The 230,133-nt window shown below is 53.2% G+C and overlaps 3 protein-coding genes and 3 long non-coding RNA genes across 10 annotated transcripts in view; 4 read left to right on the top strand and 2 right to left on the bottom strand.

The window, feature by feature from the left end:
- Positions 1–7,913: 7,913 nt before the first annotated feature.
- On the top strand, positions 7,914–150,186 carry CEMIP (cell migration inducing hyaluronidase 1). 5 transcript variants are annotated; one of them, XM_023649255.2, is made up of 30 exons: positions 11,251–11,447; positions 82,032–83,550; positions 84,685–84,795; positions 87,857–88,003; positions 88,481–88,619; positions 89,314–89,550; positions 91,945–92,124; positions 94,551–94,621; positions 95,238–95,333; positions 95,898–96,019; positions 101,564–101,696; positions 102,466–102,657; positions 111,378–111,553; positions 113,219–113,428; positions 121,133–121,338; positions 122,052–122,121; positions 122,951–123,079; positions 125,416–125,501; positions 126,433–126,564; positions 129,486–129,521; positions 129,603–129,758; positions 132,377–132,557; positions 133,698–133,913; positions 136,268–136,479; positions 137,372–137,557; positions 141,076–141,280; positions 141,460–141,546; positions 142,205–142,362; positions 145,467–145,567; positions 147,186–150,186. In XM_023649255.2, the coding sequence occupies exons 2-30, from the start codon at positions 83,301–83,303 to the stop codon at positions 147,311–147,313; spliced, it is 4,353 nt and encodes a 1,450-aa protein (XP_023505023.1). In that variant the 5' UTR covers positions 11,251–11,447; positions 82,032–83,300; the 3' UTR covers positions 147,314–150,186. The 5 variants fall into 5 exon arrangements, with proteins under 5 accessions (XP_001501821.1, XP_070122273.1, XP_023505023.1 ...); XM_001501771.5 differs by lacking the exons at positions 11,251–11,447; positions 82,032–83,550 and adding an exon at positions 7,914–8,308; XM_070266172.1 differs by lacking the exons at positions 11,251–11,447; positions 82,032–83,550 and adding an exon at positions 7,951–8,308 and having other exon boundaries at positions 141,463–141,546.
- Positions 150,187–165,517: 15,331 nt separating this feature from the next.
- On the bottom strand, positions 165,518–174,010 carry MESD (mesoderm development LRP chaperone). Its single transcript, XM_023649285.2, has 3 exons — positions 173,736–174,010; positions 168,155–168,387; positions 165,518–166,908 (listed from the first exon to the last, which is right to left on the bottom strand). The coding sequence occupies exons 1-3, from the start codon at positions 173,955–173,957 to the stop codon at positions 166,650–166,652; spliced, it is 714 nt and encodes a 237-aa protein (XP_023505053.1). The 5' UTR covers positions 173,958–174,010; the 3' UTR covers positions 165,518–166,649.
- A 304-nt stretch (positions 174,011–174,314) lies between these two features.
- Positions 174,315–176,208, top strand: LOC138923972 (uncharacterized). Its single transcript, XR_011438355.1, has 2 exons — positions 174,315–175,539; positions 175,643–176,208. It is a non-coding gene; the product is annotated as an uncharacterized lncRNA (long non-coding RNA).
- Positions 176,209–184,221: 8,013 nt separating this feature from the next.
- TLNRD1 (talin rod domain containing 1) lies at positions 184,222–186,304 on the top strand. The gene has a single exon (NM_001256943.2). The coding sequence runs from the start codon at positions 184,561–184,563 to the stop codon at positions 185,647–185,649; it is 1,089 nt and encodes a 362-aa protein (NP_001243872.1). The 5' UTR covers positions 184,222–184,560; the 3' UTR covers positions 185,650–186,304.
- Positions 186,305–214,752: 28,448 nt separating this feature from the next.
- On the bottom strand, positions 214,753–223,390 carry LOC138923970 (uncharacterized). The gene is made up of 3 exons (XR_011438353.1): positions 220,179–223,390; positions 217,818–217,915; positions 214,753–216,619 (listed from the first exon to the last, which is right to left on the bottom strand). It is a non-coding gene; the product is annotated as an uncharacterized lncRNA (long non-coding RNA).
- A 2,979-nt stretch (positions 223,391–226,369) lies between these two features.
- LOC138923971 (uncharacterized) overlaps positions 226,370–230,133 on the top strand; it is a 5,111-nt gene continuing 1,347 nt past the window's right edge. Inside the window, exons 1-2 of the long non-coding RNA XR_011438354.1 lie at positions 226,370–226,671; positions 227,629–228,948. This is a non-coding gene — a long non-coding RNA (uncharacterized lncRNA). The remainder of the gene's footprint in view (positions 226,672–227,628; positions 228,949–230,133) is intronic.

Genomic DNA, 230,133 nt, shown 5'->3' with positions numbered 1-230,133 from the left:
TCCACACCTGGGATCCAAACCGGCAAACCCTGGGCTGCCCAAGCGGAATGTGCGCACTTAACTGCTGCCCCACTGGGCCGGCCCCAAGGGCCTTGTTTTTGTGGGAGGAAAATCCTGTAAGGAATTTATAATAAATGATTTTTAGACCAAGGGTCAGAAAATGTTTTCTATAAAGGGTCAGTTAATAAACAGCTGTGGTTTGTAGGCCGTGCGGTCTCCGTGCTCAGCTCTGCCGCTGGTGCAGTGTGTAATGATGGACGGCCCGTGACGGAGGGACGCGGTAGTGTTGCCACGAGACCTGACTTCCAGAAACAGGCGGTGGGCCAGGCGGGGCCCACAGGCCAGAGGTTGCCATTCCTCATCTTATAAATTCTTCTTTTAATGTTGTTTTTTGCTTGTGTTTCATTCCAAAAATAACACATGCTCATGGAGGGAAAAACTAAAACAGAACAGGAGGATGGAAAGTGAAAATGTGAGGGTCTCTCGCCTCCTCTCCCACTTCACTAACCGCGCTCCTCGATGACCTGCTTGACGGACTGTCCCTAACTAGCAAGTCACCTGGGGACTCCCACAGGGAGCCGGGCCAGTGCCCCCACGTTCTCAGAGTCACCTGAGGAAGGATGTCCCCAAGGCCAGGTTGTGGTAAGTGGGCCGCACTTCACTCCCTGTACTGCATGCTGGCTCCTTAAAGACGACCTCTGTTCCTGCCAGTGCAAGGCACAGTGGGCTTTTCCTTAAAAAACAGGACCATTCGGTGCATAATTAGTGGCCAATAGAAAAAGTAAAATATAATAGACATTCTTTTAATCACATCTCATTTATCATCTGATATATACAGAGTTCCTTCCTTCTATCCTTCCATCCTTCCTTCCACAAATGTTTATGACCCCAAATGCTCTGCTGCATGCTGGGGAAGCAGCAGGGGATGGAGAAAGCCCCTGTCCTCTTGGAGCTTATATTCTAGGAGGGGAAGCAGACGATAAACAGGCAAACAAATAAAAAAAATTAGGTCACAATGAGTGTTATAAAGGAAACAGGAAACACGCTGAGAAAGTGCTGAAGGGAATCCGATGCAGGCCTTTGAGGGGACTGTGATGCAAGGGTTCAACAGGCGTCTGTGAGTCCACGTGCCTGAGCCTGAATTTCAGCTCCTCTGGCTACTACCTGTGTGTCCCAGGGACACTATTCAACCTCTCTGTGCCTCAGTTTCTTCACCTGTAAAATAAGGATGATTTAGTACTTACCTCAAAGTACTAATGTGAGGATTGTGTGAGCCCAGAATGTACTGAGCTCTCAGTAAACACCAGCTATTATTTTCTGTAGAAATAGAGTATTTCGTTCTTGACTGAGAGAATTTGCACACTAACGCGTCAGGAAAAGCCTCTCGGGGATGTACGGGTTCACGGCATCCTTCATTCAGTGTGAGTCTTTATTCGTTCCAGGCTCAGTATCATGCATAACAATGGCTTTTGTGTATAATAATATTCCTTGGATTTTTTTTTTTTAGTAATAGTTTTCTTTGTAAAACTTTTTTATCTTCAGAAACACAGTAAGTGTTTTCATTTCTCTTCCATGCCTTTACAGTGAGCGCCTCCACCCCAGGATGTAGCAGGACAAACTGACGAGTGTGTCCTGTCAGCAGAATGGTTTATCTTAGAAACAGAGTGATCTGACATCACCCAGTGCTTAAACTATGTATTTATTGATGTGGCTCATTCCTGGGGCAGAAGAGTTCATTTGCCAACTTGTCATCTGCTACAAACATAGGATCATAAATCTGGGAGCCTCCCTGGTTGATATCCAGTCTAGGATTCCCCAAGATGGGATGGGCCACACATTCTGAGGGGGAAGGTGGGGAAAGGGAGGGGACAGAATTACTGCAGCGGGTCCTGGAATTCTCTTCAACCCTCTGCTTTCGACTCCTTTGGGTAGGCACCCAGATGTGGGATTGCTGGATCATCTGGTAGTTCTATTTTAAATTTTTTGAAGAATGCCATATTGTTCTCCACAGTGCCGGCATCATTTCACCCTCTCACCAACAGTGTGCAACCTCTCCACATCCTCATCAACACTTGTTATTTTCTGTTTTTGTTTTTTTTTTAATAGTGGCTATCCTAATGGGTGTGAAGTGATATTTTATCGTGGTTTTGATCTGCATTTCCCTAGTGATTAGTGATGTTGAGCATCTTGTCATTTGTTTCTTGGCCACTTGAATATCTTCTTCGGAGAAATGCATGATGCTTCTTTGACATGTCAGGACACTGTCTAACATCGAGGCAGTTTAGAGCGGCCCTGGCAGCATTTCTTTGGGAGCATCTACTAAGGTCACAAATACTTGATGTGCTCAGCCCATGATCCATCCTCTTCCATGAGCAGACAACTTCCAAAGGAAGGACCACGAATGTTCACATCAAAGTGTTTAACTGGGCTGGTAACAAAAGCAATAAAAACTAAAACTACAGAAAAATGGGCACGAGACATGAACAGACATTTCTCCAAAGAAGATATACGGATGGCCAATAGGCACATGGAAAGATGTTCATCATCACTGATCATCAGGGAAATGCAAATCAAAACTACACTAAGATATCACCTTACACCCATTAGAATGGCAAAAATAACCAAAACAAAAAGTAACGAATGTTGGAGAGGGTGTGGAGAAAAAGGAACCCTCATACACTGCTGGTGGGAATGCAAACTGGTGCAGCCACTATGGAGAACAGTATGGAGATTTCTCGGAAAATTAAAAATAGAAATACCATATGACCCAGCCACCCCACTACTGGGTATCTATCCAAAGAACTTGAAGTCAGCAATTCCAAAAGTCCCATGCACCCCTATGTTCACTGCAGCATTATTCACAATAGCCAAGACGTGGAAGCAACCCAAGTGCCCAACAACTGATGAATGGATAAAGAAGATATGGTATGTTTATACAATGGAATACTACTCAGCCATAAAAAAGGATAAAATCCTCCCATTCACAACAACATGGATGGACCTTGAGGGAATTATGTTAAGTGAAAAAAGCCAGATAGAGAAAGACAATCTCTGTATGACTCCACTCATATGTGGAAGTTAAACATGTAGACAAAGAGAACAGAATAGTGGTTACCAGGGGAAAAGGGGGGGTGGGAGGTGGGCACAAAGGGTGAAGGGGTGCACCTACAACACGACTAACAAACAATAATGTACAGCTGAAATTTTACAAGCTTGTAAACTATCATAAACTCAATAAAAATATAATAAAACCCTAAAACTACAGTGAAACACAATATTTTTCCACCGAATTGGCAATGGGTTAAAAAAAGAAAACAGCAGGTGTTAGAGAAGATTCAGGTAAACAGGCCCTCTCCTGTGTGGAACGCTGGAGTGGAGCGTGGGCCAAATTTCCTAGAGGGTAACTTAGCTTTAAGTTGTTGCAAACTTGAATGTATCCCAAAGAAATAATGAGAGAGAAGTGCAAAGATGTTCAAAATCACAGCGTTATTTAGAATACTGAATGACCGTAATAGGGAATGGATCACATAAATTATGTCCATATTAGGAAATGGTATACATTAAAAATAATGTTGAAGGAGATTTGTTGAAGGAAAGGTTTATAGTATATTATTACAGGAAAAAAGGCTTATACATTTTTGCCATTTAAAAATTTTCACTTTTTTCCTAGGTAGTACATTTATCTGGTTCAAAAATGAAAAGGTACCAAAAGGTATACAAGGAGAAGTCTCTTTCCTAGTCCTACCTTCCGTCTTCCTACTTCCCCACTGAAACCATCACCAGCAAAGGAAACCACATTATGAGTTTCTTGTGTATCAATCTGGGTTATTTCTTATGCATCTGTAAGTAGACCCAAATATACATCTTTTTCCTTTCCATTTTTGACAAATGGTACCTTGCTATATACATGGCCTTGCACTTTAAGTTTTCATTTTAGTACAGAAAATTTATCCTTATTCTTTTTTTTTTTTAAAAAAATAGCTGCATAGTATGCCATTGTGTGGATGTAACATAATTTAATTAGCCCTATTACTAGGCATTTAGGCTGTTTCCAATTTTATACCATTACAAATAGGGCTGGAGCATATAACGTCATTGCACACATTGTTCAAATATATTTATAGGATAAGTTCCTGGAAGAGGAATTGCTGAGTCGAATGTTATGTACATTTTCATAAGTCTTGGCAAACTGCCCTCCGAGGTTGTACCAGTTTAAGCTTCCATCAGCAGCGTATGAAGCACGAATCTCTTCTCCACCCTCACCCCATCCCCCGACAGCCACCAGGTGGTACCCTCAAGCTTTCAGATTTCTGCCCATCTGACAGGTATTTCAGTGTAAGTTTAATTTGCATTTCTCTGTTGATGTGCAAAGTTGAGCCTCTTTTCAAATGTTTATGAACCATTTGCGTTTCTTCTTCCATGGACTGTGTGTAGAAGTATATTATTTTAATTAAAAATGCTCATCCATGTATCCATTCATCCATAATGTGAATGCCCACTACACGCTGACTCTCTCTGGACAGTGCGGGAGTCACTGCCGGTGAGCGAGGGAATTGAGAGGCTCCGCCCTGCTCTCCGAAATGTACAGTCCAGAGGAGGAGAAGGGTTCTGAGCTAAACTTTGAGGTCCTGATGGAATACTCACATACATGGACATATCTGTGCATCTATCTGTGTAACTTATACGTGGAAAATAACTGGCCATATACTGCAAGTTAACAGAGATGATCTTTGAGTGGAAGTGATATTTTTCCTTTGTGCTTTTCTCTATTTTTCAAGCTTTTTGTAATGTACATACATTACATTTGCAGTTAGGCGATTTCTCCTTTGTTAATTTTCTGAATTTTCAAAGGGTGTTTTTTTCTCCCCAAGGAACACATATGACTTTTGCATTTAGGAAAAAGAAATATGTGATATGAAAACATCACGTACACACGCACAAGGTTACATGTATTTTAGAAAACACAGGAAAGGATGTTCTTTCTCTGTGGTCAAGATGAGCTTGGAGGGGAAGGTGTAGAAATCCGTTTTCAGAACTCCTAAGCGGTTGGCCAGCGTTCTAGGACTTCTCGTCCTAAATTCCAAGGCAGACCTCCACTCACCAGAAAAACCGAGGGCTCGTCTCTTCTCGGTGGGGAGCCTCATCTGCACGGAGCAAAACAGGAAGAGCAGCTGTTAGTCCTGGAGATCTGCCCCCAGGCCCGGGCTGGGAATGTCCCCCTTTTCTGAGGCCAGCTTCAGGCTCCGCGTCCAAGGGCGACCCCTGTTGGTGGAATTTAAATATGCCCGTTATTCCCGAGCCTCGCCTCCTAGGAGTGGGATGCGTGAAGTTTTATTTTTTTGTGGGATCTGCTGGAAGCCTTGAAGTCCGGCTTACCCCAGCTGCATCCCGCTCCCCCTCTCCCCAGGTTTGCCTGCTGTTTTCCCGGGAAGAGCAGGTCTGCGGGCTCGGAGGATGGAGCCCTGGGAGTGGCCTGCTACTGCACGAGGACGAGGTTGAGGGGTGCCTCTCACCTCAGGAAGGCCGGCTGGAGGCAGGTGCCCATCAGGCTCTCTGGGTGGGGTCATGCCAGTTAAAAGCATTGCCTCTCTGCTGAGGGATTCTGACAAGGACCAGAAAACCAACACAGCCTTTCTTGACCAACCCCTGTGTCTTCATTTATACGGGCAAGACCCAGGATTGAGGGATGTGTGGGTAGTAATTCCAGCAGAGGAATGTTGCCAGCATTTGTCCAAAACAGAATCACCCGGCATGCCCCGTCCATGACCGAGTGTTGGGTGGAAGAGCTGAACCACCCTCCGGCTGAAGAATCTGGTTTCAGGCTTGGAGCCTGTCTGTAAGTCATCAGCCTTGCTCTCTCCCCAGGGCATCGGTCTGTGATAAAGCAAACTGGACACCAGAGGAATGTGCAGGGCATTTCTGCGCTTCGAGAGAACGTGACTAAGTGCTTCTCAGAGCCCATCACCAGACGAGTCTCCCTTCACTTTTCATCTCTCCGACACCTGTGGAGCCGTCCTCTCCCGGGAGAGCTGCGCCCACAGGCCTCGGATCTGCTCTCTCGTGATGGGAGAGGGGAAATCCCATGTGTGGTTCTCGTTGTTCTAAGCAAGGCTGATTCAAGGCCGACCTTTCTCCCTTTGGGCCAGATGCTCAGCATCCTCCAAGTGTTTGTGGGTCCTGGGGTCAGGGCTCCAACTTGGGGAGGAAAGGAAGCAGGAATTGTGGTATGAGGAGGGGGCACTTGGGTGGGTTCCATCTAAATTTGCTGGAGAGGAAACCTAAGGATGAAGGCCTGCCCCAGGACCCAGCTCGTTACCTCCTGAGAAGTCAAGGGCGGGCTGAGGACCCCGATGACTGCAGCCAGGGTGAAGCCCAGCTTTCCGGGAGAGGCCCGGAGAGGACATTCGGGGCTTCCCTAATTTATGCAGGTGATGAAGGCTTCTGTCCCAGCTCAGAAGACAGGACACAGACTCCATCGGCTTCTGTCTGACCATAGCTTGGCCCCAAAGCCCAGCGTAGATTCGTGGAGCTGGTGTGTGCTGCCTAGAATGGGGCCCCTCCCCGCAGGGCTAATTCTCCTCTTCCAGGGTGCTGGCCGGAAGGAAGGAAGAACCCTAAATTCCAGGAGGGCTCCAGTTAACCGGATGGCCAGGCTGAGTTGTAAGTTCCAAAAAAGTGAAAAGGGTGGACTGGTTTCAAAGCCTTCATTTTACAAACAACAGAGACTCAGAGTGGGGAGGAGGTGGCCCTAGGTCACACAACCAGGTAGTGGCAGAGTTGAGGGGACACTGCAGGTGCCTTAGGGCCCTGTCACGGGCTCTTTCTAACACTAGTCCTATGTCCTCTGGCAGGGGGGTATCTAGAGCTGTCACACCTTCTTGCTTTGACCCTGGAGGACGACTGTCTGTCCAGTTAAAGAGGAACAGACTCTCCCCCATCCTGGAAGGAGTCCAACCTACTGAACACCTACTATGCACTAGGTACCCATGCTACTGGGACCTCATTTAAGTCCTCCTGCCAGTCTGGCCAGGAAGCGTCATAGAACCCATTTTCCTGGTGAGGAAGCTGATGCCCAGAGAGGTGAAAATCCTGGTCCGCAGCCACATAACTGGTGCGTCTGACTCTGGTTTCAAAGGACGGTCTCCTTGACGGAAGGCCCACGCATTTTCACCTTGGAGGGACTGCTAGGTTCCTATACCAGAATCTCTTTCTTTCTCTCTCCTTTTTTTTTTTTTTTTAAAGATTGGCACCTGAACTACCATCTATTGCCAATCTTCTCTCTCTTTTTTCTTCTTCTTCTCCCCAAAGCCCCCCAGTACATAGTCGTATATTTTAGTTGTGGGTCCTTCTAGTTGTGGCATGTGGGATGCCACCTCAGCGTGGCTTGATGAACGGTGCCCTGTCCGCGTCCAGGATCCGAATTGGCAAAACCCTGGACCTCCGAAGCGGAGCGCGCGAACTTAACCACTTGGCCACCGGGCCGGCCCCCAGAATATCTTTCTAAGGCCACCCTTTTCGTATAAGTAAAAAAAAAAAAGATTCTGAGACTTCATAGCCCTGAATCCCGGCCGGCGGCGATGCTGCGGCAGCCGCGGGACCTTGCCCCTCCTCTATGGCCTCCCCTCCTTCCGGGCAGCCACCAGGCGCGAGTGGGGCTGTACGCGCGCGCACGGCGACCCTGTACTCTCCGCGCCCCAGAACGCGCCCCGGGCGCCGCGCCGCAGTCCTGGGCTCCAGCGCCCTCCCCTGGCGGCTGCGGCCCGGGTTCTGCGCGCCTGGCTCCACGGGCTCGGGTCTGCGTCTCCCAGAGCGGCCGCCAGAGCCCGCCTGGGTCCGGCCGGGGCGCGGGGGGAGCATCGGTGGGGGGCGGGCCGGTGGCGCGGGCGTCAGGGGCCCCGGGGAGGAGCCAGCCCGGCGCTGCCCGCTGCGGCCGCCGCTGCTATAAAAGCCACCACTCGGGCAGGCCGGGAGGCGCGCGGGGAGAGCACAGCGCAGCGCGGGGCGAGCGGGCGCAAGCGGCGGGCGGCGTCGGCGTCTGTGCCTGGACCGGCGGGGCTGCGCTGAACCCCGCTTTCCCCAGCGAACTACCACTGCGCTTGCCCGCGTCCCGGGAGCTCCCGGGCCCGTCCGTGTGCTCCCAGACAGCTCCGGCCGCTGCGCTCCTGGCCCGCGAGGCGCGGCACTGTCTCGGCTGCCCACCGGGAGGTAAGAGGGCCGGCCCGGCGCGCCAGGGCTGCGCTGACCGCCCGAGCCTCAGAGAGAAGAGGAAAACCGGGGTCCGGCGCCTCCACGCGTCACAGGGAAAACGGTACCGTCATTGGCTTCTGTTTGTCTGTCCACTCTGTGCTGTGCAGTTCGTCTGTCTGTCTGTCCACAAGTCTGTTGATGGGCACACGCCCCTGTCACTGTCCCCTGTGAGATTTCTCTGAGAACGTGTGTCCCTTTGCAAGCGGCAGGTGCCGGGGGGCGCCGGTGTGCCTGGAGAGCATGCGGCGGGGGGCAGATCGCTGCTTTCCGTAGAGTCCTCCCGTCTGAATGGCTCGGGGGTCTTGCGCCCAGGACGGTGTCTCTCCGAGGAGGGACTGCTCCGAGGGTCGGGTCCCGGAGTCCAGCCGACAGGGAGCCGGCTCACGCTGTGCACTAGTGGGCGTGCGCCTGGCAACAGGTCTGCGCCCAGCTGCTCGGTCCTCAGCGCGGTCCGCCTTCTGGTTTTCCCCTCCGCCTCCCGCTGTCACCTCGCTCGCGCGCTCCCGGACAGCGCTAGGCACCCAGCGTGGCGCTGGCACGGGACAGGGTGGAGGCAACAGAGTGTTAGATGACATGGGGGCCCCTGCTGATGTTCAGACTGAGATTCCAGACGTGGCATCGCTGGAAGAGGGTTTGGTGATCCCTGGCAAGGGCCGTCTGCTCCAAGAAGGGTCAAATTAGGTTGGGAGGAAAGGCAGGGACCTGGCGGAGCGCAGGCCAGGGCCCAGGCCAGGTCTCCAGCTCGCCAGAGACTTTCTGGAATGGCCCCGGCGGGACGCATGTGCTGCTGAGGAAGGAGATCAGGGAGTCCGAGGTCCTGGCCACAGACTCACCCTCGGCGCCCACCGCCGTTCCGCGAGGGTCCAACACGCCGGCCGTCCCGGGCGCGCCTCCAGCAACCTGGTTTGAGGTCCCGAGTCCTGCTCCGTGCAGCCAACGCTGCCCACAGGTGAGAACTCCCTTTTCAAAGTAACCTTTTGATGTGTGAGCCAGTGCCTGGCTGCAGCCCCGTCCCGGAGACGGTGAGCCCTGGAGCCAGTCTCTCCATTCCGGCGGTCTGGAGCGAGATGCCGGGCGCGCCCGGGGGCGGGGAGCCGCGGCTCTGGGTGCCCAGGCGCGGCGCCACCATGGACAGCTCCCAGCCGCTTCCTCCACGCCGGCTGTGTGGCCCCGGGTCTGGGGAAGTCGCCGCTTGGCTCCCAGACTCGGCGTCGGGGCGCAGGGCAGCAGGAGAGGGAAGCTGGGCTGCGGGAGCTCTCGGTGTCGTGCCCCGAGGGGCATGAGCCGCTCGGGAGGTTGAAGGGAGCCGGTGGTTTGTGGCCGGTCCTAGGTCAGCCTGCCGCTGGGCTCTGGACGGGACCTCCGGTCTGGTGCCGCGGGGGACTCCCCTGGCTTTTCAGTGGCACCGCGGGACCCCTCAAAGGTTTTATAAATGTGCCACGCTGAGCATCCGATTGAGGCGGTGAGAGAGCGCCAGACTTAATTAGGGACCCCTCGGGCTGCTCTCTGTGCCCGGCGCGTGGTCATGTTCTGTTTTCTTGAATTATCTAGTAAATACGATATGGGGAGCATCTATCTGTTTCACAGTTACAGTGACAGAGTGGAGAAGAATCTAACAGAACAGGTTCATGGAGAATGTGTTGGGAGGCAATTGCGAAAGCAAGAATGCTGTTTTCTGATCCTCATCTTTTCCTCCGAGGTGCATAACACTCGTAAGGAGGCTTCCAGTTCCTCCTCGTTAGCCCAGGAGATGAATTTTCAAGTTAGTTGCTTGGAAACCGTGTGGAGAGAACCCGCAGGGGTTCCTCCGTGAAAACAAACATCTGCCTCTTCTGCTCAGAAACGGCATTGGCTGGAGCTCTCCTTGTTTTCACCTCCACGTACACAGGAGTGTGTATCTTTCTTCACTTTAAAATTGCGAGAGATTCAGAGGGTCTTTTGTCTGTGATCGATGAAGTTCCATGGAGAGTAAAAACAATCATCTTTTTTTGGGTGGGGGGGGAGACAGTGTGTGTGACTTGTCAAAAGTTGCCTGTAAAGTGGGGACCAAAAAAATCTACGTTGCAGACGCAGATGAGAATTAGGTAGTGCCAGGTAGAACGCTCAGCCCAGAGCTGAGCCCAGAGGAAGCTCTTAAAAGGGGAACGATTACAGGTGTATTTTCAAGACCGTTGTGTGTTTCTTTTGAATTGTGCTCCCAGCCCTCTGCTCTCTCCCCTAACCCAGTATTTGTTTCGTAGGGACTCCATCTCCACTTTATTTTCATGTCCGAGAACTCATTGGTGGAACTGAGGAAGGTGCTGAAGCTGACCGCAATGCCAAAAAAAAAACAAAAACAAAAACAAAAACGAAAACAAAAAACCTTATCCAAAGATAAATGGAAGAATTTTTGTGTGAGATGAATCAGTCGTGTGTTTTTTCCCACCCCTGCCACTTGGAGGAAAGATGAAGTAAGTCATTTTCAAAATACTATCACAGCCCTCTGGTTCAGATCACCGATTCTTCCTGATCTTTCTCTAAAGAGAACGCAGGCGCTCAGAAGGGGCCCCCTTGTCTTGCTGGGGGTGAAGTCCTCTTGGGTGTTGATGGCGAGTGGCCTTGTGGCCCTGTTTCTGGATCACTGCAGGGGGCAGTGAGGGTTTACTGCGCCGGGGAGCACCTTGTGACAGAGCCCCCTGAGTGGTCCCTACCACGCGGGGGGCACATTCCTTCATGTCTGAGCCTCGCTTAGCTGCGAGATCCTGACCAAGACACTCACTCTTTCTGGAGCACCGGCCACTTGCTTGGTCTCGGCTGGATCTGAAGATTCCTTCCAGCTCCTCATTCGGGCTTCTGTCTGGTAGAAATCGCTAATGTGTGACAGAAAACAGAAGTCTGGATAATGGGCCCAATCTTACAGTCAGATTTTCTTTTCCTAAAAAGTGTGTGTGTGTGTGTTTTCCGCCAGTTTCACATTCTGGTGCTCTAAGATTTCCCATCTTTTTCCCCCCCCCCCCTTAATAGATCAGAAGTAATCTTGGCCCCCTCCATCTGAAAGGAGAGGAGCTCAAGGATGCCGTCTGCAGATGCTGGGAGTCTGTCTGCGACTTTCGTCTACCCGGTGATGTGAACGGAGCAGGGGGACCTGGCTGACCTTGACGTCCTGGCGTTCTGCTCGGGACTCCCGTGCAGGTTCTGGTTCCAGCACACACGGCTTTCTGGTAGGATATCTGTTGAACTACAGAACACTCTTGGGGTGCAGGGAGCGAGAGGAGGGGCTGGTGTGAGAGGTGGAGAGGGGCCCTCCACTGGGCCTGTGGCGGTCTGTCTGTCGCAGCCTTGTCTGTGTCACTGGGATGGACAGATACCGTGGCAAGTGTGGCATTCAGTGGGCAAGGCCGGCAGACGAGAGAGGTGAATTCAGTTCCCTTCATCCTCCTTTGAAGCCCCTGATTAAGTGGCCCCTTTCCGTCCTTCTGTGGTGTCAGCAGAGCAGCGTAATTTATAGGATGACTGCCTTTCGCCTTTGTAGTTGTAGCTCAAATGAGAAATGCAAGCATGGGGGTCAGGTTCTTAAAAAGAACAGCGATGCTTATGGGTGGCGTCCACAAGATCCCGTATGCATGAGCCATCTAGGCTACACCCCTCTTCCCACATGATGGCAATCACCCAGATGTTAGATCTCCTCAGAATAATGTGTCGGTTTCTCCTTTGGTTTGGTTTTTACCATTATAAGGAGGTGACTCGGTTTCATTTCCACAGTGAACGGGGACAGATCACTTCCTTACTCTTCTGTGTCTGGTCGGGTTACTAGGAGGTCAGGGGTGGTGCTGGTACGGACCAAGACTGCTCACGGCTGAGTTCCTCTTGACTGTGTTGCCAGCTGTTCGGCTGGGCCCTGGGTCTCCTTTCTCAAGAGCCTGGCACGTGGAAACCGTGCTCCATTGGGTGGGACTTTGGGGACTCTCATGGTGACTCTCACTAATATCTGCAGCTCTTTGCCCCAGCCCACCCCTCCAGGGGCCATCCCAGCCTCTCTGCGGGGTTCCCCAATCCTGTCTTCTTCCTCTGTTCGCTCCGGTGCCAGGCTTTATTCAAACTTGGCTTTTCAGAAGGGAGGCTGCCCGCAGAGAAATGTCATCAAATATACATTTGCTCTCTGCTTAGTCCCCTCGGTGCCAGGAAACACACTTCCCCACCCAGAGGGAGAGGAGCTGCCAGTCTTCCCTGCCCCTGTTGTTTTCCAGGGCCCCTCTCTGAGCTCAGCTTGGCTCCAGGACCGCAATGCTGTCCTTCCCTTCCCACCCCTGCAGGTGCGCGAGCCCCGGGGCACAGGCTGGCCTTCCTCCCCCTGGCGCTGGCTCAGAGCTGGTTTCTTTCTCTGGCTCTGGACACTTCGGCTCCTTGCACTGGGAAATTGCTGCTGCCTTATCTTTGAATCTTCTGCAAGTGCAGCCACAGGATAGATATAGATACAACTTGGGTTTAAAGTGCTCTGAGAAGGCAACTGCTGTTGAGAACCCCGTGGATTCTTTCTCTCAGCTGTCCGTGGAGGAGCTCAACCATAGGCATCTCCTCTTACGGGGAGGCACGTCTAGAAGCCGGTCCCCTTGGCATGTCAAGTGTCCATGCCAGACAACTGCCACTCCTGTTTCTAGACATCACGGGGGGGGGGGGGGGGTAGGGCCTCAGCCTTCCCCAGGAGGCTGCCACACCGCTTGGCCTTCTCTGGGGTCAGGAGTTCATGCTGTTTTCCTGGTCTTTGGGGCCGTAACGCATGTACGCAGCCTGTGGGACTGAGCTTCTTAGACTTGAATATGCAAATGAATCATGGGGGAGCTTGTTAAAATGCATGTTCTGATTGGGCAGAACTGGGGTGGGCCTGAGCATCTGCATTTCCCATGAGCTCCCAGGTGATGCTGCCGGTCCGTGGGCCTCCCTTTGAGTCGCCAGGGCCTCCGTCGTTGCCCACTTTCTGCAATTCAAACTCAACTCTTTTTGGTGTAATTTAAGTCACTTTCTGATGTCCGAGTAGATGGGGCCCAGCTGGCCTGCATCCTCCTAATGACCTTATAACGACCCTTCAAATTCTTGGAGATAATTATTATCGCTCCTAAGCTGTCTTATCAGTAGACTAAATGTCTTGAACTCCTTTGAGTTTCCCCTTTTTCCTGTCATAATAAATTTTTCAAAGTTCCCTGGACCAAGTTACTTTTAAGTGCAAAGACCATCGTGCAAATGGCACTTTATCTCTGCCTGGCAGAGGCATTTGAGCGTAATTTCGGTGGTATTAAGAGATCACTCGGGGAATTTGATCTCACTCTGGTTCCAGACACTGAGAAGGCATGTTTACATTTAAACAACTCTACTTGGCTCTAAAGATCACAACCTTTTTTTTTTCTTTTCTTTTTGAACCTGAAAATGAAATTTAAATCTCAATTGTCTTCCTTGACTGCCTCCCTGTGGCCTCCCTCTGGGCCTGAGCTGGTCATCACAGATGCGTTCTGGTCAGCCCAGTCACATTCTGTCACCCGTGGCCACACCCAGAAACAGAAGGAAGCGAGCACGGGGCTTTGGTTGTCTACATGCAGGGTCTGTGCTGGCCATGAGGGAGGCCGAGTCGTGTCCGTGGTCCCTGCCCTGCAGAGCTAAGAGTCTGGTGTGGGGCCCAAATATCTGAGTGAGAGATTGCTGTGCGGTGTCACGGGGCCAGGATGGACGGGTCAGGAGCAATGGCGGCAGGGGTCTGCTAGGGGAAGGAGAAGCGGAGGACATCCCAGGAAGCTTCCCTGAGAAGAGGGCAGAAAGTCCGCAAGGATTAGAGGAATTTACGGGAATTTTCTGGTGGGGCAAAGGCGGGATGTGGGGAGTGGAGTTCAGAAGGCGTTCCACTCACAGAGAAGGCCACGGGGAAAGGTCCAGAAGCACAGACAGGCCTAAGCCTCTTGCTCCTGCAACCTCTTGGCTGCGTGAAGCTCCTCACCTGCCTCAGGTGCACAAGCTCCTTACCCTCCCAGAGCCTGCTCTGCTCCTGGCAGAAGAGAGCGTCCTTTGGAGCAGCTATGGGTCTCTGACCTTTCATCTCCTAGAGCAGGAGTTTAAAATTACTTTAACTATAAAAAAGTTTTTTTCCTCCAATGAATTCCATTTACAAACCAGATGAAAACTGGCTGTGCCTGGGAGTGGGGGCTTGGTTTTTGTCTTCAGGACCCCAGGGGGACTTCATACAGGACTCTAAGGGTCCTAAGGAGCACAGTCTGGAAACTGAGTAATTTCATTTTGCTTGTGGCAGCCATATGATGACATTATCTTGGTTTTATTGTGGTTCATCTCGGTAGGTCTTCTTAATATTCTGCATGTCTTGCTGGTTTTCATGTCAATGATTCTCAATGACATGAAACCAGAATATCCTGTGTGTGACAGTCTGACACGTGTGCATGGGTACCAGTGGGGACGCATATGTGACAGGTGCTGGTTCAGAAACCTGAAGCTGTGGCTGACCCCTAGAGGAAGCAAATAGAGCCGTGGGCTTCTTGCAAAATGGGCTTTTTGTTTTCAGCCTGTCAATCAATCTTGTCTAATCTCCCAAGACTTTTCAAATTCTATAAAGAAGTGGCAAGAGAAAAAAAAATAGCTTATTTCCAGGGTATAAGACTTGACAAATCCCATCCAGGATCTTGCACCCCTTTTCATTGGTGTAAAGGAGCCAAATCTGAATGCAGGATGTTTTTGAACATGGCATTTGAGAAGGGATTGTGAGCCAGAAGTGTTTAAGAGTGGAAAAGTTCTGCTGGTCCAGGGTGAGGCAGAAGGTTTCAGTTCAAGTTGTGACCCCTCTGTGCTTCTTACAAAGCTGCTCCGAAAGGAGGAAATTGATGCTCTGAATGGGACAACGCCCAAAGAGAGCCCCCCCTCCCTGATGGGTGGTCCCAGTCCTTAGAAAGGAATCTGAAGAAATCCTCTGGGCACAGAGCCAGCTCTACAAGCATGATCATATGACTGATATAAGGTGACGAAAGTAGGATGTGTTCAGTGTCGAGAATTTAGAGAGGACTTCATTTCTGGAAGGACTCCTCTGCATATGTGAGGAACCCCAACGAGGGGCCGGGGCACATGAGGTTCCCCCGGGACAGGCATCTGCAGTTGCCTGGGGCTCGTTCTGCCTGCCAGACCAACAACCTGTTGACCTGGGTGGTGTCAGGGAAGGCTGGAGTGCTGGTGGGCCACCAGCAGCCTTGCTATCTGGGGACATCTGGACTTACGTCCAGAAGTCTTGGCATCAGCCCCCATCGCCATGGAGACTGGAACACCCTTACCTGCGGACTTGACTCCCAGATGGTGGGGATTCAGCTAGTCCCTGCTTCCTAGGGCTGGACAGAGGCTGGCTCCCAGGTTGCCCTGACCAGACACTGATTCCCTGGATCCTATGGGACTCTCTGGGGGGTGGTCAGTGGACTTAACTGTCCACTTGGATGCAGTGGCTGCTGCTGGCTCTCACCATGCTGTGTGCCCTCTTTGCCTCCACTCCCCTGAGAGGGCAGTGGTGTCTGCAGGTGGGCAGTGTGGACACGGATGCCCAAGGGTACAGAGCCAGTACAGGATGGCATCTCGGGCATCTGTCCAGCTCCTAGTCCAGTGCATCATGCACCTGCCTTCTTCCCAGGGCTCTCGTCCTTGCTGTGTGGTGGGGGCAGCTATTCCCAGCTTGGTCTCCTCAGGCGCCCCCTGATTCCTGGGTCTCCAGAGCCCCTCAGGTGACAGGGAGTGCACAGAACTGTTCTCCTTCCTGTAAGGAGCAACGGGAATGGACCTCAAGAGGAGTGAGGAGGACGGCAGATTTGGGCAAACGGTAAAAAGGAAATTTTTTAAAAAACAAACCGGTGGTTTATGACAAGCCCTATTTCAAAGCTGACCGCGTTACAGGCACCGAGTAATTCGCTCGTGTGCTAGTTTTCCAAAGGTTTGGGTTCACGAAAACCTCAAACATTGTGGCTAAGTACTTTTCCTTTCCTTTAAAAATTGTGTTTATTTTCGGAGAAATTTAATCCCTATGTTTCAGATCCATTTCCACGTTACTCAGCAAAAGGCTGTTTTTCACCAGCATTGCTGGGCTGTGAGTGTGCTGCGCTCCCCTGCCCTCTCCTTGTGCCGCCGTCCCCAGGCTGTGACCAACTGCTCTCCCGGCTGAGCGACTCTGCAGCCTTTTTTGGGACACAAGTAAATGTATGTGCTGGGGGCAAGAGGAAAAACCAGTAATACTGATCCTGTCTTTATTTAAAAATTTGACCTGTGGTTCGCTGTGGATTTTTTGCATGAATTTCGATTTTTAAGATGTCGCATTACAACATTGTTTATGTTGATGACTGAGTTTTTTGGTGCTCTCTTCAATTTTGTGCCCTCACCTCCCCCTCCTTCGCACCCTGGGAAACACCCCTTCGAGGGCTCCCTGTGGTCGGAGTGAGCCGGTTCCCTTACTGTCAGTGCTGGTTCTGCTCTTGTCTCTTCCCAGGCAGAGATCCTGCCAGAGACAGGCAGCAAGCTTTCGGTGACGCCAAAGGTGCCTCCAGCTCTTAGTGTAGCTGTTGGTTTGAACTGGGGGCTCAGGACTGTTGGGGAAAGTGTGGAAGAGAAGAGCAAGTCCTCTTCACACTCCATGTGATCCGAAGCCCGTCTCTTCCCTTCTCCCTTGCTTCTCTGCCTTTTTAGAGAGGGAAGGAGTTGTGGTGTTCCATAGAAGGATGCTTTGCAAATTCTGCTGAGTTGATGGGTCACTGTGTGACTTCTTCTTCTCTTTTTTTTTTGAGGAAGATTGGCCCTGAGCTAACATCTGCTACCAATCCTCTTCTTTCTTGCTGAGGAAGACTGGCCTTGAGCCAACATCCATGCCCATCTTCCTCTACTTTATATGTGAGACGCCTGCCACAGCATGGCTTGATGAGCGGTGCAATGTCTGTGCCCAGGATCTGAACCATTGAACCCTGGGCCACCGAAGCGGAATGTGCGAACTTAACCGCTGTGCCACCCAGCTGGCCCCCCCCTTTTTATTTTTAAAGATTTAATTTTTTTCCTTTTTCTCCCCAAAGCCCCCCAGTACATAGTTGTATATTCTTTGTTGTGGATCCTTCTAGTTGTGGCATGTGGGACGCTGCCTCAGCGTGGTTTGATGAGCAGTGCCGTGTCCGCGCCCAGGATTCGAACCAATGAAACACTGGGCCGCCTGCAGCGGAGCGCGTGAACTTAACCACTCGGCCACGGGGCCAGCCCCCCCCCGGCCCGTTTTTTTTTTTAATTGAAGAGTTGTTGACATACGATGTCTGTGACTTCCTAAGAGGGCTCTGAGTTCATCAGATTTCTCAATTCAGTTCCTGGTAGTGAAAGAGAAAGCAATTGTAGAATTTTGGCTTTAGAACTTTCATATTCAAGGATTTCTTCTCATTTAAATTATTTTGCAAAAATCAGGGGACACAGTAATCTCCGTGGTGTCTGTTCGTTTCACAGCTTTGCAGAGGCTCAAAGATTCCTCCGACCACATAATTGTGGGTTGTGGATACACATGAGCTTTCCTGGTGGCTGAGAAAGAGCTTAAATCTGTTATAAGTTTTAAAATGGTTGGGTAATGTTGTTAACAAATGGTAACATATAAACATATCCTGGGATTTTCTGAGAATGACCACGTAGTGAATTTCATTTTTACTTGAAACGTCCCCATTTACAGTTACTTTAATGAGAAGCTGTTTTAACACATGAAAAAGATGCTTCCAAGGAATTTGCTTAATAAGCATGAACTTGAGCTTCTGTTCTTCTGAGGTCGTCTGAGGACGTCACCTCTCCGAGGTCAGGGGAACAGAGAGGGTATAGTCGCACTCTGAAGGGCGTGTGCCTGGTCCCCGTGGGGCCCTTCGGTGGCCGTCCTGGGAACCGTGGGGCAGGAGCCGAGCTTTCCCTCGGTGTGGAGCGCACGGCCGGCTCGTGTCTTAGCTGCCTCCCTGTACGAGCCGGAGTCATTTCTTCGTTTAGGACAGGACCCCACCGGGCTCAGAGCCAGAGAGTCACGTTCTCTTTTATTCCCAGGGACTGGCGCGTGGTACGTACTCAAATATTTATTAGATATACAAATGCGTGAGTCCTGGGTCTGAGCCCCGGCCCCCCAAACATATACATTTCGCGATGGATAAATTTGGTGCTGGCTCCTGCATATTCTGCTCTGGGAACTGAGTGAAATCAGAGCCTGCCAGGCACCTCCTCACGGGTCTGTACTCCAGTGGCCCTGTGGTTATTCCCATTATTATTATTAATATCCAGGCTCACTGAGCAGTTACCGAGTTCAGGCACCACTCGAAGAACTTCACGTGCCTCGCCTCGTTTAGTCCTCCTGACAACTCAGAGCGAGGCGCCCGGTGGAGAAGGCCAGTGAGGTCCACCCGAGGTCTTGGGCTGGAGGTGATGGAGGTGGAACGGGACTCGGGTCTGTGTGAATCCAACAGTGTACGCTCTGAATGATGACTGATGCTGCTTGATCTTGAATTTTGAGAAAGCATGTTTATAGGAATATTATAATTTATTATATTATATGATATTATGATGTGTGGGAATATTATAATTCACAGTGAAGCAGTTTGAGAGTAATGGCAACCCCAGTGTGCTCGTGGTTGACACTCCAATTCCTTCTGGCCACCTGGGATTCAGAAATGACTCGGTTTCACCCCCTTCCATGGAGAAGCTCATAGTCCAGTGGAGGAGACAGACAGACGCTCAGCTTCCTACAGTCTGTGCTGTGAGAAAGGCGTGAACCATGTGAAAGCATTGCAGATCACTATCTGACTGGTGCTGAAGGAGAGTCCACTTTGCTGGCCAGAGAAGGGAGGGTCAGGAAGGCAGGAAGTTCAGAGTATCCAGAAAATGGATATTTGGGGCAGGGCCTAGGAGTTCCCTGTGGCTGGAAATGAGATCATCAAGGCGGGGTCAGGAGGTGAGGGTCCTTCAGAGCTGAGTCAGGGAGTTTGGCCTTTGACCGACATGTCTTTGATGAGGGAGTGGTGTCGTCAGTGGGTGGATGTTACGCCATTGTTCCTGGTGGCAGGCGGCTTGGGTTGGGCTTGTGTTCCTCAATCCTAAGGGTGGTGTTCTTGGCAGGAAGTTCATTCCAGAATGCCCGTTCTCACCTGAGAATGTGGCTGCCTGACCCAGCAAATGCAATAAGGGAAACTGCACCACCCAAAGTGCATTATGGGTGCCGGGGCAATAGGGCATGGAGGGCTGGAGGGGGACGTTATAGTGGAAGTGTTGGGGGACCCTGTAGCCCGAGTCCCTGCCAACACGGGGTCCGGTCCCTCTGCATGTAGAGCTCCAAGCCCTTTGAGGAAAATTTCCTGGGACTCATGATCTCGAACCCTCGGGATTCTGCCTCCAGACTGACCCGTCCCGGTTTTCCTATCCAGTCTCAGTGTGGGGTCCTGAATATCCGAGACTTCATCACAAACACTGATTTCTGAGCACCTTCAGAATTCTTTATCAGTTCTCTGGCAGATTCCTAACTGCCTGGTTGGGCTGACCTGCAGCCGAGATGGTGGGAGGAATGTGGGGTAAAGGGACAGAACTGTCTTGGGAAACTCCCCCTTGGGAAGGCGATTTGGTCCCTTTGAAGGTTGCTGGTCCTGGTCAAGTTTTGGGAAAGCTTAGCTGGACAAAACAGGCACTCTACATGCTGTCTGGTCTGCCGTGGTCCCGGGGCGGCCCTCCGCTGCCCCCGTCTCTTCCCCGCGCTGTGTTCCCGATTGGACGTTCAGGCAGCTTTGGTGAGCTAAATCCGTCCACTGACATTCTCTTGGTGCCTCCCGGGACCCACAAGTGTAGTCGGTCCTGACGTAAATCCAAGAGTTCCCTTGGGGAGAGCGGTCGCTGAGCCTTGGGGCTCTGACTTTCAACAGAAATGCATGAGTTTAGGTTCAGACCTCCAACACTTCGAAGATGGTTCTACAGACGAGCAGAGAGAATCACGAAGGAAGGGTTTTGGGAAAGACACCGTAGATCTTGCTGACTCCAAGATAAAGTTTTCCCGTATTCCTTCCTCATCACTTTTCCAGGCTCTTTAGCTTATATTTTCCTTGGTTTATAGAATATAGCCTGGTGTAATGACCTGGCAAGAGGCATGACCTTGCAGCCCCACAGACTGAGCTGCAAATCTGCCTCCTCCATGAGCTTGCTGTGTGACTTTGGGCAAGTTGCTTCCACCTCTCTGTGCCTTCGTTTTTTATCCGTTCCCTAAAATGGGATGATTGTATGTTTTTCTGAGACTAAGTAAGATATGGCAAAATTCTTAGAGTTGTGGCCTGGTACATACTAGGTATACAAAGTGGCACGTCTCTTCCATTTGTCAACATCCTCCATTGAATTAGGAGGCATTTTAAATGGAGAAGGCAATCCTGTGATTTCTCGGACAGTTTTCAGACTTGTGAATTTTGGCAAACTTGGGCAGTGGCCCATCCTGCAGCCCCATCTGAACGACCCAGGCGTGTGCTCCCGAGGTCCCTCGCAGAGGAAGAGATTGTGTGCCCCTGTGGTGGAGTGTGTCAGCGTCAGCGCTCCATGGGTGCTGGAACTGGGTCCCCTGGCTCACCGTCGCCTCCAGAACTGACTCGATGCTTAACACACGTTGATGAATGAAGGCTATTTGGAGAGAAGAGCTGCTCACTAAGGCTGCCGGCTCTCAAGTGTGGACCACTTGTCTTTGTAAGTGATCTGCTCACCACCCTCAGACAGGCCCACCGAGCCAGGGCTGCTTTTCTCTCGTCTCCTTTTATGGACGAGGAAACTGAGGGATCGTGTGACTTCCTGAGATCACGCAGCTGGCGAGTGGCATAGCTGGGCTTCCAGAACACGCTGTCTCCGTCCGGACCCTTGGACCACAGTGCCGCACCTCTGGGCCGCTGGCAGGAAGTGGAATAGAGAAAGGAATTAGATGTTTTCTGACTTCTGATGAAAACGCAGTTTGAAAAGTTTAAAAAGCAGATTTCCTAGAGTCTCGTGCCCTGGCTCAGAGCATCACCCCGAGAGAGCGAGTGTATGGAGACACAGGTTTTGAGGGCCGCGTGGGTTGTGACGAGTCCGTGTAACAACGATATTGAAGGGCACGAGCTTCCGGCCCAGTGTGGCTTTGTGAGCTCGTAAATCATTTTGCTTTCGTGGAGGGCTGCCTTTCCACTTTGGAGCCAGAGGGCGGCATACGAGTGGTCCGGGTGTGTAAGGCGACATCCTAAAGGCTCCTTGTTTGCTTGTCCTTGGGATGGCTGCACCCGTTGTCAACGGCCCGTGGGAGGCCTCAGCATGGGAGTTCGTCTCTTACTGGAGGAAAAGGGCAGCTGATGTGGCTAACGGGTGAAGTCTGGTCACCGTAGCTGGGTTCCCTCAGGCAGGATGACCCACAAGATTAGAACAATTTGTTGCTGATTATGGTTTTGGGAACGAAGCTTAGGCGAGCGTTTCCTGAAATGCATTTCTCAGGAGTGTCGCTTCCTTGGGCTATTAACAGGTGTTCTAAGGTCAAACATGTCGGGGACAAGCTGAGTTAAATGAAGTCCACCAGTGTTCATTCCTGACAGTCTTCTCAGTGCCCTCGTAAACCAGCATGCCTCGTGCGTCTCCGGGGGCATTTGAACTTCCCCAGCATTTTGTCGCCAGCGTCCCCTCTCTGCTCTCACAGAGGACCAGCGAGGCTCACGTGCTGTGGAGCAGGTGCTGGGGAAATTCTGGGCTAAATATCGATTAGTGGACTCGAAAGAAAAACACACACTGAGGATGCCTGATGTCCTCTGACCAAAGTCCTGGGTGGGGGCTGATGACAGTTTTATTAGCACCTGTGTGACTTTGAGGTGGAGTAGCATGCTTTTTTGCCAAGTTATCTTTATTGTCTTTATCCTTTTATTTTTGGACCAAAATGTTGCTGAGTGTGTTTCTGGTTTGGAGGCTTGGAACAATAGTGTAACCTGGGATCAAAGACCCTGTGGCATTTTATCTTCGCTTTCCTGCGGTCCGTGACTTTTCTCTGGTTTAACCTCAGATGCCCTGTGAGTCCTGCTTCACTTTGAGAGAAGGCCGTAGCTTTTTGTTCCAAACTGTCTCTAATCAGAAATTTCCCCCTCTTCCTACCTCACACAAAATAAGAGCGAGTTTATAAACTTCTAGGACCTCCGTCCGTATGACTGGCTTTTCAACCAGAAGTCTTTGCTTTGCTTACTTGACCCATTCACTCGTTTATTCATTCATTTAGCAATTCACTGAAATCAGCTCGTAATGTTCCAGAGCTGTGCTCATCTCTGGGGGATGCTGCCGTGCACGAAACGGCCCTGCCTTCGTGGGGGTTCCCGTCTCGAGCAGTGCTGTGCAATAAACGCAGATGGAATGTGAGCCACACGTGGAATTCTAACTTTTCTAGCAGCCCCATCAAGACAAAGTGAAGAGAAACAAGTGTAATTACTTTTAATAACATACTTTATTTATCCCAATACTTCCTAAATATTGTCAGTTTCAATGGTAATAAATATGAAAAGTATTGGGATAGTTTACATTCTTTTTCTCTTTCCAAGTCTTTGAAATCCATGGGTATTTTACACGCACATCTCATCTCAGTTTGGACTGGCCATGTTCCAGGCGCGTCACAGCCGCCAGTGGCTGCTGTGTTGGACAGCACGGCCTTAGGAGACACGTGTAAAGAAGTGCACATGCATATGTGATTTCAGACTGCGGTCAGTGATATGAGCCAAAGTGAAAAGGTACCAGGAGGGGCCGGCCCAGTGGCATGGTGGTTCATATCATGTGCTCTGCTTCCGCTGCCCGGGGTTTGCGGGATCCCATCCCGGGCGTGGATCTAGCACTGCTTGTCAAGCCATGCTGTGGTGGCATCCCACATACAAAATAAAGGAAGATGGGCATAGATGTTAGCTCAGGGACAGTCTTCCTACCAAGAGAAAAAAAATGTACCAGGAGAGGAAATAGGGCATCTGGTGGAGGTGGGTGCTGGAGGTGGAAATGGAAGGCATGGGGAGGGTGGCCTCTCTGGGGAAGCAACATTTAGACAGAGCCTAGGAGGTGCCAATAGGAGTCAGACAGACCAAGAGGGGCGCAGGCGCATCTCAGGCAGTGGGGACGCCAGAGGCCCTGGGATGGCAGTGGGAGAAGGCCTGTCTGGCTGGGGCAGGGGAAGTGAGGAGAGGGGCGAGGCAGGACTGGAGTGGAAGGCAGGGTGTGGGGCAGGGGGAGATCGTGCAGCATCTTTCAAACCACGCTCAGGATAGAACTCATCCTAAAAGCAGTGGGCATTGCCACACGGTTTTAAGTGGGGAGTTGCGACGGTTGTCTGATTTTTGTTTTTACAAAGGAGGTCTCTGTCTCCTCCCAGGTGCCTTCATGTGGGTGGGGGTGATGGGTGATGGTTGGCAAAAGCAGAGGGGGCTCTGGTGCTTGGCTGGGGGGCTGGTGATGGTGAGTTGGAGTGGGGCCAATGGAGAAGGAGAGGCATGGATGATCCAATGGGTATGTAGGAGACGCAGCGGGCAGAACTGGGAGGTGCAGTGAGGGAGAGGAGGGTGTCCAGGGAAACGCATGGGTTTGGGGACTGAGCACGTGGGTGGATGTTGGGAAGACTGGAGAAGGTTTGGCTGGAGACACACATTCAGGACACTGAGAGGCTTGACCAAGCCAGAAACCTTGCATCTTTCAACTCGGGTTATTCATTGCTCTTTAAAAATCAATCACTTTTAAAGGCTGTGGAGTATTTAGCGCTTCTCTCTCTAAGTGAGGCTAAGGTACAAAATTGCTCTTGTTCCATTTTGCCATTTATTACTGCAATTATACACAGTTTACCCAGAAAATATTTCCATAAAGAGAGGCCTTTTTCTGCCACACTTTTTAAATAACATTTAAACAGAGCTTAGCAAAGATTTTAAAGAGAGATTTGGACTTGCATCTCTCTGCTGATCACGCTCTGAACTGCAGAGTGCTTTGTAGATCGATGGGACCGCGGTGAAATCCAGTACCACTGATGTGCATCCTCCGTGCCTCCATTCTTCATCCTGGGGAGCTCTGATTGACATCTTGAAACCCAAGCTGTGCTCAAAAGGAGGCTGCCAGGAAATGAGTGAGCAGAGTAAAGGTGTTCTGGATGAAATACTCTCACGACAGGACTTTTGGTGCACGCTCTGTGTCCCACTTATGTGAGTGATAAGCCACCAATGCATTTATCAGTCTGGTCTGTTTCCTGAAAAAGATAGAGGGGCTTGAAGCTTTGAGTCACTGCCAGGAGGATCAGTAAAACCACGAGAACTGCATTTGCTTAGCCAGTTTATTCAGCAAATGCTTATTAGTCAACCACTCTACTTCAGACATGGGCATATAAAACCCAATAATTCGTACTCCTACTTTAAAATCCAAGGTGGGGGGCGTTATACATAGGGTACAAGGTCTGCTTGAATATGCAGTCTGCCCTCTGTATCCACGGGGACCACATCTGCAGGTTCAACCAAGCTCGGATGGAAAGGCCCACAATGGTTGCATCTGTACTGAGCACATACAGACTTTTTCTTGTCATTATTGCCTAAACGATACAGTGTAACAACTATTTGCGTGCATTAGGTATTATAGGTAACCTAGAGATGATTTAAAGTAGACAGGAGGATGAGTATCCACCTCTTTTGGCGCCCGAGGGGGTTCTGGCCCCCCTCTGGATGATCGTAGTCTGAGATCATTATAATCCGTGTGGTCCAGACCAGCCTCCATCCCTATTCCAAGTGACGGGCACCTGCAATGTCCTGGGCACTTTGCCGGGCTGTGTGTGCATATGGCAGAGAGAGCATGGAGTGGACAAAGGTGTGCAAGGCCCAGCCTGCCCCTGATGGGGGCTCACTGTCTAATTGGATAGAGACACCTATGTGTACGAAAAACTAAGGAACAATCCGAGGTGGGCATCACTCCTGTTTGCCAAAGCCCAGGCCCTTTTCTTCTGGCAGAGGGAGGACTACACTTGCCACCCTCCTGAAGTTAGCTGTGGTCAAGCGTCTTGCTCTGGTCGGTGAAATATGCACAGAGGTGCCGTGCGTCACTTCCCGAAGGAGCATCTAAGAGCCAATGCATGATTCTCCATCTCCTTTTTCCTCTGCTGTGGCAACTGGCGTCAGTCTGGATGGAGGGGTCAGCCAGACTCCTCACATGCAGGTGAAGCCCCGGGTCCTCTCCACACCCACAGTGGACGTGTGGACTGAGCGAGGAAGAACCTGCAGTTTGGGCTTGATTGTTACTGCAGCAGAACATAACTCTACGTTACTACTAGTAAGGCAGTAACCAGGAAGGGAATGCCGTTTGTTCATTCACCCCACAAATGTTTGGGGTTGCCCTATAGGGACTGTGCTAAACCAGCCCAGTTGTAGGGCTTTTAGAGGAAGGAGCAAGGACTAGAAGTACATGTGGCCATGGAGGCATTCTATTACCTTTTAAAAAAGATATGCATTTATGTGTATGCATATCATACATACTTCCATCATATAAGTTATGTAATTATGTAACTATAGTCCTTTATCACTTGGAAAGTACAGAAAAGAAAAAAGTGCCACAATTCCACCACTGAAGACAGAATTTTGGTACATATTTTTCCAGTTTTTTTATTTATTACTGTGTGTTTTTTATATAGTGTTGATATAATTTTATCTTGCCCATAAGTAAGTAAAAAGTTTTTGCCTCAGTTTTCAAAATCGTCATTTTAATTCCTGTAGAAGGACATCAAGTTCCTTTCTAAATTTTTACTATTAAAACAATTACTAGGGGGCTGGCCTGTTGGTGCAGTGGTTAAGTCCGAGTGTTCTGCTTCAGCAGCCCAGGGTTCACAGGTTCGGATCCTGGGCATGGACCTACGCACTGCTCATCAAGCCATGCTGTGGCAGCATCCCACATACAAAATAGAGAAAGATGGGCACAGATGTTAGCTCAGGACCAATCTTCCTCATCAAAAAAAAAAATACCATTTTTGTGTATATGTTTTTTCCAATTTTTGAGTGATTGCCATAGGAAAGATTCCTGAAGCTGAAATTAAGTGGCTCAAGGTGTGTTACACTTGAGCGATTTTTATCCATGTGGCCTCTAAAGAGCTATTGAAATTAGCACTGCTGTGAACTGTGACAGCACTTTCACCAGCATTAGACAACTGTTAAAATTTTAAAAATCATTTTAATAGGTGAAAAATCACATCTGATGGTTGAAGTTTGTGTTTCTTTGGTTACTAGTGAATTCGAAGACTATCCCACGTGTTTGTTTAACTGGTTGTGTTTTTCTTTTAAGAATTGTCTGTTCATGTCATGTGCCCATTTGGCGGGTAGTTGTATCTTTCTTATCAATACACCTGCTCTCTTTACAGAGTTGTACAGTTTGCTCTCCATCTTCCTGTCTGGTTATTTTGTAACATGGAATGTTTTCATGTGGTCCAATCTGTCAATCGTTTACTACTTTTTTTTTTTAAGATTTTATTTTTTCCTTTTTCTCCCCAAAGCCCCCCGGTATATAGTTGTATATTCTTCATTGTGGGTCCTTCTAGTTACGGCATGTGGGACGCTGCCTCAGCGTGGCCTGATGAGCAGTGCCATGTCTGCGCCCAGGATTCAAACCAAGGAAACACTGGGCCGCCTGCAGCGGAGCGCGCGAACTTAACCACTCGGCCACGGGGCCAGCCCCCAGTCGTTTACTTCTTGATTTCTTCTGTCACTATAACAATTCTAGGGTCTTCTGATGGTCCTGTGGACTGATTCTTAAGCTTCTTGACCTGTCTGGAATTTATTTCAGTTCACGGTGCAAAGAGAGACTCTAGCTCACTTTCCCCTTCAATTTACTAATGAGCACGACTTTCCTGAACAAGCTGTCCTTTATCCCTTGACTGGTGCTGTCCGTTAAGGCTTTGTTGATCCAGTTACCAGTGTGGAAGATGAGAGGAATGCGATAAGGCCAACAAAGCAGGAGTTCAGGCAGACACTTGATCTGACCATCTGGGCATCCTTCGGAGATTCTGTCCTAGAAGCCAAGCCTGGCTGTGTCTGCAAGGCCCTGCAGAGACACCCTCAGCTCTGCCAGCCATTCTGCCCTAAGAATTTAGCTGAATGACGACCAGTCTGCAGGACACTGGGCTGCTGGCCACTGTGTGAGCTCTAGATCCCGGCATCCCCCACGCAGCCCTGGATGCAGAGAGAGCCGGAGAGTTCTTCCGGTGGTGGTGGGGTGGGAGACGGTGGTGTCATTGACAGTCTCTCAGTGAGTCAAGGCCTGAGAGAGACCACCCACTGGGGTCCCACACATGGCCCAGACTGGGGAAGGTCTGGTCCAGAGGGATGTTGCAATTTTGAAATGGGAGTTTATGCAACGTTTTTTCACAAATGGCGTAAGGAACTTTGCTCACAGCCGCCGTCGAGGAGGTAGCTGAGATCACTGCCATCTTCCGGGTTCTCAGAGCCCCTCTGTTACTGCAGACCCTGTAGGCTGTGTGGTGTGGCGGGGCTGTATGTCCATTCTCTCCCTCTGCCTGGGGCTGCCGAGAGAGCAGCTCATGTCCTATTTACTTCTAGAGCCTCAGGGCTTATTACAGGATCTGAGCCAAGGCCTGCCACCTTTATGGAAAGAAGGAACGAATGAATGGTTGATGATTGACTGTGGCTGGCTTTTCCATGTCTTCCCACAGCTGGGATATGTAACCCTGTTTGTGGCAACTCCTTTTAAATGGCTGGTATTTCTCTTTAACAAAATCCTGGGAAAACGTTGACTTTAATATCATCTTACTTTAGGAATTCTTCCTAATTCCAAGCTTTACTTTTCATCAAATGCGTGTCATAGTCATGCTCTAGAGGAGTCTTTGCAAGCCATATTTTCAAAAACCTTACTTTATATCAAAGTTAGAGAAGAAATTCACATTCTAAAAAGATTTGCAAGGTAATTGATGTTTCCACGGCTTCTGGTCATTTCAGTCCTTGGTGTGGGGGCAAAAATATTGAGTTTATCCCTTCTTTTAACTTTCTCACTAATCTGTTATAAAGTGAAGCTGTTGGGCTAGAGGCTTGGGGACCAATGGAGAAACAACCCAGCCTGGCACACTGGGGCCACCATGGCTGGGCTGCATCTGCCTCTCCAGCTTCTCGTCCAGTTGCTCAGCTTCTCCCTTTCATTTTAGACTCGAGCAACATTCCAGAGCTTGCTATGGTCCTGCTGACACAATGCTGCTTTTCACCATCTTGCTGTTGCAAATGCTGTTTTCTCTGCCTAAACATCCAGCAACTACTGTTCATCCTCCCAGACCTTGCCCGGGCGCCCTCTACTCTGTGAAGAGTTCCGCACCCTCCTTCCCCAATGTCTCAGTAAGTAAAGGCTGTGTAACGAAACATCCTCCAAGCCAGTGGCTTAAAATAACAGTTCTGTGAGTCAACCAGCTGGTTCAGCTGGTCTGGATATACTTGGCTGATCTTGGCTCCCTCCCGTGTCTACAGTCACTTGGCAGAACAGCTGGCGGCTGGCTGGTCTAGGATATGCTGACCAACATGCTTGGCATTGGTGGTCTTTCTACCGGGGGGATGAGGATGACTGGACCACGTATCTCTCATCATCCAGCAGACTAGCCTGGGTGTGTTCTCAAGGCGACAGATAATGGTTCTGTGAGAGAGAGAAAGAGCATGCCTGGATCTCAAAACTCAATGGCACACTGTTACTTATGCTTCATCCTTTTGGCCAAAGCAAGGCCAGGTCATGTTTCAAGGGGAGGAGTCTTTGATTCTACCTTTTAGTGGGAGAAGCTGCAAAGCAAAGGACCTGGATCTGGGGAGAGGAGGGAAGGGTGAGGGGAATGGGGCCATATTTGTGATCAATCCACCATGCCCACCTTTGATAGGATGCTTAGTCCGTGGTATTATTGCACTTGGGTGCACTTAGATGGGGGCACATTGCCTTGTTTATTGATCTGAGTCCTTGTTCTGCAGACATGTCTGGTACTAGCATTAATCTCAGCCGGCATCCATGTCATTAGTTAATTTCCTTGGGATGTGTTGGCTGTCCATTCTCCAGTGCAGTTACAGGGACAGGCTGGCACCTGGGAGTGGGAGTCCCTAGGAGGGAGGGGACCCTGATGTTGGAAGGGGACATGCCACACAGAGTCTTGGCTGCATGTCCTGAAGCCTGGCTTAAGCTGTCAACTACCACAGGGCAGGTCCTAGAGCCCAAAGGAAGCCCTGTGGCCCCTTTCACCCTTCCTAATGCCCCTGCCTTCAGGCGGGCGTGGGTGGGCAAGTCCCGCCAGCCCGGGCTCCAGCCCTTGCCCACAATGTCCGCAATGCAGCCCCAGGGGATCTACTCCAGGCCCTGCCTACACTCCCGGATGTTGACAGGGGCATGGCTCCAGCGCCAGCTCTAATGGATGGTCTCATCGCTTTTAAAATAATGACCATGGGGCGTGGGCTGGCGAGAGCAGTGACATCACTTTCCTGCAATTCTGGGTCAGTTCCTGTTGCTTTTCTCTGCATCTTTGGACAACTGAAATAAATCCACTGGTTGGGTACATGTCTTGCAAGGTCTCTAACATGTTCACATGACCATCTTGTGATATGGTCAGAAGAGCAATGACTTTGAAGTCAGTGCTCCTGGTTTCAAGACTCTGCCACTGGCTTTCTGTGTGAACTTGGACTGCCAGCTTAACTTCTCCAGGCCTGAATTTCCTTGTTTGTGCAAGAGTGGAACAACCCCTGATTTTGTAAAGGAATGATGAGGATGAACTCGAATCTTCCATCTGAGCCTCTGGAGTTTGTGAACTGCACAAAGCTGCCGGAACAAGGGGGAAATGAGAGCTGAAACTCCCGCTGACTTTGCTCGCCACGCTGTGCCCTGGCCAGGGGTCATGTCTGCTTTGAGGATGGGGCACCCTTCTCTTGGCGCAAAGGCACCACCAGCTTGCCAGGCTGTGCGCTCATGGGGCCGCATCAGCCCAGGGGAGGTGCCTTTCCTAGATACTCGCAAAGGCCGATGAGGCCACCCGGTCCTGCTTCTCTTTTCCCTCTGGATGTTTTCTCACAGTGGACCCAGGCTCACTGCTATCGGGTAAAGGTTTCTCCCCTGAGAATAATTTTGGCTTTGAGTTTGTCACTGTTTTAGCAGACCTACATATCCTAAATATATAAACAGGGAGAAAGAGTCATCTCTGGATCATGAATTAGGATTATAGAGACTTGAGTGTTTCCTTCCTTCCTACCTTGGTTTTACCTTGAAGAGCTCCTTGTGGGTAAGGAGTTGCGTTTTCTCAGTTATGAAACTTTGTTGAGTTTCTCCATCCTTCCATGGAGAGCCAACATTCCAGTTGACTCTGAGTCCCACGTGGTCCTCGCAGGAAGGAGAAAACCACTTTGCAATGGCACTGGGTACAGACCTTCTCATGCAGAATGGCTTCTGAATACCGTTGTTCTCCACTGACGTTTCCTGGAGCCCTGAGTAGGGGTGTGATTCCTGAGCTCAGTCGTGGACGGCCCCTGGCCCGGGCGCCTGTTCTGCATTTCCTACCATAAGGAGGCCAGTAGTCACCACTTCATCTTCCTTGCTCAGTGCAGAGGTGGCTGAGTTGCAAAAGATGGTGGGTGTAAGCCAGGCTTCACACCTCTATGGGTGACCCCAGTGTGGACAGAACCTCCTTTGGGGCCATGAAGTGGCTGGATTCTGTCCACCCACATACCCGGAGGTCACTGGGCAGCATTTCTCCCTGGAATGCCTGTGCATTCTTCAGAAGGCCATGGAACACTTCACACAGCTGTCAAATGACCAGGCTGGAGCACTGTCCCCCAGTAGACGTGTGGAGAGTATTCAGGTCACTTTTTACTCAAGTTTTTAGGCATTGGATTAGGAAATGCCAAACCAAGAATGTTTAATTTTAGCATTAATGTGAAAAAAAAAAAGCGAAAACAGAAAGAATCTTACAAGGTGCAAAATATTATACTAGAAAATTCCCTGGACTAGGAGGGGAGGCAATGAAGGTGAAGCTGGCTCTCTCAGCAGCTCTGAGGGGGTGATTCTGTCCTAGCCAGATTATCTAGATGAGATAAAAGAGGCCTAGAGAAGTTAAGCAACTGGCCCAAAGACACACAGCCAGTCCAGGGGGTAGGGAGGTCTCTGTGTGAGCTCAGGGCTCTGCTTTGCCTCTGGCTCATTTTCTGCCATGGGTAAGTGACTATCTTTGGACCTCAAAGATCCCCTCTGGAAAATGAATCAGTTGGACCTCAAGGTCTCATTTTAGCTCTAAAGTACCCTGTTCTCTCTGATGTGTGTCTTGCTGAAGAAAACGATGCCTTTTTGGTGCCCTATTTATAACTGATGCTGCTGTTCAGCCAGAGAGTGAGGAAGAGAGCTGGAAAACTGCTTTTCTTGAAAACATAATTGTCGTTCAGTGGAAGCAGTTCTGGGGTTGGGACGGGAGCCTCACATTTTATTTTCAGCTTTAACCCCAAGTGGCTGTGTGACCTGAGACACGTGGACTCTTCTGAGCCTCAGTTTCCCCACTTGTGAAATGTGAAGTTGGCCTGGATTGTCTCTAGGCTCCTTCTGGCTCTGACACCCAGATGAGGGTGCTGCCCCCCCACCCCTTACGTGTTGCTCCAGACGTCCACGGGCAAATTCTCATGCAGGATTAGACTGGCTCGAAGCACGTGTGTCTTTCCTGATGGGCAACTGGGATTCCTTCACATCGGGTGAACATTCCAAAACTTCTGGGAAAGGCTCAGGACTCAGAGCAGATGTATCTTCCTTTTGTGATGAAACCAGAATCTTCCTTCCTGTTGATAGCAGCTGAGACAGAGTTCTGATCGTGGTACCTAAACCAGGTGACAAGCAAAAGGGCCAACTAGGAAAGGTTTTTGGTGCTGCTTTTGTGGTTGTTAGAAAGGTTTTAGCTCATCTCTGATGTGGGAGGTAGCCCAGGCCTGATTTCCCAGAAGAGCCACTACCAAGAATTGCACATTTTTCCCATCATGCATTTAAGCTAGCACGAGGACCCCAATTTCTGTGTCAACACCCATCCTTCCCCCAGCTCCCACAACCACATGAAAGCAGGGGAACAACCACATGAAAGCAGGAGGGGCAGACCAGTTGCTAAACAGCCCGAAGAACAAGCTTGTCCACTGATAACATTAGGGCCGGCTCAGAGATCTTATCAGTTCAGGAGAAACTGGTCTGCTTCCTACGGACAAGGCTGCTGAGGCTGTTTGCCTTGTGTGAGTTAGGCCAGAGCAAAAGGAATATGCGGAAGAAGATGATTGTGGGTGTTTTTAAAACCTGCTCCTTCCTGCCCAGGCTGGGACAATATTTACAAAGCAGACATGCAAACAAGCAAACCTTCTCTTTGGGTTTAAAATCGTGAGCTGGGCTCTCCCCACGCTGGAATCCTCGCCCAGCACCCGCCGAGTTAGGTGTTTGAAGAATGCATGCCAGCCAGCCGAGCCTGCCTGGCCCGTGCTGGTCACGGTGCGGTTAGCAGGGCCAGAGCAGTGTGCTCTCACTGGAGTAAGATACAGTCCCCTTTTAAGAGAAAACTTCTCAAGGATGTCCAGTGTTGACTTAAATCACCTTTATTATTATGTTATTTAAATATGTGCAAACTCAAAACCAGATGTAAATTCCTCCAGCTTAGATTCTTATACACTGTAAATCTAAAACAAATCTACAAATGATATGCAAACACAGCCCTAACATGAATGAAATCCAAATTGTCAATATCAACTCAATACGCCACATCTAAATCTCTGATGTGGGGCTGAATAGGAAAAAGCTTTATCTCTGTGCTTCATATTTCACTTGTTAGGGTCTTGAGCTAGTTGGTTTTGTGTATAAAGGACCATTGTTCAAGTTATCATGTATCATTTTTTCCCCACTTTTTAACACTGAACTCATTTTGAGTCATGAAGCCATTATTTTATTCTCAGTTGCTGTAAAAGGAATCTAACACTGAAAAAAATTTTGAATGCTAGTTAATGTAATATTCTTTCTTACGTGTTTACTTCCTGCTAATGAATAATTGAGTGTTGGTGTGGGCGAGGATGAGGTCTGTCTAATGCATTCTGCAACCAGAATATCCTACAAGACATTTTTTGGGGAGATTGGCATGCCCGTTCCGACTTGTGCCAGGTGACGACTGGGTTTTTCTACTGCTTGTTCTCCTGGCTGTGGGCACTTTTCAGAGGGCACCTAGACTTCCTCTCGTCTTGACTTGGTCCAAGGTATTCACTGATGTGAATGTGGACGCTGGAACTGTGTGTTGTAAGGTGCTCATCCAGGTGATCCAAAATATGCTTTTTTTACAGAGTCCTTGAGACTATGTCCATAGGGGTCTCTGGACCCCAATTTTGAAAAATATCCTTCTAGAGGGAAGCCCATGGTGGGTGCTCACAGAGAGGAAAGAGGTCTCCCCACTATGTGTGATGGCACAGGAGAACAATTTCCTCTCAGGAACCAGGAAAGAGCAGTGGGACTGAATTTATCTATTTGATAATTTGTTCACTGCGTATTTATGGAATTCCATCCTTTTTGTGTATCTAGCATAGGGGATAGGAGAAAGGGCAGTGGTAAAATTCAGTATAACCGCTCCCTTAGATAGTAGTTTGGAAGAGTTTGAAAAGCTCTTTGGAATTGCTTTGTAAACTACATTATAAGCCCCAGAAGAGAATTCACATCTAAGCTTTAGAGTTACAGCACTAATTTTGCACAGTGTTGGACCATCTTTACTTTCCCCTTTTCTTTTCAAGTGACCTCTGGCCATTTCCAGGAATCAAATCCTAAGAAGGATAAAAATTTGCCACCTTTAAGAATAGTCTCTAGAATGGGCTGCAGGCTTGGAAGGCCACACCCCCTAGGGTGACATTAAAATAAGTCCCCAGTTCCTTCAGAGGGTGTGTGGGATGAGATAATAACCATCTGGATGACTCAGTTCTTTTTTTTTTTTTAATGCATATATATATTTTTGCTGAGGAAGATTTGCTATGAGCTAACATCCGTTGCCAGACTTCCTCTTTTTTTTTTGCTTGAGGAAGATTAGCCCTTAGCCAACATCTTTGCCAATCTTCCTCTATTTTTTTGCCTGTGGGATACCACCACAGTGTGGCTGGTGAGTGGAGTAGGTCTGTGCCCGGGATCTGAACCCATGAACCCGGGCCATCACAGCAGAGTGCGTGGACCTTTAACCGCTCGGCCATGGGGCCGGGCCCTGGATGTCTAAGTTCTGATGTGTTTGTTTAAAATAGAAGAACCTCAGTTTATTGCACAAGAAATAGCACGTGGAAGTGAATTGTCAATCAATGCCAAGCGAGCATCACAAAGACAAAATACTATGAGCTTTGATCAGAGATTGTGGGCTGGACTTGCTCAGGACGGGTCTAAAGAAGCGATGGGACTTGATGTGGGAAGAGAGAAACATAGATTTCAGGGACTGAGAAGCCAGGCTTCAAGGTCATAGGAAGAGCAGGGACAAAAGTATGACGGGAGGATGTTTATAAGGAAAGAGAGGGACTGTACGTCTGAAAAGGTAGATTGGATTCAAATTTGGGGGACCTTGGATGGCAGGACAAGAGTGTGCCTTGTATTGTAATCAGTGGGGGCCATTGATCAACGGTTTGGGGACACTAAAACATTATTGCTAAAGACTGTCTAAAAGACATTGAACCTGTCCAAAGGCTACCAAGTTCTTACCCCCGACATGGTGGCCTTCCCTCAACACATTCTCTCTCCACGTTTCTGTCGGCGTTTTGCTGTTGCATGGACATTGTGGAGATCCATCTGTAGCAGAAACGGCCTCACCTCTAGGATGATTGGCATGTCGCTGAGATCGTCTTTGTGTGGCAGGCCAGAGCCCTCTGGAGAGTGCTGGTGTAGGGGCAGGCCCTGGGCACGGAGCACCTGGCCTCCGGCGCCTGCTGTAATTATGTGGTCAGACGGCTGAGGATGAATTGGAGCAGCGTCCGCCTGGCCTTCCCTCTCTCTGCATGTCTCCTCTCCCTGCTCGTTGCAGCCCATTGGCAAGCTCTCCATCCTCCTGTAATCCTACCAGATGACACTTTACAGGACTTGTGGGCACTTTATAAAACTCTTTAACTCCCATCTCAAAGCACGCATTAACCCTTTGGAGTCGTTAGACCAGACTGGGCATTTTTATCTTTATTTTATAGATAAGGACACTGAGGCTCAGTGAGGAGAACTAAGTCATCTGAGATCACACTGTGGCCTGTGCTGTATGTGGCTTCTTAGGGGTGGCAGGTGGTGCTTAGAGGCAGACTGACCCCGGAGGCAAGCCCGGGAGTGGGGAACCCTTATCCACATCCTTCTGCCACTGAGACCCTAACAGCAAGACCCTTCTCCCCAAGCTCCAAACTAGAAAAGATAATCCAGAGGAAGCCTCTGGTTTTGATCATCTGCTCATTCCAGATCAATCACTGTGACCAGAAAAATGGGGATTTTATCTCTCTATACCTGTGATTCCATCGTCAAAGGCCCCACTAGAATCACAGGGTGGGGCGGGGGCATTCCCCAGGCAACAGGCAAAAATATCAGATGCTTATTATACTAGGGGGGTGCCATCCTCATGCCATAAATGTCAAGACATTTCTACTCAAAATAGTATGTGTGGACTCAAACACAAAGACGTCACTCGAGGACATGGTTCATGATTCTCTTTCCTGCGGAAGGGACGTGGGCTTGCAGGAAGTCAGAATAGGAGACCCCATCAAAACCCGTAAATCCTCCCTAATATTAAAGGGGGAAACGTCTGGAAAAGGTGAACTGGGCTCAAGGTGCACGCAGCTGGAGTCCCCCGATCTCCAAGGAGAAATGGTGTTTGAAAGCATTAACAGTTCTTGGGTGGGAAAGTAGCCAGTCACAAAGACCCTTGGAGCCTGGAGTAGAGGTCAGGCCAACAGAAAACCAGATATGAAGAAGTCTCTAGGTTAGACATTTCAGGAGACAGAAGATACCAGTCGGAGTCCAGATGCCTCCCATTGCCCTCCCTTGGGCGGTTGCCTCAGGGAACTGCGAACATCCACCAGCCTCTCTCCCAACTTCAGGTCTGCAGGCTGGGGTCTCATATCACCTGTGGACCCAGTGTTGGGATTCAGAGCATCTACTTATACCACAGTTGTGAAAATGAACAAGCCAGGAGACAGAGGTCTCATCAAAGAGGAGTAAATTGGAAAGAAACAAAGCAAAACAAATCCATGCCCAGGAAAATGTTATGCACCAGAAAAGAAGGAAATAGCCGTAGCATTGAAGAGGCAGAGAAAGCAATGCAAAAAAACTGCTACAGGAAATAGAGTAAATTTTAGGTAGCATCTGCTTTGAACGCTGCAGTAAAAGAAACCCAATTCTATGAAATAAGAGGTAACAGGCTGACATGAAACAACATATGGGAAAGCTAAAAAAATACATGCAAAGACATCAACAATGGACTGAGATGATTTAAAGCAGAATTAGAAAAAAAATGAGAGAATAGAACTGACTCTGATGAAATTGTCAGCGATTTGATAGATCAGCAACATATGCTGTTGTCCCAAAATGCAGGAAAAAATAAAGAAATGCCAGGGATCATGGGCTAGATAATAGACACGAATGCCAGAGAATGAAGATGCAAGAGTAAATTATTGATGTTTCTTAAATTACCCAGCCGCGGCCAGATACAGGGAGTGGAGCCATCTTAAGTAACGCAGGTGGAAGTATCAATTGTAGCAAAAGGTTTAAAAATGGGCACCGCCACACGAAAGCCAGCAATTTCACTTCTGTGACCTTCTCTTAAAGAATTTATCAGGGAAGAGCACAAGAATGCATTAACAAGGATTTTTATAACTGATATCTACAATAATGAAAAATTGGAAAGCTCCCAAATGCCCAGCAGTGGGGGAGAGGTTAGGTCAATTATTGTGTCTCCACATAATGCAATAGTATGTGGCTATTTAAAATCTCGTGAAAGAATATCTGTTTACATGGGGAAATGTTCATATTGTGAAGTCAGCATTTGGAGCAATCTGCAAAAGAATGTGGCTGTTAAATATTTCCTCGATCATTAAGAAGATAATTCAATTTATATCGAGAATGAATTTCCGTTGGGGACTTGTTCTGGGGAAAATTGATGTATTAGTTTAATATTACTGCACAACAAATTACCACAAACATAGCAGCTTAAAACAACATGTATTTGCTCGCTGGCAGTTCTGTGGGTCAGGGCCTGACATAGAGTGACTGGGTTCTACTCTACTGAGGGTCTCACAAGGCTGGAATCAAGGTGTTGGCCAGGCTGAGTTCTTGCGGGCTCTGGGGAAAAATCCACTTCCGTTTCTTGTGGTTGGCTGAATTCACTTCTTTAAGGTTGTAGGACTGAAGTCTCCATTTCCCTGTTCATTGTCAGCTGGGGGCCGCTCTCAACTCCTAGAGGCCACCCACAGTTCTTGCCGTGTGGTCCTTTCATCTTCAAGCCAACAATGGCACCTCACATCTTGCCTGTGCCTTGAAAAATTTCCCTGTCTTGAGGTCAACTAATCTGGGACCTTAACTACATCTGCAAAATCCCTTCATGGCAGCATCTACATTAGTGTTTGGTTGAATAACTGGGAGCAGGTGTGTGTACGCCAGGTGATGGGAATCTTGGTGGAATCCTGTCATGACTGATAAGTTGATTTTTATTTTAACAGTAATATGGATGTAGACAATTGTGACATTATTGAGACCTGTCTTAACATATAGCTTTAAACTATTTTTCCCTTTTGATTTGGGTAAGATTAGTTTTGGACTGTCCTGAAAAACAACTTTCCATTTTCTTTTTTGAATCTTCTGTGCTCTTTGAGCTTGTCTTTAAAATGGTTCAGTGACTTGGCTTCTTGAGAACTTGTCTGTTCCTTGTCCCTCCATTTATCTTCCTTGTCCATTTATCTACCTAACCATTAGTCTCTCCATCTACCAAATCACCTACCCGTCAGTCCACTCATCCATCCATCCATCCATCCATCCACTCATCCATTGACGCCCCATCCATCCCCTCCTCCATCTAACCATCTATCCATCCATACATCCATTCCTCCATACATCCATCCACTCATCCTTCGACCCCTCAATCCATCCACTCATCCATCTACGCTTCCATCCATCCAGCCAGCCAGCCAGCCATTCACCTTCACATCCACCCATCCGTCTAGCCTTCTATCCGTCTGGCCATCTGTTTAACAATATATTCAATTACACTTCCCCCATCCATCAGCCTACTCAAGCTTCCATCTGCTCATTCACCTATCTATCCATCAACCTACCTATCATCTGGACATCATCTTTCTTACTGCTTTAATAAACATGTTTGAACACTAACTACATGCGGGGTCCTGCAGTGGGATAAAATCTCCTAGGATAAAACCTTCTCCCCTAACCTGCTTATACTCCAGTGGGGAAAGGAGACAGAAAAGTAAACAATTATAATTCAACATGAAACATCCTGTAATGGGAGAGTGTCAGGTGGTTTAGAAGTCCAAAGCGGGGTAGGAGCTAATCCTGTCTGGAGACATCAGGAAAGGAGAAGACATCGGAAGTGGCCTTTGGAGGAGGACCTGTTGTCTGACGCTGAGGGAGAGCCTGCTGCATGCGTCCCTGCATCCCGGGGACAGCAAGTGCTCCAGTTCCCTCTGGATGTGACGCTTTGCACAGCGAATCCCAGAGGATTTGCAGGAATCCCAGAGCCCAGCCCTGTAGGACGAGATCAACGGCGTTGGTCGTACTCGCTCCTGGATGCTGTCAGTGCCATGATGACCTAGAAAATTGAGGCATGCCAGAGGCAACCTTGCCAAACTGACAGTGGTGAGCATCTCATCTTTTATCACACTCTCTGTGAGCCTGACTTAAACACGGCCCACAAACATCTTCATTTCTCTGGCATAACCGACCAGCTGCTTGGAGTGCCAGAGAATTTCTGTCAGGGTGCCTGGGACCTCATAGTCAGCGTGCCTTTCGCTCTCATTCCATATCCTATGTTTGAGCACGGGTTGTTTGAGGCCACCTCTGGAAAACTCCTCCTGAGGCGGGTGTTGTTCAGCAGCGTTGTTGGGTGGCCAGTATCTGGGGACCACTTAGATGCTTTTCTCCTCGTGTCCATCTGAGGCTAATTTCAATTCGAGGCATCCAGGTCATTTCTATAGACTCCTTTTCCCCTCCTATCAGTATTCTGAGCTGGTGCAAGACAGCATGAATTTTGGAGACAGTTAGAGACTTGTATTCAAATCCTCGCTCTGCCATTAGTAGTTGCAGGGCCTTTTGTGTGTGCCTATCCTCACCGAGCCTCAGTTTCCTTTTCTGTATCATGGACCTAAGAGTGCCTGGTGGTGGGCCTGCCACGAGGGTTATTTGGGACGAGGAAAGTGAAGCGCAGAGCAGAGAGCACAGTAAAACACTCCGAAAGTGAAAATTGCTTTTGTCCTCACTCTTTGCTTTTTATGATATTTTTTTAAACCATCACCAGACAAGCGTGCCCTTTTACCCCCTCTTGCCCTCTGTCCTCACTCTTATTGCAGTTATTTTCAGGGACATTTGATATTTCAAGTTGCATTGGGAGAATTCTCACATTTTCCCACGGGCGGACTTGGCTTGCCGATCAGAATAACCAGACTTAGGGTTAAACAGGCTCATGAAAAACATCTAGTTGGGTCTTGTTTAATGCAGCAGGATAGCAAAGCAGGAGGTCTAATTTATCTGGCTGTGACAACACTGGAATGACTTGTGCGGCGAACAGACACCTAGCTCAGGCCGGGGAGTCGTCCCTGCACTCTGTCTGGAGGGGTGAACCTGCCCCGTGGTGGAAGGCAATGGGGAGGATGCCAGTAACTGCTTCATGCGCAATGGCATTGAGCCCAGAGAACCCACCCTGAAGTCGGGCTGCAACCGAGGAGGGTGGGCTTCAGAAAACACCTGCCACTCCACGTCGCTGCCGTGTGCTTCCCTTGACACTGCGCCACCAAGGGTGACTTTCCTAATGTGTTTGTCTCTTGGGAATAAAGGTAGAATATGAAGAATAAGAGTAAGAACTGATCATGACTCTGCCCACTTGACCTTGAGCAAGTTACTTAACCCCTCCGTGACCAGGAGCAGGTCGCCTCTGCGTTCCAGGGGGGTTAAGACACTGAGAGCCACCTGACACCTCCTTTAGAAGGTCGTGCTGGCGGTTAAACGGGTTTGTGCGGGTGTTTCTGAGACAGTGGTTGGCCCAGGGGAAGTAAGGGTTCAGTAAGCGTTACCCGCCATCGCCAGCATCCTCATCATCCTGTGATGGGAGCAGTGGACTCTTTCAAGGGTAGGAACTTGAAGGACCAGAAAGGGGAAGTAACTCGTTCAAGGTCAGACAGCAAGCGGCACCGTCGCAAGATGAATTCAGGCAGGTGATTGCAGAGCCAGCTCTCTGAATTATGCTTTTCAGAATTACTTTGATGTTGTACAAGTATAAATTAAGATTTATATCAGTTACAAATATCTTTCTGCAAGGCAAATTTAATCATTCTTCTCTCACTTAAAACCCACCAGCCTCTGGGCTCCTCAGGGGTGGGCTGGCACGCCTTATTTGCAGGGGCGTCTCCAGCACCTGGCTTCATGTCTGGCAGCTGCAAAGATTTGTCCATCAAGGCTGAGACAGCACCTCCCACCCAGAGTGGCGTCAGGTCCACGCCCTGCGGGGTGGCGCTCAGCAGCTCACGGCGTGGCTGCTGTCTCAGTCCTGCCTGGTTTCCCACAGCTCTCTGTGCTCCAGGGCGGCACATGGGTCCTCAACTCTGTTCCTCGGGTCACAGATTCCTTTGCCTTGAAAGATCCTCCTCGAGCTCCGCATTCCCTGACAATGTCTTACTCGTCCTTCGAGACCTAGCTCCATGTCACTACCCCTTACTGTCCTTCCCGGACTCTTCTCTCCTCCCAAACCCCAAAGCAGAGCGTGCGCCCTACTGAGGGCGTTTGATTGGACCTTGAAGGATGAGTCGGCTCTGGCCTTGTGAAGCTGGGAAGAGCACCTGAGCCAGAGGGAGCATCACGGCAGAGGCACGGACCTGGAAAAATGCATGGTTCTGAGAGAGCCACCCAGTAGGTCCTCCAAATCATTATGTGCTCCAGCGTTAATTCCATTATTTTTTCCTCCCGATGCAGATTTAAGTTCTGCGGTTGCATTTGTAGTTTCCTCACAACCTTGCTGCGTTCTTGTCACCCCTGTTTCTCAGCATCCCCCTCGTTTTTGCCGCTGCCTTATCACCACGTCTTCGGTATGTTTGTTTCACAGAGCCCACACGTTCTTAAAGTCGTGATTGCACCTTAGATATTTTGTCAGACTTATCCTTGTTTCTGGCCTCTGGTGGGACATCAGTCTTCTCGGAGGTTGGCAGAGTTTTTTCATCAGCTTTTTGATTCGTTTTTAAACAGTGAGAGGTTTCTGGAGCCGTACTCACCTCACACCTCTTGTTAGGGGGGATGTCCAGTGACAGGCAGGCTGCTGGGAGTGGGAGCGACCCGGGCAGCCTCCACCAGTGAGCTTCTCCCTGCAGGGGGTCCAGGCTTCTGTGCCCTGCGCTGCTCTGGCCTGCTCCTTAGGAGGTCCAGTCTCTGATGCCATCACCTTCCCTTCGGTGCTCAGAGCCACGTGTCTGTTTTCCGTTTATTGCACGTTTTCAGCATCTTGGGCCCGTCGGTCCTGAGGATTCTCAGGGGCAGATGGAGTCCACGGCTCTGTCCCTTGGTGCATCTCAGCCCCGTTGCCTCGACCCCTTTGTGCACGTTGGCGACGTTTGCTGGAGTCGCCTCATCTTCCTCCCCGGTGATCTTCTTTCTCAGGAGCGAGAGTCCTAGTTGCCTTTTTGAGTCTTCATTCACTCTGGCCCCGGCTGTACCAGGCTGCGCAGAAGCTCCTCACGTATCCGGCACGCTCCTGGTGTCCTACGCTCACCTGTCTTCACAGCCAGTGTTCAAGTCCCAGAGAATCTTACCGGGTAGGAGTTAGGTGGGTGTTAGGGGTCTTTGCCAACAGCACGATCTTGCTCAGACATCATGTCTTTAAGAGAAGGACAGAATCATTTGCACGGGAACAGGAGGCAACCCCAGTGGCAGTTCTGGAATACGGGGCAGTGGGGGAGGGGGGGTGGGATAGGCAAAGTCAGTGGTGTCCACTTTCTGCTTCCTTCCTCGAGTGTGCTCGCTCATGGTCTGAACCGAGGGCCGCAGCCCCCACCCGCTAGCGAGCTCTGGCTGTGTTTTCTCCCCACACTTCCTCTGACGACCGGCAGGTAGTCCGTGTGAGTGGACAGCGTCCCAGCTCCTCTCCCTGAGCCCTGAGAGGGTCTTTCCGATGAGATTACAGTAGCCATTCACTTGTTTGGGAAACTGGCCTGTCTGCCGCCCCACGTGAGGGAAAGGCCACTGTCCACAGTCTACGGGTAGCACCGTCAAAAATATGCTGGGCGAATGTTGGGAGGACTGTGTTCTCCTCCAACCTCTACTGCTCACTCGCTTTGTGACCACAGGGGGACCCCTTCGTGTCTCTGCAGTTCAGTTTCTTCGTCTGTAGAATGGGTGTTACGTGGCTGCCTGGCCCTGCTCCCAGGGCTGTGGTGGAGCCCGGAGGAGCCAGGGGATGCGACAGAGCTGGGCACTTAGCTCTGCTGCAGGCCATCAGCTCCTGGACTCCTCCGGTTGCTCACAGCCCTGAGCCGGGGGTGGACGCGAAGGGAAAATGCAGAAGCCAACCAAGAACGCTGCTTACGGAGCCTAGCCTTAAACAATCGTGAATGTGCCGCACGTTAGCATTTAGACTACATGTCAAGGAGCTTCCTTTGAGTTCTTGCTCTGCTCGTATCTAGTTAGGTAACACTGGGGAAGCCATTTAATTGCGGTACCTCAAGTTTTTTGATCATGAAAATAAGGCCACGTATCTTAAATGAGTAACATGTTTCCATACGCACAGCCCGGTGCCTGGAATGGAGCAGGGACTCAAGAGTCTTCTCTCCTTCCTCCCTTCCTTCTCCTTTGTTTCTTAGTTGTAGAAATGAGGAGTTCGAATAGATATCCTCTAATTTAAGAGACTGAGTCTGCACCTTTTTAAAAAATAAAAGACCGTGTTTTATTAGTGGGTTATTACTTGGAGACCTCAAGAAGTCTGATTTTTTCCAAGTAGGGGGGAGAAGATCCAGATCTTTTCCGCTCTGGGAGCTCCGGGAGTGAAAGGCAAAATGATAAACATGTCAGAATGACTTCTTTATTTCTATTTATAATCTTTGCCATACAGCTCCGTGGATGGTGAGGTGCTTTTTCCAGCTGAGAAACTTTCCTTGGCCCAGGAAAGGCAAGAATAAATACTTCTCCTGGGATGAGTCCATTACCGGTGCCCACTTTCCAATATTCTTCCAGATTGAAATTCATGCTTAAAAAGAGAGAGAAGAAGTGAGAGAGACGGAGTCTTTCTAAAGCAAACCCGTTGCAATGCTATTTTGCAGTGAAAAGGCACTGCTATTCTTTGTAAGAAGCCGTGACGGCTGCTGCATGTGGGTTTCAGTACAAACTGTGTATATGGTAATCCTGAAGAATTTATCTGATCTAGATAACGGGAGCGAGAGAATAAAGAATCCTCGCATGGATGCACTCACACAATGAACTCAGCTGAAAAAACGTGCCCCACTGTCAGGGTCTCACCGCCTCCCGGCTCCTAACTGTGTTTCTGTTTCCCCTGGGCCAGCCCTCCCATCGCCCCGCAGATAAGCCATGCCTCCCAGTCCAGTTCAAGCTGCCGCTGCTCTGGGAAGCCTTCCCCCTCACTCCAGATCTGAGCATCTCTTCTCCTGGAGCCTTCACGGCTTCCACCGGAACCTGCTCTGTACCAGAGTCCGGGACCTGCCGGTACACTGACCCCGCCCCGCCAGCTGGATCTAAAGTCTTCTTACTTCTCTCTGTGTGAGGAGGGGTGGGGGCGGGTCTCAGGCCAGTGCTTCACCAGACAGGCAGTATTTACACGCCTGCAGAGAGTAAGGGAAATCTACTATTATATTTTTATGTTTGTGATATGTACTCTGCCTACTTCCAGAGGAGAATGGAGCTGGCTGACAGTAAAGGGTTTACAATAAGCCTATTTATGTAGAAATGTAAATTGAAAGCCGTGTGGAAGGAGCTAAGATTACCACGCATTAGCTGATATAATCATGATGATTATATATAGCTTGCAACTGGGGATGTGGAAGGCCGTGCGGCAGGCTGCCCTGGAACAGGTAGTTTCTGTCACTTGAAGAGGTGGAGAGAAAGCGGTTTTACTAATTGGATGTGGCTTACAGGAGAATAGGATTGCCGTGAATAATGTGTGAGCAGAGAGCATTATGGGAACATTCAGGGGTGGGGTGTGGCTGAAGATGAGGATTTGGCTGATTATTGCAAAGATGAGTGAGGTCCTTAATTTAGGAGGTGGTGGTGGTAAATTCTGGGTTTATTTTTAAATGGTTGTGTTCGGTCATCCTGGAAATAATTTTGGTGTTTCTGGGTCAATTTTCAGATAATATTTAATTTTTTGGTGCGATCTATGACTGGCCTACATGCCCCACCTCTTGTGAAAACGTTCTGATCAGAGCATAGAAACTTCAGCACGGAGTCACTGCTGTCAGTCCTGCAGGGCCCAGGCTGGAGGGAGCACCATCTCAGCAGATGCTTCCACCATCCCCAGGGTGGAGGGGAGGGGACATGGGGAGCCACACTGGCTCTTAAGTCTTCACCTGGGTGACATATGTCACTTCTACTCACATTTCATTGGCCCGGTCAAGTCACGTGACCGTGCCTGACTTCAAAGGGGGCAACAAAGAGCAAAGTCACCACCGGCCCCCAGAGCAGGCGAGGCAGGTGTTTGTGGTCGTTGTAATTTTTGCAAAGTGCTGTATACTTGAAAGTGCTATTTGCCCCCAAATAAGTGTGAATGTTTCCACTCCTCAGCCAGCTGTGTTTGTATCACAACAGAAGCTCTGAACTCTAAGCTGCCCGATGCCAGGATATCTCGTCCGGTCAGCCCCAGGATAGAGCAGATGTCCAAACTGGAGCCAGCGTGCCCCTCACCAGCTACTGCAGGGAGGGTGAGGAAGCGTTACCTTCCACCGGTTCCTGGTGACTGTTGGTGGCTTTTGGAAGAGCTGTGCAGAAGGGTTGGGTGTGGGGCCCACAGAGAGGGAGAGCTGAGACTGATCAGTAATGTCTAACGCGGGAGCAGGAAGTGGGGAGTGGAAGCGGCTGCCAGGCCTTTGTCGTCCCTCGTCAGTGGTGTCCCTCAGAGGGCTCCACCACAGCTGAGGAAAGGCTGTGCCAGCAGAGATCCCAGAGGAGGGATCCACACTCCTCTCCTCCAGCGGCACCTTCCAGAGCCGGTCCAGCTCCTAAAGGGTCTGCATAGTCCCAGTGGGAAGTGCTTTGTCTGGTGGCTCAGCCCAGCCTGGGCACCTGCAATTCCCCTTTGCCTATCCCAGGTAACACATCTTTCCAGAGCCTCAGAGAGAAACCCCATTTTCTGAGTTTTTATAGGCTATCCAGAGAGACTATGAGACAACTCATCCAGCCAGTTCTTTCCAAAAATACCCACTCCTATTTTTAAAAATGGAGGATTATATAATTCTTACACTGGCCTCGCCCATTTCCCTTCTTGCATAGATGCCACGGCTGTCACTGTGTGGTTAGGATCTCGGGAAGCCGTGGAGAAGTACAGGATTTGAAATCCGCAGCCTCCTGAGCCAGGAAGTTGATTCCACTCATCGCAGGGTTGGGTCCTGCTGAGAGTGATGGTCGATTTTGGGATGGCCCCAGATGTCTTGCTGGGCTCGGCTTGCTTATGTTTGCTTTCTTCTGGAGGCCAGTGGCTGCGGTTCAGAAATGGCTTTTCATCTGGGACCTTTGCCATACCCGTTTATGTCTTGATCATGACAGGATGTGACCTGGAGTGGGAGCCCTGGTGTAACTCCCCAAATTTATAGTCACTGAAGCCATCGAAAACACAGCCTGTACATTCCGTCCTCACTCTCTCTGGCGTTCATGACGGGACGTCGTTTAGAATGATGGGCTAGATTTTTTCAGCCTATTTTATTATTTTAAGGGGAGAGGAAAGCACCTTCTCTTCCACAGAGGGAGGGCAAGGCTGTGGAGGACCATTCACTGAGTGCTTACTATGCAGGAGGCTTGTGCGAGGTGCTTCTCGTGCATTGTTTCATCGATCCTCCCAACTGTCCTTGAGATAAAGGTCTCAGTAAGCCTGTTTTGTCGATAGGGAAACTGAGGCACAGTCAAGGTGAATGACTCGGTCACTCAGCCACATTCGGGCAGGGCCAGGATTACAGGCAAGTCTGAAATCCAGGACTTCTGCAGGCAGCCTGAGAGTTACGTCCCGTACTGCCCGGCACAGCGAGCGTGGGAGAGCAAAGCTTCATCTGGCCTTTCTCTTGCCCAACAAATCCTTCCATCTCATCTCAAGTCGCAGCTTCTGCTCTGGACCTTTCCAGAATTCGGTGTTGCTGTGCAAAAACACGCCACCTTTTCTCTGTGTGTGTGTGTGTGTGTGTGTGTGTGTGTTTCTTTTCCCTGATTGATTTTCCTTTATTTAATCTGGAACCCTCTTGGGCAGTGGCATTCCATGGCCGTGCTGCTACCCGGACTGGCCGGAGGAAAGTGGGCAGCCTGCTCCTTATAAATACCGTGAGTCACATGTCTTCCCAGCTGCCAAACATATTTCTGGAGAACCCCAGGCCTTCGTCCTCCGGCCTGCATGAATTTCCCGAGAGCTGGTGGAACAGTGCATCCTTTGTATGCACAGATTCTCGTGCCCTCCTGGGGTCTTCTTGTCTTAGGAACCCAGTGTTCGACAGGTCAAGGTTCTCTCCTCGGGCTGCTTGAACTACGGTTCTGGTCACCAGACGCGGGGAGCGGAGCTGGATCTCAGCAAGGGACGTGGAGTTGGGAGGGCTGGCAAGGCCGCTTACTAGCTGTGTGACCCTGAACAAGCTCATAAACTTTCTGAGCCTCAGTTTCCTCATCTGTGAAATGGATATATACAACCTTCAAGAAGGCAGCAGTTGGAAAGAAACTGTTGTCACCAGAGTTCCATTCCGCTGACGTTTACGGAACGCCCGCAGGCTCCACGCTGGATGCTCAGAGCTTAGAGATGGACTTTGCCCATCCCCTGGCCCCTTGGAGCACGTATGTCAGAGGGAAACTGCCTCTGACGGCAAATGTGAGGATGGAGAAGGCTTAGAGTACTCAGGGAGCATGCAGCAGAGACGGCCACATTCTGCCCTGACTTACCGTACTCAGGAAGTTAGATTTCCGCTTTATTCCCACTGGTTTCATCTGCTAGTGCTGTGAGTGACCGCAAAGGTGAGCAGAGGCCGGGTTCTAAAGGGAGATGCTAAGAAGTTAAGGTCCGCGAGCCACTGAGAGCCGTGGAAAGAGCGCGAGCAGGATGAGGGCAGGGGGACCTTTGCGCTTTAGAAATATGACTCTGGCAGACGCAGGGGTGGGGCGGAAGAGGGCAGGGAGACCTGCTCAGAGGCTTTTTCCAGCAACTGGGTGAAAATGACGGGGACCCAAAATAGGGGGACAGATTCAAGAGGTCTGGAAGAGATGAAGTAGGCAGGTTTTCTCCAAGAAGACAGGCTGCCTTCATCAAGGTGTGAGATGGGGAGGGGTGGGGGAGGGAGAATGAGGTCTTTTGGGGGAGGAGTGGGGCGCTGACGTCCTTTGGGTCTCCTCCCTCTCTGGGGAGTTTGCTCTCATGGCTCCCTTGGACGTGCCCATGGGTCATGGGACAGAGTTGGGCTGAGAGGAGATGGAGGGCTAACTCAGGGTCCAGCTCTGGGTGGCAGATTCCTGAAGGGGACTCTGAGGCCAGTCCCGAGGTGGCCTTTCTGCCTCCCCTTGGGGATGCGAGTCAGGAGCTCTTGAGGGCTCTAGAACTTTCTAGAGACCACCATGTTGGAAGACTACAATTTGCCATTGGGCACAAGAAGAGTGACACAGCCAGTGCCGTTTTCCTCCTGGTTGCTGCAGCTTGAGACTCTGGTCCCATGACTGGATTGTGTTTCATCCTCGAGTTGAGAATAAGTGAAAGTGTGCCACCTTGCCTGAACCTCAGCTGTCTCTGATATTCAGTGGATCTGATGGTCCCTGAAGACACGTCCAGTTGGCTTTGGCCTGTGCTCTAAGACAGGGCTGAAACCTTGACTCTCCTTGGACACAGCCGCCTGGCTCCAAGGAGGTCCTCCATCAATGCGTTTTCCATCAGTCCCAAGGCTGGGCCCAGGGCTGGCTCCCCGCAGGCCCTCCAAACATGGCTACTGGCTGCGTGAATGCACCTTCCTGCTGCCTGCCCCTTGGGGCCAGCACCTCCGAGAGCTCGCAGGAAGTGAGGGTGACTGATGTTTGTAATGACCTCATGGTGTTTTGATGGTCTTCTCATGTGTGCAGTCACAGCTCTGTCCCCGTCCAAAGTAAGCCCAGCCTGTGCCAGGCATCAGGTCTTGAAACGGAGGCCAGCTTCCCCTTGGCCTGGGTATCACCAACCTGCCTTTGAGCTCCCGCCGCCTGGTTCTCGCGGGGACTCTTGTTTGCACAAGGGCCCTGTCTCCCTCCTCGATTTTCCACAGGAAGGACAGAAGAGATTATGGACCGGCCCAGAGCAAAAAGCTCTGATCTGACATCAGCAGTGTCAACACCACATTTACACAGCCGTTTGCCCAGGGATGATGGACATTATAAGGGGCTCAGTTTTTGTAGAAGCAGGCACAGCTGCTTGGCTAAGAGTCTGGTTTTATTTCCTCTTCTCTGGTTGTTTGTGGCATAAAATGAGGACATTTCCAGTTTGAGAATATCCTCCCCCCCACCCCGCCCCAACCACCGCCCCAGCTTGGTGCCATTTGGTATCTACGCCTTGATCCTCTTCCATCTGCCACCACACAGGGCACCTCGCTCTAAAGCTTTTCAAGCAGATGGTCAGGAATGAGAGCCAAGTTTGGGAAATCATCCAACCTGGGGAGAACATGGCGCTGGGAGTCAGGGAGCCATAATCCAGTCTTGGCTGAGCTATCGCCTGTGTGATACCGAGAAAATTGCTACCCCTCTCTGGGCCTCAGCTGCTTTGCCCATTAAAACAACGAGAGTAGCAACAGCAACAAACCGTGGGACTCTCTTGCATCCATTAGATGAGAGAGAACGGAATTCTGGGAAGCGAGTTGGGAGAGCAGTGGGTTTGAGCTTCTCGTTGTATGCCTGCCTGTGTTTACTCCCCCGGGGAGCATCGGGCTGTGTGGTTTTCCAGACGTTTGTATGTGTTAATTCCCGCTGAATTAAGTACAAGTCATTCCGCTGATGGCAGCCAGCTTCAGACACACTTGGACTCCCCAGAGGGTTGGCCAGTAGCAAAGCACCTACCTGTGTGGGGGCCTCTGGAAATGACAGCATCAGCCAGGAGAATCCAGGCTGGCCTTCCAGGGCCAGGATGGCTCAGGAGAGCGAAGGGGACTCAGGATCCCGCTGGCAACCACAGAGGCCTCCACATGTGGCCCCTGCAGGACTTCAGTCCCAGACTGACTCTCCAAGGGGCCCCTTGCTCCCCTGGGCCCTGGAGATCTCGTGCCCTCCCCTCTTCTGTAGCCCTCACACACCTGCCCCGTCACCTGGGGTCTCCTGTGCTGCGACTGGACGTGGAGAGGCACTCTTTTTCCCATCTCACCTCTTATGACGTGCCCCTGCCAAGCCCGTCTGAGTAAATCTTAGCAGTCATCCTTTTTAAGAGAGAAAGGGAGACAAGAAGAATGTTCAGTGAGCTGTGTATTTGGACTGAGGTCAAGATGAAGGGCCTCCAGAGGGGGAAATGATGGATCCAAGACAAGACAACTGACCCTTCTTGGACGTTGACCACGTGTACAAGCAGCAGGCCAGGTGCGGGATTCCCACTTCCGCCCGTGGGACACCCTGCTCTCGCAGATGGGGACCTTCACGGCCGATGAGTGGCAGTGTTGAAATTCAGCCCCATGTGCAGACTCCAAGTCTGGCGTGGTCCAATGCAAATGAGGGGCTGGCTCTTGTGACCCTGGACGTGGCGTGTCCAGTGCGCCAAACACCCCCTCCTGATGGGTCTTTCCTCTAGACCTGGGATAGCAGCTGTGGTTTGTCTTGCTATCAGCTGGAGGGTGGAGGACTGTGAAGGCCCATTTGGGTTCCTGGGAAAGGGTGTGGTCTGATTAGTGGGATCTGCCAGGCGCTTGAGAAGGGAAGTGGGGGATGTTTGCTTTACCTTTGGCTGACTCTGCTCTCGGGTCCGGGCAGCCCGTTCATGACTGTGGCTCACCCCGCCCCTCCTGCTGGTGCTTGCTGCATCTGCTCCCGTTCACCTGCTCTTGGCCTCTGGAGACACACGGTCTTTTCTTGTCTGGACCTCAGAGTCTCATCTTTTAGGCTTCTGGCTGAAACTGCCGCCAGGCGAGTCAGCTCTGTCAGCGTCTCCACGGGCGTCCCCGCGGTCTGCCCTCAAGAATTCCACGTGGCGCTCTCTTCCTGAAACCCAAGTACCAGCATCCTCTGCTCCAGACCATCAGCCTCCCCCCCCACGGGCGCCTGGAGCCGTCTGTGTCCCCAGCTACTACACCGTGACCCGACGCATCTGGAATTTCTGGCTTCTATTTTCGGTGGGGGCAGAAGAGGTGTCTGCACCAGCCTCCCCTCCACCCTATCTGACATCAGCAGGCTGGCCCAGCTTTCCTGGACCGGGTGGAGGGTCCTCTTCTCCTGTCTCGTTTCACTGATTTATACCCCATTAAGAGTTTGAAAGACCATTACCACATAGGAAGGACTCACTGTCCTTCATCTTAGATTCTCCCCACCTCTTTGAGCTCAGGGGCAGGGGGTGGGTGCTTATGTTTTCAGTTCCTGTGTGGTAAGGACCCCATTCGGGGTGGTTTCAATCAGCCTGGCTCAAAAAGTGATCTCCTTGGACCTGTGGAAGAAGCAGGTTGGTCCTCCTGGCAGGCCCGGCTTTCATCAAGTTGGGCTGGGTCAAGTGACGTTCTGGAACATTCTCCAGCTAGCTGTTCCCAGAAAGCCTGGGTAAGGTGGACACTCTGATGTCCCTTTGGGTTTGTGTGTGTTCTCCACTGGCCAGAAGGAAGGATGGAGGGGATTCCACACCCCAAACCACTCACACGGCTTATCTCACAGGCTGTCTTAATGAAGCTGTAATGCACGTTTGAGTGGTCCTGCCATCCCCATTTGTAGATGAAGACAGTTATTGAGTGTCTACTGTGTACCAGGCAGGCACCGGGTCGCTGTGCTGCGTGTGCGTGCCTGTCACCTCATCTAAGAACTCTCATGACAAACCTACGGTGGCATTGCCTTCCATTCACAATGGGGAAACTGAGGCTTGGGGAGGTTAAACCGTGTGTCTAAGGACACCCCCTGGGAAACACCTAAATGGGGGTTAAGAGGTAAAATTCCAGCTCTGAGGCTCAAGCCCTTTCCCCACCCTTGGTGAGGCGGGCATTATTCTCTCCTCTTGTTCTTGGAAATGTTCATAAGGATTTCCAGGATGGGGCTGGGCTGGGCAGGCCTCCGTCTGACCTGCTCTTTAAAAAGCTCCACATGCTGAGAGGCGGCCAAGCCACAGCCCGAGTAGCCCAGGATCAAACAAGAAGCAAGGCCATTATGCTTTCTCATTAGCCTCTGGGAAGAGAACGAAAGTCAGAATCCCAGTCCCATCAGCCGTTTCACCGTGGAACCACGCCGCCGGGCTCACGGCTGCCAGACCTCCCAGGTGTCACTCAGGTCAGAGGTCAGAGGTGGGGTGGCAGGACACATGGGTGACCCCTTAGGTTTTAAGAATGCTGCCCTCTCCCCGCCGTTCAGAGCCTGCAGACAGTCCTCCCGTGAAGCCGTGCGACTCCCCTTTTAGACTCTCCCGCCCTCAACTGCAAAGTCGTCCCCTGGGAGCTTCGCTGTCTGCACTCTTTCCAACCACTTTCATCCACCTGCAGTTAACTGAGCACCTTCTCTGAGCTCAGGCTGCCTGGTGTGTGGTGGGGAGTTAAAAAGATAGGGGATCCCGCCTTCAAAGGCCTTGCATTTTACATAATAGTGCATTTTCTCCAGGTGCTGCCGATTTTGCTCTTGCTGTCGAGTTACCGGCTGGGCATGCTGTCGTCTCCTCGGGGCCGACTCTGCATGTGGCTCTCTGCTCCCGTTCCCCCTGTGCATCCTTCTCGGTCGTCATTAGTGGCCTTGGATTCTGTGGTGCTTCCAGGCCTTGCCTTGGGATGACAGAGAGCTGCCTTAGTGTGGCCTGCTGAGCACCATGAATGTCGCTTAACACTTTATGGTGACAGTGAGGGTGGTCCCAGGTTGGCAGTGTGCAAACTGGGTTGTTGCTTCATGTCACAAATCCTTAGGGGCTCAGGTGAGACTGGTGGAGAACTAAGGCCTGACCTTGGGCTGTGGTCTCCTGGCTTCTAAATCACACAGGCCTCAAATCACAGAGCGTCTACCTTTGGCTAATATTGTTAAGGGCATACCACGTGCCAGACTGGGAGGCAGAGGTCACAGTCACAGGCAAAATTTGGCTGACAGAAGTGATGCATTTGGCCTTTGTTATTATCATCTGAATATATTGTGTGGCATGCAATCTCTGTGTGCTCTCCAGTTGGCCGCAGTCTCCACCACTCCTTTTTGTTGCTCACCCAGTTTTTCTTCTCATTTCCTACCTGCCTGTTGACAGATGGATTTGAGTTTCCACCTCCTGCTTAACATAACATTTTCATCCAATCCTTTTAATGACTTGATGAAGAATATTTTGTAGATGAGGAAGCTGAGGACCCCCCAACCCGGAGCATGTGCAACTTGTCCAAAACCCCACAGTAAGAAGCAGGACTGAGGATGGGCTTAATCTTTCTGATGTCACAGTCCCTGCCCTTCCGCTCCACTGTGCTGCTTCCAATCTGTCCATTCACCCATGAGAAAATTTGTTACTATGCACTGTGGTGGGCCAGGTCTGACCTGGAGATGGGGGAATGGAAAGACAAGGCCCCAGAGATGGGTTTGTTCCAGGACCTGATGCATATGATTAACTCCATCCTCTGTAGCTGAGATGAGAGAGAGCAAAAAAGTCAGAGAGACAGAGACAGATAGAGGGTGAGTATGGCCCTGGCCCTAAGGCCATCACCGTGGGAGTAGGGAACGTCACTTTGCTACTGAGAATGAGGGAGGACAAATCCACGTACCTGAGACTCAGAGAAATTTTGGCCAGATTTCATGGAGGGGAGACTAGAGCGAGATCTTCCTCCATCCTCTCAAAGCTGGTGAGTCACGTTACTGTCGGCTTGCTGTTTGACGTTTCTACAGCAAATCCAAATTGCCTCCAGCTCTTCTTCCCTGTCTGAAAGGTTTGAACAGACATCCACACTATCTCTGTCAGGGTCTTAGATGGAGAGGTCCAGGTGAGATGTTTTAATGTGGGGCATAAAGGAAAAAGGCATTTCCAAAAGCATTTAAAAAACAAAACAAAACAGAGGATTTCCTACAAAGAAAAGCAGGTTGGTTTTCCCCAAGACTCCTTCAGAACACTGAGTACCAGAATCTGGAAGTAAAAGCTCGGGTCCAAATATCAAATTGTCGAAAATATGTAAGACTGTGAACGATTTGAATAATTCGATCCCTGAGCTTGATTTGAGCACACGTTGAAGCCTGGAACTTCCTCTTTCAAGGAACCCTGTGGATCATCATTCCTGACGTGACTTCCCTTTCTGCACAGGCAAACATGCTTCTAGAGATGGAGGCATATTCTCCCTAGCATGCTCGTGGGGTTTTCTAAAAACAGGGCATGGCAGAATCGGGTCTGCTGAGAAAAAGGCCAGTAGCTTTGAGACGACCGTCACCACTCAGTCCTTGGAGAAGGTCATACCAACGGGCAGGACTCCGTCGGAGCCGTCTTTCGTAGACTTACAAACGCTCCCTGTTTCAGTGCTGGTCGAATCTATGAGAACCAGGCATTGGGTGGAAATCTGGAGCCTGGAATTTTAGTCTTGTTCTGCATTGCGCGTTTTAACGGGGGGCTGTGACCACTGCCCCTCTCCCTCCACAGAGGGTGATTATGAAATTAAAGTGGAGAACAGCCCCCCAGGAGCCCATGCCGGGACCCCACAGGACCCCCTTTTGTGACCGCAGACGGCTTCTCAAGCACGCCCCATGGCGGCCCCTGCTCTTCTCGCTGACCCAGGGCCCTCCCAGTGGACACCTGAGCCACCTGCCTGAGTGCCGACTACTCCACACCTTGAAACACCTGCCATTGGCCACATCCTAGTCCTGGTCTCAGAGGCCAAGGGGCTTGTCGGTCCCCCCGGGCCCTCCCACACCTCCTCTCATTGCCTGGGGTCCTGACCTCTGAACGTCCTCATGTGACTCCTGAGCCTTCTGCAGCTGCTGCTGTTTCTCTGCTGATGCATTTGGGAGTGAGAGGCTGGCGTCTGCCACCCCCAATTGCCTGTCCTCCAGTCCCTCGTTAGCTCCTGCTGTCGGACATCTATGACCACTGCCCCCCTGAGGGTCTTCTTTCAAAGGTCACGGATGTTTTCCATCCTTCTGGACCACCCTGCACCCTTTAGATCCGTTGTTCTCAAACCGTGCTCTGTGGAACCCTAGGAGTTACACAGGTTTCCCAGGTGTATTGGGGGAGGAGGCAGCAAGCTGGCCCTCCCCTCCTCCCCCCAGAGCGTCTCTGCTCTAACCTGTAAGCGCGGGACTTTGTAAGGAGGTCATTAAAGAAGGGCCTTGCTGCTCATGCTCGCAAATGATGTCTGAGAACCAGTGTGTCCACGTGAAGAGCTCCTCTCTCTAGTCCCCAGGTGGACGCACTGACAAGGCCCGCACTGGGAGAGAGACGGCACGGGCAGGGGTTTCCACAGATTACCCGAGTGCCCCCAAGGAGTCCTGGGATTTGGTGGGGAGAATGGGAAGCTGGCAGACCAGCACTGCCTCTGTGGGGTCTCCCCGAATCCTTTTGTGCAGGAATCCCCTCATACAGATCTCCAGGCCGCTCTCTCTTAGTAAGAGCCTCTTGTGAGTCAAGGCCTCCTGACGAGCGCAGCACAGGGGTGTATGTGCGTGTATGCGTTTCTGTGTCTGTGTGCACGCACCCCCTTCCCCCCTTGATGGGTCCCCAGGCTCAGAGCTTCTGGCCACTTTCGACCTGCTTTCAGCGTCTGGGGGGGTCTGGGGCTCTCTGCACAGAAGTCTCTTTGTGGTGAGTCCCACAGGGGCCGGGTTTCCCGGTCGAGCTGACAGCGGCTGGTCACTTTTACGTCTGCCCATGAACTTTCGTTGTTCAACCTTCCCACTTGTCACTTGCTCAACATTTTGCAATTTCGTTTCTGTCATCCTCATCTACTGCCGGCAAATCACAACGCGACTTTCCTCAGTAATTACTGTAATCAGTGTAAAGCCCCAGCCGGCAACAGCGATGGTGACTGTTGTAACAGCCTGGACTCGTGGTTTTTGTCTCTTGTAGGGTTGGACTGGGCCCAGGAGGGAGCCAGGGCCAGGACTGGCGGGGCCCTGAGGTGTCCTTCTGCTTCTGGACTGTGTCTTCTCTGACCTCTCTGTTCTAACCATGCCTGGGGCCGGTCTTGGGGCCCTGGAACCTGCTAGAACCAACCACTGTCCCTTTCCTCCTGCCTAAAGGGCCGTGTGGGCATGGACGGGGCCCGGCAGAGTTGCCTTATGGATGGGTGTATTTCGTTTCCCTCAGGAGATCCCCTACACTTCATTTTTCCCATCTTAATGGGCTCTTTGGAAGTCCATGTAAACTGGAAACAAAATTGTCTTTAGCTTTTAGCTTCGTTACCTAATCAGGACCTCGCGCCCAGAGTCATGTTACTACATAACAAGACGCGGCGGATTTAGATAACCGGTTCGAGTGGTGGTTCTGCCACCTACCAGCTGTGTGACCAGGCGCGTCCGCTATCTTCTCTGAGGCCCAGTCTTCTCGTTTGTAGGATGCGAGCAATAAGATCTGCCTTATGTTTGTTAAGTCAGTCCACATTTATGAATGTTTTCTGTGTTGTTTTGTGTATACTGACCACGTGCTAGGCCCAGACCCAGGCTCTCATGGGGTTCGTCTCTCGGGGGGGAGTCAATCAAGAAGCAGTTACCACGCAGGCGTGTTATGTGCTGTTAGGTTGGAGAATCCCTGGTCTGGAGGACAATGACCCCGCCTTCCAACCCTGAGGAATGGGACGTGTGGGGAATGGGTGGCCTGCGGAGGCTGATGGGGACTCCGTGCTTGGGGAAGAACTCCGTGGGCTTGGTCTAAGTAGGAGAGGGAGGAACCTTCTGTGAAGGTGGTGAGGTTTAGGCAAGGTTGTGAATTACAGAATGCAGCCCCAGAGGGCCCCATGGGGAGAGGCCCAGGAAAACCCAGGGGCAGCCGGAGAGCGGGCGAGGACAGAAAGCCTGCGAGGACGCCTTTCCGGGAATGTCCAAGGTCGCCAACAAAGGAAGCATGGAGGGTTTGGCAGCCCACAGCATTTCCAAGACGATCCATCCCACTGGTCTCCTGGGGGGCACAGGAGTGTGGGTTAGGGCTAAGTTGGGGGGACAGGGTGTGTGGGGGTATTGGCTCAGGATTAAGAGGAGGCAGCTGTGGCCTGGGCTAGTCATGCCATTTCCAGAATCAAGGAGCTGACGGTGGGGAGGGCAAGACTGACCTCTGTGAACTGGGGTCCCATGTGGAGCTAATGCATGGGGGGCATCTGTAGGCACCCCATCCATTGGCAATTCCAAAGCCCACGCAGGTGTAGCTGGGCTCCCTGAGCTCCTAGTCCACCATCTCTTTAGAAACCTGCAGTTCTGGACCTCAAGAGGGTTTCATGCTGGGAAAGCCCGGTGGTGAGGGTCAGGCATCCCCAGGCCGAGCACAAGTTACGGCTCGTTGTCCCGCTTCCCAGGGGGCCTCCAGATGCAGCTGCTGGACACAGGGATCTTTCTGGGGTGCAGTGCGATTCCTTCTTCTGGCCCTCCCCACACTGCTCTGTAGACAGACGGAGCTCCCGGGGAAAGGTGGATTCAGAAACTAGGGACAGTGAGGTCGAGACGGAGGTGGAAAGAACCAGCAGCACACAGTTCCCATCTATTGTCATGCAAATGGATCCCGTTATAAGCGTCACCTGCTCTGGCCCAAAGGGACAAGAATGTGTTTGCAGGGGGCCCTAGATGCCTGGCATACACTGTGAGGGAAGTTCTTCTCCAAGTCAGCCTGCTTTTGTGTTGCAAAATCAGGTTCAGAAACGGTGCCCTTTCCACATTTAGCAACATTTCAACTGGTTTGAACTTATATTATTACAGTCAAGGTCATGAGTCATTCACTCTGTGATCTGCGCTGCCCGCGAGTTACCATATCAGACGCCACTTCAGCTTTTTAGGTTTAAAATGAACCTTGCGTGTGTGTGGCTTCTCACAGTAAGGAAGCGTTGTTATTTTTCAAAATAGGGATCTATTTGCATTTAAGAAGATTCTAGTTCTTGGGCTAAAAAATATTCTGAATCCTCACCGTGGAGAGAGAGAGAGAGAGTGACCTGCAGTGGACTGTGCCGTGGGACCGTGTTGACAAACATTCACTCATTCATTCATTCTTGACTCATTCCTTCATTCATTCACCAATCGTATCCTGAGGTCCTTTCCTGTGCCCCTCGTGGTTTTGCCTCTCCCGCTCTTTCTTCCTCTTTACTTCCCCATTGGCCACAGCTGGTCCAGGTAGACCAGAGCCTTGCTCCAACTGGAACCAGGGAGTTTTTTAAAAAAAACATGATAAAATTTAGGTGAAAATGGGAATATCTACATGTTTATTTCAAAGTGTCCTTTAAAACTGTGAAGTCCCTTTGTTGGTTGGGAACCATCAAAATGGGTCACGCGTACCTTGGTCTGCTCATCAAAAGAGGCTTATGCTCAATATATTTAGAGAGGAGAGAGAAGTGATTTTTCGGGTGAGGTTTTTCTCTATTTTTCTCTTCAAACCAAAAAGAGCTCGGAAAATGACTCTGCCCTCGCCGCTGCTGGTGTGTTTTCCTGGCCCCACGATGCTGGTCCAGCCTTCTGTTTCCCAAACTGAATACGCTGAGCTTTGTTCCAACTTGAGTTCTGTTTCACTCTTTAAGAGAGAAAAAGCATCTTTTCAGGGCTGGTGTTAGGAATGTCCTGAAGAGCAGAAAAAAGGCCTTTCTCTGGGAAATTAAGGCAATGACGAAAAATAAATTGTTTTTGCCGACATGTAGCCGTCCACAAGGTGGTCTCTGTTTTCTGTCTGCTTCACCAAAGGCAGCAGTGAGCACGGCAGAAACTGTACTGAAGTTTTCATGCAGAAGGAGGACAGGTGATGCACACTTCACACGAAACAGCTTGAGAGCCGTTCTCGACCACGACTGCGTCCTCTAGTCCTGCTTGCCCAGGTCCACCTGCCACCCCCTCACTCTTTCCTTTCCCCCCAGGATGTTCTGCCAGCCATCCCCCTGCTACCTCCCCCATCCGATATAAAGGCACCTCTCCTACATTATGCACAGAAATGTTGTCTGGTGGCAACTTCCACACCCAGATTTCATTTTCCAGCCAACAGGGTTTTCAGCAAACAGCTGTTACCAGGACTGTGGCAGTAGGAAGCTCTGGGTAATATTTTTATAATAAGCCAGAATAGGGTAGTATTGTAAGAACGAAGCACAGAAGTCCTGGAAGAATTTCTGAGCCCCCTGGCTGCATCGAGCCCAACTGTACAACGGTTCTTTCCGATTTCTCTCAGCCCCCAGCTCCCGCCCTCCAGAGCTGGCCCAGGAATCACCATCGTCTGGGGGACAGATCCAGCAGTCCCTTTGTATCTGCAACCCTCAGCCGATTGTGGTCCAAGGGACGTGTCTGGCCCTAGCTGGGCCCTGGAACCCAAGGAGCAGGTGGAGTTGCTCAAAGGTCAGAGTGGAGCCGGGCCCTCTGATGGCCTGGGTCCTTGGGGAACCTGTGCCGCCCAGCAGGACTTGCTTCATGGGAACAACGGGGCTTGGCCAGGCGCTGTGAGATGCTGCGGATTGTGGAAGAGTGTTGCTGTACCAGCTTCCACGCTGGACAGACCGACAGCCGGCTGAGCAAATGGAATAGACCGAGAGAGCTGGGAGGGGTGTAGACAGCGAGTGGCGTGGTCTAGAATCAGATAAGCAGAGGGTTTCCTAGGCTCCTCTGGAAGAATGTTCAAAATGGCAAGACCTAAGAGAATACCAGCATTTCTGCATGCCAGCCTGGTTCAGAATGCTCCACAGGCACCACTTGGTTGGTCCACCAACATCCCTGAGAGGCTGCTGAAGTGGAGGAGACCAGGGGCTGCCCAGGGTCCTGCAGGCAGAACTGGGACAAAATGCCAGGCTCACAGCTGGAGCCCCTGCACCATGTTGCCTCCAAGGACTTGCTGCTGGAACTCTTGGGCCAAACACTACCTGCTCATGCTTTCCTTCCTCCCCATCTGCCTCCCGCCAGGAGGAAGAGCGTCTAAACCAAGCCTTCTTGCATTTATTTTGGGACGTTCTTAGTGCTCCTTTCATTCAAGATGCCAGCTGGCCAGAGCCAAGTTGCTCTAGCTCAGCTCATGGTGTCGACTCCACGTTGCTAATGTAACCCCACCCGCCTGGAGTTTCCCCTGGCCCCGGGCCACTGTCCCCGTGCAGATTGTGGTCTCTCGTTGCCCTTCTCTGTGCTCTCCATCTGGGCGTGCCGACCTCTCTTCACCCATCTTAGATGAGAAAACTCTTTCTCCCACTGAACTGACGGCTGTGTTTTCCATCCTGCTCCCCTCCCGCTGGTTCCAGCGTGTGCTCAGTGCTAGGGGTCCCCCCAGGTTTCTACTCTACTGTTTGCTGACCTGGACTCTGCTTGTCCAAACCCCGCCCTCGGTTCAAGGTCAGGAGCAATGCCGCTCCCTCACGCCCAGGTGCATTCAGCTGGGTGGAACTCGCTGGGCATGCCATCGGGACACCAAGACACCCTCCTTCCTCTGTTTCTCTGTGGTTCTCACGCACCACTCTAGTCGGGAGGTCTTTTAGGACAGATTTCCCGGGTGACCTGTCCTTTTATTCCTAAGAGAGAAACCAAAGCTGTCTGTTCATTGGTGTCCAATACGGATACAGCTCTTCGAAATTCAGAGTGCTTCTGCGTCCTCTCTTTGGACGGGAGGCAGGAATTCCCACTTTACAGAGGAAGACACTGAGGATCAGAGAGGTTGGGCCACTTGCTTTAAATGACTCAGCCAGGAAGGGGCGGAGCGGATGTTTGACACAGGGCCCCCCTGACTCAACACAAGCTCCTGGCCCCCCACCCTGCTCTCTCTGGGCGCCCGGAGTGTTCCGGGTGTGTTTGGTGCCAAGTACTGGGGGCTCCAGTCGAGGTGCCTAGTGCTTGGGAGCTGCGATGCCCTGTGGTGTCTTGGTTTGTAGCTGAGCCCTCCGAGGGGAGGAAACGGAGGTGAGGCCGAGGCTTGAGCGGGGTTTTGAGACAGGAAGAGAGGAGCTCACGGGCACTGGGACCCCCGCACCCACCAAGGAGCCCAGAGCCCTGTCTCGAGGCCCGACCGCTGTTTCTGCTCTGACAGCGGGAGCCACGTTCCGGAGCACGGGAGCCCTCTGTTCAAAGGAGGCGCAGCCCGGAGCCGAGGCCACATGTGTGTGTGCATGCATGTGCATGCGTGCATGTGCGCGTGTGCATGTGTGTCTGGCAGAGCCCTGTGTATGTGTGCGGCAGTTCACTCTCTGTGCGGCTGTCCCCTCAGGCCCTTATTTGCCCGACACTCGTGCAGCCCCAGTTCTGGCCCAGGCCAGTGCCTTTTCCTCCTTAACCCTCACGACGGCCCTGCCAGGGAAACGCCGTTCACCCCGGTTACAGCTGAGGAAACAGAACCGTACGAGGGGGTGATAGGCCCAGGGTCACGCAGCTGGTCAGGGCTGGGTCAGGACATGAAGCTGAGTCATTTGAATTCCCTCGAGGGTCTGCCAGGCCGGCAGGAAGAGATGTAGACAGTCGATTCTGGGAGCAGGTGGAAGCTGCAAGGAGGAATTCAAGTCCCCAGGGGCTGCTGAGGGCGCAGAGGAGGCCGGCGTCCCCAGGGGCCTGGAGCTGTGATGGAGGAGGCAGTGCCCAGCAGAACAGGAGCCCATGACCCGCCCGCTCGGGTGCCCTTGGTGAGCAGGTCGGGGAGGCTGGTTCAAGGGGCTCCAGAGCCACTTGGTGGGAAGCAAACGGGGTCTCCTGATCCTCCAGGACCAGACCCGCGGGGGCCTGTGGTCCGGGCTCTGCCCCGGTGCTGCCTCTCGGACTGCGGAAGGCCGTCCTTGTCGAACATTTGTTTGGGTTTTCTGGAAGGTCTTGAGGTTGGGATGGCTCTGGTGGGGCTCCCCTGGAGCAGCCCCTCCTGCCTCGCTCCCTGAGGGACTGAACAGCCAGAGCCTGGGAGAGCACAGGGCGCCCGCCTGTGGCCCCACAGGTGCCCCGGACAGACTGGCCTGGGTGGGGGCCACGGCTCTGAGACTGTGCCCGACACGAAGGGGTGGCTGTGACTCCAATTGTCTCCATGTGGGAATTTGGGCCTGCACTCTCAGATCTTCAGATTTTCCACCAAAGCTGGAAATCCAGACATTTGTGTGAAATTTCTCAATTTTTGAAATTCTTAAAAATGCTATGCAGGCTGAATTACACATCTGCAGGCCAGACTTGGTCCCTATGCTGCCAATTAGTGACCTCTGCCCTTGGCCTTCAGAATCCAAGGGTCACCTAAGCAAAGGGTCCCCATCCAGAGAGGGAAGAGAGTCGGAGGGGGAGAGAAGGTGCAAGGAGGGCCCGAGAGTCTACAGTGAGGAGGGCCCCTTCCCCGCTCCCCAAGAGGGGAGGATCTGCTCCAGTTCTTCTTGGCTCGTTGACCATCCTGGCACAGATACAGGGCGGGAGGAGAGGGGTATGGCTTCCAGACCTTGGACCTTGTTTCTCTCTCGGCACATCCAGGTGCACCTGGGCTGACGGCATCCTGCTGGTTTAGCTCGTAAATCCTTGTGGTTTAGCCCAGAAGGAGGCTGCTTCTCCCTCCCTCCTTCCCTTCTCTGTCCACAGCTTCCCTCCTCACAGGTCCTTGTGGCCGACAGAGCCCTCCCCTTAGAGGCTTTTGGCCAATGATGAGCCTGGGAGGCTGGTAGCCAACCGATGAGAGCAGTTGGCCATGTTGGTGGGAATGAATGACAATATAGCGCAGAGGGAGAAAGCACAAGCCTTAGGATGGGGCAGACCTGGGTTCCACTCACTGCTCTTTCCCCGAGTTATACGACCTTGAGACCGTTATGCAAGTTCCCTACAACCCTCTTCCTTCATCTGTAAAACGGGGATAGCAACTCCTTCCTGGAGGGGATTAACTACGAAGATGCGTGCCAAGTGCCTGGCACAGTCCCTGAGATGTGTTAAGAGTTAATCAATGGTTGTAATTGATCTCCCACTCTTCTTGATGTGAATTTCTAACAGAAGATGCAATGCGAGGTCTAAACAATCAACTTATAAACACACTCTTAGAACAGAAACCAGCTGGAGCCCATCCGTCCGTGTTTTATGGACGTATTTCCAGTTCTTCGTTTACCTTAGTCTTGTTCAGACAGAACCATGGCGGCTTAACAGGTAATGAATGAGGCACGAGGCGACCTTTCAGTCTTCCTCTCCTCCTGCTTGGCCGCCCTCCGCCCACCAGGACCTTCACTCTGCTCTCCTGTGTTCGCTGATTCATCAGTCCAAAAACATTTATTGAACACAAAGGCTTGCTCCTTGCTCTCGAGGGGCCGACAGCCGGTGAGGGCGGCCGATTGGCAGGCAGGTGCTTGCAGGAAGGGTGGGCATACAGGGCAGCCCCTGGTGCTGGAGGGACCTGAGGCAGGAGGATGTCTGGTGACGGCTGGAGAGAGGACAAGGGCTGTGGAGGCGGGAATGGAGGAGAAACGGAGCCACGAGACCTGTCAAGGGAGGGCTGGACGGACATAGGAGTAAGGAGAGGGTAGCGATGAGGCATTGGGAAGAGCCCAGAGGAATCCCCAGTTTCTGTTTCAGCGATGGGGTGGATGCCACCAACGAGAGTGAGGGCAGCAGAGACAAAGTTGTGCTAGTGAGAGGGGTCAAGTTAGACTGTGCGAGACGGCCTTTAAGATGGTGGTAGGACAGGCAGAGCCGCCTTGTGAGTGTCATGGTGGAGCTACTGTGTGCCAGACGCACAGTATGTCTGCAGCATGGTATCTGCTCGAATCCTCACAGTGGTCCTATGTGAGCAGGCGCGCAACCATCCTCACTTTTCAGGTGAATGCATCGAGGGTCAGAAATGTTAGGGAACAGACTGGTCCAAGGCCGCACAGCCGGCGAGTGGAGCTGGTCTGCGTGGAAAGCCCGTCTTCCCACCCATTTGTTCCTACCACCATTTATCCAGCCTCCTGGAGGCTGCGCTGCTTGGGTGCATTGGATCAGTCAGGAGCCCCGCTGAGTGCACCCTGTTCCACCGCTCGGGCTGCCTCTGCTGGAAGATGCCCAGGGTGCCGGCAGCAGTTCTGGGCTGGAGGGGCCCATCGTGCTTCCAGCACACGGGTGTGGGGTGGGTGACATCGTGCTGGAGCTCTTGGTGGGCGCTCCCACCCGTCTGCCAGCAGCCTACCCTGGGGTTGGGAGAGAGGCTGGCCACTCACAGGGAGAAAAGCTAGGTGGCGTGGCACCTGGGAAAGTAGGAGAATTCGCCTTATTTTACAGATGGGGAAACTGAGGCAGGGAGGAATCAGCTATTGCCCAGGGCCTCTGGTGGACTAGTGACAGAGCCGGGTGAGAATGCGGCCGGTGTAGGCCCAGCTTCCCCAGGCCTGGACCGCCGGCTCTCGTGCGTCCTGCACTCGGGGGCCTCACACGCTCGCCTCCCAAGGAGCACAGGGCACCTGGGCTTCCACCAGCAGCCGCTCGGCAGGTCCACACAGCCTCCCTGGCACCCACACCCACACCCGGCCTCGGGAGCAGCTGGTCAGTGGGTGCGGACTTCCTGCTCGTGTGACCCCAACACTCCTGTCACACTCTCCTTCCTGGGCATGAGCGGCAGCTGCCTGAGCTGCCTCAGTGGGCCCCGGGGGAGAGCTGGCAGGACTCCGGCCAGGAGCAGGATGCCAGGACTGACCGAGGGGCGGGAGGGGGTGGAGCAGCTGCAGGCCCCTCTTCCAGATTTAGCCAGGTGACTGCTTCACCGGCTCCTTCCTCCCCAGGCTGGTTGGGTGGCTGTCGCCTCCGTGCTGTGACTCTGATCCTGAAAACCGCCCCCAGGATGACTCAGGGGCTGTGGCAGCCCACAGAGGAATTTCTACTCCTTTCATTTGAAGCTCTTTTAAGCCAGTAGGACCTGCCCAGCTGCTCCACAGTGGGCTGGAGCCTGGGCCAAATGGGGCTGCCCCCGCTTCCTGTGTCCACCTTCCCTTCGGGGCCCCCACCCCCAGGGATGGGACCAGGGACAATGTGGCACAACCGAGGGGGCGCCGGAAGGGCAGTGAGGCAGGGCGAGGACAGGAGTGAAGCGGGCAGGGCCGGCTGTGGGTGGGAGAGCAGGGCTTGCTGCTCCAGTGGACGAGGCCCGGGGCTCAGCACACGCCACGTCCAGTTCTCGTTTCTTCTTCAAGTGCCAAAAGGAGCTGCCAATTGTCTAGTCCCTAAATATGAATGATCCGTGAAATGATTTTAAACTGACATATGCATAAACTTAAAAAAACTTTGTATTAATCAGTGATTTGACAGTTATTTATTAGGGGATAAAGCTAATATTTGAAGAGGAGTACATTTGAGAAATGTTTTAGGGAAATATACGTGCAACAGCTAGTGTACAATCACGGCATTAAAACAGACCCGTCAGGGGTGCGTAGATGAGTGAACGTGGGCGAGGCTGGACTTCTCCTCCTGGTTCTCTGGTCTCCTCCTCTCCCTCCTCCCCTGGTCTCCGTCCCTGGAAGACAGGTGTTGGAGGGTGGCATGTCTGTGAACTGACTGTCGTTTGGTGGGTCTAGCAGAGCGCAACTTCTAGCCTGTCACAGTTCCACGGTGACTTTGGCGGCAGTCCGGGATGGGGCAGGCAGGCCATAGCAAGGTAGACAGTCCTGCTGGTGAGCCAGGTGGAGTCCCCGGGCGGGGCTGGATTAGACCCGGGAGGGTGGGAGAAGGCTGAGATGCTCGAGTCTTGTGCAGGTGCGTTGGACGACCTGGGAACCCAGCAGGCGTTCTGGGGCCACCCCTCCTGCCTCCACAATCCTGACCTGGGTGAGCCCTCCCGCCACACCCCATCCTCTCCCGCCCGGCTACACCTCAGTCTAAGCCCGTCCTCGGCGGGCGTGCCCTCTGCCACCCCCACCCCACCCCAAAACCACTCCTGGAGGGTGAGGGCCAGGAGCTGCCTTTCCCCATCCGTCATCAGTCTAAACCCCCAAATGAACCACGTGCTTTGTGCCAGCCCAGGGGGAAGAGGGATGGACAGACAGTCACGGGACAAGTCTGCCTAACCCTTCTGCAGGATCGTCCCGGAGAGTTCCTGGTGTGGAGCCTCCCTCCAGCCTGTACACTCGTGCACCCTGGTTGGTGGGGACCTGCGCTCCCCTGCTCACTGAGTCCCTCGACCAGCCAGGAGCCCCCTCCCCTTCTCCCCGGGGTGGGTCAGCTGCCTCTCACAGGGCTCTGACCGTCCTGAGGGGTCTCTGCCCACCCTCTTCCCAACTTGCGCTGCTTCTCGTTTTCCTCCCTCCCACAGCGCCCTGTATTCTCACTTCATGTGACTTAGGATAGCATTTGTCACCATGCATTTGGTTTTGTGACTATTTGAGAACTGTTGGTCACCCCACTGGATTGTAGACCTCAAGAAGGTGGGGAGCAGGGTTATTCTGTTGAACATCGATTCCTCAGTGCCTTGCTCATGCTGGACTGTTGAATGAATGAATGAATGATAGACTGTGGATCGGAATCTTGACTCGGCTCCTTCCTGGGCGTGGGACCACGAGCAGCCTTCTGAGCATCGCCCCCTCCACCCCTGTAAACAGAAGCAGAATTATTCACCGAGCTGTGCTGTCGAGAGGAGTATGATAATGCCTGTCAACCACATAGAGCCGGTTCCATATTATTATTCTTGTGATAATAATAACTGATAACAATAATGATGGTCACTAGTGTTTACTGAGCGCTCGTTTGTGTTACATGATTTCCAGGCGTCTCTAATTTAGGACATCCTCATTTCCATGTTACAGATGAGAATATTGAGGATCAGAGAGACTAAGTGACTTGTCCAAGGGCACATGGGCACACGGGACAGGGACTGGGGTTTTTTCCTAACAGCTTTATTGAGAGGTAATTTACATACCATAAAATGCATTCTTTTAAAATGTACTGTGCGGTTGTATTTAATGTTGACAGAGTTGTGCCACCATTGTCACCACCACCTGTTTTAGAACACTTCCTTCAGCAGATGCCCTGTCCATGAGCAGTCGCTGTCCATTCTCCCTGCCCCCAGCCCCCGACAACCATGGATCTCCTCTCTGTCTCTGTGGACTTGCCTATTCTGGACATTTCCTGTATTCATATACTACACATATTGTCTGACATCACATAATAAGTGGCCTCTTGTGTCTGGCTCCTTTTCACTGAGCATAATGTCGTCAAGGTTCGTCCATGCTGTAGCAGGTGTCAGAGCTGCATTCTTTTTCACGGCTGAGTAATATTCCATTGTGTAGCTGTGAGTCATTTCGCTTATCCATTCCTCAGTGGATGGACGTTTGGATTGTTTCCGTCTGGGGGCTGTTGTGGATAATGTTGCCGTGAACATTCACGGGTGTGTTTTTGTATGTTTCTATTTCCCTCGGGTACATACCTAGGAGTAGAATTGCTGGATCATGTAGTAACTCTATATTTAACCACGAGAGGGACCATCAGCCTATCTATCAAAGCTGCTTCGTCATTTACATGCCCGCCGTCTGTGAATGAGGGCGCGCCAGATGGAAACCCAGCCTGTGCATCCACTGCGGGCGGGGGTCTCTGAGTGCGCCCTCCCTGCACCGATGCTGGTTGTCGGTCCGAGGCCTCTGGAGCAGCTGTCCGTGTGCTTGGCCGACGGGGCCAATAGAACCGATGTTCTAACAGGACGTGCCCAAACTCATCTTCTCCTTGGAGTGGTGGCATTCACGGATCCCGAGACCAGCAGATTTGGCAAATGTGTAACAGCAACAACCAACACACAGCTGGCATTTATCAGGCTGCTGCAGGCAGCGTGCTGGGTCCTGCGTGATGCGGTCCCGGCTGGACTCCAGCAGGCCACTGACGAGCGGCAGCTTCGACACCAGCTCATCTGTTTTCTCAGAGACTCAGATGGAAGTGAAAAAGCTTTGCCTGCCTGAGGTTCTGAGGGCCTGGCTGGGGCAGGATTTGGGCGGCAAGCTTAGAATCTGATCAAAGGCAGCTGAAATGAAAAGGAAACTTCCTAAGCCTTAGTGTGGAGCCCTATTTCCTGGTTCAGCCACAAACATTACAGCCTAAAGACCATTCTTTTTTTTTTCTTTTTTCTTGAGGAAGATTAGCCCTGAGCTAACATCTGCTGCCAATCCTCCTCTTTTCGCTAAGGAAGACTGGCCCTGAGCTAACATCCATGCCCATCTTCCTCTACTTTATATGTGGGACGCCTACCACAGCATGGCTTGACAAGAGGTGCGTAAGTCTGCACCTGGGACCTGAACTGGCGAAACCCGGGCCGCCGAAGTAGAACGTGCGCACTTAACTGCTGTGCCACCAGGCTGGCCCCAAGACAATTCTTGTTCTGGTGAAGAGACTTGTGGGCTGCAGGCAGTTTCCATCTGCTGGCTGCATATCAGAGGCCCCAAGGGCATTTTTAAAAAGATCGATTCCTGGGTCCCATCCTAGACGTACAGAATCAAGATCTCCAGGAAAGGGCTCAAAAACTTATATATTTAAAAAATGCCCCAGATGGTCCTTATGTAGCTTTTGGGAACTCGTGACTAGTAATGAGGTTCCATGGGAATAAAAATACTATCAATCGAGCAAACACGAGCCAACAGGAGGCTCCCAGGGGTGGCGTGGAGCCTGGGCTCCCCAGCACCTCCATCAGGAGCTCAGGACCACTTTGTGAGGAGGGAGAGCTGAGGAGCCACTGCAGGGCGGCAGTCAGGTCCTTCACACGGTGCTGCCTGGGAGCAGGACCCTCAGCATCAGGGATTTCCTCCCCATCCTCCCCTCCAGCAAGATGCCTTTGATCGTCAGCTGCAGTTTGTGGCTATGTGACGATCCTGGTCACCAAAGCCAGAGGCCAGCGATGCTACCAAGAAGACAGGTCCTCACCCCGTGTGCTCAGAAGACCCATTCCGAAGCCGTCTCCTCCCTCTGTGGCAAAGCCGTGGGCTCGTTCAGAATGTTCCAGAGAGACCGGATGTTGAGGCAGGATGATTACTGGCCAGGCAGCGGATACTAATTTGCCCACCTGCCCAGCCCAGAGGGACCAGGACGGCAGGTGTGAAGAAGAGCTGTGGGGATGCGACTCTTCCCAGAATGCCCTCTGTGATTTTTGGTGAGATGGTGACGCCGCCATGCACAGCCGTCCAGCCTGTGTGCCCGCTCCTTGAACACCCCCTGCACGGACGAAGGGGACTTTATCCCCACAAGGGTGCCACAGGGTCTGCACTCAAACGTGGTCCGTTGGACGGGGATGAGCTTCAGACGTTTAGGAAGGAGGTGGCCCAGAGAACACAGAAGGTGGGTTATTGACTGGCAAGACTGGAGGAAAAGCGAGAGGGAGACGTGTAGGACATGGTGCTGTCTGAGAGGGCCAGGGAGGCGATCTCTCATTCTGGTTTCCACGAGCCATGTGGGTTCCTCGTCACCCGGCCTCCACCAGCCGTTTCCCATAGAGAAGCCGCTCGTGCTCCGTGGTTCTGGGAAAGGGGCCGATGAGGGACTCGGTGCCTGGGCAGCCGCCCCTCAGCTGTTCCTGCCCCGTGCTCGGACAGCTTGGCTGGGCTCGCGCAACCTGCTCGACACCTTGTAGCACATTTACAGGCCTGCTGGCTCAGGGACAGCTGGGTGGGAGGGCAGAGCCTCCGCATGCCAGGGCCTCAGCCCACGGGCCCTTTCTCCTTGGCCCGGACTCATGCGGGGGCTGGTGTTTCTAGGGACAGAGCTGAAGTTCAGTTCACGTCACCCTATTTGTGGAGTCTCTCTTGGGGTTAATCTTCCCCAAGAAGCATCAGCAGGAAGGGGAGGAAACAGCCTCGTGATTTTCCTGGGGAGGGAGAAGCCTCCAAGAGTCCAACAGCCTGTGGGAGCGGAGGCCGTGCCGGCGGCAGCTGCTGGTGGCAGGGAGAGGTGGCGCACCTGGCGGGGCAGGTGGTGGGCCTGGCTGGCGGCCAGGGGCTGGCGGCTGGTCTGCCGTCCCCACATGCACCAGGCGGGGACTTCAAACACTCTGACAGCTCTGCTGGCTCCAAGGGTGCACCTGCCCGCAGATGGGGAGGGGTGGCCGGCAGGAGAAGGAAGGGCTGCAGGAAGCTGTGCCCCAGAAGCAGGTTTCCACAGCCTCTGACTGCAGGGCCGGCCCTGGAGCATCCAGTGGATGCTGTCCTGTGCCCCCAGGGCCTGGCTTCAACTCTTACAGTTGCTGTGTCCCCTGGCGAGTTCCCTGCCCTCCCCCATGGCCTCAGGGACCTCTCTAAACTGCATTTGTAGCCCACACCTCTCTCCTGGTCCCTGGACCCACCTGCACAACTGCCTACTGCCCGAGGACACTTGGCCGCCAACAGCATCTCAGATTCAGCGGGCATGTCCTGTCAGCCGGGAGACCTGCTCTCCATTCTCTTGGCTGGGGCCCCACCCTCCACCCCAGCCTCAAAGCCCTGAGTCACCCCGGTCCCCTCCCTCTTGCTCACCCTTCACACAGCAGGAGGGGTTACTGGCTCTGCCAGTGGCCCAGGAGACCCCGGGCCAGTCCGGGCTCCTCTGTGCCCACACACTGGCTGAGTGTGGCGGAGGATCAGGAAGGACTTGTGGGATTTCTGTTAACTCGGAAGTCACGTTTGGTGAAGTGGAGCGAGCAGCAGAGAGAGGGAGAGAGAGGAGCAAGAGAGTTCATCAGGAAGTGAGGTGTCATTTAGGGTTATCAGGGAAGTTCTTAAAGTGAGGCCGGATGGAAATAAGTGGAACTAAGCGGACGTGTAAACAGGTGGGGGAGCTCCCGGGCGGGGGGCGCTGAGCCAGCAAAGACACTGAGGCAGAAACAGTCAAGGACCACCCGGCTGGGAGGCAGCGTGTGGCCCTGGATACTGCAGGTTAACTGGCACAAGTGCGATGAATCAGTAAGGGCCACACTATCCTGAGCCATCGGAGGTTTGTAGGCCGTGCTGGTGGGGAAGGGGCCGCACCCAAGGCTTTTGAGCAGGACCACATGTGAGAAATGTGTGTTTGGGGAAGATTCCGTTGGCAGGAGGGGCAGGAGAGAGAGGGGCTGTTGCGGATGTCCCTGCAGAGACTCTGTGGAGAGGGAGGGCTAGGTTCTAGAAGAGAGGAGCTGGGCAGACAACTGTAGGGTCCTCCACCCTCCTCAGCAGGACCAGGGAGAAACATGGAGGATAAAGGAAACCATGACACGGGCGTGATTGGCCGACTGACTGAATCTCTCTCTGGGTGAGGTTCTTTTTAGAGCTAAGACAGACCATTTGTTCATCGACCTGTTGGTGCGTTGATGCTGTTGTTCATCCCACAAGCATTTGCTGAGTCTCTGTTCTGTGCCAGGCCCTGGACCAGGGCCACAGAGGAGAAAAAAATCAGGTTTCTCCAGTAGCTTCCCTTCTAGCATGGGAGACGCACGTAATAAAATTCTATGATAGTGGTAATAATAATGAGCGATGACAAGTGCTCAGTAGAGATGGGAAATAAGGAGGAAAGCAGTGACCAGCTCCGCTCTGGAATCCAACAAAGCCTCCAGGAAGAGGTGACTTGTAAGTCTCCCTTGATGGGAGGGTAAGGGACCACTTCATGAGGGGCCTCCTACGACCTCAAGGGGTTTGGAAGGATGCAAAGCACAAGATCTGGCTTTAAGAAAGACCACCCTGGTGGCAGAGCCAAGGATGGATCAGAAGAGGAAGAGAGTGGAGAGGGCAGGCTGGTCAGGAGCCTGCGGAGAATGTTGGGGAAGACGACACAGAGCCCATGACTGGAGAGGTGATGGGAGGGGAGGTCGCTGTGGAACTCAAGGTGGGTGGATGAGCCCACGAGCAGGACAGGAGGAGGTGAAGCTTGCTGGGCAGGAAGGGGCGCTTGTCTGAGTTCATGGCTGTCCCCCAGAGTCGCTCTTAGTTTCTCAGAGGAGCCAAGCAGCCAGAGCAGGGAAGCGGCTGGAAAGTCCGGCCGCTTGGACCCTAGAAGAGACATGTCACTTGTAGATGATGTGAATTTGGACGAATCACTGAACCTCTGGGATGTGGCGAGGGGTGAACCAGATTGCCTGGCACGGAGGAGACGCTCAACGTGGGTCGTTTGGATCAGGATCTGAACCTTCTGGGGATCAACGGCTACTTTCCCTGTATTTTTTTGGAAATTGGAGAGGTGCGAATAGTAACTAATCGCGGCGATGGACCTGGTTGAGGACTGAGGACAGCAATTTGTTTTCGTGGTGCGAGAAACGTTCTGACCCAGCTTGCAGATGTTTCCTCTGGCCCTGTCTTCCTTTATCCCGAAGCTTGTTTTTAAAAAGTGTTTTGTCCCCATTCAAGGAAAGGTTTTACTCCTCTGCGTTCATGTCTCAACACACTCGGAGGGTTGTTCTCTCCCCTCCTCTTACCCTTTTACACCAGGGCCCTGGGGCACAGCCAGACGAGGTGGTGCTTATCTTGTTTCCAGCCCTAAAGAGGAGGCAGGCGAGGTGTGTGCAGCACTGGTGTCTGGAAGCTGCTTGTTTGGTTTTGGCTCGTCTTTGTTGCAACATGAATTGAATTGTAAGCACACAAGAGGGATCCTAGTATGCGCCTAAATAGTGGGGTGGCAGAATGCCCCGAATGGCCCACACCCATGAGTGCCATCTTCACACGTCCTGCTCTGCTCGCCCCGTCCCACCCTGGGACCCAGAGAGAGTCAAAGGCTTCATATCCTCAGTCCTTACAAAGTCCTGGCCACCAGAGATGGGATGATAGCCACATAGGACAATAGGGTAGAAATCCACGTGGAAAAACGTGTCGTGTCTGGAAGTCCCCACACCAATCTAAGACCTTGGCAGAGAAAGGCCAGTGGCTCCTTGATGGGGATGAAAAACTAAGACTCTTTGGGTTGCGAGTAACAGAAACCAAGTTGAGCTAAATTTAGCAAAATGAAAAAAAAAATCAGGGAGGTTGGATTTGCTGTAAGGACACAGGGCGTGTCTCCTAGAATCACAGGCAGGTATGAAGCCAAACCACAAGAAGGGACTGGAACCAGGAGGAAAAATGTCAGCCTAGTTTCCATCAGTCGTCCCCCTGGTTCCGTCGGTTTGGCCAAGGAGCCCGGAGTCCTGTTGAACAAACAAGGCTCAGGGAGCGACCTCTGAGGGCAGCATCGTCTCCGCATCGCTCAGCCCCCTACTCCCACCTCCCGGACTGAAGGACAGCAGTGTACACACAACAGGGGCTGCAAAAATATATAGGCTGAATTGTACGAAATGACCGTTTCTGTAGATCAAACTATTGAAGATCGACAATTTCATATGTTCGACCTAATACATGACACACGTGTGTGCAACTGGATTGGGACCCTGACCTTGAGTCTTCACCGTGAGACCCTGGGAAAGTCATGGACTCAATGGTGTTGAAGGCCCCTCTTTGCTCCAAGATTTAATAGGATTTGGATTTAATTGAATTTAAATCTTCCAGATTTAATCCTAGGAGCAAACTGGCGTCAGAGGCAGGAAACACCTGCATCAGAAAGCTCTGGGTTCAGATCCCACCCAGGCCCTCAGTGAGCCAGCCAGGCCTGCCCTGAGCAGACGGTGCCACCAGCTCTCTTAGCCAGCCCCCTTTCATTTTATGGTGAAAAGCAAGGAATAACTTTTTCCAGCTGTAGCCTCTGTGAGATCTTAGGCAGCCCAGCCAACTTGGGCTGAACCCGGGCCAGCGCCCTGGGCTGCAGCTCGGCTCAGCAAAGGAAGCCAGAGCCTGAGGCAGGGGCTGTGTGCGCTGCCTGGCGGCTCTTCCTGGCTGGGAGCCGAGCGTGGGCTGCAGCCCTGGGGAGATCGGGCGGAGGGCCCAGGGGATGCTTGGGCGCTCTGTAGTCATTCCGCTCGAGTTCTGTTTTCACTGAGCATCTGTCAGGCAGGAAGCCCAAGGCTGACCTGCATGCGCGGGGCCCTGACTTCTAGGGCGAGACTCAAGAGCGTTCCTTGAGCACCCACTGTTTTCAGCAAATATGAATTAGTTGCTGCTCTGCCCTTTCGGAGAGCATGGCTGTGATGGAAGGGAGCTTTTATAGAGCGCTTACTGCATACCAACGGCATTCGTAAGGGCCTTCTCTCAAAATCTCCATTAGGTAGAGGATGCTACGACCCTACATGCTGGAGAGGAATCTCAGCCTACGACTAAGGGAGGGAGTTTAAAAGGTTGAATAGAAAGGGGGGAAAATCAGGAAGAATAAATCTACACAATAGTATCATAAAACATTGTGAAGCCAGTTCTATTTTTAAAGGAACCTATGGAAATTTCCCAGAATCGCAGAGCCACTTAGCGGCACAATTGGGGCTCCAACTCTCGTCTTTGAAGCTCCAAGCTCCTTCTCTGCAACCTGTGGTTGCATTTGGAACACTTACTGTTTGTGCCAGGCTCCCTGCCAGTTGCTTAGCGCACCTCTCTCGCTTCCTCCTCACCACAGCCGTTTGAGGAGCGTCCCGTTATCTCCAGCATCTCGCAGATGAGGAAACTGGAGAGCAGAGAGCTCCCGGGACGTGTCCTATTCCACAGCTGCCAAGTGGCGGGGCTGGGATTCGACCCAGGGACGCCTCCCTCCAGAGTGTCTTGCTGGGTTTGAGGACTGTGGCCAACGCGGCTTTGTCTGGCTGTTATGGTCGCCAAGTTCTCCCTCTGTTTTTTTCTCCCAAACCCCTTTTCACTTGGGGTTCCCTAGAGCAGTAACATTACAGCCATTATGTGGTACGGAGGCTGTGTTCGGGCAATTGGACACTGCTCGGCAGCTGCAAGAAATGGACTGTTCCAACACGGCGGGAATTTCTAGGGTGACCATCATCTTCTCTACCTGGAGGGGCCTTGAGTCACCCAGGTATGTGCACTTCTTGCGACTCAGAAGATGTATGCTGAGAGTTTGTGTTTCATTGCCTATTAATTTTACCTCAAAAGATTTAAAAAATTAGATAAGTATTGCACTCTAGTAAATAATGGGCGTGCTGAAGTGTTTAGGGGCAAGTGTTTAGATGCTTGCAATTTGCTCTGTAACGCACCCAGAAAATATGGCGACTTCTGGATGGAGAGAGGGACGGGGGACCGGCGCATTACGTGATAAAGCAAATACTGCGAGACGTGACTGGTGGCATCGAGGTCGTGGGTGTGTTGCTGTTCACTGTGGGGTGCTTCCCACCTGGCTGTATGTCTGAACATTTTTGCAGTGAAATGTTGAGGGGAAGCCATTGTGTGGAGCCTGGGGGTCCCCTGGCAGTGAAGCAGGGGTTCCCGGAACTCAGGGCTGGAGCTCTGAGTGGGCACGTCAGCTCCACTCTCTGCCACGGCCCCGTGGGACCCGGCTCCGAGAACGTGCTGAATGCCCGGTTCCCTGGGTCTCCCTTTAGAGAGAGAAAACAGGGGCTCAGGGGTACCCTGCCCAGGATCCCCCATGAGCAGAACCCGAGACTCCTGATTTCTAGTCCCTCCTCCCCGCTGGGTTCATCAGAGCACATTTTCTTGCAAAGATCGCGGGTTCTTGTCCCGTCGCCCGGGGCTGCGAGTGGCACCTGCGTCCAGGGTACCTGGTCCCAGGCGCAGCGTGCTGGTGCCACACAGGGCTGTAAAACCGGCCTCGGGTGGGACCCCGCCTGGCGTCACTTCCTGTAGGTGCATTTGAAGTAGTAGGAAACCAGACTGGTTTCTACAAATAAATAACCCGGGAGCAGACAGGCCCTCAGATCAAAGGAGGACTCTGGCCCGAACTTGAACTGAAATCAAGCGCGCACCTCACCTCCAATCTGGCCGGGCAGAGGCTGGGGGGCAGCGAGGGCTCCTGCTCCACAGACACTCCCTGTCTCTGCCCTTCCTGGGTTTGTGTGAGCCTGGGAACGGCGGCCGGAGTGAGGCTGCGCTCTCTGAACTGCTGCCAGGCCCTGCCTCGCGACGTTCCAGCCCGGCCTCCAGAAGCAGCAGGTGTCAGCAGAGCGGCCTCTTGCGGTGTCTGGCCCCAGGGGGCTCCCTCGTGGGCCACACAGCTGTCTCAGGGCTCTCATGTGAGCCCATGGGGCCCCCGACTCTTTGCGGACCTTGTCAGGGCCTTTCTCCTTTGTCCTGACTTTGGCAGCACTCCTGGTTCATATTAATGATGCTGGTGGAAGGGGGAGATGGAGATGCGCAGAAACCCGCGGGTCAGACCCCTCCCTCCGGAGAGATGAGGTCAGAAGCTATCATAGAGCAGAGGGAGGTCCCTCTGGAGGGGAGTTCTCAGACTTCAAAGCACTCGAGATTCACTGAGGATAGACAGTTAATGGCCTCGGTGGAGACCCCTCATTTCTAACAAGCTCTCGGGTGATGTTGCTGGTCCCTGGACCACACTCTGAGTAGCACGACCAGTGACCATAATCCCTCCCTTCACAAAGCTGTGGACAATAAACCAACTCACAAGAAAATATCTGATTTTAAACTGTGGCAAGAGAAGAAAGCAACCAGGACACTACGAAAGATGTTGACAGAGAGGACCCTCTTCAGATGGGGAGGGGGTGTCGGGAAAAGCTTCTCCGAGAACACGGCTTTAAACTGAGACCCGAGGACGGGTGGAGCGGGGGAAGCATTTCAGGCAGTAAGGACAGCATGTGAAAAGGTCCTGGAGCAGAAATGAGCTTGGTGTCTTCAAAGGAAATGATGAGAGGAAGCTAGAGAGGAGGCTGGTGTGAGAGGAAGCTGGAGAGGAGGCCAGGCCGCGCAGGGCCGGGTAAGACCTTCTGACTTCATTCTCTGTGCGATGGGAGCCACTGGAGGTTTAAACAAAAATGTGCCATGGTCCACACTCGCTGGTCTGTGGAAGGTGGGTGGGGAGTAGGCCGCTGGATGGTTCTTACAGAATCCTGCAGGAAAGAATCTTGGGCGGTGGTGACAGCAATGACTCTCATTCTCTCTAACATGGGTCACTTTCCTCGGGATGTGCTTATTTTGGGGACACACTACGATTGGAGGCAGGAAGTCTCTTTTCCCCATAAAGTGAGATGAGGCCTCATTGATTAAGACGGACATCCCGTGGGAGCAGAAACTCTCCTAAGGAACTAACCTCCATCTTGCCGTCCCCTATGGCTCCTTATTAGTCATGATTGTTCCCCTTGTAAATGTCAAAACACAACTCAAATCAGCTTAAACGCGAAAGGGGCTTTATTTGGCTTGTGAGTTGTAGAGTGCAGGGGTAGTGCTAGCTTCAGGCAGAGTTTGATCTGGGCGCTCAGGTGTCATCTCCTCCCTCTCCAGGCTCTGCATGCCTCTGTGCAAGCTTCCTCCTCAGGCAGGCTTGCTCCATACAGAGGCAAGATGGCCCCAGAACTCCAGCTCCCAGCCTCGGTGGGATGAGAACCAGCTCTCCTGGTGGCTCCACATCCCCTTTCTTTGTCTTGGGTCACGTGACCATCTCTGAACCAGTCACTGCAGCAGGGGATGGAATATAGTCATTGGCTGGGCTGGGTCACTGTCTACCTCGGGAGCCACAGTCGGGGGTCAGCCCCACCAGACCCACCAGACTGAGTGAGGGACGACCGTTGTCTCGAGAGACGGAGGCGCCCAGGGCAGGGGCTTTTTCTGAGTCATTTCCTGCCAGCCCAGGCCCAGAGCCATCATGCAGTAGGTGCTTAATACATGCGTGTTGAATTAATTCACTGCGGGCAGAGGCCTCCGGGCTGTGCTCCCATTCCCAGCCCACCCCTCGCCCTGTGCCTGCCAGCAGCATCTTTAGAAAATACACATTGGCTTGTTCCCCCGGCTCCTCGTCTGCCAGCGGACCCCCGAGCTTTCGGGGTAAAGTCCAGACTCCGTAACTTTGCGCCAAAGCTGCTTTGTGACAGTTCTCCTGCTCTGCTGGTCTCTGCTGTTCCTCGGCCCCCGCTCCCCACTGCAACCTCCCTCTTATTCGGCGCTGACTGTATGCTCTTCAAAATAAAGGTATTTGTGGGAAGAGCCACCCCCCCATCAGACAGGAACCCCTTGGTGTGGCGGAGGATGGACTGGCCATCGGGATATCCCAGGCAGGAGCAAGCAGGCCGCCCCCTGGGAGGAGGTGGGGAGCAGGGGCCGGGGGTCATTTTGCAGAAATCCTTCTGCGGCCTCAGAAACAAGTGGACACACGTGGGGCAACTTCAGGCCAGGAGAAATGCTGACGCTCGTATTTTCAGTCAGAAAACACAATGGGCGAAGTGTTCATCGCCACGGTCACTTGCCCAGCCGGCAGAGCGCACACAAGCGCCGGGAAGGTGTTGGGTGGGGGTTTGAGCTGGGCAGCTCCAGGTCCCACTCGGAGTTCAGGGAGAGGCTTCCCTTCGAGGTCCCTGAACTCTGTGACCCGGCTGCTCTGGGCATCCTCGGATCTTTCAGCTGCCAGCCCCGGAGGCGCAGGGCTCTGACCCAGGCCTCTCCCTGTTTTCCCAGGGCCGGGTGCTGGGGCTAGAAGCCCCACAGCCAGGCAGCCCCCCAGGCTTTCCCTGCCCACCGAGCTGCTGTGTCTTCTGCAGATGGTGCCCGGCAAAGCTAGGGTGGGGGCCCTGGACAACTTGTCCTTGAAGTCAGGTGACAGCTCCTGTCCCAAAGCACCTGCTTGCATCCCTGATGGACAAGGAGGCTGTGGAGCTGGGGTGGGCTGGCGGGACGTCCATGCTCTTTCCAGATGAGGCTTATGTGTAGACCCCACTCATGGACTGGGAAGACCAGACAGGGCCCCCATGCAGGGAAGGGCCATGAGGCTCCTGGATGGAAGAAGCTATCGTGTGCCCTGCAAACTCAATGCCGGGGTCCAAGGGACAGGATGGAGGGGACCAGCTGCTCCCGCAGGGTGTGTTGCCGGCCCTGTGTGCACCAACAGAACCTTTCTATTAACCTCCCTGGCACCCTGGGAGCCAGGTCAGCGGGCTGTGGGACAAGTGGTGAGCAGGCCCTCCCTCTCCGTGCGGATAAGGTGGGCAGCTCCCTCAGTGAGGACCCCCCCGTGCGCCGGGCAGCTGGCTGGCAGTGCAGGCTCTCCTCGCATCAGACGAGGGGCTGCAGCTCAGCCGCAGGGGCGGAGATGGAGCCCGGCTGAGCCCCGAGCAGCAGACTTGGGACCCCGGGGGCTGTGGCTGTGGCATCGGGGGCGTCGGCAGCTTAAGCAGCCACAGGGCCGGCTCGTGGCTGTGTGCGGGCGCCATGAGGAGTCTGGGATATACGTGGAGGGAGAGGAACTGTGCACGGGGCCGATTTCCACGTGAATTAGCGAACTTAGAGTGTCTGAGATCTAATCCCTGGGGACTAAGGGCAGGGGACCCGGGGACACTTGGGGACCTTGCAGAGCATGCACTGCCCTCTCAGAGTGTGGTGTTGGCGGGACCCTTCCTGGCTGCAGCCTCTGGTCACCTCATCCCGCAGCCAAGGCCTTGGACTGGGTGAGTCTGGGGAGAGGGCACCTGTATCTGTAATACAACGTCCCCGCTTCCTTTGTGATGGAGGCGAGAAAACCAGCCTAAATAGGGAAGACACGCTTTTTTCCTCATTGAGGGTAAGCCTTACAAGAATTTTTTAAGAAAGAGTTATTTCAAAAATCAACAGTGTGTTTAAACATCTCTAATTTCTGCTTCAACGCTCCACCCGTTCTTTTGGGGGTGCACCAGACAGAAAGCCCCATGTTGCAGAGCAGGTGGTACCCGGGGCGTCTTTTCATCCAGCGGTCACTTGGCAAACACGCTCACTCATGGTCCAGGGTGACCGGGCAGCCGTTGTGCGCCAGGCTGCTGCGGAAAAAGAAAAACCGGTCTACGGAGGCCCTGCCCTCGGGGAGCCTCGGGGAAATCACTCAGTAAGTTCCAGGGAATGAGACACTTTAGAGAAAGTTTCGATTGACAGGCTGTGGGGGTAGAGGAGGAAGCAGTTGGTGCAGACTTTAGGGCCAGGGAGATCTCCTCGGGGAGGGAGAAATGGAATCTCAGAACAAGCTACAGATTTCCGAAGGGGGAGTGTGGGCACGGGGAGGACACGAAACAACACGAAGTCAGGGAAGCCAGGGACCGCTGGGAAGTTAGTCTCACGGTCTGGGGCTGAGAACGGACCTGCCCCCTGGGCTGTGTCTCTGTCCGTCCCCTTGACTATCTTCCTAACAGACCCCCTCGCCAGCAGGTGTGGTGTCTCCATCCACGGAACCTTCCAGAAGGGTGGGATGTGTGAATGGTCATCTCCCTCCTCTCCTCTCCTGGAGGAGGGGCAGGCAAAGCCCCTCCAAGAGCAAAACGCTGAACCAAACTGCGGGACGGACGGGCCTCCTCCCGCAGCCCCCAGGCCTCTGAGGCCGCAGGAACTCCCCACTGGCCCATGTCCTCTTTCCAAGAAGGAGGCTTCCTGTGTCGGGGTCCTGGGGCCCATTATCCAGGAAGAACCAGCCCAGAGCCCAGCATGGGGCTCCCATGTGGTCGCATTTGTGTACCCCCTACCCCGTTCCATAAATGCACTGCCCTGTGGGGGTGGGTTTCCCCCGTAAAGCCTCTACGTCCAGCTTTGAGGACCCACACCTTGTTTAGAGATGCCTCTTCAGTACCGACTGATGAGTGAAAGAGGCTCCTAAAAATCTGCTTTGGGAAGTCAGGCTGACGGTCACCTGATCAGACAGCAAACGGGAGCCAGACACGGATGACAGTGACGAGTGCACATTTATGGGGTGTAACTCTGGGCCACTTTCCGTGCCACACAGGTCACGTGCATCGTCTCGTCCCACCCTGTAGCCCCATAGGCAGCTCAATTACTCCCCACTTCACAGCTGGGGAAACTGAGGCTTGGGTTGTTAAATGAATGACAGAGTTCGTACGTGGTTCTTAAGGGCAGGTCTGAGGCTCAAATTTGGGTCTAGCTTGTGAAACAGCCTGAATGCCTGGCGCTTGGCCGACGCCCCGTCAGATACTCACGAGGCTGACGCTTTTACAGACAGTCCACAAGAGTCTCTTTGAGCTGAGTCAACACTGAGTCAGTGTTTTTCAAACTGGAGCAGGCGTCCGAGTCGCCTGGGGGGCTTGCTGAGACGCGGACCCTGCGTGCTGGGAGCCCGACGCTCAGTGGCAGGCCACTTCATCTTTAGGAGCCGGAAGCACAGTTCCTGGAGAAAGGACTGGGCTTTGGGTCGTCCCTGGGCTTTTTGGAGTGTTTTGATCTTCACAGCGATGAGAGACTCTGGGCGGGTGGTAGCTTGAGCCCGAGGAGACTGTTTCCAGGAGCTCCCTGGGGATGCTCTGATTTGCAGAGCGAAGGGTCTTCTAAGTGCTTCTCTCTGGGAGGCAGGTGGGTCCCCAACCGCAGTCCTGCACATCCCACCCAAGGAGACGGCTGACGGTGGCTCCCCTGAGGGAGGGCGCAGGACTGTGCAGATTTCCAAGTCGGGGCTCCCCCTATGGGCCCCTGTGGTCCAGAGGCGGGGGCTGCCCTGTCTGCCGCCTCCTTCTCCTCCCTGGGGATGCTCCATCAGGACCAGGTGACCAGAGCGGTGCCTTCCTCTACCTGGGGAGGGCAGGTCTGGCTGGGACGAGAGGCGGCCCACTGCCAGATTCAGGGGAGGAGGGCGGGGCCCTGCTGCGGAATGTCGGGAAAGGGTTTCTGTGCGTGGACTTGTCAGAGGAGCCTCTGTCCTGAGGGACCCAGATCTCTGGCCTCTGCCTTCCTGGTTCCACGGTTTCTGGTGGCTCCCTCGACGTGGGTACTGACCACGGGTCTCGCACGGAGCTGTATGCTCCTCATATGGAGCATCTCATTTGTCCTTCACGACGACCTTGGACTTAGGGTGCATCATTCCAGTTTTACAGACAAAGAAGCGAGCCCTCGGGGGTGAGACGGTTTCCCCCATGGAAGCTGTGTGGCTGGGATGGAAGGTTCTGGAGCCAGGCTCCTGGTCCCCACGCTGGGCTGCTCGTCGCTGAGCTGAGCCCTGTCTAGGTTTCCCTGAAATGACAGTTGTCTCAGCGCGGGTTTGATGGGGAGCGCGATGGCCATCCTGGGCCGTCTTAGTCCCTGAAATAAGCTTCTAGATGGCCCCGCAGGCCTCGGCTCACCCCCGCCTCAGTGCGTGGACTGACTTTCTCCCTACCTCCCTGTCCCCTTGCTCCCGATGGCCCCCGAGGAGATCCTGGGCTCCACGGCCTCTGCGGCTGTGGGAATTCTCCTCCGGGGCCCCAGGCTGGGCCGTGTCTGTGTGGCTACTCGGGGCAGGTCTGGCCGGATCCTTTGGAGACCCCAGTAACCCTCTGCCCTCTCGCCCTGCAGGTGACAAGCCCAGGACCCCAGTCGGCTGTGGCCGGGACGGCCTGAGGGAGGATCCAAGACCATGGGCTGGTGTGCGATGGTGGGCAGCCTCGCTCCTTCCTGCTTCTGCTCCAGCCTCCCCTTGTCCCCGCGAGGCCTGGCAGACTCAAGGACGAGCAGCCGCTGGCCCCGGGGATGCTGAGCTTCTGGACCACTTGCTTGTTATCGCAAAGACGCGTGGAACATCCCAAAGTGCAGGCCTTAGAAAAAGCATGCCAGGCTCTCCTCCCACACGGGTCTGCTGAGGGCTCCCCGCACCCTTGAAGGAGCAGCCTACTCGGGCCATCAGCACCCAGCATGGCCAGTGGTCAGCATCCCTGCCAACAGCCTCCCCGGAGACTTGCAGCACCGCCAGCCAGTGCGCCCTCCCAGGCCCTCGACAGCAGGGAGCCAACTCGAGTCAGGATCTTGTCAGCAGGCAGGCCGAGTCCCATCTCCCATCTCCACAAGGCTCTTCGTGGCCAACTGGGGAAGCTGCCCTCCCTTGGCGAGAAGTCCCCAGTGAAGTTTGAGACCCTTTTGGGATTCCCCTCAACAGAAGGTTTCCAGGGTTTCTGTGCTTGGGCACTGGAAGCTGCCCACGGGCGAGACCGCACGGGGGAACAGCCCCAGCGATGCGGCACTCGCTTCTACGGCCGGAGGGCTCTCTGCTGCCCATGGCTCGGACATGGCATGCTCTGAGACAGCACGAGGCCTCTTTAACGTTAGGAACGAGAGGTTTCGAGCGCTGTTCCTTCCAGTGGAATTGTTTTTACGTCTGTCCAGAAGGTACTTTTTTTCTGTCTTTGGAATGACCAGTAATGTACTCAGAAGCATTCAGAGCTGCAGTGTCCCCACGTGCCAGCCTCCCACGGCGCACACTGGGAGTCGAGGCCCACGAAGGAGATGCCTTGACGGGGGTCACCGGACCCAGACTGTCCTCCGCACCCTGTCACCTCCAGCCTCAGCATCTGTCACATGACTTTACCAGGCAAAGATGCCGGCTCGTGGCCCAAAAGTCCAGCTTCCCTTACGAGGAGCCCCACGGCCGTTCGGGGCTTCTCGGCAGCAGGCAGCAAACTGTGTTTGGCTTTTCTAAACAGATTGAGACTTGAGAGCAGGGCCCTGGCCTTCCCCTGAGGACCACGGGACACTCCTGTCCCTGGCGTGCCCTCGTTTCCACTGCAAAGAGCGTGAAAGCCGACACTTCTCTCTCGGGGCCGTGGGAAAGGCGCCGTTCCAGGCGCTGTGATGCTCGACTGCAGCAATCGGCCAAAGCCGCTAGAATGGGCCCTGTTGTTCTCTGCGGATCAGGCCGGGCCAGGCTGGGTGCCCCATGAGAGGACCCCGCTGGCCTCGATTCTAAGAGTATCGTTTCCTCCCTTGGCCGGCCCGGCACACCTGGGCGTGGGGACCACGTGGAGGCCCGGTTGCTCCCGTGCAGCCCCCTCGCCTGCCCAGCTCCTTGGGCTCCTACAAAGCCCTTCACCCGAGCTGGAAGGTCAGGGACGGTCAGATCTGTTCTGAGCTGGTTCACAGGGTGGTTCTGCATTGTGAGACGGATTCGGGCCCCTTTCTCAGTGTGGGAGCGTGTCTGCTTGTCTCTGGGGACATGGGCGTGGAAGCTGTGTGTGCCTCCTAGGACTTGAGGACAAAAATGTTTCCCCAAGTGGCGTTCTATCTTGAAAGGGGAATCTGGCATCTTTCTCTCACAGTTCCTGTCTTGAGGTTTATCTAGACAGATTCCCATATTCACCTTCTGTATGAGTTGAAGGAAAAAAATAAGTGACTTTAATGAAAATAGGGGTTTAGTTCCCTCTCACATAAAAATAAACCCATAGCCTGGGGCCGTTTCAGTTCTCCAAGGGGCTGGAGCCCAGGTTCTTTCTCTCTGTCTGCTTTGCCGTCCTTGGTGCCTGGCTCCCACTACATGGCCAAAGAGAGCTGCTGAAGATCCAGCCATCATATCCACATTCTAGCCAGCAGGAAGGAGGAAGAGGGGAGAGAGTCTTCCTGCCCTCCCTTAGGGGCATTTCCTGCAATTCACAGACTGTCCTTCTGCTGTAACAGCCAGAACTTAATCCTTCCCCTTAGCTAGGTGGTGTGAAGAGGGTTCATGATACATAGGCATCTGTATTGGTGTTTCAACGTTGTTACCAAGGCTTGTTTCAGAAGCTAGACTGATAAAGGTGGGGTCAGGGTTAGAAGTCAGCCAGTCTACATTCATGTTCCAGATTAGGGCACTGAGGCCCAGAGAGGTTAATCTCATCAGCTGAGATCACACAGCAAGCTGGTGGCCTCTAATTTCCAGCTCGTATTCCGTAGGAGTAGTTTCCATTTTTCTGTGTCTTAAAAGAAAGCTTCATTCTGGAAGAGAGGGCATGTGAGTGCCAAGGATGAAATTCCATCCCTCGCTGGGGTTCGGAGCTGCAGGACACAGGATGTGACGGGGCTTGCACGCCCTGATCTGCCCAGCCCTGCGTCGTGTTGGCTGAGGACTCCGCGCCGGCCGGCTGGAGGGTGCCGTGCAGGCACTGCCCCGTGTGCGCGTGTGGCCCTGGCTGCGTCGGTGTCTGCCCCGCATGCTGACTCTAGCCTGCAGAGGCCGCAGGTCTGACTTATGCTTCCCTTGCAGGGAGCGCTGCCAGGATGGGAGCTGCCCGCGGCTGGCAGGACTTCTGCTTCAAGGCGATGCTGACCCTCAGCGGGCTCCTCCTGGCCCACTTCCCTGGGGCCGTCTCCACAGGTGAGCCGCCGCAAAGCGGTTGGACCCGCATCTCAAGGGGGAAGGCACAGCCCCTGGTCAAAGCGAGGCTTCTGGGAGGCCGGGAGAAGGAGCCACTGGGCTGGGTCGGGCGGGGTCTGACCTACCCCTGCTAATTCCTGGATCCCAGGCAAGTCTCGTCCTGGGCTTCGGTTTCGTAATCCACACAAGGAAGGGTTTGGACTAGACTCAGGGGTTACAAACTCCGTGTCTACGGGAGCCGGGCATGTGACACAAACCAGTGAAGCTGGCCAGGTAGGGCCACGGTCACCTGCGAGTTCAGGCATCTCTAAATGGACACCTGCCTCGCAGTTCTGGCTGATGGCTGCCAAGTGTGACGGTGGGGCCCCTGTTGCAGGATCTTGCATTTTTTTTTTTTTGGAGAAGATTAGCCCTGCTAACTACTGCCAATCCTCCTCTTTTTGCTGAGGAAGGCTGGCCCTGAGCTAACATGCGTGCCCATCTTCCTCTACTTTATATGTGGGATGCCTACCACAGCATGGCTTGCCAAGCGGTGCCATGTCCGCACCCGGGATCCGAACCCGCGAACCCCAGGCCGCCGAAGCACAACGTGCGCACTGAACCGCTGCGCCACCGGGCCAGCCCAGGATCTTGCAAATTTTTAAGAGAAGGCAGAAATCCAGATTTTTATGTGAAAGCTCCCTGCCTGTTAAATGTTGGCAACCAATTCAAATTTTCCAAACCACTTTGCCATCCTAAGATCCGGCCGCACGAAAGCCCCTTGTCAGCCGTGATGTTCGAGACGAGATTTCGATCTATTTTTCTCTACATCGTCTGCTTTTTCTCAGAGTGATTGCAAGTTAACATTCACAGCCACAAGGGGCGTTTGTGTGGGCTGCAGAAAACAGCAAATAACCAAAACCTGAGGAAGAAGAAGGTGAGAGACGGTGGCAGTTTCTACATGTTGTTAGAGGGTTAGTAATGTGGCCATCCCCATCCATTGCTCCTTCTTTTAGTGCTATTATTATGAATTGAGCTGGATGCTTTTCTACCCTAAGAAGAAAGGACCTCACACCGTGTGATGTTCTGTTTTCTTCCCTCATGGGAGGAAGTCATCTCTAATCGTAATTGGTGAAATTCCCTCAAAGTGATTCCTTGTGGAATCTTTCCTTTCCTGAGGGGACGTAGCAAGAAGTCCATATTTTGACTCTCGATGCAACAATTGGCAGTGTCCCTGAATTCGCTCCTTTATCCTTCCGTCGTTTCTTCAATTAATAAACACCGAGAGGGCACAGACTCTGCTAGGAGCTGGGTTTGCCTTTCCCTTTTAGCGTGATCCACCTCGGGGTGTCGGGCGGGTGTGATTGGCAGCTTCCGTGGATATTTCCCCCGTGTCCTCGACCTCTCTCTTCTGTGTGGGTGGCGCCGTCTGGATAGGGGGCAGTGCCTCTGGCTGCCGCTGGTCTGTGCATCCCTCTGACGTCAGAGGAAGCTGGCCCCTGGCATTCATGCCCCGAGTAGGTGGGGCTTGTCTTCCCTCTCCGTCTGGCCTCCTGTGTCCCCTCCCGGGAAGGGTGGCTGAGGCATTGACGGTTTCCAGCTACTCACTGATGCACACAAGTGCAAATCCCCTGAAACTGACCTTTACCAAGAGCAAAATGTCCGGCCCCAAGGAAGGAGCCCCTCTCGTCACTGCTGTGCTTGTGCTGGGGGCCAGAGCAGCTGGGTCTCTGGGAACTGTGCTCCTAATGGCAGGAGAGCCTCAAGGCTGGGCCAACCGCCTCCAGACGCAGGTGCAAAGGCTGGTGCAGGCGCGAGTGTGGCGCTCAGAGAGGAGAGGGGCAGTCGGCCCGGCCTTGAGTCCTGGGGGTGTGGGCAGTGACTCCCCAGCGCTTTGTCCCCGGGGGTCTGGAACGACTCCTTCTCAGATGCTCGTGGCTCCGTGCCACACGTCTGGGGAGTCACTTCCTTGGACGAGGTGGAGGGCAGCCCAGGGTCTCGGGCTGGCCTCTGCAGGAAGCCAGCCAAGCGCATGCCCCGTCTGAAGACCAACCGGGGATGGGCTGTGGCCCTCAGAAACCCCTCAGTGGCTGGAGCCCTCGTGACCGTCCTCGGCTGCCGAGTGCTGAGGCAGAGAGCCTGCCCCAGCCCCTCCTGGCAGCTCGCTGGCAACCCTGCGCTCCCACCAAGATGGAAAGTCCGCTGACGTGCGAGCCCCACATTTTCTCTTGGCTCCTTCCGTCCCCGAGTCCCCTGGGGTTTACAGCTGGCAGAGCTGCTCCAGTCAAACTCCCAAGAATGGGAAATCCTCTTCTCGATGAAAGCGATGCAGAGACTGAGTTAGGACTGACAGAGGGGCAGACGGAGCCTGAAGGAGGGGTGTTATGGGGCCGGGGAGGGTGGGATGGGGAGCGAGACTCGGCAAATGCACGCCGAGCCCCCACACTGTGCTCCACAGAGCAGGGGAGGGCCCAGCCCTCGGGGAGCCCGCAGCATGCCATCGCCACTGGGGACAAAGATAAACCATGTGTGGTTCCTCCCAGTTTAGACGCCGGCTGCCAGTCAGGGGTCACTTCTGTCCTGAGCATGTTGCTTGGTGACATAGTTTACATAACACCATCTTTCTAAGGTTTCCAGGGGAACAGAGCTAGAAAATGAACTAAAAGTCAGATTCTCATGCAGAAGGGGAAAAGGCCTTGTTAACTCCTCAAATGCTGCCTCCCAAAGGAAAGGGTCTTGGAGTGCAAGTAACCTGGGTGAACGCTTGCCTCACGTTAGGTCTTGGAATGTCTTGAGGAGTCATCTGGTCTACCCTTCATTTTGTAAATGGAAAATCTGAGCCCAGAAAAGGGAAGTGGCTTATTCACAGATGCATAATGAACTAAGGAAAGACACGGACTGCACCCCGGGCTCCTGGCTCCTCTCCCAGGGGGTCTCCTTGCTCTCTGAGGTCCTGCTTTCAGCTCCAGGAGAGAGCAGGCAGGAGCGACAAGATGCACGAGAGCTGCCCTTGCGGTCAGTGGGGATCCTTGCTTGGTGGGGTTGGTGGATGGGAGTGATGACATCTCTCTGTCCTTGGCAGCGGCATCTGAGTGTCCTGACCGGGACCCCAAGCTGCAGCCCTGGAGCCCCGGCCACAACCAGGACCACCGTGTGCACATTGGCCGGGGCAGAACACTGCTGCTCACCTCTTCTGCCACGGTCCACTCCATCCACATCACAGACGGAGGTAAGCTGGTCTCTCCCCCGCTCTCTGCCCCTCCGCGGCCTCACATCCTAGAGAAGGAGATGCAGGCTGGCGTAGCTTCAGGTGGACAGAAACAACGTCATGTGCTCCAGGTTCGTGTCAGAGCTTCAGGTGGTTTGCAATGACCGTCAGCAACGACAAGCACTTAGGAAGGGCTTGTCAGAGGTCCAATGTCAGTGACAGCAGCATTTATGGAGGAACCTCCTTACTGCTGCTCGCTCATTGAATGCAGAGCCTGCAGTGATGGCGGTGACCAGGCAGGCATTATTGATCTACACATTGCAAGGCAGAGCGAAAAGCAAAGTGACCGCTTACAAGTGCAGCCAGCACAGAAGTGTTTGAAAGATGGTCTCCTTGCCTGCATGAGAAGGGGGGCCCGGGAGGTCTGCCCTCGGCTCTGCTAGCACCTCACCACCAACCCTCACGTTCTGAAACCCCGCCCCATCCCTGCCTTCTCAGGAAAGCTGGTCATTAAAGACCACGACGAGACAATTGTTTTGCGCACCCGGCACATCTTGATTGACAACGGAGGAGAGCTGCATGCTGGGAGTGCCCTCTGCCCTTTCCAGGGCAATTTTAGCATCGTTTTGTACGGAAGGTGGGTAGACAGCTTCTCCAGGGTCAAATGTTACTCTTGGATCTGACGGGAAGGAGGGTTTTCAAGGGAGAGAGGGAGGCAAGACGGCGAGGTTTTAGGGCAAGACAGGCATTATTACTACGTGCTGCCAGCTTGTAATCACCAGCGAGACAGATGTTGGAGGTCTGAGTGAGCTGGAGCATTTTTATGGTGGCCGGGGTCCGGACTTCAGTTACAGAGGTCCCTGCCAGGCTTTCAGCCGCCTTCCTGTCATGTCACGGCTCAGGGAGCCTCTGCGAATGTTGACCTAACATTACGACGGACAAGATAAAGAAACGGCCCACGTGGGGTTGGCCTCTGGCTGTGCCCTCTCTTCCAGCAGTTGAGAGTCCTAAGAAGTGGCCGGCAAGAATACGCAGGGGTCTGCAGGCCATGTCCAGGGGGTTCCACACCTGATAGGGACCAAAATATAAAATACTTAGAAAGGAAAAGAAGCGCCAGCACGGGGATCAAGGAGAAGCGTTTCTACTTGGCTGCGTGGCCTCGTTTTGGTCTGGCTCAGGGGGATCTGGTTGCTAATGCGGTTTCTCCCAACCTTGTTTGATCCCCAAGGTGACCGGCTCTGTGGTGGCCACGGGGAGGGTGGGATCCCCCTGGGCTCAGCATCCACAAGGAGAGGCATCGGCTGGCTTTGAAGAGCTGTTTTCTCTCGCAGGGCTGACGAAGGTCTCCCACCGGACCCTTACTACAGCCTGAAGTACATCGGGGTCGGCAGAGGAGGCACCCTCGAGCTGCACGGACAGAAGAAGCTCTCCTGGACATTTCTGAACAAGACGCTGCACCCGGGCGGAATGGAGGAGGGCGGCTACTTTTTTGAAAGGAGCTGGGGTCACCGTGGCGTCATCGTTCATGTCATTGACCCCAAATCAGGGGCCGTCATACATTCTGACCGGTAAGTTCTGCCTTCACTTACACACACACTCATTCGTTCATTCAACATCCACTTCCAGAGCATGTGCCCTGGCCAGATGCTGCTCCCATGAAACAGACGGGCCCCCCTGACTTCAAGGACTTCCGTCCTTCCTTCCCCAGGCACCTGCCTCGTGAAGCCCAATTCAACAGGAGCAAGCACGTGCGCTCGCACACACACACACAGCACAGTCCCCGATTGTGATAATAGGTAGTTAGGGGAAAAAAGACCTCGTGAAATGGTGGAGAGTGACTAGGGAGACCACTTTCCATCAAGGGAAGGGCGAGGAAGCATGTCTGAGCTGAGAACTGCAGGGCGAGGGTGAGGTAGAGAAAGTGTTCAGGACACAGAGCAGCAGGTGCAAAGGGCCCGGGGCCAGAACTGCATGATGTCCTGCCAGCCAGGAGGGCCAGCAGGGAGGTGCAGCACAGACAGCAAGGGGAACATGACACGATGATGTCGGAATTTCAGGCAGGGGCAGGAGCTTGAAGGCCACGGGCAGGAGGCGGGTTTTGTTCTAAGTGGGACTGGAAGCCACCGAAGGTTGTTAGGATGGGTATGATCTGACTTGAAAGGAGCTTCTGGCTGCTGTGTAGAGAAAGGGTGGATGGTGTAGGCCACAGTAAAGACGGCGGGGGTGGCACGGAGGCTTCTGCGTGGTCTAGGCGAGAGATGTCGCTGGCGAGGACTCAGGTAGGAGCAGCGGCCCCAGAGGTGGATGACCTTGGATGACCTTGAGACATTCAGGAGGCAGCGAGGGCAAGTCTCCCGCTCCCTCATCTCTCCCCTCCCTGGTCTGGTATAAGCTGGTGGATTCTGCAGAGGCTGGGCCTGCCCTGCACGCTCCCGGGGGCTCTTGTCCTGGCCCTGCAGAGGTTCCAAGGGAAAGACCCCAGGAAGGACGTGGCGGGGGGAGGCAAGCAGGGTCGAGCTGTCCTGGGGCTGCTGGAGGAGGAAGTCCTGGAACCCTCAGGAGCAGGGCAGGAGGCGTGAGGGTCCGCAGGAAGGCGGCAGGAACACTGTGACACAGGCGCAGGCTGCACAGCCACCTCGAGCTCTGGTCGATATTAGAAACGATAACGCAATCACTCGGCTTTGTGCAACACGCTGCGTTAACCACTTTATCCACCATGTACAACCGAGTCTTCATAACCCCCTGGGAGGCAGGTGCTGTGACTCTCCACATGACACGGGTGAGAGCACTGAGGCTCAGCAGGGCTGAATTTGCTGAGCGTCATAACGCTGGTAAACGCTGGAGCCAGGATGCAAACCCAGATCTGCCCAGACCCTTGGCCACTATTTCGCCTCCACGGTGCTCTGGTGGCAGCCATCTGCCGTGGCCCAGGGCTGAGCAATCCTCAGCCCGCAGGTGACAGTGAAGCCAGGATGAGCATGACTGACACTAAGAATGTCAGAGAGCCCCCTGCTTCTCACGAGAGAACAGAGTCCTCTGTCGTGTGCTGCTTCTGAAGTCCGCGCAGCCTGGCTGTGGCAGCAAGCCCACCTTACGGTGACTTCATCGTTGAACTGGATGGCGAGAAGTTGTCCCGACGGCGGATGTGGAGGTTCCAGAGGCAGAATGCTGTCTCCTCCCCAGTCTCCTTTGCTCAAAGTGTGTGTCAGTGGCCTCGGGAATCTGACAGCTGAATGTATGTGAGTGGAGATGTTCATAAACACTGAACACATACACACGCACATAAATAAGAACTTGGGTCGGCTCTTGAAAGGTATCAAGCGTTAGATCAGGTGGGAAAAAGCTGAGATGAGTAAGTAAAGACAGGAGTGGGCACGCAGTGTGGCTGCGGGGCACTGAGGGGTGTTCAGCTTGCAGCGACGATTCCTGGGGAGGGGCGGGGGAGAACAAGGGGCCCAGGTGGGGTCGTACCAGGTTATGCAAACAGTCGAAACAAGTTTGAGGACTCGGGGACGCCTATCCAGCCACCGCCCTACCTCCAGTGCCTTCCTTTTCCAAAATCCTTGCTATTCGTGCTGGTTTATTTTTCTAGATTCGTTTGAGAACTATTTTTGCTTGTTAAGCCCCAAGACAAATTCTTTTGGAATTTCCATTGTAATTGCACAAAATCTTTATACTTAATGTGCGGGAGAGTGGGGATCGTGACAAAATTCTATCTTTCCTTTGTAAATTCTTGTATAGATTTGTCAAGATCTGTATTTCATGGATATTTTGTCTGTATGAGGATGGGTTATGTGTGTCAAGTCTGAGATCACCCGTTTTTGCTGTAACAAAAGCTTCTTTCTTTAAAAATCACGGCCCTCGGGTTCTCTGGGTGGCATGGCGCTATAGACATGTGCTTTGATCTCTCTTTTTGGGCTGCTTTCCTGACTATTGAAATCCCCTCTCTCGGCCCTTTGCAGGTTCGACACCTACAGCTCCAAGAAGGAGAGCGAGCGCCTGGTCCAGTCCTTGAATGCCGTGCCTGACGGCAGGATCCTGTCCATTGCCGTGAACGATGAGGGATCTCGAAACCTGGATGACGTGGCCCGGAAGGCGATGACCAGACTGGGCAGCAAGCACTTCCTACACCTTGGGTTCAGGTATCGCCCATCCCTTCCGCCGCCCAGGCTCCAGGACACGGAAGCACAACACCATCCCAGGCAGAATGGCCTCCTCCCTCCTCGTGTCCCCGGGGCCACTCCACCCTCGGTGGTGACTTGGGGAGATGCAGGCGTGTTATCCATGTGCATGGGACACATGCGGGCTTGTTCTTAGAGGGAGTCTGGTTTTCCTTACAAGCACATTCTGCTCTTAAAACACAAAAAATCTCGTTAATATGAACGCCTTCGGTCAACCACTTACAAAGTATTCGCTCAGCATCTGCTGTGTGTGAGAGCCACGCCTCAGAGGTGCAGCAAATGCTGGTGGCCCAGGGGTCGGGATGTGCCCTGGGGGGTGGCAGACATTTGTTTGGAGATCAGACAAAGTGTCTCTGCCCAGCCGAGCCCCCGGGGAGACGGGCCCTTTGATGTGCTCTGCTGTGTGTTTGCCTGGGATCGCAGCGTCCCGCCTGACTTTGGCATGCACACGCATTGGCACCGAGAAAATGCCGTGCACCCCGTTTACCCCACAGTCACCACACCTTTTTATCATGTTGAATCAGATCTCGCCTCAGTGGAAAGTTGAGGTCATCGGTCCCGTGTATGTTTGGAGATAATGGTGGGCAAGATCGGGGCCAGGATGGAGCCTTTTCGGGGCAATTTTACTGGCTGGGCAGAGGTTCCCCGGGGGCAGGGAGAGGCGCTCCGGTCAATTCTCTGAGAGCCCCGGGGCTGCTCCTTCTGGAAGGATCTGGGCAGGAAACTTCAGCAGCCAAGGACGGACGACAGCCACGCCTTGGCATCACAAAGCTGCTTGGTTAGCAAAGACTGAGGGCACTTCCATTTCATGGTTGCATAAACCAAAAGGCCCGTTTATTAACTTACAATGAGAGGGAGAACCACGCAGGGGCTGGTTACTTAGAAGCTCAGCAGAAGAAGGTCAGAGGTCTGGTGTCTGATCTGGCCTGCATTTGCGTCCGGGCTGCGCCTCCTGTGAGGGCTCACCCTTGCTCTGCACGGCTCCCGCGCCTGTAACGTGGGGTCTCTCAGGAGGCGTCTCAAAGGGCCTTCGGGAAAATAAATGTGATAAGGGGAGCAAAATATTTGCCGTCGGGTCTTCCACAGAGTAAGGACTCAGGGAAGGTCAGCAACATTCTCTCCTTACAAACAAGAGCCCCGGGGAGGCTGCGTGCCAGGTTTTGTCTCGGCCACTCCCATGGATAAAGGAGATAGGCAAGCAGGAATTACCCCTCGTTTGTAGAGACACACGTTGAATGATAAACTCAAAGTGTCTAAAATCAGCAGAAGAACCGAGATTTGGACCTGCCATTTGTTCCTTCATAGAAGAAGTGGTTGTTGAGCGGATATTGGCGTGAGGCACCAGGCTGGACTAGGGGTCCTGAGCTCTCGTGGGAGAGAGATGTTAAATGGCAACGATGACGGGGCGTGAGAGAGCAAGAGGGGGCAAAAGGCAGAAGGGGGCTTTGGCTCAGACCTCCAGGTGAGGATGAGGGCAAGTAGATGCCCCCGAGAGACTCAGGGTGCAGGCCCAGGGCTGAGTGTGTGGCTCCGCCAAAGCCGTGGGGGACGTGGGGAGGGTGTGCAAGAGTGGGAGGGGCAGGCGATGAGGCTGGGGAGGAGGGCACAGGATGTCTTTTGCTCTGTGCCGAGGGGTTTGGTTTTCATCCAAAGGGCAATAGGGAGCCATGGAAGGATTTTATGCAAGAGAGCGACAGGGTGAAATCTCCAACCTCAGTAAAGACTCACTTCCCAAGATAAGAGATCAAAACAGAAATAATAAAAGCCACTGAGGACTAAAACCAATTGATACCTCATAGTAAGAGAGAGGCTATATGAGGCCTCAGTGGGGAAGACAAGAACGGGTGAGCAAACCTTCCAGTCCGATGGAGGAAAGAGGGGGACACACTTTTCAAAACCTTACATCTTCTTTCCTCCTTTGCTCCATGAAGAAGACGGGGTATCTCTTTCCTTCCTTCCCAGGGCCCAGGGCAGACCGCTGGGTAATCAGTCACCTAGCTGCTGGGGTTTTCCCCGAGCTTAGCTCTAGGGCAGCTGGGCCTCAGAGAACTGACCCGTCTCTCTTGGACCCTGTTCCTTGTTTTCCTAAGGGAGTCAGAGCACTTGCTTCAGGACCCTGTCGGGCCCGGCAGGTGGTGCGAAGGTCTGTGGGTTTGTCTGTTCACGATTCATACCCCGTCTCCTGCCAGAATGGAGCTGGGGGGCTCACAGTGCGCCATCATCAGGTGGCCGGGAGGTTGGGGAGCCCATGCTGCAAAGAAAGGCTTGTGCGTGGGGCCAGCCCACAAGCTGATGTGGCCGCTCCTGTGTGCGACGTTGTGTCGGCTCTGCCTCCAGGACGGGCTCAGACAGCGAGGGCCCTGACTTTCTGTTGTTGTTCCTTTCAGACACCCGTGGAGTTTTATAACTGTGAAAGGAAGCCCCTCTTCTTCTGTCGAAGACCACATTGAATATCAGGGTAACGCACAGCGGGCGGGAGGCCGGATTCCCTCGGGTGTCTCTCTGACTAAGAGGCTCAGGGTCTCTCTGGACCACCCACATCCCTCGGGACACAGCTCCGCATCTCCCAACACCAGTCGAGGGACGGGCCGCTTGACTGGCCGTGTTGAGTGGAAGCGTCAAAAGTCAACACTGACTTACCTATCATTAACTCAATTAAAAAAAAAAACGTCAACACTGACTTAAGGTCAACCAGTCAGATAACATTTACGTTTTCAAAGAACTCGTCATTGACTTAATTCAAAACAAGCGACACAGGAAAGACGAGAACTGGGACAACCAGTGTGGGCAATGCTTTGAGCTAAAAGGACCCTTTGGAGGGGCCCTCACCACGTGCTGGTGGTTCCTATGCCCGGAGAAGGTTGAGGCAGGCCCTGCCTACACTGGTCTGATCTAATCTGACCGAAGAAGGGACAGGAGTCTGCTTCCCAAGTGGGAAGAGTGACCTGACACTTTCTTTTTAAATAAATGGCTCAGGATCCATCTGTGTAGACAGAGGGCTTTCTCTGCCTTGGAACTGCATCCTCCTGGAGCTGGGGGTCTGTCGTGTTGCTAACGCCTCGTCTCTCTGACAGGACACCGCGGCTCCGCGGCGGCCCGGGTGTTCAAATTGTTCCGGTCGGAGCACGGCGAGCATTTCAACGTCTCTTCCTCCAGCGAGTGGGTTCAAGGTGAGGCGTTTGGGATGACCTGGTACAACCTACCCACCAGTGAGATAAAGGCTGGGTTTTGCTATCTTTGCAGAACAAGGATTTTTCTCTTGGGCCAGTAAGACCCCTTCACTGTTGCAGAGTCAACTGAGTTTGCAACAGAAAGCTGTCTTCAATTCCTCAGGCCACAGCAGCCAACAGCCCAGAGGGATGCGTCCCCCGTGGGATTCCTTTTCTGCGCCGGGCAAAGGCACGGACCAGGACCCGCCTTCCAGTAGCCCCACACAGGGGTTGGTGTGCAGAAGGCAGCAATGCTTGCTTGATGGGCTTATGGCTGGATTTTGTCTTGCTCCTTTTTGTAATAATGAAGAGTATCTATTGCTTTTGTAAAATTAAGAGTCAATAGAGGTCCTTTTAATTACAAGGTGGGAGAGTTGGCTGATTGTTTACGAGCCTCTGGTACCCGTGCAAGCCTGGGCAGACGGTGTTTGAATCCCATTGCACTGAGGGTCCCTGGGACTACGTTGGGCATCACTGGCCCTCGCAGCCCCTCCGGTCTGACCCTGCTCTTTGCTTTCTGCCTAGATGTGGAGTGGACGGAGTGGTTCGAACATGACAAAGTGTCGCAGACTAAAGGTGGGGAAAAAATTTCAGACCTGCGGGCAGCTCACCCAGGAAAGATCTGCAATCGTCCCATTGATATACAGGTACCAACCCCAGACAATCAGTGGTTCTAAAGGCTGTAGGTTGAAGACTCTGCAGATCGCAAGCTTTCTTGCCAGTTGAGTGGTGTGGTTCTCAGGGCTCTACGACAGAGGTAAGGCAGAGAATAACATTCCCATTTTAGAGACAGAACAAGGCTTGTTTCTGCTCCAGGCCTCCCGGGTCGGGGGTTCCAAAGCGAGGACTCAAATTCTCTCCCGGACCCAGAGTCCGAGTTCCCTGCCTTCTCTTTAACCTGCTTCTGCAGCCGGGGCTGACAGTGCCCAGCGCAGGGATGGGTCTGACTCCAGTCTTGCTTCTCGGTGGATTTCCTTCCGGACCCTGAGTGCACAGATCCAGCTGGGTTTGGGGTACAGGTTGAGCCCAGCCCGGGTGGAGACACACCCAGCGCCTTGTTCTCCTCGGAGCTAAATGATCGTCGGATGACGGTGTTTGCTCAAGCTCTGCACTTGCAGTCGCCCTATCCAGAGGGACCTCAGCCTTCTCATCGTGGAAGAGTTGCATAAATACGCAGCCCTCGCAATTCGCGAGCTCAGCTGGTGAGCTGCTGGGCTCTGTGGACAACAGGAAAGGCACAGGCAAAGAAAATGGAGTTTCTTTCCTTATGCCTGGTCTTGTTCCAGAACAAGAGTTGAGGTCACCTAAATGCTCAATACAGAATTAGAAGTCCTTCATGAAAGCCCGTTCTTGCTCATTTTATCCTTTTGCAGCCAATAAAAATGGTGGTCAACATTCGTGCAGACCTCCTCTCAGATCACCTAACCTCAGGCCCTGGGTGCTCTGACGGGGCTTCACCCACGGCACCCTGCTGGGCAGGGCTTCTGCCTCCCCTGTTGAGGGCTGTGGGACAAGGACCGCTTTTCCAAAGGAGGACACTCGGTTGTGCAGTTAGCGAAGGCCGGGGAGACCTGTCTTAATATTTGGCTAAGGCCTTCCCTTCACGGGGCTCCGATGTTAATTGAAAAGGATTTACGGAGATTAAAAGTTGCAAGTCGTAGACTCTTCTTGGGTCCAACAGAATGAAAAGCACTGAGTCCCCCAGAGCACGTACTTCCTAGATCGAATTAACTTTCTCTTGCTACCTGAACGTTCCAGCTTTAATTCTGAAGTAGCCACGATCTTGTTCCTCCAGTCAAGGCTTTATTAGCCCTCCCTTCCCAAGTGTTCTTGGAAATCCTTGAGGAGTGCCTGCATGTCCTACCAATTCCTCCTGGTGTTGGCTCTGCCTGCCGGCCGGCCGGCTCCAAACCACTATTGTTTAGACGACCACTTCTCGGTGCCCAGAAAACAGCTTTCCTGGGCGTTTCCCCTCTTCCAGCAACTCTGCTCCCAGCACAGACACAGGCTCCTTCCTAGAGTGTGTCACAGTGCAGCTGATCCCAGGACAAAGCATTAAATAAAACTCCACCGATGGCGCGGAGACAGCAGAGGAGGCCGTGAAGAACATATACGTGTGTTTGCCCCGAGCGTGTGCTCTGGAACCCGCGGTCTGCGGCCACGTCGCAGGGTCCGGTTTCCTTCCAACCAGAGGAGAATCCTTGACAGCGAATTCCCTGAGTTTAAGTTGTCAGCTAGTCGAGGTCCGGAGAAGAATAAAAGACCCAACACCAGTTTTCCCCCCTCACCCTGAGGCTCGGGCCAGCCTTCCCGCAAAAGCGCGTTCTTTGACAATATTTTGCTGAGCAGGGTGGCCTCTTATGAGTTCAAAACTCTCAATTCCAGAATAGGATCTTGACTTTTCCTTGGCAAAGCAAAGGCCCGTGGAAGCAGCCATCTAAAGATAGGCCACGTGCCTCCAAAAGTGAGCCAGACCCCTGTCTCTGGAGACCGGGAGAAAGTGCTGCCGTCCTGGAGATGTCAAGTTCGCCCCTGCTTCTCACCAGCATCCTTTATCAGCAGTGGCTGCCAGACTGAGCTAGAGCATCTCTTTGTGCTTATAAAAGGCAACAGTGGGATGCGGGATACGCTCCTGGGTTTTGCAAAGTCAGAATAGCAGAGCCAGCTGGTTCTACGTCAGCAACAGCGAGGGAAGCAGGATTTCATCCTTTGTATGAGCGTCAGACACATCAGCCAGGAGCTCACACCCTAGCTCCTGTGATTAACCCACAGGAGAGAATGGAGTGGGACTGACCTTCCCACGTGTCCGTTTTTGCCGTATGGTAATCACAATTTACTGAGTCACTTGGCGCGTGTGACGGCCCCACGGGCCCCAAGCTCCCGAATGCTCCTTTTCAGGGCTGCGGCCGCCCCCCGTGCCTGTGTCTCACACACAGAGAGTCCCCGAGATGCCTGCTCTGCCCTGACACAGTCAGACCCTCTGGAGGGGAAGGTGTGTCAAGGACGCCTGGGACCTAGGCACGGTGGGAGAGAAAGTGGAAGCAGCGAGAGTGGCACAGCTGACCTCGATGCAAGGAAAGCTTCATCAAGATCGGATAGTTTCTGATTCTGCAAAATCAAAGCCCAAACCACACCCCGCTGTTTCCATGTCTTTGTCCTCCTTGCAGTTCCCCTTGGCTGACGTCCCCTTTCCTCCCACTTTCTCACTTAAAACGCACTCACCCTTGGAGGCCGGTGGGACCTACCTTACTTGCATTTCCTTGGGGCGGAGACTACACTGGGTGGTCCTGACGCCCCCTGCTCTGGCATAGCAGCTGGAGGTTAGCCTGGTGGTTAGGAAAATGTGCTCTGAAACTGGAGAGATCTGAGTTTGCCACCAGCTCTGCCTCTGTGAGCCGAGGGGCATCGGCAGCACCGGGCCTGGGGCCAGGAGAGTGGGCAGCCCAGGGCGGGCGCACGTTTGAGGTGGCCCTCCCTCTCAGGGGCCGACTCTGCGCTCGCACGACCCTGGGGGGGTCTGCCCTACGTGTTGCATCCCTCACAGTCCCAGCCAAGTTACTTAACTTGTGTCTCAATTTCCTCTTGTGCAAAAACGGGGATAATGTTGCTCCCTCATGGGATTATTTTCTGATTTCAAAGCACCAAATGTGAAGTGCTGACCTATGGCGAGTGCCTATAAGTTTTTATTATTTTATGATTATAATGATACTGTTAATTATTTTATGATTATTAGTTACTATCATGAACAACAGTAAAATTGTGCCCAAAGTGAAGATTGGTGTCACTAAACAGTGACAGAGCCCTTTTCACTCTTCTTAGCCAAAACTGAGGTCATTCTACAGGTTAGAGAAAGTGAAAAAAGAGAAGCAGTGGGGGCCAGCCCAGTGGTGCAGCAGTTAAGTCCACGTGCTCTGCTTTGGTGGCCCAGGGTTCATGGGTTTGGATCCCAGGTATGGACCTATGCACTGCTCATCAAGCCATACTGTGGAGGCGTTCCACATATAAAGTAGAGGAAGATGGGCACGGATGTTAGCTCAGGGCCAGTCTTCCTCAGCAAAAAAAAAAAAAAGAAAGAAAGAAAGAAAGAAAGAAAAGAAAAGCAGCAATGAGCAGATGTCTCCTTGAAGTTGTTGTGGGACATTGCACCTTGAAAAATGCCTGCTCCACTCAACGATGCTCTCAGGCTCAGTTCTCAATTTTAGGGCTCTACAAAGCACATACTGGCCTCGGGGGGAAACATCAGGGGTCAGAGGAGCTGGGCTTGCTGGCCCACAACTTGCACTAGCTTCTGCACCTGTCCAAGCCCTGGCATTGTCCTCTAGGTGCCGGTCCGTGAGGCCTGCCTGTCCGCTGCTGTGAGACAGTGTGAGTCAGTGGCTGTAGGGGGCTTCAGGGAGGGCTGAAGGTTGACTATGCTGGGCTCGCATCTCACAGCTCTCTGGCCAACCCAGACAGCTGTATCTGCCAGGTTCAAACGGCATTTCCTAAAAGTACCCCCTTTCTCTAGGTCGCTGTACTTGGCCTGCCTGTGGGCCCGGCCCTGGTCCCTTTGGTTTCTGTGCCAAAGAGGATGATAGCTGCAGCCTGGCTCCAAATCGCGCGTCCCTGATGACAGCCAGTCTCCAGGCAGACACGCCCGGCTCTGGGATGCGGCCCAGCTGGCTGGGGTCACACGTGCCTCTGAGCTGCTCCCTAAATTCCCTACCTGGCCTTGAGGCTGCTTGCCTTCTCGGCAGCCCCCATTGGCTGAGACCCCTCTCTGTGCCCGCCCGGGGCTGCGGGCTGGGCTCTGGGAGACGGGCAGAAACCTGGTGCTTCCCCTCCCCGGAGCCCACGATCAGTGGGACGAGGCCAGCACCGAACAGAGGACGTGAGGCAGTGAGCCCCGCGGGCAGCGGGGGAGGGCCCAGACGCACCAGCTCTGCGGTTGGATGAGTCTTGATTCAAGTTTTGGCTCTGCCACTTTCTGGCTTTGTGACTCTGGGCAAGTTGCTCAACCTCTCAGAGCATCAGTTTATCTGTAACACAAGTAATGACCTTGTAGCCCTGAAGATGGAATGAGATAATATGTGTAAACATTTCTCTCACAACTATAAGAAGGGCTCTCAAACTTTCCCGCCCTTCAGAATCACCTGGCTGGCTTTTATTTATTTACTTTAAGTTTTTAAGATTAATTCAAATAATATATTTTATTTAACCCAATATATTTTAAAAATATTACCTTTTTTTGATTTTTTTTTTTTTTTGAGGAAGATTAGCCCTGAACTAACTACTGTCAATCCTCCTCTTTTTGCTGAGGAAGACTGGCCCTGAGCTAACATCCGTGCCCATCCTCCTCTACTTTATATGTGGGACGCCTGCCACAGCATGGCTTGATGAGCGGTGCCGTGTCTGTACCTGGGATCCGAACTGGCAAACCCCGGGCCACTAAAGCAGAACGTGTGCACTTAATCACTGCGCCACTGGGCCAGCCTCCAAAATATTACCATTTTAACATGGAATTGATCAAATAAATTACTCATGAGATATTTTACATTCTTTTCTTGGTACTATTCTTTGAAGCTGGCGTATATTTTGCACTTACGGCACATCTCAATTTGCACTAATTACGTGTCAAGGCTTCATTAGTTGCGTGTGGCTACCATGTTGGCCACTGCAGTTTAAAAGTCCTGATGCTCAGGCTACACCCCAGACACGATCAGATCAGAGACTCTGAGGGTGGGGCCTGGGCGTGAGTCGTTGTAAAGACTCCTTGTGTGACATGGAACTGTGTTTGGGTCCCAGGGGCTTGAGCATAGCGAGTCCTCAGTAGGTGTCGGCCACTGTTCATGGAGCTGGTGGTGGTGCTGGTACGAGTCATGAGAAGCCAGCCCAGCTCCTACGACAGTGCCTGCTTGTTGTAGATGCCCCATAAGAATGACCCCAGTGATGAGCACTACATCGAGGGTCGGGATGCTGAGAATTGGAAGACCCCGGGCAAGGCATTTGTCCGTCCTGCAACTTCACACTGTTTTCCTTATGACAAAACTGATGGGGGCCATCGCTGGGGTCATGATCTTGGACCACTGTAAACAGTTTTTGCAACGGGGACGATTTTAGACTTGCGAGTATATGTTTATAACACTAACCATCACCTTCCTTCTTTACCAAAAGAAAATGACCTTGCTCTATAATTTCCGTGCCATTTCCAGGCCACGACGGCGGACGGAGTGAACCTCACCACCGAGGTTGTCTACAAAAGAGGCCAGGATTATAGGTTTGCGTGCTACGACCGGGGCCGACCCTGCCAGGGCTACCGGGTGCGCTTCCTCTGCGGGAAGCCTGGTAAGCAGCCGCTTGCTGCGGACCGTGGCTCTGTTCTTGGCGCTGGCGGCCACGTGGCGCGGGCTTGGCTGGCTGGCTTGGCCGCTCCAAGTATCACAGTGACAGGCCGCTCCTGCCGAGCTTGCGATGGAGAGCACTTCAGTGACACGGAGGCTCCTCAGAGTTGGCAGGGCCAGCAGCCCCGCCTGCCCATATGCCTTTCAGGAAGGGCAGGGCCTGGTCCAGGAGCCCCGGCGGGCAGTGGATGGGCTGACCTTCCTGCATCTCCCCCCCCACCCCCAGGGACACGCAGCCAGTGGCCTCTTAGATGCTGTTATTTTAAACCCAGTTCCCAATGTGCTCGTTAGAGGGGCTGGAAATGGTGGGTTGGTTCGAGGGGGCGCTTGGCCATCTCCCGCAGGCAGTCATTACGGAGAGGCGTTCTCTGGGGGAGACACTACTAGCTACTGTAAATAATAGTTGAGAGGAACTATATTTGTTTTACATCTGGAGCAGAGTGGGTGTGGTGGGGCTGCCGCATTTGACTCCAGCTGGGGACTGAGTGGAAAATTCCCCTGCCCGGAGCAGATGAATGGCCCTTTTCTGGTAGGGTTTTTATTGACTTCAAAAACCTGCCCCGAGACCGGGGTGGGGTGGGCCTGGCGATTTGGGTTTTGGATAGGCAAACCTGGCATTTACTCATTCGGGGAGGGGAGGGGCGGAGGTGGGCCGTCGAGAGTCTGCCAAGTGCAAAGGGCAGCATCTCAGTCCCTTCTGTCTTGGGTTCCAGTGAGGCCCAAGCTCACCGTCACCGTCGACACCAACGTCAACAGCACCATCCTGAACCTGGAAGATGACGTGCGGTCGTGGAAGCCTGGAGACACCCTGGTCGTCGCCAGTACCGATTACTCCATGTACCAGGCAGAAGAGTTCCAGGTGCTCCCCTGCAAGGCCTGCGCCCCCAACCAGGTCAGAGTAGCAGGTAGGACGTTCATAACCAGCGCCCGGGCTACACGATTCTGAGAACGTTAGGCTTAACGTTGACTGAAATCACAACAAATCCGTATCAGTCAGCTATCACCGTAAGAATGCTGCATAACAAAATACCCTTAGCATCTCGTGGCCAGATTTATTTCTGACTCACGCACCTGCAGCCTGTCTAGGAATTGGCATCTCTAGACTGAGCTCAGCTCCAGGCCGACAGTTGGGTTCAGATCAGCTCCACACGACTCTTGTTCTTCCCAGGTCAGCTTCTTCTCGTAGGGGAGGCGGACAGCTCCTGGAGGGCGGAATGGACACACAGGAGGATGCTCGAGGCCTGGGCTCAGGGTAGCTCACTCTCACCCCGACATTCTGTCAGCCAAAGGAAATCACACGGTCAAGCTCGAAGGGGTGGGGAGGCCAATTTCTCCCATCCTGACTGAGGGGAGGGAGGGCATGTTTGTTAGGCAATGATGGAATCTACCACAGAATTGTACATCTCCTTTTTCTAGAGTTTAAATCTCTTCTTTCTATAGTTTTTGTGTTTCCCTTTCTCTTCTCCTAAATCTTGACTTGGGTGCCCCGTCATTTATGGTAGGTGAGGTTACGGGAGTCATAGATTGTTATACGTGCAAAGCGACCTCCAGGACCATCCAGGCCAATTATTCTCAGTAGAGAGAGTTATGTATCAATTAGCGTCTTTGGTTGTAAGTGACAGAATCCAGCTTGACTATCTTAACCTAGAAAGCAACTCATTGGGAGGCTATTCAACTTAGAAACTAAAGTCCAAGCTCAGCAGCCAGCCTGCAAAAGGACCAGGACCAGGGCAGCATCCTCAGGGCAGCACTGTCCGCAGGAACCGTGTCCATCTCTGCTGTAGCACTCAGGTCACCTCCCAGGGACGGAGCACGGATGGGCTGGTGGCTTGGAGGAGGCAGGGCACCCTCCTTGATGGTCGCTCTAAGACTGTGTTGGATGGAGAAAGGGTCACTCCCAAGAGGAAAATTGGGATGTATTGCCAGAAGAAAGGAGCATCAATACTGGGCATTAAAAATATCAGCTGCTACGGGAGCACTGTGCCTGGAGAAGTGTTAGAATCGGGGTAGGAGGAAGACTGTGGAGCAAAATAGCGTATTCAATATATCCCAAATACCTATCATTTTGGAAATAAGACTTCAGAAAGTAAAATGCAGCACAATCTTTTTGGCTGGTGGGGACGTGCTCGAGAAAGAATTTGGGGGAGCAAAGGTGAAAAAAGCTGAAAAACGGTGATGGAGTCCAAAGCCCTGATTTTGCTCGTGGGGGAAGGAGACCGTGGAGGGCACGTGGCTGAGGTGGCCCAGAAACACCACAGCTATGGTCCCAGGGCGGCGACCCCAGGACTCAGATCCTGCAAAAGGAAGGTTGGCAATGTTTCTGGGAGATGCTGGCCTGGTGGCTGTGGCTGGAGAGAGGAAGGAGGCAGCCACCAAGGGTAGAGGCTGAGACGACCAGACGTTGGTTCCTTGACGAGGTAACAGTCTGCCTGTTTAAACAGCAATTGGTTGGAATCCCCACCTTCTTTGAAAAAGGTTGGAGGGTATCTTATAACAAACTCAAATCCAAGAAAGTCTTCATCCAGGAAAAAAAACACACAAAGAGTGAAAGACTGATGGAAAGAGAATCAATTCAGCAGAAAGCAGGGAAACTGAAGTTGGCACAAGCTACTGAAATAGACTATGAAATGTATCTCTGAGCTTCCTGGCAGCCAGAGCAAAGAAAGAAACTTCACAAATTATTTAACTGTTATTGTCCAACATGTGAAGGATGTGCGTCTTCATGTGAAGGATGCTACATAGCAGCAACAGCAACGCTGGGAGCGTTTGATGCAAAGACGCTCGATGTGCCTCTGTTTGTAGTTTGACTCATGATATCAGATGCCCAACGTGCCGTTGGTCACGTTCTCTGAATACATTTTGAGAAAGGCTTTTTTTCTTTTTTGGTAGAGGCAGAATTTTTAGAAGAGGCTCAAAGACCATAGGAGTTGAATTCCAGGAACACCAGTTATTAGCTGTGTGACCTCAGACAGTGACTTGACTTCCCCCTGCCTCAGTTTCCTCATCTGTCCAATGGAGATAATGGTCACACGTACTTTGTGGGGAGTTTGCGTGTGGAGGTGCTTACAACAGTGCTGGCACACAGTCAGCACTCAGTCGATGTCAGCTGCTATTAGTAGTCGTATTAGGGGCAATAAATCAGCAACTGAGCTTAAAATTGGAAGGAAGGAGGAGGTGTGGCACAGAGGCCACTGGTTGAAACGTGGATTTTACAGCTTGTCTGTTCTGCCCCTCTGGGACACCCAGGTGAAGGGGGCTGTGGAGGGAGAAGCAGACTGTGTCTATCGTTATCAGTAAGCAGCACACGGGGTGTGCCGTAGGCCTGCGGAGGCCCCGAGGTGCCGAGGCCATTTCTGTGAGGGTGCATGTCCCACCCTTCTTCCACCCCCGGGCTGTCCGGGCGTCCTCGCTCCTCCCTTCGCAAGGACACGCATGGGGAGGCAGAAGGAGCATTTCATCATTTATTCATTCAGCCAACAGTTCGCGAGTACCATGTGGCTGTGCACCCAGCCTTGGGGGCGCTGGGTGAGCCAGACAGACCCGCTCTCCACCCTCAGGGAGCCCGCAGTCCCGCGGTAGAAAGGGACACCCAGCAAAGAGCCATCCCGATGGAAAGAAAATCCCAAATGGGAGAATGCTATGGAGGAGGAATATGGGGACTGTGACAGGGGCATAAAAAAGGGGGATTTGTCCAATCAGAACAGGCGTGGGAGCCTTCTGAGAAGAGTGTGTGATGGGGCGGAGAGCTGGAGCTGGAGGAGAAGCTAACGAGGCCCGAGGAGCACAGAGAGGGACGGCCAGGTGCCCAGACCTGTGTTGGGCCCAGCATGCGGTGCTCTGGCCACAGGAGAGGAGCTGAGCTGGAGGGGCGAACAGGAGAGCTGCAGGGGGCGGGAGACAGTGGGAGCCGCCGCCATGGTGACTTGGGACTTCATGTGAGTTCTGGGGCCACAGGGTCCCCGGTGACAAAACGCTCCCCAGCTCCCCATCTGCAGGAGAACAGTGAGGGTGAACCCTTGGGTCTTCCCCAGATGACTCTGTGTCCCCCGGGGACAGTACATGTGGACAGTCCTTCCGGGATGTCAGGTGTCCACCTGGACTCTTGGCGGGAGCGGCATCAGACGGTCCGAGCTGATGTCACTGGTCACCGTGAGGTGACGTGGTTCTGCATGGCATTTGTGGCTCCGAGGAGGGGGAGAGCCTGCCGTGAGCCCTGAGTGTGGTGGAAGGAGCAGCTCCCCCGGGAGAGACCCCTGGGCCTCGTCTACACCTGACATTGGGCACCCTGGAGACTGGAGGGGGCTCCCTTTGAGCAGGTCCCGCTGGGGCAGCTGTGATGTCAGGAGCTGCCTGCCTCCCCCTGCGCCAGTTGGTGTGTGAGCTGAGAGCTGCTCCTCTTGACAGTGTTTGACTGACAGGTGCACCTGCCTCTGGAGGCCTCTTAAGGCAGGAGAGAGAGGGAGGTGGCTGCTCTGGCCCCGAGCACCAGGGAGGAAAGGAGGCTGGACCCCTCAGGACCCTCCCACGCCTTGGTGAAGCTCTGCCTGTGTCTGAGTCTCCACCAGCCCCACTCCCAGCCCACCACCTTCCTCCCTTAAAGATGTTAGGCTGGGAGTGCACCATCCACGTCACTCTGCTCAGGAGCTTTGGGGCTTAGGTGAAAACAGTGCCTCCTGGTGGATAGCACCGGAAATGCCCCAGGTGGGGGGTGTGTGTGTGTGTGTGTCCAGGGGAGGCCCGCATTTCTCCTATTCAGCCCCAAGCCCATTCTTTGCCTCGCCACCCACCACTGACGTGGAGTGAGGATGCACCTGCTTCGGTCTCGTCCATAACTGAGCCCCCTGGGCCCCCACCCCAGCCATCACTTGTGGTCGCCTCCCCAGGCTGGGCGTGGACAGGGACATGGCCTTCCTGGATCCTGTTTTCTCCATGCCCCATTCCAGTAAACAGGCCATTTTGCATTTTAAGAGTTTTCTGATGGGAAACAGATGAGGATAGCAAAGTGATGAAAAAGTGTGAATCATCTAAAAAAATATTTCAGAGTTTTGCCAACCACAGCATGATTCCTGACACCTCCTGCTGTGGCAATTGGAAATCTCCATTTTCTGCCCCATTTTCACTCTCACCTTCACTTTGCTTCTAACATCCCCCCAACACACACACACACACGCTTTTATACACGCTCGGCCACACAGAGACACCAGGGCGGCGTGGAGGCTGGCTGGGCAGACCTCGCTGAGAAGGGGCTGGCGGAGCTGGGTCTGGAAGGACAAAGCAATTTGCTTCCTGGGCAAGGTGGGGAAGGCTGTCCCAGCTGGAGGGAGCCGCTCAGAGAAGAGCTGTGAGATGGGAAGTAGCAAAGGCTTGTTCAGGAAAGTGTGGGCGGTCCGGTCCAGCTGGAGCAGAAGGGGACATACGGGAGTGACGGCCGATGAGCCTCACGGCGTCCGGGGTTTACTCTGTGCATCCTGAGGGCTGGCAGGACTTCATCCTTCTGTACCTCAAGACCCGTCCAAGGACCTGCTGGGTTGAGGAAGCCTTTGGAGGTTTCTCTGGGTGTTGCCGGTAACGCTGTCCGTGGGGGTGTCCAGCAGTGAAGAAGAGGGTCTGGATCTCGCATGCCTGGAGGCACGAGGCCTGGAAGAAATCCTAAGGGACAGATGCCCCAGGGAGGGATGGCAGACGGTTTGGGATGGTTTGGGAGAATAGGAAAGGCAGGGAGGCAGAGGGTGCTGAAAATTCTTTGGTCTCCTTATTGATCCCCAAGATCTTCCATTGGCGAGGGAAAAACGAAGCAGGAAGGTGTGTCCAGACAGAGTTAGATGTGCAAGAGCTTCACTGTGGGGAAGGAGAGGGGGGGCGTGGGAGGAGCCGGGAGAGCATCAGACCGGGATGCAGGTCTGATGCCTGTGAAGGGGGGAGGGAAGGACCATCAGGCTGCAGGAGCTCAGACCGCAGTGCAGCTCTGAGGAAGTCTCAGCAGGGACGGGGGCTCCAGAGCAAAGGCCGCCTCTTGGGGAGGCCTGTGCGGGGCGGGGACGGCCCAGCTCCAGACCGTCTGCCACGCTCCACCTTTGGGAGGAGCCCAAGAAGCACAGGCCTTGGCACGAGCACAGAGCACAGCTGATTGCAGGTGTGGCAGCTGGGGGCCGTCTGCTGGTCTGCTGGCTCCACTCTGTGCGGCAGACCCCCCGGGGGAGAGACCGGAGGCGCATACTCCTGGGCCGTCAAGAGAGAACCTGGCCCTGCAGACGAGGTGACGTGCTCAGCCTCAGAGTCAGAGTCGAGGGTTTGTGGAGACTAAACAGTTCTGGAAAGACAGCCCTCGCATTCTCCTGGGGCACAGTCACCGAGTCCCAGAATGGATGAGGAGGTGCTCACGGCGAAGGTCCCGGCTCACAGCGCTCGCTCGCTCACAGAGCCAGAACCTGGTGGTGAGAGACATGGCCCCCCAGCCTCAGTCACGGCTGCCCCGGAGGGCGCGCTCTCCTGGGAGTCGTGTGCCCTGTGTCCTGGGCCTGGCACTCTCCTGGGTCACTGGGCAAGCCCTCAGCACCGTCCGACCTTGCGTTTCCCTGAGTGAGAAGCTGGGGAGCTGGAGAAGTGACTGCAGAAGGCCCCTCTGGGTCTGACCCCCCATCAGGGTGACAGTCAATTCCCAGCGCATCAGCTGCTGGACGTGGGTGTTTAAAGGTGGCCTTCATGTGTTCCTCTTCCCTCATCAGCCACAGACGCTGCTCCGGGGCAGCTGCTGTCTGGCTCCTTCCGCAGGGGCCGCTCAGAACCCCCCACTCTGCTGTAAGGCCCCGTAACTGGTGTGCTTGTGAAGGCCCCAGAGCCGACGGGTGGAGACTGGCCAGGGGTGGGAGAAGAGGCTCACATGTGGCTGGCCAGAGGGGACCCTGCTCCTGGACCTTAAAGCTGTAGACTCGTGGCCTGTGACCCAGACCGGAAGCCACAGTGGGATGCACTGGAGGAAAAGGCCCCAGGACTTGGCAAAGCTAACTTGTTTCAAGGTCTCTCCCCTGGGTTGATGTCAGAACCCTGTTTTGTACCAGAACCCTGGTAGCCCCCGCATGGCGTCTACTCCTGACCTCTTCAGAGGGGGCACAGACCTGTGGCATCAGATGTCTTTGGGGATATGAGCATATTACAGTAAATAGACTCTTTGTAAAGTTAATTTTTTTAATACTTGAGACCTTTTTTTTGCTGAGGAAGACTGGCCCTGAGCTAACATCCATGCCCATCTTCCTCTACTTTATATGTGGGATGCCTGCCACAGCATGGCTTCATGAGCAGTGCATAGGTCCGTGCCTGGGATCCGAACTGGCAAACCCCAGGCCACCAAAGTGGAATGTGAGAACTTAATCGCTGCACCACTGGGCTGGCCCCATACTTGAGACTTTTTTTGAGAAGGCCTCTATGGTAGGCTGAATAATGGCCCCAAAGATGCCCACGTGCTAATCCTCCAGACCTGTGAATGTTGCCTTACTTGGCAGAAGGGACATTGCAGCTGTGATTAAGTTGAGGCTGGTGAGATGGGAGATTATCCTGTGTTATCTGGGTGGGCCCAGTAGAGTTACGAGGCTCCTCATAAGAGGGGCCCAGGAGAGTCAGACAGAGAAGAAAGTGATGTGATGACAGAAGCAGAGGGTGAGTGATGCCACTGGAGATGCAGGAAGGGACCACAGGCCACGGAGTGCGGGCGGCACTAGAATCTGAAAAAGCCCGGGAACAGACTCTCCCGGCCCTGCCAAGACCTTACCTCCTGCCGGGGTGAAGCTGGCTTTGGACGTCTGACCTCCAAGACTGTAAGAAGATGAACTTCTATTGTTTTAAGCCATGACGTTCGTGGTGATCTGTTACAGCGGCCACAGGAAGCTGATGCCAGTTCCAAAAGGGATGTTTTCTCAGCTTTGCTGTGCACCAGTTTCTCATCTTGAACTAAGATGCTTCAAACAAACCACCATCTCCCTGAGTCTGCAGAATCCCAAAGCAACAAGCCTCCTGAGGACACTGCAGACCCACCCACAGGATGTGCCCGGGAAGGGTGGACGGGGAGCGGCTCTGCCCGTGGGAGAGAGAGCAGCGTGCGGTCACTGTCAGTGGGTGCTGCTCAGGGCTCACCATGACCACGGCCTTTGCGTGTGGGCACCAGCGGTGTCTTGGGGCTGAGCTGTGCTCTGTGGCTCCAGTCAAGGTCACGGTACAAACCGGGCAGTGTCTGTGGTGTGGTTCAGGCTGCGAACCCACAGCAGAGGTTGTTGCCTTCTGTAATTGCATCCTCGACTGGGAGAGAGTGCCTGCCACCCAGGTCAGCAGTGTCACCGACAGGCCAAATCTGGAGGCAGGCTAAGATCTGTTCATTCCAGGAAACAACTTGGGATCATGGTGGAGGCAGAGATGGGGGCTGTAAGTCAAGGACAATTTCGAATTTACAAACTCTTGTCACCCCGCACCTTTCTTAAGGTGCATTCGCTGCAGGTGGAGGAGGAGGAGCCTGGAAGGGAGAAGTTAAGTGGATTCGATGAGGCCGAGTGGAGCAGTGGGAGGGAGACAGCAGAGTGAAAACGGAGGCGTGTGCTACGGACCACAAGTGCAGGGACTCTGGCCGAGGCAGGAGAGAGGCTGACAATAGCCCAAGGGGTGGTGAGATGGGCAGAAAGGTCTTTTCTTTGTAAGAATTGGAAGGCCTAGGTGAGCTTGAAAACAGAGCATAAGGAACCCAAATGAAGAGACAGAGACAGAGAGCATCCTCTCCTCCAGGCCAGGGGGAGGCAGGGAGGTCGTGATGAGGTCAATACGGAGTGGGGTGCAAGCTCTTTTCCACAGTTCTATGTAGTTCCGTACAGGCACCCCAAACCTGGCCACAGGGTTGGACACAGAAGCGCCCACCTGGCTTTCTTGAAAATGCAGTGTAGACGCACACTGTGCATGAGGTTGAGAGAAGCAGAACAGTGGTTTGCCTGCCTAACGGAGTATGGATTTGCCCTGTCCTATAGCAGTGGCTTTAAAGAGAGATGAGATGTGTGTTACATCCACAGGAATCCCAGCTGTAGGCGGTCCGGGGCATCAGCTCTGTGGGGTCATCCAGAGCCAGGCGTCTTCTCTCTCGTTGCTCCGCCATCTCTGGGGCATGGTTCTCGCCTGCCTGGGCGAGGCTGGCCCACCAATGCACATCCACACTGCAGCCCCCAGGGAAAGGGCACGGGCAGGGTCACCTGAAATTCCCACGTGTCGCTTCTGCCCATCTTATGACCACACGGGACTGCATGGTGGCTGGGGAACGTGGTTCTCCTGAGAGCCATGTGCCAGCCACGTGCCACATGCAGGAGATCCTAGTACCAAAAGCAGAAGAGGGACAGGCATTGGGGGACAAACAGCCATTTCTGCCGTGGGCTTCTGACCTCAGCATGCATGGCTGTGAATCCTGGCTCGATGAGTAACTTCACTTCCCTGGGCTTCATTCTTCCATAAAATGGGGGACTGGGGGCCGTGGGGACCACCATGCACGTGGGTCATGGTGATGCACAGGCAGCAGAGTGGAAGCACCTGGCAGGGGCCTGCGACGCAGTGGGCACAGGCGGCACCCCTGACCTCCCACCTTCCCCCATTTCTGCCTTAGGGAAGCCAGTGTACCTGCACATCGGGGGGGAGGTGGACGGCGTGGACATGCGGGCCGAGGTCGGGCTCCTGAGCCGCAACATCGTGATCATGGGGGAGATGGAAGATGAGTGCTACCCCTACACGAACCACATCTGCAACTTCTTCAACTTTGATACCTTTGGGGGCCACATCAAGGTACGGGTCTGCTGGGCTGGGCTACGACCCAACCAGGAGACTTCCCACAATGCCAGTCTGTGGGCGGGGGTTCTTGGCCGGGGAGCGGATGGAGGAGCGGGACCAGGACCAAGGGAAGAGTACCTTCTGGAAACTGGAGAAGTCTTACGTATTATCCATCGGCATCTTGTTTGGCCTGACAATACTTGGCAATGAGAGAGATGATGGAGCCAAGCTGGGATCGTCTCTCTACTCCCCAGTCACCTTGGATGAGTCACACTGTGCTCCCCGCCTTCCTGATTTTCAACCCCAACCACTGCTTTCTTCCCTTTCTTCATTATTGAACCCTGATCGCTTCCTAAAAGAACTGGCATTTAACGCACAGAAAGTCACGTTTACAATAGAGCCCTTAAAATACAGATAAGTGATTAGCAGGGGAGAGGAACGAGAAATTCCAGCATTAAGTTTACCCATTTTCCTGGTGGAGAGTTGAGGTGATGACAGAAACAAGAAAAACTTTCTGCTCATCTGAGAAGAACAGTGGAGTGAAACTTACAGCATTCACGACGGGTGCCCCACTGGCATTTTAGGCGAGACAATTTTTTGTCTTGCAGGCCTATGTTATGGGATTTCTAGCATCCTGGTCCCTGCACAGTAAATGCCAGTGGTGCTCCCCAGTCATTGCAACCACCGAAAACAGCTCCGCATACTTCCAGTTGGTGTCTGGGGAGGGGTGGGGGGGGGGGTGGCGGTTCTGTCCTCAGTTGAGAGTCTCGTGAGAGAGACTAAAGCAGAGATAGCAGGTTTGCGTTACACAGGATGCTGCAACCCCATTCCCGGTCCCGAGAGGAATCCCTGAGTGAGCAGACTCTCCCTGCCCAAACCAGGCCTCAGAATCGTTCTCAACACAGCTCTCCAGAGCAGCCATGGCTGGGGCTGGCACTCGGGTTGACACCTACTTTTGGAAGGAATGGTTAGCATGTCCTTAAGATCACCCATCTCTAGTAGAAGTTGGCTGAGCCCAAGTTTCGACAAGAACCATTTCGGAGTGTGCTGCACAGAGAGCTCCTGGAGTGTAGACACTCAGTGTGGTCAGGTGGCTCCCTGAGCAAGCTGCAAATGGCTCCACGTGCGCTATAAACCCAGCGAGTGGAGCACCCACAACTCACACACATGCCCCAGAGTCATGGGCTCACGGAGACTCCCAGCTCGGTGTCCCCTCCCCCCCGGGGGGGGCCTCAGATGGTGGACATGGCACAGGCTCTTATGCCCTGTGGTCCCCCCCATCCTGGATTCCCCAGCCCTCCCGGGGTGTGACTTTTGTCAGCCTCCACCCAGGTTATCTCAGCGTTATGCCTTCCTCACAACCCTCACTGGCTCAGGGGGCAGGAACAGAGGGGGAAGCAAGCCCCAGCGACCGCACGGTCCCTCTGTACTGCTTGGTTGCGAGCAGCTCGTTGCCCTGCTACATGTCTAGGTGTGAGCATTGCCTCGTCTCCCTCAGGGTAAGAAGGCCAGGCATCGTAGCTCGTGTGCAGAGAACAACTTTGACTTACTGAGCATCCAAGGCGGGCATTAATGATGCACTTTGAGGACAATGCATGTGCATCATTGGAATGTGGGCATCAGCTCGGGGGCAGGGAGCGCCTCCCGGACTCCCCCTGACTCTCGGCTCTCCTCTCCCAGTTCGCGCTGGGGTTCAAGGCGGCCCACCTGGAGGGCGTCGAGCTGAAGCACATGGGCCAGCAGCTGATGGGCCAGTACCCGATCCACTTCCACCTGGCAGGCGACGTGGACGAGAGGGGAGGCTACGACCCGCCCACGTACGTCAGGGACCTGTCCATCCACCACACGTTCTCTCGCTGTGTCACTGTCCATGGCTCCAACGGCTTGTTGGTAAGCGCCTCCTTCTCGGGGAAGCAAAGATCTAGAACCCCTCACCCCCTCCCCTGATACCTGACAGCTCACTGCTGGGCCCAGGGACCACTGGCCCTGGGCCAGTTTGGGTCTCGTCCCTGCGTCCAGGGCCGCTGGGGTTGAACCACCCTCAGCTCAGATTTTAGGATGATATCAGATGAGGGCAGGTCACCAACAAAAGAAGGAGGAGATAATAGGGGTGTGTCCTGGCGAAAGGGCACCAACTACAGAGGTGGTGAGTAGTTAGTGTCCTATGGTCACCGGGAGTCTAGTTCCTGCTGTGCCTCGTTAGGATGATGAGAAGTCCGAGGGTCATCCCGTGACTGGGGCATGACAGATCAGCTGACCGCAGACCAGGAGACGATGCCAAGACCCTGTGCTGTGGCGCTGGCCCCACAGACTTGGGCGCTGGTAGCGAGCAGTGGGCTCTCTTCTTCTGTGGAACCAAGTGTCCTTCAGAGCAAGTGAACTGGGAGAAGGGCTCTCCTTAGCAAACTGGAGTGTGTGTCAGAGGCTTGTCTTCATCTGAACAGCTAATTTTTACACTAAGTTGATCCTTCTTTAAGTGAACTAAACTTACATCCTCTATAAACTTTTAAAACTGGACATTACAAAATGGCGCCCTGCGAGCTGAGTCCAGCTCGTGTCTTATTCGGCTAACGCAGCTTTGGAGAAACTCTGATAATCTTTTACACTAAACTGATGATTTGACACTAAATTGGACTTTCTTTAGACGTACTAAACTTATGTCTTCTGTGAGCTTTTAAAACCACACATCACGAAACGACACCCTGAGAGCTCAACCCTGTGACCAGGTGTGTATCGTTTGCTTAAACAGCGTTTAAAGAGACATTTGAATTAGTTTCCATCATTTAAAAATTAAGAGATTTCACATAAAAATCTGGATTCCTGGCTCCTCTGGGAAAGTAGACTGAGCTGGCGGCACCAGACCCACATTCCTGCCCGGCCTCGGTGGATCGGGGCAGAGACACAGCTGCCCCGCTAGGCCCGGCCTGCGTTGTCCAGTGTGCCCTGTGCCCACCTAGCGCATTACAGTAAGTCCCCAGGCCGGAGCCACTCATCGTGTTGCCTACTGGCCCCCATGGGCATCTGCGCTGGGGACCCCTGCTTTACACAGACGCAGTGGAGCCCCCCCACCAGGCGTGTGGTGCGGGCAGCTGAGGCGGCCGGTCAGCGAGGGGCTGGTGAAGCCACTGTCAGTTCCTTGTGTTCTAAGAGTGCCTGCTGGCTCTGTTTAAAACCCCACTGAGAACAGGGGGAGAGCCTGCGCTTCGGGGCCCCGTCTGGATGGCCTGGGTTCAAGGGCTTGGTCCACAGGTTACGAGCTGTGGGACCTCAGGCAGCTTACTTGACCTTCCAAACCTCAGTTCCCTCCTCGGTCCAGTGGGGAAACAGCCCCAAACACACAGGGCGGTGAGGCGCAGGTGCCGTGAGGGAGGCAGACCCAGTGCCCTGGCTTGGCCGGCGTGCAGGTGCTGGCTGGGACCTGGGCCGAGGCTCCCAGCAGGTAGTTGGAGGGTTGTGGGTGGAGCAGTTGCTGGAAACATGGAGTCTTTTTATGGCTCAAGGAAGAAGCAAAGAGAATTTTTCTGGCTGAAGCAGAAAGACAACAGGATTTACACTAAGTTCAGATCGTCGGGGATGCAATATAAGGCGCAGGACGAGCTTAGGCTCTGGAGCCGTCTGGCTTCTGCTGCTGAACAGCCGTGAGGCCTGGGGCCAGTCGTTTCCCCCTGATGCCTCTGTTTCCTCCTCTGTGAAATGGGGAGGACAGGACGTCCCATCCTACACGGTTGAGGAGTAAAGGGCGAGGGGGCTGCTGGGCCCAGGGCCTGGCGCACTGCGCCCGGAGCAGTCGTCTGGTCTGTTCTGTTCGCCCGTGCAGTTTGCTGACTGAATGCGTGAAGGGAGTCATCGATGTTCTCACTCAGGCTGGAGATTAAGCCCAGAATATGTGGTGGAAGGAACGGGGTGGAAGTGAAGAAAGGGAACAGGCCTGAGTCTGAGGAGCCTTACCCGCCTGAAGCATTGGTTCTAAACCTTCGTCCTCAAATTTAGCTTAGATTCACCTACGTTTAACATTAGTCACAAGAAAGAGACAAGAATACTGGGAGCCTGTAATTGCAGGTTGGTTTGAGTGGAAGCTGCTCTGAATCTCAAGGTGGTCACATGCACACACACGCAAGCACACACATGCACACGCACATGTAGGGAGGCTATGCTGTCCCACCCACTTGCCGTGTGACCGTGGGGAGGCTGTGTGATCTCTTACGTCCTCACTTTCCTCGGATGTGCTATGAGAACACGATGACTACCCCTCACGGCTGTTCTGTTATGAACTGAATATGTTTCTGAAATGTGTTCAGAAAACACTTTTGAATGCTTTCGGCCGACTTCGTAACAGCAGAGCCTCCTCAGAGCCCAGGTCTCAGCCACGGGGGTGGGGGGGGCTTGTGTGGGGGAAGCAGGGCAGGTGGCACTGGGAGGGGGGTCAGTGTCGGCCAGCGCTGAGGGGCACTCGTCAGGGCAGCCGGCAGAGCAAGCTTCTCAGCCGGGATGCAGGCTGGGAGAGGCTGGGAGAGCAGCACCACCCGGGGTCCGAGTTAGTATGGACGAGCAGGGGATGGGGAGATGCGCGGAGCAGGAGGAAGGCAGCAGGCGAGGAGCTGCCCATGGGGCTGGCTCATTTTGAGCAGCCGGAGGGGTGAGTTGCCCCCACAGTAGAGTAGGATTTTCAGAGCCAGAGCCTTGCTGTCCTGCAGACCAAGCTGTCTCCTGTCTGGCCCCGAGGATGCTGACCACCAGGCTGGGAGGGAACACTGTCAGCTCCCCGGGTGATAGCCGGACGCCAGGCTACACAGCGCTTGCACAAGCCTGGTTGGGGGGCGGCTGCAGCCTCATCCTGATGGCTATGGGGGCTCCGACCATGCTCAGCTCAGGGCCGCGCTTGATGGCCAAGCTGGTGGGTCAGGATTTGGGGCCTGCCGGCCCGTGTGGCCTTCCCAAGGTGAAACCAAAGTGCTGTGGCTTAGAATCCAGATGAAGTGCAGGCCTCTAACTCTGTGGGCCAGAGGCAGCGGCATAAAGGGGCGCATTCCGTGCGGTTCCCCAGGAGCCGCATCTCTGGGCAGGAGCTGGGGTTTTGTGGGTTGGCACCTCACCCTGTAAACGCTCCACCACCGGGGCAGAGACGCTGCCTCGGGAGCTGGACTCTGTCCATGAGAATTTTACATTAGCTCCCTTCATTTTGGCTTGAAGGATTTACCAATGGCTGAGTTTGTTTAGAAAGATGTTTTTAGCTGCTGGGATGAAAAGAGGCCAAATACAGACAAAGGCTTCATTCTGATTCAGAATGCAGAGGCCGCTCAGTAGCATCGTGGGTACCTTTCCCCTAAAGCCATCCCCCGTCTGCAGATGCCCTAGACCCCAGAGGGGCAGTCACTGGCCCATTGGAAAGGGGGGTTCTTGGTCGGGCAGAGCTGAAGTGTCTTGAAGCTGATCCCAGTGTCCCGGGCAGCCCACCCCATGGGCTCCTCCCTGCCCGCCTCCTTAGACACATTCTGGTACCCTCCATCCTCAGCCAACAGCTCCCCCATCACCCCCTCCCCCTGGGGCAGCCCTCCTCTGCTCTTTCTCTTTCTTTACCACCTGCTTTCGGAAGGAGTGGTCTGAACTTGACATTTCCACCAAGGCCTCTTCTCTTTCCCCTCCTACCTGACAAACGTGTGGGCTTCTCAGCTTGTGCTCCCTGGAGCCTTGGTGACAGCTCTCAGCAACGTCACTCCCTGCATCACCACCAAGCTCCTCCTCGGCAAGCCCACCGCCCCCTCCGCCCCGTTGTCCGACTCCTGACTCTTTCTCCTTGTAGCTGTTGTTGCAGGCTCAGCAGAACAGCAGGTTACGGAGGATGGAGTCACGGTGACCTATTCTCATCCTGCCAGTGTCAACTTGGGGACTGAGCGACACTTTCTGAGCCTCAGTTTCCTCTGGTGTGAAGTGAGGATGATGACAGAACCATCTCAAAGCCTTTTAGGGAAGATTAATGTTTGTGACATATTAGCAAAGCTATTAAGTAGAATTGCCACCATGCCACTCTCTCTAACTGTGACCTGGGCAAACCTCCCTGGCTCCCCGAGACATGTAGGTCTCCCCTTGTGAGCATCGTCAAAGGTTGCAGTAAAAACACGTTTGATTTAACGTTGATTGTCCTAGAGATGCCCAAACTCGTCAAGCCGCAAAGCCCTTTTTTCACGCAACTTCCGCATCTTGCAGAGTTAGTGTCTGCAGAAATGAGTTTGGGAAATGCCTCTCGGGATGTTGACAGCATCAGTGGTGCCCTCCTTGGAAGTGGGTGGCTCATGACAAAGCTCCAGGATGCTGGCAGACATGGGGCGGAGGCGGCCTGCACATCCTCTGCGGGAGAGAGGGCAGGTGTCAGATGGGCTCACGGAACATGTGCTTCTGAGCCCCAGGGCAGGACACACGGGTCGCCTTCTTGTTCGCTCCTGGAAGACGGTGAATCCATCCCAGTACTTTCGAGGAAGGGAGAAAGGACTCCAATATGGATTCTCCAGTTTTGTTTTCTCCTCCTTTCCTTTTTTTTGAGCAAAGTGTGGGTGGGAGAAGAAAACACGTCCTTTCCTTCTTTCCCACCTCTTGCACTGCTCAAGCTGTGTTACCTTTGATATAAACGCCTCCAAGAGCAAAACATGCTTAAAACCAGGATGTCCCTAACAGGCTGCCCCGTGTGGTTGTGCAGGTTGTATCCTGTGCAATCCCAGGGAGCACCACACATGGACTAAAGTCAGTCCCCAAGCCCTCCAGCCCCAGGGAGACACCCTTCCTTTGATGCTGTCCTAAAGATGGCTGGAACGCCCTACGTATATGGCGGGACCCCACTGCCCTCTCTCCCAGGCTCAACGCTCTGGGAATTGTGGGAGAGGCTTCTGTTCATCTCCTTTTCCAGTTTCTTGAATTCACAGTCTCACCCACTTCTTGATTCCTGTAGTTACACTCTTCTCTCCTTCCCACATGGGCCCAAATGAGGAACCTAGACTCTTGTCCTTAGAAACACATTCTTTTCCTCATTATGCAGAGTGATTTGGTTCTGTTTCCTTTCCTGGCTTCTATTTGCATATCCAAACTCTCATTAACACACTCTGCAAAACACCTTACCTCCCCCTCCAGGGCTGTTTTCTTTAGTAGCTCAAAAAAATTAAGAATAAAGGGCAGAAGCTTGGAAATCGCAGTCTTCCTTTGAATATGATCATATTTGCTGTCACGTCTCTCGCTGATGTGAGTTACATCGTACCCACTCGAGAGGGCAGAAACACGTACAGTTCATTTCTGTCTGCGTTTGTTTGTTTTAACAGCAATTTCTTTCTCCTGCTGGATCCAGGGTGATGTTGGAAGCCATTCCAGTTGGGGTGAACTTGTGTCCTGATTTGCACAGGACAGTTCCATTTACACCTGTTGTCCCAGCTTAGTTACTAACAGCACCCCTTTCACTCCCAAAAATGTCCTGGTTCAGACGATAGACTAACGGTCACCCTCTCTGGAGAAGTCCCTGAGGGCTGAGACTTTTCTCCTCCACGATCTCACGCCTTGACTCCACCAATAACAGCTGAAGACTTAAAACAGCTCTCGGGAATCGCTTCCAGGACTGCCGAGCATCAACAGGGAAGGAGGCGTCCAGAGAAGAAGGGGGAAAATACACTTTGTGCTGGAGAATGGCAGGCAGCTCATACGTTAGCGCTGGTTAGCGTGCACAGCGGCTCGGTGGTCCCCCGGAGTCTGTATGTACGTGTCTGTTTATCTGGCTAGAGTCTATGGATCTATCGATCGATCTATCTCAAGTGATGTCACAGTTTAAATATTTAATTCCAGGAGCTGTTCTGGGGGAGAACGATTGTAAAATGTTAGAGCTAAAAAGAGCTTTAGAGGTCACCCTGTCACACGTCATTGCAAGCTCATCGCTGAGCCAAGACTTGAACCCGTGTCCTCTCCTCCCAGCTCAGGGCTTTCTTCTATCTCATTGTGCTTCTCTCTCGACTCTATATGCCGCCTCACCCCGCTGCTAACGAGGAGAAAGAAATGCAACACAAACTGAGCGGGGTTTTTTTCTTCTTCTCTCTCTGGTGCTGTGGAGAATCAACTGGGACACAAGTTGTGGAGTCAGACAGATGGAGAACCAAGTCTCACTTCTGTCCGTGCGAGGGAGATGCCTCTGGGCAGCAGTGTCATCTGTAGAAAGGTGACAGTAGTTGTGATAAAGATTAAATGAGATAACGTGTGTAAAACATTTGACACCCAGTAAACAGTATGAGTTTTCTTTCTTTCAATGAGGCGTTCCTCCCCGTAGCCTCAAGGGTCTGTTAGCGTAAGAATGTACCTAATTCATTACTCACATTCAGGGAGGGCTGCCCAATGTGGGATCCAGACAGCGGGCAAGTGGGTACAGCAGGCAGGAGGCGGGGGGCCTGGGTCTGAACACGGCTCCACCACAAGGTCGGTGGGCGTCCCTTCTCTGGGCGTCAGTGTCCTCCTCTGAAGTGAAGGCATTGAACTTGCTCTCAGGTGTCCCGGCCACCTTGAGCCTTGTCCGCCCCTGCTCGCCTTTCCAGGCTATTTATAACAGACTTTCATGGAGAAACGGGAGCTCGCCCATTGGACGGCCTTGGTGTTGACTGAACAGAGTTCACGATCACGCCCATGCCTCTCACCAAAGGTTAGGGGAGAGCAGCTTGTCCGAGAGAACAGAGAGCCTCTCTGGAGTGGGGTGGCATCTCATCTCTGGGGTGTTCAAGAGGAAACAGGATGCCGGTTGGTTGGGGACGCTTGTGAACAGAGTCTGGCGTTGGACAGGAGTAGGGCTCAGGCTGGAGGCCCTCCGAGGCCCCCAGTTAGTTCTGAGATTGATGAGTTCATAGCATTCTACAGAAGGGGCCTCAGAGCTTGTGGAGTTCGGGCCTTCACTTGTGGGAGGAAAAGTGAGTAGAGACTGGTCTAAGGTCCCTGTGCTGGTTGGATGCACGGCTAAGATGGTGCCTAAGTCTCTCGATGTCTTGAATGGTCCTGCCTCCCCCACTGACTGTGATTCCAAGAAGGATGTTGAAGAGCTGGAGTTTGCAGCCCCTCCTGGTTCTGGGCCCAGGGGTCGCAAATGTGACTTGATGGGCAGGATGGGCTACCAGGCTGACTTGGACGCGTGGGTGAGGGCACAGTGAGGACACCAACACCATTCCTACTGGAAGATGCCCGCCTGGCCCAGCTCAGAGGCTGCCTCCCAGGGGAAGCCCTCCCCACCACCCTTCCTAGTGGAACCCTCTCTGTGCAATCGCTCCACAGAGTCCTTGTCAGCTGTGTCCTCGCTGCGTCCTCACCAGAGGGGCTCATGTGACCTAGTCTATGGCGTCCTCTGGGACCCACTTCTAACATTTTGTCCCCTTTCTCACCCCACAGAGCCTCAGCCCCAGCACCTCCAGCTGGAAGGGACTTTAAAGCTAGTGCTCCATCCTCTGACACCCATGTCAGGTCCAACTCCACCCCCGGTGCTCCTCGTGGGGTCTGGTGTACGGCCGATGCTGTGTAATGTTTGTTGAGTGAATGAGCACATGGATAATTGAGCGCTGGGTGAAATGTCACCTGTCTTGACCCCTGCAGGTCAAGGACGTTGTGGGATATAACTCTTTGGGCCACTGCTTCTTCACGGAAGATGGGCCGGAGGAACGCAACACCTTTGACCACTGCCTTGGCCTCCTTGTCAAGGCTGGAACCCTCCTCCCCTCCGACCGCGACAGCAAGATGTGCAAGACGATCACAGAAGACTCCTACCCGGGGTACATCCCCAAGCCCAGGCAGGATTGCAAGTAAGTGCCCCTCTCTGCGCCGTGCGCCACTCCAGGCCTATGCCAGGGCGGCCCAGGCAGCACGTGCCCAGTGACCGCTCAGCCTCGGACGCTGCGCTCCTGGGCTTCTGGGCGGCTCAGACCTCACAGTCGCGACCCCCGCCGGCTCCCAGCTTCTCAGGAGAGGCAGGAGCATGTTTTCTACGTCTCCCTGCTCAGTTTGCCTCGTGTGCATGTTCTTGTCCAGAGAGAACTACTGTTCTCATCCTCAGGCTCTTCCTTCGCCACCGTGCTCCTCCGAGAGAGGGCGCGGCTGCCACGGCGGCTCCCACAGCAGGGACAGGTAGACCCCAGCCACACTGATCCGTTCTAGACATCAGAGACAGACAGAGTCAGAGAGGTGCTTCCCCCGCGGTCAGCCTCTCCCTTAGAAACGGCCGCTTTCCTGGCTGCTTCCACTTACATTGATTTCAGAGCCAATCTCGGGCTTCACCCACAAACGCTTCCACCTTAACGAGCCAGGCCCCTTCAAGTTCTGACAGTTTTAAGTGCTTAAAGGCATCACACTTTAACGAGAGAACAGGGTTTCAGATCAACAAATCAAGGGTTTCTCAAATCACTGATAATCGGCTCTTCGAAACGATGTTAGCGTGCCTGACGTGGGCCCATGGGTGCAGCGGGACGGGAGCTGGCGGCCTCCTGTGTGACGCTGTCAATCTCTGCCCCTCCCACAGTGCTGTGTCCACCTTCTGGATGGCCAACCCCAACAACAACCTCATAAACTGTGCTGCTGCAGGGTCTGAGGTGAGCAGAAACGCCCATGCTTGGGCAGAAAGTAGGGATGGGGCTGGGGGTAGGAGACGGCTCGGCTGATCCTGAAATATGTGTGCTGTGAGCCCCGAGTCTCGATATCTGTGTAGTCAGGCTGGGAATGAAGAAGAAAAATGCCCGACTGGGAGTCAGATGGACCGATTTTAAGTGATGGCTCTGTCTCTTCATCACCCTGGTGATCACGGCTAATGAGTACTAAGTACTGAGTACTAAGTATATGTCGCAACTCACTATCAGATTGAAATTACTGTAGCTTAGAACGGTGTCTGGCACATCAGTGTTCTAGGCTAAAATAATTCAATTCATGAATCTGCCCTATGAGGCAGGTAAAGTACTGCCACCTCCCACCTGACAGGGGAGGACAGTAAGGCAGGGACAGGTCATGTGCCCTGGGGCACGCACGGCATGCAGACGTGGCAGTCTGTCCACACGGCCCTGCTCGTGCCCACCCCTCCCCACTGCCCCCCAGGGGACCTGAGCAGCCCAGGTGCTGGCTCTGGGCCTAGGCATCCGTGTCTGTGGAATGAGAGGGGAAGTCCTTCTGTGCATCAGGAGGAGGCGGTGGCCCCACAGCGGTGGCAGCAGAGAGGGGAGGGCCCTGTGAAGGCCTTAACAGTCAGGGTGGACCCACAAAATATGTTTGCCTCCAACTTTTCCCTGTTTTCCTTCAAGACCTGGGCCACAGGGGGCAGTCTTCAGGGATGGGTGGGGGTGGTACTAGACCCCTACCCGGGCCATCCTGTCTTTCCGGTGAGGCCTGGCTGGTGCTGATGCTGTGGCTCCCCCGTGCCCCCCCCAATAGGAAACCGGGTTTTGGTTCATCTTTCACCACGTCCCGACGGGCCCCTCGGAGGGGATGTACTCGCCCGGCTACTCAGAGCACATTCCACTGGGAAGATTCCACAACAACCGGGCGCATTCCAACTACCGGGTAAGCCTGTGCAGACTGCGTGCCCCGCGGTCGCCTTCCAGCCCGGCATCGCGATGGTCAGAGCCAGTGGCTGCTTGGCCACGGCGGGGATGATGCATTCCTGGCATCGGTCTTGAAGAAAGTGAAGCCGCCTTCCGAGGCCACCCAGGCCACTGGCCGTGGAGGCAGGACTCTCCTCTGGCTGGTCCTGCCTTGGTGCTGACTTCGCATCTGGCCAGAATAAAAAGAGGAGCGAGACGCCCTCGCCTGGGCCCGCGGCAGGAGCTCCTCCTCCTCCTGAGCTGGGCGAGTTGGTTTGCAGTTCACTGGAGGGGATGGTGCACTGTGGGCTGTGAAAAGTGAGGCCTGAGCCCTAAGCTGGAGAAAGTCAGGATGCGGTCCGAAGGCGGGTGGACCAGTGTTCGCATCCTCCCCTCTGTCCCCTTGTGTTTGGTTCCTGGGAGATGGGTTGCTGGTCCAGGCAGAGCTGAGGAGGCAGGCGGGAAGCAGCAATGCCCTGGCCATCCTCGTCACCCGTCAATAGTCCTGTGGTCCAGCACCAAGCCAGGTGCCGGGGAAAGGGACTGGGTCTCGGCTGTGTCGAGGACCCCCAGCCAGGGCAGTGTCAAGATCAGAGTCCCGGGAGGAGGGAGTGGAGCTCGGGAACGAGGCTGGGACCAGAGACACGGCTCTGGGGGCGAGGCGGTCTCCCTGATGCCAGGACAGTGCATTGACGCAGCCCTGAATGTTGAGCCTGGTCTTCTGGTCCAATCCCTGATGGTACAGATGAGGAAACTGAGGCCTCCAGCGGGAATGAACACATTCAGGATCAAAAAAAAGGGCCTGACCAGGAAGAAGACCATTAGGAAGAGAAATGATCTCAGAATGGACCTGTGCTTATACCTCGGGGGGGCGGTGGGGAGCAGGCTGTGAGGAGCGCTGGGCAGTCTGGGCGGAGATGGGGACCAGCCCCAGGCAGAGCTGTGTCCCAGAAGGCGAGAAAGAAGAGTCTCACAGAGACGGGGAGGCGAGGAGGGAGACAGGCAGAGGAGAGAGAAGGAGGGCGGGCCTCACGTGGGCGCTTCTGAGGGCCGTGGGCCTCGGAGAGCTGTGGTCACGCAGGACAGGCGCAGAGGCCGCGTCGCTGTGGGGCAGCGAGGGGAGTGGAGAGAGTGCTGCTGCTCTTGGAGACCCCGCCCTCCAGACGCCCTCCTGTGAGCAGGGGTGGGCCCCGAGGTGCACGGTGTTCCGGGAGGGTGAGAAGGGGAAGAATATGTGAGGGAGGGGGTCTCCAACACAGAACCAGGTGAGGACTGAGGACTGACGGCACAGGGCACAGGTCGGGGGACGGCCTGGGGGAGGGTGGCAGGGCAGGAAGCAGCCGGGAGGAGCCCCGAGCTCACTGGTCTCATTGTAAGCATAGGAGGAAGCCCGCGCTTCATGTCCACACCCAGGAGCCCCAAGTCCACACCCACCATGTGAGGGTCCTGCTCCAGGACCCTGCGCCTGGGCTAGCTTACACAGTCCTCACAGCCATCCTGGGAAATCGGTGTTGTGAGCCCGACTTACAGAGGCTGCGACTGGGCTTGAGAGGGGAAGGGACTGCCCCAAAGCCAGAGCCCAGAGAAGAGCTGGGAGTCCAGCCCCGCGTCTTCTGACCCGTGTCACCACGCTTCATTATGAGTCAGCTGTGGAAGGCAATGGTCAGTGCCGTCCGATTGTCTAAAGAGGAGAAACCCAAGTTTGAGCCTCCCCAGGAGGCCGAGGGGGTCAGGGATGAGGGAAGACCAACCGTGGCCTCCCGGCAGCGTCGCTCAGCTGCCTCGCCCCGTCTTGCCCGGGGCTGACAAAGGGGGCGCCTTTGGAGCCAGATGAGACAGTGAGGTTGTCTTGGAGTCAGGCAGGAACCAAGACCAGACCCTGGGACGACCACAGATCCCTGTCCCAGGGAAAGATGAGACTTAAGTCAAGCGTTTTATTTAAATCACTGCAGACACATTTCCCACGCATGCGTACCTGTCGTCCTTGACTTGGGGCCCGGGCTCGTAACTGCCCAAAGCACTGTGGGTGCTGGGCGTGGACTTGGCTGTGTGGCCTTGGACAAGATCCTCAGGCCCCTAGACCGCAGTTTCCTCATCTGCACCTCGGAGAGGACGCTTATTCCAAATTTGAGCTGAACAATGCAGAACAATGCGAGCTCCTCACCTCCCTCCCTGCAGACCCCCTGCTTCCATTAACACATCCTGAGAGCAAAGTGGGTGTAACTGGGGCGTTCGAGAGTGTGCAGCGAGGCTGGGTGAGGCGGTGCCTGGCATGCAGCAGAGGCCAACGTGTCCCTGAATGTCCTCCGTCCCCAGGCTGGCATGATCATAGACAACGGGGTGAAAACCACAGAGGCCTCTGCGAAGGACAAGCGGCCCTTCCTCTCCATCATCTCTGCCAGGTAATCACCCTCGGACACGCACACTCCAGGGCAACCTCTCAGCTCGGCCCCGTTCCCTTCATTCATTCATTCATTCATTCATTCATTCGTCAGGTCTCTGTCGAGTACTTTCTATGTCCTGCGCGTTGAACTAGATGCTGGGGTACTGTGGTGAAAACATGAGCGGGGCAAAATCTGAATTAGGGTCTAGGCCCCAGCAGCCGGAGGGAAACAGAAATTCCGAGAGGGTTCTGGATCTTTTGGTAAAAGCCAGTAGCCAGAAAGTCAGCAGGCACGGCCAGGCCACGGCAGGTCAGCCGGGATCAAAGGTGAAGAGGGAAGAATTTCACCATCAATTTAATAGGAAGGAGCATGCAGGTCGTACCTACAAATAAACCTGGAGCTCAGCCGAAGGCCAGGGGCTGCTTTTAAAAGGTGCTGTCCAATCCTCAAGGCTGTCAGGAAAACCAGGACCGTTTAAAGGGGCGAAGGTGCTTGCTCTCCATCCAAGTGGGTAACACAGTGACATGACAGTGTCCACAGAAGACTTTTGCTGGACTGGACATCAGCAAGAGTCCAGACTCAGTGCTCAGTTTTGTAGTTAAGAGACAGAAGCCCAGAGAGGGCCCAGGGCACGGTTACCCCATCAGTGGGCTGTGTTGCACGCTGGGTTTGGGACTGGCTGTCTGAACTTTCCTCTGTGCTTTGACGCCGTTTGGGGAGGGCTGCTCAGTGGTGCTCACGAACAAGGGCGGTGACGTGTCCACAGCCTGCACAGGGCTGGACCTCGGGAAAAGACCTCCTGCTTCTGTGTCCAGCTCAGAAAGTTCATCCAGACCCAGGGGTGCGAGTTGGCTGCTGTGTAGTCAGAGTCTTCCTGGGCACCGTGAGCAGACAAGCTCACAGCCCAGGGGGGAGTCAGTTCGGGAGCTCTCCCCGTGGTGTGTTCCAGATACAGCCCTCACCAGGATGCCGACCCGCTGAAGCCTCGGGAGCCCGCCATCATCAAGCACTTCACTGCCTACAAGAACCAGGACCACGGGGCCTGGCTGCGCGGCGGGGACGTGTGGCTGGACAGCTGCCGGTGAGTAGAGAGCCGTGTGGCCTTGACACAAAGTGCGGACGATGCTCATCCTCCAGCGGCGGGGGGAGGAGAGCAAGGCAGAGAGGGGACACAAAGCACGCCAACCTTTGGCTTCTGGTCCCCCAACCAGGCAGGGGCATAGAACGGCAGCAGGCAGTGACCCCAAAAAACATCTAAAAACAGCATATGGCTTCAGTTACAAGGCCAGGAGCTATGGGTCATGACCTGCCCCCAAATAGCCACTGGGCTTGGCTCTCTCAGGCCACACAGCCAGTCAGTGAACAGAAGGGTGAAGAAGGAAACCAGCATGTCCTAGGCACCGACTACATGCTGAATCCTTGGTTACACTTATTTCTTAGCATGTTTCTCAAAGACATAAATTATCATGTCCATTTTAGAGATGGTAAACTGAGGCTCAGTTTAGTGAATTTCCCAAAAGTAAGTGGTTGGACCGAGACTTGAAGTTTCAGCTCATTGGTCTCCAAGGCCCAAACGAAGAAGACAAGGAACCCTGAGTCCTGATATAAGGTCCCCACGGAGAGCCACCGGCCCACACGGACAAGGACCAGAAGGGACAGGCAGCTCAGCCGGGATTTGCTTTAAATGAGTGTCATGAAATGTTCTCCTTGTCTACCTTCATGTTAGAAATGGGAGATCAGAAGCTCTGTGTAGGAAATAAGTGTATGTCTCCATTTTATTGTGTCTGATTAAAGGAGAAATAAAGGTGAAAGGGAGCAAGAGGATGTGAAAGTGTGTGAGGAGGAAACAGACACAGAATTCACACACGTGCACAGAGAGAGAGGCAGAGAGAGGGAAAGGCTGCTCAGAAAAGCAGAAGCCAGGGAGGGACAGACACTGACGGAGCCCCAGGCAGCCCCAGAGAGAGCCGGACACGGATGCAAGGGAAGTGTCGCCCGCAGAGAAATGGGAGGGCCTTCGTCTCCCGTGGGTCAGAGAAGTCATGACTTTTGAGAAGAGGAGAAAGGGGACAGGAGAGCCAATTCTGGGTTTCTGAAGGGCATCTAGGGGACACTGAGGCAGGCCTGTGCTGGTTGGCTCTGGAGGGCAGCAGTTATGGGCACCGGGCACATTTCAGCTCAGTGGAAGGAGGAACGTTCCTGCAATACAAGACGTTAGTGAGTAATGTGAGCTGCTCGTCCCCAGAGTAGAGACCCAAGGACACTTGAGAGAGAGAATCTGCAAGAGGTGAGTGAAGGAGAAAACAGGTGGCACCAGCGCTGAATTCTCTGCAGTGTTCTGAGTCCAGTGAATATTTGGTCTGGTTTGCTGGGAGTTCAGGTACCCGCAAGACAGTGGGTGCCAGACTTGGGGGGCAAGACAGACTTGAGGCCCCTGCCAATGGGAGTGGATCTTCAACCCTCCACCAGACTCCTTCCAAGTTTCCCAGAATCTGGCTGCTGCCGGGGCTGCAGGCCCACGAGGGTGCAGGGTTGGCACAGTCAGGGGCTGACGGAAGATGGGGTCCCTTCAAGGGCTCTGAAAATTTGGCCATTGTGTCTATCCCAGAAAGGTCGCTCTAGCAACCACCAGATGCAGGCAGGGGTGGGAGGGGGCCCTCCCGGAGGTGGGAAAGATCACTGAGGTGCCACTGCCATGGTCCTTGCGAGAGGATCACAGATGATGGGGGCGTAGCTGAGACCCAGGCTTCGGGATGGTGAACGGGCTCAGGGGGAAGATAATGGTGTTTTACACACGTTGACCTTGAGATGCTTTTGAGATATTCAGTGGAAATAGCCCAAATCTTGGAAGAGCAGACGGGAAGAGCAGTTGACTTTAGTGTCAGCAGTGGACTGGTGGCAATGGGAGCTCTGAGTCTCTGTGACGTCCCCAGGGACGCAGTGGAGCCTGAGCGGACCTCGGGCAGAGCACTGGGGGACAGCGACGGGAAGGAGAAGCCATGAAGGGACGGGGAGAGCTGGAGAGCACCCTGCCCTGGGAGACGGCCTGCAGTGACTGATGTGAACTGGGGTGGGGGAGGGGCTTCAGGCCAAGGGAGAAGGACAGGTGTCCTGGAGGAGGGGAGCAGGGTGAGCGGAAGCAGGCAGGAATGGGAGACCATTAGGCCACCAGGACCAGCCCAGGGAAAGTGGACTCATCACAGCCTGGAGCCCAGGGCAAGGATGTGGGCCAAGGGCTATGGATGATATGAAGCCACTGGAGTTTAGGAAGCAGGAGTGTTGGTGAGATGGCACTTTGAGGAGATGGGCCTGGCAGGTGTGCTGGACAGGTGGAAGGGAACCGGTTACATCCACCCCTGGGACACAGGGAGCAAGGCAGCCGCCATATTTGGTTCCAGGGTCTGTGGTTGGGCAGACCCGAGGCTCTGCTCAGCTTGTATGTGCTCCCTCGTCACTCACAGCCAGATTCCTTGCAGAAGCGTGCTCCTCCTGACCCTCAAAGGGCACCGCGGCGAAAGGGAGCTGATGAGACGGCCACAGCACAATTGAAAAATGACGTCCTGCCCTTCTCAGGCAGCGTCCGCTTGGCTTCTGGGAAACTCGGAACTCAGCTAACTGTGTGTCCTGCTTGCTGTGGCTGAATCAGCAGTAGATGGCTAAGGGGAAATGGGACTGCAGCCACATACCCCACCCTACCCAGCACTGGCCCTGAGAGTGGGCCACGTTCAGCCTCCCAGAGCCCGGTCTGCATGCTGCTGATGCACTGTGGCATCAGGCGCTGAGAGGCATCAGACATGGAGTGGGAGGGGACCTGGGACGTCCCCTTACTATACAGAATGGGAGAGACCACAGCTCCCTGAGCAAACCCTCTGCTCACGTAAACTCCTGTCCCACACAGGACCCACGTGTGACTCCCGGGCAGGGCAGGGTAGGGTCCTTCCCTCCACAGCGTCACTGCACGTGGAGCGAGAGCATGCTCTGACTGTCTGCTCTTGTTTGCAGGTTTGCTGACAATGGCATCGGCCTGACCCTGGCCAGGTAAGAGCAACTGTCTGTGTGCTTGGCCCTCTGTAGGAGGCTGTCTCTGGACATCTCTTCTCAGACATCTTCTCTCTGCAGTGGTGGAACCTTCCCATACGACGACGGCTCCAAGCAGGAGATAAAGAACAGCCTGTTTGTTGGTGAGAGTGGCAACGTGGGGACAGAGATGATGGACAACAGGATCTGGGGCCCAGGCGGCTTGGACCACAGTGGAAGGACCCTTCCCATAGGCCAGTAGGTTTGCAACCATGGCAGCTTCCTTGTTCTGAGTGGCTCAACCTAAGCATCAGCAATGAAAGGAGAGATGCTAGGATGTGGCTTCCACCTGTTGACTATGAATTCCTGTCCTCTGCTGGTCAGAGCAGTCACTAAAACAACTGGGGTTAACCAGCAGTGGGGGAAATCCAGCGGGAGAGAGAAATCGAAAACCTGTGTTGCATATGAGTCAGGGGACATAGCTATCAAAATGCTATGGTTTGGGGCCACGTTAACGGGAATTTAGTGCCCAGGATCGGCGACAGTGGGATCCCTTCTCCTCTGACGGCACACCCACTTGGAGCGTTTCATCCACTTCCGATGATGGCTGAGTGATAGTCAGGCCAAAGCACCCTCGAAGGAGACTAACCAGGAGGGGGACGGAACCCAAAGCCACATCACGTGCAGGTTGGGAACTTCAACCAGAAGATGGGATCCTACTTGGGGGAACAGCATGGGAGGTGCTGTCACACATTGTCAGGGCTGCCACGCGCATGTAAGGCAAAACTCGCTCTGCGTGGACGCGAAGGTTAGAATTGGTTTGGCGCAGGAAGCATTTTCTAACGGTCAGGTTTGTTTGACGACAGGACATAGGGCTGCCCTGCAGAGCGAGGGGCTCTCCCTTGCTGGAGGGGTTCGAACAGAGGCTGGAGGCTGACCAGGTGGCTGGAGAGGGAGGGGGTGACTTGGAGAGTGACACAGCAGACGGATCCGGTCAGCTTGTCAGGGGGCCGCAGCCTGGGTCAGTGGGGAGGGAGTCTCTCCTCCTTCTGCTGGTGTTTCTACTCAGCTGTGAATTCAGGCCAGAAAGCAAGGTTTGAGCCGGCCAGCAGCATGGCAGGCCCTGTTCTCCGAGGGCTCAGGTCAGCCCTTCCTGCCCCCGAGCTTTCTCCTCTTTCTCTGGGAAGATCTAATTCCTACCTCTAAGGCAGGACACAGCCTGGAACTCCCAGCCCGAGCAGGTGTGTATCTGCGAGAAGACTTTGCAGGCAGAGCGAGCTGGGGAGAAGCCCTCGCTTCTATGTAAACTAAGCACGGCGGCAGTCCCTTCAGATTGTTTTTATGAGCAGCTCTGGGTCTGCTTATTTGGGGTTGCTCTGCTGAGGGTTATCAGCCTCCTGGGCCGGAATGTTCCGACGGCTTCCAGAGGTGGGTTTGTTTATGGAGGCCTGACAGCTCTGTCAGACTCAGGCGGGTTCCTCGAGCTGCACTTGTGAGCTGGAACCTAGGACCGAGCCGTCCGGATCATGGGTGATTCATCCCGTATGGGCCCGGGCTGGGGTCTGAAGGAACAGTCAGCACACAGTTTAAATATAGAGCTAGTGAGAACGGGCTGTGCCTAAAATACCTTAAATGGAAAACGCACAGAGCCGCTGCATGAGAATCAGGATTCGAGGTGAGGACGTTAATCAATTACAAATACAACAATATGGAAACGCAACAAGTCCTTGGTGTCCGCTGGAGGCACATGGCCGAGACTGCGGGACTAGGGGCTCCCCCGGGGATCCGAGTCTGAATGGAGGGGACCCCAGGAGGAAGACTGGGGATGGCGGGAATGTGGTCTCTCCCCAGGGACAGACCCCTTTTCTGCTTTTCTCCCCCCTCTTTCTGCCCTTTCTTCTTTATGTTGCTGTGGAAGGAGAGGGCCTGGCCCAGAGGGAGAGATACCAGTAGAAGCATACAACTTGGGCGTGCAGGATGAGAAGCCAGATCCAGGGCCAGGCCCAAGAGGGGCCCCAGCAAGCCCAACCACCCCTCCAGGCCCTCGCTTCCACACCTGCTCAGGAGGCCGAGGCAGATGAGGACGCGCCCCTGAGCACCCTGCCCCTGCGGGGTCCGAGGAGCAGTCACCGTCTACCTCAGTCCCTGCGCCCTCCGTCCCCATCTGCCGCCTCCTCCCACATCCTTCCCTGCCTCCTGGTACAGGACCTCCTGGGGTCTCTGGGAGCCCATAGTCACGCACTCCCTGGGGGACCTGCCCTCTCTGCTAGGGATGTTTGACAAGTTACATCGCAGTTGCTCCACCACACTGTTATCACCTTCCATTCTGTGTCCTTCCTCTGCCCTCTGTTCCCAAACCCCGCATCCTCCCAATCAGAGGGCTCACTCACAGAGAGGAAGCTCCTCTGGGTCTCCTCTGATTAAACTGTTACAGCAACCAAGACTAGGCAATAATGACTAATGACTCTGCTCTCCCAGGGGACCTGGGATTGGCCCTCTGCAGCAGCACTGACGTATTTACCCAGTGACTCTTCACAGGATGGAAGAACTGGGGAAAATGCTTGAATATACCGTAAACCCCAAGCCAGCAACTAGACAGATATTCATTTATTCACCCATCCATCCATCCATCCATCCATCCATCCATCCATCCAACAGTTCACCCAGCAACTGTTTCTTGTCATCGACTGTGGCCATCAACGCCTTCTCAGTGAATTCATTAATGAATCAATAACGTTCTTCAGTGGAGGGAGTTGTTGGGGGGGATCAGGAATGGTTTACCCAGGGGGTCTCGTCACCATCCACCTCGGAGGGGGCAACAGTGTGGTGGCACGACATGGCAGTTAGCCTGACCTCTGACCTCCTGGACCCCCCAGGAATTTTCCAATCCGAGGAATCCAGTTCTACGACGGGCCCGTCAACATCCAGAACTGCACGTTCCGCAAGTTCGCGGCCCTGGAGGGCCGGCACACCAGCGCCCTGGCCTTCCGCCTGAACAACGCCTGGCAGAGCTGCCCCCACAACAACGTGACCAGCATTGCCTTTGAGGACGTCCCGGTGAGTGAGGCGGCAGGGCAGGCTCCCGGCAAAGCAGACTCGGGGTGGTGATTCACGCGTCCCCCAGGGCCTGGAGTCTGGGCCATCGCCACCACCACAGGGGTTGAGCAGCCTCCTCCGAGCGGGCTGGCCACGTCCCAGTTCTGTCTGCATCCACACTGGAAAAGTACAAGCCTAGGTTGCCCCACAGGTCAAGTCTGGCCAATGCCCGCTCGCCCAACCCGGCTCAAAACCCGCCCAGGCCTCCTGAGGAAGCTTGCGCTGGACCCAGCGTCCCCAGCTCTTCCTCCGAAGGTCTTGGTTTTGACCTACTGAGTCTTGTGACCAGGCCACCTGGGTTGGCACAATTAATCTAAAAACCCAGCAGTCTGCCAGGGAATTTTAGCTGAAGACGCTCTGTTTAATTTCTCCCTGAGAGTGGAACACACACAGGGGCCCCCACCCGAGACAGCCGACAGACCAGGGCCAGGGCCAGCAGGTCCGGGCAGCCCAGGCCTCCTGGCGCATCTTCTTCAGATCGCGGATTTCCTAGGCCCTCCTCCCTCCCCGGGCTCCTGCCCTTCGCCCAGCTGCCGGTTCCTGGCAGGCTGCGCGGGGAAAGCTGTGAAACTTAAGTTACTTAATTTCTTTACTCAGGCCGCTGCAGGTCTGAAAGAGGTCAGTCATGGAAATCTCCAAGGGCTCGTGTTGAAAGACTGTCTTCCTGAAACACCCACACGCTCACACATCCCCGTGTGTGTGTGTTTGTGTACTTTCTCATACAAACGTTCCCCACCGCCTCAGTCTCATTCTCTCTCACACACACACGCACACACGCACACACACTCCCACGTACCCCTCCCTCTCTCTGTATTCTGACTGGGCAGTGGAGCACCCTTCTGGGTCACCCGCAGCAGCCAGCCTTCCCATGAGCAGAGGCCAAATAACGTGGGGGGTCCAAGAGCAGAGCCCCGGGGAGCGTGTGGCTATTTCTCCAGCTCCGTTTGAGAGGTCAGCTGTGCGTTTCCTACGGTGCCCGAGAGCACCTCTGGTTTGGCTGGCCTGTAATGTCAGTGGAAACCGGAAACTTCACCGTGGCTGGATGCCGGCTGCAGCTTCCCTCACCCTCCGGCCCAGCCTGACTTCCTGGGCTCTGTTTAGATTACTTCCAGAGTGTTCTTCGGGGAGCCTGGGCCCTGGTTCAACCAGCTGGACATGGACGGGGACAAGACGTCAGTGTTCCATGATGTCGACGGCTCCGTGTCTGAGTACCCGGGCTCCTACCTCACCAAGGATGACAACTGGCTGGTCCGGCACCCAGACTGCATCGACGTCCCGGACTGGAGAGGGGCCATCTGCAGCGGGCGCTACGCACAGGTGGGGACAAGGGTCGTGCCCCCCCGGGTGTCACCATTGCTCACTCCGTGCAGGGCCAGAAAGAGATTACGGCTTCTTTTTTCTTCTTTTTATTTTTCCTCCTCACCCAGTAGGGTTTCAAAAGATCAAAGTGGAAACACTTTGTTAGCAGAACGCTTACAGAAAGCATACTGAGGTCAGACGCTGGCCTTCCAGCTGGGCCCGGCGCTGACTGACTGTGTGACCTTGGGCAAGTTAACCTCTTGGTGCCTCAGTTTCCTCATCTGTAAAATCAGGAGAGTGGCTGAACCTCTTAATGAGAATGGGGGGTGGGTTCATATAATGAGTATGAAGTGCTTCACCAGGCCTGTCCCTGGAAATATAACACATGTGTGGTCTTAAATTGTCTAGTAGCCATGAGAAAAAGGAAAAAGAGACAGGTGGAATCAATTTTAAGAATACATTTTATTTAACTCAACAGACTCAAAATAGGATCATCTCAACATGTAATCAATATAGAAAATCATTAATGAGACACTTTATATATTTTTCTTGTTCTGTCTTTAAAATCCACTGCATATTTTATACTTAGAGCTCTCTTAATGTGGATGCAAAATTTCAACAAAACCGTAAAGTTGCGTTTAATGGAAAATATTTTACACTGCTTTTTGGTTTGAAATTTAAATTAATTAGAATAAAATTTAAAATTTAGGTCCTCAGCCACACTGGCCACGGTCCCAGGGCTCAGTGGCCACAGGAATGGCTGTTGCAGGGGACGGCACAGGCTGAGGGGGGGCCTGCAATGTGCTGGAGCTGAAAGTATTAGTTTGCTATTATCATGTGTTGGTTACGTTATTATTTGGATGAATGGCTGGTGAATAAGAGTAAGAGGAGAGAGGCCCAAGGGACAGGAAACGTGTGAATAAAGAGGCTGTCCTCACAGCCACCCTGTTATCACCCTGTGGCCGCCAGGGTTAGAAAAGGGCTACAGGGGAGAGTGGGGTTTGGGTAGAGATGGAGGAGGAGCTAGTGCGAGGCTGGGGGCACAGGGCCAGGGCAGGGTGGGCACAGGGGCACAGGTACCAGCGGAGGGGGGAGGAGCGGCGTCCAGCAGGAGGAGGCCCAGAGGAGGCAGGGCCGTTGGGGCAGGGCGTCCCGGGCGCCCCTCTCTGCAGCAGAGGTGAGGTCATGAGCTGAGGAGGCAGAGGGGCCTGAGGCGATGAGGTTTGGAGGAGCTGGTGGAGTGGAAAGTGCTGATGAGGGGTGTGTGGAAGGAGCGCGGGCTGGGAAGCTGAGTCAGAAGGCAGTCAATGATGGGAGTCATGCCCTGAATGACTGAAGGGTGACCAGACCCTACGCCTCAAATCCATACTTTGGGCATTACATGGCATCTCTGATTCAAGGGCGAGATGGCCCACGTGGAATCTTGATCTTGGTCTTCCCTCCCACTCTTCCTTTCTGATACATCGCTTGTCTTCCCTTAGAACTTGCCAAGTTATCGTGACTGGCTACTGGTTAATTATTATTAATAACCTCCCCCCTTCACTTTACAGCTTATGAAATGAAGTTGAATGTACCTTTAAACTTTTATACTCGTGGCAACTCCATATACGGGCAGGCTTGAGGTATCTCTTTCCATGTGGCGTGTGGCACAACTGAGGGGGAAGATAGCCCCTTCCTTCCAAAGGTGCAACATTATTGCACATCCATGTGGTGGTCTCCCTAGGCCACAGCTACAGGGATGGCACCTTGTGAACATGGGACGTGTCATAAAACAGGACACAGTGTTTTATCCCGAGGCTGGCCCAGGCTCCAGGGCTCGCTGGTCCCCGGGGCTCAGTGGCCGACAGTTTTGCCTTTAGTTTTCCTCTGTATTGAGATGCCATTCGTTCCTCCGTGCGTGCTGACACCCGTGTGTACTGGCCACACGGTCGACACTGAGATGGAGGGAAGCAGGGCAGCGCCGGGCTCTCTCTCTGATGCGGGCGGGACAGCAGCCCATGAAAGGGAGCTGCATTTGCAGCAGAACTGCAAAAGCCCGCTCTATCTTCCTCCTTCTTGCAGAGCCCCCGCTTCTCCCAGAGTTTGCCGTCTGACCTCTAAGCAGACTCCTCCCATGTTTCCAGTGTGTCTCCCCCACACAGCACTTTTCTGAAGATGCACAGAAGGCATTAGCTAGATCACACCGTACAGCTTGGGCCGCCTCCAGCAGCAGGAGGAGGCCCCTTGTCTGGCCTTTCTCTCGCTCAAGCCTTCTCCAGGGCTCTGCTGAGAGAAGTGCCTCTGAAAGTGTGGCTGCGGTCAGACGTCAGCCAGGCGCTCTTGCAATAACCCCTTGTAATCGCCCGGCTGTGTTTCCTTTTTGGGTTTAAAAGATGTACATTCAGGCCTACAAGACCAGCAACCTGCGAATGAAGATTATCAAGAACGACTTCCCCAGCCACCCTCTCTACCTGGAGGGCGCCCTGACCAGGAGCACCCACTACCAGCAGTACCAGCCGGTCGTCACTCTGCAGAAGGGCTACACCATCCACTGGGACCAGACAGCCCCCGCCGAGCTCACCATCTGGCTCATCAACTTCAACAAGTAAGTGGAGGCCCCCCAGGAGCAGCCTGACCCGGCACAGCTGCTCTCACAGAGCCCAAGGAAAAGTCTTGCAATGCCTCGTTGCAAAGTCCCGGGCTTGCCGCCCACAGCAGCTCAGGCTGCCCACGTCGTGCCTGCAGGAGGACGCGTCTAGAGGGTTGACGTCACCCCGCAGTTGAGAAACACAGCCCTGGGCTGAGCCCTGTTCTGTGTGTGGGTGACCTCGGGCCGGGCATCTCACCCCCTGGAGCCTCAGCCCCTCCATCTAGGAGATGGGGTGGTATCACCTTGCGAGATGCAACGGGGTCAGTGAGAGAACATGTGACAGGCAGGACCCGGCCTGACGAAGTGCTCAACATACGGCAGAAAACACCTGCAGCAATGTCACTGTTTTAGAGAGGGGAACGGGTCTGTGAGGTGAAAGGTGGAGCCAAGGGCATCTCGACTCACATATGTACGGTCACGGATCTTCTGTCCACGTTACTTGCCTGTCACAGTATTTCTGTGACACAGACATTTATCAGATGTGGAAAATGAGACCCAGAGATGAAATGGGCCCCAGGGTCAGGCTGGACCGGCAGAGGCTGAAGGCAGGTCCCACAGGTCCCAGGCCCTTTCCCCACAGCCAGAGCTCCGGACGGAGCCCAATGCAGGCCCCGGGGTTGCCCAGCTGACCGCTCCAGGGACCCCGGGTTCACCGCATTTGCCATCTCCCCACTCTCCTTGAACACTCTGACCCAGTCGTTCCAATAGCAAGTGTTCTTTCGGAGCTCCCCACTAAAGAGTGAGGTGCCCTTTGGTGGGGAAGTCTTTGGTCTCTCTCCACGCACGCCCGGGAGGCCCTGTGGCCTGGACATCCTTGCTTGTAACCTGACTCCCCTTCCTGTCCTAGGGGCGACTGGATCCGGGTGGGGCTCTGCTACCCCCGGGGCACCACCTTCTCCATCCTCTCGGATGTTCACAATCGCCTGCTGAAGCAGACGACGAAGACGGGCACCTTCTCGAGGACTTTGCAGATGGACAAAGTGGAGCAGAGCCATCCCGGCAAGAGCTACTACTACTGGGACGAGGACTCAGGGTGAGGACTGCCCGTCTGGCTGCAGGAAAGCAGCCCATCCTCGTTCGTCCCCTGGCCCTCCCAGTCACCCTAAGGACCACCGTGCAGGGAGCGTGGTCAGCACAGGCCGCCCTCCTAGGTGCTTCCATTCTGAGGCTGACTGCACCGTCCACCACTACATTCTCAAAGCTGCTCAGCTTTGGGAGTAAAACAAACACTTCACATGCACGAGGATTGCAGGGACTATGCCTAATTCAGAAAAGTGAAATCAGTGAATCTTAGAATCAAGGAAACACGGTACATAACCTCAAATCCTCACGACAACCAAGCTGGAGCAGGCGATGCCTCTCTAACTTAGAGATGCGCAGAGAAGGCACAGAGAAGAGGGGTGACTTGCTCAGAGGCTGCAGCACAGACTTAGCAAGGCTGGGTCTGTAGCCAAGCCTTTCTGGACCCAGAGCCCTCAGCCTTCGACAAACTGCACTGGGTCCTATTCAACAGATACCATGGGGTGGCCCTGCTCATGGAGACGGGAGCTATTTGGTCCCCTGCCCCAGAAAGAGTTAGTCTAACACTGTAAGAACGTCAACACAGCCGCAAAGCAATGAAGCTGCAGACAGCAGCCCTCTGGGGTCAGGTGAAGTCACTTTACAGCCATTTTTCCATCCTCGTACTGAAACCAAGGGCAAGGATAGACAGCAGGTGCTCTCTGCTTTCTTTCTTTCTCTCTCTCTCTCTCTTTCTTTCTTTCGTCTCTATTGATGTGATTAAAAGGAAACTAGAATTTGAAAATCGGAAGCATAAGTAAAATGCCGGGGTTGGGGACAGTAAACAGCACCCCGCCCCACACGTGGGGCAGAGGAGACAGCAGGCGAAGAGGGACCTCTTAGTCCTACTGATGAGGAGTCGTCGGAGAAGAGAGCTTCCCAATACTGTCCCCGATTATACCTACCCAGCCCCGGGCAGCACTGGGCAATCTCGGGCTCCCCACATAGAGCCCAACCCCCAAAACCGGGGTACGGAGGGGTAGACCAGGGCTCCCGCTCTCTCTGGGCTGACCTACATACCCACGCCCGCCAGTCACGTGAGTCACTCCCCCTCCTCCGGGAAGGAGTGAATGAGGGATGGGCCTGGGTCCGGAGCGGTTTGTGAAGCCCTTCCACAGGAGACCAGAGCGGGATTACACATCCCTCATGCCCCAGTGGAGAGTGTTATGATCAAAACCCAAATGTAGGCAAGGTAAACCCTCGTGGTGCCATCTGTGCATACCCCCTTCTTCTGAGCTCATGGGAAATGGGATATTCCAAAGATGGGGATTTTCAAATGGAAACTGCCCCTAAATAAGTTCAAACTTTTTGATCAAAACATTTAAAAATCTGTGGGTTTTCCCCTTGTTACCGTTAAGCAGATTTTGCTGCGTAATTCTACCTTTTTGCTGGTAGCTCAGTTGATCACTGTGCCTGTTGATTATTGCGCTGTGCTTTCATTCAATGGTGCCCTGAGGGACTGGAGCTGGGTGATGGGATGGATGTTTGTTTCCTATGCAGAAGCTCAAACTCTTGGCTTTGTGAACTTTAGGGCTGTTTTTAATGGTCTCTCTGCCTTATAAATGTGTTGTCTCTTACTCGGATTCAGAGCACCTGCCTTCAATGGCTGCCGTCTGTTCCACTGTGGGCGAGAACCAGCTCGCTACCATTGGGGGTAAAATACAAATAAGAGGTTAAAAGTGAGGGTGTTCTGCAGTGTGAAATATATGAGCTCTGAATCATCTCTTTTAATTTTTCAAGGTTAGAAAAAATTCACTCGAGTGATTTTAGCTGAGTTCTGGATAGCCGAGTCTGCCAGATGCCACCCCAGCAAGGTGCTGCTAGTCCATAAGCGAGCGTAGCATCTGGTGCAGCCATCAGCGGCGCTGCAGGGAAAAGCTCCCTGGTCACAGCAGGACTTGCGCCCTGGGCCTCCCTGATGCCAGGGCCTCCAGGCCAGGTGACGGACATGTCCGTGCTGCAGGTGGGGATTAGAGAGGGCAGCGGCTGTCTGTAAGATAAGGGGACAGGGCCAGATGGTCTTTTAGCTCCTCCAGTCTCGATAATCTGACAGATCCTGACAGCGAGGAGAACTGAGCACTGTGCAGAAGCCAGAGGACCAGCCCCACCTCTGCACCTCGGCCTCCCCTCGGGACTTCGCTACTGGTGCTGGTCTCCTGGTGTCTGACCATGTGTGGACACCACACCAGTGAGGTGTTTCCGTGGGTGACACTGACCTGCCTCTCTCCTAAGCTGCGCGGAGGGGCGCCCGCTCTGCCCCCCAGCTCCCCATCCAGAGCGAGCCAGGCAGTGACGGGGCGGGCCCTGTTCTCATCCTATTTTATTTGGGGATCACCTGATAAAGCCACTCAGTGAGCTCAAATGAAGGGGAAGAACCCAAAGCATCTTCAGGAAGCAGCCCAGTGGCTGTGGCTACAAAGCCCCTGGGGCCGAGGCGCCCGCCCAGCTTCAGCTTCCCTCTTCTCCTCACGTTCACATTTCCTGGCTCGCTTGGCCTCCTGTGTTAGCTTCTTGCTGGTCTGCCTTCTTCTCCCATTCCTCAGCAGCACACGGCACAGAACGGCTGCTCCAGCCCCAACTCGCTGTGTCCTTTCAGTTTAAGCACCAACCAGCAGTTGACAAGAGCCACTGGGTCTCTTAGTCTGAATTCGTGAGAGGGAGACTCTTCCTGGTCCTTGGGCAGCCGATGGTGTCCCCCTGCAGGCCTGGTGGGTGTGTCCCTGGCCTGGTCAGCTGTGCGTGAGGAGTGAGGGCAACACGATGCGGACCCAGCTCACTGGGCAGATGGCCGGCCCATTGGGGGTCCTACGCAGAGAGGGTCTGCAGTGGAGTCACACCTGCTCTGTCAGACGTGGGAAGCAGCCTGAAAGCACTTTTCTGAGCTGAAAGAACAATGATCAAGAGACCCAAGTTCATTCCTTGTTTCCTCATCTCTGTCTTCCTCTGCCACCGGCTCAGCGTCAGTCCGTCACAATAAGTGGAAGCAAAGTATGGTTTGGAGCAAAGTACAGTTAGGAAACCTGACAGCGTTTTCCTCACCAGGCACAGTGATGGGATGGAAAGTCCCAGCTCTGTCCTTTCCTGGCTGTGTGGTCCTGGGCAAGTCACTTCACTTCTCTGAGCCACGGTTTCCCCATCTGAGAAATCAGGATGATAACAATACCTGCTGGACAGGACTGTTGGAAGAGTAAATGAGATAATATGTCAGTTTATGGCATGTGCCTAGCATGGCATAATAGTGCATGTCAGAAAATGATGACTGTCAGTACATTAGATTTTTATTCAATGCATTTGTTTCTTTGTTTCTCCAACCACATATGATCCTCTGGGGAGACACAGCTCCATTTTGTAAGGCCTCCTGGGCCTAACCCCAGTGGCCAGCACACGCTGGAGAGGAGGAGGAAGGGGCTAAGGAAGAGGAGGGGGAGGAGGGGAGGGGGAGGAGGAGCTTCCGAATGCCAAAGCAAAGCACCACCTCTGCTCCGTGTGCAGGCTGCTGTTCCTGAAGCTGAAGGCTCAGAATGAGAGAGAGAAGTTCGCCTTCTGCTCTGTGAAAGGCTGTGAGAGAATAAAGATAAAAGCTGCCATCCCCAAGAACGCGGGCATCAGCGACTGCACAGCCACCGCCTACCCCAGGTTCGCCGAGAGGGCCGTGGTGGACGTGCCGATGCCCAAGAAGCTCTTCGGGGCTCAGCTGGTGAGTGGCCGCCGGCGAGCCTGGGCCCCCTTTGCCTTCGGCCGGGCCCAGACCAGTTAGGGTCCTCTCCGACATCTCGGCGGAGCCTGGGGGTGCGGGCAGATGAGGGAGATGACACCCACAACTCATCACTTGAGTCCCCAGCCCGAATACCCACACCGGGTTTTCTGTGTCTCCAGAAGACGAAGGACCACTTCCTGGAGGTGAAGATGGAGAGCTCCGAGCAGCCCTTCTTCCACCTGCTGAGCAACTTCGCCTACATTGAAGTGCGTCCCTGCCGCAGGGCGCTGGTCTGCACGGGAGGGTCCCATGCTTGCGGAGGGCTGGTGCTGGCTGCATGAGGCTGCTGTCACAAATGGTCACCAACCAGGTGGCTTAAAACAACAGTAATTTACTCTCTCCCAGTTCTAGAAGCCAGAAGTCCAAAGCCAGGGTGTCAGCAGGGTTGGTTCCCACTGGAGGCGCTGAGGGAGTCTGCTCCGGGCCCCCTCCAGCTTCTGGTGGCTGCTGGCAGTCCTTGGTGGCCCCTGGTTTACAGACGCTCCCTGCAGCCTCTGCCTCCGTCTTCACGGGGTCTCTGCCTCTGTGCCAGAGTCTTGCATCTCTTCCACCTTCTCTTTTAGGGCACCCACCGTTGGATTTAGGGCCCATTCTTAGTCCAGGGGGATCTCATCTCGAGATCCTTAAGTCGATTACACCTGCAAAGGCTGTTTCCAAATAAGGTCACTTGCACAGGTTCCCGCAAGACGTGTCTTTCGGGGGCCCATCATTCAGCTCACTGCACAGGCCTGGGAGGAATTGATTTAAGTGGGTTTCAGGCTTACAGCAGCTGCAGAGGCAGCCTCTGTCTTCAGAGTCTGCGTGGGAGCCCCTGCAGGAGGGGGCTGCTGCTTTCAAGACCCCACCTCACGCTCTTGTCTGCAGGTGGATGGGAAGCGGTACCCCAGCACAGAAGATGGCATCCAGGTGGTGGTGATTGACGGGAGCCAAGGGCGTGTGGTGAGCCATGCCAGCTTCAGGAACGCCATTCTCCAGGGTATCCCCTGGCAGGTCTTCAATTACGTGGCAGCCATCCCTGACAAGTAAGTCCGTGCCTCCACTTTTAGAACTGGCTGATGGCACAGCAGACCCCAGGCCTCAGCCCTCTCCCTGTCCCCGGGACCTTCATCACAGTCCAGTCTGGGAAGGTCAGGGAGCACCTACCGTCTTCCCACAAGCAGTGGGCGCTGGGAACCCTCCCTGCCCCGTGGCCCTCTCTTCGAAGCCAGGGCTGCCGTGAGTGTAGGTGAGGCTGAGGCAGACCGTCTACCCCGTTACAAATGGAAGCCTGCCCTGGCCCTCTTCCCCAGTCTCGACATGCTCTCCACACCTTCAGTACAATCCAAATGCTGGTGGTTGTTGAGTAAGTCCAGCCCCAATCTCGCCAGTTCCCATCCAGCTGCCGCTCGGACAATGTCACCTGGACATCTCCTCTGAGACTGAATTCTCATCATTTTTTTAATCCCCCAGACCAGCTGCTCCTCCTGTTTTGATTAAATCAGCATCACCTGTCCAGATAGCTGGACCAGAGTCTGGGCATGATGCTTGGCTCTTCTCTCTCTTCCGTTTGGCCACAATCTGTAACCAGATCCCGTCAACTCTGCCTGCGTTGTTGCTCTCCTGCCGGTCCCCTCCCCCGTGTCCTCTCCATCTCGACTCTGTCCGGGCCTTTCCCATGTGGCACTAGCACTCTTGTCACAGTCTCCTAGCCGCCACCCTCCTCCAGTCTCCCCATTTGAACCCATCCCCCATACTGGCTGGGTTGAACTTCTTCAGTGCAGTTCTCTGCTGGGCCCTTTCCTAGAGATCCTTGGTAATTTCCCTCCACCTTCCTGACCTAACACAGATCACCTCTTTGGTGGGGTCTCTCCCTCCAAACAAGAAGTCCTCCCCCACTAACACGCTGCTCCAGCAGGACTGGGGACATGTCCACTCCCCACCTAGGGCATGCTCTTCTGGACGCTGGGACCATGTCTAACTCCTATGTGCATTTCTAGTTGAATGGGTGAGAATTCACTCGAGAGCCAGCACCTGGCACAGCAGAAGGTCTAGGCAGTGCCTCACGTGGTTTCTGCCACTTAGCAGGGTTGGTAAATGCTCACTGATGAAACAGATGGACTTCCCAGACGCAGACTGCGTGGTGGGCATGACATGAACTGGACACTGTGTGAGATTCCGGGGAATGAGGTTTCTCTTAAACACTTAGTCTCCGCTCCATTCCCCCAGCACAAGCTTCTTCCGCTTGACATTTTCCACGTGCAGACTCATACTGAAAGATCAGATGTACCGATTTGGGGAAAATATTTTATCATCTACAGACCAGTTGTTTTCATGCCTTTTTTGGCCAGAGAACTTTTTCTTGAAATGCAGCAGGCTGCAGAAGCCTGGAATTAAGAAATAAAATGCAGAGTGGGTCTGTTTAGAATGTGAGCGGCAGGGCTGGCCTGGCCCAGAGCTCCTTCCAGCCTGTGCCGCAGCCCGGAGGCACCTCACTGGGGGAGCCCGCACTGAGCACCTGGTGGGAGCTGACCCTGGTTGACGCTGGGTACCCCGGCAGGAACTGGGTACCACCAGACCCCTCTCTGACCTCCCACAAAGGAACAGGGAATGGGGCAAGGCAGGCTCCGCCCACTGTCACTGCAGGCCCAGTGGGGGCCTGTCCACCCTTCCCACCCCATCCACAGGCCAGCCCCGGCCCAAGTGCCCTGGAAATGAGCCAGCTGCTCACACCAAAAACGTCCAGGGTGGCCTCTAGGAACCACATCTGCCCTGGCCCCATGGGAAACGCCCTGCTGACAGGTGCAGGCGCATGAAGGTCGTGAGGACCTCAGACCAGCAGAGAGGGACACCCAGAGAGGGCAGGCAGGCTTCTGGGTGCCCTCAGGAGACTGGGACATGCGAGAAGCCCTGCCTCTGTGTCCCTCTCCTGGGAGCTAACCCACAGCCCTGTCTGGAGGGCATGACCTTTATTTAATTCCACTCCAGCAGGCGGGAAGGCTCAGCTGAGCCAAAGGGACTTGAGATTTTCATCTGAATTGGAGCAATGGGAAAGAGCCTCCTGGGCACAGAGCCCAAGCCCAAAGTTGAGGATGTGTTTGCGATGATGCTCCGGCTGCTTGACGGCCGCCCACCCCGGGGCTTTCCTCCCCGGCTTCCCAAGAGCAAGCGCAGCCCCCAGCCCCCTTCCCATCTGTTCTGACTGCACATGAGCCTTGGCATTTTGAGAGCGTTCCTCCTGCTCCCAGTGGGACACAAGTGGGGGTAACAACGAGTTCCAGACCCTGTACAGTTTTTCCACGTCTGGACTGCGGTCTGTGGTCATGGGATGCCTTTGAGATGCGAACTAGAAGCCCCATTGGGCCTCTGCCCTGTTCTATTCCTGGGGGAGGTGATCACTTCCTGCCGTCTGGCCCAGCATGCTGAGTCCACCACCACGAGGGCTGTTGTCCCAGCGCTTTGGCCTGAACACAGCTGAGGCCGGGTGGAGACTCCTGGTGCCCAAGCTGGGCTTTGTGAGCTGGACCTTCAGGCTGGGCACCCCTGTTGCTCCAGGCTCCCCCCCGACCCAAGCAGGTCCTCTCACATACTTAGTAACTATTTGCCTCCATCTCCCCATTTGCCAGTCGGGGCAGTAATGCTGTCTGGCCTGACCAGAGAGGTGGCATGAACACGAGCGGTTAGCCCCCGCCGGGGACGTGGTAACTGCTGGCTTCCTCCATCACTAGGTTTCCATCCAAACAGGGTTGAGAACATGCCAAGTAAGAAGCGCACATGGAAGTCCTCCTGTGTGCCTGGCCCTGGCACAGGTGCTAGCCACCGCCCGCCCCTCCTCCAGCTGGTGGTGTGCCCTGCACACCTACTCTGTCCTCCTTGGGGACGGGCGTGTAAAGCCAGCGAGCGGAGTGCAGGCTCGGAGCAGGCTGCGGGCGCCAGCTGCGGCCGGACGTGTGGGAGGGTGTTCAGGATGTTGGTCACCACACGGAAAGAGCCGGTCAGCTCAGCTCGCAGGAGACGCTGCCCTTCCCGAGCCCCTGGCCGGCCTCTGGACTGCTCACTCAGGTCCCACCACACACACCGCAGCATCCCTCCCAAGCCCTTGCTCCAACAGGCTGTCCTTCTCATCCTCTAATGGCTCCCTTCTCCTCAGCTCCATAGTTCTCATGGCGTCCAAGGGAAGATACATCTCGAGGGGCCCGTGGACCAGAGTGCTGGAGAAGCTCGGGGCAGACGAGGGCCTCAGGCTGAGAGGTAAGGGCGGGGCCTGGGCTTACATGGACTGAGTCCAGATGCCTGGCGTGTGGGCTGCTGAGACCAGAAGCCTGTCTCACCAAACCTGGGCACAGCCTAGAATCCTCAGCACAATGAGGGGTCAGCTGGGATCCACGGGCAAGAGGCTGCCTAGTTAGCATCCCGCACAGGGGCAGCTTCAGTCCAGCTTACGCCCAGACACGGGAAGGACAGCGCTAGAGCTGTCACCCGTCTGCTCCGCAAGGGCCCTTCTTTCCACAGACATCCGGCAGAAGAAGGGCTAGGTCTGACCCTCCCATCCCAGATCCTGCTACGCAGGCCGGCCAGAGGCCCAGCCCCGTCCTCAGCAGGCCAGCTGATGCCAACATGCACACAGCCCTTTACAGTTTTCAGAGCTCTTATTTGCTCCTCAGAGGGAGGTAGGGAAGGAGAAGATGGTAGCCCGGAGAATGCATGTGGCTTGTTCAAGGTCATGCGGCTCTTCTGTGAAAAGCCGAGCACAGACCCCACAGGGAAGAAGCTGGCTAGGACAGAAATGTCGGCGTGACACCATTCCCTTCGTAGCAGACTGTGTTCAGAGAGGGTCCTGAGAGGCTGGGTGGGAGGCGAAGCAGCCCCACAGACAACAGTGAGCACGTCCGTTGCGGTTGCCATGCAACGTCCAGCCTTGCACCTTGCTGAACATTTGATAGTCACCTCACTTACTCATTAATAACCTGTGCAACAGGTACTACCATGTCCATTTATGATGAGGAAACTGAGAATTAGGCAGTTGAGAAACTCGCTTAAGATGAGCATTTGGGTCCTACTTTTCCTAATCCAAAGCCGGGGGCGTAGCTGCCGTGCAATCTTGACTGCAAGCCCATCGGAACAAGAGCCGGTCACACGGGACGTGTGTCCCCTGCAGCTCCCAGAGGAAAAGCGAGAGCAGTGGGGCCCTTTGACAGAGCCCAAGGGAGCACCATGCCCAGCCTGGCCTGAAATCATTTTGGAGCCTCTGTCTTTTAAATGAGGACCTGGTTGCCAAGAGCTGATGTACACGGGTGACCCAAGCCAAATGGTGCTTTCCCAGTGGTGACAGATGAGTGCTGCCAGGCTAGGCCGTCCCCAAGTGTCAACCTAGGTCCCCACGACCCTCGGGCGGTCGGACTCCGAGTGCCAGCCAGGAGTATGCGTGGGCTCCGGGCTGCACCTTTTACTCTGCCCTTGGACAACTCCTTGTAAAGCCACAGAACGTTAGAGCTAGAGAAGAAATCTTGTAGCCAAAGGCCACTGTTGGCCGATGGGGACAGTGAGCTTAAGAGGGGGCAGGATTCGCCAGTGATGGGCCAGCTCATGAGTGGCTGGGTTCCTGAGAGGTCTCCCATGTAAAGCAGAGCCACTGTCCTCTGCAGGTGACCGTGGGGGCTCAGGGGAGACCCTGAGGGCCCCCTAAAAACAAACGCCAGGTATGGTCAGTAGCTGGGCACAGAGATCCTCACAGGGGGACAGTCCAGTGTGACTGGGGGGAGGTAGCTGGGAGGGGCTGCAGAACAGCAATGGGGAGCCTCGGAAGGTGGCGGGGTATAGATCGTCTCTCTTGGGGTTTCTGCTCATGTGACTCCTTGCTGCTTTTCAGAGAAAATGGCATTCATCGGCTTCAAAGGCAGCTTCCGGCCCACCTGGGTGACTCTGGACACTGAGGACCACAAGGCCAAAATCTTCCAAGTTGTGCCCATCCCCGTGGTGAGAAAGAAGAAGCTGTAAGCGGCTGCCTCCTTGGTGCCCCCATGGGGGACCGTGACGGTGGACTCTGGCAGCAGACTAGGGAGGGCAATGGCTGGTTCCCCCGGCCCCATCCAGCAGCTGCTGGAAGGGCCACGTGTCAGCCCTGATGGGCCCTGCCGGAGACCCTACTGCTGCCACCTGCCCTGCTCAAGCGTCTACCTGCAGCCCCGGGACAGTGTTGGCCAATGCCGGAACCTCTTTCCTGCAGCCTCTTGGGTGCTGCTCTCCTCTCTGTGCCTCTTCAGTGGGTGTGTGGGGACCACGAGGAGACCTGGGCTGGCAGCAAGGTCCACTTTGGCAGGAGTCCTGCCCTGGTTGGGAGGCGGCCCGGGGGCCAGGTCATTCACAGACCCCCTGCTCTCCAACACGCACCTTACGGTGGTAGATGTAGGACAAAGAGCCCCAGCCGCAAGGAGTCTTTGTTCCTGTCTGTAAGCAAGAGCCCACTGCCACAGGACCAGGGGCTGCTGTGCAGGCAGAGCCGCCAGGCTGGAACCGTCTGCCCCTGGGGACGGTGAGCCCTGCCCTGGTGGGGTCAGCCTCTCAGGAGATGTCATGTAGGCAGAGCCGTCGGCCCCTGGGGACAGCAAGCCCTGCCCTGGCGGGGTCAGCCTCTCAAGGGACATCAGGTCCCAGGTGGGAGTCGGACCAGCCAACTTTTAAAGGCCTCTCAGTTCTGAGATTCCTGGAGGCTGTGGCTTTTCCCATCAAACCTGGAACCCAGCAGTGGGTGAGGACATCCTTCTCAGCCAACATCCGTGATGCTGGCACCCCGGGGGGGCCTACAGGATGGAGGGTGAGAAGTAATGCCTAGGGTGAGGAGCTGGCAATCTGAGAGGACAGCAGGCAGGTGTACGTGCCCTCTGATGCTGAGCAGAGAGCATGAAGAGAGGCCAGATGGGGACCAATGACAGTTGAGGAGGGGAAGGTTTTCCCGTGCATGGGTGGGCCAGGAGGGCGACGGGGCTGGCAGGAAAAGTGGGCAGAGACCGCGCAGCCACTGGAGCGGTTCAGGGTTGAGCCCTTCCTCCCAGCTGCTGAGGCCGAGTGGCTGCAAGGTCACCCTCTGCCCTTGATTTGCTGGCTCTCAGAAGGGAGCAGCAGAGACGGTGCATCAGGAGACCCACTCCCAGAGCACTGGGGAATCTGGTCCCCAGCCAACCCCAGCTGACTCCAAGGGAGGGCGGAGCCAAGTTGAGGGAAGCGAGCTACTACTTTGGGGCCTCATTTGGCTGTTCCTCAGGGACCAGGGAGCACTCTGGGGGACCCGAGAACATGCTCATACTTTGGTGAGCCTAGGGTTTCAGAGCTGAAAAGGACCTTAGGAACTATCTAGTGCAAAGCCTTCCTTTCACAGAGGGGGCACATGAGACCCTGAGATGGGGAAGAACCACACGGCCACGGCAGGGCCAGGACGGGAGCCCCACTCCCAGCACTTGCTGCCACACCACACTGCCTCAATCGCCCGCCCAGGGCGTCCGGGTGCTCCTGAGGGAGCTTCCCGAAACGGGAGCAAGTCTCCTGGCAGGGAAAAGTGATCAGAATAGAAAGAGAATTGGCCGATGACTGTTTCCCGCCCGGGCCTCTGCACACAGGGCTCTCTCCCCTGGGCTGTGGCCGCCCTGCAGCCTCCGCCTTGTCCACACTACCTGCCACCCCATGGTGCACAGCGGCTGCAATCACTGGTGCTATCCGTCTGAGGTCTGCAGGTGCGGTCCCGGGGAGCATCAGCATGCTGGAGCGTTTCCGGTGAGCCAACCAGGCCACTCTTGGGCTGCCCCAGGCCCTCGCAGCTCCTGACAACGACCCTGCTCTCCCTGCCCCCCGGGACAGAGCGGAGGGGCTCCCAGGAGGAGGAGAGTCGCCCTGCAGTTGATCCCGCCTCGTGAGGTGCCAGTGTCGCCCTGGGTCTCGTGAGGAACAACATGTCCCCTTTCCTGTCCCCACCACAGACTCCTCCCTTCTGGGGGCTTCCTTCGCTCCCTCTGTCCAGCTGCACCCATGAGACGCGGCCAGCGAGTCCGCTCCAGGCTGGACCAACTGCAGAGAGGAATCCCCACCAAACAGGCCTGTCAGCTGCTTGGAGGTGAGGGGCTCTGCCTCTTGAGATACGGCTGCTTCGAGGCCCTGAGCCCAGGAAGGACTCTTCAGGCAGATCAGGGAGGAGGCGATGGGGAGGAGAGTTAAAATGACCTCATGTTCTTGTCTAAGTTCTGTTGAGTTTTCCAAACTCTTCCAACGCGAGGGTCTCACACTGTGAACCACTGAGGATGTGATCACTTCAAGTGGCTGGGAATGTCGACTGTCTTTGGTTCCTTCATTTCAAAAAGTATCTATTTGAAAATCCTCAGAGTTGTGCGTATGTCTGACAGTGCAGGATCTGTGCATAAAACTTTCTTTTCTATGCGATTCGCCAAGAGCCGGTGTCCAGGCACGCTCTTGGTAGCATACATTTTTTTCCTTGCTTAGAAAATTGTTCTCGTCATTCTTTTCTGTCTGTGAGCACTAAAATGAGTTAGGCCTTCAAGGAAGACAGCACTCCCCTGAAATGCCTGTCTTTTTCCTGTTGCCGAAATAGCTGGTCCTTTTTCGGGAATTAGATGTATGGTGTGTTGTATGTAAACATTTCTTGTAGGTGTCACCATGGACAAAGATGTATTTTCTATTTATTTATTATATATGCACTTGGAGAAGTCATCGTCAGAGAAATGGAGCATTGTCTCAATGTCATGTCTGGGGATGTCCTTTGGGTCACGTGAAGGCATCTGCCCTGAGGCTGCTGCCTGCGGCGGGGATAACTGGCTCTGATCTGGAAAATCTTGCCGTATCATAGTAAACATACAAAGAATGTCCTCATCCTGTCTGCTTGTTTTGTTTTCCATTGATGTGGGCCTCACTTTAAGCCAGATATCGAAGGAAAATAAGATGATGAAATGGCCAAATGGGTCTGCCTCTCCCACGTGCATGGCCTTGTTCCCAAGAATTATCCAGATATCAAAGTTCTGCCTTGCCCTGCCTGAAGGGGGTGCCCATCAGAGTGGGTGGAGAAGGTCCCATGAGAGGGAAGATGTCATTCAGGTGACTGGCCATGCCCAGGACAAGCCATGTCCTCTATGCTCCGAAACCACCCAGGACCTGTCAGGGCTGCACCTCCCCCGAGGGAAGCCAGGAGGGGCCAACAGGGTCTGGATCAGAAGCAGATACAAAACATTCTCGGCATCACAGAAAGCTCTCTTGCTAATTTCCAGGGAGCTCCTGGGGCCCATACACTGGACTTTTAACATCCACGCCCCTAGTGTGTGTGTGTGTGTGTGTGTGTGTGCACGTGCGTGCACACGCGTGTGTATTTAGTCCAGTTAAAGGAGTTGGCACCAAACCAGTGGTATCAGACTGTCAATCAACAAACACATCTGGCAGACCAGCATGGGCAGCCTCTGTCAGCATGTGGTGGAGGATACATGGCCCCCGCCCCCAAGGCACTGCACATGGAGGGGATCGCACTTGCACACTCATTCAACAGATATCTGTGAGCAGCGGCTCTGAGCCAGGCATTGCCCAAATAGGAAGACAAAAGACCCCCAGGGAGACCCCCAGCCAGGCCCAGCAAGTGGGGAGCCCCAGGGAGGACACGCAGCCAGGCCCAGCGAGTGGGGGCCCCCAGGGAGGACACGCAGCCAGGCCCAGCGAGTGGGGGCCCCCAGGGAGGACATGCAGCCAGGCCCAGTGAGTGGGGACCCCAGGGAGGACACGCAGCCAGGCCCAATGAGTGGGGACCCTCAGGGAGGACACGCAGCCAGACCCAGCGAGTGGGGGTCCCCAGGGAGGACACGCAGCCAGGCCCAATGAGTGGGGGCCCCCAGGGAGGACATGCAGCCAGGCCCAGCGAGTGGGGGTCCCCAGGGAGGACACGCAGCCAGGCCCAGCGAGTGGGGGTCCCCAGGGAGGACACGCAGCCGGGCCCAATGAGTGGGGACCCCAGGGAGGACACACAGCCGGGCCCAGCGAGTGGGGACCCCCAGGGAGGACACGCAGCCAGGCCCAGCAAGTGGGGTGGCAGAGGTCTGGAGCTGGGGGAACTGTCGCCTGGAGCAGCCGGCCAGTGAGTGGAGGCAGGACTTCAGCCAGCCTGGGAGCCAGGGATGGACGGGGGCCAGGCCTTTCCACGAGGTGCAGCCTGGGCAGAGGGAAAGCGCCCAGCGGCGTGGGCTTGGGGATGGCGGCACAAACCAGGGGGCAGGGCTGAGAGGGACGGGGCCAGTCTCAGGGACCCCTGGATCTGAGGGGTGGGGGGTCCCTGGTGACTTAGCAGCAGCTTCCCTGGCGGAGGAGGGCACAGCCCACGGGCTGGTTCAGTTGGTGGAAAGGGCATCTCGGGCAGGGTGGGGACAAGCTCAAATGAAGAGTCGACTGGGCAACAGGAGATGCGCCAGCTGGACGCAGAGCAAACGGAGCAGCAGATAAACCGAGTGGAGGGAGAGGCAGAACTGGGTCCAAGGCCCCAGATGCTCACAGGGCGGCCACCGCACAGTCTGTTAGTTACAAGGTGAGCACACTTGGCCCCTGTGCGCACGGACACAGATGAGGAACCAGCTCCGCGTGACCACCGGGAGGGGTCAAGATCAGAGAAGAGTTGGGTTTGTAGAGCGAAGGGGGTGGACGAGCACTTCCGACGGGACTGGACAGGACGGGGCTGCACAGCCTGGAGGCAGAGCAGGAGAGGCTGCAGGTCGGGGTGTCTTCCCCATAGACCGAGGGAGGAGACAGGCATCCGCTCAGAGGCGGCCTGGGGGGGCCTTGAGAGGTCCGTGAAGTCGGGGTGAAGACCATCTGCTTAAATGCATGAAGTCAGACGCAGGAGTTTGGGGAATTTTGTCCCCACACCCACGGGACAGCCCAGGCAGGACACACATGTAGTCCCCGAGCTGCTCTCTGCCTGCGTCTCTGGCCGCCTCGCCCACCACTGCCTCCCCGTCCCCAGCTGGGCCCAGGCACATATACACCTCTGCACTTCTCACCCGCCAAGTGCTTCGTGTCCACAGCCGCGCCCGTGCCTGTCCCCTCCAGCGCCACCCCTGCCCTCGGTCCTCTCCGCCTGGCTTGTCCCTGCTCACTCTCTCAGGCGTAGTTCCACACACAGCCATCACGGACCCGCTCTGGCCCGCGGCACCTCCTCCTTCCTGCCCAGGCCCGGGGCCCAGAGCTGTGACAGCGCTTGTCATGCCCGGGCTGGGCTGTCACTCACCCCTTCCACCAGGGGCTCCTGCGGGGCAGAGACATGCTCGGCGGACGTGTCCCCAGTGTGTGAACAAAGGCAAAGGCCGGCCCAGCCTCTGCTCCGTCACTGAAGCCAGGACCAGCCACCTTCGGCCGCCACCCTGAGCTCCCTCACCCCAGGGCTGGGGAGGGGGGCCTTGTCCTCAGTGGCAGGGGAGGAGGATGTGGAGGGGAGGAGGACTCCCCCCTTCAGGGAGGAGCAGCCCACGGGCACTGGCAGGGGAGTGGGCAGGGGTGGAAGAGGGCAGAGGAGCTCTTGTTCCAGGCCGGGGAGCCCCTTGTCCCGTCACAGCCCCCTGCCTCCCTCGCAGGACACAGCCCCGAGCACCGAGCGCCATGAGTCATGTCGTGCGCGTGCTTCACCGGCTCTGAAGCTGCCGCTCTGTGCGGCCCGTGGACAGCAGCGCTGGGTCCTCCCAGACCTGCCGACTTGACTCTGCCTCCAAGTGGCAGGCGTCTGCTGCACAACGACGTCTGAGCAGTGTGGCTCTGAGGGTCCGGCGAGAGGCGCCAAGAGCTCGGGCTGAGACTCAGGAGGCGTGGAAATGCGCCCGCCACAGCAGGGGCCTCCGCCTGCGTTCTGAGCCTGCGTTCTGAGGGCCCTGCTCCCCAGCTGCGGCCACAGGGCACGCCCGCAGAAAAGCTGAAGCCAAGGCATACTCCAGGGTGACACGTGTGCCTAGAAAGACTGTCCCCTGAGTGCCCTGCCTGAAAAAATTCCCCCAAGGTGTTCTCCAAATCAGACAGAAGCAGCAAAATCAAGAACTCAAGAACGGGGAAGAGGGCACAGAAGCCCCGGTCACACACACAAAAACATGGAAAAAGGCTTCTAACATAAACCTGGAATGGGTGCAGAGCCAAGGGCCACTGGAGAGAGCTGACGGGTTCCTCACAAATGGCATCGGGCTGAACAACCCAGCTGGCCCGTGAGGCCAGAGAGGAGCAGCAGGGCCTCGAGCAGAACCCCCGCTTCTCCTGCGGGAGGACGTCTCAGGTCATCCCAGACCTTGAGAGTTTTACAATTATAGGTTTCAGAATGAAAACGAAGTGATCAGTGGTACTTAAAACAACTTCTCCCTGCCAGACCCCGCAGGAGACAGACGCAGAGTGTCCCGTCTGCTCACGTGAGACCAGAAGGGCTGCGAGGAGAAACAGGAGAACGACCGGCGGCGAGCGGGTCAGAGGGATCTAGCATTCCCGCCACAGGTGCACACACATGACCTGAGCTTCCTGGCTGGTGTTGCAGACCCTCAGCTCTGTTAAGAAAACAAAACCAGACAACTTGCTGACCATGCGCTCATCACAGCAATGTTGCTCGTCTGGTGTCCGCAGTGCTCAGGGACCACCTTTCTCTGAAGGGTCCAACCAACTGCTTAAGCTCCTGAGGCTGGAAGCAGCTCAGTAACTCCACCCACTGCCCATGCGCACACAGGCTCACACGCCCACCCACATGCACACAGATTCACGTGCGCACACACATGCACACATAGAGCACTCACAGAGCACTCACATGCATGCACACAAGCACACACTCACATGCGCATGCACACACACACATGCACACACCCGCCCATAAGTCCCCGAGCCTACGTTCTCCCACACACCGCTTGATTCCACTTCCTGGCCTCCTTGCCTCACCCGATGGAGCTTTTCCCTTTCTCCACCCCACAATGACCTCAGGGTGAAACCGGCCTCTTCCTCCCTGATTTCCCCCAGCTACGGGAACACAGAAGTGACCTGCGGCAGAACCTTGCTAAGGTTGGTCATCATCACGGAGACCTCCCCGCCTCTCCTCCCCCACCACACCTTGGGTAACCTCCCCATCAGGCTGCTTCTGGAACATCAGAATCTCCCCGCCTCATGGCACACAGCACTGTTGCCCTCCCCACACCCATAAACAACTCCATCCCAGGCATCGCCCAGGCGTTCCCTAACAAAGAGCCATTCCCTCCGGCCCGGCCTCCCGCAGTACAGAGGGTCTGCAGAGCCCGGCAGCGACAGCCTCCTCAATGTGATCGAGTTGTAAGCAAGGCTATCTTCTCCAAGGGCCTCAATGGTCAGTATATGGACGGGGACTCGTTGAGGACAACAGGAGACAATCACCCCACATCCCGAGGAGGAGCTGCCAGACTCGTCGCTGAAGGACTTGGAAAGAGATGGCCCCACTGGGCTCCATCGCCCACCTCTGGACAAGCACTGGGCTCCATCGCCCACCTCTGGACGAGGGAAGAGATAGCTAGAGGCCCACCGAGGGGCAGCTCTAATCCCCCTCTGCACCCCAGCCCTGTAGGAGCCAGCGGGATGGGGAGGAACGGGAGTCATGGAGAGAGAGCAGGGTGGAACAATAGCGAGTTCAGGCCCACACCCCATGGGCTCAGAGAGCAGGCCAGCCATGCACAGCGGCCGGCAGAGGATAACCAGCTTGGGACAGGAGGGCAGCCTGATCTGTCGCATCTGATGCCCGCAATGCAAACAGTCCCACTGAGGCCAGTTCCAAGCGGCAGAGGTTTAGCGGCAGAGCCCACGACTCCTGTCCGTTCAGCCCTCAGTTCCGCACTGTTGTTGTAAGCAGCATCAGTTCTCAAGCGGGACCAGTCGATCCAGCTCTCGCGCCCCAGGCTGAGTCCACAGAGGGTCTAGGGCAGCCCTAAGGAAGATACAGTCCTCTGCCAGCTGGCACCCGCTGAGAGCAGCCCCTTCAACAACTGGTCTCACAGAGCGAGGGAGCAACGGGACCACAACCCAGGAGGCGCTGTGGTCTCTGCTAGAAGCAGCAGAAGCCAAAGTGGAGCTTTGCTAGTCAGTCTTTTAAACACATCTTTCCTCCCCACTCTGGAGAGAGAACGCCGTATCTGGTCGAGTAATGACGCAGCTGGGGGCGTGCTCTCCTCAGTAGGCCCCACCAGTGAGGTCGTCACGGACAGCTGCCACAGTGCCACGACATCATTACAGTTTAAGGTCCTAAAAATACTGCAGACAGACTGAGGAAATGAGTTTAAAAGGCGTATCCCAGATAAGAAAGTTAGTGTTTTGGAAACGTGCTGGGCATTGCCTGTGTGCCCCTGGATTACTCGCTGACACCGTCCCCCTGCTTGCTGTCCGGGGCTGGCAGGAGCCCTCAGTTCTCCGGTCCTTTGCTCCTGTTAGTCTGGCCAATCGGAGGCCCCTGCAGGGGACGGAAGGGAGTGGAAGTGCCAGACTGGGGAATTAGCGTCACACTCCCCTCCTTGCATGGTCTCGAATTGGCTTCTGCCTTCCCCCTCCGAGGAGGACAGGGCTGCGGTCAGGGCCTCTCCATACCCCACCTGCTGGGACTGCCCTGTCCTGGCGTCCCGGGGCCAAGGGGTGGGAACGGCTCCCACTGCTGCGAGCCCAGGGTTCTGCACTGCTCCGGTCGGGTCCCTAAACCTCATTGACAGAATCTGCAAATGGCCCCTTCCTTAAAGGACCCTTACTATGCCATCCGCTCCTGCTTGGACACTACCGATGCGCAACCTATGAGAAGCTCTTCCAAAGCAGTAAAGGAAGGAAAACACCGAAACAAAGACAAGAAGGGGTTACTTCACATGAGAAAAAATAGAAATGGGAAATAAATATATTTAAAAATTCAGCCTCATTGGTAATTATGAGATGTGAACTGAAACAGTGAGATCTATTCTTCACTCATCAAACTGAAGATATTAAAAGGAACCCTAAAAGACAAGAGGAAATGGACACTCTTAGACAATGACAGAAGAATAATTTGATACAACTTTTCTACAAAACAATTATGTAAAAGTCATTTGAAACTGCGTGCAGACTTTGGCTCCAAAATTCTATCCAAGAATTTATGCTAAAGAAAGAGCTCCAGGGCGGTGCCCAAGGATTTGTGACAAGGATTCTCACTGCAGCACTTTGTGCGATAATGAAAGCTTTGAGAGAACCTACAGAGTTATCAATCAGAGATTGGTTAAATCGAGATATATTCCTTTTCCCAAAATAAAGATTAAAAATGATTCTTGAAATGCTGAAAGTTACTAAAGCTGGGAGTTAGGAATGGGGATTCATTATACCATTCATTCTATTTTTTCCGTGTACATTTAACATATTTCCATGATAAAAAGTTTTCGAAAATTTGAAATAACTGTTTTGGGAAGTATTTGGCATTTGAATCAAGAGCCTGAAAAATAGTCATTTTCTCAGACCTATTAATTGCTCACCTGGGAATTTAGTCCAAGGAAACCTGGCTCAGGTGTGGAGATGTTCATCATGACATATTCAAAATCATTCGACAAGTTCAAGGAAACTAAATGTTCAACCACCCAGGAATGACTAAATAAACTATGGCTGCATTTGATGAACTATTACACCTCATCGAAATAATATTTACAAAGAGTTTGTAATAACAAACTCATGTGCAGAGTCAGTTGCAGAATCCCCCGCAGGTTGTGGACATCACAGAATATCACAGGCTGAAAGACCTTACAGTTCAACTGGCTGAGTGTTTCCCACATTAGAGATGCTCTCACATGCATTCTCTTACACACTCACACACACACACTCTCTCTCTCTCTCTGATACACACACCCCCATCCAGCTCTGCTGCCCTTGGTGTCCACTCACCCACCCCAGGCCTTCACCTGTTCCTCCTGAGCCTCTTCCCTCCCTCCTGGTCCTGCATCTCCCTCCTCCCTCCCTCCTGGTCCTGCATCTCCCTCCTCCCTCCCTCCTGGTCCTGCATCTCCCTCCTCCCTCCCTCCTGGTCCTGCATCTCCCTCCTGGTCCTGCATCTCCCTCCTCCCTCCCTCCTGTTCCTGCATCTCCCTCCTCCCTCCCTCCTGCTCCTCCATCTCCCTCTTCCCTCCTCTGTGGTCCTCCATCTCCCTCTTCCCTCCTCTGTGGTCCTTCATCTCCCTCTTCCTTCCCTCCTGGTCCTGCATCTCCTGAGCCCGCAGCTGAATTCCTTTGGCGAGTGTGGATCTGATCCAGCTGAGGTCCAGAGAGGTGGTACATTCTGGCCTGGGCATACATGGATTTAAAGTTAGAGTTAGGAGCCCAGAGGCAGGAAACACCAACCTTACCCTCAAGGGTTTTTAAGGCGGAGCAAAGATCTCAGGGAACTTGCAAGGAAAGCTCTATCTTAAGGGCTCAGGGACCTCCTTTGCGCTGGAAAAAGGCCCTCTCATCCTGTTTCTTCCAGATCCTGGCATGTAAATTCCAGGCCTGGCAGAACTTGTCACTTTTGTTTATAGAAGAGGTGAGGCCCAGGGACATCAAGTATGGCACTCAAGGCCGTCCCACTTGGGGCTGAGGCGGGAGGCCAGGATCAAAAGGGCCTCAGTGCTTCCAGGCGCATGGCTGGAGCCTCACTCCCCACACAGAAGAATGCAGCCTGCCGGCAGGAAAAGCAGATGCGAAGCAGACCAGATGCCCCTGGGGATTCCTGACATTCCAGGATGACAGCCATCCTTGCCCTGGCCTGGAGCTGCCCAGCTCTGGAGTCATGGCTCGGGAACGTCGGCAGACTCCTCCGGAGGAAAGTTGCTGCGGGTTTGCCACGGCACCGCACGCTGGGATGCAAACGTCCTGCAGGTGGCCTGCTCAGATCCAGGGTGGACAGGCCTGAGTGGCAGGCTCTGCCGGCAGGAGTCAACCCCACAGGATCATTAAGTGCTCGCCAGGCGGCCGGCCTCCAGCTCAGGGGTCCCCGGATGCTGGACCAAGGGGGAGACCCCAGGTGTCTGGCCTGACAGTTGAGGGGGCCTCCTGAAATGTGCCCCAGGAAATGCCCATCCTGGCACACAGCTGGTCAGCCCCTCTGCCGCCCTCCCGGCCCGGCAGCTGCACCTGGTCTCAACCTCACCTGAGAGTGAGGCCCTCGCCATAGAAGCCAGCGGTGGGAAAACAGTCCTGAGCAGCGGGCCGGCAGTCACCATGTGAGGGGAAGCAGAGCACATGGCTCTTGCACAGCAGGACAGAGGCTCTGCTCCTTCCAGAACGGTGCCCGCGGTCCCTGCAGACTGCCGCCTGGCCCCACTGGGGCCCTGTGCCACAGGGAGGGGAGCACTGCCCACCAGCAGGGTCCAGCGTCCAGAGGCCTCTACCTCCCTGTCAGTGACCCTGGGCCAGAGCTGAGCCTGGAACCTCTGTCTACTCACGTGCAAACAAACAAGACAGCGTGTGGTTAACGCTGAGGGCCGCTGCGCAAGGGCTCCAGCGGGCTCGCTCCTCCAGCACGACCACGAGCCAGAGCTGCACCTGTCCCCATGGGCTCCGGGAGGTGCTTAAGCGATGCGCCCCAGACCACACAACTCCTTGGAGGCTGGCCGGCCGGCGCTGGGCTCCCGGGGCCTCATGGATCACGGAGAGTGAGGGAACACCGCGTGGAGAACCTCATAGCAGTGCCCGGGGGATGGCAGAGAACACCGAGCGTCTCTGAATGAGTCGGTAAACACCTTTACCCACGTCGCCGGGACGGCTCCAGGAACTGGCTGGTGTTCAGTACTACCAGCTGAGCACACGTGCCAACAGGCACGTGGATGTGCAATGAGGCCAGAGGACAGGAGCAGCCCTCCTCCCAGGCAGAGCCCCACCTCCTGAGTTCACATCCTCACTTTGTCAGTTCCCAGTGGTGTGACTCTGGGAAAAACACTTAACTTCCCTGTGCCTCAGTTTCCCTGTGTCAAGTGGGGATGGTAACGTGGTATCTCTTGTGCAGGGCTGCTGTGAGGATGAGGTAAATTAATGTAGGCAGAACAGTACACGTGGGTCAGAAAACCCTTCAGGTGTCACAGTCAGAGAGGTGCATGCAGATTCCATGAATCCCTGGCAAGTATGGAGTGGTCTTTGACTGAAACAGCAGCTGAGGCACTCTGGCTGAGGCTGGCAGCAGTCGAGCAGCCTGCGTGTGGAAGCCCAGGCCGGACTGGCTGGTCTCTGCTGCCACCTGGAGGGCTCATCCCTCAGCCTCAGTTTTTGCCGGGACTTTCCCACGTGGACAATCATGAGGGATTTAGAGGGATGGCTTTAGGGAGTGCTGGCCAGATCACCTTCCCCAGCTGGGCCTCGGTCCTCTGGACAGTGAGTGAAGAGAACAGTTCCACCCCTTGAGGGGGTCTCAGGAAGGAGGCAGAGCGCACACTGGTCCTGTGCCGAGGGCTCACTCACCTCTAAGCCAGAGCTGCTCGCGCCTCCACAGCCCTGGAGGGGACAACGGGTAGCATGGGCAAGAGCTAATGTCCAGACCTGTTTGTCATCGTCACTGCATCAGCACCTTCCTCTCTGCTCCTCTGCCCCAGCCGGGCTTCTGGGACCCGCCCAGCCAATTCTGTTCTTCAGGGCTTTCCTCCCAGACTTCCATCCTCACTGACGGCCAGGTTAAGAGCCCCATCTTTGCCCCCCTAAAGGCCTCTCAGCTCCAGGCTGCGGCCCCACCCAACCTCCTCTGAGCCCTCGTCTCAACCAGGCCTCGACTTGCCTGCTGAGCTCAGTTTTAGCAAAGAATCCTGCAAAACCCCCCACCCTTGACAGCTCATAGAGTCCCTCATCCCTTGCCCCTCACATCTAGCTCCTGGCTCTGTCTTCAGCAAGAATCCCCCCACCCTTGATATCTGATCAAGTTCCTCTTAGTAATACTCATTTCTCATTTTATTTATTTGGGTCTTCTTTTTTCTCGATGAGTCTGGCTAAATAAATGTTTATCGATTTTATCTATCTTTTCAAAGAACCAGCTTTTAGTTTCACTGATCTTTTCTATTTCTTTTAGTTTCTCTATTTCATTTATTTCCACTGATCTTTATTATTTCCTTCCTTCTACTAACTTTGGGCTGTGTTTCTTCTTCTTTTTCTAGTCCCTTTAGGTGTAAAGTTAGACTGAGTTTTTATTGTTTGTTGAGGTAAGCCTGCATCACTATAAACTTCCTTCTTAGAAGTGCTTTTGCTGCATCTCATAGATTTTGGAAAGTTGTTTCCATTTTCATTTGTCTCAAGGTATTTTTTAATTTCCTCTTAGTTTGTCGACTCATTGGTTGTTTAGCCTACACATGTTTTTTCCAGTTTTCTTCTTATGATTGATTTCTGGTTTCATATTGTGGTTGAAAAAGATGCTTGATATGATTTCAATCTTAAATGTATTGAGACTTGTTTTTTGTCCTAATATGTGGTCAGTCCTGGAGGATGTTCCATGTGCATTTGAAATGAATGTATATTCTGTGGTTTTTGGGTGGCATGTTCTATATATACCTACTAAGTCCATCTGGTCTAATGTGTCATTTAAGGCTGTTTCCTTATTGACCTTCTCTTTGGATGAGCTATCCATTGGTGTAAGTGGAGTGCTAAAGTCCCCTACTACTATTATGCTATCTATTTCTCCTTTCATGTCTGTTATATTTGCTTTATATATTAAGGTGCTCCTGTGTTGGGTGCATAAATATTGGATTGTTCCCTTTATCATGTAGTGCCCTTCTTTGTCTCCTGTCACAGCCATTATTTTAAAGTCTACTTTCTGCTATTAGTATTGCTACTCCAGCTTTTCATTCCCATTTGCATGAAGTATGTTTTTCCACCCCTTCATTTTCAGTCTGTGTGTGTCTTTAGATCTGAACTGAGTTTCTTGCAGGCAGCAGAGAGATGAGCCTTGTTTTTTCATCCATTCAGCCACCAAGTGTCTTTTGATTGGAGCATTTAGTCCATTTACATTCAAACTAATTATTGATAGGTATGTACTTACTGCCATTTTGTTAGTTGTTTTCTGGTTGTTTCTGTAGTTCTTCTCTGTTCCTTTCTTCTTCTCTTGCTCGCCTCCCTTTAGCTTTTAGTTTTCTTTAGTGTTATACTTGGGTTCTCTTTTCTTTGTTTTTTGGGTATCTACTGTAGGTTATTTGGTTTGTGATTACCATGAGGCTCATGGATTCCAACCCACAACCATGCACCACATAGCAATGTTTTGGTCAACGATGGACTGCATATATGACAGTGGTCCCATAAACTAGTACCATACAGCCTAGATTTGTGGTGGGCTACATCCTCTGGGTTTGTGTAAGTGCACTCCGTGACATTTGCACAATGATGAAATCGCCTAATGATGCATTTCTCAGAACACATCCCTGTTGTTAAGCAATGTGACTGTACGAGGACCCAGGACTCTTAGGTTCCAGGGACAACTGAATAATCACGACCCAGGAAGTCAGAAACAGAGGACAGGTCTAAAAACTCCAACAGAAGTTCTGGGACTTTCACTGTGGTTGCTCCACTATTGATGACTCAGCTGCCAAGTCTTCAGGCTCTGGCCCAGAGAGGATCTGATATGCTACCCTCATGTGTGGTGCCCTGGGTGAGGTACCCACCTCTGGTCCAGACAGCCGTGACCATCCGAGGGGTGGGAGGGGGAGAGTCATGCACACAAACGGCAGGCAGCCCCGGGTTGAGGCAGCCGCACCTGGAAGGGGGTGTCAGGGGCGGGCTAGAGCTCAGCCTTGTGCCCTGTGAGTGATGGCCATGGTCTGGCCCAACTTTCTCCACTATGTCAGTCTGTTGGGTAAAACTACGGTACAGTGAAGGGATGGGAATATTTCACAGGCACTAAACATCGGACCTGAGGCCCATGCAGTAATGGGGAAACTTCACCAAATAGGACACTAAGTGGGAAAAGCTGGGAACAGATTTCCATATCTGCTATGACAACTCTGAACATTAAGTTCAGAGACGATGGTTTCAAAGGAAGCTGGGGCAAAGGAAAACGGCTTGAATAGCTGGCATGGTGTTGGTGGATGAATACCTTTTTCTTATAGAGATCTTTTAACATCACTGTCATATTATTTTAACAAAAATAAGGATTTCAGTTCTTACTCTGAAACCAAGAACCCAGGAAGTCAGATGATAGGAACTTTAAAACATGAGGAAATGCTAACTAAAGACTGCTGGCTTCAGACGGTGGACCTGACCCCACACCTGCAGAGCTGGGCTCGCTGCTCACCTGAACCCCTCCCCGCCTGGTCCTGTCTTTAACATTTCATCTTTTGTTCGGTAGTTTTTTTAACATTAACTTGATTTTTTGGATTCAGTTGGCCCTCCATATCCACGGATGTGGGACCCATGGACACGGAGGGCTAACAGACTTGAGCACTGGGGAGTTTCAGTATCTGCGGGGGTCTGGAACCAATCCCCCATGAACACCAAGACAGCTGTCCAGCATGAACGTATTATTCCTCCTGATGGTCTCGTGGCCCCTGCATGTGCGCCTGTAGGAGGGCCTCACTCTCCGGGCCCTGGACACGCCCAGGTCGAAGCTGTGGGTTGCATGACCTTTCCCTCCTCTGCAGGGGCAGAAGGAAAACGGGTGTGGAGAGAGTAGTCAAGTGAGGAACAAGCCAGCCCAGCCTCCCTTGGAAACCAGCGGCCCAAGGTCACCGCTGACTGGAGGAACCTCCTAGAACACTGGGGTGGGGGTGGGGAGCCTGTCCAGGACACTGGGTGAAAACCACAGCAGGACAGAGCCCAGCCGTCAGGACAGACCACGCAGCCTTGCTGAGCCCCTCCCATCCTGCCCAGGTACAGGGAGGCTGAGGGACAGCAAGAGCAGCTCAGGGAAGCAGCAGCCTCAGGTGGGGGTGGGGGGGGGTGGTCGTTGGGGAGAGCACCCAAAACAGAGGCTGTGGCCACACCTGGGGCTGTGTTGGCTGAGACGCAGAGATGGGGAGCGACAAAGAGGTGTGTCCAGCCAAACCGTCTGCATTTACAGAACAGCAGCAGCAGCAGAACACAGGACCAGGTACAGGCAGACACTGTGTTCTGGGAAAACATAACCCAAGGTGGAGGTTCTCCACCTGGACTTGTTGAGTTCACAGAATTTAATAAAAACCTGAATTTTAATGAAAACAGCTCAGTGAGCTTAAAAACAGAATGAGATTAAAAAAAAAAAAAACTTATGTCAGAGCTAAGAAAAAAATTGATGCCAAAAACACCAAGATAAAAAAATATGTTAACAACAGAAGACAAATGTTTCCAAAATATTGGGGGGAAAATAAGAGCTGAATCTGTAATTGGAAATGACCCCCATGTTCTAGGAGCACTAAAAAAAAAGGTTCCAAAAAACCAACACTCAGGCTTCCCCTGGCCAAGTCACCAAGTGCTGGCAACGAGGTGGCCCGGCAAGCGGGGGTGAGGGGGCGGCCCCAGAGCTCCAGGAGAGCCGCAGGTGCACCGTATGCCCCGTCAGTGTGCAGACAGCCCTGTGAACGAGAACCCGGAGATGAGGAAGCTCCTGAACCCCCTGACTAGGGGCGGGCACAAACTCTAAGTTGGTTTCCCTAAAACAGAAAACGAGGTTTCACACTGTGAAGGAAACCAGCAAAGGAATAAAAACTAGAGCACAGCCACCAAAGCTGGAGGACAAGGATGAAGGCAGAGGAAGGACGTTGTCTGAGTTAGTCCTCATGCTCACAGCCCATGGTCAGAGGACAGCAGGCAAACGTGTGAGATCAAGAGACAATAAGACAAACACAGAAAAGTAAAAGTAAGTTTATGATGCACATGTATATCCCCACCCCCTTACACACGGCATCTCTCTTGCTCGGGGCTTTCCAGACAGCTCCTGTTACCAGGCTGCCCGGGTGCTGCTTCTCCGCCAGGCTTCTGGCCGTCTCCTCACCACCGGGTCGTCAGGGCAGCCAAAGCAGACCCGGGGTTTGCATCTGTTAAACTGGCAAGTGCAACGCCCAGGCCGGGCAGGGCTCCGAGGTCTATCACTAGCAGAGCTAAGCTGGAACTGCTTGGGAGAGCAATTTGACTATAAATACCAAAATGTTAAGTTCTGTCTGTTCTAGCGATTCCACTGTCAGGAATTTTCCCTTCAGATATAAACAGGTTTACCAAAATGCTTCGGGATGTAATTATTCTGTATTAATGTACATAAAATGCCCACTGCAGCACTGTGTATGCCAGCAAACCCTGAAACCTCGAGTGTCCCCAGCAGGGACTGAGCAGGTCCACCCCCACCACCCTGCTCAGCTGCACCTCTTTCAAGGCCTAACCGCTCACCCCTACTCCCCTCTCATGCCCACTGGTGTGCTTCTACCCAGGTCTCCAGCACAGCTGGTGCAGACTGGGTTGTCTCTGGCACCCAGCCCACCACAGCTCTAAGTCCTTCGGGGCATTCCAAATGCAGAAGGCCCCGTGTGCCTCTTACCTTGCCAGCTGGCTCCTGAGTTGTCCCTCCTCTGCCACTTCTAAGCACAGGGCCTCTGCACAGACTGTTTCCTCTGCCTAGACGGCCCTATTCCCCTGGCCTCCCCCCGCCCCTCGAGAGGGTGGGCTCCTTCCCGATTTCTAACAGTTGCCATTTCACTTTGCATGTGATGCACATCTGTCTTCCCAGCAAACCACTAAGTTCTGCAACGGCAGGGGCCGGGTCTGCACTGTCCCTGCGCCCGGCGGTACCCAGCACGCAGCGCTCGGTAAGCACTGTGGAGGGGCTGCACACGAGAAGTGAGGACGGCCACACTCTGACGAGGAAACACAGGCTCAGGGCAGGTGCGGGCACGCTCCCGCTTCAGCACAGCAATTTCCAGGCAGGAAAGAGGCTCTGCGCCAGACCAGCGCGGCTAGACTCAGACCCGACCTCCGCCCCAGCGGGCCCAGAAAGGCTGAGGCGGGGCTTGCCCCACCCCTGCCCTGCCCGCTGGCTCCATCCTGACGCCCAGACCCTGCGGCCACACTGCAGAACAGGCACCTTCTTCTGAGACGCTCAGGCACACCCGCTCTGGAGGGCTCTGCCCGGGCCTCGCCCGTACCCCTGGGCTGGGGGCCTGCAGGGCAGCATCCCACCCAAAGCACAGAGTGGGTACTAGGGGGCTCATGGGGAAAGCTGAGTGTTTACCAAAATAGGGGGAAACAGACGCTGCGAGGCCAAAACACACACACACCATGACGAGCTGGAGAATGTATGCTTTTTTCCTTAAACAAGTGATGAGCAGCTCCCATGGGAACAAGGCGGTGGCACCAGGCAGCTGCAGACTGCTCACTTTGTGCCATTCTTCAACAACGACACTTCCTAACCACATACGTGTGCTAGTTTTAATTCGTTAAAAATCCCAATGGAAGTTTTTTACAAATAATTTTAGTTCCTAAAAGTGACACCTGTATAGAAATGCTGTAACACTTACTCGGAGTGGACTCTGGGTCACGAACAGCAAAATCAGACAGTAACAGGTAGCGCATCACATTAGTACCTTACAAAACAGTGCAAATTTAGGCACTTTATCAAAGAAAGACATTTAGAAATGAATGAGGTTACTGAGTGTTCTGCCACCCTCTGCAAACCACTCTGATTCCCGACTGACACCCTTACAACTGTGACATTAAGTGAACACGCGACCCAGCAGTAGCACTCCTTTCCCGGATGAGGACCCAGCACAGAGCCCCCGAACTCTGCACGCCGCACAAACCTGACAGACACCAAGAGCTCTCTGCACTGAGGGGCTCAGGCCGCTCAGGATCGCCGCGCTCCACAAGCTCTGCCTCCGCATCTCAGCACAGGCTCAGGCTGCACATGCCTGGCCCCGGGAGTATTTGGATACCAGAGCCCTGTGCGCCCCCATGGCCGGTTTGAATCCCACAGTGACGAGAACGAGGTTGGTGGCACCAGGAGCCTGAGTCAGTTAGGTCGAGAGCCTTAAGCCTGTCTGAGCAGAGCCTGGTACCCTCTCAGTTAACAGAATAAAAAGCACGGGCGTGCAGGCGAGCAGGGCCGATAAGGGGTGGTGCCACGGCGGCGTCGACGACTCCTCAGATTTAAGTGGGAAAAAGCAGGAGTCAGGTTTCCATCTGAAGGGATTTTACAGCCACCACGAATGTGTCGGTGTTCAACGTTAATTCCGAAACCCCTGCCTTCTTACGTGGAGCCTTTTAACAGTAATTCTTAGCCTGACACAAACGGGTCCTGTGGCAGACGTGTTCTGGGAGAAAGTGGGATTTCATTGGTGTGCGGTTCCCACGCCCGCCCCAGCCCCGCGAGCCCTGGCCACGCTCTCTGGCCCGGTGCTGCCCACAGAGCCAGCGCGGCCCATCACAGGTCTTCTCTTTTATTCCCAGCCCGATTGTCTTCCTTCGAAGCCCGCGGTTTCGGGTCTCCCTCTTTCTTCTTTTTGCCCTTCTCTTGCTTGGTCTTGTTTTTCTCTTTGCCGCCTCCTCCTTTGCCAGGGTACACCTGTCCCTCCAGCGTGACATCAGCACACCTGTCCTGACTGACCAAAAAGTCCTTGATCTCCCAGGCGTAGCTCCCATCCCGGAGCATGAAGATGGCGCGGTTGGACCCCACGATGAACCTGGACAGAAGGCGACCACACGGTCAGCACGCGTGAGTAAGCGCTCAGCACTCAGGGCTCAGGGCAATTACCCGGTAGCTGACCAAGAAAAACAACCCCTCTCCAATTCTACACGGATATGGAACAAAAAATCCTGTACCCCAAGGCCTGGTGCCCACTGACATTCACCGTCTCGAAATGCCAGCCGGCTGGACTATTTAAGACCTCAGCTGAGGCAAAGGCAGAGACAGACCCTGGGGTTCACTGCGGGTCAGCAGCCGGCTCCAGGAGGGCTCTCAGTGCCGCAGGTGAGGCTCAGGGCTGCGGCGGACGCAGGGAGGCTGCGTGTGCGTCTGTCTCACACACTGCTGTGCCCAGATGAGGTTTCATTTGACAAGGCTGCAGCTGAGAAAGGCTGAACACCACAGGCTTAGACCAGGCCAGGGTACATGGCCCAGGAAGGGCTCAGGGACCTCAGGTGCTGGACAGAAACCTAACCCTGGAGCGAACAGCAAGCAGCACAAGCGTCCACACTCAAGGGGCCCCAGGACCAAAGAGGAAGAGAACAGAGTCTGGGTGGCCCTCCAGCATGGCCAGTGGGTCACGGTTCCTCCATTCCTGAGGGGCCACGCCACCCCTGCACTTTCCCGCTATCCTGGCTGCCCCCAGAGACCAGGGCCCACCCCACCCCTGCACCTTCCTGCTATCCCGGCCACCCCCCAGAGACCAGGGGCAGCTCGGGCCCAGTCTCTCCCAAACACAGACTCGGTCCCTCAAGTGTCTGCTAAGGCTAATGAAGGCAGTCTGCCACCTCCTAGGGTCCTCCATTTGTTTTTATTACTTTCCTGTTTCCTAAACTAAGACATCTGAAGACCCCAAATTTCACAACTGTTATTGAGGAAGAAAAAGGAAATCCCTTGAACTTGCACCTCAGATGACACTGAGCTGAGAAAAGCCAACCTCTTCCCCTAATCAGTCATCGCCCCTCTGAACATGGTGCCACAGGCGCCCTCCAGCGAGCAGCGGACGGCTGTCAAACCCTAACGAACCCGCCCCCGAGGCTACACCACACAACCTCTCACTCAGATGGAATAAAGGGTAAAGATACAAAGACAAATAAACTTTGGGATGGAAATGAGATATTTAAAAATAAACAAACTTACTTTGACCAATCATGAATGTTCTTCTTCAAAGAAAAGAAATCAGATGAATGAATGAACGTACAAGAAGAAACTCTGGGCAGAGAGGGCCGCCCACCCCAGCTCACCTCTGCACGTCGTAGTTGGCGTTGAAGAGGCTGCCCTGCCACAGGCTGGTGAGCTCCTCCGTCTCCTTCTCCGTGGGGCTCCCCGACACGGTGACAAACATCATGAGGGTCTTCCCCTTCTTGGTCATCTTCAGGATGCTCTCGGGCTTGCCCGGGTCGATCTGTGAGAAGTCAATGGGCGCCGAGGGCCTTTTGTGCTCTGGGAGGTCCCCTTCCTCTATGTCGTCATCCTTCTGTCGGATGGGAAAAGCAAAACCTGTCATCAGCAACGCACCTTCCAACTGGCAGGGGCAAAACACCCGCATGTGATGTCAGCTGCAGGTTGGGACCCCGTCACAGGAGAAAAGGGGAACCCGCAGTGCCCCTCCACTTGACTGTCAGCAAAGCCTGAGTCCCAGGTGGCGCCCCCACCCATCACCCCAGTCACTGGCCAGGAGGCGCCCCCACCTGTCACCCATCATTCCAGTCACTGGTCAGGAGGCGCCCCCACCTGTCACCCATCATGGGACAGACGGCACCGCCCCCACCCGTCACCCTGGTCAGTGGTCAGGCGGTGCCCCCAACCCGTGACCCCAGCCACCGACGAGAGAGTCCCCGCATGAGGAATTTCTGTAGCTTTTTCACTCCCAAAGAATCTACCCAAGATGATAGATTCCAACAATGGCCACATTCCAGTTTGGCCACACAATGAAAATACTGCGCAGCAACGAAGAACAAATACTGACATCCGCAACAAATCTCAGAAAGATTAACTGAGACAAGCCAAGCACAAAGTCAGGCGCACGGTTCCGCTCACTGAAGCTCAAGACGAGGCAGAACCAACGCAGAGCGACAGCAATGAGGACAGGGCTGCCTCAGGGGGGTGTGAGGCGGGGCTCACTGAGGAGGGACATGAGCAAGCCTTCTGGGATGGTGGAAATGTTCTCATTTTGACAGTGTGGACAACACAGATGCCTCCATCTGCCACAACTCATGGGACTGTGTCCTCAAGATCTGCATTTCAGGTCTATCAATTTGACCTAAAAACAAGAGATATAAACAAAGACTCCACTCAAGTTGCAGTCTGGTCTCTGCAGTTATGAGCCCGCAGTACTGAACCACCTCTGAGCTCGAGGCTCCAGGGAAGGAGTGAGTTGTGAGGATGAGGAGCTGTGCTCTGCAGTTTGGGAAGGAAGCTAGAAACACGGAAGGGGAGCATGTGCCCCGTGGTATCAGGCTGGAAGTGGAGACGTCAGAAGGAACTCACGACCTTTAAGAGAGAGATAAAAATATTGAAAAGGATTAGGGTACCTTGGAGAAAAGGTTAATTCCAGCAAGGAAAACAGAAGACAGCCTGGACTACGTTCTTGTATCAAGAGTGAGAGAAAGTGCTCACAGAATGAGGGGATGTGTCCAGAGGACACGGAAGCCAATGTGACGAGGGCTCAGGGCCGCATCAGGAATACTCTGAAAACCAAAATAAATAATGACAGAATGACCTGTAACCCACAAATAAAATAGGAACCACTGAATCCATGTGGACATACATAACCAAATGAATAAATTACTAACAGTGGAATGCCAGCTAATAAATGGAAGATTGACAGATGGATAAAAACACTTAAAAGAACCAGTGCTCCCTGGAGGAAAGGCTACTACTTCCAGTCACACAAAGCAGTGGCGCGAGGACAGACGCCCCCACACAGACGGTCCTGGGACACTGTGCTGAGCGAGAGCAGCCAGACACAAGGACCACGCGGTGTGAGTCCATCAGCACAGTGTCCGGAGGGGCCACGTCTCCGGGCGGGAAGCAGGCCCGTGGCCGCCTGGGCAGCTGGAGAGCCGGAAGAACGGAGCGGGCCACGGAGACCACACGGTTCCTTTTGGGGTGATGAAGAGGTCCCAACGCTGACTGTGCGGTGGCTGCACGGCTCTCTGAATATACCCAGAGCCACTGGAACGTGCACTTACGCGGGTGAGTCGCGCAGCACACGAACGCATCTCAGCCAAGCTGTGACTAGAACGGAACGAACACCCCTGTGTCACTTCTCCGTGGCCCTCTGGATGAACCGCTGAGGGCCGCGGCCGAAGGCGCAACAGTGCTGAGCTGTGCTAAAGCGCCTCCATGGAGGACGGCAGCAGGAGGCCTGGGAGCCGCTGCAGGGGGCCCCACCCGCCAGCCCCGTGACCCCGGAAGACTCCTCCCTCCTCCAGGCCTGCTCCTCACCACTCCACACACCACACCAGCCTTCTCCCAACCCGCCACCCTCTCAGCTGACACGCTCCCTCCTCACTTTGCTTTAAGAACAGAGGGGGCGCTGCAAACAGCGGCCGCAGAGCAAGCTCTGGGTTCACTCCAGGCTCCAGCCCTCAGCCCGAGGCCCTGGGCAGGGTGGGAAGTCACTGTGCACCCCCAGAGGGAGGGGCAGCAGGACCTCCCTCCTCCCTCCTCGGGCAAGAGGTGAGCACTCCCGATACGTGGCTCTTCCCGCAGCCCCTGGCTACAACCAGCCTTGGAGATCACACCTCAACGGCACACTGGAGCTCCTGGCTGCCAGACGCACAGGCTGCTTCTGTCTTCACGCTGTCCTGCTTGTCCACAGCATCCACTGGGTCTCTTTAAATCACTTCAAGCTTCCTAGTTGGTTCAACAGCCTCAAATATGGGCATTTCTCAAAGTGATTTCACTAACAGCCACAGAAATTAGCTCAGCAGGTCTGAAGCAGCATTCCTTTTTTAATGAAAACATAATCAAATAATCAGAAGTCTAGTAACTATACAGCCAGGGGAAGGATCCTTTCAAAAAGCTTAGTTTCCATTTTAAATGCCTTTGTGTTATAGCTACAGGAAAAAAAATGGAAAAACAGCACCCTAGCCGCAGGGAAACGTGCAGCTCCCCCCTCAGGCCCAGCACCTCCCTGCTGTCTCCTAGCTTGGTCACCCTCTCCACCCGGCGCCCCCAGGCAGGGCTCAGGCACTGCCCAGACCCCAGGCCCAGCCCTGCCTCCAGGCCAGTCTCGCATTTTCAAGGGGCTTCACAATTCTCGAGACCCCCTTGCTGTTTGTCAAATTCGGCGAACTCCCCTCCTCTGCCTCCCCTTTTCTTCCTCCCATGGTCCCTGACAAAAACACCAGCCATGGCCTCCCGAGTAGCCACTATGTTCCAGGGACGTCACACTTTACATCCCCAACCTGCAGGACACCCTACAGGGCTCCACTGAACACCTGAGGACGAGGTTCAGATAAGAGAGTGCACTCAAGGTCACATGCTGGAGGACTGGCAATGAAAGGCAAACCCACACAGCCGGCTGTGAATGCCCCCGCCCCCTTCCTGCTATCCTGCCATAAAATGTAAGAACCTCCTGTGGCTTTTCTACACCAGCTGGGATTCAGCATCGGTTCTAACAGCAGAATGAGCCCTCCCCTTCGCTCCCCACCCCACACGCCTGAGGCTGGCCTCTCACAGAGCCCAGGGCCTGTGCTAGTGGGAAGGAACGGGGGCGGATTCAGGATCCCCACGGGGGAGGGGGGGCGGGGGGGGGGTGCATCCTATAAGAAGCACCCACAGAAAAGGATGTGCACTCCCACAGAAACATCATTGCTCCTGGGGAAGGAGGCTCGCACCCCAGGGTCTGCACGGCACCCTGCAAAGCGGCTGTTCCCTGGCTCTACGGACAAGGAAAACCAGGACCACACCGTTACCAAGGCGTAGGGCTGGGTTCAAACTTCTGTCCTCTACCACATTATTCTGTCTTCTTCCCAGTCACACAATCAAGCGACTGCCGAGTCCTGTTAGCGTGTAAAATCTCTCCCATTTCTCCGTTCCACTCCACTCCTGCAGCTTCTGACTTAATCTAGGTCCACTTCACTTACTTTCATTTGCACTTCTGTTCACCAACGCATATGGCACTGTAGTAAAATGGTTAAAAGAACGGGCTTTAAAATCAAGTGACTGAATTTGAAATTCAGCTAAGTTGCTGTGCAACCTTGGGCAAGTTGATTAGCCTCTCTGTGCCTCAATATAATCATTTAGATAATAGGGAGAAGACCCTCCCTCATCAATGTGGTAAGAGGATTAAACGCGATAACATGCTTGGAGTAGTCCTATTACCTAATTGAACTCAATAAATGCTAAGTTGTCTGCCTTCAGTGTCTCCCTGCCTGAATGTTCATCCTAATCTTTGAGGAGAAATTAATGTTTCTGAAGTTTAGCCCGGATCATGATATTCCACTATTCAAAAACCTTCAATCACTAAAACGTCCGCTGAAGGGCACACTGTGAAGCCTTCTAAAAGCACGATGAAGACCCTGTAGTAACTTGGGAAGACGCTTAACATCTCAAATGAAAACCGGGCAGAAAACTCCACGGATGCTGTTCCAGCTGTAAAGACCGTCTGCGAATGGAAGGGCACGCAGAAGAGCCAGCACGCGTTTCCGGTCGAAATCTCGGACGACTAAACACAGACATGGGTAACCCAACTTCTCACTCACCACGGCTTCGTATTTCCTTCTAAACAGAGTCCAAACCCCGCAGCACTCGCGGCCTAGCCCAGCGCGCTCCCCTCCGCGAGCCCCGGCGCCGGGCTCAGGATCGGAGCCGCACCTGCCAGATTCTCCCCATGCTCCTCGGTGAGCCCTGGGGCTGCTCCTGCCGCTTGCTCTGCAGACGGGAGACCGCGGCCCAGAGAGCGCGCTCAGCACCCGCAGCACAGCCTGCAGAGGCCGGACCTGCGCCCTCCAGCCAGCTCCGCGTCCCCCCAGACCAGCCGCTCCGGCAGCGGCACCCGCCCCGCACTCTCCCAGCCTAGATTCCCTCCCCGACCCTGAGCTCCCAGGGCACCCGCCAGTCAGGGCGCTCAGCGGTCCCCACGTAGGGGCTGCTGCTGTCACTGCGGTCCCCGACGGCCGGGCGCCGCTCACCTCGGCAGCACGCTGGCTGTGGGGCCGAGCACCCAGGGGGCGGCTCCCCCGGGAGGTGCTCCCACCTGAGTGCATCTGCTCAGTCCACAATCAGCCGGGAGGCCGCAAGGGAGACGGGAACCGGGAAGCCGCTGCTGCAGAAGGTCCGCCTCCCGCGTCCGCGGCCTCCAGCCCGCGCCTCCCTCCCCAGCTGCGGAGCCCCGCGAACACGCGCGTCCGCCCCCCCGAGTCACAGCCACGAGCCGGCGCGCAGACACGGCCACCAACGGCCAAGCACGCGCGTCGGAACGAGCCGCCCAGCCGCCCGGAGAGGTAACAGGACCGGCGGGCGGCCGCGCTCCCAGGGGGGACTGTCCCCACGCGGCCCAGGCGCCCGAGCCGCAAACCGGGAAGCCCCCCGGAGGCCCCGTCACCGCTCCTCAGACGGCCGCGCGACCCCGGGCGAGCCCGCCGCAGCCCCGGCACCCCGAGGACAGGCCCGACACAGCGCCCCCGTCGCCCCAAGACGGGGCGGAAGGTCCCCTCCCATCTCAGGGCTGCCGGCAGGGCGCGGGGACCGCGCTGGGCCCGGCGGAGGGGACACCCGGGAGACCCGCGTCAGAGGAGACGCGGAGGGCACGAGGAGAGACGGGGTCAGGGGTCAGGGGTCAGGGTGAGGGGTCGGCGGGAGGGGCGCGCGAACCTCCCATTGCTCCAGGAGCCGCGCCATGTCCGCGTCGTTGTAGTCGCGGATGTCCTTCTTCTTCTTCCGGGGCGGCGGGGGCGCCTCTCCGGGGGTCCCGGCCGGGCCCTCGGCCGCGCAGGCCCGCGGCGGCGGCAGCAGCAGCAGGTCTGAGGCGCAGAGGAGGACCAGGGCCGCGCGGACCCAGCCGCACGCCGCCATCTTTCCGCGCCCCCCGCGCATGCGCGCGCCGACCCGCCCCCGACGCCGACCGTCGTCGGCGGGACCCCGCCCCCGCGGGCGCACCGCCCCCGTGGCTCCGCCCCCGGCCCATACTAACCTACCAGGCCCCGCCCCGTCTCCCTCTCTCCGGCCCCGCCCCCGTGGTTCCGCCCCCGACCCGCGCTGGCCCACCAGGCCCCGCCCCCGTGGCTCCGCCCCCGGCCCGCGCTAGCCCACCAGGCCCCGTCCCCGTGGCTCCGCCCCCGGCCTGCGCTAGCCTACCAGGCTCCGCCCCGTCCGTGTCCCTGCGGCCCCGCCATGCTGGCCCCGCCCACCCGCCATGTTGGCCCCGCCCCGTGGCCGTGGCCCCGCCCCTCCGTCGTGCTGGCACCGCCCCGCGGCCGCGGAGGCCCCGCCCGGCTGGTGGGCCTGGGCTCGGGGCGTCTTCCTGCCCTAGCGCGCGGGCCAGGCAGCATGCTCTCTCGGGCCCGGGGGCCCCAGTCCTCCGAGGCCGCGGCGTTCTCCGTGGGTGCATGGCAGCTGGAAGTGCCGCGGCCCCGCGTCCGCAGGTCGGCGGGAGGAGGGGCCGGGCCGCGTCCCCGGGGCCGCATGGCCCCCAGCCGCTCTAGCCCGGCGCAGAGGCTCCGGCGGCCGGCCTTCCCGCTCCTGGCTTCTCCAGCTCGGAAAGCTGTTTGAGAAATCGTTTTTCCTCTTAAAAGGGCTTCCGTATTTCTTCTGGTTTTAACCTAATGTTGTGGGCTCTGACTAATCCTTTTCAAGGCTGAATCATTCCATCTTTTGTTTCTTACTTAAAAAGATTCTGGCCAGAGATGCTGTAAAACTCCGCAAGTGTTAACTAGATGATCTGCTCATTTCTTTTAAATTTTTAATCACATAAGAAAGACATGACATTGCAGCTGTAAAATGCTTGAACATTATACAAAGTTCCAACCATTGACTCTACCCCACGATTTTACTCCACACCAACCACAGTTAGCAGTTTGTTGCTACTGTATACGTTTTTCTATGCATTTGCAAACATCAAACGTCTCTAGCAATGGTTGTGTTGCATTTATATGTGTGTTTACGCCAGCATACTATACAAATAGTTTGTTTCCTTATTACCCTATGGAGGGGCATGTGTTACCAATTTTTCTGCTATTACAAAAAAAAAATAGAGCCATAATTTATCTCTTTATTCATGCCTCATGTTGTGGGCTGAATTGTGTCCCCCCCAAATTTCACGTGTTGAAGTCCTCATCCCCAGGACCTCAGAAATGTGACTGTGTTTGGAGGTAGGGTCTTTACAGAGGTAATCAAGTTAAAATGAGGTCATTAGGGTGGGCCCTGATCCAACAGGACTGATGTCCTTATTAGAAGAGGAAATTTGCACATAGTCATGTACGGGAGGGGAGCATGTGAAGACACAGGGAAAGACAGCTGTCTGCAAGCCAAGGAGAGAGATCTCAGAAGACACCAACCCTGCTGACAGCTTGATCCTGCTTGAGCCACCAGAACTGAGACAATCAATTTCTGTTGTTTAAGGCACCCAGTCCATGGTCCTTTTTTATGGCAGCCCTAGCACACCAGTACACCTTTTTGGGTAAGATTCATAGGATGCATATAACAGAAAATGGAATTTTTTAAAAAACTGGCTTAAACTAGATAGAAGTCTTTGCTGTTATTGTCTGATTTTTCTTTTACAGAAGCAGTTGGAAACTAAGCCTCGGGGCTGATTTTGTGGCTCCTCCGTCATCTGGCATCTAGCCTCTTTCTCATTCTGCTCCATTGCCCTGGCCTGTGGCTTCCGTCCTCAAGCTCACTGCAAGTTCCGAGATGGCTACTGGAGCTCCAGCCATCAAGATGACTTTCATCCAGGGGAAGAAGGAAGGGAGGATGGCCAAAGGGAGCAGACCTTGCAATGGAGTCAGGCTTCCTTTAGCAGTCTTCTGGGACATTCCACACAGACTATTGTTGACATTCCATGGGCTGGAGCCGAGCCCTCCCAGGGAAGCTGGGAGACTGCCTTCTGGCTGCATACCTTGTCACCCCGAATAAAATGGGGTTCTGTTAACAAGGGAAAGGAGGAAGTGCATGTAGAGTAGGCAACCAGCTACCAATGTCTGCCTCACCTCCGCTCTTAGGACCACTGCTGTGTCAATTCCATCTCACTGCGGGGGGGCTGGTGTTCTACACGTGCACGCGTGCGTCTGTGTGTAGACAGGCCATGACAGTTTCTGTTGACATTGAGCAGGAACAACGCATAAGAAAAGGAGAGTTTTTTCTTTTCTTTTCTTTTCTGAAATCATAGGGGAAATGTCATAAGCTTTCTCCCCAGGGCGCATTGCTCCACCCAGCGGCTTGGAGCCCTGTCCTGGTGCAGTCATGCTAGAAAACATGCACAGCTGTGGTCGATCATGTGCTCTGCTGGGAGGGGCCCCCGTGGTAATTCATTTTGCCAGCTGCCAAGTTAAGGTGCAGAAGTGCTGGGGTTTCTGGTCCGCAGTATCTAGTTATACTGAATAAAAGTCAGTCAGTGTTTTACAGAAACAGTTGGGATTCTGTAAAAAATATTCCAGGGCTACCGACTTTCAGCTAAGGGGGAAATCAATTCAGTTTATAATCCACTGATGTGAAAACATCTGGATTGATTGCATTTTCAAGTTTGGAACTTGATCCAGTTCACCTCTGCAGGAATTTATTTACTAAGGGCCTTCTGTCAACCAACAACCAGGTGAGGCACTGATGGAAATATTAATACAACAAGGTCCCAGTTCTAAAGAGCTTGCAGACCAGCTGAGAAGACAAACAATACACAGTAGGTATAGCGCCTATTACAGGAGGTCAGAACCTGATAGGATGATAATAATATCCCTATTTTAAGTAAAAGGAAACCCTGGTTTTGGAATTCCAGCATTTGTCTGAGACCACACAGCTAGTGAAGTGGCAAGAATCAGAGCCCAGATATCTTGGATGACAAGGTGTGTCTTTCTTCCACCGTGGCACTATCTGGGTTAATCACCGAGGCACCCAGAATAGTCAGACTGGGAGCCATATGAGAGTTCCACCGAGAAGGAGTCTGGAGACAGGAATGCTCAGACGGGGTGAGACAAGAGTCTGAACCAGGTCTTAGGCAGTGTAGTGGGGCAGGAGAGGAGGGGATGAAGCTGTAAGAGATTTTGTGGCCATGGCCTAGATGAAGCCACTAGCCTCTCATGGCTCTGCAATTTAATACTGACCACACCTCTGGTGGTTCAGTGACGGCAGATGGTGAGATGGAACCTCAGATCTAACTGGTGTCCCACCCTGGGCTCATCCTGGCCTGTGTCATCCCACACAGAGGAAGGATGCCCGATCTGGAGGGGGCAGCAAGTGTTCTGGCAATGTCTGGAGCCAGGCAGGCATGATACTCAAAATAGTGAAAAACTGGGATGGCACAGTTACCACTTGATCAGAACTGACGGGAGGCAAAGACTACCATTCTTTACTTTTCCTCCTTTTCAATCCAGTGCAAGAAGAGGCAGGCACATCTTCTGGCCTTTCCCTGCCACTAAATTTACGCACAAGTGTGGCAACCAACTGATTATCTTCTACTATAATTGCTGATTTCCAGGAGGGGACGTGATTGGCCCAGGCTGGGGCGTCTGTTCATTCCTGGTCACCATCATTACTTGTGAACAGGAGAGCAGGACCCATATAATTAAATATAACAATTAAAACTTGTGTTTGCCAAACACCACAAAAAAAGCTAAAAGGCAAACAGTAGAGTGGGAGGAAAACTCCAACATGGCATCTACAAAAAGAAGATACAATTTTTTACCTGTCAGTTGGGCCAGGATAAAAACAAGGGTAGTGTACATTGCTGGTAAGGCTGAGGAAACAAGCATTCTCTTCCACTTCTGGGGGTGGAGTTTTCCTGTGTGAAAACTAGGTGAAATGTATCAAAACCCTCAAAGATATACATAATCTCTGATTAGTAATTCCACTTTCAAGAACTGACTCCAAGAATAAGCATTGAAAATAATAGTCATGATCATGGAGCGCTCATTATGTGTTGGGCACTCTTCTGAATGTGTTACGTGTATTTCTTCATTGACTCCTTGCAACAATCCTACTAACACTGTCCTAAGAGGGGAAAACCGGAACCAGTCGAAATGTTCAACAATAGTAGATGGTAAAACCGACGTTTACAGATTGCAAATTATAGTGCACTCATACAGTAGAAACAATGCAACCATTAAATATGATGAGATATCATAGATGCCTATTTATTGGTATTAAAGATGTTCATTTTATATTATTAAATGGTATAAAACAGTATTAAAATTATACAGATATGCCTAGGAAAATAGCTGCAAACATGCATATAATGGCTATCTCTAAGGAGTGGGATTTCACATCAGTTGTATTTTGAAAGGGGGCGGAATGCACGTAAACACACTGATGCCCCCGAAATATTGACTGATACTGTTCTCTGCACTAAGATTTGAGAACAAAAGTCCAATTTCAACTGAAGTTCTCAGAATGATACACTTAATCCAAATTATCCATAATACTGCAATTGACTTGAAAATTTCGGGATGAGATCTGAATCTCCTGAGAGCAAAAGGCAGGACTTTCACCTGTGTTGTCTGAAACATCCCCTGTACTTTGCAACACACGCATATGCGCATATGCAATTTTGTCTGGAGCGCTCAATCTCTGTTTCCATAGAGACATCTCCCTGGATTCTCTGTAAGAGACATGGGGCAACAGACTTACTAGGCCAACAGGTCCCGGCCTCCCCTTGCATCTCAGAGCCACGAGCTGTGGACTACACAGACCTGTAGACTGCAATGACCACACACGGCTGAGCCTGCTGTGGCTTCGTGCATGTCCACGACTTTCTGTCCCTTCCTGAGTAAAAGCTGTGGGCAACTGGATTTTGGTTCAGTGAAAGGACATCCTTCTTACAGAGAATTGCAATTGAATTAACTCATTAATTTATTATTTCCACAGTTACGGATGACCCTGAAACACATGAGGTGTGGAGGAGAGAAGACCAAAGAATCACGCCGATGGTTACAAATACACTATGCTAATGGCCACACTGAAGCTGTGCACACAACACAGCAGGAGCAAAGGGGCAGAAATGCTGAGTCTGGGGGCCAAGGAGGCTCCATGTGAAGGAGCAATAAATCTAGTCAATCTACAGTTATCAACTAACTGTGTGCTAGGCACCACGAGAAATATCCAAAGATGTGGTGTCAGGAGTCTGAGGAGCCTGGATCTCGTACTTACCTTTTCTCCCCTACAGGATTCTGGAAAATGGAAAATATATCCAAAGGTCATTAGCCAGTAGGGAAATGGGTAGAGAACTTATCTGTGAAAGCGACCTTCACCTCCTCCTAGGGTTCTCCGATGAACTAGATTGGAGGCAATCCCAGATCCCCCAGGTCGTGGGACCTGAATGCCCAGGTGCGCCTGCCCTGGTGTGCCTGGTGCTGCACATAGGCCTCCCCCAGGCACTCGGCTGCAGGTGAACAGAGACAGCACGGAGGGAGGGAGGGTGCAAGGTGGGGATGGGGAGGATGTGAGAGCGACGGGCAAGCCCCTGCCCAGGTGTTCTTACTGTAAGGGGATAAAATAAATCAGGGAGCAAGAGGATGTGCTGGGTGAGGAGAGGACCTGTCATATGGTGGTCCTGCTCCCCAGTGAATGTCAGACTCTCAACCGTCACCTGGCAGGATGAGTGGATCAGGGCAAAGGAGTGGGTAGTGAGACATTTTCCAGACATAAACCTCTTTTCCTGAGAAGGGATGTTGAAAGGAAGATAAGAAAGGGTGATGTTTGGCTATTTGTAAGAAAGACTGCCTGAGACTGGACTGGCCCATCTCTGAGCACAAAAACAGAACAGAGGGACTGTGTGCGGAAGGAAAGATGCTCTAGGGTAGAAGACGCCCTTTGTGACCACCAGGCGGCACTGTAGACCAGACACAGCTTGGTGGTTGGTCTATAAAGCCTGGAGCACAGGGTGAAAGTTGGGTATCAAACTTTAGAGATTAGGACTTTACAGAATTACAGAGTGGCTTTTCATTGCCTTGCCTACATACAATGGGATGTATATGAGCTTCAAAAGGGAAGGAAATTCTGACACCTGCCACAGTAACAATAAACTTTGAACACATTATTCTAAGTGAAACAAGCCAGACACAAAAGGACAACTATTGTATGATTCCACTTCTGTGAGGTCCCAAGAGGAGTCAAATTTATAGACACAAAGTAGAATGGTGGTTACTAAGGGCTGGGGGAGGGGGAACGAGAAGTTGTTGTTTAATGGGTACAGAGTTTCAGTTTGGGAAGATGAAAGATTTCTGGAGATGGATGGTGGTGATGGTTGCACAACAATGTGAACGTACTTAGTACCATGGAACTAAGTTCCATGTGGCTAAGTTCACAAAAATGGCTAAGACGGTAAATTTTATGTTATGAATATTTTACCCCAATAAGAAAAAAACAAAACAAAACTAGAGCGCTCATCCTGTTGTCTTATACCTGTCCAGGTAGTGGAAGCACCTTCCAGAACAGGCAAGGAAGGAGGAAAGGGATGTTTCTCCCATCCTGCCTGCCCCTACCTGTCAGTTTCACCTTTCCTCCCCAAATCCTGGGTCAGCTGTCTATCTGCATCTTGCTCTTTCATTTATTTACTAAATGCCTACTAAGTGTTGGCCTTGAGCCAGGCACTGAGGCCACTTTCTCCAGCGCCCACGCCATCTTCTGCACTGTCCCAGCCTCCTCGTCTGCTCCCTTCACCTTCCCCCAGCCAATTCCTGAGCCTACCTGTTTTCAGCTTTCTTCTCTCACACAATTTCCATTTTAATGAAAAGTACTTCGCCCAGTACCTTTGTTCATACCGTACTTTATTTTTAAAAGAGGATTAGAAGGTGTAGCAGGTGGAGTCTTCCAAGGAGAAAGCCCTTACTCCGGGGACTCCAGGGGCGACACGAACAGCCTTTGTCTGTTGATCAAGTTAGACTAAAATGTGCTACGGCAGCAAAGCAGCCTCAGACCTCAGAGGCTCAGCACTGAGTTCCCTTCTGGCTCATGTTACCTGTCCAACAAAAGTCAGGAGAGGGTCTGCTCCACCATCCTCAGGCTCGCGGCGACTCCACCATCTTTTAGCCGTACCAACTAGACACAATCTCCTCCGAGGGACCAGACTGGAGAGTTACAGACTGGCCCTCACGGCCTGAGCCCAGCGCATCACTCCCACGGACATTTCATTGGTCAGAACTGATCACATGACCCTGCCTGCCTGCAGGTGGATAATTCAGTGAGCAGTATTATTTGTGCCGTGGTTCCTTTACTCTGTGCCCTCACTATACCCCCAGTGAAATTGTATCACTTGTGTGACTGTGCTGCCCTCTCTGGACTCAGCCCTTCAGAAGGCCTAGGGCCCTCATATTACTTGTGCACCTGGCACCAGGACAGGCACATAAGTGCCCAGTGTTTGTGGAGCGAATGAATGATGACAGGAAGTACAAATGACCTCAAGGAAGGAGGAGGTAACCCTAGAAGGGTCAGTTTGGGAGAAGCCGTCAATGCTGGAAAATGAAGCAAGGAGGGCCCAGAAAACAATCCTACCCATTTTTAAAGCTAAACCAAACCTGATGGAGTAGAGTGGGACAGTCTATGTGTAGCTCGTTGTCGGGGTACCAGGTTTCCAGCAACAGTGACAAAACCGAGCGCATACATGGAAGAAAAGGAAGTAGGACCCCAGGGGCGCCAAGTGGCTTCGGAAAAAATCCCCTGATCCCAGAGCAGTTCCGTGAATCAATCAGGCACAGAAGGAAGGGTTCACTTCTTCCTCATAATAAGTTTTTGGAGCTAAGTAGGACTAGGGTGCCATTCCCGGGTTACCATAAAAAGAACGTGACTTACCCAAGTGTTTTTTCTCCTCATAGAAAAATAACAGATCAACCCTACAGAATTGCTGCCTTGTTTAGAAAACTTGTCAGTTTTATTGGCTGCGGTGTACAAAATACGCGGGTTCGTCTATATTCTAGAAGGACCCTTTTGATTCTAAGTGGGGAGACCGTCCATATGGCGTGTATCGCTTGTTCCTGGTTAATGTGTTTACAGCATATCTCAGAACCGTGTCCGCTATTAGGACAACACATTGCAAGGTCATCCTAGTTATAAGTGGCATTTATGACTGGCTGGAAGAAGGTGACCCTGAATCCTAGGAATGGACAGAGAAACAGTTCCGTTGGCTGCACATCCCCAGCTTGTGCTGGGCTGGGCACCTACAAGGCCTGTCTCAGGACCAAAGGGTGGGGCACTGCAGGGGGAGGAAGCCCCGCAGCTCCAACCACTTCCTGCAGAGGAAGGTCCCGGGTAAAATGGAGAGGCAGGCGGTGGGCTCCTCCCCAGCCGTTCGCTGTCTTCCTGACCCCAGGAAGGCATTGGAGCCATCTCAGCATCAGTTCCCTTATCTGTGCGACAGGGGTGATAATGTCCCCTTCTAAAGGCTGTGTCTTTTATTTAACAGTGGCCACTGCTATTCCATTACAGAGCTGAAGACGCAGAAGTTATGCGAGGCCAAACCCTGCCGATCAAGGCTCATAAATTCTAACAGCTACTGTAGGAGCCAAGGACTCAGTCGGCGCGCAGGATCTGATTTCCAGATGAGAAAATGGATACTTAGAGAGAGAACTTGCATAAGGTCACACAACTCATAAACGGCTGGGGAGAGACGGACCCCAGGAAGCCTGGCTCAAAGCCAGCGCTCTAACTACCTAAGCGATATTTAGTTAAAGGGAGCAGGCGCGAGCCTCTGGCCCCGCTCTTGGGACTCCGTATCCAGTGCTCCTTCGCCACCCTACACAGCCGCCTCAGAATCCCGCCGTGGAAGAGGATCAAAAGCAACAAAGGCCAAGGGAAGAGCTTGGAAAACTGCTCGATGTCCCGCAAAACGCGATGCCTGGACCCCAGCGGATCACCAGGGGATGGCAGGGAGCCTCCTCCGCCCTTCGGTCCGGGGAACAGGCCACCTCTGAGACTCGCTTCCTTGGCGGGAAGGACGCGTGGAGCCCCCTGGTCCGGCTTGGAGCTTACGTAAGGCCAACCGGCTGCTGCGCCCGGGTCTCCCGAGGGCGTGCGCTGAGCCCCCGGCCCCGGGCAGGCCTTCCCCCCGCCCGCTCCCCCGCCTCTCGGCCGGGTACCCCGGCCCGGCGCCCGCTGCGTCCGCGTTGGGCGGCGGCGTCCTCCGCAGCCACCCAGCTTCCCGGGGGAGGAGCAGCGCATCGCGCAAGCATCCGGGAGCGGCGGAGGGGGCGGGAGGAAGGGCGAGAGGAGGAAGCGGGATTTAAACGAAAGGCGGTGACGCCACACAAAAGATTTCTATAGGCTCCAGGGAGCTCGCGGCCGCGGCGGCGAGCCCGGGGGCGAGGCGCGCACGGAAGAGGAGAAGCGTCCGGGGCCCCGGCGGGCGGGCGGCGCGCACCCACGGCCGCGCTCCGGGGCACTGCGCGCGGAGAGGAGGTGGCTGTTTTCCCCGCTGCCGTTCGGCCCCCGCCCTTCCTTTCAGTTTCTCCCGGCTCGCTCGGAAGTTGGAGGTCGACGAAGATGGCAGGAGCCGGGGCCCGGGCGGGGTGCCGCAGCGCCGCGGGGACCTTCTGAGTTGGCTTGGCCGCGGGGAGACGCGTGCGGGGCGTCCGATGCGCAGGGCCCGGGGCCCCGGGAGAGCTCAGCCGCCGCGGGCCCGAGGCGAGGAGGCGACCGGCATGGACTCCCGCCGACAGCCGGCGGCGGGCCGCGGGGCGCGCGGGGCGGGAGGGCGTGCCGCCCGGGCGCCGGGCCGCGCGCTGTGAGCGGCGAGGCGGGAAGGGCCGCCGCGGCACGCCCGGGCGTGGCGGGCGGGCGAGAGCGCGAGCGGGGCGGCCGCCGCGCGCAATCCGGGCAGCCTCCCGCCCGACTCTGACTCGGCGCGCCGCGCCAGACCGGCCACACCCTCGGCCCTGCCGCCGCCGCGGGCGCCGCTTCCCGAGAGCCGCGAGCAGGAGATGCGCCCGGGGCGGCCGCCCGGCGGGGTCGCGGCGCCTGGAGCCCACGTGCGCCGCCGAGCCCGAGGTGGCTGACAGCAGAGCGCGCCGCAGCCGCCGCCCGCGCTCCTCCCCGAGGAAGGGATTTTGGTTTCAAAGAAAGGAAGGAAGGAAGGACAACTCCCAGCTCCCTCTCCCGCCCTCCCCGCCCGGCGGTCGGGCCGGGCCATGCCCAGGAAGGCGGCGGCGGCGGCCCAACCGAAGGGACTTTCCTGGCGGCCCGGCGACGAGGAGCGCGGTCCGTGAGTTCGCCCCGCCTCGGTTCATGGTTCCGGCAGGCCCGCGGGGAGGCCGAACGCCGCAGCCCCTGCCCGCGCCCCGAAGAGCCTCCTGCGTCCCCTGGCCCTCGGGCCCGCCCCGCGCCGCCCGGGCCCCGGCCGCCGCAGCCCAGTGCCCTCCGCCCGCGGCGGTGGATGGCATGATGTTGCGGAGAAGGCACCGCGGCCTGGACCAGCTGAGTCGCGACGGCCGCGGGGGCGGCGGCAGTGGCAGCGGCGGTGGTAGCGGGCTCCCCAGCGGCATGCCAGTGCCCCCCGGGCGCGATGGCTAGCGGCAGCGCTGGGAAGCCCACCGGCGAGGCGGCTTCTCCGGCTCCTGCGAGCGCCGTCGGCGGGGCCTCCTCGCAGCCGCGGAAGAGGCTGGTGTCCGTCTGCGACCACTGCAAGGGCAAGATGCAGCTGGTGGCCGATCTGCTGCTGCTGTCGAGCGAGGCGCGGCCCGTGCTCTTCGAGGGTCCCGCCTCCTCCTGTGCCGGCGCCGAGTCCTTCGAGCAGTGCCGGGACACCATCATCGCGCGCACCAAGGGGCTCTCCATCCTCACCCACGACGTGCAGAGCCAGCTCAACATGGGCCGCTTCGGGGAGGCAGGGGACAGCCTGGTGGAGCTGGGCGACCTGGTGGTGTCGCTGACCGAGTGCTCTGCGCATGCGGCCTATCTGGCGGCCGTGGCCACACCGGGCGCGCAGCCCGCGCAGCCGGGCCTGGTGGACCGCTACCGCGTGACGCGCTGCCGCCACGAGGTGGAACAGGGCTGCGCCGTGCTGCGCGCCACCCCGCTGGCCGACATGACGCCGCAGCTGCTGCTGGAGGTGTCGCAGGGCCTGTCGCGCAACCTCAAGTTCCTGACGGACGCGTGCGCCCTGGCCAGCGACAAGTCCCGGGACCGCTTTTCGCGTGAGCAGTTCAAGCTGGGCGTCAAGTGCATGAGCACGAGCGCGTCGGCGCTGCTGGCCTGCGTGCGCGAGGTGAAGGTGGCCCCGAGCGAGCTGGCGCGCAGCCGCTGCGCGCTCTTCAGCGGGCCCCTGGTGCAGGCCGTGAGCGCCCTGGTGGGCTTCGCCACCGAGCCGCAGTTCCTGGGTCGCGCGGCGGCCGTGAGCGCCGAGGGCAAGGCGGTGCAGACCGCCATCCTGGGCGGCGCCATGAGCGTGGTGTCGGCCTGCGTGCTCCTGACCCAGTGCCTCAGGGATCTGGCGCAGCACCCCGACGGGGGCGCCAAGATGTCGGACCACAGGGAGAGGCTGAGGAACTCGGCCTGCGCCGTGTCTGAAGGCTGCACCCTGCTATCTCAGGCTTTACGGGAGAGGTCTTCGCCCAGGACTTTACCGCCAGTGAATTCCAATTCTGTGAATTAGCATCCCGCGCCCCCGTCCCCCCATCTCCCACCCCGAGACTAAAGGAAGACACTTATTCTCTGCCCCTCTCCATTTATACCAAAGAAATCATAGGTGAGGTTCCCCCCACCCCCCCACGCTGAATGCTCAAGAGGAATCTTCCAGAAGGCAGGGCCATGCATACGATTAATGCGCGTGCGCTCCAGGGCCCTGGCGCCACCAGCCCATCCTCAGTAGGGACCGGGAGATGGGAGATGAGGGATCTGCTGGTGGCTGTCTAACTCCCACGCCCCACCCTGGCTCCTCTTCCGGAATTCCTCAACTAAATTTTATTATTAATTGGGCAGGAAGGAGGTCATGGGTTCATTTCTTTTTTTGGTCTTTTTTTTTTCTAATTAAAAGAAAGGTTACCTCAGTTGTCACTCCTTAGACATGGATGTAGCTACTTTTTTGTATGTTATTTTTTTAAGCAGTTGTGTTGGGTTAGGCGTATACTTGGTGTGGAAGGAATATGACATTGCCATGTGATTTGCCAGTGGGGGGAAAGCTACTGTGAGTGTGTGTTTTGTTTTTTAATTTACACTATAGAGTGATTTTTTTTTCCCCCAATGTCAAGTTTTTACCTTGCATGTACTGGAGTATTTATTTCATCTATTAAAATGTTATGTTTCTCAGATGGCTTTTTGCAATTATTGTTGATTTTCAATAATTGTCATGTTGCATGCTGCATGTCGTCTATGGAAAGGCACCCTGGAAAGTCCACTCACAGTGGCAGTGAGGTGGGTCCCCAATACTCAGCACTTTCTGCTTTCTCCTTGATTGCTTTTTTGAGCAGCCAAGAACTCCAGCCGGGAGAACTGTGTGTCATTCTCTCCTTGTCAAGGCAGGGACACGAATGTGACTGGATTATGGACAGCGCCGGAGCTGGGCTGTTAGTGGGGATTTTTGTCTGGTCTCTAGTTTCTCCTGGACAGTAATTTAGCACCTTTGTCTCTGCTTGTCTTTCCGTCCTGATGAACACTGACTCGGGCGGGCTGAAGTCGGATTGTATTCTGCTGTCTTATCCAGATTAAGGGTCTTCCCAGTCCTGTGTGGTATGCCAGCCTTCCCGGGTATCAGGGGGCCTGTGTCTGGAACTGCAGAAGTGCTGCGTATCAAATGAGAGGAGGCGGCCTCTTTTAGCTGGACAGGTCTATTCAGACAAGATCCAATTACTCATGATTTTAGGAAAAAAGCACAGAGGATTCTAGACTGTCTCATGGAGGGTATTCTGGAAAGTGTTAAGAACGTTCAAGAGCCACATTATAATTACATTGCAGAGGGCTTATTTCTGTGACCTTGATCTAAGATACCCTGCTTGATTGTATGTTGGAAGAATGCTTTGTTAATTGAAGTTTGGGGTTGCGTTAAGGAAGTGTGTCCTTTCTGCAGGCATTTTAAGAAGCACTTTCTGAGAGGAGCGGGGTGTCTAATTCTACGCACCTAGTTACGTTTGGAGCATTTTGCCCCTGAGAGCATAACAGATTTGTTTCCAGTGCTTGCCCTGCAAGAGCCGCATGGATGACAACTCATACATGCTTTAAATTTGCTCAGTTTTATGTTTTTCTTGGTATTTGTTGTGCCTAAACCTCCGCAGATCTGAAAAGAAAGAATTTTCCCCTGTGATATGTTCGAGAGAGAAAGTCATGCTGACTGTTTTGCTTGAATGGCCATATTTATTACAAGAACATCCTATTCCACGAGTAAAACTTCCTTCAACCTGTGCTGGCTGGGAGTGGAGCTGTTCAGCTTCTCTGGAGTTGAAGTTTGAAAAAGTCTCAGGGTGGTGGGGTGTGTCCGTTTAAAAAAAGCGGTCAAGGAGGCCCTTGTTTTTCTCTCTTAGGTCCTGGTAGATTTAAATTTTTAAAATCTTTAAAGGATGCAAATGACCTTGAGAATGTTTATCCCTCTCCCCCTGCCCTGTAAGTCTGGGTCAGTCAAATTCAGGAAGTATTTTGGGAGGAAGAAACCTGATCCATGAGCTGATGACAGTCCTGCATGCATATAGGAATTTTAACTTATTGGGTTTATGTAAGTAATGCTAGAGTTTATGATTATAAGGTTCATTTAGCCTATGCAGGTCACAAAGAGTAAATTGAAAGGAAAAAAACGTAAAATAAAATTAGGACTAGAAATCTGTAAATTTGGTGTTTGGTTAAGAAAAAAAGCGTTACTGATGGTTTCTTGGACTCATTCCTTGCAGAAGCAATTTTCAGGACAAAGGCGCCAAAAGAAATTGCTTTCCTATCTCCCTGGATGAAGTTAACTAGTCACCAAATTAATTTTGGAACTTCTTTTTCTCTTAGCCAAGTGATTGTCGCTCTTAATGATTCTGTATATTAAAGGTTTTGACTTCCGATATTCAAGATCTCTGTCCTCTGATCCTGTTAAAAGTTTCAGTGGTGTTTTAACCTCTTTTTTTTTCCCCTGTCTGTCTCTAAGATAAAGTTTGGGGTTTTTCTTCCAGCAGGTGGCTTGACGTGAATTCTGCATGTGCAGGTTTCAGGAAACCAGAGTGAGGGAGGCACAGTGTTTCCGTGTGTCTGTGTTGCCTGGCCAGGCAAAGGATTCAAGCACAGGTGTCTGACAGTTTAACTTTCTTCCAGTGCACCAGATTGCTAAACAGGTTTTTTAAATAGCCCTGGTTTTTAAAAAGTAGCGTCTCAGACCTATTTCGTTGCTTTTAATAAGGTCAGCAGAGATACTGGTTCCAGGAATAAAATCAGAGTGGCCTGATTTTTTTTTTTTTAATTAAACCACACTAGAGTTATTTTCAGACATCAATCCTTGGGCTCTCCTGACTTCCAAGGGCAAGTTTTCTTACACGGGCTTAACAGGCACCATCCTGACCAGGGACGTTGAAAACCTTCTTCCTCTGAATGGTCGTGAGAGAAGGAAATCATTATGGCCAAGTTCTCGGAACAAAAGCCTTTATTTGTGACAGCCCAAGTAAATGGAACAAAGGCTTTCAAACACAAGACTTGACTTAACTAGAAGAAAGCCCAGCTTTGTCTTTCCTTGGCTGTTTCAATCTTGGTCTTTTTCTATTACTCATTCTGATCTGATGTTAGGAAATGCAAAAATTACGTGTGTGTATGTGTGTGTGTGTATTTTTTTCTCCCCCAATCCTCCTCTCCACCTCAGTGTTTTTCTAATTTAGAGTCATATTTCTTAGAAAATATCTAAAGAGTTTATAATTCTGGAAGCATTGGTTACATCGGATTGGTTATTTTATGAACGCTTTTTTTTTTAAAAAAAAAGCTGGCATAGGGATCTAAAATATTTGACAGTTTGAAACAGCTAATTTTAACAGAAACACCTGTTTTTCAGAATGAATGTGACCATGGTAACATGCAGATCAGGCAGAGGATTTGAGAAATGCCTGCCAGAGCCCCTTCTGAGCCTTGCTCGGGGAACAGTGAAGGAGTTAGAGGAAATCCATACGGCCTTAGCAGCATCCACCTGTGGGGCCGCCCCGGCCCCTCGGTACTCTGGCTTCCAGCAACTGGACGAGCCTGGAGGAGATGGTTTCCAACGTGGACACAGATATGTTTTCCCTACAGGCAAATTCTCCTCTTGATTAAAATTTTTTTTTTTTGCATGAGTGTGTGTGAAATGAATTGGCCTATTTACCTAAGTCGGGCTTTTCTTGAGGGTCATTTGGCTGAGTGACTGGTCTGCGTCCACTTCACTGGCAGAAGGCTCAGAGATGGAACTGTCCAGACAGCATGTATAGGGAAAAGTGTGGTTCTGGTGTCTGTGACAGGTTGATTTAATTGAGATGGAAAGCCCCTTCCGGTCGGGCGGTAGCACCTGGCACGCGTGTAGTTGTGTTTTGAAATGAATGCGTGTACACGATGCTTGCAGCAAGTAGACGTAAGCAAGCAGTAAAATTGTTTCTGGAGGTTGTAATGGGCATTCATTCTGTAAATATTTAGCGGGGGCCAAATGTGTGTGCCAGGCACTGCTGGGCATGGGGTCCAGCTGTGAGTGACAGGTGGGTGCTCCTGGTGTGAAGACTCAGTGCTGCTCCAGGCGTGGTGGGTGGACATGCAGCAGCAGCATCCTGGCCCCACCTTGGGCCTGCTCAGTCAGTAACTTTGGGGGTGGAGCCGTCTGAGTTTTACAGTCCCTCCCAGGTGACTCTGATGCATGCCCAGTCTGGAGAGCCACTGGTTTGGGGGCCTGCTTGCTTCTCTTTATCCCCCACCGACTATGAGTCAGGAGTCATGACGACTGCCGTGTCAGGAGGCAGGAGCATTTCTGCGGGTTTCTTGTTTGCTCAGGTGTTTTTCCCTCCTGGATATGTTGAGCCCTTTTCTTCAGATAAGATAATTTAGTCTCTCCTGCCCGTTTGGAACTGCCAGGTTTTTCTTTGGGGTGTGTGTGTGTTTTGTGTGTTTACAAGTACAGAGTTCTCCCCCACCTGCCGCCCCTCTTTTGAGATGAACTGAAGTGGTCATAGTAAGCTGGAAAATTAGCTTTCTGTGTTTTTGCATGTGTTGTTGCCTCTTGTCCTGGAAAACTGGAACTAGCAGACAACCTAATTGAAAATCAACCCTTTGGCTCTTTGGCTGCCCAAGAAGGAGCACTTTGCCATTGAGTTTGTAAAGTGTCCAGAACCAAATGAAGCGTGCAGACTTATTCCAACACTCAGAGAGAACCAGAGTCTGCAACACACTCAGGAAATGTGCCTCTTCTGGCCAACCATGCACCAAGGATTAGGATGATTTTTGAGCCTCCCCACTCACAAGGGTGGTCCCGGGAGCTGGCGTTGGCATCCTCTGGGAACCTGGTGGACGGCAGAATCTTGGCCCCACCCCGGACCTGCCCGATGAGAGTCTGCTCTTTGGCGAGATCTCCAGGTGGTGTCTGTGCACATTAACTTTGAGAAGCAGCGTTTTAGGAGATAAACATCGTGGCCGCGAGTGAATCATGGCTTTGTTCTCTCCTGTGGGCGCCTAGGCATTATGATGTTTACTTAGATCTCTTCGGTTTCCGAAGCATGTTCGTGTGTATCATGTAGCCGGGCCCCTGTACTCATCTTGTGAAGCAGGCAGGTATTACTCACTGTGATGTCATCTAAACATCTGTGCCCCTGTTTTCCTGTTGTAGGAGTTGAATCACACATTTAGGATGGATTTCCACAAAGCTCAGGCCCTCGAGATGAGCCCCCCAGACTCATTCTAGCTGCCTCACCAGGTCATCGAAAGTATTATCCAAAACACTGGATGTTAAAGTCAGTTTCCCCTAATCATCTTGCCTTTCTCCTTCCAGTAATTTGACACAGCAAGTATATTGTGGCACGCTCCAGGATGGCCCAAATAAAGAGCGTAGCCCTGTCTTCTAAGTCTTCCTCCATTACTCAGCTCTCTGAAACATCGATGCCTTAAGTCCTTCAAACCATAGCGTCAGTCAGACTTTTCAGGCTTCAGCGAAGAGTCTGCATACTGACTTAGATTTGTTAGAGTCCTTTACGAATGAATCCATTTACTGATTTTAAACTTCATTCTAAATATTCACGAACAACACACGTGTATCCAGATTAGGACACAGAGAAGGAACTTTCTTTAATCCCGTGTTTCAGGAAAGGAAATAGGTGTGCTGTGCCTTCGGGGTTAATGAGCGTACTGCCCTGAAAACCGGCCGAAAGTGCAGAGCATCTCCTAAGCATTAATAGCTTCCGACTTCGTTTGAATTTGCCTGAATTTTAGATGGTCTTCAACATACCGATCAAGTGAAAAATCACTAATTAGTTGCCTTGTTTCTGTTATTGGTCGCCTTTTTAGGAGACCTAAACTGACGTCAAACCTCCAGAAATTAGAGATAAGTTGTGGGAAACCTGGGTCAATTTAGTGCTTTCTGATTCCCGCTCAGTTAGAACTTTTCTTGTTTTGATGACCGTTAGCTTCCTGTCCTAAGATTAATTGGCAAGTCATTCAGCACTTTCCTTCAGGTAGAATTTTGGTATAAAGATTTTCCTAAAAGTTCCCTTGGCAGCCAGGTTTTACCTAAATATTCCTTCTCCTGTAAGTTGCACGATAAAGATGTTTCTAAAAACATAAATATGATTCCAGCTTTATTGTCACCTGGAATTTAAGTTTTCAGGAGTGTAGGCAGGTTGTGTTGGTAATGCTTTGGAAAGTTATGTGTGGAACTGACAAAAATAGGTCATCTGATGTTTCAGCTGTCTTGATAAGGGGCTCATACTATCTCACAGCAATTTCCATGATATTGTTTCTCTAAGTGGAGTCTGTGCTACAGGCATTAGACAGATGTGGCTTGTGACCGGAGAGTCCCATGAAGGTGGCTTTCACTACTCCGTTTTGGCTCAGCCCCAATCACTCTGATGACTCAGGACAAAACGGGAGTTTTTCCACCTAGATTACCCATTTAACTAAAGCAGAACTATCGACTGAATAGGTAGGAAATAATTTTAAACGTGCATCCTTATATGTCGCTCAAGTGTTCCAGTTCCTTCATCCCTCTTTCTGGAGCTCAACCCAGAGCTTCTTGCCCAACGAGGTTTCCAGAAACGCTGGAAATTCTTGACTTCGCTGGGACTTATTGCTTCCTCCTGGGCATCCACAGGACACCTGTTAGAGCCACACTAATAATAGACAAGGGTGTGAGACCGTTGTCACATAGGGTCAAGTTGCCGACAGTGACGCTTACTATATCATTAGTTGGGACTAGAATAGTGTCGGGTTTAGCAAGTCTGATGGTCAGCGTTTCTGATTTACTGAACATTTACTAGGTGTCTGGGACGGTATGGGGCACGTTCTCTATGTTACCTTATTTAAGAGGAATGACTCAAAGCCACACAGCTACCAACTGTTGGAAACAATCCCAGATGCCCCACCCTTTGTCTTCCTCAGTAGAATCAATTTGAGATACTGTTTCTCTCCCAACAGAGATGTCTTCCAGGTACATCCTCCTTTTGTGTCACATCTATGTGATTCTGGAAAAAACAGAGGCCCTGGGGAAGCATGGCTTTCAGAGCCTCACTACTGAGATGATGGAGGAGTCATAAGGTGTTGCCATGATCGCCAGGACGTCTTCCCTTTAGATTCGATAAATGGTTTTGGTATCATTGAGGTTGATTCCTTTGTAGACATATGAGGATTATTCACTTTAAGTAGGGCAAGGAGTAGGTTTTAAATATGTCTTAAACATTTGAGCCTAGCTGATCTTTCCCCACGTAAACATGTCCATGCAATTCCCTGTGGTGTGGACTTCTACGGACGGTCAAATCTCAGGGCTGGGAGACCTCAGAGCCTTCTGCCATCTTAACAGTTTGGGACATGAATTCCGCAGTGCCCACTGGGAGTCCAGTTAGATTTCTTGAAGGACTTCCTAATTGCCTAACCTAAATAATTCCTCCGACATTGTTTTGGCCCATTTTTTTCTGGCTGGGAAGAGAACGTGGCTCACAAACCACGCAGAGTACAGGACGTTCGTTGGTGCCTCCTGGGGATTTCAAGATGTTGGGAGCCTCCCCCTGGCTTTCTCAGCTGTCACCAGCACAGATTTCTTAAGACCGATTCTGCACGGGGCGTTGGGAATACAGGGATGAGCTTAGAACGTAGGGCAGTGGTGGAGACGAGACCATGGTAAGCACTGTGATTAATGCTGAGAAGGGTGCAGGTCTCGGTCTTTGGCTGTCTGGGAATTCTGCAGTCCCTAGCTTTGACCGAATTGGATATATTATCCTGGCCCCAAGAGGAAGGATGTGGGCATCAGAACTGGGCTTCCCTCCTCTTAGGATCAGATGACTGCGTATAATTTAAGTGGGAGTCTCATTGAATTTATTCTCTGTGCAGCTGGAGGGTAGTTTTCAGTCAGAACTGGCAGGTGCCCTGAAGCACTGGCTTTATTCCAAGACCCAGGGATCACCTCTTTTCTGCTCATCGTTTTCGAGTCATGTTGATGCAGAGTGGAAGGCTGTGCTTGGACGGCGTCTGCTCTGCAGGAAGAGCATCTTTTCCTCCGTTCGAGCTGTTGGCCTGGCCTTGGATCAGGAGACCAGGGTGGGGCTGGTGGGACCAGCCCACCTGCAGAGGGATCCCAGGCCTGGCTGTACTGCCATCTTTGCAGATCCGAGAGCTGAGCTGGGGCCCCTGGACCTGCTTACGGCCAGGCGTGGGGGCTGGCTGATAGACTGGGAGCCTTCTCATCTCTGCCATCCCTAGCAGGTGGCCAGCGTGCTCCATAAATGCCTGTTTGATGAAGAAAGGCACTAGCTGGCCTTTCTGAGCTCCTACTTTGTGTGTTAGGAACTTTACACCGTGTCTCTCAGTCCCTGAAGCAAGCCTTTGAGGTTTGAAGAGTTGCTCTCATTTTACAGGTGGGTCGTTTGGAGCTTTCAGAGAGGAAGAGCCCCAGGAGTGAAATATTTCATTAACCTTTTCCTTTGTCTAGGATCCCTTTAGTCAGGTACCACATTCTTTCAAATTCTCCTTTCCAGTGCCCTCAGCATCTGTTCCTTACCCCCAGCTGCCCATGGGCACAAAGCTAGGAAGTACCAGTGGGATAAAGAGTAGAGTCAAGGGCTGTCTGACAGCCCAGCCGTCTTAGCCACTTGGCTACAGAGAATGAATGAATTTCTCTGATGGAGTCCCTCTGCCCTTTGAGCTTGAAACGCTCCTCAACTCCGTTATTTGTTAACCTTACCAGCGACGACTTTGGTGGGTTTCCTCCTGAGCCTCACGTAAGCCTGTGGTCTGAGCCCCTCCTGGACCATTTGCAGAGGGCCCCGGGTGCCCACAGCTCCCTCCTACAGCCTCAGGCAGAGCCGGTTACAAGGACAGATGGCTTTCCACCTGCTGTGTGATCCTGGGATCCTGACGATGCTCCAGGAAGATCGACCTCTGCTTGTCGACTGACCTCCACTGGATTTCCAAAACACAAACATCTTTTTGTTATTTGCCCACTTGCCACCCTCCATGTTTTCCCCATTGACTTGAGAATAAAAGCCAGACTCCGGATTGAGCGTTTCTGGCTCACAGCTCCTTGGAAACTGCTTCCACCCGTACTAATACTAGTCGAGTTCCTTTCATTGTCACGCTCTCTCTTTGGCTCTGAGCTTTTGCACAAGCTGTCTCTTCTTGCACCACTCATCCTGCACCCTGGTGTGCCCCACCCTGCCCCCTGCCTGCTCAGCCTGGGGGACAGCCTCTCCTGTGGGTCCCTGTAGTCCCCAGAACTTCCCCTGCATTAGTACTTATCAGGTTATTATAATTCTCTGTTTACTTTTCCGTGTCCCTGGGCTGTAGCATCATTGTCAAATCTATGGTCATCTTACCTCCAGTGACTAACACAGTTGCCTGACACTTGGTAGACCCCAATACATGTTTCGGCATGAACACATGCAGTGTTCCTGGTCATATTAAGTTTTTAGAGAGGAGCCCCAGGAGTGAAATCTTTCATTAGCCTTTCCCTTTGCCTAGGATCCTTCTAGTCAGTTACCAAGTTCTTTCGAATTCTCCTTTCCAGTGCCCTTAGCATGTCTTCCTTACCCCCAGCTGCATGGCCAGGACCCTCGTCCAAGTCCTCATTGACCTCCACCTTGACAATGCTACGTATTGAGTCTCCCTGGCTGCAGCCTGGACCATGCGGCCGAATCAAGCCTGTTCTCATCATCTTCTCCCTGCCCAGCACTCATGTCTTTGCTGCAGTGAGTTTAGACCTTTAACCTCAACTTCAAGTCGTCAGTATTTCAATATGTTTATTGAATGCCGAGAGCGTGCTGCTGGACTGGCCCCACAGTGGATAGGAGCGGGCCCTACTCTGGCTGTGGCCATCATCTCCCACCACTCCGGCCTAAGCCGCAGTTCCAGCATGAAGGATTTCAGGCCATCCCACGTGCTCTTGTTCCCAGCGTTCCTTGTCGGCCTCTCCATGCATGTCTTTCCCATCCCTCTGAACGGTTGCTGACCCCTTGAGCCCAGACTGCTCCCAGGGTCCTAGAGCAGGACTCTCGGTGCTGCAGGACACAGCTGCCCTGGTACGGCTGGTCCTTCGAGGGCCCTTCAGAAATCCGGGTGGATTCTAAGGGGAGACTTGAGGGGCCCTGAGGGACCAAGCTCTCCTCCCTCAGCTGGTCCAGGTGCCTCAAGGCCATCCTGCAGGACCGGATGCTGAGCTGGTGTGGTTTCTCATCCTCCACCTCAGGGTGGTTCCGGTCCCGGTGGGGACACGGAAACCGTGCCCCTCCTCTGCAAAGCAGGTCTTTTTCCCACAAATGGGCTTAGAACCGTATTCCCCCGGGAGCCCTTGGAGCCAGCGTGAGAACCAACTCGGGAGTGAGTCCAGGCTTTCAATCCCATAATTGTTTTAATAGAAAATTTACTCACGACTGTCTGTAATCAGGTTTGGGTTATAACAGCATGCTCAAGCAGATCTCCGGGGTGAGCGGTGCCCGGGGCATCCTCTGTCTGCAGCTCCTGTGAATGGAGGAACGAAGCTGAACCCTTAGGGAAGAAGAAGGGGGTGCCAAGCCAAAGCTACCCGCAATGGGGGCACCGAGAGCCTGGGGGCCTCAGTGTCAGTGGTGAGCTGGCATTTGGGCCTGGGGCAGAATTTCCATTTTTATACCTACAGTCGGAATAGTTTCATTCAATTTTTTTTTTTTGCATTTGATGGTTGACACTACCTTAAAATATAAGATTATGGTTATATTGTTGAAATTAAAGGACTTATTTAAAACAAAAGCATTATATCTACTTAATTATTTACCTTTCTCTTTCTGGCGCTGAAGTTCCCGTGTCAACAGAGTGATGAGCAGGCCGAGTGAATGGTCACAACGATTTCCATAAAAACTGACTGAGTTGCTCATGTCCCCTTTCTGAGGATCGTAGGTGCTCTGGATGTGGCTGGGGGCCTTGCTTCTGTCGCTGGCAGAACGGCCATGCTGTAGGGCTGTGGTGTGTGGGTCACCAAGTGACCCGGCCTCTTATGGACGGTGGTTTGCAACTTTGAAGGAAATGCCACGTGAAAAGAATCATGATTTTAGCGGCCCCGCTTTAGGCACGTGTGGGAAGTTGCTGTCGGGCTCGAAGGCACAATCTAGGGTCCTGCTCCCCCTGTACCAGGAGGAGACATGACTCATAGAGTGGAAGGGCCATTGGGAGAGGCCAGGTCTGTGCTTTCTGTCCTTACGCCTCCTGCCTCCTCCCCTAATGCTCCCCAGATATGTCCTACCCTGGGACGCCTGCATCCTAGTCCTTAGATTGGCTGAGCAGCTGGAGGCAGGCTCACCGAACTTCTCAGAATATACCCTTAGGTTCTCCGAGGGGAGTGCTTTCTCAGCTCACTGCCTGACTTCCTAATATACAGTGAACTTCCCACCAACAGGTCCTTCTCAACAGGCCAAGAGCCAGCCCACTTCCACCCTGGGTCTGCTTGAGCCATGTGGCTGGCCACTCCTGGAAACCCACTCTGGGGTCAGGCGTCAATGACACAAGAGGAAGACCCACTCCCGACGCTTAGAGAAGAATTAATGCTCGTAGAACGTAACTTGCATTTCAGTATCACTGAAACCCCAAATCCTGCAAGGCTCAGAGGAATAAATCTGAGGTGGTGTTTTCTGGGCAAAACATACAGAAATGTGGACTCAGTGCCCTTTGAATTGCTCAACTGGCATCTCTCTGCCCTTTGTACTCATAACCTCATCTATGAGCATCAATTTCAGGCCCCCCTCCCTCCACTCAGAAGGGAGGATGTAATGCTTGGTTCCCAGACAATCTGCCAACTCATAACTGGATGTGACAAAAAATTATCGAGCTCTTACTGGTGATTTGTCCCCTAGGAGAAAAGTACTCTGTCCCTTTAGAGTGGTGGTGGGGTCATCCTGGGGGAAGGGAGATCAGACAGGGCATGACTTCTCCCTTCATAAATGGGCCTTACTTATGGACATTCTTAACAACACGCTCTGGCCTGGTCGTTGTTTTCAATATGGAAGGTTGTGGGAATATAGGAATGATACTGCAGGCAAGAAAGAGCTAAGCCTCGGGGCCTATGTGGAACTGGGGCCCTGGGAGAAGCAGAAGAATTTGTCAGTTGTAGCAATTTGGTGCCGAAGGTTACAGCAGGTGCTTAGACGTTTCAGCTCCTGGTCCAATTTGGACGGCTTTGGATGTTACACCATGTCCTGGGGAGCAGAGAGTTGGCCTCCATTGTCCCCTAGATCACTGGTTCCAAGATGCTGGCCTAGGACCAGAGACTGTCGGTGACAAAGATTTCAGCAATCTGAGCAAAACGGAAAAAGAAAAAGTGAAATGTAAGGTTCCTACTGGGACGTTCATGGACGTTCTTTATTCTGAGATTGTATCCTTCTTCTGTCTTTATCGTTAGGATGTCATCTTATAAAGGGAACAATGGTAGCTGGCGGTAGTTGTAATTCAAAAAAATAGATATTCTTGCCTTGCAAAATTAGACATGAACCTTCTTTTGGTGTTCCCAACGTTAAAAAAAAAATTATTGTGTACTCAAAAATATCAAAGTCTGAGAACCACTCATCTTGGCTGCCCATGGAATATTTTGAGTCCTAGGGTTTTTCTTTTGTAACGTGTTCTAGTTTTTGAAAAAGTATATGTAAAAACGCTTTCAAAGGTGGATCCAAGAAAAGAAGCATTTCTGGACAACTGCAACATGCCTCGTTGTAACAAGACCACTCCTTAATTTTATTAATAAATTTATCTTCGATTAACCGACGAGGAACTATGATTATATTACTCAAGGCCAAGGGAATCAGGCCGGTGTTTCTCAAACTTGGGCATGCGTTGGAATCACCTGGAGGCCTTGTTAAGCAGAAATTGTGGGACCCCACACCCCGAGCTTCTGACTCAGCCGGTCTGGGATGGGGCCTGAAAATATGCATTTCTGACAAGTTCCAAGGTGATGCTGCTGCTGCTGCTGATTCTGTCCACACACTGGGAAGCACTGGAGTAGGCCCCTGCTTCTCAGCCTTGGCTGCAGGTTGAATTCACTTGGGGAGCTCAAAAGAAAAAAAAGATGCCTGGGTCCACCCCAGAGATTCTCATTTAGTTGTCCGACGTAACTTGGGCACTGGGATTATTAAAAAGACCCGAAGTAGTTGGCAAAGTTAGAGGAACACAGGACAAGGAAACAGATTTAACTCTGAAAATCTTCGTGATCTTAGTGACTTAACCACGAAAGTTTATTTCTCATCATGCTGTGTGTCCAAGTGGGGCGTGGAGGAGAGGGGAGCACCCCGGTCTGCAGTCACTCGAGTACCCAGGCTGGTGCCGTCCACACCGTCCTGAATGCGTGATCTCTGCTCCCGCAGCAGAGAAGGACCCAGCCTGCTGGTTCTTCAGTAATTCAGCCCAGAAGTGGCACAAAGTGCTGTGTGTCACAGGTGACTGGGCAGAAGCAGTCACATGCTCTCGTTGGAAGGGAGCTGGGAACGCAGAAGAGCACGTGGCATTGGGGACACAATAAATTTCTTTGCTGCCATGATGAGTCCCTGGTACAATGAGATCACATCCAGATGCTCTGCTAAAAAGCGGCTTCTCAACTCTTACTTTTTTTTTTTTAAACGTGTTTTTTTGTAAGGAAGATTGGCCCTGAGCTAACATCTGTTGCCAATCTTCCTCTTTTTTTTTCTCCCCAAAACCCCAGTCCATAGTTGTATATCTTAATTGTAGGTCATTTGAATTCTTCTGTGTGGGATGCCACCACAGCATGGCTTGATGAGCTGTGTGTAGGTCTGTGTCCAGGATCAGAACCTGCGAATCCCTGGCCACTGAAGTGGAGTGCACGAACTTAACCACTGGGCCAGAGGCCTGGCCCCAATTCTTACTTTTACAGTGACTTTTTTTCTTTCATAAAATGTTTACCCACTGTAGACAGCTTAGAAAATACCAAGAAGTCTAAGGGGAAGAAATACACCACAACCACCTAGGGATAACCACTCAATTTCTGGCGTGTATCCCTCCAAGAATTTTTTTCTATACATATCTTTTATCATGGCTAATTGTCTTTAAAAAATTATTTTGTAACCTGCTTTTTTAACTTAATGTTTTTGCATTTTGCTAAAATTAACTAAAATGTTATTAAACTACACTTTCCATACTATCGCATGGGTATACTACAATATAATTGTCATTCCCTCATAGTTAGTCATTTCGGTTCTTTTTTGTCCATAGGTCACTATTACAAGTAGTGCTTGCACAGACATCTTTATGAATGACTTTTTTTTCACTCCATATTCTGATCACTTCCTTGGGTAGATTTTTAGAAATAAATGAAGAGCTTTATTTTATTTGTTCTTATACAGAACCGTCTCTACACTTAGCCACATGTATACAGTGAGTCCAAGGCATTGGTGGAGAAATTATTGAACTTGGTTCCTGCCTTCAATAGCTCAGAGTCTAGGCGGGGAAGAAGATAGAGACACAAATAGCTCTAATCTCAAAGAGAGAGAGAACTATTGTCATCTCTACCAGTGGCTTCTGAAGAGCCTTCCTTGTTGCCGTGCATGAGCACCAAGGAGAATTACTGAATTCCAGGAATGCTCTCTGGGAGTCACAGATGAGGGCTCCCATCAGGGCTTGCCCTCGAGTGGCTACACGACCTTGGGAAAGTTGTCCCCTTGAGGGCTTGATTTTCTCATCTTTAAATGAGGTCATGGTATTAGGTCTCTTCCATGGGTGCCATTCCATGCCCCTTACGTAGTTGAAGGGTGTGGGTAAGCATGAGTGTCTACTTTCCTTTTTTAGTGTCTAATGATGTCTGGCAATCTGAGACAGTTTCTATGGGACCTACTGGAAGGCGTTGAGCTAGCCCAGGGTCCATTTGTGCCCTGGGACTCTCGGATGATACCTTCATACAAACCAAACTACTGGTGAAGGCTCAGGGTCCAGGCTTATAGCAAAGAGGAGGTGAGAAGTGAAGAGCTCCGAAAAGGAAGAGCCTTTTAAGGAGGAGCAATTTATTTGTCATTGGAAATGAATATTAATGGCAACAAGGTGGCTCTCAGCAGCTGTCTGGGAGGTATCCCCTCGCTCCTTACACACATTGTTTCGTTGAAACCTTCTAAAGCTCTGGGAGATGAGTGTTCCATCCCTATTTCACAGATGAGGAACTTGAAACTCAAAGAGGAGACACAAACCGCTTCAGGGTGTTGCCCCAGGGACAGTGAGGTCATGGGCAAAATGCAAAGAAGCGCTAAATAAGCTAATTCTTGTCTTTTGAATCTGAAGGCTGAGGTCAAGGTCTAATAAGGGCATTTTGTGAGATTTCTTTAGAAAGATAATTGTGATAATAAGAGCTTTAATCATAGATGCTGTGTTTATAAAGGAACAGCCTCCCCAAAATACCCTTCTTAACTCCGGGGCATTTTTCCTTCTGTCACAAACTTGCATTTCCCCCTCCTGCAGTTTTCTGTTTTCACCGGGATGCCTCAGCGTGAGCCAGATAAGACCTTGACCCACAAAACTGTTGGTAAAAGCTGGTCATTTGGAGCCTGAAGTTCGTTTTGCCTACGGAAAATGTAATAAATCTGCTGCTTAGGACCCTTGGGCAACCCCCACATTCTTGTTCCCTAAAATTGTGGCTGAGCTGTAGTGGAGGAGCCTTATGTTGGCAGCAAAGAACTGTGGAAATGGAAACGTCCAGCCTGTCGGGGGGAACAGTGACTTTGGCCAGGCCCCAGGTTTGGAAATGGGAGAAATTTGTCTTTGGCACCATCTTCCTTGTAATTCAGTATCCTTTGCCCGAGATTCCCTAGTTTCTTGGTAACAACCAATACATATATGATTCTACTATGTTCCAGGCTCAGCTCTAAGCACTTATACATAATAATTCATTTCATCTTTATGATCGACAGCCCTGTGATCATCGTCCCCACTTTATACACGAGGGTCCAGCTGGTAAGTGATGCCAATCCGATTTGAACTGGGCGTCCTGGTTCCAGAATCCATGCTCTTAAGGATCCTCTACCCAAAACCGATCGGGGGAAGCCCCAGCTGGCCCAGGCTTATACCTCTGAACGGTCTGTTCCCCTGAATTATCGACACCCTGCAAATCTCAATAAAAAAACCTGAGTCCCTTATGGTGGCAGATTGCTAATCTACCACTAGTTTGTGAATAACAAATACAGAGACTTCATCTTCATAGAAGGGTTTGAAGAAAGGATGCTAGCCACCCAGGAGATGGGCAGAATTTCAGACAATGAGACAGCGTAAAGGGAGAGCCCCAGGCCCTATTCTCCACTTAACTGTTCCCGCTTCCAATGACATTTTCAGTTTTACCTCCCAGTCTTCACAGGGGCCTCATTGTTTGCAAGGAGGCAGGGCAAGGTAAGCAAAAAATGTGAGTGAGGTTCTGCACGAGGAGGACCAATAAACTAAAGATGCAGATGCTCCCATGAGCCCATAATGCGTAATAGCTATTCATCGAGCTCTGCCATGTGCCAGGCGCTTTGCAGACTTTCTCCTTTTATACGACACCTCTATGAAATATGCACATTGTTATCACCATCTTACAGACGAGGAAGCAGAGTCTCAGAGACTTTAGGCAATCTGTCCAAGGTCACACAGCGAATGAATAGTAGAGCCAGAATTCGGACCCAGAATAGTCTTGACTCCAGCGTTTGTGTTCTTCAGGACCATCTCACTGGCCTTCTTCTGGCTTGTCCACGATTGCTGTCACTTCTTTCTGAGGAGAAGCATCTGTGCACAGTCAGAAGTTCCGTTTTGACTCCTATTGTTTGCATGCAAATTACTGCTTGCTTCTGCTGATCTGCTTCCTTCCAAGCTCAGCACTGCTCTTCATAGGCTTCCTCAGCAGCTGCCCTGCCAGCATTGCCTCATTCTATCTCAGACCCTCCTGCTGCCTGACCCCGGGGGGGGGGAGGGCCGAGAAGTGCCCAGCCCAGGCTGGCAGGCCAGGAACCGCCTGGGCTGTGACTCCAGCCCTGATTCTCTGAACAAGCGGGGTTTCTCGGAGAAGCTTTACCCAAGAGGAAGGGAAAACACGGCGCTCGAGTTCCAGCTGACCTTAAAACCCCTGTGATCTTTGTCCCCGTCATTCAGTGAATTCCCAGTATTAGTCAGCTTCTCCATTGTGTAGCCGGAGGAAACGCTCGTGCTGTGTCATCTTTAGTAGTCAGTGGGCAGTTTTCTCCCTGCGGAGTTTACTTTTTGTGTATTTTGAAGTTTTGGGACCAGATTGGGCGTCTGGGATGAAAAAAAGTTCAGAAACTCTTTTTCTCTCCAGCTCCTTTCAAGGGCTACACCCTGAATGGTTGGGGCAAGTAAGTGCTGACGGCTGAGGCTCAGGGCAGAGAGGGACCGGGTGAGGCTGAGGCCAAGTCCTCGCCAGGAAGGCTGAAAAAAAGCCGAGTTGGCCCTTCTGGGAAGAATGAACAAGGGACCCGTGTGTCCTTGCCTGCTTGGGACGCAGGCAGCGAACGGGAGGGGCCGTGACAATGAGGAAACCGTTTGGCTGGAGGATTGGTTTGTTAGGGAACAAAGAGCAGATAAGGTTGGAAGGGACCTGGTGGCCTGATTTTTTTAAGTAGGGGGGGACTTGAGTGCCATGCAGAGGATGTGCATCCTATCCTGGGCCCCACGGTGCTGGTGCTGTGGGCACCGCACCTTAGAAAAGGAAGGTCACAGTGAAAGCAGAGATGTGGAACAATTGCTCTGGAAGTTGCTGGACGGGAGACAGGAAGCCGGGAGCCCAGCGAGGCAGCGATTTCATTCACAACAGGGCTGAGAGGCTGAGGCCCGGGCCGGGGAAGTGGCTGTGAAGCAGGAAGGGAGGAGACGGACGCCAGGCACAGAGAAGATTCCAGAAAGCCAGACTGGGCGAGGCGGGGCAGTGGTGGGTGAGGGGACGGGGGAGAGAAGGACTCGGACACCTTTGAGGTGGTGCTACGAAATCGTTAAAAGAAAAGAGGTTTTGAAATTGGAAGGGAATGTTTAAGCTTTTCCTTTTTTAAAATAAACTTTGTAATTCAAGTATAGCGCATATCCGTGAAGCGTGCAGCCCTGGTGAGAACACACCTTGACGGTGAGCACACTGCTGTGACCAGCACCCAGAGCAGGAAACTGAGCACCCCAGCACCCCAGACACACTTCCCTCTGTGTCCCCTTCCTTTCTCTCCCCTTCTGACAAGGATGTTACCACCTAGCTTCCAAAACCTTAGATTACCTTTGTCTTTCATTCAGTAGGTTGTGAAACCCATCCACGTTGTTGCATATAGTCTTTTTTTTTTTTTTTTTAAGGAAGATTAGCCCTGAGCTAACATCTGCTGCCAATCCTCCTCTTTTTGCTGAGGAAGACTGGCCCTGAGCTAACATCCGTGCCCATCTTCCTCTACTTTATATACGGGATGCTTACTACAGCATGGCTTGCCAAGCGGTGCCATGTCCGCACTGGGATCCGAATCGGCGAACCCCAGGCTGCCGAAGCAGAACATGTGCACTTAACCGCTGCACCACTGGGCCGGCCCCATGTTGCATATAGTCTTGTTCATTCGTGCCCAGTATTGCTCTCTGTAAATGTAGCGCGGTTCATTTGCCTGGTCTGCGGGTGGCAGATATTTGAGTGTTCCCAGTCCGGGGCTGTCAGGAGCAGGGCTCCCCTGAGCAGCCTCGTCTATGTCTTTGCTGCACACGTGGACACACATCTCTCGGATGTTTATTGATTAGCCTTGCGGGGTCACAGGGCCTGTGCACGTTCAGCTTGCATAGACGCTGCCAAACACGGACTTGGGTTTGGATGGGCTGGATTTTAAGTAGCAGCATGAAGCGGGCCGTTACAGCTGCAGCCCTGATAGATTAGAGAGGAGCTGACATTTCGTATCGTGACGGAAAGCTGCAACCACATCTTACTTGCTTTCGAGATGCAGCTCAAAGCCACTCACATCCTTGAGCCCTGTCTTGGAGCTGTCGTGAGAGGGGACCACACCCGGTCCCTGCAGAGAGCTGCCAGCAGTCATTTCGAGTTTCCTCGACTCTCCGCTACCAGTATCCCCAAGCCAAGTTTCTTTACCCTCCCTCCCTCCTCCTTTTCTGGAATATGTGCAAAAAAATTTTTTTTTCCTGAAAAGTTGGACTTTCCGCTTGCTTTATGACGTGCTCCATTGTACTAATCCATTTCTCACAGTTCCATCTCTCACAGCAATTCGCATAATTGCTGTCATTTTAGCATTTTGGAAAGCTTTCGATGGGGGAGGGATGCGAGGGGACGAGGCCGGTCCCGCTACAACTAGCCGGTGGCTGACCCATCAGGGTGCCTGCAGCCGGCCCGGGCAACACGAAGAACTGGGTGGCACAGAGCAAGCTCTGGAAGGAACCGGGTCCAGCAGGAGGTGTCTCCTTTTTCCAGAGAAGCTTTCGCTTGCAGACCAAAAAAGGAATTTCCAAACTCCTTTGCATCTTAGCAAAAAAAAAAAAAAAAAAAAAGAGTTGTGTTCTGTACAACTAAATACTTCTGTAGCCCAGATGTTAGCTGGGGGCTGCCCTACCCCACAAGAGCAACGTAAAATTACCACAGACCTGTACCCAGGCCACGGTCTGTGGAAGCCAAAATCCCTCCTCAAGCTTCCTCCTAATTCTCGAGGAACTGAGGTTCTCAGGGCCGTACCGTCCTCTAACATTTTGTTACCCAAAGTGGGTCCGGAGACTGGTGGCGTTGACATCACCTGAGAGCTTGTTAGAAATGTGGACTCAGTTCCAACACTAGAGTCTAGACTGACGGCCTCAGAAACTGCGTTTCCACAAAGTTCGCAGGTGGTTTGCGTGCCTGGCACAGCTTCAGAAGCACGGCCATGGGAGGAGACAAGGGCCTTTAGAATCCAGCAGATCTGGGTTCAAATCCTACCTCTACCGTTTCCTATCTGACAACCTCAAGCCTGTCTCTGACCCTCAGCTTCCTCCTCTGTGAGATGATGATTGTTCTCCCAGTGCTGTGGCGTTTATGAGGCGACGGATGGCCCGTTGAGATAATACACAAAGTCTGGCCGGTGAGGATTCTCCAGAAAACCTTCTCTCTCTTTCTCAGACTTTCCCAGCCCCAGAAGCGATGGAGGACATTCATCCTCCCACCACCAGGCTTCCGGTGGAGATGTTTTGGACTATGCTCCCAGAGATGCCCTCTTCCTGACTTCAGCGGGGCAGGCACTTGAGTTGTTCTGGAATGGTGACAGCCAGGCAGAGCTGCGGGCCCCCTCCCGCTCCCCCGGTTAGCTTGTCTGAGGATATCAGATTGGAGAAGGGACACTGCTTTCCCTCCCTTCGTCTATGGATGGGTGAATTCCGGTACTAGCATCATAGCATGGCTGCAACAAGTCCCACCTCTATTTCCACCGTGTTTAAGATGTTCCAGTGTACCAGCCTGTCACGTTAGGCTGAGGGCCTATCCAGAGGGGAGGCCTTGGAGAATGGCTTTGGTCTCTTGGTTCCAAGCAACCGAAACCCGGCTAGCACTAGCTTGTACAAAAAGGGGTTCGCTCATGGTTTCTAAGGAACGGCTGAGTCAAGACGCAGACAGGTGGCTCAGCCTCTGGGGTCATCAAATCTTGGAGCCTTGAATGCTTGGGGAACTTGCTCTCCATTCTCCCGCATCGTTTGGTGTGTTGGCTTCATTCTCACTGAGCGATGGCTCTTTCCCTATGATGAGCGACACAACCGCTTATAGTTGACATGGTGGAACACAGATAGTCTATATCCACGTGTGAATAAACGAGTATATACGTGTCTGTGGTCTGTGTTTATGTCTAGATCTATGACAATACGAAGTCGTTCTTCAGACTGAACGGTGAGACAAGCTGGCAGATCAGAAGTGCAGGGGACGAGCCCTTCCTCTGAGTGAGGTCAGTCTGCCTGTGAAATGAGTCTTTTCATGTGGGATTTGTTCCTGATTACCCACAGCTTGGACGCCTCTCTAGATGCCCTTAGAAAATACCCAACGCCCAGGGAAATGGGGAAGAACAGTCTGTGCGTTTGGGGGTTGTGACCTCTTAAAGTGAAGAAGGGTGGTGGTTGGGAGACGAGGGCCACCCGTGTGGTCCAGAGGAGGGGATTCGGAGAGTCGGCAATAAGGAAGCTGGGAATTTGGAAGTCACAAACCAAACGCTGCCATCTCTTCATCCTCTATCAGTGGTGGCAAGAGGGATGGTTGGACCCTGACCCCTGCAGTGGGAATTTACACTGACGGAAAAAGAGCACATACGGGCTGAGGATGCAAGCGGACCTTGGAAAGCCAGTCTACTATCGCACTTTTACTAAAATGAGATGCTAGGTCAGGAGGACAGCAGTGACACTCAGCCCACCTCGCACCAGTCGTGGTAAGTCCTAGATAATTAGTTCTCATTTATTATCCCTTACTCGGTAAAACCTTTCTAGAATCTTTTTCCTCCTCGGTTGGAAGAAGATGCTTGTAAACTCCTTGTGCTTTGCGGCTGCAACTATGCCTATGATACCACCAGCACCGTCACAGTCTCCACCCTGGATGTGACTGTGTAAAACCTGTGCCTTTAAGATACGGGCTTGCTGAATTCCCTCTGCCACTTCTCACGGGTTCCAAAGATCTTTTCCGGCCGGGTCTTCCCTCCCGACAGGTGTGTGCTGATGTGCTCTGACGCAGGGCTTCTCAAACTGCTGTGCGCATGGCACCCTGGGGATCAGGTTAAAGTGCAGATTCTGACTCGGCAGGTCTGGGGTGGGGCTGAGCCAGGCGATGCAGGGGCAGCTGGTGAGGGACCCCCTCTGAGCATCGAGGCAGTGCCCCAGGGCCACGCTTTCTTTTCCTTAGTCTGTTTTTTTGTCTCCATTCCTTCAGCTCCCTGCCTCGTGCTTCACTTCTCTTTCTAGCCCCAAATTCTCGTCTTCTCATTGTCCCCAATGGGGCCTTCTCGCTCGAATCAAATTCCCCTCAGGTTGCTCAGAAGAGCGTTCAGGAATAAGGTCAGAACAGCTGGAGTTTCTCACCGAGGATCTCCAGTGAGGGTAAGGAGTGGAGAAGGGAAAGCCCGAGACTCCTTGGATGTAGAACACAGATTTTAGAGCAGAAGAGTCAGCAAGAAATAGGTGTGATCCTAGGGCCAGAGGATCTCGAAGGATCCGTGCTGCCTCGGGACTTGGAGGGTCTGAAACACGAGATTCGAATCGTGTGATCGTGACTCAGCCTGTGAACTTCTGGTGCTCACTCAGATCTGCCCTCTCCTTTCTGGTCCTCCCTTCTCGATGGAGCCACGTGGCGAGTTCTGGCCCTCGGTCTGGCGTGGAAGTGAGGGGCCTCGTGCCCCTGCTCCAGCATTTACCTGCTGGCCTGAGACCCTCGAGGGCTCCCCTCCCACCACGTTGGAGGAGCAGGGCCCATGTCCCAGGGGGGCCGTCGAGGGTGACGCGCCTCTGCCAGCCTGTTTTGCTGAGTCATCGTTGGCTGAGTGACCCCAAATCAAACTACCATTCGGTGTTGCTTTAAGACACAGGTGGCGTTTGCTCCCGCAGCAAAAACTGGCTTATCCTGACCAAAGTTCTTCACAGCAAGACAGGAAAGGGAGAGAGGTACATGAGGAAACCCGTGGGGCTGCTCAGGAGCTCTCCCCGGGCACGGCCTCGGATCATCGACACAAGATGAAGCAGGGCCCCATGCAGAAGGAGAATCTGGGAGGAGCGGAGGCTTGGGGGAAATGCTGACCTCCTCAGAAGGGGCCTTTGAGGCTCTGCTTAGATGGAGAAGAAGCACAAGACAAGGAAAGGCCCTCTTTTTGGAGGAAATGACAAAATGACCAGGGGACAAAGAGGAAGCAGAACTGCTCAGCTCCTGCTTTGAGTCCATTTTCCACAGCAAGAGGAATCCTCTTTAATCTAAAAAGGCTGAGACAAAGGGCACGCAAAGGGAACTGAGGTTTAAGACGTTCGACTACCGGCTTGGTCTTGCCAGCATCAAACTGACACTGCCCTGGCATAGTGCTCTTGCTCAAGAATGTTTGTTGAATGAATGAATAAAGGTACTGACGGGGAAGGAAGAGAGTGTGTAGCTGCTTTAATTGGAGTCAAGCCTTTGGGCTCAGATGAATTAAATTCCAATGGCCTGAGAGGAACTGCAGCTGTGGAGGCAGAGGCTGCTTTAGGGATCTCCCAGAAATCGAGGGCAACGGGAGGGGGAAGGGGAGGGGTCAGGTTAGAAACGAGAAACGGTCAACGTTGCTCTGAGTTCTTTTAATAAAGGGAGCAGAAAAGGGGGGGATCCAGAAACTCTCTAACAGGGAATGAATTAACTTCTGGCACATTTCTCCATGAGTCTACGAAGGTGATGGCTAATGAACAGCCGGGAAATAAAATCGATATTATTGGGAGTCTACACGCACTTAGAAATTGAAATGGCTTATTCTTCTTGAGGACGGACCAAGTGCCAATCAGCGTGCTGTGTGGATTGTTTTCGTGAATGCTCATCACAGTCTGACGAGGAGGGAACCCTGGTAACCCATTTTGATAGTTGAGGACATCGGTCTTAGGATCAGGGTCCACACCCGCTCTCTCTAACTCCAAAGACAGCACTGTTCACCATGATGCACACACTCTTCACATGTCCAAATGCACTTCATTTCCTGGGGCTCTTCAGCCGGTGGAGGGAGGGGAGAAGATGGGCAGAGGGTGGGAGTAAGCCAGTCTCTCCACCTGTGGCCACGGGGACCCCCCTGGTCCCACAGAAGGGCCCAGGACTCAGCCTCTGTGTCAAGCAGCCCTCTTGACCGGCGTGCACAGCGACATTTCAGAACCGCTGGACTAGGAGGATGGCAAAGGCTGTCCTCTCGGACGCAAAAGGGGAGAAAGGGAAAATACGTTAGCTTAAAATGCGCCATTTCTCTCTTGTTGATTATTGGCTGTTTCTCCTTCCTTGGAGCCTTTTTAACCATTGAGGCAAAACCATGAGGCTTGTTTGCCCATAGGAAGGCGAGGACAGATACAGAACAGTTCACGGGGCGGGGAAAAGAGAGTGGGAAATGACGGTCAGGGAGAAACAGTGTAAAAAGCCCTTTGGTGCTCAAAGGAGAGAAAGATGGGCAAAAAGGTGAAATTTCAGCGTTAAACCGGGGCCTCCATCCCCCTCTTGACCCCAAACACAGCCAGGGTCTAATCCTTAAATGGGGTTGGTAGAGAGGAGGCAGGTGGAGACAGACGCAGGTGTGAGAGGATCCGGAGCAGGGCCAGGCGTGACCTGGGAACATCCTAGCCCCTTAAGAACCAGGTCCAGGCCCGCAAAGCCCACGACATATTACTGTTGGTTGCACTTGAGACATGCGGCCTAGTGATCCAGAAGGCTTCGTGCAGTTCTAAACTTCTCTAACTCCAGGAGTATAAATTAAACTCACAAAAGAGGTCCTTTTAAAATGTGATTATTTAAATTTCATTTACTCTTATTGAATTTGCGAATTTTCAACAATACATTTTTTAATTAGAAATTTTAAAAAAATGATTGTTCTCACCTGTAAGCATTGACTGAAAAAAAAAATTTAAAATGTTATTGTTCCCAATTCGCAAAATTAAAAAGGTCTAAAAGAAACTTGAATAACTGAAAATTCAAGTGATTTTCTTGGGTAGGTTTGCACTCTTTATTTATGCTTCGGATATGACTAAGGCTTAAAGGCACACCAGACCTCAGGAGCCCTGTGTCAGGTGGCGGTTTCTGGTCGTCCATCCTGAGCTCATGTCGTGGGCTGGTGTGGAGGCAGGCGCAGTGCTGGGTGCTGATCAGGACCCATCAGGACTCTGAACTTTAAGGTTCTATGATTACCGCCAAGACCTTCTGCATATTTGGGCTTTTTGTTTCTTCGGCTTTTGTTTCTTTTGCATTACGAATTTTGTTTTGTCTTGTAACTTCTCGTAGGAACTCTGACTGCCGGGCGAGCCTATTCCCACAGTGGGGCAAACAACCTGTCGGTTTTGTTTCTTTACTTTATCGAGGAAGCTTTTAAAAATGCAAGATGTTGTGTGATGAACCCCTATCGCCGAACTTCGACGACTGTGAACATTTTTCCTTTCTTGTTTTGCTTTGTTTTGTTTTTGCTAAGGTGTTTCAAAGCGCATCCTAAATGTGAGATAAGTGAAGTTTTGTGGGGCTTAAGAAGACAGCTTTGGCGGAGGAAATAGAATCAAATAGCATTAGGGTAATTGGCAGAGAGAGAGAGAGAGGAAGAGCACGGGAGGGTGAGCGGGAGAGGCTGAAATAGAAGATCACCCAGAAGACATGACTATATTTAGCCCGGTGCGCCTCTCCTGCCCCATTTCCAGTTTTCCCCGCTTCCCACCTACTCTGTTCTTACTGTGAAATATCAGCAACCCGGGTGAGCAGAGGCATCTGTAATAACCAGAGGCTTTTGTATCTGAGGGAAGCGAAAGAGCATCTGCCCGCTTTCCACCTCCTCAGCCTCCCTCCTGTCTGTCTCCCCTGTGCGTTCACGGTCTCCATGCCAGCCCTTCAAGGCACTGGGCGGCTTCCTTCTCCTTTCCTTGCACAGAAGGAACTGAACTCTTAATCCTGGAATGCAGCCATTCTCCCTTTGCCAGCAAGGCTTGGGAATATGGCCGGGAAAGGAAGGGCTAGAGTAGAGGGATCTGTGACTCCCTGGGGACACCTCACCCTGGCACAACATTTCTCCAAACTATGGTTCTATAAATGTCTAAAATTCTGAGTAACGGAACTAGGATTTCCGCAAATGAACGTCCTCGAATTAGTTTTGGGCACAATATCTACAATAAATAGTAGCTTATTAAAAACTCTGTGATGATTTACGGGAATAATAACCCGATTTAACTTTGCCTTACTCCATTTAAGAGTGGAACTTTTTTTTTTTTTTTTTTTTTTAGGCTACCTGTTCATATCTCACAGGACTCTAGTATTTTATAAAACACAGTTTAGGGAATGTTTTCTTGAAATGATCGCTTCCAATCTGAAATCACAGGATGGGGTCATTGGACGATGCTCATTGTGTTTGGGAGGTCGGGGGCAATGGAAGATCAGAAACGAGACAGTGAGAGGAATCAAAGGGATGTGGGGTCGGGCTAGTGGGAGAACACTGATGGCCAAGGGCCAGCGTGGCTCCTGGTTTGTGCAGGTGGTGTTATTGGACAAGGCAGAAAGAAGGGGCACCTGGGTCTTGGGGCAGCTCTGGAGCTTGTGGAGAGTCCTTTAGAGCCCCGAGAAGGGGCCAAGGGGACCATCACTCCGGCGGCTTAGGGCACAGGCTTCTGGGCCCTGATGACCTCGGGCCTGCTGCTAGAGGTGGATGGCCAAAGAGAACATTCATTCTCAACAAAGGGATACAGAGACCACCAGCCCGCGGGAGTGCACATTGGCCCAGGAGTCAGAAGAGCAAAAGGAAAGGTAATCCAGCGTTTATTTATTTACGTATGTATGTAATAATTACTTTTACAACATCCATCTTGTCTCTAAAGACTTATATTTTTACATTAAGAAAACGTTTTAAATCAAAAGCCATCTCAAAAGACAATTCCATTATTGCAACTATCGCCTTGCTTACTGTTAGTTCTTTCGAGCTGTCTCCTCCATTCTCGAGATCCTAATTTTTTTTTTCTTGAGGAAGATTAGCCCTGAGTTAACTACTGCCAATCCTCCTCTTTTTGCTGAGGAAGCCTGGCCCTGGACTAATATCCATGCCCATCTTCCTCTACTTTATATGTGGGATGCCTACCACAGCATGCTGTACCAAGTGGTGCCATGTCCACACCCGGGATCCGAACCAGCGAACCCCGGGCCACTGAGAAGCAGAACGTGTGAACTTAACCGCTGGGCCACTGGGCTGGCCCTCAAGATCCTAGTTTTGATTTGCCCCCAGCACGTCATAAACGCCGCTCTCTTGTCCGTTTGGCGTTGAGCTTTGACTTCTGTTCCTCCCTACGTTGTTTTCTGTTAAAAGCCTAGATTCTTATGGAAAACTTTTAAAACTTTGAAAACCTGTTCTGAAATAATTACAGACTCGCAGGAAGCTGCTAAAATAGTCCATAAAGAGCTGTGTATCCCTCACCCAGCTTCCCCCCGTGGTGGCATCTTACGTGACTGCAGTGCAAGGTCAAAACCGGGACGCTGGCTGACAGTGGTACTGCCGTTGACTAGACTGCAGACCGTGTTCAGTTTCCACCAGGTTTGTATGCATTCCCGTGTGCGTGTATAGGTGTTCGCAGTTTTAGATTAGATTCCAACATTGATTTTACAAATCCTTTCCTTCCTTTGGGCCCAGTGACCATTGCCTTAGTTCAGGTCTGTAAGATTCCGATAATCTCCCAGCAGCCTCCACGCTTTCCTATATTCTTTCTTTTATCCATTATATACCATCCTGGCAGAGTTATCTTTTCAAACGCCTCTTTATCTTCCTGCTTTAAAGCTTTCAAGGATTCCTCTATTGCTCCAAAGAAAAAAATCTAAACTGATTTCTGATCGTGCCTCTGTCTCTCTCTCGCCGGCTCCGTCTCTCTCGCTCTTAATCTGCACTCCAATTTCTGCTCTTTCTCTTGCTGTGTTCTTACTACGTCTGTGCCTTTGCACATGCTGTTCCCCCTGCATGGAGTGTCCTTCTTACCTTTGTGCGTCTGAAAAAGTCCTGTTGCTCCGTCAAGATTGGCTCCTTCTGGGGGCATTCCTCTTCTTTGCTCCTCTAGCTTGTTTTTCTTGCCTCTTAATACAGCACGTCTTGCATAGCTGTTGTTGCTCCTGTAGGTATATGTTAGGAGTGTATTCAAATGACAGAGTCCTGACTACAAACAGTGGCCTAGACAAGTGGGGATTATTATTCTCATAAAAAATATGCAAAAGCAGGCAGTTCGCAGCTGGGAAATGCACTCAACCATGTCATCAGGAACACTGAGACCTTCTATATTATTCTTCCATCTATAGTGTCTGGCTTGTCACCGCTTTGTCACAAGGTGGCTGCTGCATCGTGTCTGCATTCCAGACAGGAGGCAAAAAAGTTGTATCTGTGTCTGTCCTTTTCATGGAATAGCGAAAGTTTTTCCAGAACACCTTTCAACAGACTTTTGTCTACATTTCACTGACTTGAACTGTGTTACACAGCCATTTCTAGCTAGAGGCGTGGGTAGATGAACACGGATTTACCTCCCTAATCTCTACGACAGAGGAAGGTGAAGGGAGGGGAGTGGGGTGGGTCAACCTATGAGGTCAACTGCCAGCAGTGCCCCGGTTAGACTGAGAACCACCTGCTGGCAGATGGGAACATTCTATTAATTCTCGTCCGGGACCCTTAGGGCCCGGAGCAACGTTTGGCCTTCGGTAAACACTTATTTGAAATCTCATAAATATTCGAATGAACACAGGCATGCAATGCACTAAGGGTTAAGAAATAACACTGAAGAGTGGTCATTATTTTGATTAGACAGAGATGGTTGTTTCCCAGCCAGCAGTCCAATGCGATGCGCAGGTGCACAAGCCCAGAGAGGCAGGGATCTGTGCTCTAAGGAAGAGCAGCATAGCACTGGGGGCCTCAGGCCTCGGTTCCATCCTCTGCCCTTGTCTGTAGGTGCCGAGACTCGCTAGTGAGAGGGGAAGGGGGCACAGATTGCCGGGCAAAGCCAGCAATCCTGGTGGGTAGCACATGAGGATTGGAAGCGTGGAGGAGAAGTGAGAAGAGCAAACCCAGAGGGAAGCAAGCCTGGGAACGGGGTGAGCCCACAACCCAGCACCCCTCATAGTTCTTCCCTTCCTGGGAGAGGAGATTTTCTTTTGGATGGTGGGGACATTTCTATGCTGTGAGCCATTGGACATTTCCTCCTCTACATTTTAATTCCCTTAGTTACCCAGACACTTCAGTGAAATGAGCCTCACTGTTGCAGTCTTGTGGGGTGGTGTTGCGGGGGCCCCTGGAATGGGTCTCCAGGTGAAGGTCTGACTTCCCCACATCACCCCCCAGGAGCCCAGCATGGCAGGAACAACATTCATGGACGTGGAGAATCCCGGACTGGCCGGGCCTGGACCAGCTGTGAAGATGGCGACGCCAGCAGCTGTGCGGACAGAGGCAGGATGGTGCATGCTGCCAAGAGGGGGACTCAGGACCAGGCTTGGGGCTCGTGGCAAACCCTGTCCCCCCAAATACACTGCAGAAGGGAGTCTGTGGAATGGGGGTAGGGTTGTCAAGAGGGATGCTGGCGTCCAGCTCTGCCACTTGGGAGCCGTGACCTTTAGGAAGCTTCCGTCCTCTCCACTGCTCGCAGGATCTCGATCACAGGCTTATTGCAACGATTAGAGGAGAGAGAATGCGTGGAGAACACTTGGAACATATTTTGTGCTCAATGGTCACGACGACTACCTTGGAAGCTTGGTCCAAGGTGCAGCGGTACAGAGCACGTATACACAGTACTCCAGGATGGCTCCATATGGGCCCTCATCATCTTATTTTTGCATCAGTTTCCACCCCTAAGACCACCCTTTGGAGGCAGGGCACTGCCCCAGCTGGCTGGCATACCCGAGGCCCGCACAGTGCCCAGCACACAGAGCTGTTCCACCAACGTGTGTGGAAGCCAAGAGTCCACGGCCTGTCTCTTCCCGCCGCCTCCCCGCCGAGCCCGGCCTCCACCCAGCCTCCCGCCTTCCCTCTGGCTGCTCGGCGTGTCCTGGACGCCCTCCGGCCGGCGTTCTTATTAAACAAGAGCTTCCAAGGAATCACCACGCCTTCCCTTCCGGTCCCTCCTCGGGCCAGCCAGAGAGCCTGGGTTCACAACAGGAAACCGACAGCGTTGCGCTATCAGAAGACATTTCCTTCGCAGCACAAAACGTCTGAGGAATAATTTGGAGCTGGGCTGCACCCATTTCCTGAGAAAGGGGGCGAGCTCGCCCGTCCTTGGGCCGCAGAGCCCTTGCTTTCCAAGCCCCAGAGATGCAATCCCGCGCCTCCGCGCCTGGAAGATGGGCTTCTCGTCTCCCTCGGCCATGGCAGACCTGGCATCCCGGGTAGCAGACCCAGTGGGGACGGCTTCTCAACGTTTGTGCAGAACCAGAGACACTGTGGCTAATTCGTAGCCTTGTCTGGATATGTTTCATGAGCAGCTTTGAGAGTCAAAACTCCCAGGGTGAAGAGAGACGTGGCTTTCTCTCAAAGTCAAGACCGAGCTTGGCAACGAGGAACTGACAGACACTGGGGGCCGTGACGAGTCTGAGGGGCTGAGACCCAGCAGCTCCCCGATTACATGAAATTGTGGGGTAGAAATGACCTCTGCCCGACCCTACGGTCCATTCCACCATCCATTCCAGGACCGAGTTCGGAGCCCCCGGGACGCCTGACATTGTATGGACACAGGCTCCTGAAAGAGAAGAATCTAGTCCTCCTTAGAAGTCACTTTAGATCTTTTCATACTGGGTCTGGGAGAGTCCAGAGTCATTCCTGCTCAATTGCCCCCGTTTTACAAAAGGGAGCACTGAGGCCTCAAAAGGCAAATGACTCCTCAAGAGCTGCAGAGCAGACCAGCGGCAGAGCCAGGCTGGAATTCAGATTTCTTCATTTTCGGGACCCCGGCGCCCCAAAAGATGAACGTTTTGAGTCCCTTTCTTCTAGAGCTGTCTTGGAAACTGCTTACGTGAAATTTGGTTCTCACCTACAGGGGGGCAGAACTCTGTTTCTAAAAGAAATAGCCAGCAGGAACTCCCAGCTTCCAGACAGAATTTAGCCCGGCCTCTTTCCTCCCGCGCCGTGTTAGGCAGGGAGCAGAGGAGCAGTGGAATGGCCCCGGGCTTCTTTCGAGGAACCTCAGCCAGAGACGCCTCATCCCCTCGCACCCCCCACCAGGAGAAGGCAGCTAGGGTGCCCTCCTGGCCCTAAGGCAGCGGTCACACCTCGTCGATGGGGCTCAAGTTGGAGACATGGAACAGAAACATCAATCAGCCCATTCATTTGTGGCGAAGCCGGCATTCGAGTCACTAAGTTCATGTTTCAAGGATGCAGAACCTGTGAAAATCGATTGATTTAATGAGGCACATGGAGCAGAGCAGAAGCCAAGACTGGGAGTCCTCGATAAGTGTCCCGAGGCGAGAAGGGATGTCCCAGATCTCGGGGGGCAGGGATGGTGCGGGACACACAGGCGACCACATGGGCTAGACCAGAATCCCTCCCCATCCCACATGGGGTACAGGCTTTTGCCTGCGCCTTCGGGGGAGAAGCTCGTGCGGGTGGTCGGACGTAGTTGTGCATATTATTTTCCATAGTTTTCAGTTCACAGCGGTCTTCGCCATTTTCCACACACGCCTTTGCCCTTTACATAGAGTCCAGAGACAAAAACCCCTCCAGGTGTTTTTGTAGGTAAAGACTTTCTTAAGCAGAGTCTCGACAGGAAGTGAACGGCACGCTCAAGTTTGGACGATTGGAGGAGGATTTCATAAAGGGTGATGGTAAAGGCATGGGGGTTGGCGGAGCAGAGCTGTGACCTGGGGCGTGTGCAGCTCAGGGGGACGAGGGCAGGGACCAGTTCCGGGAATTTGGAGGGAGAGAGTCTTGTAGAGAAGATGCTTCGAGAGGAGCAAGGACTTTTGGTCAAGAGACACGGTTCCTGGAAGGCAGGGTCACAGGGAGAAACCTGGAGGACCAGCGCGCGGACCTTACCCTGCCCCCTCTTGCTGGGGCCTCCACTGGCCAAACCCAACAGGAAGCCGGAGGGCCGGGGAGCACAGTGATGCGGCACGTACCGGGCAGCCTCCTGGCCACAGAGGGGGCTGGGGAGGTGGGCAAGGGTGGAGGGGAGATCCGGAAGGGCCAGCGGGAGGCGTCTGGCACAGTTAGCTGGACTGGACAGTCTCTAGCTGACACTGGCTGTTAGCGATGCCGTCTACGGTGCCTACAAGTCTTTTAGGAGATTTGTGCAAAGAGAACGAAGCCAGGCACATCCCCTTTATTTTCAGCGAGGACCCTGAACGCAAATCCCTCTGTGGACCCGCTGGCCCAGGGGAGATGCTCAAGCCCACATGTGAGCCAGGGAACTCTCCTGGCTCCTCGGGTCTAAGCCGGAACTAAATAAAGGCCGAGCCGCTTCGTTGGCTCCTTTCCCCAAGGAGCACACCCTGATCTGGGCCCCTCATGGCCAGTGTGAGAAGCAGCAATGAGGACAAGGAGGAGAGTCTCCTTAAGGGGGAGAGAGGGTTTCCTTTCTTACCTGAGCCGCCCACTGCCATCCTTTCCTGGGGTGGGGCCCCTCCCAGGTGGGAGGCCGCCCCCAGCCTGTCATCTCCAGATGCAGCAGAGTCCAGTTCACTGCGAGGAAAGCCCGAGAAAAAGATCATGAGTCACAGAGAGGTAAGAAAGGAGTCGAGCTGCTTTTGTCAACGGAAAGCTGTACACACTCACGGTGAAAATTTCAGAATTACAAATACAGACCGGTGTAAAGCAAAAAATGAAATGGTCCCGCCAGCCCATCCCGGCGTTCCCCGGGACCCACCCAGCTTTAATAACCTCGTTATTAAAGTTAAAAACCACACCGGCTGCTTGTATTTCCTTCCGTGATTTTATACACAACCTAAAACACTTAAACGCAGGTGGGATCGCGTGGTGCCACTGTCCCGCATCTCATTTTGTTTTATTTTAGGGCATCTCTCCAACATCCGGGCTGCGAGGCTGTGGCATTAAGGCTGCTTTCTGAAGGTGGTCCAGGCTCAGCGAGGTCTGGCCTGGTCGGCACTGCTGAGGTCCCCACCTGCTGATGGTCCCGCCATCAGCCCTGTCCTCCGAGGGCTCACCTTGGGTCTTTATTCTTTGGCACCGAAAAAGGCCCCATCAACATATGTTTTTACGAATCTGCCGTCATCAGGTACAACCCATCTGTGTAACTCAGTCCACAGCATTCATCGAATGTGTGCTGTGGTTCAAACACTCTGCTAGGCGAGGGGCCTATGGGGTAAATAAAATGTAGTCCCTGCCCCCGGCTTCACCTGAGGAGGGGAACAGACATGCAGGTGACTGTAAGCCAGGGTGGCAAGTGCACAGATAGATGCGTGGACAGGGTAATGTGAGAACCCAGATGTCGGGCGCCTTATGTAGCTTCGATTGGGGAGGAAATCAAGGAGGGCTTCCTGGTGGGGGTGATTCTCTGAGTTTTATCTTTAAAAAGTCAATAAGAATCGGCTGCAGGAGTGGAAGGGGTGGCCGGGGTAAGGGGATGGCAGAAGCACAGGCCTGGAAGCAAGAAGCAAACCTACTGATGTTGGACATGTTAGAGGCGTAGATGGGGGCCAGGCTGCAGTGGGCGTTGCAGGTCATGGTGAAGAGTTTACACCCTGACTAGTGGGTGATGAGGGAGCTATTTAAGGATTTTCTGCAAGAAAATGCCTGGTCTGCATTCATCACGCCGGCCAGGTTATGCGGTGGTGACGAGTCAACCCTGACTCACGTCCCAGGGACCCGCACAGCAAAGGTCCACCTTCTGCTCACACCGCTTGTCCAGCAGAGGCCGTCAGGGGCTGTGCTCCTCACATTTGCTCAGGGATCCAGGGGGAGCGAGGCTCTGAGCCGGGTGCTGGCGCCGTCCGGAACACAGTGGCCACACGGATGGGGAAGAACGACTGGGCTCTTCAAAGTCTGGAGGGGCGCGGGCCCCTTGCACTCACCTTTTAAGGGTCAGAAGTGGTCTTGGGGGACCCACCTCCCAAGAAAGCTGAGAAATCGGGAGGAGCAGGTGGAACAAGGAGGAGAGTAGCCTGCTCGGCCCTGGCAGAATCTGGGATTCCAGACAGTGTTCAGAGCACACGGAAGATGGATTTCAACGGTTCAAACCTGGCTGGGAGGACTTTGTGGCCGTAACCCAGGAAAAAACGGCACAGTCCTGATGGAGGGAGGCGGTGGTCGGCACGGAGGGGACGGGAAGGAATAAGGAAACATTTGGGATGTCTGGTGGGAGGAAGGTTTCTACTAAAATCGGATATGTGGCTGCAGAGCTCAGATCTGGGGGGGCGACAGATAGATGTCGAAATCCTGAGTGTGAGAACTCGTAGACATGACAGTGGGTGAAAAATATCCAGTCGAAATATGTACACATTGAGGATTTCCTAAGTTTCTGTTGCCGATCTACGTGCTTCATGTGTATTATCTTATTTAAACGGAAACAATCCTAAAAGGTATGCATGACTATTATCCTCATTTGAGAGTTGAGGAAAGTGAGACAGAGAGGGTAAGTAGCTTTCCCCAAATCACACAGCACAGTAGGATTCACACGTGGGGCACGTCGAACCCCTGAACTTAGAGCCTGGGATTCCTGAAGGAAATGAGATTGATCTTGGTTCTAGTTGACAAATAGAGGACAAAGAAGGGCTTTCCAGGTTGGGGCAACTGCATCAGTAAAGGCCAGGAGCTGGGAATGAGCATGGCCATGGTGGTGAGCCGCGAGGGTCCCACTGGGGCTGTGGTGGAAGCTGGCCTCTGACTGAGCAGGGGCTTCCCCGCCTGCAGCCACAAGCTTCTGTCACCATGTCTGTAAGCCGCAGTCCAACACCTGTGACCTGAGCGCGAAATGTGAAGAACTCACCGAGATGCCTGGCAGGTCCCTGCCTTGTATGTGAATCTGGATGCAGAAGCTGGTGCTCCTGGCCTCTCCGTGGGCTGGTCTGGGCCTGCATCCCGGATGCTGCTTTCACTCTGATGCTGTCACCCGCCGGGCCGGCCTGTCCCCGTGAGTGGGCCGTCGGCAGACGCGGCGGCTGGCAGTGGGCCTCTGCAGGATGCGTCAGACGGAGGGCTGGCTTTGGAACCAGAAGTCTCCGCTCCTCAATAATCGTGTTGTTCGGGACAAGTGGGCTAATTTCTTCTCTGCCTCCTTGTCTCTTGATCGGGCGCAGAAGCTCTTCCCTAGACACACGGCTGTGAGCGCTGGAGAGGACGACGTGACGACCACAGCAGGACGCAGCGGCGACGGCAGGACCGGTTCTCGTTGCTGCTCTGATCTCACGTCCACACGCAGGCCTCTCTGTGGCTGCTTCAGACCTTCTCTTCCTTCCTTGGGGTCTCAGATCAACCCCCCACCCGCCCAGCTCACGGTCGGTCGTCCTCCCGTCTCATGCGTGGATTATGCTTATGAAGTTCCCGGAGCACCGTTGGAAACCATAGCTGGAGATGGTCCTGATGGCACGCCGTGGTTTGTCCAGAATCACGTGCCCAGGATGTGGTCAGCTCAGGGCTCAGGCCACGTCTGTCTAATGTCCAGTCTTATCCTCTCTAAGCCTCATCTGCCTCAACTCCTAAGGCCCCAATTTCTTCCTCCTCAGTCTTGCCCGCCCGTTGCCTGTTTTCTCCTCCCCGCACTGCAGCCTGGCTTTGCCCTCGCCTCCCCCGACAGGCCCCTCTTGCAGCGCACAGGTTGCCCGCCCAGGCAGTCTCTCTAGATCACGGGGACCCATTGACCATTGCAGCTTTTTCAAAGCTTCCCCCTCACGTGGCTTCAGGGACACTCTCGCAAATAGAATTTTTTTTTTTTAAAATCAAGTACAAGCTGCAAAGAAAGCTCGCAGTGTCACACTTGCACTCCTGCTGTCCAGCCCGTCCTTCTGCACGTCTCGAGTTCCATTCCTGACATGAGTCTCAGGGTCCGAGGGGGTCTGCCAGTGTCTTGACGGGAAGGGGATGTTATCTGTCTCAGTCAACTCGGTGATTTGACTGTTGCGCACGAGACTGGCCATGGAGCGGGTGTTGGCCTTAGTCTTCCGGAGACCACCACCCTGAGGAGGCCCTGGGCCGCTTGGGGGTGAATCTTCAGGGATGAGCTGATCCCAGCCCCGTGCTACGTTCAGTCATGGGTATCGCTGCTGGAACAGCCGGGCCCCACTGGGTGAAATGACTCCCCACTTGGACCGGCATCACTGGGTGTCAAAGGGCCTTCATGTAGCTTAGGCATGGGTGGCGACAGAGCATCCCCTGGGGACGAGAACATTCAGGAAAGGGACAAGCTGCCCTCATCGGGCACGATGGCCTCCGGTCAGATCTGAACACGGCGGGGGACGCTGGGCTCTGCTCGGGCTGCCGCTGGAGATGCCGGGCCTCCTGGAAACATCTTAATTCCTCTTTCCCGTTATTCCCAAAGCCAACTGACACCAAGCTCTATAACCAACTTTCCCCCAGAACGCCCGCGTCTGCCCCCTTAGTCAGATAGTCAAGACTTTCAAAGTTACTCTCAACAGCCCTCTCTACCATCACCCCCTACTGCTTCCAGTTACTCTTCTCCTTCAGGCTCCACTCTCTTCGTATCTGGGGGTGGCAGCCAAGACCCGGCTTCCAAGATGGCCCGCGGTGCTGGGAGGGCACGTTCCCTGACTGCGCCCTTCAGGGAAGAGCCGCGTGGATGGGCTCCCACGTCACCTGCCGACAACCTGCGGCGGTGGCTGTTTTCATCTGATAATGGAGACACGTACTCCAGGTGGCCTTGCGGACGTGCTCGTGTGGGACGGTCCATGTCCCTCGGGCAGCTCGGCCGGAGAACAGGGTTGGTGTCAGCTCTGGACGGAGGTTCAGGAGGGCCCCTCGGACTCGTTGACAGAGCAGCAGGATAGCAGAGCCCTGGGGCCCCTCATGCTCCTGGTCCAGCCTCTCTGTTCCACAGTCGGCAGAGAGAAACCCAGAGAAGCGCAAGTCTGTTATTTTTCACAAATTATTTTTGGAAGTCGGTTTGTTTTTGCAATTGTGCACTTGGTCCTACTTGGAAACGACCTCCTGCCCCGTGTCTGTTTTGCTGTTTTGTGCAGTAAACACCTCGGGACGTCGCTGCTCTTTTGCTGACCTCGGGGTTCGGAAGCGGCTGGCCATTGTCCACATGTGGCTGCCTCGTCTGTGCGGGAAGGTGGACTCAGTTTCCCTACCCTGAGGCTTGTGGTCTGGCTCAGGCTCGCGGCTGTTGCCCTCACGAGGGTTTTCGGCTGTCTGGCCGGGTGAATCCTTGTGGACGAGCACCTCCCAACCAGCTCCCAGAGGAATCCTTCGTGGGATCAGTCATGCTAATGAAGCTTTTAACCCCTAGCCCAGAGTCTGCTTCCCCGGCTGTTTCTCCACGAGGAATTTGTAAAGGACGCCAATACGACAAACACCCCACAGCAACATCTCTTCCTCGCATGCACCTCTTTATTCTGGTGCAAAGGTGGCCGCAGCCGCAGGTTGTGGGCAGTTGACGTGAGCAGTCCCTCCCCATGGGCTGCCATCTTCCCTGCAGGGGCCCCAGCCAGAAATGCCAGGACACCCGGTGGAGACCAAGACAGACCCTGTTAGACAAAGAGCTCATTTAGAGCTTGACTTTAAAGTAAATTTATCGACTTTGAGGAGGGGAGAAATTTAAGGTATTTTTTAAAGGGCCCCAAAAATCCCGTCCTTCTATCCTCCCCTACGAATCAGTTCCAGGAGAGTGGTCTTCCAGTTGCACTATTTCCCATTTCAACGTGGTACCCGAATTCGATGACTGGTTATAGGTTTCCTTTAAATATGTGATTTTAAGAAGACTGGCCAAGCTATTAAACAGGATTTTTGTGACATCTAGTACCCTTTCTCTCTCTCTCTCTTTTTTTTCCTGGTGGTAGACTGTCGAGAAGAAACCATAGTACAATTTACAGAAATTTGCTTTGCAGGTAAAGTAGCCAGGAAGGAGATGCATGTCTTGGAGTTTGATCGGAGAGTCTGAAGAAAGGCTCCATCAGATTACACGACGGGGTTTGTCTCTGCCCCTCAGCTGCTAACACGTGTGGCATTGGCCAAATCTGAGCTTCTTTCCTAGAAAAATGAAAATGGAGAGAAAGACTTTTATCAAACTGACACCTTCACTATTGGTGGTCAGTAAATAAGGGCAGAAGGAGAGTTAGCTGTCTGGACAATAAATAATTCAAGATCATGTCAGAATGTGATTGCTTTGGGCAAAAGGCAAACAGACAATAGGAATAATGCTGTTGCTTTAAGATTGTTTATAACATCTCTTAGTTATTTTTTTTCTTAGTTACAGGAGAGCATAAAGTGAAAAATATGTCGTTTTAGATGTAAACACACACAAACACATGGAAGAATAAAAAAATAAAAACCTTCAAGCAGATGGAACAGCATGTGCAAAGGTCCGGGGGTGGAGGTAGCATTGTGAGAATGAGTAAGTGAAACTGAGGCTGGAGTTCGGTCTAAGATAAGGCTGGAGGGGCAGGTAGACCAGACCACGGCAGCTCCCACAGGCCGTGGTAAGAAGTTTGGGGTTTGTCTTGGAGGAGCGGGAAAGCTTTGAAGGAATATCAAGCAGGATGTGTATGTGTAAAACAATCAGATTCGCGTTTTGAAAAGATGTCTCTGGCTGCAGACTGAGGCACGGACTTCGGCAAAGTGGGAGGACAAGAGAGGATGCACAAAGAACCACGCAGAGGCCATCGGAAAACTCCAGCCACGGTGATGCTAGTCTGGATCAGGGCGGTGGGTGGAGAACGCAGTGTGACATATTGAGTCTGTTCCTTGCTGCTGGATCCATGGGTAGTTCCCGTTTATTTCGTCCTGCTTTTGCCTTTTTTTTTGCTCTCACCGACAGCACTGCCACGAGCGTTCTCACACGCGTGTCGTGCTGATCTGTGGTCTGTGTGATGGCAGGGCGGATTCTGAGCTGTGCGACAGGCGTGGTTTCAGGAGAAACGTGTCAACACGTTTACGCGCTCACAGCGGTGTGTGCGGCCGAGGGGCTCAACCTCTGTGAGCAGTGGCGTTTTTGCAAATCTGGTGGAAAATGGCATCCCGTTTTTTAAAATTTCTTTAAAAAAAAAATTGCAAATGAGGTGGACCACTTTCACGTGCTAATTTGGTCACTCGTATCTATTTTTCTGTGAAGTGTCTGTTCACACGCTTTGCCCGTTTTTCAATCAGATTAACAGGCTTTTCCTTGCTGATTCTCGTACATTCTTCAAAAATGAAAAAAATGATCCCTATTTCAGACTTGCTCTAAATGTTTTCCCAAGTTTGTCATATATTTTGGTTTTATTTTTAAGTTTTTTTATTATATGAAAGTTGAACACTTTAATGTAATGATATTAACCAGCTATTTTTTCTTTATGTCTCTGGACTTAGTGTTCATGGCTCCAAGAATGTCAGTCAATTCTCTTATTTTAAGTCTCATGGTTTATTTTTTGTTTAAAACTCTGATCCATCAGTTGTTTATTTTGTTATAAGGAGAAAGGTTGGCATTCAGCTCAGTTTTCTCCAGAGACTCCAGTTATTGTGACATCATTGATTAATTTCTATTTTTCTCACTAATTTGAAAAACCAACTTTATTATAAATTAAATTCTGTGTCATTAAGCCTGTTTATGAGCCCTTTCTTCTACTGATCTGTTTCTTCTTTAGTAAAACTAGTGTTTTTAGTATTATAGCTTGATAATATATTTTAGAGACAGTTCTTTCCACTCTCTACCCCTCTGTTACGCTGCTTCTTCAGAAATTACTGGCTATTCTCCATGAGCATTTTCCCAGATAAATTTTACTCCTGGTTAAGTTTCAAAATAATTGTTTTTATATTGTATTTGGAAGCTTGTGACTATAGATGTTACTCTAAGAAAAAATAAAAATTTTCAATCAAAGAGCAAGGTATGTCTTTCCACTCACTTGTATTTTAGAAGGTTTCTTTGTACAGTTTCTACGTAATTCCTGCCTAGTTTTTTTACTAGACGTTTTATCTTTTTAGGTGCTATGGTACGTGGGAGATTATCATCCATTATGGTTTATTGTTGGCTATTATTTTCATAGAAAAGCTATTAATTTTTATGCATCAATTGGGTAACTAGTCACCTTATCAAATTCTATTCTTTAAAATTAATTCTTATGAAGATATTGTTTACATTCCACAAAATTCACCCTTTGAAAGTGTAAATTAATTCAGTATGCTTTATTATTCATGAAGTTGTGCAGCCATTACCACTCATTCCAGAATATTTCCATCATTCCAAAATGAAACTCTGGATTCGTTAGCGTCACTCTACAACCCCCACATTCCCTGCCCGCCCCCCCAGCCCTCAGCCCCAAGCAACTGTGAATCTGCTTTCCGCCTATTGTGGACACAGCAGAATCATATAGTATGTGACCTCATGTGTCTGCTTCTTTCGCTGAGCAGACTGTTCTCAAGGTTCACACATGTTGTGGCATAAGTCAGTGCTTCACTCCTTTTCATGGCTGAGTAATATTCCACTCTGTTTGTCCGTCCACCAGTTGAAGGATGCGTGGACTGTTCTCACTTTCTGGCTATAACGGATGCTGCTGCTGTGAACACTCGTGCACAGCTGTTTGTGTGGACACGTGTTTTCATTTCTCTTGGGCACACACCCAGGAGTGGAATCGCTGGGTCACATGGTAACTCTAAGTTTAACTTTTTGAGGAACTGCCAAATTATTTTCCAAAGTGGCTGCACCATCTTATGTTCCCACCAGCGGCATATGAGGGTTCAAATTCTCCACATTTTTGCCAGCACGTTTTATCATCTGTCTTTTTTATTTTAGTGGATGCGAAGTAGTGTCTCACTGTGGCTTTGATTCTCATTTTCCCAACGACTAACGATGTTAAATCTCTTTTCACGTGCTTATTTGCTATTTGTGTGTCTTCTTTGGGGAAATGTCTATTCAGATCCTTTGCCCGGTTTTTAATTGTTTTTTTTGTGTGTGTTCCATTTTATTATTGAGTTTGAGCTCTTTATGTATTCTAGATACAAATCTCTTATCAGATGTCTGATTTCCAGGTATATGCATGTGGCCCAAGCTGAGCCAATCAGAGTCCATCTTGGAACTTTCCTGCTGGATCCGTGGGGAGAGGCATTCTTTCTTTTTCCTGCTACTCGCGAACTTTAAGTGTGAGTCAAACCAGAGCTTCTTGCCGCCATCTTTCTTCGCTACAAGGAGAAAGCCATCTGCAGTTGCAGAGAATGAGGCCAACGTGAGAGGAGAAGCAGAGGGAAGTGGTGGCAGGCTGGTCAGGGCTGAGCTGTCAGACTCCGGTTCCCGCCGGGCCCGAAGCAAAGCTGCCCCTGGACTTGTCAGCCCCGTGAGTCAAGAAAGCATCCCTTTATGTTTTCCCTTAAGAGAGTTTGAGTCTTATCTCTTGCAATCAAAAGTCCTGAGCAGTCTAGGAAATCTAAGCACTTCTGTTCTACTGAGGGTTATTTTTGTTTTAAAAATCAAGAATACATATTGGAGTTTGCAAAGTTCCTATTGGGATGTTCTTGTGCTTTCTCTCCTTTGATTTGTTAAAATAATGCATTAATAGATTTCCTAATATTTAACTACCTTTTTTTTTTTTTAAAGATTGGCACCTGAGCTAACATCTATTACCAATCTTCTTTTTTCTCTTTTTTTCCCTCTCCAAAGCCCCCCAGTACATAGTTGTGTATTTTAATTGTGGGTCCTTCTAGTTGTGGCATGTGGGACGCCGCCTCAGCGTGGCCTGATGTCCACACCCAGGATCCGAACCTGCGAAACCCTGGGCCGCCAAAGCGGAGTGTGCAAACTTAACCACTCGGCCACGGGGCTGACCCCAACTACATTTTTATTCCAAGGATGGATCCCACTTGGTCATAAAAAAAACCTTATTTGTTCTCTTTTAAATTAAATTTTACATCAATATTTATAAGTATAATTTGTCACTGGGGGGGGGGATCAGAAAATTGGTGGATTATGATCCGTATCCAGGTGGTTGACAAATTTTCTTTGGCCTATCAATATTTCAAAACTGGGAGCGTAAATGTGAAAATCCAGCTTTTCTTGAAAAACGAGGGTGGCTCAGTGGAGCTGCCTTTCTGTGTGGAAAGACCGTCTGGGGGGGAGGCTGGTGGTCACCTTTAGACTGGACATGCTCTCCCGTCCCCCGGGAGCCCAGCACTCACCCATGTGCACGCGAGTATTTCCAGTCGGTCATTGTCACACATTTTGCTCACCTGTGTGGTCAGCGAGGTCACTTGAATTTTGCCCCTCTAAGTTTTCTGTCTTGTGCTGTTCTTTGCAGGTCCGCGCGGCCCTGGAAAGGAATGACGCATTCTTTGAAAGGTTGGAAGAACTCACCTGTGAAAATATTGGCCTTGGTGCTTATTCTTTATAAGTCTTTTATTTTCTCCTCAATGTTTCACCCTTCCCAACTTGTCTGAGCCTGTTGTCCTTCCCATCGGAGCTGCAGTCTGGGAAGAGCTCACGCTGTCCCCACCTTCCTGCGGCCTGACAGCACAGTGTGGGGAGGAGAGATGTCCGAGTTCCTGGGCCGCCTTACAGGAAGGCAGGCTCCACCTTGATCTGGAAAGATGTCTGCTGGACGGGAGCAGGAGGGGTGTCTGTTTCCTGGGAGGTGGGAGACCCGTCTTTGGCCTTTGCGTCCTTCCCCCAGCTCTGCTCTGAGCCCTGGAGATGGTTCTGGCAGCCCTCAGACATCGTCCCTATTCCACTGGGGAAAGCTGGTGAGGCAGGAAGTCAGGGCTCCTGCTGGTGAAGGACTTTGCACGTTTTCCCAGGCTGTGCAATCGTCTGCTCAGATCAACTTCCCTGCAAATTGGAGGACATAGGGAGAATCCTTAGGCTTCTCCCCATCCCTCTGGGCTTCCTCTCTTTCCTATCAGCTTGAAGGGAGAGGAGCAGACGGGGCATCTATGCCACACTGCTCCAGCCTCGTCCATCTCTTCCCTTGGTCATCATTTTTGGAAGTTTGTGGTTTCCAAGGCTAAGGAAACCTGACTTTGTGGAAGTCAGTAAAGGGCAACATGTTATCATCATAGATGCTTTCACGGTGGAGGTGCTCCCTGCGCTGGTCTGGAATCAGTCAAGGGAAGTTGCCTTGTAGCGTGACCCACAGCGATGACTTTTAGTTATCCCGTAATAACCTGAAACAATCGTTTAGATAAACATTCAACCTTCTAGACAAGAATTTTCTAAAAAATGCCTCAATTGCATAGACTAACGCCTGCTTCAGAAAGGAATCCTGCGTCTCTGAGGGTGGAACAGAGATGCAGGAAGCTCGGACTTTCATGAGACTGGATCAGACCTTACACTTCTGTGGCCGCTACAGCCAGAGACCAGTTTTGAGACCAAGTTTTCAGGGACCACGGACTGTGCAAACATGAGCTGTGACTGGGGGAAGCACAGTGGACATCGATTGCTTTTGTCTGCTCAGCCCTTTTCTTTGTCATACGGTGACAGATGTTGACCTCCTGGCCAAAAGGATTGGACATATGATCCAAGGCAAGGAAATCAAAGTCCTCTTAGGGGATTTTTGCAAATGAGATCTGGAAGAGAGAGGCCTGCTTTTCTCAGCAGCCGAGCGCTGTGGTCCGTGTGAAAAGTGAGTCTGAGGGGGAACAAAACCAACATAAGGAGCCGTGAGAGGAAGAGCAAGCTCAGGGTTCCGCTAATTTATGAAGCTGGCTCCATTCCTGCCTTCCCCATGCTTTGGCTATTGATTTGATAAATTCCATCTTTGCCACGCTCATTGGGGTCGGCTTTGGGGAATCTGCAGAGTCGCGACTAGTGGGCTGTTCCTCAGCGGCAGACGTGAGAGGTTGCATGCAGGCATGACTATTGCACGGGCTCCACACCTCCGATCCCTAGAGAATTTAAGTCGTTGCTTTGTCACAGAAGACTTGAGATGCAGACTCCCTAAATTAGAATTTCGACACCACTCCTATCGCTTTAGTGAGCATGGTTTTTATTTTTGATGTTTGAATTTTTGAGAAATCGTTATTAGCGTATATGCTTGAGAGAACAAGGCATCTGATGAAGGGAGATTCATTGAGAGTTCCCTTCTGGAGAAGGGTCCCCAAAGGGTATGAGGTGGCAGTGGTGTCAGGGTGCTGGGAGGCAGAAGAGCTGCGAAGGAGCTAGTCTGCTCCTCCTCAAAGCCATTGGGAGCCATCCATGGGGACCCAACCCATTCCTGATCACCATCCTTGGCTGAGGGACCCCTCAAGCTCGCTGAGGCTTGATCGCCTTGCCTTTCTCTCCGTGGCATGTGTATGTTTATTTGGTGTCCCCCTAGGTCTTACGCCGTGTGGACAGGAAGAGATCACTTGTAGAGATCATCACCAACAGCATCGAAAGTCCTGTGACTGGGCTGGGAAGGGTGGATGGGGCACCACCTGACACCATCCTCTCCCTAGAGGGGGTCTGGGGAGAGATTTCTTCCAGCGCCTGAGTCCCCTGGCCTAGGAGTGACGTGTGGCCCTGGGCTATTGGTGGGGAAGTAGTCCTGGGCCGGTAGGATCCTCCAACCAATCGGGGGAAGTTACAGCGTCGTGCAGTCTCTCTTATTATCCACATTTATGGCTACCTCAACTCATTCTAAAATTATGCAGTAACTATTGAGCAGCCACCGTTTTTGAACACCTGCTGCGTGCTAGCACTTCTTATATGCAGTGCTGTTCCTCGCTGTAATCTCGGAGAGTTGGTTTTGTTACTCCTGATTTGCAGTTGAGGATACCGAGGCTTCAAGGTGTAGACAGCTCACCCAAAGTCTCCTTCTAGGAAGGGA

The sequence above is a fragment of the Equus caballus genome, chromosome 1 (assembly GCF_041296265.1).
Source record: "Equus caballus isolate H_3958 breed thoroughbred chromosome 1, TB-T2T, whole genome shotgun sequence".
NCBI classification, from domain to species: Eukaryota; Metazoa; Chordata; class Mammalia; order Perissodactyla; family Equidae; genus Equus; species Equus caballus.
Note: the sequence above shows the minus strand (reverse complement) of the source record. Positions and strands in the feature narration are given on the sequence as shown.

Excerpts from the sequence above, each read along its gene's own strand:
- CEMIP (XM_023649255.2), top strand. The coding sequence starts at position 83,301 with ATGCTCGACTGCAGCAATCGGCCAAAGCCGCTAGAATGGGCCCTGTTG. Across the intron at positions 83,551-84,684 it reads CCCTTCACCCGAGCTGGAAG|GGAGCGCTGCCAGGATGGGA; the intron begins GTCAGGGACGGT and ends CTTCCCTTGCAG. Across the intron at positions 94,622-95,237 it reads AGACCACATTGAATATCAGG|GACACCGCGGCTCCGCGGCG; the intron begins GTAACGCACAGC and ends TCTCTCTGACAG.
- MESD (XM_023649285.2), bottom strand. The coding sequence starts at position 173,957 with ATGCGCGGGGGGCGCGGAAAGATGGCGGCGTGCGGCTGGGTCCGCGCG. Across the intron at positions 168,388-173,735 it reads GGCTCCTGGAGCAATGGGAG|AAGGATGACGACATAGAGGA; the intron begins GTTCGCGCGCCC and ends CCCATCCGACAG. Across the intron at positions 166,909-168,154 it reads GCCAACTACGACGTGCAGAG|GTTCATCGTGGGGTCCAACC; the intron begins GTGAGCTGGGGT and ends CCTTCTGTCCAG.
- TLNRD1 (NM_001256943.2), top strand. The coding sequence starts at position 184,561 with ATGGCTAGCGGCAGCGCTGGGAAGCCCACCGGCGAGGCGGCTTCTCCG.